Source organism: Schistocerca gregaria, chromosome X (genome assembly GCF_023897955.1).
Source record: "Schistocerca gregaria isolate iqSchGreg1 chromosome X, iqSchGreg1.2, whole genome shotgun sequence".
In the NCBI taxonomy this organism is placed as follows: domain Eukaryota; kingdom Metazoa; phylum Arthropoda; class Insecta; order Orthoptera; family Acrididae; genus Schistocerca; species Schistocerca gregaria.
Window position 1 is genome coordinate 426,564,774 of NC_064931.1, and position 288,358 is coordinate 426,853,131.

At 39.3% G+C, this 288,358-nt stretch overlaps 1 protein-coding gene across 4 annotated transcripts; it reads right to left on the reverse strand.

Moving 5' to 3' along the window:
• Positions 1-613: 613 nt before the first annotated feature.
• LOC126299578 (uncharacterized) lies at positions 614-152,690 on the reverse strand. 4 transcript variants are annotated; one of them, XM_049991588.1, is made up of 9 exons: positions 152,147-152,670; positions 123,192-123,317; positions 120,015-120,105; positions 99,891-100,035; positions 79,500-81,051; positions 52,010-52,364; positions 17,278-17,393; positions 16,273-17,097; positions 614-3,282 (listed from the first exon to the last, which is right to left on the reverse strand). In XM_049991588.1, the coding sequence occupies exons 5-9, from the start codon at positions 80,885-80,887 to the stop codon at positions 3,126-3,128; spliced, it is 2,841 nt and encodes a 946-aa protein (XP_049847545.1). In that variant the 5' UTR covers positions 80,888-81,051; positions 99,891-100,035; positions 120,015-120,105; positions 123,192-123,317; positions 152,147-152,670; the 3' UTR covers positions 614-3,125. The 4 variants fall into 4 exon arrangements, with proteins under 4 accessions (XP_049847545.1, XP_049847544.1, XP_049847546.1 ...); XM_049991590.1 differs by lacking the exon at positions 120,015-120,105 and adding an exon at positions 15,729-15,816 and having other exon boundaries at positions 3,196-3,282; positions 152,147-152,690; XM_049991587.1 differs by lacking the exon at positions 120,015-120,105 and having other exon boundaries at positions 152,147-152,690.
• Between the last annotated feature and the right edge of the window lie 135,668 nt (positions 152,691-288,358).

Sequence of the window (288,358 nt, forward strand, 5' to 3'; positions counted from 1 at the left end):
GTACAGTAAACCGAGTGGACAGCACAGCAGACTGATGAACCAACAAACTGGTGAGAGCCCACTGTGTGTGGTATGGCAGCCTGCACTCAGCTCACAATCCTGCTTGGTTGAAACAGAACCTTGCATGACTCAATCCTGGTTATTAATCAGTCTCTATCTAGTGACATACTGGAAGTATTGGGTCTGTTTGAATTTAATCAATCATGTTCACAAAGACAACACTGAACAATCATCCATTGATCCATTGTGTGTACATGTTTTTTTCCCCCTTACATCAATTTATTCTGTTATTGAATTTGAGATTTGGTAATTTCATATTTATGCCACTCACAAATTAAAACACATATTTTGCACATATATAGCAGTCTGACAATACAAAATTATATGACCTGTTGGGCATTATAGCTCAGTCACAGAAGTTTAATTCTATGTATGACATGGATTCTGTAGTTATTCAAGCAGTCATTGGCCTTAATTATTTATGTTAATAGACTAATCCATTTTGTTAAGTTGGTATTAAACATTATTATTCTACTTCTTTAAAGTCTCCAATCCAGGTATATGTGTTGCACTTAGCATTTCGTGGAAGGTTTATTTAAATATAACACCGAAAGTTTTGCAATTATAGTTTATGACCATATAATAGTACAGGATACATTAATGCACATACAGAATTACCACAATGAGCCAATTACTTACGGGATACATCAATGCATTTTCAGCATTAACCAAATACATACAGGGTACATTACTACACTTTCAGAATTACCACAATGAGCCAAGTACTTACGAGATACATTAATGCGCTTTCAGAGTTCACCACATACGTACAGGATACATTAATAGACTTCCAGAATTACCACAATGAGCCAAGTACTTACAGAATACATTAACACGCTTTCAGAGTTAACCATATACGTGCAGGGTACATTAATAAACTTTCAGAATTACCACAATGAGCCAAGTACTTACAGGATACATTAATGCACTTTCAGAATTAACCAAATACATACAGCGTACATGAATAATTTCAGAATTACCACAATGAGTCAAGTACATAAAGGATACATTAATGCGCTTTCAGAGTTAACCGTATACGTACAGGGTACATTAATACACTTTCAGAATTACCACAATGAGCCAAGTACTTGCAGAGTTAACCACATACGTACAGGGTACATTAATACACTTTCAGAATTACCAAAATGAGCCAAGTACTTACAGGATACATTAACGCGCTTTCAGAGTTAACCGTATACGTACAGGGTACATTAATACACTTTCAGAATGACCACAATCAGCCAATTACTTACAGGATACATTAATGCGCTTTCAGAGTTAACCGTATATGTACAGGGTACATTAATACACTTTCAGAATTACCACAATGAGCCAAGTACTTACAGGATACATTAATGCACTTTCAGAATTAGCCAAATACATACAGGATACATTAATGCACTTTCAGAATTACCACAATGAGACAAGTACTTATAGGATACATTAATACCCTTTCAGAATTATCACAATTAGGCAAACACTTGCAGGGTACATCAATGCACTTTATGAATTAGCCAAGTATGTAAAGGACGCATTAATACACTTTCAGAGTTACCACAATGAGCCAAGTACTTAATAATAAACGACAAAAAATCATAACATACATAGGAACAGGTAAAGTTTATCTGTATATATTACTTTATATATAGACAGACATTTCACATTAATAATATATGATCACTACATACATTTAATACTGAAAATTCTCTCTGAACTGTTACCTCTAACTTCAGTACAGAATGTCTTCCAACAAATCGCACTTTAAAAGATATTTATGCAGCTTTACACTTTCCACAGATATAGTCACATCAAGATATGATTAACCTTAAAAAGACAAAAGACGTGGACAGGCAAACAACTCGCATACAACAGCAGGATTGATGAGACACAAGCGAATTAGGTTTCATTAACAGATATAAGCAGTAAGATTGTGCAGATACAAAAGATCATCTTAAAACAAATGACACCCAACTACAACTGACACATTCGACAAGTCTACTACTGGTTAACAATGAAACTGCTTACTTCTCAGCAGTGGTCATACATTTTAATAATAGATTTTACAGCATAGTCTGCTTTAATAAGTTCTTATCTTTATGAGAATTTAGAAAGGCTCCAAATGAGCTCTCATTAATGAGAGGAATACAGGAGAACCCTACGACCTTCCTATTACTCCAAATAATTTCTCAAATTCTGATACTTTTGTTTCCTTGTGGAAAACAAAGTACTCAAGACTGAAGATGGTACCATCAAATGAATTTTGTAAATGTCATGATGAACCCATTACCAGAGTGCTACAGCTTTTCTGGCATGTGGAGGATATATCGTGATAAGGAATTTTAGGTGGGCAGCCTACTCGCATCTCCCCATCTCTCTCACTCACATTGTTTTCTTTCCAAGTGCAGGAGAAATTGTATTAGCAGTACCATAGAATGTCAAGTTCATATAACAACTATAGAAGAATGAATAATGTGTCTTTCTTTCTATTTAGGCATTCCAGTATCTTACTTCAACTTTTCTGACTTTTTCAACTTTTGTATATTCTGACCCTTCATTTGTGTCTATTATATGCTATTTTAAAGAGGACACACTCTGAGTGGAAGCACAGAGAGCAATAAAAAAGAAAGAAAGAAAGAGAACTTCTGTGATGGACACTATATACACTGTTACAAAGATTTAAAAGAGGACACTTGAAGTTGGCAATTCCTACATAAGGGTATCTACAGCCAATGAAGAAATAAAATTACAAATTAAACTAGAAAGCTAAGCACACAGAACAGAAGAAACAAGATCATGTTTGATATGCAAAAGAAAAATTCATTATCGAACACAGCAAAATGGGTATAATGAGGAAAGGTTATTGAAGCAGTATATTTCAGGACTGAAACAGCACAACATGGGTACCAGACATAATACTGCCCAATTAGCCATGAAACATACAACCAAAACTTGGACAAAAAAGAAAATATGTACAGCCACATCTGTAATGCAGTTATCACTCTAAATAGCCAATTATGTAATATGAAATTGTACCTATTCTAACTGACATCAACAAATGGTAAGTCTCACTGTGATGCAGGCTTCACCGGCAGTGTGTCCTTGTGGTTCTGTGTGCTACAGACATTCTGGGCACCACTGTGTTGTGCGCGTGTATCAGCCGCACGCCTCCTGTAACGACCTTTGCGCAAGGCTACAGCTCGGCGCTCAAGTGCTTGCATTAACCTGAAACAGAGTGCCCATTAATAGTTCAATACAATGAGAAATATGAGAATTAAGGAGAGAGAAAATTGCTTTTTATGTTTGTAGAAGTCTTTAAAGCTTGCAGAACATGGAATTTTCTTGATTTGTTACCTTTGAAAGAACACAGTTTCTTCTCATGGCAGAGAATAAGAAAGAAATTTTCAGGTAAAAAAATAATTACACACATCTTTTGTGTTTTTATGCTTAAAGAATGATAGTAAATTTGGAAAGCTCATGCCATATTTCTGCTTTGAACAGGAGTTTAATGATTTCCAAACTACACACTCCTATGAACAAATTATCATGTATTCTTTGACATATAAAAACACCACAACATAATATGATATGCTAGAAATAACAAACCATTATATCCATCACTGTCATAACCATGGATGACTTGACAAATGGCACTTGTAGAATGGTGTTTAATGAACCTAAAACCCTTCTGCCAAATATTCTAAGCAAGGTAACATGTGTTAGTTCCCAATGTCACTTTCTTAGAATATTAGGCACAACTAAGGAATGTGGTTGAAGTTATTTAACTTTCGAGTTCCTCTTTTCCAAAATATCATCATCTTGTTGAAATTTATCTTCTGTTCATCTGTCCAGGTTCTACTGACTCTGTTCTTGGATTATCTGCAAGCTGCTAAGACTCAACAAGTGTTAAAGGCAGATTTGTCCTTTAGCATGACAGCAGTGTCAACTTCCTGAAGATATCTGCCAGTTTCAAGTAGTCCATTGTTCTTTGTCTTTCTGAGAGTATCAGAGATTTTCTAGAAATATCGATGGAATTCCAGAGATCTCCTTTCAATCAAAATTCCACCTAGACGGAGCCAAAAGTATTCTTACAATTTTTATTTCTAGCTTTTCTATATTTTAAATTCTACCCTAAAGTAACAAGGTTTCCAATGCCTAATTATTGTGTTGTAGTGGCTTAGTTTTATTTTCCTTGACATTAATTTCTTTTTGTCATATCTGTTCGAAATGATTCTGATGTTGTTTTTTTTCCCCCCCACAATTTAATCTTGAATGTTGGCAGATTTGCCCTTATAGCTTCTCTCTTTCTTTGCTTCACAATTTAATCTTGAATGTTGACAGATTTGCCCTATGTGACTGAATGGATGATGATGATGATGATGATGATGATGATGATGGATTTGGGGGGCACTCAACTGCACAGTCATCAGTGCCCGTACACAAAGTCCCAATTTTTACACAATCCAATTTTTACACAATCCAATTTTTACGCAATCCAATCCAGCCACTATAATGAATGGCAACAATGATGAAATGGTGAGGTCAACACAAACACCCAGCCCCGGGCAGAGAAAATCCTCAATCCGGCCGAGAATTGAACCTGAGATCCCGTGATCCAGAGGCAGCAACACTAGCCACTAGACCAAGAGCTGCGGACTGAATGAACGAACATGCATTGTCTTGCTGAAGTGAGTAGCTACAAGTTGCCCCTCAACGTATCAACAATTCCTCCCATATACTGAGTTTTTATGTGTGAGATTTAGACTCCAATTCTGGCTGCAATTTCCAAAAGTTTTTCTACAGAGTTAATCACTTTTTTCCTATTGTTGAAGACAACTGCTAGGTCATCTGAGAAGGCCACAGGTAGCAAATAAAATTTATTTTTATGCAGTCTGCCAACAGTTTTTCTTTTTATGATCCCCCCACACACAGGCTCTGATTACTTTTCTTCAATACAAGAATGAACAGCTCAGGATTGTCCAGATCCCCATGAGACGACTCCTTTAACATCAACAGTTTCAGACATTTCACCTAGAATAACTTTCGACACAGAGTTATTTAACATTTGTTTGATCCTTTCTACCATTTTAGTATCAACTCTAAATTCTTCTAAAGTGGTAAATACTGATGGCTGCCTAACAAATCATATGCTCTTTTGAAGTCTTCAGAGGTGATCACTGTTTGTCTGCGTTTGTGGATTTGTAACATGCTTCTGAGTTTGAAAATTCACAGGATCTGCTTTTCTTGAAAACTTTTCAGTACTCCAAAATTACATGATCTGTTTGTATCTTGATTAAGGCTTGGAAATCCCACTCAAGTTTGTTTTGTCCCCTTTCTTGTGTAAAATGGTGGGCCAGGACACACTGCCAATAGAAAGGATTTTTAAACTGAGCCAGACACCTGTAGGAATTGCATGAACTATTCAAGCAATGTTTTCTAAACATCTGCCACTTTCCGGTGGAAATGCCACATTTCCCTATAGTACTGTTATTTTTGAACTGATGGATCACTCACTCAACTTCTTGCAATTTGAAGGAGATTCTGGTTTGGTTCAGGTTTTGCGCAAGTGTTTCAGTCTTTGGAAGATTAATTGTTTTCTTTATTATGTATTTCCAGAATGCCATTCATGTGTTTAAAACACAAGATTACATGCCTCATAATTCGCCATTTCTTCTTTAAATAGTCTGCAGAAGTATTCTCTAATTTTTTCTTGAATTTTTTTTCAATTTGTGTCAGTCCATATTGACTGTAATGTTATTTTTCTGTTGCGATAATCTTTTGTTTCCTTTATTTTTGTGAACACATGCAGCTTTTGTGTGCTGCTGTCAGAATTTCACTTTTGCCAAGTTGTCATTCCAGTTATATGGCTTTACATCATGTGTCACTCCACAGCTTACTTTTGTATTTCCTTGGAAGCATGCCAATGTTTTTAAAAAAAAATTGAGTGTGTATAAAATTCTAACCACCTGGGAGTATTTTGACATTGGATATTTACAATGAAAGTGCCTTAGTTTCGTTTTAGAAATTGTGGGTCACTTTAAGGGTTTTGGCTCATTATGGATTAGGATACTGTTATAACAGAAAAAATAAAAATTTGGTGTTATCGATGTGTACATTAAACAATTAATACAAAAACCACACTTATTACCACTGTGATAAGCCATGCTCATCATAAATGCATACTGGAGAATGCAAGAGTTGTTTGAGTGTCTTCTATGTCATCATACATACATACCAACACCATTATGCACACTGGGTTATGTAGCTATCGATTATATGTTTGAAGCCACAGCATACTGTTGATGAAGTGTCTGTAACTGTAGTCAAACATTAATTACTGGTTAATTCACCATGATACAGTTAAAAGAAATGGTGACAGTTACATGTGAAAGAAACCTGAGAAATGTAGATAAATCACACTTTGGTGAGATAGTCACAACTTAAAAGAAAGCTGAAGAACAACAAGAGAGAGATGTCAACAGTGAAGGACTAAAGTAATAGTTACTGTTGTGCTGCTGTTATATGACATACAGCACCACTTCTTCACAGTATAAAACATATAGTAGTATGAGCCAACTGTAAGGTCAACAAATTATACAAGGGGAATTCAATAGATAAGTTACACATTATCGTGGCAGGTCAAGTAGTTTGTACAGGGTGTATACGGGGACAAGGAAAAAAAATTCCCGGATTTCTCCCGGATATCCCATATAAAAAATATGCTTTTTCCCGGGCGAAAATACACTTTTTCTGTGCTAAGTGACAGTAGGTTTTCCATAGAATTTCCCTCAGAACTGTAAAACGTATCAATCCTTTGAATGGTTAACATTTTATACAATCAAATGGAACTTTCCGGAAAAAAAGAAAAGACAGGGCAAAGAAGTTTTGGAGAGACTTTTATTTTTAAAAAAAGGAGCGAAGTTTTGGAAAGACCTTTGATCTGCAGCAACATATATGCTGCATATTTTTGTATTACGAAAGTATAAATTCGAACTGCACCAAACACAGCGCGTTAGTTTCCATAGCGTTTTGAAACCGAGGTTGCGATGTCCTTTTGTAAGCAAGTCATATCTCAAGCCACGAGATCTCGTCAGCCGATGACAGCAGCTATTCAGAGCATAGGACACGTGTTATAGTCAGCCAATAGCAAGATCACTGGTTACATAGAGGAAAAGTTAACAGTTTACATTACTGTACACAGTACCATATATCTACAAGAAAAGCTAAGATTTCACATTTAATATTTATTTCTAAGATTAACACGCTACAACAGAAGCTAAGCTTTCACATGTAATATTGATCTTTTTTGTGTGTGTTATACTTTAAGACACATCACACAAATGTGCCAGTAAACTTAAAATTATGACATAAATGTCTCTGCTTGAAATTCTTGTAAGTGGCTGGTTCTCAAACTGTTCAGTTTCGAATGCTTTGTAGTTTAGATATCCATCCCACTTTCTCACACGTAACATAATTCATCTTGCGTAAAAAGAATTTTACTTTGAAAGTAATGCTTTTATAACTACCATTCGCAATACTATCTGGAGACTGTTAGAAATAGGTTCGATTTTCCAGTTGCCAGAGAGCGCCAGGAAACAGGCAATATTTACGTGTGCAACTGCAGTGGTGTAGGAAGCCCGTATGTTCATGTGAGATTACATTACACCATAAAAGAAACAGTGCATCAGAGGATACTCCGAAGAGCATCGGAATTTCATAAACCATACTAAAATGCATAATTCGGCTTGAAGTGCAAATTGGCTTTTTCCAGATTCACAATGAAGTAGGTCCCACATGATATTAAGCTTTTCAGTGTGGTTTTTGGGATGTAAATTTTCTTGGAGTACCACTACTCTATGATCTCATTTTTGGTTCTTCATTATGGTATAATGCCATATATGGCAGAAGATAATATCATGCACTTGAAATTCAGCGAACAGTTGGAACTAGCCAATACTGTAGAATGAAACACTTCATTTCAAATAAAATGATTGCCTCAGCGGAAAGACTTGACTGCTACTAACTTAGAAATAAAATAAAATCAGAAAACTGAAATTAATAATATATTTTTGCCCTCCATAATTATGTGAATGTATTTTAATTCACTTGATAGCTCCCGGCCACAGAAATCTGATTTGTTTTCATTTGACGTGGAAGCTGTACACGAAGAGAAGCAGCGAAATCACTTAACATAAACATGGGTCACGTGGAGGTTAACCCTCTCCCCACTACAACTCAGACAACTCTGTGCAAGCTTGAATCTGGCAGCTAGTGCGCGTGAGAAAAATTTTTCTCGTTTGCATTTGTCTGCTTGCTGCTACTACCGATACAGCTAACAGCCAAACTTCAATTAGCGGGAAGCAGGAGAAGGTACTGCTTATATGCGAGTCAAATGCGCATGCGCAACAGACCGCTGACAATTGGTCAAACGAACCTAATGTGAACAGTTGTGACATCATGCTCATAGCAAACAGTTTATTGTTATAGTCTGCGCCCTACGGCCTTTGACATATTTTTGCTATTTGCAGATGATTGTGCGTACACTGCTTTTTATTGTTGTAAATTGGACATTTCCTTTGCCACTAAAGTTTTACTTTTTCCCTCTCATTTATATTTTATTGCTGCAGTATCATTCTCCAGTAGCAGGACACAATAACATTCCTTGCTAGATAATCAATTCTGCAGTCAAAATTACAAAAATGTAACTGAAATCTAAAACAATGAAAAATTCCCGGAATTCCGAAAAATTCCCGGGTTTTTCCCGGTTTTCTACTGGATGAAGAAATTCCCGTGTTTTTCCCGGTTGTCCCGGGTCGTATACACCCTGTTGTACTAAATGCCGTACTACATTGAAGTGACACAGATACATGGCAATATTTTACAATACAGTCACCAAGTCTCTGTAAATAATGTTCAAAATGTTCTACCAATTGTTCAATTCCTCGATGATTTAGGTCTGCTCCTTGCTCATGGAACCATTTAAAATCCACTGAGAGTGCCCACATCATCAGAAAATCTGTGACCGTCCCAAATCAGTTCCTTGCCTGCCTGGATATTTTCATCTGTGGTTGATGTCAGTGGCCTCCTGCCGCAATCAGCATCAATAGTGTCTATGCAGCCTTAGTCAAATTGTTGACACCATTTCACTACAGCTGGATGCGACATTGTGCTTGGATCGTATACCTTCAGAATTTAACAGTGAATCTATGAGCAATTTAGATGTTCTGCGCACAAGAACTGTATTTTTCCAGTTACTTCAACTTGGAGCAATTTTCCAGATGACACCCTATGTCATTCGCACACTGTGATGCACCTGTTACCCCCAGCACAGTAGAAATCTCTCTTCAGGAAACTCAGGACATGTACTCTCTTCTGTCAATGTGCCAGTCTTGACATGCAGTGGTCTTACCATGAGACAATATGCATAACTAACTATTTGAAGTCCCCTCATAGTTGCTTTTGCAGCAATGGATGCAAAGGATCTAATGTCTTAAGAAATCAAGAGTTTCAGCTACTACTGATTTTTGAATCTAGAAAAGAGAAAATTTCAAGAATTGCCACAGGTTATTAAAAGTGAGTACTCACTTGACATGAATATGAAACAAGGCCAACTAATTTGAAATAAAAAATTATGCATGAAATACTTAGAATAAATATCACAGAAATGCCTGCAATAAGCAGCATGGCACATCACGTTTGCAAGGCTTATATAATGAAGTTATTAAATAAACTATTAGCTCCAGTAGAAAACAAATCTCCTACAATATTTTTTCTTAACATAGTACAGAATCTCTTTTCACTTGTAATAAGTTCTCGTAATGCCTACCTACACAATCCTTTAAAAGAAAGATCCGTGGAGTTGCACAGACTTCCTAAAATCACTACCTCCACCTTGCTGCTGCCGGGAACAGAAGCCAAGTCTATATTCATGCAAGAAAGCACATACATTGCCAATAACCACTGATGTGTTCACTCACAGGGGCACTTCCAAGTGGCAAAGACATCTGCAGCTGAGCTCTTCACAGCTCCCACAATTCACTGACAATGTGATTTTGAGAAGGTCACGCAAGTGTTTTAATTGAACAATAGTAACTGAAGTTGTGGCTTTTCAACATCAGAAGTAATGATTATTGTAACAGCAACAAACATGTTACAGCAGTAAACAAATTATGCTGTATGTTAAGCAGTGTAGGCCACAGACAGGCAATAGTGGGGGAAAAAAAAACAACCTCGTGTGTTCATAGTACAATAGAGAAAGACATCCACTGAGATCTCACACAGAAGTGGTGCTGGCAGTGAGGACGTTTGCATACCGGATGTACAATTTTTTCACAGACTTCGAGTGACCAGTGCCATGGAACCTTAAAGTAGCTGATAACTTCCCAAGAGTAGTAATTGTTTTTCTCATCAGATTCCCTGCTTCATTAATTTCCATTGTATCATGTGCACTAAGATCAATAATTATCGTTCCCCACCATTAAATATTTTTGAAATGAGTATTCCTATTCTAAAAGAAGTTATTTTTGAAAAACTGTCTAGCTTCCCCTCTTCTTCCATCTGCTTATCCATTTTTTCATCCACAACTGTTTTCTTCTTTTTGTGTTATCCACCGCCAAGGAATATCACACAGTGGCCACACAGAAAGCAAGAATTACCAATTTCCTTTTTGCACTCGACACCATGACACCTTGCTCTCTGCAAATGCAGTAGTGCCTTCTAAAGTGCACTTTGTGGTGCTTCTAACCACATGCAATTTTTTCCAATCACTTTAGCACATGCTTTAAGGAACGTGTACATGGATACTTATATAACCAGGTTACACAAAGTCTGCTACCACTGTTATCTGACCTCTAAAACATAAAGTGGTAAGAGAACACAGCATGAATGAATTTCATGTTGTATACACTATTGAAAAATCAGTTTACCTTCAAAGCAATGAAATAATGAAATTGCTATGGCTAAATTTTCTTGTCCTTTTGTTAAATAGTGTCATCTTAGATTAAAACTTATCATTCTAACAGAATCTTGTATCAACCAAGATAAAATTCACAGGTGAATTTCAAGTATCAGTTACATTTCAAAAGTTAAATGGTTATAATTCACAGATGTGCATCAGTAAGCCATGCACAGTACCTTTAAATGCTATGGAATTATGGTCAAAGCAACTACAAACATGTGATTACGGAGCCACATTGCTTTCATTACTTCTTAACATACCATAGTAACATGTTTTTAAATATAGGTGTCATGATGAAAATTTTAAGATCCTAGATCAGACTGTTCCAACCAAGCTCCAGGGAGCCGAAGCACTTTGGAGCACTCACTGCAGCAGCTTGGAGCACACGTGGAGGGGGAGAGTGAACTCCCTGCCCGTTGGCCGCATGTAGCCACAACTGACGCAACAATCGGTGTTCAATGACAGCTATGACTAGCTGTGGGAGCCCTGTACCTCTATTGTAGGATACCTTTCTATTTATTGAGAAGGATGGTCGTGCGCAGTGTCTTGTATGTCATAAAGTATTTAATTATGAGAAGAGGTACAATATACAACAACATTATACACGTCTTCATGCAGCGCACTACGATCAGGTAGAAGGCGTTGCACGGAGAGAACTGGTAGCCTGGCTTAAGAATGACATACCAGGAGACGTAACTGAAGAACTCTTGGATGTGGTACCTCTCGATTACACCGCAACAGGATGTAACATTTTTGAAGCTGTTTGTGAATCAGTGGACAATATGAATTTGCCGTGGGATAAGCTCCATTTTGTAGCGACAGAAGATGCACCACAAACGATCGGGTGTCACCAAGGTTTCGCTTCTTGTTTGAAAAATAAACTCAGGGATGAATTCAGGAAAGACATTTTGACTCTTCATTGTTTTATTCACCAGGAGGCACTGTGTGCTGAAACAGTAGAGCTAAGTGGCGTAATGAAGGATGTCGTGAAGTGTGTGAATTTTGTGCGGCGTCAAGGTATGAATCACCACCAATTCAAAGGATTCCTGAATGGAAGCGGAATATGGGGATATACCTTACCACAGTACAGTTCGTTGGCTGAGTCGAGGAAAAGTTCTTGATGTTTTCTTTGCCATTTGTGAAGAAATATCCCTTTTTCTCGAAATGAAAGGGGAAGAAATGCGTTGTCTGAAAGATATAAAATGGATATCAGACCTAGCGTTCCTATCTGACACAACTATGCATCTGAATAATTTAAATCTGTCACTGTAGGGCAAAGGGCAGCTAATCGTTGACATGTACGACTAGATCAAAGCGTTCATGGAAAAGTTACGTTTATTTGAGAGGCAGATGAGTAATGGACATTTAATGTTCTTCAGTCATCTAGCTTCTTTAAAACTACCTGAAGGTACTACTACTTTCGGAAATTACCAAGCAAAATTAAAGCACCTCATCACGTCGTTTGAAACACGATTCCGAGACCTCACAAGTTTGGAAATGGAACTTCAGGTGTTCAGCACTCTATTTTCAGTTTCCCCCGATGACTTGTCATCGTCACTTCAATTGGAGATAATTAATTTCCTAAATTCAACTTTGTTGAAAGAGAGGTACTACAACATGTTGAATTTGTCATGATGGTATCATTCATTGCAGCAAAAAACATTTCCCAAGCTTCACAACAATACCGTTCAGATCATGTGCATGTTTGGATCTACGTATTGCTGTGAGCACTTTTCTCAGCAATGAAAAGAGTAAAAAGTAAGGAATGATCATTTCTTCAGGATGCAGCAATGAAGGCCATACTTCGCATTAACACTGAACACTTCGACGCCTGATATTTCTGATCTAGTAATGAAAAGAAAATGTCAAGCTACAGAGGCCCAATAAATTTAGTATTAAATTTCTTGTAAAACAGTTGTTTCTTATTTATTTCCTAAACATCGTATTGCCTGGTGTAGCACGTCACCACAGCTTAGCAGCTAAGAGCATGTGGTTGTCGATCTTCTAAGACGCAGCTGGCACATCAAAATGCTTGCCTTGCCACCTGCCTCAGCCAGCCGTGCCACGTGCCGGCCCACTTGAATGGCCACAGCGAGCAACACGGCTCCCTGGAGCAGGGACCGCTCCGCGGCTCACAACAGAGCCGACGAGCTGGAACAGCCTGTCCTAGATACATAGCAATGGTAGAAGCACTTTCACACAATGGTTTGTTTGTGCTTTGTAAAGTGAATTACATTAATCTAAAAGCATTGAGAATTTCCAACAGGCTTCAGGAAATGTCCTATGTAATGTGAATCTTTTGGTGGTTTCTCTAATTACACAGAGGCAACACTTCACTGGAAGGCAAGGAGAGTAATGAGTAATCTATCAAAGTACCACAGGAATCTGTTATCACTGAGGAGAAAATGGTTTCAGAGAACAACAGAGCAACACTTTAGGGCTTTGAACTGACAATACAGGTTGCTCCACTGGCCAAAACCAAAAATTCTACATGACTGACTAATAAACATTTCATATCTGCCAATTCTTCACAGTTGTAATATGTTAAAAAATTGTGTTAAGTTTCTCCTTGGAAAGTAGTCATGTCGCAACTCTAGTCCTGGAGGAATAAAATACTTTGATTGTTCACTGCTAAACAATGTTATCCCTATCAAGAGTTTTTGACAAATGTCAAGAATGGTACTGAAGTGTGGGGGATGAACCAGCATATATATATATATATATATATATATATATATATATATATATATATAGAGAGAGAGAGAGAGAGAGAGAGAGAGAGAGAGAGAGAGAGAGAGTAAACCAACTGTTCCATTCCTAGAGACTACAGAATTAACTATCCTTAGAGTTCTGACCTGTCCCCATGTGATTGTTTCTGAAATGCAAAATCATGTATGTGGAAGAAGATTCATAATCTCTGAAGACAAGGTTAATGTTTACAAAAGTGACCTTAAAGTATTTGAACAAAATTTATGTAGAAACTGTATCCAAATCTGACATATAAGACTGCAAAGTGACCATTTCATGGCAAGCACTCAAAATTGTTTTATAATCTTCATTTTTTGTTCTCTCAACATTTTAAATGTTCTTTCGATACTATTATGAATGACAATATAGTTAACATCATCAATAAGATCTTTACAGTGTATCAAGACTGACCCTCCAGTTAGACTATATACAAATTGGTAAGTGGCCTGTTTCAAATGATTTCAACTCAGTTACATAAAATTAGTGATTGTCGTCACTACATATTACATAAAAACTAGAATACTTCTAAACTCCTGGTGACATAAGATTTAAGACAAGCCAATACGATACATTTAATACTGTAATATAAACTAGGCAGATGACTCACCTCAGTTACAAGAATTTAATCCTGCAGATGAGCAAAGGTCTAATGCCTCAGTGAACTGAATTATTCTGCCCAACATCAAAACATATAAGGAATGCCTTCCACAGTGTAAATAATAAACACTACTGACAGCCGGCGGCTCCATAAAAATGAGATATTATCTGAATGTAGAGTGTTTTGACAATATTTCGACAGTACAATCATTTGTGAGTAATCTGATGATGCAAGTAATGAAATTTATGAAAGGATGATGCAAAAATATGATGGCGTGTGAAACAGCCAAGAAAGCAGAGGAACCACCACTACTGTACCAGCAATAAACTACAAAAGTTACAGAGATTACACTTCACATGAAAGTACATTCAACACGCAAAGAACCACACCAAATAGAACTTCACCTGGTTACTGCACGAGTAGAGACGTATATTTTCAGGTTTGTCAGTTAGGTCTCTCTTTCAACTTATTTGCTTTGCAAGTTTTACTACTTGGTATATCTTCTTCACACTGCATACTGTTAGTACCAAAAAAGAAATGGACATACACCTTTAGAGAAACAAAATGCAAATGATAATGTTCTACGTGCATGCTGTTTGGCCCACCGTAAGGTAACATATACCTCCCATTGCTCAATAATGTTCCCACCTTTTGCATTTACTGTCTACACAGGTTTTTATAGTATGGACTGCCATTTAAATCAAAATATTTGTGTAATGAATTTGTTTCTGCATCAGAGCAATTATTTTCCTCTTGTGAAATCCCCAACTTGCCACTTGAATCCACATTCCCGAGTATTCTACAGGGTTTGTTTTAAGTGACACTGCCTGCAACAATATGCAAATACTTTCCGATCATCAGTAATCTTATTTTCTAAATAAAAAGTGTCCCTCGAGCTACTGTATCACTATCACCCTTGTATATAAGGTTTCTATTTCCATCTCTTTCTAAGATACCATTCCTGTTACTTGTGAGTAACAGCATACCAATTATGTCCTTTGTGGAAAGCTATTTATTTGTTTCTTCATGAGTATGTTAACATGCAGGGTATTCAGTAAAATGGGTGAAAAAGAGTTGGTATACCAAGTGAAACACATGCAGATGAAAACCAATGCTGTTAGAGAGCTGTGCAAAAGGTTAAGACTAGTCCACATTAATAAAGGCACCAGAATATTGCAGATAGGAAGGATATAGGATAACCAACCAATCACTTGAGAGTAGTTCAGATTAAACAACTAGATAGTGTTTAAAGCAGATGACATGTAATAGTGTAAATCTATTTTTCACTTCATTTATTCCAAGACAATGTGACGAAGAATGAAGATGAGAAATGGTCAAAACGTTGCTATATAAGATTGGTGCATCTACCTCAGTGACTCATGGATGTGAAGAATCAGGGAGCACTGGTCACTGGAACTTTTCTGCTGGATCTTGGCACTGCAGTCTACAGCTGGTTCTGTAAGCATTTAAGAGTCATCTGTGACTTAACTGTGATGCAGTTTTGTACTTAAAGGAATTCATCAATCTGATACCAGGTTTCGTTTCACAACCTTTTAAAACGATTATAATGTACAGTCTAGATGCAAAGTTCATCTGCATACAGTTGCCTTCCAGTGCAGGAAATTACTCCACCACACAATGAAAGGAATTATCAGAAGGTACAGAGGTGTCAATTAAGATGCACAGGGCTCCTACTATTCTTTATTCAAGAGTGAATGAGTTATACTCTTATGATATTGTATAAGCACTTTTAATGATGGGAATGGCTTAATGGACAAGAATGTACAAATCTCAATATGAATTCAAGCCTGCATGGATTTGTTGGATCAAGTTTCAGACATTCAGACACTGGAGATGTCCACACATTCTACATTTACACAAAAACTCTTAAAAGAACAATGAATTTACTTACATTTCATAGGGATCTGTTGTCACTGGTTCCTTTTTTTCTTCAGTTGGTGGATTTCCCCCAACACTTGAGGAGCTAACTGGGCCATTGCCACGTGGCACACGTGCATCAGTTGCTCTTGTCTGTTTCACCCGGGGGTCAGTTTCTCTGTGTTGTCCATTAGCTGGTTCTGTGTTATGGTGTGGTCTACTGGATCCACTAGTGATTTTGGATGGTGGAGTGCACGAACTACCTTGTGTACGTGCATTAGCAGGTTCTGTGTTACGATGTGATCTAACAGAACCATTAGTGATCTTAGGTGATGGAGTGCATGAACTACCTTGTGTACGTGCACCCGATTCAGTAGTGTTCAGCTGTGGCACTTGGGGTGCTGTGGTGGTCTCAGCATGTTTGCAAGATTTCTGCTGATGTGACCGGTCAACAACTGCAATAACGCCTTCCTCTATCAGTGTCTCAACTGACATCTTGCAAAGTTCTTCAATTCGTTCCTGTACAGGCACAATCAAATACAATTCACCAGGCTCTTCATCACAACAATGATCCTGAGGCAATGGCATACCAGAATTTTCCTGGCGTTTACCATCCATTACTCCTTTTTGTGCTGCTTGCTGAGAATCCCGAACCATTTCATGGCGTCTTGTTCTCTTTGGTTTTGGCCCACAGTCAGCACAAACCAGAATAGTACTTTCTGCAGCACGAAGAATCTTATCCAGCTGTTCTGCTTTTATATCTCTCACACTACTACAGTACAGAGTACTCAAGTGAGAATTTCCCAGCTCTCGTTTTCCACTGTTGTTTTCTTCTTTATTACGATCCTTACCTGCAAAGCTGATGACAGGAAAAGAATACACAATCATTAACAACAAATTTTTTCCATCAATGTCGAAATTTATCATGTAAAAAGATCTCACAAAAAGAGACAAACATCACAAAATCTACTTATACTGTCATTTATTCCAGATTTAAGCCGCCAAACCCAGTATGGGCTCATTCAAATATCATTCATACCTGTGGCTTTGCTGCTTTCCTTTGCGTTCTACACCTCTTCTGCCTGATGGCATAGTATTCTTTGATGAACTGGACTTTAGGGCATCAGATTCCTTGGCAATGGCTCCAGATGAAGCCTGCAGGAAGAGCTTAATAAATTATTAAAATCTTAACTGTCACAATGACAAATCTGTTTACAAAAGCAGCACAGAATTATTTGCCTCCCTCCTCCCAGGTTTTGAAACTCTGTAACTACTCTTTTGTGGGATACCTGGTGTCTATCTTGATGCACCTAACGAATCATGTTTTTTCGGCATTTCTGTGATGCTCTCCCAGGAGTCAAACAAACTTATGATCACTCTTATTGCTCATCTTTGTATACATCTAATATCCCCCATTAGTCCACACAAATAAAAAACGTTCAAATGTGTGTGAATTCCTAAGGGACCAAACTGCTGACATCATCTGTCCCTAGACTTACACACTACTTAAACTAACTTGTGCTAAGAACAACACACACACCCAAGCCTGAGGAAGGACTCAAACCTCTGATGGGAGTGCACACAATTGAACAATATTCTAACATGGGGTAAACAAATGTTTTGCAAGTATCATTCTTTGTAGACTGGATTTTCTCAGTATACTGCCAGTCATCAACAAAGCGTACAACACCTACCACTAGCATACCTTAGCAAAAGATCTGGCAAAGAACCTGAGAAAATTTTGGTTCTATGATAAATAGCTAAGTGGGTGTAAAGCATCCATCCATCCAGTCACTCGTTGACCAGTCTGGTGTTGCAGTTAAAGATAGCAAAACAAATGCCAAAGTTTTAAATTTTGCATTTAAGAAATCGTTCACACAGGTGAAATGTGCAAACATACCATTGTCTTACCATCAAACAGAGTCTCATATGTACAAAACAGTAAAAAGCATTCCAGGTGTAGAGAAACAATTGAAAGAGTTGAAAGCAAAGAAGTTGCCTCGTCCTGGTGGAAATCCAGTTCAGTTGCACATAGATTACTCTGCAGCAATGGCCCCTTACCTAGCTTGCATTTATCATGAATCTCTTACCCAGTGCATAGACACAAGCAACTGGAAAAAAGCACAGGTGTCCTTTATATAAGGACAAAAGAACAGATCTGCAAAACTACAGGCCAATATCTCTAATATTAGTTTGCCGCCGAATCCTTTAACATATTCTCAGATGAAATACAAAAAAGTTTCTTGAGACTGAGAAGCATATGTGCATGAATCATCATGGGTTTAGAAAGCTTCATTTGTGTGAAACTCTGCTTGTTCTTTTCTCATGTGATACACTGCAAACTATGGATGAAGGTCAATATGCAGATTCCATAGTTCTACATTTCCAGAAAGCATTTGACATGATTCCCTACTGCAGACCATTAATGAACGTACGAACATATGGAGTAGGTTCCCGGATATGTGAATGGCCTTAAGACTTCTTAAGTAATGTTGTCCTTGATGTTGAGTGTTTATCAGAGACAAGGGTATCTTCAGGAGTGCGTCAGGGAACTGTGACAGGACCGCTATTATTCTCTATACATGTAAATGATTTGGCTGACAGAGCGGGCAGCAATCTGCAGTTGTTTGCTCATGATGCTGTGGTATATGGGAAGGTGTCAAAGTTGAAAGACTCTAGGATGGCACAAGATAATTTTGACAAAATTTGTAGTTGGTGTGATGAATGGCACCTAGCTCTACATGTACAAAATTTGAAGTTAATGCTGATGAGTAGGAAAAAGAAATCTGTAACATTTGGATACAGCATTAGTAGTGTCATGCTTGACACAGTCATGTCATTTATGTACGTGGGAATAAGGCTGCAAAGTGATATGAAATGGAACAAGCATGTGAGGATTGTGGTAGGTAAGGCAAAGGACTGACTTTGGTTTATTGGGAGAATTTTGGGAAAGTGTGGTTCACATGTAAAGGAGACTGCTTGTAAGACATTAGTGTGACCTACTCTTGAGTACTTCTCAAGTAACTGGGATCTGTACCTGGTTGGATCGAAGGAAGACATCGAAGCAATTCAGAGGTGGGCTGCGAGATTTGTTACCAGTAGGTTCGAAAAACATGGAGTTGTTACATAGATGTGTCGGGAACTTGAATGTGGATCACTGGAGGGAAGTGACGTCCTTTCCAAGGAACACTGACGAGAACATTTAGAGAACCAGCATTTGAAGCTGACTGCAGAACAGTTCTACTGCCACCAACATATGTCTTGGGTGAGGACTGCAAAGGTAAGAGGAATTAAGGGGAAAATGCAGGCATATAGACAATTGTTTTTCCCTCACTCTATTTTCGAGCGTAACAGGAAAGTAAATGACCAGTCATGGTACAGGGTACACTCCATCACACACTGTGCAGTGGGGCTTGTGGAGTATGTATGCAGATGTAGAATTAACCGAAACCCATCACCTGCTCTAGTTACAACTGAGCTGCTGTGATCACTTCATTTCCTATCCCCACAAACTGTTACTCCCAGGTATTTGTATAAGTTGACTGATTCCAAATGTGGCAAACTGCTATTGTAGTCATAGGGCATTGCTTTTCTGCATTTTGTGAAGTGCACAGATTTACATTTCTGTACATTTAAAGCAAGTTTCCAATCTTATCAAGATCTGATTGCATATTTTTGCAGCTTTTTCATATGTAATTCTTTATAGGTAACTGTATCAACTTTGAAAGTCTGAAGTGACCATAACAGTGTCAGCCATATTATTAATGTACAACATGAACAAAATGCTCCGAATACCTTTCTCTGGGGCATGCCTGAAGTTACTGCAACTTCTGTTGATGACTCTCCATCCAAGATAACATGCTGTCTCCGCCCTACCAAGAACTTCTTCATTAAGTTTTAAGTGACACTCCATTTGACCATACTTTTGTTAATAAACAATGGTGTGGTACCAAGTAAAGCAGTTTCTGGAAGTATTGTCAGGTGCTTTCATTTGGTCAGTATTGAATCATACTGCAGGCTTGAGATGGTAGTCATATCAGGACATTCATCAGTATTTTCACTGCCCGTGCTGGTTATGAACATATGCACCAGATAACCTGCACAGAGTCTTGCTTCTGAACCAACAGTAATGCGACAAAGCCTGCCATACTGCAAGATGTCTATGTGACATCACTAGAAGGCAAAAACCTCAGTCAGAGACATATGAAACTGCACGCTACAAATGACAAATTATCAACATCAAAAATCATATTTTCACACATGAAACAGTAACAATAGCCGTTCCAGCACCTAAATCACTTCCAAATGATGCACTAATGATTACTAGCATTAATTAGAACTTTTAACATATGAGAATTTCTGAGATAAAAAGTGAACGTGAAGCAGACAAATGGCAACTGTGCTGCAAGTGGAAATTCCTGGAAAGATATCCACTGGCTGCAGAGACCAATAGCAGGTGGTGTATTTTGAAATATTATTTCCAATCTTATCTCTATGTTGCTATCTTCTTCACTCAATAACCTAACACTTTACACAATTGCACCACAAATAAGTTGCCTCATGTCATCAGATTTTGAAGATATCTCATTATGCCAACATTTGGGAGCCCAAAGAACACAATCCCCACAGGTCACCTCTGTTATACTGGCATTTCCCTCCCAACCCGCATCAGTGCCAACAGTGCCTGACCTGAGCTGTCATAGGTTATGGTGTTTGGCAGCAGTGCCCTGTTGCAAAGTTCACAATGACAGATGAAAACAATATATGTTGCCAAGGAAAAGTTAAAAACTGACAACACTCTGATTAACACTTTATAAAACGAACAAAGCACTGATAAAAACCTATAACATACCCAAGACATGCACTGTATAAAAATAGTAGGGGAAGTTCTGGTAGAATGTAAGCATTGTATATGTAAGACACAACTGAAGACGCCTACTACCAGCTGAAAATGACAGTGCATCTTGTGCAGCTGCGATGGAGAATATAATTATTTTCAAGCTATACCAAAGACATACATACATCAGCAGCTAAATGAGAGAAACTATTTTAAACAGAGGGCATTCCAAAGAGGATAATTTGATGTGTGGAAGTGTCCTATCCATTAGGTACACACTTCATCTCCAAGACCGGGCAGTCACTGAATTTTCCATGTGTCTGTATCAATATATCAAGGGTGCATCATGAGTATCACACTTCAATGAAAACTGTCATTGTCAGAGTAGCATTCAGAATGACCACTTCACATATGCACCTCTCTGCTCATCATATGTCTCAAAGATTAATTTGGACATGAAACAATGCTAATGGATGCTCAAAGAATGGAAAAAGTTTGCCTTGACTGATTACAAGATGGAACTGTTACACAAGACAAACTGCTGCTCTTGGCACACCATTGTCGACCATCACTGAGTACTATAAGAACAGAATTCCACAAGTGACCTGTATCTTCATTAAGAAAATGTGTGCACCCATTTGCTACCTTATTGTTTGAGGAGCCCTCCACTGACATGAGGGTTTTTGCGGCCTCTCTGGATGTCGCTGTTCACCCAACCTAAATCCTACTGAGCACACCTGTGATGCCACTGAGTGAGATGTATGCACCAGGACCAAGCTGTGACCAATCTCCGAGAGCTGCACGTAGCAGCTGAGCTGTCATGGTTCAGGATGGCTACCGAACATTTTCTCTCTCTCATGAAGTCCATGCCTTGACACATATATTTAGACAACACAGTTAAAAGGGACACTATAGGCTATCACACGTGTGTCTCCAATTCAACTGCTCATGAATATATGTAGATTGTTGGTCACTGAAAAAAACGGGATACTTGATAACACAATTAAAAAAAACACACAAAAATATGTTTGTATATTCAAAATTACTACGGCCAAAACTTTTATCCTTTTCCTTTGCCGAAGCCATGCCCCACCATTATACAAGGGTCTAGTGATTCTGTAATAAGACATTTTTTACAGTTTGGAGTTATGGGTACCACACCTTACACTCTTCCTGAAAAATTAAGTTTTTTTTGTTGAGGATTAGTCCCCTATGAAGGTTGGCTTCTCTATACTTCTAGAGCCCTCCTTGCCCTGTGATATGGGACACATTTCATCTGGCTTCTCTGACAAGGCTTGTCTGATTTAGGTGGTCCCACTGATAGCTCTGCTACTGCTGGCATAACCCTCAGCTTCCTTGATACACATAAACCCGCCCACCTGACACTGAAGCCATCCCCATTACAGTCGGAGGAAGGCAATGGCAAACCACCTCCGCTAGGACATTGCCTAGTACAGCGCTGCGAGTCTCTCGCATCGTCCCCAATGCTCTGACAAGGAGTATGGGACTTCATCATCATCATCAATAATTTGTCAAGACCCATTACCTTAAGGAACAATCTGTCAGGGGTGAAATAAATTACTTAGGAAAATTCATGCCAAAAAATGCCAATCATCTATCTGCTCAACACGTGGTATGAGAAGTGAGACCTGTGTCTCAGGGCAGGAAAGTAAGGGTACAACCTGAGCCTACCTTGCATTCTCTTGAAATCACTCACCTGGGTGGAACTTGCCAGTGTGTGCAAATTCAAGGCAGTAGACTATAATTATCCTCAGCTCTGTCTACACTACACACACACACACACACACACACACACACACACATACACATACACACACACACACACACACACACACACACACTTTCAGCAAGTTGTTATTCCTCTTACACATTTTTCTTCCACTTCCGTTTCCTACTGTACACCTGATATACTGAGCAGTTTACCTATAGCAATTACATTTTCTTTTCACAATCTGAGATTTATTTCCATGTGAAAATTTATGTTATCATCCTTCGCAACTACTTGTTACAGTTTATGGCTTATATATGTGAAATTTATTGATTGGTGAACAGAGCAGCCAAAGCAGTAGACAAAGCATCTCGAAAAAATTTCACAAGACACACACAATCTTTTATTGACACTATTAAAATTCTGTTTGTTAACAACTTTAAACTCTGAATGACTCACTCCATTGATAGGACACAAGAAAGAAAAATGGGAGGCTATTCCATTTCAGAATATATGTTGCTAGAAAGACGTAATTTTATTGTAAAATATATGAAGGTAATGTGTACTAAAAACCATTTTGAAGAGTGCGTCAATTCAGTCAGGCAGTTAATGAAGGCTGCTTCTGTGTTTATTATTAGTATTACTACATTCTTGTCACAGTTTCATACGGTGCCTTTTTTCTTGCTCAATGCTGCTGTAGGTACCTTGGACTTGTATTTGTGCACAGACTAACTTAGGTGCCTAACATCTGTTGAATTGCTGCAGCTAATGAACTGTATTCGAAGTGTTCAGTGCCATTATTAGACTGTTGAAACATGAATGGATATACTTGCAATTACTGTAGTGCAATATAGCAAACATCTGAAAAACAAGGCTCTGAAATTAATGTCCATACTTGCAATTTCATCACTTCCAGGATTACAAATTTGACGCATATTCGTAAACACCACAATTTACCTGAAAATAATATGTTACATCCAGTGTGCAAATATAAGTTTGCAGAGCAATGTTAAACAAGTCGCCAATACTCTCTTCACAAAGAGCTCATAGCGCATGAAATTATTGAGTTTTCCAACACAAACAAATTTTAAATGTGGAAACTTAGAACAGAAAGTCAATCAATGAATCAGTTCATCTGCATCATGAGCAACACGTCAGAGTCAAAACCAACAGTTCCAAATTTCTTTTTCTACCTTTGTGTTGGTGTTCGCAAATACAGAGGAACAAGTAAGTATCAAACCAGTTTCTCAGTAGTAACAAATTTGGTGCTTACTACCTAGCTGGCATCGAGATAACATATCATTCAACTGGTAAAATTACTGTGGCATTCTGAATGACATATGTTCGCCATTAGACAGATACAAGCTTCTTAAAGTTTTTAAGAGAAGTCAGAGAGAAAAATCACTAGAAAATTTATGATCAAAATTCCTTTCAGAGACATCCTTTTCTCTGTGAGGGACTCCATTACAAAAGACAAACTGCTGTCAAGCAAGAATCTCTGGGAAGTCCTCTGAAGTAAAATGTATTTATGCTCAATGTGGCAGAAGTATTTCACAATGCATGGTTGAACATCTTGAGCCCACCCAAGCACAGATTACACTGTTCTTGTCATGCTGAACATGCTTGAAGAAAAAAATCTCCAAAATCAAATCCAGAAATGAACAACATAATTAGAATGTCAATGTAACAGGAGTATCAAGACATTTTCCAGAATCCAGGGTCTTAGTCATATTAAAAAGGACACTGACCGTCCATAATTTGGAATCTATTTTGAAAATATCTATAAATCAAATGTTCTAAGGTGGGACTGCAGCTACTGCCTGTGAGCAGGTTTGAACATGAACATGCACTTAGAAAGACTGCACTACATAATAAGACACACATACCTAAAAGTATACTGCACAGAGAAATAACTCATAGAAATGGTGAATAGGGCAGTGAAATAGTTTCCTGTGTCAAAGATTGTCATGAGTCATCTACAATGGCAAGGCCACAAATCTCTGTACAGGATACCAAAGTGGGTACTAACTGCACAGCTGTCTCATCATGCCCTGAAAACAGATCTTGCCCATTGCTGAGAGTACATCACAACATGCCTAATCTATTGGGGCTGGAGCCAACCAACCTGAAAGGTCCTGACAAGTGCAGATGGAGGTTTTCTGATAATTGGGAGTTCCAATGTAAGGCAGATGATGGAACATTTCAGAAAAATAACAGGCAAACTGGTCCCTGGAGTCGAGTACACCTGTAATCAGTAGCAGAACATTTTTCTTTTTCTTTCTTTTTTTTGCAATACGCTCCATTACAACTTTTTGTAATACAACATGTGTGTGTGTGTGTGTGTGTGTGTGTGTGTGTGTGTGTGTGTGTGTGTGTAGTGGAGTGTAATATTTTGGTTGTATGATGTTGGTTAGAGAAGGGAGAGGATGAAAACTGGTGCCGGCTCATAGCCTGCTCCTCGCAAGCAGCACCAACATCATGCTTAACGTCCCCATCTGATGACAGATCACTGTCAACAGCGTCACATGCCCTCACTTCACACATCATGAGACACTGCAGAGAGGGTTGGTATTTAAATAAGGACACTGGTACAAAATCTGGCAATTGGGAGCTTTACGCCGCCTATCCTCCCTTTGCCAGCCAAATGCTGATACTGAATTTTTTTTTTCCACCACCAGGATTCAAACCAGCTTACCCTCGGGTCGAGCACTACCAAACAAGCATTCGTTAGTAACCTCTGCCACAGTGGTAGGTTTGCTTTTCAATTGTGTGAGCCAACTTCCTCGAGTATCTTCAAGCCACCATAACCGCTACTGTCACTTGATTCAGTTTGAATTGTGCAACTACTGCATATATACTTGAATAGTATAACTGCAGCCACAGCTGTGGAGTCAAAATGCATGCACCTAGCAGAAGCAACAACTTCTTTGTCAAGATAAAATTTAGTTTAATCTTTGTTCTCACGTGCTTCTGCAAAGACTAAATAGTTTCTGTTATTTAACAGTGTTGACTATCAACTTCTCCTAAGTCTTTGCGTATTATTTTGAACATCAGTGCTCCATAAGCTGTCTTTGTACAGTAGTGACAACTAGAAGCGACGTAGCAGCAATACTCAAGACTGCACCTGTACACTGCTTGGGTTAATGTTATATTCCTTGTGGTATAGGCAAAAATAGATTAAAAGTGGACAGGGAATGTGCCCATTGGGTACTAGTGCAGTGGAAACTGGCAACTGCCCATGTCTAAAGACTTCAGGATGCTGTCCTGGGTAGCAGTGGCACTGAAACACCTCAGACAAATGCTTTGGACTTAGACCAATAGAGTCACATGGGATACTTGACATCACAGTGCCTTCAGATTCGCTTATCCCGACTGTCTGACACTCACCTGACACAAATGGTGAACAGTGGTGTGGACACTGATCTCTCTGTGGAAGAGAAAGTGAGTGCCAGCTGCATAGCTGTTCTCTTATACCATAAAAACAAGCTTTTACAGCACCTTTACCAAAACTGATCATGGTCCTTTGGTTTGGAGTTCATTGGAAGCCTCAAATCTGTGTCTCAGATCTTGTATGCAGTTTTCTTAACCTCTGCTATTGGGTAGAAACCTGAGAGACCCATCTTAATAGGTCAGGCATGCACTACACACAGAAAGCAGCTACTAGGTCGCAAAGTAAATGTGGCACACACACAAGAGTTTTTTTAAGATTGAGAATTAGCTTCAGACGCCCAATAAGTCCTTATTTCAGACACAGAAGAATATAAGCTGAATTAATTAAGGGATGTAGCATTCATTCTAGCAGATCAGAGAAAGAAAATGTTAATACAGTATTAGTTAAATGCAGTAGTGGCCATGGTAAGGTCCCAGAATTATCTTGCTTATAAATGGTAATATTGCCCACATAGCTGACTGAAACCTGATGTGAACAGCAATGAACTTTTAAATTACAGTGATAATCATGAGATTAATACAGATTCTGAATACAAAATAATTTCCGTGAAGATAAGTGTTAAAGGATGATTAAATACACTAAACAGATGTGTTACAGACACCCTGCCCCAGGAGCAATAGTGGCAAGACATTTTTAGAAAAAACTTGGAGAAGGTTGTTTCACTGGACATAATATTGTATTGGAAGAGAACTCATCAAACCAGCTACAGACTTGGAGACTCAAGTGATTAGGGCAAGTAATTCGAACAGAGAATAGTGTGAAATTGTTTAAAATGCCTTATCCATGGATTACTTTGAGCAGTTAACCAGAGAAACAACTTGTGAAAGTAGCATACTATATCTCTTTTTGGATCCGCCAGCATTCCTTTTTCCATCTTCAATGCTACTTTTGGCAAAATTTCTATATTAAAAAGAAGCAGATAAAAATTCTCTTGACGTCTTCCTAACAGACAATCTCCACTCCTTCCAAACTAACTATGTAAGTGTCCAACAGATGTGGCTTAAATTCAAAGAAATAGTATCAACAGCAATTGATATATAGACACACACACACACACACACACACACACACACACACACACACACACACACACACACACACACACACCAAATATGCCAGAACACACTGTTGCAGGAGCAATGAAAAGAAGCATGCAAAATTTAAAAGAATGCAAGAAATCACTGAAGCTCGAAATCTGGTGCAGACTTCAATGTGTGATGCTTTTAATAGTTTCCACAATGAAACTCTGTCTTGAAATCTGGCATAAAATCCAAATAAATTCTTGTTATGTGTAAATTACACCAGTTGCATGACCCAATCAATACCTTCACTGCACGATACCGATGATAATTTTACCAGTGACAGTGCCACTAAAGTGGAATTACCACACAATATTTTCCAAAATTCCTTCACCAAAGGCAACAAAGTAAATGTTACAGAATTTGAATCAAGAACAGCTGCCACCATGAATAACTTAGAAGTAGATATCATCGATGTAGTGAAGCACCTTAAATCACTTAATAAATGTGTCCTCTGGTCCAGATCGTATACCAATTGGGTTTTTTCGAGAGTACACTGATATAATAGCTTCAGACCAAACAATCACATGCATCTGCTTGCCCCACAAGAGATCCACACCTAAAGACTGAAAAGTTACACAACTGACAATAATACTTAAGAAAGGAAACAGGACTAATATGTAGAATTTTAGACTCATATAACTGATGGTGATCTGCAGCAGGATTTTGGAACATATACTGTGTTAGAACATTATGAACTAGTTTGAAGAAAATTATCTACTGAAAAATAGTCAGCACGGATTCAGAAAATATCATTCTTGTGAAAATAACTAGCTCTTTACTCACATGAAGGAATGAGTGCCATCAACAGGGGATCTCAAATCGATTCCATATTTCTAGATTTCCAGAAGGCTTCTGACACTGTTCCTCACAAAAGACTTTTAATCAAATTTTGTGCCCATGGAGTGAGTATTGTCTCAGTAGAGAGACTGGATTTATGATTTCCTGTCAGAAAGGTCACTGTTCATTGTAAATGATGATAAAGAATCCACTAAATTTTGGGTACATGGTAAATCACACAAATCTAAAGGCTGTCAATTCTACTAATTACTTAGGGATTGCAATTACAAATAATTTAAATTGGAATTATCTCATAGTTAATGTTGAGGAGAAAGTGAATCAATAACTGATTTATTGGCAGAAGACTTACAAGATACAACAGGTCGACTAAAGAGACTGTCTACACTATGTCCGTCCACCCTCTTCTGGAGTACTGCTGCGCGCTATGGGATCCACATCAGACACGGTTGACAAAGGGCATCAAAAAAGTCAAAGACAGACAACTCATTTTATATTATTGAGAAACGGATATGGTATGCAAGTTGAGATGGCAATCATTTAAACAATGACATTTTTCATTTCAGCAGCATCTATTCACAAAACTTCTATCACCAGTTTTCTCTTCCAAATGTAAAGATATTTTGTTGGTGTCCACCTGCATATGGAGAAATGATTTTGCAATAATAAAATGAGAGAAATCAAAACTTGTTCAGAAAGAATTAAGTGTTTGTTTTCCAGCAGGCTGTTTGGTGGTGGAACTGCAGAGAAATAAGTGAAAGGTGGTTCGATGATGCTGTGCCAAGCCCTTAATCGTGAACTGCACAGTAGTCATGTACAAAGATGGAACACAATATTCTTACACAATCTTTCTTGTGGAACAGCACTGATTAATTCAGGTTAAAATATGAATGTTTTCTTGATGATTGAATATATTCAATTTTGCCTTATTTATTCAATCCAGCAGGTTGTAATCTAAACAATTAAAACAGTGTTAGTTAGCATGAGTTTCATCTGGTTCACTAGAATCAACTCCACTAACTGTTGAAATTTTCTTAATAATTGCATCCTCAACCTAAAGTAAGTTCGATTTTGCACCATTTTATTAAAATCTCTTGATATAATTTGCTGAACTTTTAATGACAATTTTCCAACAGCTGATAAGTTAGTGAGCATATCTTAATACACATTTATCTCGTTAGCTTCATGAGCTTGATATGGAATTAAGTACTTGAGTCTCCCTTGTTGAGAAAAAAAATCTTACCTGCATGATGAGCATAGTATTATATCAGACTTCATATACAATATAAGTGAGCAGTCATTACCAAATCAACTGATAACAGACATTTTCGTATTGTATGATGATCTTTGTAAAGCTCCGTACGAGTGCAAGAGTAGTGATTCTGTATGAAACCACATTTCGGCAACTTTAACCTAGCATAAACCACTTTGTTGATTACACAGTTGTCATCGCTAAGAAGTCTCTTACTGGTTACAGACATTTTACACAGTTGAAATGCATTACATAATAGCTTGGACTTTGAAAGCCCAAGGATTTGTCTTGTTTCACCGCCATACCACAAATTCACTGCTGATATAACTATTACAAGTTTAAAGTTACTACAAAGCGGAGCAGCAACCTGTCTTGGAACCTGAACTCACTGATTAATACGAGTGAACCTACAGGGGTGTGCTGAGAAGCAATGCTTCCAATTTTTTTATGTGAAAACTCTTAAAGCTTTTTAAATACAACAAACAAACATAACTATGTCAGTGCACAAGAAACACTGTGCTGTAATCAAGTTTCAAATTTGAAGACTTCATCCACACTTGGATAATCCTCTCCTTCAGTATGACAATGCCAGACCACACAAGAGTGCTGCAACATTCCAATGCCTTGTATTCAGCATCCAATTTTCTTCTGTTTCCAAAACTTAAAGAACACCAAGGACTTCATTCTGATAGTGATGAATTGGTGCAAGCACAGGTGAGGTTGTGGCTCCATCAACAAAATTAGATATTCCATAGTAACAATGTCAACAAATTGGTCTCTCATTTGGAGAAATCTGTCGTCAGGTTGACTATGTTGAGAAATAAATATGTACCCATGAAGAATAAAGATGTAAATTGTTAATAACATTTGTTTTATTTAAAAAGCTTTATAAGTTTTCACTTTAAAAAAATGCAGAGACATTACTTTTTCAGCATGCCCTCATATCAGGTAACACTGTTTCAGACATATTTTGTAAAAGAAACAGGATACAGAAATGTCATTAGCCAATAAATTAACAAACAGTTTCAAACGTATTGACAAAATCTAAGAATTTAAGCCAAATTTTTGCACATTAACCGAAATGACTCCAAACTGAAAATAGGTGTATCTGACATATTTAAATTCACTCTTTTCAGAGGTGTAAACCACTGTGAAATCAGGTGTGTTAATTTTAAGGCATTTGGTGACAAATCTACACAAAATGTGTATTTTTGGTACACTTAGAGGGTGATAACTTAGTAAACGCATTTGTAATTTAGTTCATTACTCCGGGCGGGGACTACTCAAGAGGACGTCATTATCAGGAGAAAGAAAACTGGCGTTCTACGGATTGGAGTGTGGAATGTCAGATCCCTTAATCGGGCAGGTAGGCTAGACAATTTAAAAAGGGAAATGGATAGGTTAAAGTTAGATATAGTGGGAATTAGTGAAGTTCGGTGGCAGGAGGAACAAGACTTTTGGTCAGGCCAATACAGGGTTATAAATACAAAGTCAAATAGGAGTAATGCAGGAGTAGGTTTAATAATGAATAAAAAAAAATAGGAAAGCGGGTAAGCTACTACAAACAGCATAGGGAACACATTACTGTGGCCAAGATAGACACCAAGCCCACACCTACTACAGTAGTACAAGTTTATATGCCAACTAGCTCTGCAGATGACGAAGAAATTGAAAAAATATATGATGAAATAAAAGAAATTATTCAGATAGTGAAGGCAGACGGAAATTTAATAGTGATGGGTGACTGGAATTCAGTAGTAGGAAAAGGGAGAGAAGGAAACATAGTAGGTGAATATGGATTGCAGCTAAGAAATGAAAGAGGAAGCCGCCTGGTAGAATTTAGCACAGAGCACAACTTAATCATAGCTAACACTTTGTTCAAGAATCACAAAAGAAGGTTGTATACATGGAAGAAGCCGGAAGATACCGACAGGTTTAAGACAGATTATATAATGGTAAGACAGAGATTTAGGAACCAGGTTTTAAATTGTAAGACTTTTCCAGGGGCAGATGTGGACTCTGACCACAATCTATTGGTTATGAACTGTAGATTAAAACTGAAGACACTGCAAAAAGGTGGCAATTTAAGGAGATGGGACCTGGATAAACTGACTAAACCAGAGGTTGTACAGAGTTTCAGGGAGAGCATAAGGGAACAATTGACAGGAATGGGGGAAAGAAATAGAGTAGAAGAAGAATGGGTAGCTTTGAGGGATGTAGTAGTGAAGGCAGCAGAGGATCAAGTAGGTAAAAAGACGAGGGCTAATAGAAATCCTTGGGTAACAGAAGAAATATTGAATTTAATTGATGAAAGGAGAAAATATAAAAATGTAGTAAAAGAAGCAGGCAAAAAGAAATACAAACGTCTCAAAAATGAGATCGACACGAAGTGCAAAATGGCTAAGCAGGGATGGCTAGAGGACAAATGTAAGGATGTAGAAGCTTATCTCACTAAGGGTAAGATAGATACTGCCTACAGGAAAATTAAAGAGACCTTTGGAGATAAGAACACCACTTGTATGAACATCAAGAGCTCGGATGGAAACCCAGTTCTAAGCGAAGAAGGGAAAGCAGAAAGGTGGAAGGAGTATATAGAGGGTCTATACAAGGGCGATGTACTTCAGGACAATATTATGGAATTGGAAGAGGATGTAGATGAAGATGAAATGGGAGATAAGATACTGAGTGTAGAGTTTGACAGAGCACTGAAAGACCTGAGTTGAACCAAGGCCCCAGGAGTAGACAACATTCCGTCAGAGCTACTGATGGCCTTGGGAGAGGCAGTCCTGACAAAACTCTACCATCTGGTGAGCAAGATGTATGAGACAGGCGAAATACCCTCAGACTTCAAGAAGAATATAATAATTCCAGTCCCAAAGAAATCAGGTGTTGACAGATGTGAAAATTACCGAACTATCAGTTTAATAAGTCACGGCTGCAAAATACTAACGCGAATTCTTTACAGACGAATGGAAAAACTAGAAGGCGACCTCAGGGAAGATCAGTTTGGATTCCGTAGAAATATTGGAACACGTGAGGCAATACTGACCATACGACTTATCTTGGAAGCTAGACTAAGGAAAGGCAAACCTACATTTCTAGCATTTGTAGACTTAGAGAAAGCTTTTGACAATGTTGACTGGAATACTCTCTTTCAGATTCTGAAGGTGGCAGGGGTAAAAAAAATACAGGGAACGAAAGGCTATTTACAATTTGTACAGAAACCAAATGGCAGTTATAAGAGTTGAAGGGCATGAAAGGGAAGCAGTGGTTGGGAAGGGAGTGAGACAGGGTTGTAGCCTCTCCCCGATGTTATTCAATATGTATATTGAGCATGCAGTGAAGGAAACAAAAGAAAAATTCGGAGTAGGTAGTATAATCCATGGAGAAGAAATAAAAACTTTGAGGTAATTCTGTCAGCGACAGCAAAGGACTTGGAAGAGCAGTTGAACGGAATGGATAGCATCTTGAAAGGAGGATATAAGATGAACATCAACAAAAGCAAAACGAGGATAATGGAATGTAGTCGAATTAAGTTGGGAGATGCTGAGGGTATTAGATTAGGAAATGAGACACTTAAAGTAGTGAAGGAGTTTTGCTATTTGGGGAGCAAAATAACTGATGATGGTCGAAGTAGAGAGGATATAAAATGTAGACTGGCAATGGCAAGGAAAGCGTTTCTGAAGAAGAGAAATTTGTTAACAACGAGTATAGATTTAAGTGTCAGGAAGCCATTTCTGAAAGTATTTGTAAGGAGTGTAGCCATGTATGGAAGTGAAACATGGACGATAAATAGTTTGGACAAGAAGAGAATAGAAGCTTTCGAAATGTGGTGCTATAGAAGAATGCTGAAGATTAGGTGGGTAGATCACATAACTAATGAGGAGGTATTGAATAGGATTGGGGAGAAGAGAAGTTTGTGGCACAACTAGACTAGAAGAAGGGATCAATTGGTAGGACATGTTCAGAGGCATCAAGGGATCACCAATTTAGCATTGGAGGGCAGCGTGGAGGGTAAAAATCGTAGAGGGAGACCAAGAGATGAATACACCCAGCAGATTCAGAAGGATGTAGGTTGCAGTAGGTACTGGGAGATGAAGAAGCTTGCACAGGAAAGAGTAGCATGGAGAGCTGCATCAAACCAGTCTCAGGACTGAAGACCACAACAACAACAACAACAACAACAACATCAACAACAACTCACTAATTATCTGAAACAGACAGCTCATGTTTCCAGTTCTTTTTTTCAATCGCTACCTACTCTTCCTCAACACATGGCAAAAAGAAGGTGTTCAGAAAGTCCCTTGCCATTTCTACCTTATTATTCACTGTTCTGACTTTTCTGCAGCTAATACAAAAGAATGCACACAACAGAAGCAAGAACAACTGTTGTTGCTGATCGACTACATCTGGGACTACCGGAATGCCTAGGAGATGGATGGACAGAAATGGTAAGTGACTATATGAACACACAGTATTTGTTGCAACAACATGTTTTCAGTGAGTATGAAGAGCAACTGAGCCACAGCTTTCTGATCTTCATTTATGCTATTTCTGCATTCTGTGTAAAAAGCTGTATTAGGATGGTATGTTGCAAGATCATAGATCTATTAGATCAGAAACAATGGCTTGCCATATTTGAAGATTTTTTGCTCACTGACACTTCTGAAGCAAGTGACCTTTGTGAGACTTGTCGTAACAACTATACCAAGATATTGATGAAGCTGAAACTAGGCACAGAAATTAATGAAGATCCTTTAGGTATGTTTCAACAAAACTGAAGACTGCTGAGCTGGGACCCCTAGTTCACTTGACATGGGATGACCCAGGTCCAAATTACATACTGATTTTGGAGACGGGAGGATATCAGCCCAATTTATTACAAAGGGTAGCAATCACCACTGCAGATCTGCAAAAGAAAAAGATAATACAGGATCGGTGGGAAGCACGATCTCTCATGAAACAGTTCCAAAACTAGTCTCAAACCAGCCTAAGCTGGTTAAAACCAGATATAAATAGCAATGAAATTTTAAATTCCATTTGGCTTATATAACAGAGACAGGCCAAACACCAGTGAAGGAAGTGTGTTTACAGCCATAAATAACACTGTAATTTCTAGTGACGTTAGTATCTATTCCCTACGCAAAATAATTGTTGTGAAGAAAAGTGTCAAAAGCAGATCTACCATGGTATTCATGTGCTTTTACAGCCTCACAAGTGGTGAAATATTTCAAGGAAAACTTGGGAGAAAGCCATGTGCAAATTTCCTGGGCACATTATATTAACGGGACCAGCTTTCAGCAAGGAGGTTATTTTATTCTACGTGTCTTATCCGAAAATTACATTGAGCAGTTCATCAGAGAACTACCTGATGAGAGTAAGGTCTTAGATCATCCAATTACAAACGGGTCCAAACTTTTCCACTCAGTTAATGCAGGCTAGGGAATCGAAGACCGTAAGTCTGTGAGGACTACAGGTGTCAGTAGGATTGACTGTAGAGCATGGGGAAGGTCACTGTTGAGTGACTGAAAAAAAATCCTGCAACGTCTGAATACATTATTTGTGATGTGTTACTTGACACGATCACGTTGGTTAAATATCTAGGCGTAAAATTGCAAAATTTTATGAAATGGAACAAGTGTATATGGTCGATATTAGGGAAGGTGAAAGGTCGGAGAATTCTTAAAAAAGTGTTGGCGATCTAAAAGGAGACAGCATATAGAAAAGTAGAGCAACCCATGCATGACTACTGTTAGAATGTTTGGTATCCCTAACAGGTCAGAATAAAATGAAGAGATTGGAGCTACTGAGAGGCATGCTGCTAGATTTGTTAGCAGTAGTTTTGGTTGACACACGAGTATTACGGAGATGCTTAATGAATTCAAATGGGAGCCTTTGGAGGGATGATGAAGTTCTTTCCATAAAACACTACTGAGCAAATTTAGAGAACTGGCATTTTAGGCTGGACTGCACAATGATTCAACGGCCACCAATGTACATCTCACGTAAGGACTGCAAAGATAAGATAAGATAAGATAAGATAAGAAAAAGTAGGGCTCGTATGGAGGTGTATAGACAGTAGTTCTTCCCTCACTCCAATTGCTAATGGCAAAGGAAAGGGAATGGAATGATTATTAGTGGTAAGAGATTCCCTCAGCTATGCATCATATGGTGCCTTGTAGAATATGTTTCTAGAACACAGGTAGGAAAATATCCCTGAGTAGTGAGTGCAACACGAAACAGATTTCAGATTACCTGAGTAGTCAACATTACTCATTCATCTCCGAGTCTCAAAATATGTGGTATAAATTGACATATTTCAAAGGTGTTGTGCAATACGCCTTAAATATTTATGTGCTGCGCAAAGTTGTAACACATGGGAAAGAGCTACTGTGATCAAACAGGCACGCCAGAAAGTTATTCTGAAGGCCAAGAGAACTTTGTCACAGGTTCAAATGTAGATTGAGTGTTTTTACCAATCAAAAACTCATCGCAGTTCCACTGCCGACTGCTCCTTGTTAGTTCAGTATCAAGTCATTGTTTGTTTAGTTCACTACACTCTCTCATTCTAGATTTGTTTAGAACCATTCAATGCACAAAGGTGGTGAAAGTGCACCAAAGAAAGCAAAGTCCACTTTGTCAGCTAGTAAGGCGACGGGCACTTTTCTTTTTCTTTTTCTTTTTGTTGATTCCCAAGAATACTTCATAGATTACTTGGGAAAAAGCAGAACAATAAGTGAACCCTATTATGCTTCACTGATGGATCATTTGAAACTTGCGTTGAGTGAAAAAAGACCAGAGTTGGTATGAAGGAAAAAAAGTGCTGTTCCAACAGGATAATGCACGTCACACATCAGGGATAATGGCGAAAGTGTATGAATTGGGCTTTGAGTTGGTTCCTCATCCAGCCTATTCACCAGACTAAGTCCCAAATGACTTTGGCTTGCTGGGAAGAAATTTTCATCAAATAAGGAAGTGATAGTTGTAGTCAACGAGCATTTTGCAGAGTTTGACAGAACCTATTTTTCCAATGGGAAATGGGATGAAAAAAAGCTGGAAGATCACTGGACCAAGTGTACATTCCTTAAAGGAAATACTGTCAAGAAGTAAAGTAAAATGTTTATGAAATGAACATTTTTCCCTTTTCTTACTAGAATTATCAAACCGCCTTCACATAATTATCCTGTGAATGTTGCAGTTTTTTCTACACAAAGACAGATATTGTCTTTGTGGCTCTTCAACAAATTACACAACCATCAAACTTCAAAAACAATACTTAATACAAAATTCAACAAAGCATGTTTGACCTATAAAATAATACCCAGCCATGTAACCATAACTGTAAAAATACATGTCATCTGCAGGACAACAGGAAAAAATGTAAAGCCAAATGGAACATAAATACTGTAATAGAAATAAAACAGATAATCCAACAAAAGAAACTCACTAAAATGGTACAGCACACAAATGCCCATCAATTACATAGTCAAAATAATGCACACATCTTTCACAGATGAGGGATTAATCAAACACACATAAATTTACCTGAACAAGTAAGCAACCTGCTTGAAAAGGCTTCCAAAACATAACATAAAATCAATGGTGTCCCAAAGAAGGTCAAAACAGAAACCGAACATATGATGAAGCAACGAAAAAGGCTGAACGCACCTGAATCCAATGCAAATCTAGCAAGAGAATTAGCTGCCAAGAAAATAAAAAACACAATAATAGTGGACAAAATCATCATAAAGGAAAACATAATGGTAACTGGAGAAAAACCTACAGAAAAAAAATTAATGCAGGAAAATGCAATTGTTAGAAATTCTGACAAAAGCAATTAAATTTTACTCATAAAAGAAAAGGAATACTCTGACAAAACACTAGAACTCATCCAAAGCAACAACATCACAGAATTAACAAGCAATACAACAAACCAATACCATAGAAAGTTACAGATATCACACAAAGAAACAATTTTAACAATTTTAACCATTTTCACACACACACACACACACACACACACACACACACACACACACACACACACACACACACAAAGACGTAGAAGAACTGTAACCAACATTGACAGCTGGCCTGGTACACATCATCTAACTTGCAATTGCTGTCAATCTGTATATGTGGGTCAAACATGCAGGGATTTCAGAACCAAATACGCAGAATATCTTTGAGCACTCAAAAGTAATAGCTCCTACCCAGATTTGCTTGTCACCTAACAGCACAGAATCAGCACCAACAAACATAGAAACTGATTTAAAGATTCTTAAAACTTTTAACAGCCTACACCAAAAATTAACAATCAAAGAAAATTATCACACCCAAAAATTAAAAGCTTAAGTAAGGAAGGATGGGGGGGGGGGAGGTGAAAACCCATATCAAAAACTGTAAGTAACACACTAAATAACCCAATGCATAACGATTCTAAGTTGAAAATGAACAATAAACAGAATGAAAAAAATATTATGTTGTTTGCAGTTGACAAGCTGTAGATTGTGTAGTAAAGTTAAAGCTACCAGCGTAAACAACCACTAGTTTCATGAAGGGTATGTAAACAAATGATATATGCACTTTATTTCCAACTAAAGCCTTGAGACATATCATAAATGAACAACTTCAAATGCCTCAACTAAGTGATTTATGTCTCAACTCTGTACTGCATACAAACTAATGTAAAATATTTGACAATAATCACTCCTTTTACAAATGTAAATACTCTATGCCAAAGATCCATAACACACACATAAGAAGTCAACATGTAACAACAATTTTGCCAAAAGAAAATAAACAAATAAAGCCTCTGAAAATAGCACAAAAAGTGCTGATACGTCTGAGTGAAAACAAAACTACAAAACTGTGTATTGCATACAGTGGAATTCATCTCCAATCACTGTTGCTGTCATCCATATGAATTCCAAGGCAAGCAGTGGCACTGTGTGATAAATTTAAGTATATGGAGAAATTCTAGCAGGAGCACATGTTGAACTGTTGTCACTGGAATGTACTATCAATATACTTTGATAACAACACATCATGTTTGCAATATGGATGCTCTTAACAATACAGCATTCGTTAGCTTGAAGAATGAAACTGAGAAAGTAATGGAATTACTCTTTTCCACCAAAATCAGTAAAACAAAAAAGGTCTGAAGCATGAATATTGAATGCTGATTTACAAAACATCTACGTTTAAATGTGGATCTGTATTTATATCTTTTGTAATTACAAACCACACCTCTGTTTTTGTTTGAATGACGAATTCACAACCATGGACAAAATATCACACTTCAGTTAGCCTCTGTCGTACTCACAATCATGTGATGGGAAACAGAACTGGAGTCCGAGAACCCTTACATAATAACGAAGATTCCCAGAGTCTGGAGGTAATCTTGATCGAGCAATAAGCATTACAACAATTTAACACCCTTCTTCACCTTTTCTTAAGCAGCTCCAAAACCAACTGCCTTCAAAGCAGAAACAAAAAGATTGATTTGTAGCAAACTAACATAGAATATTTCTTTCCACCAACATACAGATCAACCTCCCCACACCCACCCCCACCACCACCCTAAGTCTCAAAATTACCTGACTTTTCCAGTAAATTCAATTTAGCTGAGAATTATCAATTTTTTAGGTAAGTTGCCAGTTATATTCAACAATGTCAGACTCAGTGAGGAAAGCTGACCACATCAGAACTGGGGACAATACACAACCCATAAATACGCTGATCTTACCCGACTAAGGTGATCATCACTGGAGACTATCTGTTGGGGTGGTTCCAACTCAAAGAACCGAGTTCTTCGGTCAACTATAGCTGTGGTAACACAACAATGTGCAATAACTGATGTGTATCGTTTCCCTACAACACAGAGATGGTAGTGAATCTGGGGCAGTGCCAACATTTCGTCACTGTGGCTCTAGAAAGCAGATACCATCGGTTAGAGGTAGCAACAGATGGTTGACCTAAATCCACTTTCCTAGTCCCTTTCAGGCCATTAGCAATACTGCAGGATGTCTTTTGGGTTGAGAAACTCATCAGCTACAATCCAGCAGCTGCTAAAGCATATTACGGGGTTTGAAGCGAAATCAGTATATGGTGTATCTGTATGACGTAATAGTGTTTTTCAAGAACTTAGAGGAAGATATCACCCACACACAAAACATAATGGAACAACTAAAAGCCCCGCACCTCACATCGGCTTAACCAAATGACACTTTGCACACAATGAAGTCAGGTATCTCGGGCATGTCATCAGGCAAGAGAGAATCCAACCAGACCATCAGTTACTAGAAGTGGTGGAAGGACCCCCAATCCTGGATGGTAAGGGAACTGTAGTCCCTCACTAGTCTAGCCAACTATTACTGAAGGTTCATGGCTGACTTTGCAAAGACCATGTAACCACTGACACACCCATAAGGGAAAGGGGGAGAATTACCACTGGATGACAGATTGCTAGGAGACATTCATACTGATGAAGCATTTTCCTATGTCAAGCCACAAGCATTTATTATGCATGGGTTGTGTGCTGAGAAAAGAAATGGATGGAAAAGAACATCTAATTGCCTATGCGTGCCAGTATCTTAACAGATCCAAACAGACCTATACCACTTCGGAGAAAGAAATGCTGAACCTAATAAATGACAGAAAATATTTCCATTGCTACCTATACAGATATCATTCACAAAGTGGTTAAGGACCATGTCACACTCAAAGAGTTTCTTGGCCTGAAGGTTCCTAGCAGCTAATAAGATAGGCATTACAGTTTAGTCAGTCTGACTATGGAGTGATAAGCTCACCTAGCAATTCCCACACAAATGCAGACACACCGAGTTCAGTGTCTCAGTCACCAAACATATCACACACAAGGGATTGATAAACAAATAAAACTGTGACCCAGGCTGCCAATGGTTTATTTCCCAGATGCAGTTTGTGGTCAGCAAAAGAATTCTGTGTAATTGAGTAGGTAAGTGACTTGTATTGCAATCTAGCTTGAGTAAGAAGGTGCTGAGACAGGCTTACGATTCACTGGTTGCAAGACACAGGAAACAGTGTGCCACAAATCAACCTGTTGTTGCCCATTATGGATGGCAATCAGCAAACAGACCGCACATCATGTGCGGAGCAAGCACAGTTGTATCACCAATGTGGGCCACTGTAATGGCTACAGGAAGCCAGTGCTTGGATCGGTTTTTCTAAGATGTTGGCCACAACTGTTGTTCCAGATACAAAAGCTCATGTTTCATAGACTTTTTGCTTCAAATAATAATTACTGTCATATCACAGAATACTGACCATTCCTCCTGGGATACCATGTATGCCAGTAATGCACGAGACTACACCACTGTACCATTGCCCCAAGTACCACTTCCTGTGTTTCGGTTGTGGTTGCCCTTGCAGTATTTTACATCTTTAGGTATCACAAGCAAAAAAACTTTTGAGATTAGCATTATTGCCATCTCAAAATCTAAATCCTGAACTAGTGTGAATTTAGCTGGCACCCAGAACCATAACTGTCTCACTGAGAGTGCAGATACACTGACACTGACAACCTATACACCCATGTGTCTACAGTGCCTACCAGTCCAGGAAAACACACACACACACACACACACACACACACACACACACACACACACACACTGTTCAGCAGTATCACAGAGTTAATTTGTGAACAACGTATTTCTATCTTCCATTAATGTAAGTAAGAATTCTGTTCATATGTATGCATGCAGGATATGCACACCTCCCAACAGGGCAAAACTGCAAGAGCTATATTACAACTGTGCCAGCCCTACTCAACAGTATCAATGCTGCCAAGGAAACATGACCATGCCACAACTGGGGCCCATATACATCCCATAAATGAATTGATCGTTCCTCACCAAGGATGCAATCAACAAAGGCCATTCACTTTTTTTTATTTATTGGGTTGTGTGGGTCATGTGAGCCAAATCTACTTGCTCAGGGAACAATTCAATGATCAGTTAACAGACTGCTGATTAGAAAATTTACAAATAAAAGAAACGAAACAATTAATAAAACTTTAAGAAAGTAAGAGTATACTAAGAAATAACACACTAAAAATACAAATCTCAATTCTAACAAGGAACTTCTGTATAGAATACTCAGGGTACACCACAAAAAACCCTTAACTTAAGATTTGAATACTTGTGGTTTATCACTCAATTTTTTCAGACCTACTGAAGTCTACTGAAAGTAAACCTGCTGAACAGTATGTAATTTTATATATAAAGCTCAAGGAACTACTATCCAAGTACAAATTGTTTTTCTGTTTAGTGTTGAATGAATGAATATTTCAATTCCTTCTGAATGAATCAATGCTGTCAACAATGAATCCTTCGAAAAAGTATACAGTCAGGGACACTCTAACAAAGGCCTACAAAAATTTCACTGACACTGCAGACCTGTCTGTCCACTCTTTTGTCAACAGAGAAAGTTCTTGGTGACTGCATGGAGCTTCCCCAAAATATACCTTAGGACATAACATAATGAAACTAAGCAAAATAAACAAACCTTTGACTTTTTAGTTTCAAATACAGAAGAGATTATTCTTATAGTGTAAGTTTCTCGACAAATCTGAAAGAAGCTTTTCATCTACTCTCTGTCCCAAGAATTTTAAATGGTCAGCTTTAGTGCCTGACTGCCTGACTGACTGACTGACCACTTTACGACAGTAAAATTTCACTTATCCAGGAGTTCAATGTCAGAAACTGTATGCATTGTACTTACTGCAGTTGACATTAATCTGCTCTCTGAAAAGTCACATGTTGACGTTACTGACTAAACTATAAGCTAGATCATTTACATTACTTTCTACATCTTTCACAATAAGACTTCTGTCAATTACAAAAAAAAAAGTTTTGAATAGTGTATCATGTTTAGTTACAGACCCAGAGCACAACCCTGTGACACACCCCACTTTACATGGCCCTGGACAGCAAACCGTTGTTGAGCTTTTTTTCCTAATTCCAACTTCAGGAACTGTAATGTATGATCCACATAACCAAATGTTTTTGTTAAATCAAAGAAAATAACTACTGTCCTCAACCTATCCTCTAGCTCTTTAATGCCTCTCACACAAAAGAATTAACTGCATTTTCTGAACATTTTGAGAACACTAATAGCAAAGAAATTGGCCAGTTTTTTCCTTACATGATCTCTTTCTAGATTTTTATAAATTAGTTTCACTAAGGCTCTCTGCGAACTACGCTACTCAAATGAAACACATTGCTGATGCGAGTTGGTAAATTGTCAATTGTGAATCACTTCCTGTGTAGTTAAATAGGGCTCTGCAGAATGAGTGACTGCAGAGTGATTCACCAGTAAATGTAATGTGTTGCTAACCAATTGCCATGACTCGGCATCTGTGTTGCCACGCAATATGATTATGTCGTGTCTTCGAACGCAGTTCTGTATTGGTTTGTGAAAATGAATGAGCAGGTTGTGAGAATTACCTTTGTACGGGGAGCTGAAGAAAAAGTCCCATTTTATACTGCTACAAGCTCCCAGCTATGAATATTTTCACCCATCACCCCCCCCCCCCCCCCCAACACACACACACACACACACACACACACACACACACACACACACACACACATTATGCCTTTATCATATCACACAAAGTATTTATGACTACTTGTTCTTCCTGTTCTTCCAATACTCTTTCTTTCATTCGCTAAAGGCCCTATTCCTTTCTTCAGTTCACTTTGGTCTTTGGGCTTTAGGTGCTGTCTTCTCTGATATTACCTCCCACTTGGTATTTTGTGTCTATAGACGCTTTTGTCTGTGATGTTTGCTGAATCTATATGTGCTTTTTCCAGATCAATTTTGACTTGTGCCATCCAAGGTCTCGTGGTTTCACTATTTTTCATTATTATTATTATTATTATTATTATTATTATATTTATTATTATTATGTGATAGCATATTAGTTATTACTATGTATCCTTAATATTGAAATACCAAGTACAATCAAAAGGTGCTCAGATGAACCAGTACACTCTATGTTGCGCACAGCAACAGCAGTTTCCCATTTCAGTTTTGTGCAATGAGCAGGGCTGTGGTGCCAGCCAGTCATCAACCAGCTACCGATTTATATCATCTGCCTGTTGCATTTCTTTACAGCTGCTCATGTCAGGAAACTGACTACACCTAACTGAATACAGAATTAATATAGGGTCCATTGTTCTTTGTAATCCTAATTGATATTTCATCATACCCACATGATTCTGTACTATTTAGTGATTCAATAATTGATTCATTGTCACCCTGGTTAGTTCCCTGAAGTTACATGCAATATAATTGTCTCAGAACAACAGTTTTTATGAGTTCCACACATCTATTTACCTTCAACAATAAAATTTTGATTTAACTTGGCAACTCTCAGCAGGAAGTGATTATTAAATATTTTTCACAACTCTGGTGGATCACTAACAGTTTCATTCTCATATGAGTAGTGTATTATCTTGAGTGCCCGCATTCTATCCTGATGCCTTTTTCACAAATGACCATTTAGTTTTAATTTTGTGCTGAGAGTTTTCTATTCTCTTGGTGTAATGCTGTACAGAGTGGCAGCCAGTCAAGGAGTATTTTCGTGAATTGGTTTAAAAATTTTATTTAAAATGCCCCAGTCAGATCTTTACAAGTTTCCTCCCACAGAAACTTCAGCTGTGTCTATGTGACACAAGTTGCCTGTCTTCCAGAACTGATTCAATTCTGTCCTGTTAAAGGTGCTGACAAGAGATGCCTTGAGCCCTCTGCTTAAACCGCTAGCGAATTCACGCCAGCAGTTTTACCCAACAGCGTGCATGAGGTACAGGTCTTGTGTCGACTCTGGAGGATCCTGCAGTGCACAACACAGTTGCTTCTCTTTCTTGCCATCCAGACCCCGAGCAGAACAGATGTCTTTCTTGAGAGGCACAGCATCTGGCTCTGCATTTCACATCCGGCCACTGACATCAATTAACATGAACAGCCTCCCCATCCGTTGCCCACATATTTAGTTGTTCGTCTTCCTAGACTTGCCTACACTTGGTAATTTCTGACCTTAAGTGCACCCTTTGTATTCTCTATATTGAAATATATTCTCTTTATTTATATGCCAGAACAGCTGTACAAAATGAACATTAGTGGCTTCAGTCTGAGCAGCAATCAGGTCCATTGACTGCCTATGTCATCAGCCCAGAAGACAATTCTCCTGTCAGTACCTCACTGTCTTTAATGAAATCATTACACAAAGGACTGAGGTCTTCTGTCACTTTACTGAGAACTGTACATGGTAAAAAGTGATGGGGTTGTCCTTATGTAATGTTTCCTACAACTATGGGCCTTCACTGCACACACGGCTGCTATCTAGCAACAAAATCACCATCATCTCTTTTATGTTTTTATTTTAGACTTACCAAAAATGTTGGATATCTTCTTCATCTTACTTGCTCCCACAATTAAGGAAATTTCTCTCTACAGGACCCTGACCCTTGGCTAAGTATATTTTCAACACTAAAAATGAAACTACCTGTGGTGTCACCGTCACACACCACACCTGCTATGTGGTAGCCTTTAAATTGGCCGCGGTCCGGTAGTATACGTCGGACACACGTGTTGCCACTATCAGTGATTGTAGACCAAGCGCCGCCACACGGCAGGTCTAGAGAGACTTTCTAGCACTCTCCCCAGTTGTACAGCCGACTTTGCTAGCGATGGTTCACTGTCTACTTACGTTCTCATTTGCCGAGAAGATAGTTTAGCATAGCCTTCAGCTACGTCTACATCTACATTTATACTCCGCAAGCCACCCAACGGTGTGTGGCGGAGGGCACTTTACGTGCCACTGTCATTACCTCTCTTTCCTGTTCCAGTCTCGTATGGTTTGCGGGAAGAAAGACTGTCTGAAAGCCTCCGTGTACGTCATTTGCTATGACCTAGCAAGGCGCCATTATCAGTTACTATTGATATTATGAACTATGTACCGTCAAGAGCGACGTTCATCATTCATGGATTAAAGTTAAGTATTCCACCAGCTACGTCCGTTGTTTCTAAATTCTAATTTCCTTGTCCTGTTCCAGACCTCACGCCAGCCTGCGTGAACTAAAACGCGTGCCTTTCGGCCTCCTCTAGTAACACGGTGTTGGCTCTCCTGCCAACCACAACATTGGCCACGAGGCACAATCGCGTTCTTATCGATATTGCCCTGATTTACTTGTGTAATGGCTTCGCCACAATCTCCAGATGTACTGTTCGAATTTTATCACTTACAGAATCAGCAGACGCAGGCCTTACTGGATGCCCTTGGACGGCTTGTCCAGGGTCAACGTGCGATGCAAAACGATGCGACAGCAGCCGCTTCACCGCTAACACAGCCACAACATGCTGTTGCACCCACTTTTCGACCTTTTGATGCACTGGAAAGCTGGATGGAGTGGTCACGCCAATTTGGATTCCATCTCGCTGCCTACAGAATTCAAGGTAACGAGTGGCAGCCATTTTTGTTGTCTTCCGTCGGCGTACAAACGTACCGTGTCATAGTCAAATTATTTCCTCGACGCTATGTAGCAACTATGTCCTACAAAGAAATTTTGTCTGCATTAGATGCATATTTCAAAGAATCAGTCAATGTAGTTGCCAAACGGTATACCTTCTTTCATACAAAATGTACGGCAGGTCAGACTAATCGGGAGTGGGTTGCAATCTTGCAAGGCCTTACTAGGGATTGTGCTTTTGAGTGTCAATGTGGACTCCCTTATTCAGATACTATGGTATGTGATGCAATTGCAGAGAACGTTTCTGATGTTCGTATAAGGGAACAGATTTTGAAACTAGTACATCCCTCCCTTCAACAAGTGATGGACATATTGGATCGGCAGGACACACTTGACTGTGCTCAGGAATCATTTGAAACTTCGCCAGCAGTGTGTCAGGTTAACCGGCCTACAGGGCGAGCTGCACGGAGCAGTAAACAGCCCTCGCACCCCGACGGGCCACTGCCGCCAGGCTCTCAGCCACGTGTGCCGTGCCGGCAAGCAAATGCAGCGATCAAATCATGCCCGCGGTGTGCTACTAAACATTCACGTGAGAACTGCCTGTGACGCCAAGCTATTTGCTTTTATTGTAATAAAAAAGGACATGTTCAGAGTTTGCCAGAAAAAGCTCAGATCGGAAGCTCAAAACCATTCCAGGCCTTTTGCTTCTAGCCGGAATCCGAATCGAACCAAAGATACTCAGGCTCGCGAAACTTCACCCATGGAAATTCATGTAGTTCATTGCACTCCGCGCAGTGCCACTCTAACAGTGACTGTGTTCGTCCCAAAAATAGTGTGCATCGCCATCGACGGAACTCCCATCAAGTCGCAAGTGATTGTGTACCAGTGTCAGTTCACGTTGCAAGAGACAGTCGCTCTTGTCGTCAGCAGGACAATAAACTTTTTGTAGACTTGGACATTAATGGCAAAGTGATACCATTCCAGCTCGATACCGGAGCTGCAGTTTCACTGATCAATCAAGACACTTACAAACTGCTGGGCACACCTCCGTTTCGTGCCGCAAATGTTAAGTGAACTAGCTATTCAGGTCAAGAGATCCCGGTGTTAGGACAGTGCAGCCTTCTTGCAACATACAAAGGACAAACAAAACTTGTGTCATTTTACGTCCTTTGTTCTTCTTCTGCAGTGAACTTGTTTGGTTTCGATTCATTTCAGTTGTTTAACTTGTCTATAGTAAATCAGTTCCTATCAGTGAACCAGGCGGTGCCTTCAGACTGTGTTCCTCGTCTATGTGAAGAATTTGCGGACATTTTTGCACCGGGCCTCGGTTGCGCTAAGAACTATGAAGCACATTTGGAACTGAAAGTAAACGCGCAACCGAAATTTTTCAGAGCGCGCAATGTTGCCCACGCATTGCATGATGAGGCCGCAAAAACATTACACGATTTGGAATCAAAAGGTGTAATTGAACGTGTGCAGGCTTCTCTCTGGGCATCACCCTTACTAATTTTGCCAAAACCTTCGGGAAAATTGAGACTTTGTGTGTACTTCAAAGCAACAGTGAATCCACAACTAGTGATTGCAACTTTTCCTTTACCCCACCCGGAAGATCTTTTTGATGAACTGTGCCCGGGTAAATATTTTTCGAAGTTGGACCTCGCAGATACGTACTTGCAAATACTGGTGGATGAAGAATCCCAGCACGTTTTGGTGGTTAACACGCATCTTGGGTTGTATCAATTCAAACGACTACCATCCGGGTGTGCATCTGCCCCTGCATTGTTTCAGCAATACCTACAAACTGTTTGTGCGTCGGTCCCTACTGCAGCAAATTATGTGGACGATATTGTGATCTCCAGAAAGACGGAAGAACAACATTTGGCCAATCTCAGAACATTATTTCAGGTCTTTCGACAAAATGGTCTTCGCTTGCGGAAGGACAAACGTGTGTTTTTTGCTTGTGACTTGCCCTACTTGGGACAAGTACTCAATGCCCAAGCCATACATCCCAGTCCAACGCACCTCCATGCTATACAAGACTTGCCGTCGCCGCAGAATTTGAAGCAGCTACAGAGTGTGCTGGGAAAAATAAATTACTACCACCGCTATGTGCCGCATGCCTCTTCCATTTCAGCCCCGCTTCATCACTTACGCCGTAAGGGTGTTCCGTTTGTCTTGACGACGGAGTGTGAACGCGCCTTTCGCCAGTTGAAATCGGCGTTGCTTTCCAATACTTGCCTTACACCATTCGATCGCCAGAAGCCCCTCTTGTTGATGGTGGATGCATCGGATTTCGGGATCGGTGCTGTGCTTGCGCACAAAGATGGCTCGCACGATTGCCCTATTGCCTTTGCCTCCAATGTGCTCTCGTCTGCTCAAAGATCGAGAAAGAAGCATTGGCTCTCGTATTTGGTGTTATAAAGTTTCATGATTTCTTGTATGGTCGTCACTTTACCATAATCACAGACCACAAACCTTTGACATCGCTTTTTCATCCGACCATGCCTGTACCTACATGTACAGCGCAGAAATTCATTCGCTGGTCTATTTTCCTCTCACAGTACCACTACAATATCTTGTATCGGTCCACTGCTAAGCACAGAAATGCCGATGTGTTGTCCCGCTTGCCTGTTGCTGAGGATAGGGCATTCGATTCCTCTGAACTTGCTTGCATGTTCATTGATGCGGAAACCGATGATGTGGTCGAATCGTTTCCGACTGATTTTCGTAGTGTAGCTACAGCCACAGCTGCCGACCCTGTCCTTGCTACAGTTCTGCGTTTTGTTGCTACGCAATGGCCCTTGTCAGTCACGGATCGGGGACCCGTTGGTTAGCCGATTTTTTGCTCACAAGGAGAGAGGTTTTGTAAGATGTAGTGTTTTGCTGTTGCGTTCTGATAATGATCAGTCCAGAGTCGTGGTCCCACGTTCGTTACAGTCCTCTGACTTAAAGCTTCTCCACCAAGGACATTGGGGTAAAGTGAGAACGAAACAACTTGCTCTTCAGCACCGTACTTGGTTCGGAACAGATGCCGCAATTACGAATATGTGCTCTTCTTGCATGGTGTGTGCCGAACAACAATCAGCACCACCGCGGAAATTCTTTGCATGGGCAAAAGCCACTTCCCCTTGGCAACACTTACACATCGATTTTGCTAGTCCATTCTGGAATGCTCGATGGTTGCTTGTGGTAGATTCATTCAGCAATTTTCCTTTTGTTGTCCGGATGTCTTCCACGACGTCATCTGCCACCATCCAAGTGTTATCCACTATCTTTTGCATTGAGGGTCTTCCACAGACTATTGTTTCCGACAATGGCCCACAATTCATGTCCGCAGAATTTCAGTCATTCTGTAAGGCCAATGGTATTGAACATCTGACGTCCACGCCATTTTCGCCACAGTCAAATGGTGCCGCTGAACGATTGGTCAGGACTTTCAAGTCACAGATGTTGAAGTTGAATGAGACGCATTCTCGGGAGGATGCGTTATTGCTTTTTTTGTCCTCGTATCGCTCTCAGCCCCGAGATGGTCGCTTGCCGGCTGAGTTGCTCCACGATAGTTATAATTGAACCTTGATGTCATTGCTACATCCGCCGCATCAGGTTCCTGTGCAGCGGCAGACACCTGCTTTTGCTCCAGGCAACGTTGTCTACTATCGCCACTACCGAGGTTCACGGCATTGGCTCGAAGAGCGCATTCTTCGCTGCCTCGGCCGCGCTATGTATCTGGTTTTGGGGGCCTCTTGTGAGGTGCGTCGGCATTTCAATCAGCTGTGCCTCTGTCGTCGCACGGAACCTGCCGCTCGCCGTCTGCTTTCAGCGATGGTGCCGTCCAGTCAGCGCCCCAGGGACCCATCTACTGGCTCGCCTCAGCCCCAGGTGTTACCGACGCTGCCTTCCATTTTGCCCCATGGCGATGCGCCGTCACCACCGCCGCCGCTGCCTATTCTCCCGCAGTGGACGCAGCGCTACAACCGCCGGGCGCCTCCGTGGGTCATGTGCCGCCGATCGCTTCCCGTGACCAGTTGTCCACCGACATGGAACTCTTGCCCGCTCCGGACCATATGTCGTCTTCGCCCGTCGGGTGCCCCGGCGTGATGGAGGTTGACCCTTCGGCACCTCCTGTCTCTCTACAGGCACATACACCGCATGTTGGCGTGCACCGTGGAGCAGGTTTTCAGGCGTTTCCTAGCTCCTCACGGTCCGAATGGCAAGGTGTGGGTGGCACAGCCTCGCCTGTTGTTAGGCTCCCCACCTTGTCGTATACGTCAACATGGGGTCGTTCCCACGGAGGGTGGAAGCCTTATGCCACAACCGTACGCTGATTTGCGGGAGAGGAATGTGGTGTCACCGCCAGACACCACACTTGCTAGGTGGTAGCCTTTAAATTGGCTGTGGCCCGGTAGTATACGTCGGACCCGCGTGTCGCCACTATCAGCAACTGCAGACCAAGCGCCGCCAAACGGCAGGTCTAGAGAGACTTCCTAGCACTCGCTCCAGTTGTATAGCCAACTTTGCTACCAATGGTTCACTGCCTACTTACGTTCTCATTTGCCGAGAAGATAGTTTAGCATAGCCTTCAGCTAAGTCATTTGCTACGACCTAGCAAGGCGCCATTGATCAGTTACTATTGATATTGTGAACTATGTACCATCAAGAGTGACGTTCATCATTAAGTATTCCACCAGCTACGTCCGTTGTTCCTAAATTTTAATTTCCTTGTCCTATTCCCGACCTCACGCCAGCTTGCGTGAGCTAAAACGCGTGCCTTTCGGCCTCCTCTAGTAACACGGTGTTGGTTCTCCTGCCAACCACAACACTACCATAGTATGTTCTCTTCTTAATGGCCTTACTCTGAACTGCCAGTCTCCATTTCTACACTCTCTCCCTCCCTTGCCTCTCCATTTCTTGTTCATCTTCCTTTAATTAAGTCTTAAGGGCACAGACCCTCACTTTCTGTTCCACTATTATCCTATTCCTATTACAGGTCCTCCAGCATCATGCAGCACTTTGTTAGCTGCCCACTAGCCTCCCTGATAGATTCATGCTTGTGAAACTACTTGCTACACAACATACCCCATAGCTCGCAAACCTACAACATTTTGCACACTTCTCAATTGTGGTCAAATTTTACAATATCTTTAAACAAATGCAATGCAATAATTGAAACTTCTCACACAAACTCAAGACTACCAGTAATGTGACTACTTTGTCCCACTATAAGCATGAAAATTTTACAAGAGTATGTAGCTTAGCTTTTGTCAGTTACAGGATGACAAATGTATCCGAAGTATCTACAAACAAAACAGTAACTCTCAAAAAGCACGCACGCACGCACGCACACACACACACGCACACACACACACACACACACACACACACACACACACACACGCCAGAATCAAAATAACAGCAGCATTCTGAACAGTTACCAGTTATGATGATGTCACACCAAAGATATTAGGATGACTGTAGTCATACACCACCTCGTCATTCATCTAGAGCTGCCTATGAGAGCAAACTCTGTGGAATTCTACCTCATGACACTTCTATAAGTGTTTTGGCTGAGCCTATCTGCTGTTTGTTGGATGCTACCTTGCCCTACACCAGAGCCCTGCTGCTACGACATGCAGCTGACAACCACAATGAGTCTCTCAATATTTGAATACATCAGTAGCCTGGTCGAGGTCAGCTGACTAACCTGACTGTGCCTAAACCCACCTGCCCATTATAATAAATGGTTCAAGAGATAGGCAGTGGTCGTTTTGTGGAATGGATAGAAATGCTAATACAGGCTTATGACAAACGTCTCAGTCAATTCAATGATGTGTGTAGTATCTGTACATAAACCATTTCCGATGCCTACACAAGTTCTATTTTCCAACACTATAGAAGACTGGAAAAATGATATATCTAATATATATCTTCTCAAATGTAACAACCAATACTGAACTCGACTTTTATGTAGCAATCTAACACAAAATTATAGTTTGTCTCGTGCCTTGGCGAAGAGACAGTCCTTTATCAAAGTAACTCAATTCCTGTCATGGGTGACAACAATAACATATTACTTTATTATGGTTATGACATTACTCATCGCACACTTACCCTTGTAGCTGCATAACCACTGCCAGGAAATGTATTATCTGGATGTGAGATGATGTTTTGTGACTCAGAGCTGTCTCCTCCTTTCTCCTGTTCTTGCTTCTTGTTTTTAATAGCACATCGCTGTTTCTTCTGTTGATGACTCTGTTGTTGATGCTGTTGCTGCTGCTGACCTCCCTCTCCATTGCCCTGTAATCCCTCAGTGGATACAGCAGTTGACCGCTTTTGTGGAGGATAATTTGCACGCAAACATCTGAAGATGTCAGGCATAGGGTTACGAGTTTCACTATCACCAAACAACTGCAGTGCTGCCGACAGTACCATCAGTAAATGTAACATATCTTCTGTGTGGCGGTTGCTGAAACGAATAATAGTTTTCATTATTTTAACTTTATTTGTAATGTAAAAATACATCTACAAGAGTATACTGAAAAGTAACACCTCTGAATTTTTATGTGCAAACTCTTAAGCTTTTTGAATAAAACAAAAGTTGTTAAAAGTCTGCATCTTAATTCTCCATGTCTACATATTTGCAAACCTCTGCCACTAGAGGGTTCCAAATTGCAACTTGTAACATGGTAGCATGGAACGCAGCTACTTCATTGCATGAGAAACAGCATGCCGTAATCGAGTTTTGAATTCAAACAGTTTGTGCACACATGGAGCATCCTCTCCTTCAACATGATTATGCCAGACCATACACGATCATTGACATCTTCAATACTCTGATGCTTTGAGTTACTGCCATCAATCAGCTCCACCCAATTTTCATCTATTTCTAAAACTACACACCAGTTTCTTGTTGGTAGAAACAAGTTTGTCACCAGGGTGAATACATTGAGAAATAAGTAGGCAGATATGAAGAATAAAAATGTAGAATGTTAATAATGTTTGCTTTATTTTAAAAGCTTTAAAAGTTTTCAAATAAAAAATTAAGAGACATTACTTTTCAGTACACCCTTGTATGTACATACCTTAAATTGCATATATTTATTTTGAAGATATTTGCTAGATTGATTAGGGCCAGTTGCCAACCTCTGCTAAAAGCAATAATCATCTGCAAGTGGCCTTCCATTTTGTAGCAATTTTCTAATGTTGTATCTTCCATGTACACAAATACGTATGTGAGCAGCCTGAGAGAGCTGTCAACTTTAAGATGTATCTCCTAAGTGTTGTCACACACATTTTCTCTGGTGTCTTGGCAGTTATTTGCCATTTCATTTTTGCAATGTGTAGATGAATCCAGTCCAAACAACTACTGCTACTCACATGTTTCATGTAACGCACAATCTCCATGGCAAAGTTTGGTTTGTTCCTCACAAATAAACGGTTTTTGAAAAGTGAAATGTTATGTGGATATTTGATAGAGCATTCATAAATTAGCTTGCTTTTGATATTTAGTATAACAATAGGTACCCTAGCGCCTATCATAAATGTACATACACTGAGATGACAAACATTATGGGATACCTCCTAATATCACGTCAGATCGCCTTTTGTTTGGTGTAGTGCAGCCACTCAATATGGCGTTGACTCAACTAATCATTGGAAGTTCCCTACAGAAATACTGAATCATGTTGCCTCCACCACTGTCAATAACTGCAAAAGTGTTGCCGGTACAGGATTTTGTGCATGAATTGACCTCTGGGTCATTCCATGTCAGTTCAACCAGGGGCTCCAGCTCACAGTCTCAGATTTGACTGAAATTCAGTACACTAATTCTATCATGTGTGGAACACTCGTGTACAAAGTGTTAGTTTTCCCTGTCAATTAGTTCCAGAATTATGACTTGTGAAAGAAGGTGGCATGACCCGGAAATTGCAACCCGCATCTGGTAATCTATCTTCAGACCCCACTTCAGGTTTTAATAGCTTTCGAACTATTCCACACAGTACAGTGAAATTTTTACAACCCAATAACATCCATTTAGAGAACACACTCCATGAATAAAAACACCAACAACGTATTTCTGAGGGAAAATAAAAAATTCCAAAATCTGATTAAGAAATGTAATACGTTAAAAGGTACATATTGTAGGTGCCTTCTATGCCAAATATATTTCACTCAAAAAGGGTATACATTTTTTTTGTGGTAAGCTTAATGTGGCCTAAACACACACAGAACTCATCATGCCCATATCAGTCACAAAAACTGAGTTACATGCACACGAAAATACAAAAATTTGAAAAATTACCAGAAAAACATGGATTTTCTAAGTGTGGTAGCACAAAAGGGACAAGTGGTATCCAAGCCAAATTTCACACACTGCATGAGTAGACCATAATGATATATATCTCAAATTTTAGCATGTTGTTGCAAGACATTTGTGTACAATGGAAGTTGATAGATGTATTTGGTGATGTGGCCATTGTTCCACAACACAATTTTGTAAAAACGTATCGTAAACTGTTCTGCCTCTTCGTATCCTCTCCCACAACTGTTTACTCACTAAGTAACAATATAGAGACAGATTAACACAACCTATATTTAATGTTTACTGCACCTTAACTGCTAAAAACCAGTCGATTGTGCTTCGAACAGTAGTTCTCCCACACTTTAGTTACTGTACGCTGTACATTGAGCGGCAAATAGCACTGTCTTCCTGACACTGTGGTAGGTACTGGAACTGTCATAAGAATATGCTCAAAAGGAATCCAACACCTGGCTGTCAAACGTGGTCAATGAAATGATCTTGCTGGTGCCATGAAGTTTGCAAATGCATCACCTTCTGCTTCACAGCACTCTGCAACACATCCTAAGTACCATTTGTCATCATAAACAGCAATAACATAGCAACCTGGTTGTATGTTGCTGCTTTTGCTTCTGAATCCTGAGCCGCCAGACATGCTGTGAAGATACATGTTGTGCATAAACCTATAGTTATAACCGGACAGTCTGCTCATCTGCACATTGTTAGAGTCCACTGGAGAAAAGTGATGATGGCTCCTTGTGCCTGCAACAGTTTTAATGTGTCCTAGTCTGCTTTTTTAGCAACTCTTCGACTGATTTCACCTCATCTTTCGAAACATAGAATGATTATATGCCAGAGATATTTTTCTGTACCCAGGTAAATAATTGAAGAGGTGTTAGAATGTGACCTTCTGTAGGGTGCTGCAGACTAGCTCGTGATTCCATGCACTTAATGGTAGCACCATCACATACATTTTTACAATGATTTGTTGCGAAAAAATTCCATTCTGTGTGAATCTGATAATCATGGAAATGCATGCATAAATTTTTGAGATTTTTACAGTTTTTGTACTGACTAGCTGCCCCATCACTGAAGTATTTCGCAAAACGTATGTGAGGCAGCTTGTTTTTCACATATGCCATGACAGTGCGAATGTGGGCATGAACTGCAATGGCATCATGAATTAGAAACAGTCATTAAAAACGTACTGGTTCATGACAGACACATCACCTGATTCACCTCTATAGTAAATCACAAATGGCTGGAGAGTTGCTTGGCTGTTGTCCCAATGATATCCTTGGATGGCATCTTGAACTATAAATGCATAATTTTCAGAAAAGTCTAGTATTATTGTAATTTCATCTTGTTTCAAATTATCCTTACAAAACTGGAGATAAGCTGATTGTGCAGTTGCTGTAAAACTGTGTGTGATCAGTTTGTCCGTTTTTTGACAACACATTTCAACAAAATCTTCCACTGTACTTTGCTTTGCTTTGCTTCAAGACTTGTGCAATCTTTGTTTCAAGACTTGTGCAATCTTTGTTTCAAGACTTGTGCAATCTTTGTTTCAAGACTTGTGCAATCTTTGTTTCAAGACTTGTGCAATCTTTGTTTCAAGACTTGTGCAATCTTTGTTTCAAGACTTGTGCAATCTTTGTTTCAAGACTTCCCTTGTGCAATCTTTGTTTCAAGACTTCCCTTGTGCAATCCATGTGTGTCCATTGTTTATAAGAAACAAGTTCATCTTCATCCATAAGGAGTTCACCATACAGTTTGTTATTCATGTGTTCTGCAAGATTTGTCTTACAAGGGCACTTTTCACACCTGTGTATCATGCACAGGTAGGAACTGATGTCACACACTAGCAGCTTCATTGCACCTTTGTAATCCAGACCAGAATCCTTTATAGCAGCAAACATCAGCTTAGCATTTTGATGGGTCTCACATACACAAACATTGTGTGTGCCCCTTGTACTAACAGGCACAACCCATTTTGGCTGAAGATTGAAAAAAGATGATAAACCTACTTTGGTATTGGGATACTTTTCCATAATTCTACATATAGTTCTGATACATTGCATAGCCACAGTCTTTTTTGCATCTATACATGTACATTTCCCATTTTCACCATTACATAGTCTTTTTTTCCAGGCATTATTCAGCTGTACTCATTATTTTCATAAAACTCCAACACTAGCACCTTTATTTCTTAACTCAATTGCTTACCCCGAGCCTGCTAAAGTTGTGGAAGCAATCCTTGGGTTGCTTCTATTTTCCTAGCTTGCTTTACCTTACACGTAGAAACATTGAATTCCTTTGCAGTGTAGTCAATAGACCAGCTGGAAGGTGCAAGGGTAAGGATAAGTACTTTTTCCTGCTGTGTGGATATGGCACATTTTTCTTTCAAATCATGCACAATTTTGTCCAAATCAGAGCATTTCTGGCATGATTTCTGTTCCATTGTAGCAGATAGTTCTTCCTCTTCCACCATTAGTGTGTCAGCTATTGTGTTTTTTAATTCCATTTGAGCTTCTTATAGTTTTCTTCTACCATAGCTGGGCCTGTCCCTTTTCCCAACTTTGTGTGTCTTCATGGGATATTCTTCATTTCTTAGCAGTGTAACACACCTGGAACATAACTTTTGTCCTGGTTTCATGTTAAGTCCCATGCACTGATTCACTTTCAATACTGATTTTATATCAATTTCTCTGAGGCTACACTTCACTGTCTTCTTATGAATCCAAAATGGATCAAAACAACTTCTTTGTAGGAAAGAATACTTATGTGGAAACACTAAAATTTCCTGGAACTGTACTTCTTGTGCCCACAGGGTGTATCCTGGATCTCCATAGCAAGAAATCTTGGTCCGATTCATCCAGATCATACAGGACAAAGCGAATGCAACATTTTGTTTCGTATGTTGTTTTATGACAGTCAGATGCTTGTGCTCTACCAATACTGCAACTTGTTTGAACAAACGCACCACTAGTACACTTTTCTGTCTCCATAATGACTTTCCACAACAGTACTGACCAGTCTGAACTAGAATCTTAAAACTGTGAGTAACCTGTAATGTTTGCTTGTTTCCTTTGTTGTTCCTGCCTAACAATGACTCATTCTGTCCCTGAAAACTACCATTGTTTAACATTCTGTTGCCTAATGGTTCCCAATAATTGCTGCAGCTTTATCTGAAACAAGCTGTCTGCATCATCACTATTCCTTGCTAAATCATGTTAACAGAAACGTAACCAAATACATCTCCGTCAACTTTTATTGTACACAAATGCCTTGCAATAACAAGTTGAAATTTTGCCACTTATTATCTCATGGTCTACTTATGCAGTGTTTGAAATTTGTCTTGAATATCACTTGCTCCTTTCGTGCTAACACACTTAGAAAATCCATGTTTTTCCGGTAAATTTTCAAATTTTTTTTTATTTTTGTGTGCATGTAACTCTGTTTGTGTGACTGATATGTACAAGATGAGTTCTGTGTGTGTTTAGGCCACGTTAAGCTTACCACAAAAAAAAAATGTATACCCTTTTTGAGTGAAATATATTTGGCATAGAGGGCACCTACAATATGTACCTTTTAACGTATTACATTTTTTTAGTCACATTTTGGAATTTTTTATTTTCCCTCAGAAATATGTTGTTGGTGTTTTGATTCATAGTGTGTGTTCTTTAGGTGGATGTTACTGGGTTGTAAAAATTTCACTGGACTGTACGGAATAATTCCAAAGTTATTAAGCGCTGAAGTTGGGTCTGAAGATAGATTGCCAGATGCGGGTTGCAATTTCCGGGTCACGCCATCATCTTTCACAAGCCATAATTCTGGAAATAATTGGCAGGGGAACTTAAAATTTTGTACATGAGTGTTCCACACTTGGTAGCATTGGTGTGCTAAATTTCAACCAAATCTGAGACTATCAGCTGGAAAATTTTCTCAAATTGGTTGAATTGACATGGAATCACCCCCCTCCATTATGTCCCATAAATGTTCAATGGCACTAATGTTGGGTGATCAAGGTGAGCAACTCATTTGCTCGTATTGAACAGCATGTTCTTCATACCAGTCACAAACAATTGTGGCCCAGTGACATGGTGCCATCCATAAAAATTCCATCATTGTGTGGGAACAAATGGTTCCAAGTAGCTGAATGTATCCATTTCCAGTCACTGATCATTCAGTTGGACCAGAGGACCAGTCTATTCCATGTAAACACAGCCCACACCATTAGGAACCACCACCTTGTACAGTGCATTGTAGAATACTTCAGTCCCCTGTTTCATGCAGTCTGCACCACACATTATGAGCTCTTCCCAACTGAAATTGAGACTCCTCTGACGAGACCACAGCTTTCCAACCAATATTATCACAAGCCCAATAGAGGTGTTGCAGGCAATGCCATCCTACTAGTAAAGGCACTCACGTCGGTCTGCTGCTGCTATAGCACATTAATGCCAAATTTTGCTGCATTGTCCTAATGGATACATTTGTTGTATGTCTCACACTTATTTCTGTGGTTTTTTCAGGCAGTGTTACTTATCTGTTAGCACTGACAACTCTATACAAATGCCACTGGTCTTGCTCATTACGTGAAGGCCATCAGCCACTGTACTGTCTATGGTTACACGTAATGCCTGAAATTTGGTATTCTCAGCACACTCTTTACACTGTTGATCTTGGAATACTGAATTCCCTAATGATTTCCAAAATGGAATGTCCCATGTCTCTAGCTCCAACTACCATTTCATGTTCAAAGTCCAGTAATTCCCATCACGTGGATATAATCATATCAGAAACCTTTTCACAAGAATCACCTGAGCACAAATGACAGCTCCGCCAATGCATTGCCGTTTTGTACCTTGCGTACGCAATCCTACCACCACCTGTAGAAATGCATATCACTACCCCATAACTTTTGTCAAATCAATGTATTTGTTTCACACTTATTCGTTACCCAACTTGCCTTACCTCATGTCTGCATGTCTGCTATTGACATGCAGCAGAGCAACTCAGTCACTTCTGGAGTGTTAGTTTTATTTCATGTTTTGAAGTCCCTGTTAACACAAACTGTTAAACTCAGTACAATACTAGACTAATTTGAAAATGATATATCGAAAAAGCACACAAAATTCCATTTAATTTCTTATTGTTTGTGATGAGATGCAAAGCGTTGCTTTCAATTGATGCCAGGCATCGCATGACACAAGTAATGAGCAGTATTTGCTACGGGCTTACTCCATCTACATACTGCAAAAATTAAATTACAGATTTTTCCGAAACACCAGAGAATATGCAGCTGACAACTGTTATGACAGATATGCAGTATGAGTATATCATGTATAGTAACAGTTCTCTCACACTTCACTTCATTGAGACATACTACTATCATTGCTGACAATAGCTAACTGTTACAAACAACATAATCAATTCCGTTTGCTAATAAATCTTCAGTCAATTCACATGTTTGTTCCTATATTTCATAAGCTTGTATTTTATTTATTATATGTCTGTGCAGGACTTGTTGTTGTTGTTGTTGTCTGCAGTCCTGAGACTGGTTTGATGCAGCTCTCCATGCTACTCTATCCTGTGCAAGCTGCTTCATCTCCCAGTACCTACTGCAACCTACATCCTTCTGAATCTGCTTGGTGTATTTATCTCTTGGTCTCCCTCTACAATTTTTACCCTCCACGCTGTCCTCCAATACTAAATTGGTGATCCCTTGATGTCTCAGAACATGTCCTACCAATCGATCCCTTCTTCTAGTCAAGTTGTGCCACAAACTTCTTTTCTCCCCAATCCTGTTCAACACCTCCTCATTAGTTATGTGATCTACCCATCTAATCTTCAGCATTCTTCTGTAGAACCACATTTCGAAAGCTTCTATTCTCTTCTTGTCCAAACTATTTATCGTCCATGTTTCACTACCATACATGGCTACACTCCATACAAATACTTTCAGAAACAACTTCCTGACAAAACTTAATATGTTAATTGTTGAGTTTCTCTCTTATCTACAACTGAAATACCCTTCAACATTCACTAATATGTGGTGCATCTCAATTAATATGCTAAAGGAACCACAGACAGACAGGTTTTCTCACTGGTGTTGTAATCATTTAACTACAGACTTGTATACAGGAAACCAAGTCCAAGATGAAGTCCAAACATGTAATTTTTCATATGTGCCCAATATGAAAAACAGAGTGATTGTGTTCTTCACATTGCTGCTTAATATTTCATATCCCTACCATCTGTCGTTACTGACAAACTGATTTAATGCCTCAGAGGTAGGGGGAAAAAAACTCTAGCTGTGCAATTGTGCACTTAAGTACAGTGTGTGTGTCTTACTTTTTATTGCTTGGCCAGTTTCTTGAATATTCACATATCTTAGCACACTGTAGAATGAAACAACATTTTCCTCCATGTGCAGAAGGAGAAGGTGGCCATGAATATCCTGAGTTACTTTCTTCATTGAACACATCTGCTGAGTCTCTGGTACTCATGCCAAGTTTCTGCTTCAGTTTTCATACACAGCGTGACTCCAACTTGTGCCATGGTAGTTAGTTCCTGTTCTCTTTAACTAAGCAATCAACACAGTTGACTAACTCCTACACTCAAAATAGATGCGTGCACATGTAGCCTTTGAGGAGAGTGGTAGTGATCTTAATGAGAATAAGATACAAGTGGTTTACAAGGAGATCTAATGACATTATCATGCTGAAAAACTTCAGAGATATTCAGAGATAACTTGGGTTTTTCAAGTCTATCTCGCTGCAACAATTTGAACATGTACTAGCTGTTTGGCAGAAGTTGACTAAGAAATGAAATGAGGCATTTGCAGTTTAAATGACTCAATAGCTTAATAGGCATTTTCCCCCCTATAGCAACTTTAACTGTGTTTGAAAAATGCAGTTCACAGAGAAAATTGTAGTTCACAGGTGGCTATCCACTTTGGTACCGACATCTTTATTATTGTTCTTATTTTAGTCTTAAGTCCAAAGACTAGTTTCATGCATCTCTTCACATTAGTCTCCACTGTGTAAGCCTTTTCATTTCTTCTGCAAAATACATCCATATGAACCTGCCAACTGTAGTCAAGCTGTGGTCACAGTCAACAATTTTTACACATGAGACTTACCTCCAATGCCAAATTAACTGTTCTACCAACACCTATGTTTGTATTTCTTAATTTAGCCAACTTATGCTATAAAGCTCTTTTCTCCCCAGTTCATTTCACTACTACTACTTCATTGGTTATCCAGTCTATCCACACCACTGAAAAAGCTTCTAGTCTCTTCTTCTTTGTACTGTTTAGAGTCCATATTTCACTTTCACATAAAGATACATTCCCAATAAATACTTTCAAAAAATACTTGCTGACACTTACATATTTATATTCAATGTCGGCATGTTTGTCTTCTACAAACTGGTCTTTCTTGCTATCCCCAGTCTGTATTTTCTGTACTCCCTACTTCAGCCATCGTCAGTATTTTGCTGCCCACATTAGCCTTCTTTTACTTTTGTTGATATTCATATTCTCAAGGCACAATACATTCTGTTCAACTGGTGTTCAATACAGTTCCCCATGTTACGATTATTAACAACAAGTTAAAATTGTGTACATATGGTGAACACTGTCTACACTCCAATATAAGTAAAATCATTTCCCAAGGGCTGCCTTAGTCATTTTTCGATCAAACTGTTGAATTTTGCTCAACACATAAGCACACAGGCTTGTATTTTTCGCAAGGCTTATTGCTTAACTTGCTGACCTGAAATTAATTTCATGAAGAAAAGGTCAAGTAATACTGATAGAAAAAATTAAAGTAGGAAAAAACTGTTTTCAGAGCTTTCATGGTCCTTCCTCATGGAGAAAGTGTGTTATAGGTTTCAAAGGAAGGTCAGGTCTCTCAGATCCCAGGGGCCCATCTACTGTGAGGACAAGGAGAAACAAAGACCATAAATGTGCAGGAAATGCATCTACATCTACATGACTACTCTGCAATTCACATTTAAGTGCTTGGCAGAGGGTTCATCGAACCACAATCATACTATCTCTCTACTATTCCACTCCCGAACAGCGAGCGGAAAAACGAACACCTAAACCTTTCTGTTCGAGCTCTGATTTCTCTTATTTTATTTTGATGATCATTCCTACCTATGTAGGTTGGGCTCAACAAAATATTTTCGCATTCGGAAGAGAAAGTTGGTGACTGAAATTTCGTAAAAAGGTCTCGCCGCGACGAAAAACGTCTATGCTGTAATGACTTCCATCCCAACTCGTGTATCATATCTGCCACACTCTCTCCCCTATAAAGTGATAATACAAAACGCGCTGCCCTTTTTTGCACCCTTTCGATGTCCTCCGTCAATCCCACCTGGTAAGGATCCCACACCGCGCAGCAATATTCTAACAGAGGACGAACGAGTGTAGTGTGAGCTCTCTCTTTAGTGGACTTGTTGCATCTTCTAAGTGTCCTGCCAATGAAACGCAACCTTTGGCTCGCCTTCCCGACAATATTATCTATGTGGTCCTTCCAACTGAAGTTGTTCGTAATTTTAATTGAATTGACAGTCTTGAGAATTGTACTATTTATCGAGTAATCGAATTCCAACGGATTTCTTTTGGAACTCATGTGGATCATCTCACACTTTTCGTTATTTAGCGTCAACTGCCACCTGACACACCATACAGCAATCTTTTCTAAATCACTTTGCAACTGATACTGGTCTTCGGATGACCTTACTAGACGGTAAATTACGGCATCATCTGCGAACAGTCTAAGAGAACTGCTCAGATTGTCACCCAGGTCATTTATATATATCAGGAACAGTAGAGGTCCCAGGACACTTCCCTGGGGAACTCCTGATATCACTTCAGTTTTACTCGATGATTTGCCGTCTATTACTACAAACTGCGACCTTCCTGACAGGAAATCACGAATCCAGTCGCACAACTGAGACGATACCCCATAGCTCCGCAGCTTGATTAGAAGTCGCTTATGAGGAACAGTGTCACAAGCTTTCTGGAAATCTAGAAATACGGAATCAGCTTGAGATCCCCTGTCGATAGCGGCCATTACTTCGTGCGAATAAAGAGCTAGCTGCGTTGCACAAGAGCGATGTTTTCTGAAGCCATGCTGATTACGTGTCAATAGATCGTTCCCTTCGAGGTGATTCATAATGTTTGAATACAGTATATGCTCCAAAACCCTACTGCAAACCGACGTCAATGATATAGGTCTGTAGTTAAATGGATTACTCCTACTACCCTTCTTGAACACTGGTGCGACCTGCGCAATTTTCCAATCTGTAGGTACAGATCTATCGGTGAGCGAGCGGTTGTATATGAGTGCTAAGTAGGGAGGTATAGTATCAGTGTAATCTGAAAGGAACCTAATCGGTATACAATCTGGACCTGAAGACTTGTCTGTATCAAGCGATTTGAGTTGCTTCACAACCCCTAAGGTATCTACTTCTAAGAAACTCATGCTAGCACATGTTCGTGTTTCAAATTCTGGAATATTCCATTCGTCTTCCCTGGTGAAGGAATTTCGGAAAACTGCGTTCAATAACTCCGCTTTAGCGGCACAGTCGTCGATAAATGCAGCTTTGCTGTGCTCCATCAGGTACAGTTTGCAGATGCTCAGTGAAATGCCTAAATTACAAAAGGATAGAGTCATACCTAGTGAGCACAAAGGGAAGTGAAGAACAGTTTCTGTAGCTCAGGCACTATCCATTTAAAGGCAATGCAAGACATTGCTTTAAAGGACACTTCAGAGTTTCAAGATACATGAGAATTATACATTTGGTCAAGTCACATTTCTTGCAGAAATGGTTGTAGTTCTTCATCAAACAGAAAAAAGTAATATAAGATGTGATTAAAGAATACATAGTCGGGTTACGCTGCTGACTCTTAGCTCTGGCAGTGCATAATGTACCAGAATTGTTGTTCTTAGTTACACTATAAAAAGTGTTTGCTGAAATTCAGGCTTTCTTGCAGCCTGTTAACACAAAAATTTAACCTGGAGCTGCTAAAACACCAGAATTGTGATTAATCGAACTCTTGAGGGAAGATATTTACTTGGGACACATCCAGTTCTACAATGGTACTCGAGGGTACAAAATACTGTGATCACGTGTGTCCTTGCAGGGGTCTCAGGGTCTCAAAAGGAACAGTTGTTTATGAATTATCATTATACAGCTATTCCATGGAGAGGCAAGCAATGGATGCATGTGCTTGGGAAGCAGAAACACTTGTCATATTCTTTTAAGCAACAGAAAATCAGAAGTAGTAGTCTATCATCAGATTGGCAGTGATTAGTGATACAATACTAGTTTCACCACGAAACTTATTGTATTCTCTGCTGAGGAATTGCACTTGGAAATGCAGCAGGACACTCCATCTTAACTGTTGGTTGGTTGGTTTCGGGGAAGGAGACCAGACAGCGAGGTCATCGGTCTCATCGGATTAGGGAAGGAAGTCGACCGTGCCCTTTCAGAGGAACCATCCCGGCATTTGCCTGGAGTGATTTAGGGAAATGACGGAAAACCTAAATCAGGATGGCCGGACGCGGGATTGAACCATCGTCCTCCCGAATGCGAGTCCAGTGTCTTAATCACTGCGCCACCTCGCTCGGTCATCTTAACTGTGCACTAAGACAGTTTTCTTTAGTGAAGAACAAGCAGACTTTCAGATGGTCAAAGCCATTGAAATGGTAACAATTTCAGATCACACCTGTGGCGCAAGAGAAAAGTGGATACTCTCTCAGTCCATCTAGTAGTGGAGACTGACATGCATATGGAACTTTGTGAATGTAAATCATTGGTAAATTTCTAAACAGCAGTGTTAAGTATGACTGCTAGTGCATAACAAAACACTGTGCAAATAATGAGGTGTTTAGCCCCAAGTTAAAAGGCACAACTATACAGATAAAATGATATAATCATCAACAGAATACAAGTAGCAGCTGCATTTACAACCCTGCAACAGTTGTGTGTGTTGCTGCCTCCTAATGGGAGATGAGCCACTGCTACATAGAGGTTCAGAAAAGTTTATAGGGACACATGCTGTTACCTTAAATGGTATCTCTACCTTAAACAAAATGATTTGTACTTGGTGGCACAGGGATACAGAAAATTTTGAACATTAGTGTCGTCAACACTGTAGTACAGACAGCCGATTGGAAAAGACATGCAGTAGTTTTGAACACATTGCTCTTTCGTAATCAGGCAGCAATGGGGTGAGTCAGAATGTGCTATCACTGTGAGAGTGTTTTAAAAGCAAGATGATACTGTGACTGCTGTGTAAAGGATATCTCAACAGGAATCCAGCGTGATGTGCCCTCTTGGGATGGCAGCATGTGTTCCAAGTACTTGATATTCAATTATATCTGGAGGTGAAAGAAGTTACAACTTTGTACAGCAGTACAAGATGTCACTCAATCTCACAGACTGCCGATTTGTGTGCAAGAATCTCCATCACAAAGCAAAAGATGTTATAAATGTGTGTGTGATTGTAACAACATAGTGAGATTGAAAATATTTGCTTCAGTTGTGACTGTTTCATTATAAACAAGACCAGTTTTGGGGAAATTATATTCCTGTATTTGGATGTACAAATTTAATAGTTACCTATGAGGTGTATGCTAGAATGCACTGTGGAATAGGCGGACATGATGGTATAGTGTGTCCCGTCCACCTGCTTCACACTGCAGTCTGGTGGCCACTGCATGTGACCACCTCGCAGCTAACTACTAAATTTGTACACCAACCGATGGGAATACAATTTTCACACACACACACACACACACACACACACACACACACACACACACACACACACACACAAAGGGCATGTATATAATTAAACAAAGTCACAACTGAAGTGAATATTTTCAATCTTACCATGCAGATCAGCTGTGGATGTTCTGTAAGCAAAATCCTATGTATTAACAAGGTTAAGCTGTAACAGCATCAGGATTCTTAAACTTATCAATCATTTTAATCATGAAATTTTCAATGCTTCTTTTTCCAAGAAAAATTAAGTTTGTGGTAATGATGACCAAACACTTGACACCACCGTAGCTGTAATCAAAATGTCCTTCTGGACAACCTCGAGTGTTTAGAACTTTGGGAGTGTTAAAGAGTTGATTACATTGGATGTTTCTTTTAAAAGTTAACAATTACCTTGTATTTCATCCAATTTCACATATCAAAATGCCATTTCTACAGCCATGAAGATACCCTCTCCTTTAGACACTACTGTAGGTCACAATTACAAAGTTAAAGTATGGTTCATCCTCTTTTACAATGTAACTTTAAATTTAAAAGCAACACATTTACCTTTTTACATCTTCATCTACTTACATAATCCACAAGCCACCATATGGTGCATGGCAGAGGGTACTCCTTACCACGACGAGTAATTTTCTTTCCTGTTTTACTCGCAAACAGACCGAGGGAATAATGACTGTCTACAGGCCTCTGTACGATCTGTAATCTCTCTAAATCTCCTCTTCGCGGTTCTTACACAAAATGTATGTCGGCGGCGGCAGAACCATACTGTAGTCAGCCTCAAATGGTGGTTTCCTAAATTTTTTCAATAGTGCCCCTCGTAAAGAACATCGTCTTCCCTTCAGTGATTCCCATTTGAGTTGCCAAAGTATTTCCATAACACTTGCATGTTCTTTGGATCTACCAGTAAGAAATCTAGCAGTCTAACTCTGAACTGCTTCAATTAATTCTTTTAAATCGATCTGGTGTGGATTCCAAACACCCCAACAGTACTCAACAATGGGCTGCATTAGTGTCCTACATATGGTCTCCTTTTAAGATGAACCACACTTTCCTAAAATTCCCTCTATAAACCAAAGTTGTCTGTTCACCTTTCCTACTACAATCCTTACTTGTTCACTCAATTTCATATTGCTTTGCAATGTTGTGCCTAGACATTTACTCAATTTAACTGTGTCAAACAACACACTACTAAAGGTGTACACTAACATTGTGGCTGTGTGTGATGGTGAAAGAAAGGTATGTTTGTACAATTCTCCTACATTAAAAATTTCTTAAATACAAAATTTACAACTTCAGCTCTACTTCTGCTGTCTTCTATTAACACACAAGGGTTGACCGGATAGAAACCTTAGAACCAGTTAGTGATTTCACAGAGGACCAGAATTTTCTCAGATTCTTGGTAAGATCTGTAGCTATGGTAAAACAGCGATAGTTGTAAGCATCACACATCTTTTTGTAAGACATACAATTGGTATCAACTATTGCCTGTCATGATTTGTGTTCTCTTTCGAACTGAGAGCACAACAGCCTTTGCTTCCTCAGTATTTTTCAAATTCTGTTGTTAAATGACTGTAGATATTTTCCATCCTTAATCCACTTAATTGATGCATACTTTTTCAGAGTAAGATTTATTATCCGTCTGAACTTCACCCATAATTCCTCTACAAGCACCGTCTTAGACAATGAGTTGATGCCATTTAGTTCTAAGTGGGATGCGAACAACTTTCTTTATGCTCTTTCTAGTGCAAACACACACTACTAGCTTTCTTCATTGATTAATTAACTTCAGTAACAAAAGTCACTATGATGACATCCTGGTCACTAATCCCTGTTCTATACTGATGTCATTGATTAAGGCCTGTAGCTACAAGGTTTAAAATATTCCTGTTGCATGTGACTGTTGGACTAGTTGCTCAAGACGGTTTTCAGAAAATGTGTTCAAAAGAACTTAGCAAGACTTTCTATCCGTACCCTTTGCAATGAATCCATTGATATCCCAGTCTGTTCTCGGAAGGTTAAACTTATATGATCAGGGTATTTCCGCATTACAGACAGTAGCCTTCCTGTCAATGACTCAAAAACTGTCACAGCAGAATCAAGTGGTCAGTAAAAAAATCCAACACTTAATACAATTTCTCCTAGGCCTGTTGTACACAACCAGATATCTTCACTAGAGAACAGTAAATTCACGAACTTTATTACAAATATTTCAATAATTTACTAACAAAATTTTGACAGCCGAAGTGTCTTTACTCTGAACATGATCTGATTTCATTACCTGCAAATCACATGGCAAGTGTTCGTCAGAGAACCTCAACCAACTGGCCAGCCTAAGAAACCTCCCCATGCAATCCACAAGTACTCTGGTACCCAAGTAGCTGTTTTCTTTGTGCAGTTCATAACCTGTGAAAAGAAGTCTTGCAATTCCCCATCTGATAACACAGGTCCAGAAATCTGCAGCCAAGACTGTCACAGAGACCACAAAAGCCTTTAATTGAGGCCTTCCACATGGCTCCAAACCAAATGAACCGAATTGACTTTTATGTGACAATGACAAGTTAATGTCGACAACAATACCAATACTGCCTCAGCATGTACACTGTCCACCATACTGAAGCCATTCAAGTCACTGTTTGAGGAGCCACAGGTTGCAAGTTTTATTCTGAACGTCTCCCAATATTTACAACTGGGTAACGCTAAAATTTCAATTTGTTGTATCCACATACAGGATGATTCTAAAAAAAAACATTTAAAACTAACATGGCACACAAGGCATACAAGAAGGATCAGTAATCACATATGATCGGGGGGGGGGGGGGGGGGGGGGAGGAAAGGGGGAGGAGGTCACAAATGCCATGAAAGGGTGCTACGGTCACAAGAGGGCATTGCTATACAAGCACGGGTGGAGCACATGAAGCTGTTGCCATTCCCTGTGGGAACATTGGGAGTACTACATGTAATGCGAAATGGCCAAGACGCATTTGATTTATGGCACAGCCAACTGCAATGGACCAAATGCCATGTGTTTGTATTGTGTGAAATATTCCAATGGAAAGGTGTCACGCCGCACATTATTTAGCATCCTGCATTGCCGATTGTGCAAACCAGCCCTCCAAGTGCACAATCTGGATCGTAGTCACCAATGAACAATACTGACAGTTGTGGCAGAAGAAAGTGTTCTCAAAAAGGTGCAGCATATGCCGTCAAAAGTACACAAGGCGCATCCCATGCCACTAATGTACCCCAACCATCTGCCTGGTGCACTGTACGTGATGAAGAGCTGAATCCATTTCATTTCCAATACATCCAGGCATGGAATTTGCATAGTGGTTTCTGCAGGAACCTGCTGCAGACTGAAGTTTCACACAGAGTGCCCTCTTCAATAATAAGGCTGTGTTTTCACTCGAGAGTGTGATAAACATCCACAACCTGCATAGGTGGCGACAGTAGCATCACATGGCGAGGAATTACTGCCAGTCAGGCACACAAACAGTGCAGTGAGTGTGCTGTCCGTGTGTCGAACAAAGGCAGAATTTGATAGCCCAGAGGTTAGGCACAAGCATTCCAGAAATTGCAACTTGTTGGGTGTTCTAAGAGTGCTGTGGTTAGTGTCTTCAACACATGGTGAAACCAACTTGAAACCATGTCAATGGGTTGCCATGTTATGGGGTTGGGCAGCCACTCCTCTTTAGAGATGTAGGATGGTGTAGGCTGGGCAAACTGGTACAACAGGACAGGTGGTGAACTGTGGTGACACTAACATCAGACTTTTATGCTGGGCAGAGTACAAGTGTGTCTGAACACACAGTACACTGAACACTTTTTGGCCTCCACAGCCATTGACCAATGCAAGTACCAATGTTGACACCGTGACATACGCAACTTCGACTCAAATGGGCACATGGACGATTGCACTGGATGTTGGTGTAGTGGCAGAGCATTGCATGGTCTGATAAATCCAGATATCTTCTTCATCATGTCGATAGGAGGGCACAAATCTGTCATCTTCCAGTGGAACAGCTCCTTGATACCTGTACTGCAGGACAGAGACAAGCTGGCAGTTGCTCCATTATGCTCTGGTGAACACTGATGTGGGCATCCATGGGTCCAATGGAGCTCATGTGTGGCACCATGATGGCCAAGGAGTATCACACACTGGTTGCAGACTGTGTACACCCCTTCAAGAGGATCACATTTCCTGGCTGAAGTGGCATTTTTCAACAATTGATGTGCTAGTCATCCCAACTCGCCAGATCTGAACCCGATCAGTCACATCTGGGATGTGATTCAACATGGTGTCAGAGCTCATCACCCCCTTCTATGGAATTTACAGGAATGAGGTGGCTTGTGTGTGTGTGTGTGTGTGTGTGTGTGTGTGTGTGTGTGCAGATGTGGTGCCAACTCAGTCCAGCAACCTACAAAGGCCTCAATGCTTCCATGCCACGAGGCATCACCACTGTTATCCATGCAAAAGGTTGACATACCAGCTATTAGGTAAGTGGTCATAATGTTCTGACTGATCAGTGTACACATACGTAACTTGATACCCTTAACATAACTTGTTTACCCTTAACATGTGTGCTGGCATTGTCAGAGACTGTTTAATTGGGCTGTACATCCTGGAACAACTTGATGGTCACACATTATCTCATATTCCTGCTGCATCCTGCCAGATATGCTGAATGATGCTCCCATGTCCACTCGTTGCCACATTTGACTTCAGCATGATGCAGCCACTGTGCATTTCAGCAGACAAATTAGGGCACATCTACTGACAATCTTTCCCAGTTTCTGAATTGGTCACAGTGGACCAGTTGCATTGCCACCACAATCACCTGATCTGTCCCAAATTATTTTATTCCTGTAGAGGTATCTGAATGGCCTTGTGTATGAAACACCTGATGAAACACCTGTTACATCAGCAGAGGACTTAGTGGTAGGACAGTTGCAGCAGTAGGGTGTCTTCGAGGAACACCAGGTACCTTTAAGAAGGTGTGCTGTTCAATGCAGCATCAATGTCAGACATGTCTTGATACACCATCATTTAGTAGCTGTGGACATGCAGATCTATTGTATGCTTCAATGATGATGGCACCTGCCTGTACAAAATAATTCATAGGTAGAATAGTCCACCATTCAGATCTCCTGGCAGTAAATACTCAGGAGGATACTGTCACAAGATTTTAAGTGTGAAACATTTTCATGGGCAGATATGTAATCAGGTCATAATTTATTGGTGATGAACATTAAATTAGAACTGAAGAAATTGCAAAGAAGTAGGAAATTAAAGAGAAGGGCCAGGATAAATTGAAAGAACCCCTGACTGTTGGGGGTTTTTAGAATGAGCATTATTAAACGATTGACTGAAACAGAGGAAAGGAATACAATAAAAGATGAATGGGTAGCTTTGAGAGATGAAATAGTGGAGGAAGCAGACTTGCAAAAAGACAAGACTCATAACAAAACCTTTCATCACATGCAAGATCTTTAATTTAACTGAGAAAGGAAGAATTTAACAGAAATTCAGCAAATAATGCAGGGAAAAAGGGAATACATACTTCGAAAAAATGGGACTAACAGAAAGTGCCAAATGGCAGAGCAGGAATGGCTAGAGGAGAAATGCAAAGCTGTAGAAACATACATTATAATTTTTATGTCATAAAACGGTATCTAAGACTTCATAAAATTGTGAAATAACTGAACATAGCCTATGGTCTGCATACAGTGACAATGTGACAACATTCACCTCAGAAGCTTTCTATAGGCTGAGCAATGCTACAGTATATATAATAACACAAAATTTCTAAGGCTGAAATTGGCTGAAACAACAGTGTTACCATATATGTGTGATGCAAGTAATTACAGTGTCACCTGTCCATAATTACAACCACAGGAATCATTAAATGGCATCCCTTTAAAAAGTCCAACTCTGTGCCCTTTGCCGCAAACCAAGTAGTGAAGAATTTCCTCTAAGTATCACCATTACAGTACTGCCTCTGCCACCTGTACAAGGCCGTGACGGAGCACTTTCACTGCAGCGAAGGGACATCTATGAAGACACAGAGGTAGTGGATTTCAGAAAAATCATGAGATGTGATTGGTCCACATATTTCAAATGACAACCTTGCATGCATGGTTACTCTATTACAACTAGAGACCAGAGCATGTCTTGCCATCACAAAAAGAGAGATGCAAAACGACTGTGGTAAAGGCATATGAGCTGCAGGGAAATTAAAGAAAGCTCTGGAGAAGAGAAGCAGTAGTGTTAATATCAAGGACTTTGATGGCAGGCCAGTACCAGATCAAGAAGAGAAGGCTGCAAGATGGAAGGGATATAGTCACATTGAAACCAAATCCGAAGGCAGGGTTGTTAATGAAATATAACGCTTAGAAATGGAAGCACATTTATTACAAACACCAACATACATTAAGCGTAGAACTGAACTCTTGGACAGTGGGCGCAGCTACTTATCCAAACATAGAATATCCCAGAATGTTGGTATCTACACTAACGTTAAATATTCCATAATATACAAACATTGTCAACCTAATATATTTCAATTAACATTACAGAAACAATGAATACTAATTAACAAATAATTGCTGATGGTCAGATTTGAACTGGTGATCCACAGCATGCCACACTGCCTGCGCAATAGCTAGTGACACTGCTCCCTCTCCTGAAGAAAAAGTGACCCACCGATTCAGAACTCATAGGAGCTGACTCCAATATCCTGGATCTAGATCTTGTCAATGGCCCTCTGTATGGCAGCACTGGTGGGTCCTCACATTCTAGACATATTGCTACATCATCTTCACTATGACGAGCATCATATATAGTCTCTCCCATCGAAGCTTTGCAATTGTTGAGTGTATTTTCAGTTTTCTTGAACCACCCACTATCGATCTGCACTTCTGAGCTGTTGAATGGCTTCATGCAAATGACATGGGCAATGTCTCTGGGCTTTTAACTTCTTGACAAGGAGTCTTAATCCTCCACTTCATATGTGATGTCCAGCAGGCAACAAAGGATATAATATGGCCCTACATAGGGTTTTACTAATTTTTCCAATAGTTCTACTTTCCACACAGCAATAAAAACTCAAACCAAGTCTCTCAGTTTTATCTCACTGCTCAGTGCTTGGCACTGTAGTGCTCTTAGTCCTCCTCCTGACCCCCCCCCCCCCCCCCCCCCCCAGTATGAGCGTCCAGGGCCCTTATTTGAGCCAGCTGTTTTGCTGCTTTGGTCTTGGTGATTATGTGTATCACGTAGTCAGCCTGAATATAATCCCATTAAAATGGGTAAAGCATACCCATTGTCATTTCAGCCTCCAGCCTCTCTGATCGACACCAATGCACATCAATTTGCCACCATCTAATTAAAACGTTTTGTGAGGTCATTCATCTGTGGCTGTAGGCAGCTATTCTTTCACAACTGGAAAACTTTTGCACAATCCGATACAACAGTGAATGGTTTATATAATAAAAATGGTCAGAAGTTGTTAATGGCCCAAACAACTACAAGGCACTCTTTTTCAGTTGTAGAGTAGTTCATTTCAGACTTGGAGAGTACTCAGGAAGCATAAGCTGTCACATTTTCAGCACCTTTATGAATTTATACTAGAACTACCTCTATTCCAAAACTGATAACATCATTGTGGTGTTTGGTCTCGGCATTCTCATCGTACAATGCTAGCAATGGAGATGTTAAAACCTCCTTAAGGATAAGGGAATATTTTTGTTGTACCTCATCCCAGGGAAATGCTGAGTTTCCCTCCAGTAGTTGCCAGCATCATGCCTTTGTGTTGGAGCCCTTTATAAATAGCCGATAGTATGAGCATGTTCCAAGAAAACTTTTCACATTATGAATGTTATAAGGGGTTGGAAAATCTGTGCCTGCTCTTACTTTATCTAGACCACAATTAACTCCATCACCTTTCACTAGGTGACCCAAGATTTTTATTTCTTTGGTGACAAAGAGGCATTTTTTCTGATTCAGACAGAGATCTTCAGTCCGAGCACATTTCAACATGGTTGTGAGGAGGCTTGTATGTTCTTAAAGAAAAACAGCACCAAACAGCAAACACAAGATGTCCATTGAACATGTTGAAGCAAGTTATTTATCACATGTTCGAAGATGACTGGCAGATTACACAATCAAAATGGCATAACTTTAAACTCAGAGGCCATCAGAAGTTATGAAGGCAGTCTCTCCCCGATCAGCCTTGTCAGCCTCAACTTACCAGTAGCCAGAATGCATGTCCGTAGCTGAGAAATGCTTTGCTCGTTTCAAGCAGTGTAGGGTGTCATCAATGCGCAGAATGGATAAACCTCTTTGTTCCATGATTTTGTAAAGTAGGAGGAAGTCAATGCAGAAACACCATGTGCCATTTTTCTTCTTCACATCGATCACAGCTGATGACCAAGGATATTCTCAAGATTGAATGGTGTCATCTTCCATCATCATCTCCACTTCCTACTGGATTATTTTTAGTTCAGCCAGTGACACCCTCTGTGAGCACTGGCTAGTTAGTGAACAATCCCTGGGTTGATACAGTGTTTTGCCATGGGCTGCTTGGTCTGTCTTTTGTCCATTCATGATTTGAAAGCATGCAAAAATTTACACAGAATATCTCTCACTCACCAGCATTGTTCCTCAGTCATACCAGATCCTTATGGCAGTTCAACAGCAGCAAAATACAATTCCTTGTCAATGACACTAAGCTACCCTACCTGGACTGCTTCAGCTGTCAGTATGCACATACCTTTAGGGCCAATTTGTGGCTACTCATGATGATTATGATCACTGCTGGCATATAGACTGACAACTGGAACATGTGTTTCTGATGACAGCGGGATAAAACCTCCAATGGTAAACAGCTGCCAAGAGCAATCTTTGTTATGCGTGCTTCATGGAATAGCTTTGTCAGTATTCCACACCCTGTGAGTGCTTTTGATAGTTGCAAGAAGTCCCACCTGAGAATAACTTTTTTGACTACAGACTGTTAAAATGACAAAGTCAAAAAGCTCCATTCTGTTATTGATAGTTAGTCTTGCAATACATGTTCCTGTTGGCTGGACATATTTCCCAGTTGCAACCTTCAGCACAATTGGTTTTGTATCACCGAACACATTCCTTTTTCACTGGTGGTGATAAGATTACAACATTACAGAAAAAGAACTTTGTGACTGTCGTCCATGGAGGATTTACACCAGAGGCAGCCTCACCTCCATAGATGGTCACCTCTTCCTGAAATCAATGGCTATATGAACAATTGTTATCTACATGGCTACAGGGAACAGCAATAGCATTTTAGAAAGTGAGCTCATTCAGAATACAGAGATAGCCTATGTCCCACAGGTCAACTACAATTGTCTGTAGTTAACTGGCGCGAATAGGGCTATTGTGATGGTTGACGTCTTGTGGCATAATACTCACTAAACACTGATCTTCTTCCTCTGCAGTAGCATACATGTCGAAAGTGCTCACAGTGAAAACATACCAGTGTGTTGTTCTTCATCCTCCAAATGTCTACTTTCTGTGGGGCATTGTACTTGGCAGAGAAGTTGGTTGCACACACGTTGGCCTGATGCTGTGCTGTCTTTTTGGCAGTTGTGGCACACGTTCAAATTGGCCCAGTGTACTCTTTGTAACATATTCGACCAGATGTGGAGACTGATGCCAAAGATTGATACACTTCTTACACGACATTTTGCACGATCTCATGTTGTATGGGGTCATCACTCATGACTACTATTGCTCTGGCGTACTAAGTCCAACATTTACGACTGCTATACACTGCTGTGCATCTTTTCTAACCATCTGACCTACGAAAGAGGAGAGCTCGTGGTGGTCTTGCACAACAGCCTTTGAGATCACATTTGGTAATAATTTTGTCACACTTTTTTGGCTACATTTCTTTGATTCACTGACACCACTTAATAAATTCTTCTGTTGTGACAACTTTTATCAGAAGAGCTTGGTAATTCTTCTGCAATTCCTTTCATCAGGTGTGAGACTTTGTTGGCTTCTGTCAAATTCAGATTTATGATGGGGCATATGACCAAAAAATTCTGTATGTACAAGTGTGTAGTTCCCCATGATGATGGGCTCAGTTCTTAAATTGTTCTTTAGCCAAGCAGACTTGCTGCAGATTGCATTACACATTTTCTACAGTTCAACTCTGAATTTGTTCCAGCTGTAGAGCTGCTCTTCATTGTTCTCAAACCACTGTTCGGCTGTGCCATTCAAGTAGAAATAATCTGCCAAACACCTGTCACCCCCTGTTGTATCTGGCCTTTCAGCCATTTTTTCAGGTCCAGACCAGTGGCTCTGCATAACACTGATTGATGCCCGATACGCAAGTGACTTACTGCTGTTTTCGAATATATAGATCTTAGGAAAGATGTACTACCTGCACACAGTTCTTCACCACATAAGCGCAACTTATACTTTGCCTAATTGGTGTCAACATGATGTAAATGTTTTTGAAATACCCAGCTTCCCCAGCAAACAATGTCATGTTTAAACCATAATTAAACCCAAACATAAACGCAGGGTCATCAATGAAGCACAACACACAGAACTAAAAGTACATTTGTTACTGACACCAATGTACAGCCATAAAAGAAATGAACTGGAAATCAATAAACAACAAATTGCTGATGGTTGGGTTTGAACTGGCAACCAAGTAACCAAGAAATAGTGCAGAAGTGTGGCACCCTGCAACATCACCACTGGCATGATGATGCTTCAAAAAACAAAGTGTCTACATATGAAAAGAAAAGAAAAAAGCCACAGCTCTGAAATTCATGTGACGTGTAAAGTGGGTTAATGTCGTCACATTGGTGCCTAATTCCACACCAACACTGCCAAATGCCACTGTGGATGTGTCATACATTGGGAAGGTTGTCACAGCCCCTCTTACCCAAATTTCACTCCTCCTTTTGACATCTCTGCAGTGGAAGTCACAACATCCAGTGTTGTTGAAATCAGTGTTGAAATCATGTGGTTTCCTGATTAGTGGACCAAGAAAAGCACTGCAGATACACCACTGCTCAGAACTGACACAAAAAGTCCACAGGGAGTGGCATAAAGGGCATCAATGAAATTCTTTGTTTTTGGACATTAATTCCCACACGTTTTACAGTCCAAAACAGCAGCTCACAGTGCGATGACCAACACGAAGCCATTCTTGACCATCTTTGATACTGCTGATATCTTCCTGACACTTCAACCCTTCTCTAAGGACATCATGGGCTAGCAACCCCACTAAGCATGATCGCACCCCTTCGGAGTGGCCATTTAAAACCTTTTGACAAAGTTTTACAATGATTCAAAGACGCAAAGGTTTGTATCCTTTTTCTGCACTCCTGTTTCACACCTTCATGTGGCATGATCATGAAGGGTTGCGACATTGACATATGCATGGAATAGAACAAGGCTCTTCTAAGAACCCCCAGTTTGGCAAAACCTTCAGTAGCACCTATCCATATTTTTTGAGAATTTTAAAAATATGCCTTGAGAGAGAAAATTTGTGAAGTAGCTTGCAGGCAGAGAACGGCTTCACACACCTCTGATGCAAGCTGCCTGTGTCGTGGTTCTGACCTCCATTGCAAGAGCGGTGAAATAAGGGTAAGAGGGGCTGTGATGACCTTCTCATTGCGTGACACATCCGCAGTAGCAATGGGCAGAACTGTGGTGAAATTTTGTTACAATGTGACATCATTAACCCACTTTACACGTCTCATAAACTTCTGAGTTCTGGACTCTTTTTCACATGAGTACAAACCTTTCTGTCTGAAGCATTGTCAAGCCTGAGGGTAAAGTCACAGGGCGCCATGCTTTTGTGCCATTACAGAGGAAGGTTGTAGGTACCTTTGAGATAAATTTCAAACTTATGCAACACAATGGGAAACAATTATGGGGTTATGAAAAAGTTATCCTTTTATTCTGTTGCACAGTATAGAAAGACAACAAAAATGTAACGAACTTGAAAACAATAGTATGGAGAGGCGAAAAGAAGTAAATGAAAATGAGACGGGACACATATTCCTGTGTGAAGAATTTTACAGAGCACTGAAAGACCTAAATCGAAACATGCTACACAGAGTAGACATTCCCACAGAATTATTGAGACATACCATGATAAAATTATTCCACCTGGTATGCAAGATGTAAGAGACAGGTGGAAAACCCTCAGACTTCAACAAAATAATTCCAATGCCAAAGATGGCAGATTTTGACAGATATTAAACTGATGGTTTAGTAATATTCGTAAGTCACAGTTGCAAAATACTGAGATGAACTGTTTGCAGAAGAATGGAAAGACTGTTAGAAGATGATAATAGAGATCAGTCTGGGTCCAGAGAAATGGATAAACACATGAGGTAATACTAATCCTACAACTTATTGTAGAAGATAGACTTAAGAGAGGAAAGCGTCCATTTATTGATATAAGAGTGTTTACTGCATTTGTAGATTTATAGCCAGCTGTTGACAATGATGACTGGTATAGACTCTTTGAAATTCTGATGATAGCAGGGATAAAATACACAAAGCAAAAAGTTATCTAGAACTTTTTACAGGAACAAGGCTGCAATCGCAAGAGTAGAAAGACTCGAAAGAGAAATAGCAGTTGAACAAGGATTGATACAAGTTTGTCGTGTATCTCACAATGTTATTTAAATTTTACACTGAGCAAGCAACAGAGGTAGCCAAGGAGAAATTTGCAAATGGAATTGCATTTCAGAGGGAAGCAATAAAAACTCTCTGAGAATTTTCAATTACATTGTAATTCTGATAGACTGTAAATTATGTGGAAGATCAGCTGAACAGAACGGGTAGTGTTCTGAAAAGATTACTAGATGAACATCAACAGCCGTACAAACAGGGTAATGGAATGCTATCAAATTAAATCAGTTAAGCTGAGGGAATTACATTAGGAGATGAGACACAAAAGAAGTAGATGAGCTTTGCTATTTAGGCAACAAAATAACATGTTAGCCAAAGAAGAAAGATATAAAATGCAGACTAGCAGTGTAAGAAAGCATTTGAAAAAGAGAAATTTGTTAGTACTAAATATAAATATGAAGTTTTAGAAAATCTATTCTGCACGTACTTGTCTGTGTACAATATTGCAAATTGGTGATAAAAGAAATTGGTGGCACACGCTGATTACAAAGAGATTAGTTCATAGCACATGCTGAGACATCAAAGAATCTTAAATTTGGTAATTTGGGGAGGAGGGGGGGGGGGGATGCAGTGGGGGAGGTTTGTGGAGGAGGACCGATGTTTAACTATAGTAAGCAGATTCACATGGATGCAGGTTGCATTAATTATGCAGAGATGAAGGGGCTTGCACAGGATAGACTAGCATGTCGAGAAACATCAAACCAGGCTTCAGGCTGAAAACAACATCAACATCAACTTTGCTGTAACAATTTCTATTTACCTGTAAAAATGTTACCATATTATTATTGCTTTGCACTTACCATTGGCTCGATGAACGAGATAGTTTTCTCTGAGATTGCTGCTGAGGAGGAACTCCATATGAACTCAGTGGTGGTCCTGCTTGAAAGAACCCGAATTCTCGCCGTTTTGTTCGGTTTTCAGTGGAGAAGCAGCCTTCCACTTCCTGGATACCTGAAGAACGTTCATTATATCTTCCCCTTGGAGAGTTTCCAAATGTGACAGTATTACCAGCACCTTTGCTTTTCTCTCTATATTCTTTACTCTCTGGGTTAGTCTCTGAAATGGCTGTACGCATGTTTCCAGAGTAACAATAGTTGTAAGATTCATAGCTTCTTTCCAACATTAGTTGCCTTACTGTACCATTTTTGCACTGAGCAAGGACTTTCCGATACAACTGTTGCAGCAGTGCACTAATGATGTAAGTATGTACTTGTAATGGTATTGTTTCCTCTTGGTGTGCAAGGTGCTGAACAACTTCATTTATTGGTACCATTACCACATCCACATCTTCCCATTCAGTCTGCGGGCAATTCTCTTGCTCAGGTGAGAGAGCCTGTTGCAATATTGGTGTTCGTGGTGAGTTGGGTTGTTCTGCTTTAGTCTGTGGATGTTTGTCTTGTTTGGGTGCTGTTCGTGCAGCAGTCTGCTGTGTTGCTTCTTTTTGTGATGAGCCATGTGTGTTCTTTGTTTTAGGACGTCTCCACCTTCTGAGTTCAGAGTGTGGAAAACCATGCTGCACAAACACTTCTACAGGGTTCCACATTTCTATTTCAGATTGAGACACACCTTGTCGTCTTGCCTGTGTGTGTGACACTGTCTGCTGTGTTGACCTAGTTTGAGTTGTATAAGATTGAACAGGTTTAGTCTGTGGGGTATTTGCCTTTGTAATCTGATGCTTTGGAGGATTTCGACGCACAGCTACAGTCTGTGTGGAACTACACTGAACCATTCTTGTTTGTGAATGATTCTGCTGTACCTTAGTAGTTTGTGCAAGTTTCCATTGCACAGATCTGTGTTGAGAATTCCTATTTGTCTCCCCAGTCTGTGAGGAACTCTGCTGCAGGGTTCCAAATTGAGTGCGACTCTGTTGTACGGTTTCCAGTTTTGAAGGATTCTGCTGTACAGCTTGCTGCATGCGTGGTGGAGCTCGCCTCATGTCATGGTCAGTTCTAGTTAACATAAGCAATGCATTAGCTGCTCTAAGCTCATCACCACGACCTGACACTGCTAATCTTCTTCCAACAGTGGATCCTTGTGATTCAGAACGTTTACGATCCACAAATGATAAACTAAAATCAGAATCATACGATTGTAACTCACATAAGTATAGATCATCAAGTGCACAAAGTATGGCATCAGCTGATTGAAGTGCAGCTTTATAATCAGGGTAACCACAAAACTTAGCCATGTCTCTGTTGCTCCCTGCTCTTTGTCAAAAACTTTTTGATAATTCTCGAAACAGGTGAGTATAACTGATTTACTTATTATTTTAGAAAGTTTCTGGTACTGTTATCTTCCAATTATTGAAGCACTCTTCCCCAAGTTTGCTTTCTTGGAACTGCACAGTTTGTGCTGCAAAAGAAATTAAGATAACATGAATATCATGACATTATACCTTTTGATTACATTGTAGATGATAAATAAATAAAAAAAACTGAATATCTGTTCAAAGTAAATTGTTTCTACGTAAGTTCAGGACAGAAACCACAAATAAAAATCAACTACCTAAATTACAGATTCTGGGTGAAAATTTTTTGGGTATGTTTAGAATCTGAAAAAATGTTTCTACTATCACGTTATTTGAAGTGAAGACCTGGGGAGGTGGCATTATGTCAAGTTGATGCTCAAGAAAGAGGGAGGGAGGCAGTAACAGTAAATCATACAGTATCCTTACAAATGAAACACTGCCACACCCTACACATCTGTACACACATGCCCTACATAATACAATGAACACCCACAGAATGTTAATTTTGCTTGACAATATTCCTTGCACACTATCTCTCTGCCAGCATTTATTCACAGAATAATATATATGAATCCACATTTTGTCTAAATAAACCACCAGCCACTTTAATTTTCATGCTCCTAATTTCCACAAAAATTAATGTAGTTTTCCTCTTTTGAAATTATGTTGTTTCATTTGTACATGGTAACTTTATTTTGCTATATTTTAAACACAAATTTCATCGAGAGAACAATTTATCTAGCAAGTGGGCAACAAGAGATGGCAATGGGGATTCGAGCACAATGTGAATGGTTGAATGCAACCTGAGTCGGACACTTGGCAAGCTCTGGTGAATAGCCAAAGAAACAGTGTTATTTAAGCAATCACAATGAGTGCTCAGCCTATTCTGTAATCCATGTTCCTGTTGTCCATTCACTGTGTTCAGTGCTACACACAACCTATACTTCACAACATTTTACATGTTGCTCTATTAAGTACTATATTCCACAAATCGTGTCCTTGCTGTAACAAATTTGGTGACGAGTGAGGGTTATGATTTCTCCGCATGTTAGTGTCAGTGCTGAGACGCCCGAAAAACATCTTATTGGAAGAAACATTCCAACATATCATTTTCCAGCACAAAGCTTTCACAGTACAACAGCAGGCTCTCGCCACCGCTCTCAATCAAAGTGACATCTGACTGTTTGTGGCAGGTTACTTTCCAGTCAGTGCAACAATCGCTCTTTTCAGTAAATGATGAATCTGCTGAAGACATGGTTATGCCAACCCTTCCAGGTTTTTTGTGTGGGTGATACAAACCTGGGTAGGGCTTTCTTTCTTTCTTTCTTTCTTTCTTTCCTGGCTTTCATCTCACATTTATCAGTTCTTGTGCCAACTTGCGCCTTTGCAAGGACTGGCCAACTTATCATTTGTTGAAATGAGCAAGCATCTCACAACCTATTACTGTGACAGTATGCATGCGCCATTGCGGTGTATGTAGAATTTTACCATTGCCAGAAACATCCAATCCAATCTTACAAAGCCTGCACTGCAGAATTACACAGGTTGAATCGCCATCATAAATTTGTCACTTGCACACAGTACGGATCATGCCGATCACATGGCATGCGATATGATTCATCATCTAGCCCCAGATAGGGAAGTCAGGAACAACGCATTTCACTGTGACAATCCGATGCTTATGGATGTGCTCAATATAGCACAGTCCTTTGAAGTGTCATGGGCCACAGGCAAGCAGACTGTTGTGTCGTGGAAGGTATTTGAAGCCAGTCAGTCAACCCCTGTTAGGCATGCTGCAAGTGTTCAGGATGATGAGGAAGCCATTGCAGCAGTATAACCTTGGGATCAGCATCGCATGGGGCAGTGTCAGTTATGAGCACAGCAGCAACAGGCCACGTCACAACAGCCCCCTTCCATCCTGCCTGTACTGCTTCATCCAACACAAGCATGCTGCATGTCCTAAGTGTTGGGCTGTTTGCAACAAATGTCAAAAGATAGGCCCATTGCATTGGTGTGTAACTGCTCTTCAAACATGGCAGACGCAGTAACAGCGATGGACATAAACTGTATCTCTACAATGACTGTTACCTTGAACAAATAGTTTATTGACTTGAATGTGTTTAATAGACTGCTAAAAATGCAAATGGACACAAGAGCTACAGTAAATGCACAAACATATGTGGACTTAGGCTCTCCTTCCCTTACGAAGGTTTCACGAAAGTTGGTCAGCTACAACAAAGAGCAGATTCCAGTTCTCTGCTCCTGTCTCTTAATAATCTGTTGTTCGCCATCTCATCTTCCTTGTAGTAGATAACTCCCACAAAACAGACCTGTTCGGGTTAGATGCGTTTAACATTTTTGGTTTGTCCATTGCTGATGAGGTAAATTTAGTGTCAGATTGACTTCCATATTAGCAACTGGAGTCCCCCTGTACTGACTTTTCATATCTGTTTTCCCTGGGGCTTGATTGTGCTGCTGGTTTTCAGTCCCACACTACCGTTAAAGAGTCATCCAGCCCTTGTTTTTTTTTTTTTTTTTTTTTTTTTTTTCCAGGCGCAGCATGTGCCTGTCACGTTATGCACCTCTGTGAAGGCCAAATTAGACCGTTTGATGTCACTTGATGCCATTCGGTCTATTTCTTCCAATGAATGGGCTACACCACTGGCCGACAGGTAAGCTTTGCCTTGCAGCAACTTCAGTGTCACCATCAACGAACAGTCCGTGATAGATACATACCCTTTGCCCCAACCTGACGAGTTGCTGCAAAATTATCAAGTGGCCACTACTTTTCCAACATAAATTTGTCAGAAGCATGCCTCCGGCTCCCCTTCAATGAGACCACTAGGCATCTTCTTGTTACCAATACACCTTTCATCCTATATCAATATCAACACTTACCTTGTGGCACCACTAGCACGCCCATAATTTTCCAGCATTTTTTAGAACAGGTGACAGCCTTTGTGCCCAGCTACATAAATTACCTCGACGATATCATTCTTTTGGGTTCCTTCGCCACAGACCACCTTATAAATCTCTGATCACTGTTCTGTTTTGCAGTCTGCAGGTCTCAAGTGCAATCTTGCCAGATCTCAATTTTTTCAGCCATTAATTGGGTATCTAGGTTTCGAGATTTCTCGCAGAGGAGTCAAGCCACTGTGTCACCATGGTGATGAAACTGTGGCTTTGCTGCAGCTGACCTCCATTAAGGAACTGCAAGGATTTCCACATAAAGTGGTGTACTACTTTAAGTTTCTACCGGACGCATCCACCGTTGCTCTGCCCCTGCATGGACTTTTGCGTAAAAGTGTACCCTTTTTTATGGACCCAGCTTATGACCGAGTGTTTGCTTTGCTTAAATCTAAGCTTCAATCTGTCCAGTATCTTGCCACTCTTCAGCCAGGTCAGCATCTTGTATTGGCTGCAGATGACTCTCAGCATGGTACTGGTGCACAAATATGTGGGCAGATCTGACAGACCCATTGCTTACACATCTAAGACTATAACAATCAGCAGTAGTATTCTTACACTGAAAAGGAGGCTTTAGTGGTTGTGTTCGCCATCAAGAAATGTCATTTCTTCTTGTTTGGTTCCAAGTTCCATTTAATCACAGATCACAAGCTGTTGGTTGCTCTTTTTAACCCTTCGGCTTCTGTGCCAGACAAGAAAGCACATTGCTTTCAACAGTGGGTTCTCTTCTTCTCTCATTATCATTATCAGATCCATTACTGGCCGACAGCACAACACGTCAATGCAGATGCCTTATCCCGCCTTCCAATCCGGCGAGATCCAGTGACTGACCACGAGTTGCTTTGTTTCTGTTTACAAATTGAGAACTAGAATGCAGTCAATTAGTTTCCCATTACTAGTGCTACAATAGCATCAGCTTTCACTGCCGATCCTGTACTTAGTTGGGTCCCCTCTTTTGTGCAGCATGGTTGGCCGGAAAAATCCCTGGGCCATGTCTCCAATCCCTTGCGTAATTATTTCTGTGTCCAGCACCGCCTTTGTGCGTTTGATGGGGTTCTCTTGTTCACTGCAGAGAACACTGCTCCCTGGGTTGTGATTCCCGTCATAACGTACTGCAGCTTCTGCATATCGGTCATTGGAAGACCTCTCACACCAAAGTTTTGGCCCATCGGAATGTATATTGGCTGAGCATAGACGAGGACATTACATGGCTTATCACTGTTTGCACTAACTGAGTTCAGCAACAGCTGTCCCCCCCTGGCCGATGCCGCAGCTCCCATGGAAGTGTCTACACGTCGATTTTGCTAAGCCCTTCCTAAATCAGTAAGGTCTCATTATAGTGGATTCCTATTCCAAATTTCCCTATGTGGCACATTATCTACCCACGTCTGCTGCGGCCACTATTTTGGTCCTGTCTTAGATTTCTGCAACTTTCCGTATACCATCATTACTGATAACAGGCCCCAGTTTGTTTCTTGTTGCGTCTTTTTGTCAGGTTACTGGTGTTCACTACCTCGCACCTCTCCCATTTCACCCTCAATCAGATGGCGAGACCAAATTCGTGGTTGGGACATTTAAAACTCAGAGTATGTATCTGGCTAGTCCCTTGAACCAGCTTTAGGCCATTTTCTGAGTTTGTACCATTTCACTCTGGTGAGGGCCAAAAACCCAGCGGAGCTACTACATGCCAACAACAGACCTTCCTTAACCTGCTTCATCTGACATCGCGTTCCCCAGTGTCATCAACTTTGCAACGATTCCAGCCAGATGGGCCTGTCTGGACTCATAGCAGGCGCAAGGTGGGTGGGGAGGGGGGGTTCTGTTACAGAGGGCCCACCACGTCTCACATCCCAGCCACCGCAGATGTCTGTTCCTGTGTCACAGATGGTCCACTTTGCCGCACATCGTGTCTCTCTACCTGGTAGATTGCTGCCTGGGGTTCCTGCCTCTGCCCCCACTCCTAGACTGCCATTGCTGGTGAAGCCCCCACTGCAGCTGCTGCTGCTGCCTCAAATGCTCGGTCCTGTGCAGCCATCATTTCCGATGCCCCTGCTGTTGCCTCCAACGCCAACCGCTGACCTGGATGAGCACATTTCTATGGACATGTCGTCCCCTGTCCTGCCCTACGCCCTTTCACGAGAGACAGTGGACCAAGCCAACCCATCATAACCCATCGGGTAACGAAACAGATGACAGCACTGTCACTGATGTTTTCCAGGACGTAATGTCAGTGGATTGTCAAATCATTGCTTGTTTTTCATGGTACCAGTACTTTTTTGGTACCAGTACGTTTTCTGTACCATGCATTTTTCTGTGCCTAGTGTTTTTATGGACGTGTTCCCACCCACTAGAAGGGAGGAACGATGTACCCTCATTCATGACACGTGCAATTTCAGAGCTCATATGTCCACGCAGTTCACAGGCCCACTTACAGAGGCCACCTGGGTCAGCCTCCAGGTACACTCTGGAGAGCCTCTGGCGTGCTTTGGTGGGTCACCAATATAACAATGTTATTTAAGCTATCACAAATCAGTGGTCCGCTGATTCTATAACCTGTATTACTGCTGTCCAGGCACTATGTTCAGTGCAATGCACAGCCTGTACTTCATTGCATCTTATGTGTTACTCTATAAGGTATTATGTTCCATAAATCGTGTTTGCTATTGCTACAGCAATGGTGATGTAGCTTAAGATGCTTGATATTACATTGTAAAGCAGTCCACACTGACACGGAGGATATCATCCTCAGTGACTGAACATGATCAATTTACTTATCATCCATTAAAATACTTTTCACATTAAGAATGGAGAAAAAGTCAAGGTGCATAGCCTCAGACTGACACTTTGTAGGCCTTAGATTCGATACCAGTCACACAACAAATTATTTTTTACTTTTGTCAGCATCAAAAACTGTTGATGGATGTGACTGAAAATAAGGGAGAGGAATGCGGAGTTTAAATAAAACAACAGTGTAGGGCTACAAAATTTATAGATGGAAAACCATTAATATGGATTGTTTCCCCTTACATTCACAAAAATTAAATGCCACCATGGCAAGGTGTCTTCATACATTCATGATGTGAGAACATTTTAGGTTTTATGACAAATATCATTCAAAAAATTGTAGCTGTAACATAATAAATTTATATGGATGCAGTTAATGCACATCAAATTTGAAATCACTTGCATTTCATCTCTTTCTCATCTACTTTCTTGTCACTGTTATGAAGACAGTTGTTAATTGCTATCAAAAGAGAAAGTAGAGCAAAACTAATGATAAAGAGAAAATACAAACAAAATTGTGATTCTTGAAGTTTTCTCGGCATATTAAATGTTCAATGAGATTTCGGGATTGCAGCCGGATCACGTTGACTCCTTGCCACGATACTTAGGCTGGCAATTGTCCAGCCATCTTCAGGTGAATGTGTCACTGGAGACTGCAAGTTCCCAGAGTCAACTTTATAGCAAAAAATTGGCACGAAAATGCATGCGCATCGGCCTCCATCACAGGAGCGTTCTCTACTGAAATCCGCGCCCTCTGGAACGACTGTTCTATCTGTGGCGCGCAGATGCATGCGTAAAGGTGAAAACATGTCCGCCCTCTGTCAGAATGCTCACCCGCGTCGCTAAAAACAGATGTCAGATGTTGCCAAACATGTCAATATGAATAAAATGTCTTAATGTCTTCTCTCAGAGGAAATTAGAGAGATCACCAGGTCCCAAGCCTTGTCCAGTTGAAAACCACCATCACAATTTATAAGATTTTGCGCTAATCGTATCTCCACAGATTCTTTAATTACTGAATCGCAGAAAGTTTTCGCTGGGGCCATGATTTTCGTGGCAGAAAAATCTGTAGCGTGTCCTGTGGTAATACAGTCCTCAGCTACAGCTGACTTACTGGGCTTCAAAAGGAGAGTGTGGCATTCGTTTTCAATGGACCTTTCATGTACTGTGCGTGTCAGCTGCAGGTGTCGAGCAGGTCCAGTTTGTACCCCTAAATCGCTTCGTGTAGCAATTATACGTGGCGTATGCTGTAAGAGCCATAGATGTTCAGCAAATGTGGAATTATACACGTTTTCCCCATTTTTACCTAGCATGTGTTCTTTATATCTTACTTTAATGGGTCTAACTGGCTGTCCAATGGTTAAATGTTTCTGTTATGTTTTTATTCACGATGACAGATGGTTTCGTTTTACTGTAACATTTTGGTTTTTTTCACTACTACACTACTGGCCATTAAAATTGCTACACCAAGAAGAAATGCAGATGATAAACGGGTATTCATTGGACAAATATATTATACTAGAATTGACATGTGTTTACACTTTCACGCAATTTGGGTGCATAGATCCTGAGAAATCAGTACCCAGAACAACCACCTCTGGCAGTAATAACAGCCTTGAAACGACTGGGCATTGAGTCAAACAGAGCTTGGATAGCGTGTACAGGTATAGCTGCCTATGCAGCTTCAACACGATACCACAGTTCATCGACAGTAGTGACTAACGTATTGTGACAAGCCAGTTGCTCGGCCACCATTGACCAAACGTTTTCAATTTGTGAGAGATCTGAAGAAGGTGCTGGCCAGGGCAGCAGTTGAACATTTTCTGTATCCAGGAAGGCCCGTACAGGACCTGCAACATGCAGTCGTGCAATATCCTTCTGAAATGTAGCGTTTTGCAGGGATCGAATGAAGGGTAGAGCCGTGGGTCGTAACACATCTGAAATGTAACTTCCACTGTTCAAAGTGCTGTCAATGCGAACAAGAAGCGACCGAGACATGTAACCAATGGTACCCCATACCATCACACCGGGTGATACGCCAGTATGGCGATGACAAATACATGCTTCCAATGTGCGTTCACCGCAATGTCGTCAAACACGGATGCGATCATCACAATGCTGTAACTGGATTTGTCTGAGAAAAATGACGTTTTGGCATTCGTGCACCCAGGTTCTTCGTTGAGTACACCATCGCATGCGCTCCTGTCTGTGATGCAGCGTCAAGGGTAACCGCAACCATGGTCTCCGAGCTGATAGTCCATTCTGCTGCAAACATTATTGAACTGTTCGTTCAGATGATTGTTGTCTTGTAAATGTCCCCATCTGTTCACTCATGAATTGAGATGTGGCTGCATGATCTGTTACAGCTATCCGGATAAGATGCCTGTCATCTCGACTGCTAGTGATAGGCCATTGGGATCCAGGACGGCATTCCAGAAGTATTACCCTCCTGAACCCACCGATTCCATATTCTGCTAACAGTCATTGAGTCTCGACCAACGCGAGGAGCAATGTCGCGATACGATAAACTGTAATCGTGATAGGCTACAATCCGACCTTTATCAAAGTTGGAAATGTGACGGTACGCATTTCTCCTCCTTACACGAGGCATCACAACAATGTTTCACCAGGCAATACCGGTCAACTGCTGTTTGTGTATGAGAAATTGGTTGGAAACTTTCCTCATGTCAGCACATTGTAGGTGTTTCCACCGGTGCCAACCTTGAGTGAATTCTCTGAAAAGCTAATCATTTGCATATCACAGCATCTTCTTCCTGTCTGATAAATTTTGCGTCTGTAGCACGTCATCTTCATGATGTAGCAGTTTGAACGGCCAGTAGTGTATGTATCTTAGTCTTTAAGTTAAGAGATTCTCGCACATAACACTAGCGCCCTCTCTCATTAGATGTGTTCCTTAGCTCAAGCTTCATCTGCTTGACACTAGGACACAGGTAAATTGGTATCATATTTTCTATTGTATGTAGGTGTTTACATACGGTTCTGATGTGTTTTATGTATTAAGTCAGAAGGTCTGAATTAGCACAACTTTTAAAAATTTTGATGTGCATGAGTATGTATCCATGGGTTTTAATGTGCGCGAGTGTCTCGCACATACCACAATTGCCCTCTCTCAGTGAAACTGTCTGCCCTAGGGCTTCCACACCCTCCTCACACTACTTCACAAATGAAGTACTGTTGCTATGCCATGTTCGCAACAACTTTCTCTTCATAATTATGTTTTATAAATGGAGATGATGTTTCAATTACTGCCGAAGCCTTTGGTACGATTGTTTTATGTATCTCCACCGCAGGATGTGATTTTAGTAAGTGACTAAAAGTTTTGTGCTTGTAATACTTCGGTAATTTTATGGCTACTTAACCTATAAGTGTTTTTTTCTTTCTCAGTTATGGTGCTAAGTTTTTGCTAATGAAGGTGTCTTCCTGTTCAGGTGTAGTATTGCTGCTGATGAAGATATATTTAGATATACCGAAACTGTGGTGAAGGATTTCAATAAATCTCTATCCTGCAACTGTTTGGCTGTTATCATTTACCATGAAGATTTTCAACATTGCTGTTTCAGGCCTGTTTAAAATCTTGAAATTCATCTTTTCAACACCTATACAACAAACACTCACCGGTAAGAACAGTTTAAGGATTATATAGCAGCCACCTTAAACCACATCAACATTCAACTATTCTCTAATCCCCATACCCGCCCCCATACTCGCTCCTTGTTAAGAGTTTTCTGTTAGCTTCAAAGTCTAGGTCTGTACAACATAAACTTGTTAAGTTCGTATTTTCTAGTATTGCTCATACTGTCACAGAAACTGTTGCCAAATAACACATTTACCCAAATCATAAATGGCAGATTTTTGTGTGCAATTTGCTGCTTTTTTTCTTTGGGTTAAATATTTCAATTCCAGTTCACAGCTCTGTGTCTATTGCTCATGTCAGTGTTCATTTCTCAACAGCCTGGCTTCTACTTGCATTTGCACAACTGTTGTCACCATCTATTTCGCAGAGCAATGTGGATGGCTTTAATAGTGTCTTGTCTACACCACCACCACCACCACCACCACCACCACCACCACCACGACCACCACCACCACATTTCCCACAGTGTGGATTACTGCTGTGTGATCAAGGATATCCACCTGATCTTTGCTGCTCGCTATGGAGGCAACAGGTATTTGCCCATTCTGAGACACCAATGGCATGGTTGTGTGAACTACTGTCATACTCAATTCTGTGGTTTGCACATTTGTGCTGCCTGCACATCTTCAATGATCAAGCCAATGGAAGATAAGTCTGGTAAGGCTAGGAATGTAGTATCAGTAGTGGCCTGACAAAGATAGTTTCTGAAATTCAGCACACCAATGTGTACATTTTTGAGTTGCTACGGAATCATGAAAGGCCATGCATCAACAAGATTGTCAAATGCATTAATGCATAGCTGGAAATGGTTACAACAACAGGTGCCATGACCTAATTATGTGGGGAATTGTTTGCAGTAATTGTAGGTTTTTTAAGGAAAAGCCTTGGAAGAGGGGGTCACACTCCCACTGTGATGGGTAGGACAGAGAAATATCTTTTTTGGTGGGAGTTTGTTTAACAAGTATTCCTACTTAATGTGGGGTCTCTGTAACCAAACGAGGGCACTGCAGGTACTGGAGGATTACAGATAAAAGTCAACAAACTAACTATAGATCTTGATTCTTGTGACACAAAACGTAATCTTCAAAGTGAAAAGTTGACATACATTAGCCAACTTCCTGCTCAGATACTCCTTATAGATTAATGTGGCCCAAAACAACATTAAATGTTGACAAATGTGTGTGTTAAAACTTTGTAATATACAAGTGCAGTGTGTCAATGCTTCAATTTCTGGAAACACGTTACTTTTAATGGTAATGATTTACAGATTCCTTCACTCTAGCTTCAGGATTTTTCTGAGCAAACTTGATTCTGAGTTAATATAAGAAGCCATTGGAAATAACACTATTAGGCAGCTTCAATATTTACCCTATAATGTATTCTATAGAGCAAAAAAAGAAGTCAAACATATGCGAATATTTTAATTTCAATTACTTTCAACCATAAAAAACACAACAAAACTACAGGGAGAAAACAACACAGCTATACACAATAATTTTCTTCGCCTGTTTTAGTGGACAGGTTCAGTTTGGAAACAGTTACAAAAGGAATGGAAGGTATTAAAGAATTTGGGAGTACACAGGCATGCAATTATGTCATTAATCCATTTTCAATACAATCATTTCTCACCTCTTTAAGGACTATCAATGTTTGGATATGTAAAATGTCATAAGCTTGGTTGATAAGTACAAGACATTCATACAGACTTTTATGAAAGCTAGTTGGGCACAATGTAGCTGCACAGGTGTGTGTGTGTGTGTGTGTGTGTGTGTGTGTGTGTGTGTGTGTGTGTAAAATCTCGTGTGAGAAATCAGCAATAGTATTACAGCACAATCAAGAGCAGTCTGCAACAGCCAATTATAGGCAATACTTTAAGGTCTTAAGAAATGATAATAGCTTTAAAAGTACAATACATGAATCTCAAAATAAAATAAAACTATACATGATGTAGTGAGAACAGTGTCTGGGGAGTAAGAGGAACATTGAGTTGTCAGAATTAAATTTTCACTCTGCAGCGGGGTGTGAGCTGATATGAAACTTTCAGGCAGATTAAAACTGTGTGCTCAACAAAGACTCGTACTTGTGACCTTTGCCTTCTGTGGGCAAGTGGTCTACTAACTCAGCCCAACTCGTGACCCATCCTCTCAGTTTTACATCCACCAGTACCTCATCTCTTACATTCCAAAATTAAGAAGCTCTCCTGTGACTCTAGCAGGTGTAGCACTCCTGGAAGAAAAGATGTGGTGGCATAGCTCAGCAGCAATCTGGGGGACATTTTCAGAATGAAATTTCCACTCTGCAGCAGTGTGTGCTCTGACATGAAACTTCCAGGCAGATTAAGACTGACAGAAGTAAAGTAGTGAGGACAGGCCATAAATTGTGCTTGGTTAGCTCAGTTGGTAGACTTGCTAGTGAAAAGTGAAAGTCCCAAGTTTAAGTCTTGGTCTGGCATACCGTTTTAATGTGCCAAGAAGTTTCAGTGAGTTGTCAATTTAATGAAATGGTAGAACAAGTTACAAACGTGGTCATTTGAAGTGAATTAGATTTTTCCATCAGTTTCAAGCTGGCATCCAGAATATCATTACTGCCTCAATTAGGAAGTAATTATCTTTCAGAAACATACCTGAAAAATGATAGAATACTCTGCCTACTAGGAAAACTCCAAAAATTATATGATGTGATGATTTGTATTAAGAGGACATGGCTGATACCTTTCCAATTCCTTGTCCAATACTGACACTTGAGATCAGCCAGTGGTCAGAGATAAATTTGAGTATGTAAAATAAAAATACTAGTTGTTCTTTCCGTTACTGCCATTCATTTGTGCACTGTACCGTTTATGTAGATTACCACAGATTCCTTTAACATTATTTGTACAACACAGAGTATTGGTACTCAGGTTTATCCCTGGCCAGCTGTTTTTTTTTTGGGGGGGGGGGGAGGGGGTTGGGGGGGGGAGGGGGTTGGGGGGGGGCGGCTTGCTGTACTTGGTACTTAACCCCAAATACGCTCTTACTTGCAAGTGGTATTTTTATTTATTTTAATGTCTGGTACTATAGTAAAGTGTGTAATTATCTGATGTTGTCCCTCATTGTATGTTGTCCACTTTTTATTTTATTGCAAACTGCTTCACCTCATTGCAGTTTAACAATGTATGACCAAAATAATTTTTGACAGTCATGCAAATATTTAAGTTGTCTTATTTATATTTTTATTATGTTGACTCAGTGACTAATTGTTGCTTATACTTTAATTGTGTTCTATCTACACTTCATTTCAGACACTTGAAAACGGCTGCACTACCAGAACTTTATATTAGTGAAGGGGACAAAACAAAATAATATTTTAAACCAAACAAAAACAGCCAATACAGCAGATTGTCATTCAGAAAATTCTAGTACAAGTTGAGAGTAGTTGGTTTTTCTCATATGACTGACTAACATTTAATCAGAACAGACTGATAAAACTGACTGCATATCACTTGCTATTATGAAAGCCTTTTGTATCACAACACACAACGCACATGATCTGATAAATGTTCACTTTTATTTCCAAGACATCCACAGTTCATATGCAACATCGACTGCACATCATTGGCTGCAAAAATGTTACTCTTCGAAACTACTAGGAATTGTCGGTGGCAACGCCAATGACGACTCGTGTCTGCCTTTGATAATGTTATTCATGTCAGGATGACAGCTGCTACTGGAATCTGTGGGAAGTAATGTGACAGTGTGTGTGCAGAATCATGCTCAGAGTACAGTCTTTTATATGTTTAAACTTGTTAAAATCCCTAACTTAGTTTCTGAATTTAATGCAGCACATTTAAATTTAAAAAAATTATTACTCCTGTTCAAATACAGAGAACCACAACTCTATTATTATTATTATTATTATTATTATTATTATTATTGAGAACCCAGATCATGCTAGCGATGTTAGAAATATTCCATAGCAACCAGCTTGGACACTAGCATTCCCGTCTCACGTAAGCAGTAAAACTGCATTTTCTACTTCTCCCTTAATGCTCTATTACAAGGCAAGTTCAAAAAGTAAGTTACACATGTCATCTCACATTAACACCATTGTGCAACAAGAGTGGCACATTGTCAGAAGGGAATAGGTGTTCTGGGTTTCCTGAAACAAAGTTCTGTTGCGGTAAGATTAATAGGTGCATCACAGTGTGGGAATGAAATGGTATGGCAGCTGGAATTTATGCCAAAGTTGAAGTACGTAAGACAGTATGATTCTTGTGGGGCAAAACATCTAGATGTCACACAGATTCACCATTAAATTCTGGCATCATGTGGACCAAATGCAATGCCGTGTCCATCCAAAGTGAAACAGGGCCAACAATTTGATGAACGCCACATAGACATGGATAATGTCCAATCGAGGAACTGATTCACAGCATTGAAAGATTTTCCAATGATGGGGACATTCACATAGTGGTTCTAGAATGGCTCCATTATCGAAGAGTGGATTTCTATCATTGAGGAACTGAATAGGCAGTAGAAAGTTCCTACCGTTGTCTGCAGAAAATGGATGAGTATTTTGAAAAATAGTGTCCTGTGTCTGTGTTGTTTTGAAGTGTAGTGCAGAATTCAATGAAAATTAACTGCAGTGCCATAATAATATGTAACTTACTTTTTGAAGTCCTTTATAGATTCAGAAGTAGTCAGATATTAACATTTTTGTACTTATTGTAACAGTGCTCTCAAAAGCAAATCAACATTACCCTGAGCAGCAAACTCCCATTCCAACTGACAAATGTTTTTTTTTTCTTTTTTTCTTTTTCTTTTTTTTTTACAAGCATTTTAGCTCAAGATAGAATGAGTATACTAGGAAAAAATCTGAATCCACATATGAACAAGTGTGATAGAGGGCTGGTCAGAATATCTTCACTTTTAGGGTAAATCTAAACATTTGCATTGCAATAGAAACACTGTGTAACATCTCTTTTGAGAATTTCCCTAAAAGTCATTATTAAAACAGTAAAATTTACTCTCAAAACAAAAAGTAGCAAAGTGATAACATTGTGTTGCAATACTTCGAAACTATACACTCATATTTCCATTTCCATTAAACTTGTGATATTTTAGGTGTTTAATATTCTGTAGAAGTTACAACTAGATTTGCACTTCTTTGGGCAAAAGTGCACAAATAAGAAAAAAAGGGTGACATATGACTTACAGCTAATAATGACAACTTTAAATGATCAAAAGGGTATAAGCCTATTTTGAATAGACATTTTTTGTATCTTTTCTCACGTGGGTTAACATGCACAAGTATAAATAACCTCCAAAGCACCAGTATTTTAGTGTGTCTTGTTAAAAAGTGGAAACTGGACTGTGTGTCCAAAGAAAAATGGATTGATCCCTTCTACTGACAAGACCACGGCTGACACAGGGTATATTTATTTATGTATGAAAGCAAGGTGAGTAAGTACACCAGTAACAATTCACATGTGAGAACATACATAAAGCATAAGGATAATGGTGTATCACTGAATTGTGCTATTTACCTCCATCTCACACGCACACCACTGTTTATCTTCTTGTAAGAAGGAAGATTATACAGTTTAACATCGTGTCAAGAGTGAGATCATTAGAAACAGAGCATGTGCTCAGATTGTCTCAAGAATAGGGGTGGAAATCGGGTGGGCCCTTTCCAAAGGATTCATCCCGGCATTTGCACGGATAAATTTAGGGAGATCATGGAAAACCAAAGTTTGGATGGCCAGAAGGGGAATTTAACTGTTCTTGTGGGAAACACAACCTGAAATACTGAAGGAAGCTGCAGATTGGTTCACTTCAAATGGTATGTCACTCAATGTCATAATGACTTTGTTCTTTCTATCTCACACAACACAAAAAAATGAGGAAGATGTTGAACTAAAATACGGTGCAATTGAGAGCTGAGTCTTCCAAATCCCTGGGAATACATATTAATAGATGGGCAGATCACATCCTTGACCCATGTAAAAGATTGAGCTCAGCAGCGACTGCTGTTCACTCTACTGCATCTATTTGTGACATGGAAACAATCAAAGTTGTGTGTTTTGGTTTTTTCAATTCAGTTATGACATATGGCATCATATTCTGGTGAAACCAGTCACAAGCAAACAAAGACTTTATGGCAGAAAAGAAGGTGGTCAGAATTGGTAGTAGTGTTACCCCAGATGCTCTTGCAGGACTTTATTGAAACAACTGTAGATTTTCACAAGGAAATTTCTTTCGTCAACAAAAATTACACAAGCTACAAAATTAACAGTGCATGCCCTGATTATAATATAACAAGTATTCATGATATATATAAAAAATCTCAGCATAGTACAGAGATGAGTACATTATTCAAGATACAACGCTATATAACAAACGTGAATGTGAATGAATGTGTGTGTGTGTGTGTGTGTAAAACAGTTAGAACAAGCATTTTATCTACTGTCGAGAAAAATATTTCCTGGCTGCTGCTACCTTAGTAAGTGTGAGTAATGAAACTGTGTTTGGTCATTAATGACCATGTGAAGATTCTTTGATTGGTGTTTTTTAATAGCTGGACATCTGACTAATGTCAATTTGCTACCTTTAGTTCCTCTATGGAGGGCCTTGCATTTAATATCATAAGAACGACTTTCATTTAGAACACATTCAGGAAAGTAGGAATCTTTCTTTTTCAGTCTCCAATGCCTTTCACAGTCAGTCAGTCTAACATTTATTTCCCACCTGATTAAACTACATACAGTTGCCACATATACTGCAGAAAATCCTATAAATTCCATTCAGTCCTAAATGTGGAATCTCGTCTTTACTGTTGAACAGAATGTAGGCAACAGTATTCCAAGTATAAAAAGCTGGAATATATTTCCTGGATTTTAGTCTGATGGGAAGTAACTGTGAAGTTCTACCAACATATACAAGGCAGCATTCAAGAAGTAATTCAACACATTTGCTTTCTGAAAGCAAGCTAGTTTTATTCAAGATTCCAATACACCACATTATTCCCCATCCTTTTGGCTACAAAATTCTACTTTTCAACATAATCACTGTTCAATGCAACAGCCTTACTCCTCCTTACAGTGAGGACCTGTATGTTCATATTGTACCTTTCTACTGGTTGACATTGGAGCCGACATCTTGCTGCATCAATAACCTCCCCATCATCCAATCATTCAAGCATGGCTTCCCGTGGAATGCATCCTTCATTGCGTCAAACAGATGGAATCCGGAAGCAGCAAGATCTGGGCAGTAGGGTGAATGTGGAAGAAAAGTCCGACAAAGTTTTGAGAGCTCCACTCGAGTGTGCAGACTTGTGTGAAGCACTGAGTTGTCATGGAGAGTGAGAAGTCATTTGCATTTTTGTGGTGACGAACACGCTGAAGTCGTTTCTTCAATTTCCTGAGTTTAGCACAATACACGTCAGAGATATCGTTGCACCACGAGGGAGGACATCAAACAGAGTAACCCTTTCAGAGCCTCAGAAGACTGTCGCTGTGGCTTCAGCAACTGAGGGTGCAGCTCTGAACTTTTTCTTCAGAGGAGAGGTGGTATGGCACCCTTCCACAAAATGCCACTTAGCTGGAAGTGATGTACTCATGTTTCATAGCCTATGACACTGTTCGACAAAAAATTATCATGATTAGCCTCTTAACATGCGAGAAATCCTACACAGATAGCCCTTCGCAGTTTTTTTTGTCTTCTGTTAGCCCGAGGAACCCAGTGGATACACACCTTGGAGTATCCTATCTGGTGGCCGACTCTGTCAGTACTATCAACAGAGATGTGCAGTTGTGCACCGAAGTGTTTGACTGTGATCCGTCAATCACCTCGAATGAGAGTGTCCATACATTCCAACATTGCAGGAGTCACAGCTGTGTGTCTGGTCAGCCAGCACGCGGGAGGTCACACAGGTATGTGCGACCTTGTTGTGATGATGAGAGATGCCTCGCCCAAAGGCTCACCGTGCTTCAGCTCACTGCCAGGTCACCATACACATTCTGCAAGCACCTATGAATGTGTGTGATGCTCTGGTTTTCTGACAAAAGAAACTCAATGACAGCTCCTTGCTTGGAATATACCTATGTTACAGATGCCATTTTGAAGGCTATGTATAGTGCTGCCAGCTATTGGAACTTCATGAAACTGTAAGGGCTGAAGCAGCAATATTCCACAAAGCCGGCAATAAAATCTGAATTTTTCAAACAAAACTGGCAGAAAAAAACAGTGTTGCATTACTTACTGAACACCCCTCATAGCATGGGGGACCATTTGTTATCAGTGTGGTTTAGTGTTTTCCGAGTAGAATACAGAAGTGCTATTATCCTCTGCCTCTTCTTTTTACTAAGTATGCTGTCTATTATGGCAGGACTATAACCATTGCTGTATGCTATTTCTTTAATTATTTTCCATTTATTTTCAAAATCTGGTTTGGTTTGTGGTAACACACAAACATGCAGCTTTGCATTCCATGGTGGACCACCTACTATCTATATCAGAAACCAAACTGTATTTTGAAAATGAATTGGAAATAATAAATAAATATCATACAACAATGGTTATAGTCCTTACCTAATTGACAGTATACTCAGCAGAAATAAAAGACGAGGATAACAGACCTTCTGTATCCTCCTCAAAATGCACTAAACCACACTTTTAACATACAAGCCCTGATGCTATAGGTAGGCGGGACTTCACAGGTACCTCAGGCCAGATCTGGGCCCTCTAAATGGGTGCAACAAAAAATGCGACATCATTTTAATTCCGTGTTTGAACTTTAGTAATTTCACATAAATAGTGTGAAAAAAATTACCTGTAAAATAACAAATAGTGACTCATTGCAGTACATTCATTGCATGGTACACAAGAAATATCCTATCATTATTTATTTACTCATATAGAGGTATATACAGTTTCATGTTTGCAATATTAAGATGACAAAGTAACTTTGGAATGTACAAGAAAATTTTAGATGCTGCATGAATGACGTGAAAAGTGAGTGAGTGTGTGTGTGTGTGTGTGTGTGTGTGTGTGTGTGTGTGGGCACACGCGCGCACGCACACGCGCGCACGCACACACACACACACACACACACACACACACACACACACACACACACACACACACACACACACAAAAAGGGGCTAGAAGTTATGGAAAAGGAGTAACTGAAATTAACTGTTAATTAAACACAAATATACAATTCAGGAAATGTGGTAGCTCATACAACTGTTATTTTCCATATGACAGTGGCAGTGTTCAAAATGCAGTAACAAAAAAGGGAGGGGGGGAGGGGGGGGAGGGAGGGAGGGGGGGGGAGATGGAGAGAGAGAGAGAGAGAGAGAGAGAGAGAGAGAGAGAGAGAGAGAGAGAGCGGGGGCGGGGGGGGGGGGGGGGGGGGGGGCATTGTATTGATGAAGATCTACATGACAATGTGTCAAAACCTGAAATGTGTTTTGGTATACACAAGCTTAAGCTGTATAAAAAGTGGCTGGCTGCTGTTTCTTCAAGTAACATAATTCCTATTTAATAAGCACCTCACCTTATTGATCACTGACGACTTCTATAAGCCACTCTTGCAGAAACTCCTGTTTCCGGGCAGTGGGTCACAAATACTCATTTTAACAGCAGTTTCTGTGTGGTCTTCATGTCATTTGAAATACATGGTTGTGAATTTAAAGGTGTCCCTGTAATTTCAGCGATGCATAAATCAGCATTGTAAGATTACATTTTGGGGAGATCTTACTATTACACTGTGCATTAGAAAGAAAGAGAAAAGACAAACATTTGTAAGTAGACATTCATTATCATACACAAATATTTAACTACTTTGGCATTACATTTTCAACTTGAATGCTGTAATTTTTCATGTTTCTGTGCTATTATTAAATTCTTTATGATACACTCTTCTCCTCCTCTTCCAATAAATACTACATTCCAATATGTACCTGACATCAGTATTTTTTGCTAAGTGTGTACGAGGTCTTTTCACCTGTGTTTGATGTGTAACTGCTGGAAATTGCCATGTTGTACGTCTGATAGTTGATGTTCAGAGCTGTATTGAGTGGAACATTGTGTTTCACAGTTTGCGAATTTCGATTCGGCAGAGTTATGGGTGCAAAGCGTCTGCATTAAACTTTGTGTGAAACTCAAGAAAACCTTTCCAGACACATATCAACGACGATGAGTGCTTTAGCCACACTTGGTGTTGCAAATGGTTCACATGGTTTAAAAGTGACTGGAAAGGGGTTAAAGATTACCCTCCTTCAGGACGCCCTTTGACGTCTACTGACGACGCTCATGTCAGGAATGACAATGAAATTGTGCATGCCAATGGAAGACTGACTGTAAGAGAGATTGCAGAAGAAAACGAGATGTTCCATAAGAGAATTATAACTGGTGATGAGATTATGATGTTGAGGCCAAGGTTCAATCTTTGCAATGGGTCGGAAAAGGTTCTAAAAAACACCAAAACAAGCTCTTCAGATCATGTCAAAGTCATGTTCATAGTTTTCTTTGACTATGAAGGATTGGTTCATCATGAATTTGTGCCACAAGGACAAACTGTTAATTGGTGGTACTATTGGGTCACCTTGCGATGCATGTGAAAAAATGCGCAAAGAAAACGGCCTGAAATGTGGTGAGACAATTCATGATAACATGCCCGCACCTTCATCCCTGTTGGTGCATGACTACTGCACAAAAAATGAAATCACCACACTGCCTCATCCTCTGTACTCTTCACACCTGGTCCCTGCACACTTTTTTTATTACTTCCAAAGTTGAAAACCCTGTTGAAAGGACAAAGATTTGCAATGACAGACAAGATAAAAGAAAATTCACAGACAACACTTCATATGATCCAGCAAGAGGCATGCAAAGACTGCTTCCAGAAGTCAAAACGGCACTGGGAGCGTTATATCAATTGTGGAGGGGATTATTTCAAAGGAGACCATGCACAATAAGTAAAAGGTAAGCATAGAAGAACTTTGTGGAGAAATTTCCAGGATTTTCTGAACAGGCCTTGTGTATGAGAAGATATCCCCTTTTTCAAGTGTTTAACAATTAAATCCTGCACTGTATTTTAATTCTATAGTATCTGCTAATTCTGGTACACTGAGTCAAGCCTACCACATCATTGTACACAAGAAACTACTCCTCCCCTTGCTTTTGTCAAAAATATATAGTGAACAGCAAAGCTCCCTTCAACGATCAGATATTTTGTGGAAGAAACTGGAGGACAGAACCTACATTCATTGAAGAAAGCAAGAGATAACCTAATATGGCAGAATATTACACTTATCCCCCCCCCCCCCCCCCCCCCCCCCCATGAACCATGGACCTTGCCGTTGGTGGGGAGGCTTGTGTGCCTCAGCGATACAGATGGCCGTACCGTAGGTGCAACCACAACGGAGGGGTATCTGTTGAGAGGCCAGACAAACGTGTGGTTCCTGAAGAGGGGCAGCAGCCTTTTCAGTAGTTGCAGGGGCAACAGTCTGGATGATTGACTGATCTGGCCTTGCAACATTAACCAAAACGGCCTTGCTGTGCTGGTACTGCGAACGGCTGAAAGCAAGGGGAAACTACAGCCGTAATTTTTCCCGAGGACATGCAGCTTTACTGTATGATTAAATGATGATGGCATCCTCTTGGGTAAAATATTCCGGAGGTAAAATAGTCCCCCATTCGGATCTCCGGGCGGGGACTACTCAGGAGGATGTCGTTATCAGGAGAAAAAAACTGGCGTTCTACGGATCGGAGCGTGGAATGTCAGATCCCTTAATCGGGCAGGTAGGTTAGAAAATTTAAAAAGGGAAATGGATAGGTTAAAGTTAGATATAGTGGGAATTAGTGAAGTTCGGTGGCAGGAGGAACAAGACTTCTGGTCAGGTGACTACAGGGTTATAAACACAAAATCAAATAGGGGTAATGCAGGAGTATGTTTAATAATGAATAGGAAAATAGGAATGCGGGTAAGCTACTACAAACAGCATAGTGAACGCATTATTGTGGCCAAGATAAATACGAAGCCCACACCTACTACAGTAGTACAAGTTTATATGCCAACTAGCTCTGCAGATGACGAAGAAATTGAAGAAATGTACGATGAAATAAAAGAAATTATTCAGATAGTGAAGGGAGACGAAAATTTAATAGTAATGGGTGACTGGAATTCGAGTGTAGGAAAAGGGAGAGAAGGAAACATAGTAGGGGAATATGGATTGGGGCTAAGAAATGAAAGAGGAAGCCGCCTAATAGAATTTTGTACAGAGCACAACTTAATCATAGGTAACACTTGGTTTAAGAATCATGAAAGAAGGTTGTATACGTGGAAGAACCCTGGAGATACTAAAAGGTATCAGATAGATTATATAATGGTAAGACAGAGATTTAGGAACCAGGTTTTAAATTGTAAGACATTTCCAGGGGCAGATGTGGACTCTGACCACAATCTATTGGTTATGACCTGTAGATTAAAACTGAAGAAACTGCAAAAATGTGGGAAATTAAGGAGATGGGACCTGGATAAACTGACTAAACCAGAGGTTGTACAGAGTTTCAGGGAGAGCATAAGGGAACAATTGACAGGAATAGGGGAAAGAAATACAGTAGAAGAAGAATGGGTAGCTCTGAGGGATGAAGTAGTGAGGGCAGCAGAGGATAAAGTAGGTAAAAAGACGAGGGCTGCTAGAAATCCTTGGGTAACAGAAGAAATATTGAATTTAATTAATGAAAGGAGAAAATATAAAAATGTAGTAAAAGAAGCAGGCAAAAAGAAATACAAACGTCTCAAAAATGAGATCGACAGGAAGTGCAAAATGGCTAAACAGGGATGGCTAGAGGACAAATGTAAGGATGTAGAAGCTTATCTCACTAGGGGTAAGATAGATACTGCCTACAGGAAAATTAAAGAGACCTTTGGAGAGAAGAGAACCACGTGTATGAATATCAAGAGCTCAGATGGCAACCCAGTTCTAAGCAAAGAAGGGAAGGCAGAAAGGTGGAAGGAGTATATGGAAGGTTTATACAAGGGTGATGTACTTGAGGACCATATTATGGAAATGGAAGAGGATGTAGATGAAGACGAAATGGGAGATACGATACTGCGTGAAGAGTTTGACAGAGCACTGAAAGACCTGAGTCGAAACAAGGCCCCCGGAGTAGACAACATTCCATTAGAACTACTGACGGCCTTGGGAGAGCCAGTCATGACAAAACTCTACCAGCTGGTGAGCAAGATGTATGAGACAGGCGAAATACCCTCAGACTTCAAGAAGAATATAATAATTCCAATCCCAAAGAAAGCAGGTGCTGACAGATGTGAAAATTACCGAACTATCAGTTTAATAAGTCACAGCTGCAAAATACTAACGCGAATTCTTTACAGACGAATGGAAAAACTGGTAGATGCGGACCTCGGGGAGGATCAGTTTGGATTCCGTCAAAATGTTGGAACACGTGAGGCAATACTGACCTTACGACTTATCTTAGAAGAAAGATTAAGGAAAGGCAAACCTACGTTTCTAGCATTTGTAGACTTAGAGGAAGCTTTTGACAATGTTGACTGGAATACTCTTTTTCAAATTCTAAAGGTGGCAAGGGTAAAATACAGGGAGCGAAAGGCTATTTACAATTTGTACAGAAACCAGATGGCAGTCATAAGAGTCGAGGGGCATGAAAGGGAAGCAGTGGTTGGGAAAGGAGTGAGACAGGGTTGTAGCCTCTCCCCGATGTTATTCAATCTGTATATTGAGCAAGCAGTAAAGGAAACAAAAGAAAAATTTGGAGTAGGTATTAAAATTCATGGAGACTAAGTAAAAACTTTGAGGTTCGCCGATGACATTGTAATTCTGTCAGAGACGGCAAAGGACTCGGAAGAGCAGTTGAACGGAATGGACAGTGTCTTGAAAGGAGGATATAAGATGAACATCAACAAAAGCAAAACGAGGATAATGGAATGTAGTCAAATTAAATCGGGTGATGCTGAGGTAATTAGATTAGGAAATGAGACACTTAAAGTAGTAAAGGAGTTTTGCTATTTAGGAAGTAAAATAACTGATGATGGTCGAAGTAGAGAGGATATAAAATGTAGACTGGCAATGGCAAGGAAAGCGTTTCTGAAGAAGAGAAATTTGTTAACATCGAATATAGATTTAAGTGTCAGGAAGTCATTTCTGAAAATATTTGTTTGGAGTGTAGCCATGTATGGAAGTGAAACATGGACGATAACTAGTTTGGACAAGAAGAGAATAGAAGCTTTCGAAATGTGGTGCTACAGAAGAATACTGAAGATAAGATGGATAGATCACGTAACTAATGAGGAGGTATTGAATAGCATTGGGGAGAAGAGAAGTTTGTGGCACAACTTGACTAGAAGAAGGGATCGGTTGGTAGGACATGTTTTGAGGCATCAAGGGATCACAAATTTAGCATTGGAGGGCAGTGTGGAGGGTAAAAATCGTAGAGGGAGACCGAGAGATGAGTACACTAAGCAGATTCAGAAGGATGTAGGTTGTAGTAGGTACTGGGAGATGAAGCAGCTTGCACAGGAAAGAGTAGCATGGAGAGCTGCATCAAACCAGTCTCAGGACTGAAGACAACAACAACAACAACAACAACAACATTACACTTATTGTAGATATTTAGAATAAATCTGTAGGTTTTCCATAGTGCAATGACTGTTGCAAGTTATTAGCATGATAACTGTACCACAACCCTGTTGCACCACTTTAATACCTGCAAAAGCTTCTCCTAATGGTTAGACTGGTGGTGGTGGTGGTGGTGGTGGTGGTAGAAGAATACCATGTGGCTATGAACCCCAAAGTGCTGCAATATATGATGCATTGTGCACATGCATGTACAACTGAAATGTGGACAGACACGTACACTAAAATGCAGTATTTGACTCTTAGGAGACCTGTAATGGAAAAGTCGGCTCCCGTTTGTTGCAGAGTTTCCATCTGATTTGGAGAAAAGTTCTATGTATATATGGGAGGAAACAAAAGTAACATGAGCAATTTAGGGATATTCACAAGACATATATTGAGGATTATGTTCATTATCAATCAGAAGGGGGGGGGGGGGGGGGGGGGAGGGGGCGCCAATGTGGAAAAATACACTTCAGAATTACTGTCACTTTCTGTACAATGACCACTGCCCTTAACATTGTTCTACAACACACCCTAGAGGATAAATTTTTCAGGAATACTGTCCTAATGTTTACATACGGTGAAAGCAAAAAACATGTAAAAACTTACTTGAAATGAAACAGTCATGTGACAGACTTGCAGCTGCAAGTTACTATAAACCAGCACATTGATACTTACAGGAATATTTTGTGTGTCATGTTAAAATCATGTTCATGTATCATGAACATATTTCCTAGGTTTTAAGTGAATTAGGGAAAATGCAGTTGTTTGAGAACTGGTACTACCAGGCAGTTGAAAAATTAATTCAGTATCTCGAAAGTATTTCAGAAGGCTACTGCTGCTATCGAAGCTGACAGTGGTCCAATTCTGCAGTTGCTTGTGCCATTGCTGTACCAGCTGCAGGAACAATATACTGAGAATTCAGCAGACAGTGAGGTAAGCATACCCATATACATAATACTATGCCTTTAGAAACCAATACAAACTTTTAGTTTCATATTTTAAATACCTAGAAGTAGATATGAGATTGTATTCAGAGATGATGGTGCACCTGAACACTGTAAATCATTTGCAGGAAACAACACTGCTGAAAGCACGAACTTGGGATATCTTACACAAAAAATGGAAACAGTCAGTGCATTTTACTGCATTATTTCTAGTACCACAGGAATGCCATCTAAGCCAATTCTCAGTAACTGGGAGTGAAAAAGCTCATGCCGCAGCACATTACCGATATGGGCACCTCACAGTAAATGCGATGTGATGTTAAGTTTGCCAAGTAAATATTTTATCATCCATGCCATCTTAAAAGGTTGATCATATAAAAGTTAAAAAATAAATTCAATTTATTAGCAGCTGCACAATATAACATAATTATCCTCCATGTCATATCATTTGCAGAATCTTGTACAGAAGATGAAGCCTCAGCATCAACCCCTTCAAAACATGCAAAGAGGGTCTTTGTATCATGGTGGGTGAAGGACAACATGGGTGATGACATTTCTATGTATCTGTTGATGGGAAAAATCAGATGAGGGACAGTCACTTATGGAGTGGTTGAAATCAAGAGCAACAACTTATCCCAGCCTGTCTCAAATAGCACGAGACATACTATGCACACTTGCCTCTAGCAAGAGGGTATTTAGTACAGCTGGGCTTATAATTAGGTAAACATAATCAATTATTTACAGAAAATATGAGTAACCTGCTTATGGTGCACTACAATATCAATGAGAGTTTAAAATCATTTTCATAACATCTGATTTTTGTTGTCATAAATCTTCAATTCCTGAATTGTTTGTTTCAGCACACTTTAAGCAAGAATGTTTTCACATACTTCATATGTCTTCTTAGTGTGCTGTTTGTGTTGCTACATTAATTTAGTTTTTAATTTTAACAAAGATACTTGTGTTTAATACATAATTTCGTGGCTGTATAATACAGATTTGATGTCGTGTAGATATTTTTGCAGATACAGCAATCGTTGCTCAACTTTTTCTACCTATGACCCCCATTCACAAAAATCTGATGTGCATGAACCCCCATCTAATAAACTGTAACAAGTAAGTAATTGAATGTCAATCAAATGGTTCAACAGTGCTAATTCATTTAATTAGTTAACATTTTAGTTGCATTAAATCAAAAGGGCTGATGAAGGCTTTTCCACGAAGGGTAGGTCTAGCATGGACAAGTTTTCATTATGGAATTAACCTGCTCAGTCCTTTCTTGGAATTCTGTGAGAAAGATCCGCCTACTTTGCACACCACATAACTTTGAAGTCAGGAACCACCAAAAGACGCTTCCAAATTACTTCTGACAAGAAATTTGTTCCTGTATACACTTTTTATAGAAGTGTAAGAAGAAAAAGCCTTGTTTAGAAATAAGTGGATTAGACAAGTAATAAAGTTGCCATCGCTTTCATCAATAGCATTGGGAACTCTATCTTTAACCTTAACAAAAAAACTTATCAGTACAAAGATTTATAATGTTTCTGTAACTTAAAAGTCACTGCCAATTTCCAGAAGCTGCTCATTTCAATTCATGCTTATTGAGGATTTCAAAATTATTCTTCCTTCCAGTAGATTGGGAATCCAATAGTTAATACTAGACACAGCAGGTAAATAGTATTTCAAAGTTTTCCCAAGCCTCTTTAAATGACTTTTAATTATGTTCTTGATATATTTGTCTAAAGAAAAGTGAATTTCTACTGTGAAATGAGAACGTGTGCCAAAGCACACAGTTTGGCTGGAATTTAAACAATTTTCCGGATTGTAAGGTTTTTTAACTAACAATTCAATGTAGCCTTGCACAATAGATAGGTTTACGTTTGTTCTCTGAAGTAATAAATTTAAGTTGTTGATTTTTCAGAAAAGTCTGCTAAATAAGCCACAGAATGAAGCCAGATTTTGCCTTGGAAAAGTTGTAGCTGAAGATAAAAATATACACTTAATACAATATGAGAACAGAATGAGATTTTCACTGTGCAGTGGAGTGTGCACTGATATGAAACTTCCTGGCAGATTAAAACTGTGTGTCGGACCAAGACTCGAATTCGGGACCTCTGCCTTTCGTGAGCAAGTGTTCTACCAACTGAGCTGTGAGGACGGGGCATGAGTCGTGCTTGAGTAGCTCAGTTGGTAGAGCACTTGCCTGCAAAATGCAAAGGTCCCGAGTTCAAGTCTCGGTCTGTCACACAGTTTTAATCTGCCAGGAAGTTCCATATCAGCTCACACTCCACTGCAGAGTGAAAATCTCATTCTGGAAACATCCCCCAGGCTGCGGCTAAGCCATGTCTCCGCAAAATCCTTTCTTTCAGGAGTGCTAGTTCTGCAAGATTCGCAGGAAAGCTTCTGTAAAGTTTGGAAGGTAGGAGATGAGGTACTGGCAGAAGTAAAGCTGTGAGGATGGGGCGTGAGTCGTGCTTGGGTAGCTCAGTTGGCAGAGCTCTTGCTTGCAAAAGGCAAAGATCCTGAGTTCGAGTCTCAATCTGGCGCACAGTTTTAATCTGCCAGGATGTTTCAATATGAGAACAGTTTTGCTACAATATGACCACCTAATTCCCATGAGTGTCAAATAAAACTTATAAACACTTGTCATTTCATAACACAGTATTGCAAAAATTTGATAACTTGTAGGATGACTTTCAATAAAATTAACTATTTTTTCAGATGTATGTAACAAGATTTGAAACTTCCTGGCAGATTAAAACTGTGTGCCCGACTGAGACTCTAACTCGAGACCTTTGCCTTTCGCGGGCAAGTGCTCTACCATCTGAGCTACCAAAGCACGACTCACGCCCAGTACTCACAGCCATACTTCTGCCAGTAAAGCTGTGAGTACCGGGCGTGAGTCGTGCTTCGGTGGCTCAGATGGTAGAGCACTTGCCTGCGAAAGGCAAAGGTCCCGAGTTCGAGTCTTGGTCGTGCACACAGTTTTAATCTGCCAGGAAGTTTCATATCAGCGCACACTCCGCTGCAGAGTGAATATCTCATTCTGGAAACATCCCCCAGGCTGCGGCTAAGCCATGTATCCGCAGTATCCTTCCTTTCAAGAGTGCTAGTTCTGCAAGGTTTGCAGGAGAGCTTCTGTAAAGTTTGGAAGGCAGGAGACGAGATACTGGTAGAAGTAAGGCTGTGAGTACTGGGCGTGAGTCGTGCTTCGGTAGCTCAGATGGTAGAGCACTTGCCTGCGAAAGGCAAAGGTCCCGAGTTCGAGTCTTGGTCGTGCACACAGTTTTAATCTGCCAGGAAGTTTCATATCAGCGCACACTCCGTTGCAGAGTGAAAATCTCATTCTGGAATATGTTGATTTACCAACTATATGCAACAGAGAAGCTTCAATGAATCATCTTGCAACTGATGTTACAGCCATCAGTTAATTTAGTATAAGACCAGAGGTTAAATACTGTATCGGTAAATATAGAACAAAGTACAAAGATGCTTCCAAATGGACCACAGAGAGTTTGGTTTGTGTCCACCTAGCGGGCACCTGGATTACACAAGCAGCCAAGACAAACAGCCCTCGAGTGGACTCTGGCTGCGCCAGGGCACTGCACATTCCGGCAGACCTGGGTGCTGCCCTACAGCTAACTCAGCAGCTTAGTTAAGGTTCACCTGCTAGTCATGGCTATTGTCTTAGGCAGGCCACATATTCCCACTGCAGGCCTCTGAACAGAATATTATCTCCAAATTCTAGTAGTGATCATGTTTGTAAAGAAAGTTGAAAAATTGTTGCATTTAGCCTCCAGATGAAGCACTACAAAGCTTACTGTTTATGCTTTAACTTTGGTCCAGCAGATATTTTCCATGTATTTAAATATTTCTGTGTGTACTACATTGATGACCTCTTCAGGATTAGGTGTAAAAATTACTATGTTTTGGGGTACAAGCGACAGGGCCACATACAACTGGATATGTAAAACACTGCATGCTTAAGTCAATTCCAGCAATGTTCAGTGTCTAGCCCTGTGCATTGTTAATTGTGGTACCAAAGGTGAATCTCATGAGTTACCAGAAAGGTAAGTCTGTAGGTTATCATTGGTATTCATGGCATCAGACCAGTTGTTCCAGTCCCACCACCAGTTATTATTGTGCACTGGATCAAAAATATTTTGAGATTGGTTATTCAGAGTCTTGTTCCATTGCACCTACTTTCAGCATTAATTTATGCAGTGGAGTTCCATGCAGCATCAATGAATTTCAAAATTCAGTATGGTAATGTACTGCTTCCTCTCTAGGACTGTGTCAAAAGAGTAATAAATTTGTGATGGGACATCATACTTGAACAGAATTAAGTCATTTACTTTACTGCCTTGTTCATTCATAGACGACTGAATAGATCTTTACTGAAACCAATCGAGTGTCTCAGTTGGCATGGTATGTGTATCTGGGCATAGTTTTTCAGTTAATTCCAACACACTTGGTAACACAAAAAAGTCATTATTAAAATTTATTTCACCATTTCCTATTTTCAGCATGTTACTCGCAAAATGAATGAGGGCATGCTGAGAAGTGATGCCTTTGAATTTTGTATGTGGTAACTCTTAAAAGCTTTTTAAATAAAACAAACATTATTAACATTCTACATCTTTATTCTTCATGTCTACATATTTTCAGCCACTGCTGCAAGAGGGGTCCAAATTGTAGTGCGTAACATGGAGGTGTGTAATCTAACAATGTCGGTGCATGAGAAACAGTGTTCTGTAATCAAGTTTCAAATACAGAGAGTTCACCCACACATGGAACAGCCTCTCCTTCAGCATGACAGCGTCAGACCACACACAAACACTGCAACATCTGCAAAAATCCGACACCTTTGGTTCACCATCATCGATCATCCTCCATACAGTCCTGACTTAAACTCATCTGATATTCATCTGTTTCCAAAACTTAAAGGACACCTCTGAGGACTTCACTTTGATAGAGATGAAATAGTACAAGCAGAAGTGAGGTTGTCGCTCTGTCAAAAAAGTCCAACATTCTACAGTGACAGTATCCACAAACTGGTGTCTCATTGGGGCAAATGTGTTTGTCGCCAGGGTGACAATATTGACAAATAAAATATAGCATGAAGAATAAAGATGTAAAGTGTTGATAATGTGTCTTATTCTGCGGTGATGACACTGTCAATTTGATCAAATCCAATTTTATGGGTTAGCCACTGAAGCAGATTATTTCTGGCAATTTAAAAAGTTTTAGGAGTTTTCATGTAATAAGCTCTGAGGCACTGCTTTTCAGCACACCCTCATATTACCTTAGGTGAAAGAGAGAGCTCACATAATATTAGTTTTAAGTTCCAATTTTTTATATTTGTCGCCATAGGTAAGATCTTTTCAAAGATGACTTGACTCCGTCTACTCATCCCTTCTGCAATTACTGGTAATATTTGATGAAAGTCTCCAGGAAACAAACAGTTCAACAGTCATTTTATGGGACATTGAAACAATAAATGTGCACTCCTGCACCAATTTACCAGTATTACTTTGCTTAGAAACATTATAGATTCTGTACATGTAGCCACCATGAAATTTCATGAATGTGGAATTAGCAGGTAGCCTGCATTCCAAAAGTGTGGCAGCAATGCCATACAATGCCACAGTGGGAATAATTTTTCCACCAGATCTGCCTTTTACAAGTATTAGATTAATTAGAAAAGTCTTTCCAGTGCCTTGAAAGGTCTGTGGAAGCTGGGAATGATCACAGTTTATTTCAAATACAAATTTCATATTGATTGATTTACTTATATTTGGATCTTTGGTAAAGGACATCCAAAATGTTTTACAAATTTTACCAAAAGAGATTCAACCTCTTTATTCAGTTCAACTAAAGCTTCATCAAAAACATTTTAATTGTAATCTGTATCACTTGATCACAGTTCTTGTCATTTATAGTGTAGTATGTCTGCTGTCATTACTTTGCAGTGATTTTGTCAAAGAAGCATCGGGATACTGTGATAACAGATAAATGTGAATGATTTTGCTGTACTGCATATCACAGCTTTGCATAGCTTATTTTGTTAGTGAGAATCATCATCTAGTAGACCCATGGCTTTGTACATTCGTTGGAAGCATCGTAAGTCACACAGTGCACAGCGTGTAGACATGCAAATGAAGTAGGACCTTTAACAATGTTGAGTAACATTACTGAGTGAAAGCTTTCACTGTTGTTGGGGTTAAGAATGTACTCTTGTGAACAGCATACGTTTTTCTAATGTTCATGTGACCATCAACCAATGTTATCCGTTTCCGTTGATGGAATTTTTAGTAACTTGATTCCATGTGTAATAACCTGGGATTTGATCAGAGGTCAGAGTTTTTGCAAAGTCATCATCTATGTACAATTTGAAAAATGCACTTAACATAGTGTGACGGGGATCATTCACATCGTTCAGATTGTTTTCTGTGAAGTACACTCTCGTGCATTTTCAAATGAACAGCAAGGCAGGTAATAGATGGCACCTGTTCATGTACATTGAAGGATAAAACCCTATTTAACTACAAATGTAGCAGCCTGATTGGAATTGCTCCACTTCAGTGGATAACTGGACAAAAAGTATACTCCATCATTGTCTTTATTAATATATTTCTGACATATTTTACCAATTTCACAGAATGATAAAGTTCCACATTTATGTGCGTGGCACAAAACTAAAGTTTTCTGCTGCTCTATTATACTATAGCAATAACACTTCATGCAGGAAAGTTTTTTTCTGTGGTGAGGTACTACTAAAACAACCAACTTGAGCAAGATCAATTAAATATCCATCCTCACCTCAACACAACATCAAGGCATATTGGAGGCTGCCTTAGGATAGATTCAACTCTGAAATTTCTTGATTCTAACAGCACGATATACCTTTTGTTCAATTGTTTCCCAACCATCACAACTGCTACTTCATTCACACATTCAGCATTATAACAACCACAGTGTTCACCAGCACGCACCCTGTTTGTGTGAATGACTACAATGTAGTCTGAGACATTAGGACGACCACTTTCATGGCAGTCTTTAAAGACTGTATGTACATATTGTGAGACTGCAAAATGTCTTCTAGTGATCTCACTAACGTGCTACCAAGCAGTTCTCTTCAAATTTTATTACTTCTTGTAGCTACCTGTGTCTCAGGATTGGCAATGAGGTAGATACAAATTATAGTCATCAGCATGATATGAAAGAAGGCTGCCTGCCAGGTGGTAAACCTAACCCCACACTTTAAATGTAGGTCTGAATCCACATTCAATCAGTTGCTAACTTTTGAGTGAGATCATTCGAAATGCATTATTGAAACTATTAACATTCTATTTGAAATCTCTATATTTTGAGTGACTTGTAGTAAGAAGGTTCTGGTGGTGCGATAATTACATCTGGTATAAAACTTTATCACTGGAACGGCACATGCCTTTGCTCCCATCTATCTCAAAGCAGGACAGTACTGACAAACATGAGGCTGATTACTTATAGAAACAGCTGGATCGTTTTTATAATCCAATGTTGAATAGTAATTCACTGTAAAATATTCTTTATTCAACCATGTATTAACGTTTTATATTCTACCCTTAGTTTGTCAAGTGTTTCTGTGGCAGATACAAACTTTAACAGCCTTTGTCTTTCTATCTGAGCATTAGCTGTATCATAGTATAAAGGTAAAGGAACACTACATTCCGTCTACAACCCTTGTTATCTCTGGCTACTATGGCTGTCAGAAAGCCAACCATTTTGCTCATCAGAGGTTTCACTTCTCCTCTGAAAAAAGTTACACCCTGTGACATTTGATAAACACATTTATCTTCATTCACCACTTTCATTACTGTATGTTAACCACATTCTTTTAGCATTAAACATATTGAGTCCTATATCTGGAATTGTCAAAATACGATTTAAAAAAGTAAACAAATAAAAATAAAAATGTTCAAAACTGAGATGCACCTAAACAAAACTTTAAATATAAGTGCATACTATGTTGACAACACGCTCAAAACCCCACTTGTTACTGTCACATGTCAGCACTGTGTGGGCTCCAACCACATTTTGGCAGCAATGTGGGAAGCGAGGCTGCCCAACAGCAGCACCACACTGGTGCAAGCTACAGCATACAGCAGATTTTGTAAATAACCTGCAATGTCTAGTGTGCTTGTTGAGTGGCCTTACAACTATCAGCGTTATGTGGTAACAGTATTGATTTCGCACCACTGGGGACTTAATCATTTGTTCAGTCAATTTGCACAAAAGATTTATAAATTATATACACAAACCTTCCTTGATAATCAATCTATTAATAAAACTGTATCAAAATCAATACAGTAGTTCCTGAGATTAGCCAAAACAGACAGACAGACAGAAATGAGCAGAGGATTTCAATTTATATATGTTAAGATGCAATACACGGACATAAAATAATAGCTACAGTAATGTTTCTTCCAGAATGTGTAATAAATGGAAAATCAAAACACATTTTCATTTGCAAATTAATACATAACTTTTCACAAACATGCAATTTTAAAAATAGTTGCAAAAGAACACTTTGTACAACTATCATGTGAAAAATGAAATATCCAAATTTGAAAACCACGTCGCTATCAAATAATGTGGCAGTGGTACAATTGTTGTTAAACAGAGGTGTTGGTAAATATTTAATTATTGTGCATGCAGGCAATTACATTGTTTTCATTCTGCGTTCATTACTGAGGAATAATCCAAAAAGCAAAACAAAAGGATATTTATTCACATATCAAGAGCAGAAACTTAAAAAAAATATCTCATAACTGGCTATCCCCTTTTCTACCAAGAATTTAACTTGGCAGTACACACAACATTACAACAAGTACATGTCGAATTACAGACAGGCACAATGAAAAGACACTTAAACATTAGCTTTTGGCCAAAGCCCTTGTCAGAAAAGGAAGTGCACACACACATTCATTCACACAAGCAAGCACACCTTAGGAACACGAGGGCACCACCTCAGCAGCTGGGATCGAAATTCTGCTGCAGACAGTGGTCATGTGTGCATGAGGTGTGCTTGCTTGTGTTTCCACTGACCTCTGTATCAAATCAAACACTGATGTGACACACCACCATCCCACCCCTATGTTTTGAAAAAATTCTCAAAGCTGAGACATTTTGTCAGCTTGCTTATGTAGTAAAAACTTGTAGTCTTCAGAACATGGTTGTGTTAAGAGGCCTACACTGATTTCAAAATTCTTGTTAGTCCTAGACTTGTTTTGCAATGGGAAAGAAGACACTTTCTTAACTGATTCCTCACAAAATTTCACTGCAAAGGAGCTATTATGAAATGTAATACTTTTTCACTTCTCATGACTGCTTTGTTCAGTGGTCTAACCTTACCTGCTCTCTTGTTATTGGTGCTTGTTCGTAACAATTATGCCAGAAATTGGCATTCTTGAATAAGCTTAATACAGCTGATGTAGCGTGAGCACCTACAGTTCCCCAATAGCATGTTTTTTCCAACCAGTATGCCACTCATAACCCAGTTTAATTTTTTTTTCTAATATATGTTTGTAACACCTTTGTAATCTACTCAGTTAATCCACAATCGCCACTCTATGAAACGTAAATTCAACAGCACAAGAAATGGCCAGAGCTGAAATATGAACAACTTGCCTTGTTACATAAGAGCCAATCATATTAGAGTGTGTAGAATAGAGGGCATAAAAGTAGGGAAACATTTAATAAATAGTATAATTTTCACCTTCTTGACATTCACCACAAGGGAAGACCCTCTAAAGCACACAACAAAACTGCCCTGCAACATTCATATGATTACAGACCTAGAAAATGTAACTGACGCTACGACACAGTCAACGGTGAAACAACAACAGTCTTGGTTTGTCATAACTCAGTAAGATGCCAATACTACAGTTTTTGAAGCATGGTGCTACATAGAAGTACAGAATTGTCTGCACACTAAACAATATGAAAAAACTAGCCTTTTCTAAGGTTTTCAAATTATGATACTGTTTGACTTGCCCTTACAGAATAACCACACACACGAAGAAAATAAAAAAATAGAGTATTTTGTATCTGCACAGGCATGACAATGCTGCTACTCTACACCATCAGCATGCGTACTTCACGGGCTGACAGTGGCTCAATGATGACCAGGCAACAGAACCCGGTAACTGTGAAAGTCAGTCTACAGAGAGCAAAAGTCCAAACCGATGTGAAGATACACATGGCAATCATATTAGCATACAACTGGTGTGGATGTATAATGACTAAGCACATAACAACAGCACTCAGTACAAAGTGCAAGCGAGGTCCGCATTGTTTGAGCTCAGCATCAGCTTGGTCTGCTCTACTTACCGCTACCCAGAAGTAAACACCTCCATCAGCAGCTCTGTCCATACTACTCAACACGCCCTCCAGGGCAGGTCCCCGAACAAATCCGCTGCTCTACCCATGCCACCTCATCTGCCTCCATCACAATATCCACTGGAATACAACGTCTGCCCCCCTGAAAAGGCCATATATATGGCCGAAAAAACCCGTGTATATGGCCAAGAAAGGCCATAACCTCTGGTGCAGAAGCAGGGAGAGCACTGGAGAACTTGGCAGCTGACTGACCACCAAAGGAGGCAACGTCGACACCTCTGGTTACCTTGGAGAAATTTAAGGACATGGAGACCATGGCAAAGCCAGATCCCCTGGCAGCAGTGGGGACGAGGTCACCTCAATCGATGATGGGGGCAGAAAAATGACAGGAGGGGGAGGGGGGTCGAAAACCATGGTCTTCACCTCGGCAGGCAGGAACCCAAGGCTTACTGGGGCAAATGTAATTCCATGAATGACCTAGAAGCCAAAAACTGATAAAATATTAAGCCCAAAGATATACTGACCACTAATAATGTAAGTTGCTGTTCCACATCCTTGTAATGTGTGAAGGCGGAGAACTGTCCCTGCTAGGGAATGCACAGTTTACTATGAACGTCAGCAAAATACGCTAGGATGACACATGCAGGGTGGTGGAGGTAGCCACAGAGTCCAGGGAAAACACTAGAGTGTGCGAGGACTGATTCACAGACCACCGAGTGTCACAAATAGTTGCCAAATGTCCTGTCAAATGGCATACTTCACAAGTGGCCTACACATGCAGGCAGTCTCAGTGAACATTCAACAACTGACAATCGGTACAGCACCACTGGCCCATTCAAGTCAACAACGCCAAGGACCTGGGAATCATTGTCAGTGAAGATGGGGAGTGCCACGATGCCACTACACTGGCATTGTCAATGACAGTAACACACAATGACTTGATGTGAGGTAAAGCCACCAGGAGTATCCCACAGAGCAGTGGACTCTGTTTACCATGCTCACATAATTGAGCCACATGCCAATTATCAAAATGAACACCCTTAGCCACCACCATAAACTCATACGATGCTGCAATTTGGCCAATGTCAATTAAAGAAGGGACAATCAGGACCATGGGATAAGGAGCTAACCAAACACAAACACATCTCGAATTAGACAGTCTACATAAAAGGTAGCACATTTGGGACACTCAAAATGGCATTTGCACGAGATGCTCTGCATATTGGTGATCCAGGCTGGATACTGCTACTCTGGGCACTTGTGGCATTGTTTAAAATGCAATCATGTTGCCACCACACGGGTTTGATGACAGAAATACTGTGTAAGCAGCTGACAAAGCTCGTCAAAGGGAGTTTCTTAGACACAGTAGAGGGCTTCATATTTTGGACGACAACATCATATAAACCCACACTGCTGGACAACAATAAAAAAGCAGCCTAATCAACTACATGAACGATAGGTCTCACCTGGCAGTGCAGCAAGAACCAGTGCACGTTCCCACCCTTCTGTAGACTCAATGAAACTGGCAAATAGTGGAGAAGAAAACTGTGCAGTGAGTGCATGGCTACCTGCCGATGACTGCATCTTATCCTGTAGCTGCTACTGCTGCTCTTTCTGTAGGTGCAACTGTTCCTACCATCACGGTCCCTCATTAATAACCAGGAAATAGAACCCCATGAGAGGAAATGAACTCACCATACACGTCAATCTATGGGAAGCAGAGCATTTGAACCCACAGAGACCCATGCACAGAAATAAACTCCGCACATGGCTGCTGCGGGCGGCCAACGACTAATCACACAACAATACTCAGCACAAAGTGCAAGACGAGGTCCGTAGCAGTTGAGTTCAGTGTGAGCATGGGTCCACCTGTTTACTGCTGCCTGCAAGTAAACAGATCCACCAGTGGATCTTCCCATACTATGTGATGCATAAGCCCTCCACAGCAGGATTCCTAACCACTTCGTTGCTCTACTCACGCCAGCTTATCTGCTTTCATCGTGATATCTGCTGACAGGGATACTAAAGACAAGAAGGGGAAAGCAAGGTACTTGTAAATAATAGTAATGGAGGCAAAAAGTATCAAAACTGAGGTAAGGAAGCGACCAAGTTTAATACCCTGCTGATGAGAGATCACTATACGAGGACGACTACACATAAAAAAGGTATTTTTTTTAAGAAACCATCCCAGCATTCACATTACATTATAGCCATAAAGCACAACTTCAAATAAATCCAACATTCTGAGAATGACTGATTGGCCATTAAATTCATAAACACCCGCTAAGGTTTCCTGAATCATATTTTCACTCTGCAGCGGAGTGTGTGCTGATATAAAACTTCCTGGCAGATTAAAACTGTGTGCAGGACTGAGATTCGAGCTCGGGACCTCTGCCTTTTGTGGGCGAGTAGAGAACTTCTCCGCGAAAGGCAAAGGTCCCAAGTTCAAGTCTCAGTCCGGCACACAGTTTTAATCTGCAAGGAAGTTTCGCCCACTAAGGTGCTTTAGTACATTACGTCCTTTCCTACACTAGATTTTGTTGGGGGGGGGGGGGGGGTTGAAAAGTGAAGATTACTGGGTAAAATTTATAACTTGCACCACTAACACTGCTAGTCTTTAACTAACAACAACGCACTCATGAATAAGCTACACTTATAACTGTGGAGAACTAAATAGTCAACAAAGTTATGGCAGTTTTCTCAAAATGTAAAATATACTGTTAGAAATTATTCAATCATTTCTGATACTATAAACATATCAATATATTGTTTGCGTATCCTCAATCATTCTTTTAAGGTACTAGACAAATGGCTTTTGAGACTATGCTACACAGAAATCAAACAAAAGTAGAATAAATGGCACTTTATTAAAACCACAATGTCAGCTATTAGCCTAAGTCCACAAGCCACCGTTAAAAGCAACAATGCAGCCGTCTATAAGATGCTAAGAATTTTACAAGGCACGAGGTGGAGGCCAACCAGGCCAGAAGAATGTCCCACTTCCTACACATTCCCTTACTAACATTAAGTTATGTAATTTCTGCAAGATGCTCAGTCTCCGCTGTACTCAGCTTGTCACAGTTTACAGTAAAGGAAAATAGAAATCCCTCAATACTTGTACCTTTGTGAGGACACGAAAAAAGTTCTCGACCTAGAAGTGAAAGTTTGTGTTTTAGGTGAAAAATTCAATTACTTATCAACACATTTTGACCAATATTTGCCAGTGAGTGGATTCCATTCTCACAGGTGTATTCTGGAAGGTCTACAAAATACCGATGTATGACTGCCACATCCTCTCCACTGGATTCAAAATGGTTTCCAACAACATTTCTTTCAAGGTGGAAACCAGCAGAAGTCAATGGGGGCTTCAACTACTGAACAGTGAGGATGTTCCAATGATGCACAGTTCAAATTCCTCAGTTTTGTCAAAGCTCATTTGTGAGCAAGTGCACTGTTCTCATGACCAATGGGCAATTTCCTTTTGCTGTGACAAATATTAACCGTGGCCCACAATATCGCACATCACGCCTCAATTGATGTTCCAATATGTCAAAAGGTTTTAGATTAAAACATTTGCTGATGTACGTGTCCAGCAGCTGACGAGAGATATACCAAGAAAAACTTGTGATGGTTAAATGAAATTACAGAGTGTTTAAAATTAGTTGCTACTTTTGACATTTGGCTCACCGAAGGTGACATGACGCTGTTGCTCAGTTAACACCAATGGCGAGGCGGCATTCCCTACCACACCGCCAGCAGTTCGGTGGGTAAAGCGCCCCTGTTGCCAAACCACAAATAAACAGTACCATGTGGTGTCACTCATTAAAGGCATCTACATTCATTAGCTCACGTTGTGAAATGATATTTTCTGGCATTGAAGTGTTCTACAGTTGTCAGGTATTCGTTTTGGCACTGCGTTAATAATAACAGTGCATCATGTCTCAACACGAAGCTCGCAATATAAGTGGGCATCCAAGAATACGTTCCCTGGTTGTGAAGATAATGTCCAATTGCAAAATGTTCCTCTGAATTTGACGATGGCAATGGACAATGTGCAATATCACTCAGTTGTGATGGACAAAGGTCCAGCAATGCAGCGGAGGAAAGCAGTTATTTTTCTCAGGGTACAAGAAATGTTCGGTTGGATAAAGCTCAACCTAGCTTGTGTAAGGCAAATTTAATGGAACTTTTATTACTGTACAAACTAAAAACTCCACACTATCAAGTCATCAAAATGGCTATTGCTAAAGAGTGTAGTTTAAACAGGCTTCCTCCGCAACACGTTCATTTAAATCAGACTTTTTTTTGCCTAAACACACCAGAGTTTACAGGTTACTACTCATTAACATTCTAATGCAGTTGAAATTGTTGCAGAATCCTAAAACTGTGTATTATTAAACTAGTAACTGAGGCCAAGACTTGCCAACAGTTATGAGAAAACCCATTCTCAGTATAAAAATAAATGTGCAGGTTCTTCACTTATACTGTTGCAAAACCCACAGCAACTCTCGTTTCACAGTCTACTGATGGTCCTTAAAAATTACATTATGTCATTTTAAAAATATGTGGTTGACTTTATATTTCAGTAGGTATAGAAGTTTCACATATTAATCATGTGGCAAAATACCCTTCTCTTTGCGTGCTACCATTTGCCTAAATCTTGTTTTGATATCTCAGAACGTTTATAAGATATAAGGGATTCATGAATATTTCATCCTGGCTTTTTCACTGGTGAGTGCGTTCGTGACAGAGCCCTTTACATACATTCCATTTCTCGACACTGATGACAGGTAGAAATATCCTTAGAGTTTTAAAGAACAATCTAAATTTCATATGCAGCAACGTATGGCCTAACATACACAAAATGCAATTCCATAGCGACCCTTATTTTTCACTGCAAACTTTAAGAATTTCTTGCAGTGGTTTAGCTAATACCGAAATATTATAACAACTATGACCATTAAAGAAATGATAGATAATTCATGATGATGAATGAAGCTATAAGATGTGTGAGACTCAGTTTATTACAGTATAGCTCCTTTAAAATTTGTTAGAGAAGACTGCAATCAGCCAGCTTGTGCAGCTGACAGGTTACGCGCTGAGCAGACCTGGCATTATCGGGCGCCAGCTGAAGTGTTCAGCACATGCTGGCGACTGTGCTTCCCTTCACTCGCTCCATACTGAACTGTCAAAAGCCGCAACTACTTTTAAATGCACTATAAGCCACTAACAGTACTCAATATCTCCCCCCCACCCCACAATAAAAATAAATAAATACATATCTCAAGGCACTGAGATTCATTACTGCTCCTGAGCATATGTACTTTCATATTTTGCTGGACAATTTATTTTCAACAAGTGTTAAGACCAGTAGTATTCTTGTTGAAAAGTTTTACCATGTGCAACTACACTGCAGGGAATAAGGAAAAAATGTAAAATATATTTTTTAATGTGAATGGGAACAAATAAGAGGAGAAGATAACACACACACACACACACACACACAAACACACACACACACACACACACACACACACACACACACACACACACACACACACACACACCAAGCAAACATGCACAGATCAGTGTGTGCTCGTTAATCATACACTGAAGCGCCACAGAAACTGGTATAGGAATGCGTATTAAAATACAGAGATATGTAAACAAACAGAATACAGCACTGTGGTCAGCAATGCCTATATATGACAAGGGACTGGCACAGTTGTTAGATCGGCTACTGCTGCTACAATGGTAGATTATCAAGTTTAAGTGAGTTTGAAAATGGTGTTATAGCTGGCGCACAAGTGATGAGACACATCATCTCCGAGGTAGCTATGAGGAGGGGATTTTCCCATATGACTATTTCACGAGTGTACCGCAAACATCAGGAGTCAGGTAAAACATCAAATCTCTGTCATCGCTGCGGCCGGAAAAAGATCCTGCAACAAAGGGACCAATGATGATTGAAGAGAATCATTTAATGAGACAGAAGTGTAACCCTTCCGCAAACTGGTGCAAATTTTAATGCTAGGCCATCAGCAAGTGTTAGCATGCGAACCATTCAACAAAACATTTGGAGCTGAAGGTCTACTCGTGTACCTTTGATGACTGCATGACACAAAGCATTACGCCCTCGCCTGGGCCTGTCAAGACCGACATTTTACTGTTGATGATTGGAACATGTTGCCTGGTCACAGGAGTCTCATTTCAAATTGTATCAAGCAGATGGACGTGTACAGGTATGGAGACAACCTCATGAATCCATGGACCCTGCATTTCAGCAGGGGACTGTTCAAACTGGTGGAGGCTCTGTAATGATGTGCAGCATGTGCAGTTGAAGTGATATGGGGCCTCCAATACATCTGGATACGCCTCTAACAGGTGACACGTACGTAAGCATCCTGTCTGATCACCTGCATCCATACACATCCATTGTGCATTCCGATGGACTTGAGCAATTCCAGCAGGACAATATAACACCCCACATGTCCAGGATTGCTACAGAGTTTGTACACTACTGCCGGCCACCAAATTCCCTAGACATGAACATTATTGAGCATATCTGGGATGCCTTGCAATGTGCTGTTCGGGAGAGATCTCTACCCTCTTGTACTCTTATGGATTTGTGGAAAGCCCTGCAGGATTCATGGTGACAGTTCCCTCCAGCAATACTTCGGACATTAGTCGATCCATGTCATGTTGTGTTGCGGCACTTCTGTGTGCTCGCGAGAGCACTGCACGATATTAGGCAGGTGTACCAGTTTCTTTGGCTCTTCGGTGTAATAAAGGCTCTTGTGGTATATCTACTGGAGTCGTGTTATCTGGAATGAATGTTAACATGACTAAAAGTTGAGCACTTACCTGGCACTCCTGGAATGTCCCTCTGCTGTTGAAACATCAGCATGCAATTAGTGGTTCTTAAGAATGTGCCAGTCATCACAATGCTTTGAAAGAGTTGCATCTTTGAAGGTGATTTCCAAGGCAGTCCTTAAACAAATTAAATCAAGATTGTGTCAAAAATTTAACTTGACAGTTACAAAGCAAGAAAAATCTAAGGATCTAAGTAGTAACTGTACAGTACCATAAGTAGTATGCAGGCCTATATGCACCCTGATCATCATCTTAATTATTAAGCCTTACAATTCATGAAAAAGTTGAAACAGTAACAACTTTAATCAAAAAATGAGGAACGGTAATCTTCTAAGCATTTCATATTTCATTTTCAAACTGAGTTCCATGCCCTTCTCCTAACCATCTATACCACCTCTAATGTCCCACTGAAATCAAAGTTATTAAACATTGCTCCGCCTTTCCTTTCCCAACTCAACTATGGCAGGAATGAAATTCCTATACATGCCAAGTAATTATCAATGAAACACAAAAGAATACAACTGAATCTTTGGGGAGCTCTATATACCAGGTGCGATCAAAAAGTAAAGGGAAATTTTTGTAGTTCTTGAAGACACTTTATGTATTCATCAACTTCAACTGTGTCCTCTTCAAAGTAATCCCCCCTCAGATATAATACACTTGTGCCAGCACTTTTTCCAATCTTGAAAGCACTTCTGCAGCTCTTTTTATTATGGTGTTCAGTTCCTTCAGCAATTCTGTTTTTATCTCATCAATGGTGGCAAAACGATGTCCTTCCATGGTTCTCTTCAGCATCGGGAATAGAAAGAAGTCACAGGGCCATGTCTGGCTAATATGGTGGCTGAAGCAACATAAAAGTTTTTTTTTAGATTTTTTTTGCCACAATAAATCACTATCAAGCATTGAGGTGTGACTGCAGCATATCATTATGCAATTTCCACAAGTGGTTTTGCCATAATTCTGGTCATTTTATTTGGATTTCATAATACAAATGGTGCGTAACTTTTGGGTAGTATTCCTTATTGACTGTACGACCACATGGCTGGAATTCATGATGCACTATCCAATTGTAGAGTAGAACCTTCACATGTGATCGAGCTTGTCGAATTTTTTTTGGTCTTGGCCTTTCAGGCAGTTTCCACTGGGCCAACTTGGCCCTGGTTTCAACGTCATACCCATATTCCCACATTTCATCACCTATTCTAACCTTCTTTAGAAGTTCTAGATCATTGTAGACTTCACTCGGCAATTTCTGAGTGACGTCTATGCAACAACCTTTTTGGACAAAAATTCGACAATTTCAGAACAAACTGTGCTCCCGAATGTTTCTCTCCCAAAAATAAAAAAAAAAAAAAAAATTTGCTTGGCATAAGATAAAGGATATGTCAACATCAACAGCAACCTCTCTGGTGGTGGTTAGGCAAATTTTCAGAACAATTTTCTTCACTTCTTCCACACTGTTGTCACTAATAGATGTGCTTGGGTGTCCCAGGTGGTCATTGTATTCAATGTCTTCTCGACCCTCTTTGAAATATGTATACAACTCATAAACTCCTTTCTTACTGATAATAGATTCACCAAAGACCACGGTCAACTTTTCAAATGTGGTGCTGCACTTTATTCCATTATTCAATTATTTTTTGAAAGTAAAAATTTGTCAAGTACTCAAAAAATGTATAATCTTTACAAGTGTCAACAATAAACCAATTATTCGAAACAGCTGTAAACGCAAACAAGGAACATGTGTACCAACCAGATAAAAAAACTTTTGAAAATCAAATGTATAAAAAGCCCTCAAAGTTAAAAAATTCCTGTTACTTTTTAATCATACCTGGCGTTCATGGTTACCAATATGACATTCTACAAAAAGGGACACGGTGACACAAACACTTGTGTATGTATCTGTAATCATACTGGAAACATAGCAGTAATTACTTCACATTGGACACAACTTTTTCGATTCCAAGCAGAAAGCTAATAAAAAGATACCTCAATGATCATATGCTTTCATTGACTCCTTCAAAGACCTCTAGCTTGAGTACTTTCTACAGTACAGAAACTAGGTTCATGTTAGGACAGAAGGAAAGGCCAATGCAATGATAATAGACATGAGTTGTACTATATTTTCAAGTACATCAATGCCCTCTGTTAAGGATACAGGGTACTTTTCAGGCTCAATATTATGTAAAAATCAACACCTATTTCTTTCAGGCAACATTTATAATGTATATGTTTCACAGATTATTTGTTGATATCAGGTAATGCAGCACACTTTCCAAGCAAATTAGAAGTATTTTGAATATTTTAGAAACTGCTTAGGGTTATTAAGTAAATTACAAAGAAATTGATGCATTTTTTTTTTCCAAAATGCTTCCTCCAATGGCGGTACCATTTAATCTAATATTAAACATTTGAAGGAGACCAAAATTTTACCAGATATGCATGACATGATGGCTGAGGTACTAGGCCACCTATTATGTATATTACAAGGATAAAAAAATATCACATCTTACATTTTAATTTTTATAAAATTAGTAAAAATGTTATTTTTTCTACAATTTAGTTGATTCTGCAATAAAGCTTAGGTCTACTACATAAGTAAGGACTATTGCAAGTTAAGAAAAAAAAATAGATCAATGCTTTATAAACTTTGGGAAATATTTGTACCTGAATTCTGAAAAATACAGCTAGAGGGAAATTGTTAATGAAGATATGAGTCCAATTAAACTGTGCCTCCGAACATTTCTGAAACATAGTCTTCATCCTGCAGCATTTCTTCATTTTCAAGCTTCCTCTTGGCATTCCTTTCAGCACTTCTTGCTTTTTTGGTAACTTGACAAGTGAATCTTTTAGCTTCATGGACCCGTCGTCTGTCACACGCAAGCAATTGATCTTCCGTATTAGAGCCAAATTTTATGCCTAAATTTCTCAGGACTTCCAAACTTTACTATCACTCCATCATTGAAACATATCACTGCATCTAGCACACCAACTTTAGTCCTACAAAAACATCCTTGGGTAATCTTTCCCATATGGAATGGTCGAAACTTTCATTTGTATTCTGAGTGCGCCCATGAAGACATTTACTAAGCAAAACAGGGTTACTCGGGTCTCTAAAAATTCATTTTATTTCATTCATAACAGACTCAGGAAGAGAATGCTTATGATGGTATATTTGACCACTTTCTTTTGCTTTTTGGTAACCACACCAAATATCTGCTCCTTTAGGGCAAAGTCTGTGAACAGGGTGGTCATATGTGGCCCATAAAGCTTTTCTCATTGCTGTAACTCCATTCAGAGGTGCAGTACATCTAATGGCCAGTCCATAATAACTCTGGTCTCTTCCAGTTTCTGTCAATTTGCCTTGGCCAGACATAGATTTTCCATCAGATAGCAACTTTCCTTTAATTTCTCTTCATAGCTTCCTCAATCTAGCACCCATCCTCTTTTGCACATATCCACAACACTCCAGTTTTGTTACCAAGGTATCACCATAAACATTGAACTCATTAATTTTATTGAAAGCTTTAGAGTCCCCATCGCCTAGGTACTTCGTATATCTAACGTTATAAACGGTCACTGACCTCTGAACTATTTGCAGAGCTCTATCACACTCCATACCTCCAGTGTAACCATCATAATTCTTAGTACACTGATTTTCAATATGTCCTTCAGTGTTACCATGGCAGGTCTGGCAGGCCTTAAATAAGCACTCAACATCAACAACTTTCTCATCCTCCAGAGAAGTAGCACTTACAACACCATTCAAAGAACGATATTCTCGAAGTTGCCATAGCCCATCAAGTGCAACAGCAATCTTCCTGGTTCCACTAATATTTACAGTTTCTTCTACAGCACATTTCATAAATGCTTTAGACAAAACTGCCAAGGCACCTAAAAGTATTTTTATGAACTTCCTGTACCTACTGGGAGGAGGAGGAAGGTCCATTGAACCACAAAACATTTAAGCAGCGTTTTTTTTCTTTTCCTACTGCACGCAATGAATACACTAACTTCAAATTCACATCATGTGAATAATGCGCAATGTTCGAAGTCATTTTCGAGGTACATTTATTGCAAGATCTACACAGAACAACTAATTTTGATGCTAAACCCTTCCTGCTACTTTGTTGTTCAGTTATTTCCAGACAGCCTGCACAATCACATTGTTTACATTTCGCCACTTCCTTTATCAAAGAAGATAAGATGCCTGCATCAACAACAAATCCACTACAAACAGCGTCACTTTTAACACAACAATTTTGAATCACCAGGAAGCATGCCATGGTGGAGTTTCTTCCCTGAAGAACTCATACATTGGTTACCTTCAACAGTGTGGCTTGTTCAGTTTGTGAACTGGTTAACGCGGAATTTCCTTTAATTGTATTTCTTGATGCGTGGTATAGTTTGTATTTATTGCACACTAAAGGATATGTACTTCCACAAATATATGTAGCACTTGGGCAACAAATATTCAGTAACACGTGAACAAACTGCTTTAGCGAAACAAAAGCAAATAAGCAAAGATAATGATTTACAGACATTAGAAACCTGCACTGTTACCAACATATACAATGTATCATACGAATAATCACTGGAAACAAAGTTCACAGTTCTTTTCAAAATAATACTAGGTTTCTTCTTCTTCTTCTTCTTCTTCTTCTTCTGATTGTGCCTTTTCCCGCAGCTACTCAGGGTGGCATGGTTAATCGTATTTGCCAATTTTAGTTGAAGGGGCGGCCAAATGCCCTTCCTGCCACCACCCCATACCCCCTGGGATGGAATTAGTGTACCCCAAGTGTCTGTGACTAGTGTGATCCACGGAATAGTGTGAAAGTGTTGAGATGTCCGCAAGCCATGTAACTGATGCGGGACATGGGGACCAGGCCAGTATTCATGTAGGGGGATGTGGAAAACCGCCTAAAAACCACATCCAGGCTGGCCAGCATATCAGCCGTCGTCGTCAATACGACGGGCGAATTCGATCTGGGGCTGGTGCGCCTACCCAATTCCAAGAAGCAGCACATAAGCGCTCTCGGCTAACCTGGCAGGTCAAAATAATACTGGTTTCTGTAACAGAAATAAAGCAGGTGTGGTGGCATTCATGACTGTAACTTTAAAATTTGGTAGATATAGGTCATTTTTTATTTGAAACCCTATAATGTATATATCAATGTAATCAGGAAAGACTATAGAATTTAATAAATTTATTTAAAAAATTTGATTTTTCCACCATTTATAAGTACCCTACATCCTTTAAATGGTTTGGTTTCCTCTGGTGAATGAACACAAATATTATAAAATGTTATCTGTACACAGAATGAGAAAAAGGTGCAGGGGGCCCTACATACAAGCCACATTATTCTAACCATTAATGGAACCACACTGCACCACATACAGAGATCGTGGAGATATTAAATTATGTATAATCAAAAACAGGGAGTCTTTGTAGCCAAGTCAAGGGGTGACTGAAATGGAACAGACATAGCATATGTCATCACAGGTTGTAATCACTCCATTTCATCAAATCACATTTCTATGATTTCTGTAGCCCTGCATACAAGTGTGCCAATTTATTGTCTAAATTTGATGAATGTTTGCAAGGGGTCTGCTTCTTTATTATCAACAATAAAATCTGCATTAGTCTGGTGGGGTGTCATACACGCCTTGAAATATATTAAGTTGTACAGGGCAGCTATTTGGTGTCATTTCATTTTTTCCTTGTGTGTATATTTTCATTTTGCAACCTAAATTACAACAATGGACCACCAGTGAGGCTGGCTGGTTAACCATGGAGAACCTGAAATTCTTCTATTGCCCCACACACCATGAGGCCAGTAAAGTAATACTTCAGTGTACGACAAGCTTGTGTATTTAGTTGTAAATTTGCGTCTCCTGCCAATGTGTTGAGCCATGTGTGTTGTAAATGTGTAAAGCACAGCAAGTGCACAATCTGAGACTTATGGAATGAGAGGACAAATAGGATGCCAATGTTGGTGGGAATGAAAATGATTTATTGTCAAACATCGGAGTGATAACAAGCACAATAATGACATGGAATATGAAGGTGGTACTGAAGGTGCAATGAGTACAAACTCTGCAGAAGAAAATGAAATTTCAGACTGTTTGACAAAAAAACATGGCAGTACTAAATGGAGTACAGAAGTACCACCTGGAAATAAAAGAACAGTCGCCTATAATACTGTAAGAATACAGCTGTCTTATCAGAAATGAGTCAAGAAACCACAAAATACTTTAAAAAGCATTATTTGTGTGTGTTTTCTACTGATGATATGTTGGGGATTGTGGTCACAAACACTAAAAAATACAGTGACACAGTATCCGCAGTGAGCATGATAAATATTAATCAAAAAGCAGATTGATATAATTGGCTAGTACAAATAAATCGAATGCACTAAAGAAAGATTATTTATTGGCTAATGGACTGTAATGGATATGTTTACATGTATGATGACATTACAATGCTTCAGATTTCTCCTTCAGTATCTTCAGTTCAATGATGAACAGAACAGAACAAAGATCAAAATACATAAATTGGCACCAATCTGACATCTTTTTGATCATAATGTTGCCAAATACAATCCACATTATTCAGCTGCAGAAATGGCAAATATTGTTGAAAACCTTGAAAAATTTAGAGAATATTGTGCCTTTTGATGTTATACAGAAAGCAAACCAGGACGTACAATCTCACCTCCAGCCATCCTGATTTAGGTTTTCGGTGATTTCCCTAAATCGCTCCAGGCAAATGCTGGGATGGTTCCTTTCAAAGGGCATGGCCGACTTCCTTCCCCATCCTTCCCTAACCTAATGAGACTGATGACCTCGCTGTCTGGTCTCCTTCCCCAAACAACCGAACTCAACCCAACCCAGGATGCACAGGATTAAAACTTTTGATCTTTTGAGATTTTCTACACACAAAATGTGAATATATAAGCTGAGAAGTAACCAGAGTGGCTGAACCAACTCGGTAATGCCGCCACTGCTATACTGGAGAGAGGACAATATCACCCATGCGTGGTTCAAAGAACCATAATCTAAGATTCCTAGGAACAATAGTGAAGTACAAAAGCATCCTAATTCAAACCAAGAATGGACTTATACCAGTATGTTCCTGCTTTTAAAAATTAATAATCAAATGAGGAATGGTTACATAGCTCATTTTGGCAATGGATAATGATGATAAAATTCATAAACATCACGACAGCCAAGAAGACCAGAAATGATGACCACACTTGACATAAGATAGTGCGGATACAGCACAGCAATTGAGTTCTACCTACTATGTTGCATATTCTATGGCTCTGAGCACTATGGGACTCAACTGCTGTGGTCATCAGTCCCCTAGAACTTAGAACTACTTAAACCTAACTAACCTAAGGACATCACACACATCCATGCCCGAGGCAGGATTCGAACCTGCGACCGTAGCAATCGCACGGTTCCGGACTGCGCGCCTAGAACCGCGAGACCACCGCGGCCGGCTGCATATTCTATGCTCTTCTAAATATTGCTGGAATTAACACCCTGATAAGATCTGCAAGCATTACAGGAACTAATATTTCAAAATTCTTGCAACTAATCTCATGAAAGAACGTCATCAGGAACACGCCGACATGAGCTACCATCTTCCCAGAAAACTTAAGTCAGCAGTAAATGCTCCAGTATGAAAACTAGAAGACAAACATTGAAAACATCAAGGTAGTCGCATCATTTGCTCTCGTTCAGAAGAAAGAAAATGAGGTTCCTATAAAAAAAATCTTGTGCTTGACATGTTGATCCCAAGTGTTAAGCATGTCGTCCTGAAACGTAAGTTAGTGAGTAACCATTGAACTAAGTTGTACAATTTCAATTTTTCGCATGTATTTAGTCATAAATCACAGTACTGTTACTTCTATATTTTTTTTAATTATTCAAGCACAAAAATTACAGTAAAGTACACTTTAAACTATGTACTTATTTTTAGCACAAAAATGACAGAAATGTTTATTTCAAACTCTTATTTTTATTACAGCCAAGACTTAAAAATAAATAGTTTCAGGGTATTTCAATAAAATTATATGGTACATATATTCCTGTTATCCACCTCTGTATTTGAGGTCATTAAGGGATGCTTATGCTTTTGGAGGGGGGGGGGGGGGGGGGGAGGCAACGAATCTTTCTATGTAAGAGAGAGGTTCTCACAGAATATCATACACTACAAGAGTAGGCACACAATGAATAGGAAGATATCTTCTTGCCATAATTACACAAAAACGTGCCAAATCATTATGTTTTAGCTGATTCACAAACCAATATTTGTTTTACATTATCAACAGATCATAACATTCACATCCCCTTTACTTTCGGTCATTCTGTTGCATCCATTCAGTAATTAGATATAGTAAACAACAAGAGCCACCAGTGTATTATTTTAAGTGTGTGTTATATGCTACATAGTGGCATTTATGGTGTTTTTGTTTGTATGTTTCAGCTGTAATGTTGTGTGTGTATGTTTCATTTAAATACTGAAAATTGCAACAATATTGTTATTGTTAGTGAAGAGCAGTAGTATAATAAAACATTGCAGCTCTTTTCAGAAAACGATATTACAGAAATCGGCATGGATTTAACAAAAAAGGTACAAGCCGAGTTAAAAAAGCTATTGAAGAGGACTTTCTTCCTCTTCACAGAAAAAGAAAAAAAGTACGCTGCTCCATCATGAATCCGAAAGCTCCACGAGTTAGATCCCAGTTTAAGATACATAAGGAAAATTGTCCTGCTAGAGTAATAGTGAATTCTAGAAACAGTCCTTTATGCAAAATTACTAAAATGCTCGATAAAACTTTAAAAGAATCTTTCGTGTTCGAGGATAGGTTTTCAATCACTAATAATTCAGCTTTGATAAATGAAATAAAGGATAAGCCTATCGCTGACAGGGCAGGCCTAGTACCTCTAAACATTAAAAACCTTTATGCGAATGTGCCAGTAAATGAGGCCGTTAAGGTCATCAAAGAAAATTTGCTTAAGTACAAATCACTGTCTCAGCAAGAAATAGTCAAATTCATCGAACTGTTAGAATTCGTTCTGAAATATAATTATTTTTCTTTTAACAATAAATTTTATATGTAAAAAGATGGGCTGGCTATGGGTTCCTGTATATCTGGAACCATAGCAGACATCTTTATAAATCATTTGGAAAAAAAAGACTCCTTGTTAACACGCAACATCTCGTGGATAAAGTTGTACATTACAAACGCTATGTAGATGATACGCTGCTTCTTATTGATGGACAAGAAAAAGAAGTTGCAGAAATAGTAAATAAATTTAACAAGTTACATGGTAAAATTGAATTCACTGTGAAAGAAGAGAAAAATGGTGAACTGCAATTTCTAGACCTAATTATTAGGAAACAAAATATAGGCATGTTTTTAAAATATTTAGGAAACCAACCACAACTGATGTATTGATACAAAATAATTCCTGTCATCCTAATAGCAAGAAACTTTCTGCTTTTAGATCTTTGATAGATAGAGCCTTTAGAGTCCCTATGAATTTAGAAGACAGAATGACTGAGCTGAACATCGTGAAAGAACTAGCCAGAGCTAACAGATATCACCAAAATGTTGTCAATAAATTAATACGACAGATACAGCATGCGAATGTAAGGAAGAATACTGCAAATAATATTACGAGAGTCACAATACCATACTTTGGTGATATTTCACAAGAAGTGGCTAACATTTTCGAACCTTTTAAAGTTGATACCACTTTTCAGACCAATAATACACTGCGGTTTAAACTAAGAAATAATTTACAGCAGGAAAGCGATAAATATGAGAAGGCTGGAGTCTATAAAACTCAGTGAAACACGTGCAAGACAAGCTATGTACGCCAAACTGGTAGGTCCTTTAAAGTACGTTACAAAGAACATAGCAATGCTTTCCAGCTTAATAATTTCGAAAAGTCAGCTGTAGCCATGCACCATGCATATTAGGGAAAAGGGACACTCCATGTTGGGAATAGATCAGGATCTCGTTATTTTACATAGACATGGCAAAGGCAAAAAGCTGGATCTACTAGAACAGCTGGAAATTACGATACATAGTGTGGATAATCAGAACACACTGAATGAACAGCTAACTGGTGATACAAATATCTTTTTCAAACATTTCACTGGTTTCTTTTAGTAACTACATTTTTAGCAATTGGCAGGATACTATCATTTCATGAGGTCCTTGGAACATGTATACGTTATCTGTTTGTATAGACATCTCTGTGACTTCCTTGTTTACTTGCGCCTGAGCTCACTCGCATTTCAATGTCGTGTTTGGCTACGTGGTGTGTGGTATCAATGAAGACGCATGGGCGGGTTATGACTATAGAGGAGAGAGCCATGTGGTTAGATGTTGAACACCAAAGGCGACAACACTTTAGAGTTTTTATATTTTGATGACTATGTGGAGATGCACCTTGGAAGACACGGTTGCAACAAGGGAAGTAGCAACAATGTTTTAATTTTATTATTAATTGTATTGTGCCTGGTGCGTGTTCCATTTTAGCGAGTTTTAACAGGTTCTTTTACTTTTTATTATTCTGAGGATGGAAGCTTGACTTCCGAAACGAGTCAATCTTAGTGTTTTACACTATTAACAAGTGGTTGAGCCGATATATTTTTTAACATTGACATTCACAACCACAACCCCTCATCCAGTATGTATAAAATCAAAGTACTTTCCTGAAATTATTCACCGCACGTTGCCTGGCCACAAGTGGATGTTTGCAGTAAGTGTGAGGAGCTAGAAGTTGAAATAAAAAGTTCATATTTACACAAATCTGCCAACAGAGCAGCTGTTGGTGAACTTACACATATCAGTATGAAATTTTATTCTAAAATGAAAAAATGCAAGAAAATGTAAAGAACAAGATGCTTTACTTGCAGTATGGTTCAATTTTATGCAGAAAATTTCTTTACCAAATGTGCAAGTGCTGAAAAAATTTTATATGTACCTGGGGGCGAACATATTTAGCATTCATAGTCTTAAAGATAAAAAGGCATGTTTTCATTCATATCATGAAGGGACTTTGCTGTAAATTTCCATATGAGTTAAGGTCTGCTTCATTATATTCAAACTAAGTGAAAGAACAGTATTTTTTCACGCAACTACAGGGGTCAAAATAGAAGTTATATAGTTATTCGACTTTTGGATGCACTTACTCAGTTGGGAATGTTTCATAAGATCATTCACTATTTCTCACAGTGATCCATACATCACCTTCATCTGACAGTGACTTTGATGTACTGTAATACAAAGTTCAGACTGCATGTATGTCCAAACATAATACGTCATCTTAATCAACCAAGCACGCATAAACAATAAATTTGCTGTAAGCAAAGTCCCTCCTAATAATTTTCTTAAGTAGTTTTAGTGTCTATACTGGCAATGACGTTACTCCGCACATATTTTAACCTGGCATTGGATGTGTAACATTTCCACACACAAAGCATACAATGAAGAAAGTCCCATTAATACAAGAGTAGTCCAAGACTTTCAAAAAGTGACACAATACATTCCTAAAGAACACAGTTAATTCTATGATGATGAATACTGAATTGCCCGAGGCATCTTGTGACAAATAATGTGCTGAAGATTAGGTTTGAGAAGATGATGCTGTATGTATCACGTGTTCTATCTTTAGCTTAGGAGGTTCATTTTGAAATATTTACTGTAAGACTGGAACATCTCTCTATTAAACTGTAGTAATGTTTTTTTGTTAAGTTATTTCATCTTATAGTACTTTCGGTGAAGTTGAATTTGACTGTCTACTAGTTTCCAAAAATACTTTATGTTATATTCTTCTTTATTCTATTGTATACATTTTTATTTTATTTTACTGGGATTACACTACATTAATACTTGTTCCATAGATCATGAAAACAATATTTCATAATAATGTTAGCTGTCAGTTTGACATAAGGTTTTTTACATGATATAACTTTTTTTTACTATTTCATATCTAAAATTTCACCTAATGAGTAGAAAAACTTGTCATTTTGAAATTCTTAAAATTTGTTTTAAATTAGCTAGTTGGCTACCTGTCAGACTTTTAATGCTATATGGTAAATCACCAAAGATGTCTGAGGCAGTGTAATTCACACTTCACGTGACAAAGTCAATTCTATCTAACCCAGGGCAGTGAAGATCACCATTTCTTGTAGTGTTGTAGCTATGCACCTTGTTGTTATTTCTGAATTGGGATCAGTTATTAATAACGAATGTCATAAGTGAATATATGTATTGTGAAGGTACTGTGAATATCCCCTGTTCGTTAAATAAATGTCTGCAAGGTGATCTTGGGTGGGTTCCAGCTATTATTCTGATTACATGCTTTTCTGCAATGAATAATTTTTCTCTTAATGATGAATTACCCCACAATGAGATGCCATATGAAAGTAGTGAATCACAACAGACACAGTAGACTAATTTACTGATATGTTTAGCACCAAAATTTGTAATATTGCTGATAGCATAAGTAGCTGAATTCAAACATTTCAGCTGACGCTGAACTCAAACATTTCAGCAGATAATCAATGTGTTTTAAAAAGCCCTGTTTCAGTGAGCAACTACATATGTGGCCGAGAATCCTACTTATCTGTTGGGGACAAGCTTTTAGAACTCTGTTGGAAATTGCATCAATTCCATGTGACAGTTTACTTTTGAGTGAATTTATTATTTTCTTAATTTCAGTAGATGTGGGTTGAATTTCAATTTTATCAAATTGTATAAGTATCGCTTCTTCCATATAAGTCTTGCATTTTCTAATGAACAACTGGATCCTATTTTTTCTACAACACTTAAGAAATAATTATTAAAAATATTTTATACTTCTGACTTTTTGTTAACAAATGTTTCATTGAGTTTGATAAAAAATACAGTCTTCCTGTGCTCTCCTTTGTCCTGTTTCCCTTTTAACAGTATTCCAAATTGTTTTAATTTTAATATTTGAGGTGCTAATCTTGGACATAATGCACATCCTTCTGGACTTTTTAATAACTTTTCTCAATAAAGTGCAGTAGTTTCTATAAGTTTGTTTATGGATCATTACTCCTCCTAGCTATGAGATACATTTCCCTTTTAGTAAGCAATGGCTTTCTAGATGATTTCCTACAATTATGTTTCACTGTTTTCTTTGAGACACTGTTTTCAAATATACTCACAAAGCTATCATGAAATAGGTTAAATTTTTAATTAGCGTCATGTTCCCTGTACACCTCATTCCAGTCTAACTGTCACAAGCTTTCCATAAAATTTGCAATTGTTAAATCGTTAATTGAATGCTTTAGTCTGGAGGACTGTCTTGCATTACTGTACGAAGCTACGTCATATACTGTACCGAGCTGTGCATCATGATCAGAAAAACCGTTCTTAAAAGGAAAAATTTATTTGATTAAATTTCTCTAGGTATATAAAAACACCGTCTATCAGCATGCAGCTTTCCTTTTCTACCTGAGTATGAAAATCAATAACTGATGTCAAATTGAAAGAGCCAAGTAATACTCCATGATCATTCTTTCTATCTGACTCTTCAGAAAATCTACACTGAAATCCGTACAAACAATAATTTGTTTCCCTCTGCCTGACAGCACAACAAAGAATCCATGTTTTTCAAAGATAGCTAAAAATGTCCCAATGGGGACTTAGACACAGCTACAATTACTAAAGTACCATTATTGAGTTTAAGCTCACAGGCACATGCTTCTATATATTGCTCTACACAAAATTTTTTAGTTTCTAAATTTTTCACACAATGATAAATTGTAACATAAATGGCAACTCCTCCTCTCTGAATAGTGACTCTACTTACACGTGCTGAAACCTTATATACACACCTACATTTATCTTTTCCATACCAGTGACTATATGACGTTCAGTCAGGCATAGTACATCTATTCCACCCTCGGTTTCTAAACCTTCGAATCAAACAAGAAGCTGATCTACTGTTTTTTAATGCCCTGATATTCTGATGCAATATACTAACATCATTTTTCACTGTACTCTTATGATAATCTTGTGACATTTTAACATCTCTATTACCTGCCTGCCTGAGCTTCTCATTACGCATAATTTCATTCAATGTTGAATCATTGTGTGCTGATCTTACGCTAAAGAAGAGATACTCTCTCGAGTTTCAGTGCCCTCCCTTAAAGATTTTGCTATCATCCTGGCCAGTTTGCCCTTCCCTTTCCTACTGAAATAAATGCCTTACATTGTGAAGCTCCACTTACCAATAGTATCAACAGCAACCAAATTCATGCCTGACATAACAGCTGCCCAAAGCATCTGATCTAACTCCATACTGACCCTCCTGACAGAGATGTTGAACTGGGGCCAATCATACTGCATAAATGCAAGAACCAAGCCAACATTTGTATGGTTCGTTGCAGATGCTATTTTTACCAGGTCACACTCAATATTTTAACTCTGATTCCAAACCATGTTTCCTGCTCCACTCCCTATCACAACGTGACTTCCCCCCCCCCCCCCCGAAACAGTCGGTCTCCTGGTGAAAGTCTGTAGCGTAAGAACTACACTTACACATCTACTTGAGCCTCTTCCTTAGTTATCTGAGGTAGCAAAGCAAATACAAGGTGATTACAATTAAAGTGAAACTTTCAAACCACCATAGAAATAACACCACTGGTCAGAATGACTTCAAGTTGAAATGGAATATTATCAGAGACGGGGGAAACATATGGCAGAAGAAAAATAAATAGTTACAAAACAGATAGTTAATAGAAGTCGACTACGAATGACAAATGAATCGTACAACAATGCCTAAGGTGTACATCTGACGTTAAACAAACTGTACTATTAAGTGTGCATAGGTGTACATCTATGATACTGTTAGTTACGTAAGTCCATCCACCATGCCAAGGTCATATCACATTGGACGGGAAACAATTGGTTTTCAATTGTCCTGAGGCCAAAAACTGCATAAAAACCATCAATCAAAATCAAATTGGATTATTAATGAAGAAACTGTCAGATACTGTTCTCTTTCTGCGTCCCCTGTTCCTTTCAACCACTTCCCACCTATCTTCACCCTTCTCTTCCCTTAACCTCATCAGTTCCTCCCTTGCACTATCCAGTTCAGCCTTAAGGGCTATAATCTTCCCTTCCTGTTCAGCTATTTTCCTACCCCTTGAACATACCTTGCAATACCATGGAAGAGACCAATTTACTTCCCCAATTTCCATGACACTACATTCCCACCAATGTTACCATCTGCCACAATAGTTGTATAGAACCCCAGAACTAACTTTCCTTTGGCAGTTCAAACACTTCTCACTAAGGGTTGTTTACAATCTTTTTACAAAATTTATCTAGACAATAACAGTAATAGTCTTTAAACACAGATCACAAGAGTCACTAAAGTTATATGGAATATATATGTGCATACCGTTAATATAGTAATGTAAGGCACTTACAACAACATTAAAAAATTGAAAACTTGTGTACCAGAAGAATCAAGCCTAAAATCAAACATGCGCAATTATGGAGTTCACATGTTTGGAAAAGAAATAAAAGATAGAACTTACAACCTGGGTAATTACAACATTACTAAATATATGTGTGATTAAACCAACCTGAATTCTTCAACAGATAAGGTGAAAAATGGTATAATTAACTACCTCATGGTTTACAATTAACTTAATTGACAGCTACTACAGAATTAATTATTTATCTTCACAAGCTCAATATTCAAGCATGTGCAGTCTGTGCCAGGACTGCCAACACAGATTCTACTTCATTTGTAGTGCCTTGCACATTCTTTTTATAGCAGAAATAAGATTAATTAATTGCAAAATAGCACGAAATTTAGAGCATTTCATTTATATGCGTGCTCTTGTTCTAGTAAAGTCTTTTTCAATAATCTGTGCATAGAACACATGTTTCAATACATTCTTATGGCATAGCAGATACTTCATTGCTGAAAGGGAATAAGTCAATGTCTGATTACAAGATATTCTGGAAACATGTTTGACATGTGAAGCTTCAAACAAGCACTGTTAACCTTCTTGAACACTAAACTAAGTCTCGGAAAGAGGCTAAAAATACGACTTAATTATTGGAATAGAGCACAAATTTTCTTTCATTATCTCAAAAGTTGAAGTCCTTGACTTACATTCTTTCTGTAACGATGATTCAATTAAAGTTTTTGTACTTAAGTCTTATAAGTTCTGTCTTATACAATTCTGTTTGCCTTAATTTTAAGCTTACAGCCTTCTCAACACACTGAATTTTGCAAGAGACAACTCTTTCTCTGCAACCCTTCACATTCCTGAGTGTTGTGGCTCAGTGGTCAATAGACTTTATTTGCAATCAGAATTAGCATGCTTCAAATGCTCATCAGGTCATCCACACTTCATACTGTTTCTCTAAATCAAGTCAGGCATACAATACATTAACTGCTTTGAAAAGGACACAGCTGATTTCCTTTCCCATCCTCACCATAGTCAAACCTGTGCCCTACTCCATCTCTTATGAACTAATCATCAGTGTCACATTAAACTATCATCTTTCCCTGTTTGTACCCTCAACAAGAAACTTTGGTTCTAGAGCTGCTTCATTTACAAAAAATATACATTTTCATCATTTTAGTATCCTGAACTAACATTACTTGCTATGGATCTTCAATTTTCTGGTAAACATTCCCTGTTTATGAATCAGAATTTACTGTTTGAATCCACTAACTTGATGCAACACAAAATTATGAAGTGTAACTGTACAAATGTATAAGCAGCAGTCAAATGGAAACGAGACAGATGGAAAACAGTATGTAAACTGAGCTTCTGTAAAGTTTGGAAGGTAGGAGACTAGGTGCTGGCAGAAGTAAAGCTGTGAGGACCGGGCGTGAGTCATGCTTTGGTAGCTCAGATGGTAGAGCACTTGCCCGCGAAAGGCAAAGGTCCTGAGTTTGAGTCTCGGTTGGGCACACAGTTTTAATCTGCCAGGAAGTTTCAGTATGTAAACTGTTTATTACTTCAAAGTAATCACCATAACTGTTGATATATTTATCCCACTGTGAGACAAGATGCTCAATGCCTTCATGGAAAAATGTTTGCAGTTGCCTACAGAAACATGACTGTACCTAGGCGTGCGCATATTAGTCTGAAGCAAATTGGCAGACACAAATGTCATTCTTCAGGACTCCAAAATGATGTGCAAGGGCTTTCCAGCAAAACTTCTGCAAAGTTGCCTAAACAAACATTGGCAACATGTGGGCCCCCAAGAAAGAGGTGCATACATCTGTGCGCAAGTCATGGTCCATGGGCAGCAGCAAACTTTTTCCATGAAGGCATTGACAGACTTGTCTCACAGTGGGATGAATATATTAACAGTTATGGTAATCAGATTTGAAATAATAAACAGTTTACTTACTTTCTTCTATTTCCTTCATTTTCAATTGATTGCCTCGTTTATGTATTAACTATAGTGTGAATGAACTTCTTAAGTTGGACACTCATCTAAAAATGGTAGGTCTGACAAAAGCACCTGATGGTTTGCATCCTATATTCACATCTACTCAGATATAGATAAAAGTGTATGTATCCTGAGAAAGACCAGGATAATGAAACACACCACTGAAATATAAAGAACATTAAGATTATGTAGGAAAACCCTGTGATAGCTTTTTTTTTCTCACCTAAGAGCAGACTAAGTTTTTAGAATGCAACATATAATACCAAATCGAGGAAAAGTTTGCAATAAAACCATATATTCATGATCAACATTAACGATAAATTAGGAGATACGCTACTTTGAAAGCACCCCCAACAAGACAATTCCCAAAAACTAGACAAGTAGTACAAGACTTGCACTGCAGCAATGAGTGGAATAAAAGAAAAATATAATGAAGTCTAATGCTGCTAACATGACATGGATCACAGCTTTTATGCTACTGGTGGGTCACACCATATCAAAGTGGCCCTCTATCTCAACTATTCATTCCTCGTAGAAACATATCGTCCGCAAGTTACAGTACTCAAAGTAATATAGAACACACGGAAATACAGTATCTGAAAATAAATGTAAACTACTTGTTAGCACAAACAGACTAAAAATAGCTATCTATAAATTGAATGTCCATAGTTGAATGCTGAAGGCCGATACAAGGGTCCAGCACTGGTTGCCTGACATTCTCAGAAAAATTTTATATTTGCTGGGTAATTCCCTAATGTTTAATGGACACAAAAAATATCTTTAATTTTTTTTTATTATGTATCATTTAGATACATTGGCCATCTTAGTTTCAGGTCACAAGATTTTTCTCCCAAGCATCTGTTTTTTTTAATAATTCAGTAATGGGTTGCCCTAGGCCTTTCAAATAAAAAGCATCCAGTTCAGTACATTCTGGCCTAAAAATTAAAACCATCATTACCTAACTGAATTTTTTAATAACTCAATGATTTTGGTCACATTTTTTTTTAAAAGTTAATTTTTGAACTGTAGTTTTCTAAAGAAGGAGAAATTTCTCAGACTTAATATATTTTTCACTATTTCACTTAATAGTATAGTTGCTTTTGAATGAATATCAATGGTGATAAGCCTACACTTAAAAAATCTGAAAAATTACAAACTTAATAGACCATTATATCACACTTCAGTATAAATTCCAGCTCTGAGATTCAATTGCAAGGTATGAAAAAAAAAAATATGAAAAAAGTCAGAAATAAGTTAAACATATGTGACATCTAGGCTAGTGGAATAAGGTATATCAATTATATAATTTAAACATACCTATGATTACTTGGCATTTTTTATTGAAGATGAGGCAACTAATCATATTATCTTGCTCTCAACTTATTTGTTTTTACTGTGTTGTTTAGTAAATATCTGAGAAGTTCCTTCACTCAATTTGGGTATTGTAAATTCCAGGGGAGACCACTCCTTTAGTACATTCTTAAGTCGCATCCTAACTTGATCCTTCTCAACTTTTTTAAAAGAGGTTCTGGGTCCTGGTGGGTGGTAAAATGTAGCACACCCATCTTGGTTTTAGCAATCAATATTATCAACTTCGCCAATCTACCATTGTTGCCATTATGTCTTTATTTTGTAGTGTCAGCAGTAAACATTTTCCACACTGATGAAGATCTCTATTAGAGGATTTTAATGCGAACTTACACTTGAGCAAGTTATGTGACTGGGGTATAAAATAATGTAAGAATTGAGTGTCTTTGATCTTCAAACGTGTGTCGAATGTTCCACCACAGGACATTGGCAGAGTGTTTTTGTATTTCCTCACAATTTACAAAAAGGCTTCCAATTCCTTTTACCTGCTTTTTAGAGCCTTAAACAGTTTTTGAGGAGTCAACACCTAGTTCTCATAGGTCCACTGCAGGCTAGTTTCCATGACAGCTCACTGTGTTGTATCCCCGGTGCCATCACACACATTCTTCCCACGGCATGATGTGAAAATACAGAACCATCAGAGAAGTAGTTTAGTTTGTTTATTTTATTTTATTTAAATATTTTTTTGCATAGAGTCATCATGCTGCTGACTTTTGCAGATGTCATAGGATCTTTTTACAAGTTTTGTACAAATAGAAGAGATGCACTTTATATTTGCATAATTGATAACATAAAAGTGGTACAAGTATCAATGTACTTTGTAAAGACAACCAAATTGGATATTACATCATAATTATGTCTATTAAAAATGCTGGATTTTACGTAATGAAATATACAGAGATTTCAATTTAGTGTAATACTAATATTCTCTCAAAAAGTGTAAGCACTCATCAACCAAGAACGTTTTCGGTTCCAATTTGAGTAAGTTCCCTTTGTGATACATTATAGAGCTCAGTAGTTTGTTATACCATATCTGGTCATTAATGCAGGGACTATGGTTTCTTGTTTTTAGCTTAGTTCTTTGTTTGTAATAGCAGTCTTTGTTTCTCATATTACATACATGCATATCAGAGCACTTAGTTGACTTGCTTTTGTGTGTCACAAAAAATGTAATTAATTTGGAAAGATAAAGTGAGTAGATGGTGAGGTATTTATGACGTACAAGGATTTCCCTGCAGGATGGATAATCCTGATTGCTCTTTTTGGCAGGGTTAATAATCTGTTCATATGTAGGCTAGAAGCACAATCCCATATCTCTAGTCCATAATTAACCTGTGCATAAAGTGTCCGAGAATAATTCGTTTTTAATGTCTCATCGAAAACTGCTTTTGATAGCTGGCTAATTAGATGTAGTGGACTAATGATTTTATTACATATAAAATTGATAAGGTTCATTGTAGATTTTCATCTCTAATGTAAATACTAAGAGAATAACAAACTTCTGTAGCTACTACTACAATTCCACCCATATTACAACAGAGGTTTGATGTAAATTGATCCTGGAAATAAGTAGTTATTTGATCCACCCCCTAAGTTGCAACCAGTGTTACCTCATTTTGTTTGCCAACAAATAACAGCGAGGTATCGTCTACACAGGTAACCAACTGGGAGTTGAATGGTGGCTCTACCTCATTTATGTACACAAGGAAGAAGACAGGGCCCAACATTGAGCCCTGGGTTACAGCTTGTGCGACATACATATCTGGAGTGGAAATTTATGACCTGATCATTATATTCTGTAAATCAGCTTCGTACACTGGCTACAGTTAACTGCATGGCTGTAGCATTTGTATTATAGGCCTCAAATTTACTTAAGAGTAACTCAAGTCAGAGGCTTTACTGAGGTCTAGAAATATGCCTGCCGTCTGCATACTTTGATAATGGACATCATACACTAGAAATCTTTGGGTAACAGAAGAAATATTGAATTTAATTGATGAAAGGAGAAAATATAAAAATGCAGTAAATGAAGCAGGCAAAAAGAAATATAGACGCCTCAAAAATGAGATCGACAGGAAGTGCAAAATGGCTAAGCAGGGATGGCTAGAGGACAAATGTAAGGATGTAGAGGCTTATCTCATGAGGGGTAAGATAGATACTGCCTACAGGAAAATTAAAGAGACCTTTGGAGATAAGAACACCACTTGTATGAACATCAAGAGCTCGGATGGAAACCCAGTTCTAAGCGAAGAAGGGAAAGCAGAAAGGTGGAAGGAGTATAAGGGCGATGTACTTCAGGACAATAATATGGAAATGGAAGAGGATGTAGATGAAGATGAAATGGGAGATACGATACTACGTGAAGAGTTTGACAGAGCACTGAAAGACCTGAGTCACAACAAATCTCCGGGTGTAGACAACATTCCATTAGAACTACTGACAGCCTTGGGAGAGCCAGTCCTGACAAAACTCTACCATCTGGTGAGCAAGATGTATGAGACAGGCGAAATACCCTCAGACTTCAAGAAGAATATAATAATTCCAGTCCCAAAGAAATCAGGTGTTGACAGATGTGAAAATTACCGAACTATCAGTTTAATAAGTCACAGCTGCAAAATACTAACGCGAATTCTTTACAGATGAATGGAAAAACTAGTAGAATCCGACCTCGGGGAAGATAAGTTTGGATTCTGCAGAAATGTTGGAACACGTGAGGCAATACTGACCCTACGACTTATCTTAGAAGCTAGATTAAGGAAAGGCAAACCTATGTTTCTAGCATTTGTAGACTTAGAGAAAGCTTTTGACAATGTTGACTGGAATACTCTTTTTCAAATTCTGACGGTGGCAGGGGTAAAATACAGGGAGCGAAAGGCTATTTACAATTTGTACAGAAACCAAATGGCAGTTATAAGAGTTGAGGGGCAGGAAAGGGAAACAGTGGTTGGGAAGGGAGTGAGACAGGGTTTTGGCCTCTCCCCGATGTTTTTCAATGTGTATATTGAGCAAGCAGTGAAGGAAACAAAAGAAAAATTCGGAGTAGGTAGTATAATCCATGGAGAAGAAATAAAAACTGAGGTTCGCCGATGACATTGTAATTCTGTCAGAGACAGCAAAGGACTTGGCAGAACAGTTGAACGGAATGGATAGCGTCTTAAAAGGAGGATATAAGATGAACATCAACAAAAGCAAAACGAGGATAATGGAATGTAGTCGAATTAAGTCAGGTGATGCTGAGGGAATTAGATTAGGAAATGAGACACTTAAAGTAGTGAAGGAGTTTTGTAATTGGGGAGCAAAATAACTGATGATGGTCGAAGTAGAGAGGATATAAAATGTAGACTGGCAATGGCAAGAAAAGTGTTTCTGAAGAAGAGAAATTTGCTAACAACGAGTATAGATTTAAGTGTCAGGAAGCCATTTCTGAAAGTATTTGTATGGAGTGTAGCCATGTATGGAAGTGAAACATGGACGATAAATAGTTTGGACAAGAAGAGAATAGAAGCTTTCGAAATGTGATGCTATAGAAGAATGCTGAAGATTAGATGGGTATATCACATAACTAATGAGGAGGTATTGAATAGGATTGGGGAGAAGAGAAGTTTGTGGCACAACTTGACAAGAAGAAGGGATCGATTGGCAGGACATGTTCAGAGGCATCAAGGGATCACCAATTTAGTATTGGAAGGCAGAGTGGAGGGTAAAAATCGTAGAGGGAGACCAAGAGATGAATACACCCAGCAGATTCAGAAGGATGTAGGTTGCAGTGGGTACTGGGAGATGAAGAGGCTTGCACAGGATAGAGTAGCATGGAGAGCTGCATCAAACCAGTCTCAGGACTGAAGACCACAACAACAACACTTTATGATGAAACTTGGTAATTGATGTGATCCTTCCAGAAGCCGGAAGATGTGTCTCTGTTAGCAACTTATTTTTCAAGAAATAATCCACAAGTTGTGTCAGCGATACAACTTCAATGCTTTACTGAATATGGGTATTAATGATATGGGCCTGAAGTTTGAAACCTCTTCCTTGGAACCATTTTTATGCAGTGGTTTAACTGTGTTCCAATTCAATAAATTTGGATAATTTGTGTTCTCTGGTACCACATGATCAGATGAATAATTATTTTAACTAAGTCTTTATTACATTTTTAACCAAAGCATCCCAACCCAATAAGTGCTTATTCTTTAGGTTATTTATTAACCTATCTATTTCCTGTTCACTCACTCCAAATTCAAAAGATCTCTCTTCAACTGGCAGAACTTTACCTTACCATTCACATTTGTGAGATTAACTGCATTGACAGCTGCATATATAAAATATTTATTAAAAGTGTTTCAGGCTTCACTGGAACCTTTAATTACATTTCCTTCATATCTGATGTTTACAACTTCTGTTTCTGGTTTTTGAATGATTTTGCAAAATTTATTTATTACTTTCCATGGAATCTTGGGTATATGGGTTGATTGCACTATTTCACAACTTTATATGTATTTTCTAAGATTTGAAAGCTCTTTCTGGAATATTTTCTTAGCTTCATTATACTTATCCCTAAAAAATCTGCAGCTTTAATGGTTTGTACAGCACATCCAGGTCCTGAATATTTTGCCTAAGTTTGACCATATTTGTTTGAAGTGTCAATCTGGTGTTTCTTGCACCTTGGTTATGGATTAATTCTCTCTGTATTTCCTTAAAAGTATATCATCATAGAATTTGGCGTATTTGTTTTCTGACCCTTTAGTCTCGTAAACCAGATCCCAATCCTCCCTGGCACAGATGTCACAATCTTTTAGGATTTGTATATTTTTAACAACTTTTTTCATTTCTAGGACACTTGTGTTTACATACTTTGCTAGCTGAAATTTGCGGTCAGAGTAGTTGAAATTCGCATTCCAGCACCGAAAACTGTCTTTAATATGTTTACTAAGCGTAAATCTATCTACTCTAAGGACATTGTTACTCTGGTATTAGTATTTACAACATTTATAATATTATGTGAGTTCCGAATATCTATTATTCTCTTGTTAGACGCACTGCAAGTGTTTGTCTCTATATTCAAATCACCAAGTACAGTGAAATCACTGAGACCACATGGGACAACATTCTACTATCCTACTGATTGGTCTCTCGAGCTCCCTACCTCAGACTTTGGTCAATGATAAATCCCAATCACTTTGTTTTCTCATAACCTTTCTGTACCCTTTCGTGTGGAGTTCAATGCGTGTAACTTTGGTCAACCCTTCATTGCTTTACTGATCTAAATTTATTTTCTTAGACTTGAGATTCTCACTGACAAACTGCCACAAGACCACCCTTACACAGTGTTCGTTTACGAAAATCTCTAATACATTATGCTTATTTCTAAGGTTATGCACATTTAGATGCACGAGTTTCAGTGGTATTTTTAATTGACAATTATTAATCTTGATTTATAAAGCACTGAGTTGGTTCACTTATGTAAGTACTGGGTCTTAGAAAGTATTGAAGTGCTTTTCTTCTCCATATGGACTGAGAAGTTGCAAAAGTGTTTTGTGTTGGAGTCATTGGAGCTGTGTATTCTGCAACATTTGATTGAGTACGAGATGCTGAAAAGTCTGCATTTATTGATGCCACAACTTCTGTTGTTCCCAATGACTGATGTGGCAAGCTGACCAGTGGGGGTTGTAATCTGCTTTTTCCACAAAAAATGTCACTTTGAGCTCTGGGTCTTATTGATCCCGAGTATTTCCTGGGGCACTACTTGTGTCTGTCCTTTTAACTAAAGGCCTACTATTGCCTCAAACTGATCTAATTAGAAAAATGGTGCTGTTTCATGTAGTTTGTCAATTGCAGTTGAAAAGTGTGTACTGCTGTGGTGTGATGTACAAGATGGTCTTTACGACACAAAAATTGCGACTCTTTACTTTATTCTGATCTTTATAACGGAACACAAATGGATGAACTGTGGCCTGTCTGTTTACCCCATGCTGCCCTTTTACTTTGTCTTTAACAATACAGGATTAGATTTCAGAAAAGTCAGCAAGAACTAAGCATTCATCAATTGCCAAGGTTTGCTTGTTGCCTTTCATAAATTTACTTTCAGCTTAGGTGACAAAAGATGCATTTCAAATTTTCAAGGTTAGCTACCAGCACTTCAAAAACCACTTGTCTAGGTTTTCCGATTGTCACCATTTTCATTCTGCCTTCTATCACTCATTGTTTGTATTATATGGTCATGCATCAAACTGTCTTCTTCCGATTCAAACATGTCAAGTAAAGCTTGTCTGCCTGGACAATCTCGACATTTTTCCATGATCATACAACTATAACACTTTTTATCAACCCCAAGAATTTAGCAGCATGCTGATAATTTTATTCTCTTTGTTTGAAATATGGCATCAGTTTTTAGCTTTTCTATCAAATCATCATATTCAGTTGTTGAATTTTTAGAACTTCCAACTGGTTTAAGTACAAATTTGCCTTTGAAATGAGACAGAGTCTACTTGACTGTAGTTGCTGCTTTCTCAATTTCTGCATTCAAGGCAAAAGGTCTTATTTTCACTTAGCTTTCTAATTTTAGTAGCAGGTGATACAGCTCGGATTTGACAAGTTGAATCTACTTGTTTTATAGTATCTTGTAAGTCACAAAATTATTTATTCCTTTCTTTGTTAATTACAAATCTCTTATATCAACATGCTGGACACAATGATTTTCCTGGTATTATATTGATAAAATGGTTTTTATTTTTAGAATAGTGATCAATCATTACTCCTCTCATACCTATTGTTACAGGTTTCTTATGTTTCTTAAAATGGTCAAAGAAAGAATGGAAAAAAATGGTGATGAAATTTTTTTAAATATATCATTTAAAGTAGGCCTAATGTCTTAGGAAACACTCCACACACACACTTCTATGACAAGCATTAATAAGAACACCAACAGAACACCGACTATTTTTCAACTGCACACCTCAAGAGCTCATAGTTAACCGAGTGCGACTGAACAGATGATGAAGAAAGGGGAAGACAACATACAGACTTTTACAGGCTTGTCTGTGAGCCAGTACAGACTTGCAGATGCTGTCTGCTAGCCTCATGATACTTTCAGCACAGGAATATCTTCTTAACACATAATCACTACTAACTTTAATTTGCTGTGTTTAAATTATATAATTAACATACTTTATTTGAGTAGCCTATATACTCCAGATGTTAAATAGCATATTTTTTACTCACATTTAAATTTTTTTCACAATTTCCAATTGAATCTCAAAATTGAAATTCATGCCAAAGTTTGATATCATAAAGGTCGATTAAGTGAGTAATTTCCAGATTTTCATCTGATCCCATAACAAAGATATTTCAGAACAAGAAACGAAAAAACTCAAAAACTCCATTTCTTAAAATAGTGTATTTTTAAGTGCAAGATTCTCACCACTGATACTCTGTAAAAAGTACAATAACTACACTGTTTAGTGTAGCAGCACAAAAAATATTAATGCTGAGAAATTACTCCTCCTTTGGAAAAATATTCTTCAAAAAATTGAGGTACTTTTTTTTTAATTTGCAACCATGACTTTGAGCTATTAAAAAAATATTAAGTAAGCAATACATTCATCTAGATAATAATGGTTTTAATTTATACGCCAGTGTGTCCTGAACTAAGTACAAATTTGAAAGGCTTGAGCCAATTCATTAATAAACAACTGAAAAAACACAGATGCTTGGAAAAAATATGGGTTGAAACAAACATGACCACAATTTCCAATTGTTAACCAATAAAAAGTTAAAAATATTTTTAAGTTAACAAAACATCAGGGATTTCACCCAGTAAATAAATTTTTCTAAGAATGTCACAAGCAGCCACTTACTTTTTTCCAGGTTCACTTGGTATGGAAGACCCCAAGAGGAGTTTTTACATCACATCATACATACATTACAGTATTCAATAACATACTATGATCAATTATTAACATTAATCAAGTGTTTGTCACACCCATTATGCATTTTAATATGTTACACCCTATAAGGACTAAACCAGTAATGACAGAAAGAACAGTTACATAAAAAACTTACACTTTTTTTTATTCAGATGCAAATAATGTGAAAATGAGAAAGTGTGTTACGAGTGTGGTGCTTTGCATCTATTAATTTAACATATGTGAATTTTCAAACAAACAGCTGACATACATTTCCTACATTGTGACTTTCTTTTCATAGGTACTACACCATGTGTTCTGCAGAAAGCATTAAGAAGTGCCATCAGGAAAGTTTCAAGGATAATGTGGAAAAGAAAGATAAATAATTGTTGATATAGAAGAGAAAAGCAGCAAAGCAGGGAGAAGAGGTACTAAAAAAATCTGAGAGAGAAATACATGGAAAACAGTGGGAGAAATTAAAGTGTTAGAATGTCACACCATAAACAGGTGGGCTAAACATCACGAAAGGTTCTTATAATTCTTGCCATTAACTATGAAAAGTAGTAAGCAAGGTAACTTGGAATCTTCCTTTACGTCCAAAGAAACAGGGAGCAGTTGTGAAAAATATTGTGTATGAAATGTTGCCTGACTTAAATAAAAATTCTTCGAGATTTAACAAAAAAGAAAAATCTCTGTACAAAAAAACAAACACACACACACACACACAGTCACCTACACTTAACAGATACATGTATGCACACAGTTTCATACTTTATGAAGAAAGGTGCCTTCAGGTGCACAGGATAAGGAAAAACTTTCCAATTAGGAAGTCGAACATGCCCTTTGGGGTCTCCCAGACATTCATGCCATATGACAGTAAGTGTACCAGCCATTGGATTGCAGTGTTGAAATCTGACAGTAGGGAGGATAAAATGGATTATGAAATTGTGAAGAAAGCCAAAGATACTGACGCTATTACACTGTTGATGAAAGAAAAAGTGGTTGGTGTAAGGAGATTACGAAATTCAAGTTTTCGCCTTAGCTCCTCCCCCATGGGCAAATGAAAAATGTCAGAATTCAATGCTAGTGAGTATGTAGTCCAATAGGCAAGGAAATGTGTTTGGGCTTTTTCAATAAAATTCCGTACCATTGAATTCAGGCCATGATTCCTATGTGCCTTTTATAAAAAATTCAATCGATCCAAAGCTGCATTATTAGTTATATTGGTTGAATCTTCTGAGAGGTAAAACACTGAAGTTCTTTTAAAAATAAATATGATTACGAATATATTAACTGACTAATAATAATAATAGAGAAAATTATAATCTAAAATGCACTCCCCCACACCCCTACTGCTTTCACTCCGAAACACCTTCTTTCAATGCTAGAATGGTTAAAGACTGTACAAACATCATACTTTTAGTTTGCTATTTTGTTCACAGTCCATAGCAACTGGAGCCTACATATACACAAAGCTGAAGGTAAGACACACAATCACCTGTATCAGATGGGGGAAAGAATAAAAAAATTTCAAAATGGAATATACTAAATCCTCAAAAATTTATACTTATGTCAGTTAAGAAGCAACCAAAAAATTTAGTTTCCAGGCTCTTCTCCACATCACACCCTTGAAATATATTAAAGGCCATCACAGTATTTTCACTGATACGTATACAAATAGCTGAAAGTAGAAAATTTCTTAGTAAATCATCTCATGTTACGAAAAAATATTTTGTCAGGAAAAGGCATGGATACCGCTTCAATGCTTTGCATTGCCTGAATGTGAAAAGCCAATAGCACTAATTAGAACTATGTTCGATTAAATATTACCATCACTATAATTCACTGTTATTTGAAAACTAGAAAATGGTAGAATATATTTTAAAAAGATCTATAAATAGCTTGCGGCTCATGGGTCACAACATTAGGTAAAAGTGCACTAGTGAAGGCGTGTACAAGCAATACCCAGTGTGTGTCATAAAACATCACTGATTTCTAAATAGCATAATACATGTCTACGTAAAAACGGGAAGAGGTATAATTTCTGTTACGATGGCACAAGTTGCATATACAAAACAAAATGCAACCCTATATGTGAATGTAAAATTTTCACTATTCGAAGAACTTCGCCAACTAATGTAATAGCCTAAGGTTATAAGCAGGGGTTCTGCTAGATTAATATGTGGAATACCTTCAGGGCTCGCTGACTTTTTAGTAATACTTCATGTCCGCTTCAGGTGTTGCCGCTGGTCCTCGTCGCAATTAGACGTACAGCATCCCACGGATGCTCACACCGCATTCCCACTCCACTTGTGGCAACAAAACCGATAAATGCAGACACCCTAATACCAAAGTTTATCGCTTATAATCGGAACCGGAATATATACTTGCGCTAAACAGTGTTTTTCATGAATCTCCACTTCGCAACCTGTTTGCTATGGGAGTCTTTCGGACCATTAAATCTTCCAACCGGGGTACATTGTCAAACGACAATTTTTAGTTCATTAATGCAAAAATTGTTTAATATAAATTATCCTAGCTGCAAACACAGTATAACAATGAACCTAACACTAAAAAATAATGTAAAAATAAATTATAAGCAAAGTTTAGCCCATTCTAATTATCACCGAACTATCAACGCAGTAAACAAAACTTCTGCCACAGGTAATCAAACAACCAGAGGTAACACCTACTGCCTACATCGCTACCGATCAATGAAAGCACCGTTACGTCATAATCTACAGCCATGTTTCCATTGGCAGGAATTTCTTACATGTGCATACACCCACCACCATTCGCATAAGTCAACTTACATGTGAATGCACCCAACTTAGCACAATACCTTGCAATCTTACGAGTAAGTTACGAAAGATGAATGAAAACCTACTTACTTGCTGATGTCACTTTCCCCACCACGGCCCACAAGCTTCAAAAACTGGAAATAGGTGGAACTGCTCTCATCCTGCTGTGGTCCGATCGACGGCACAGATCTAGAAACGTTTGTTTACATACTTGGAAAATTTGCGTCATTCCAAATTAAAGGGCTTAGTCTTCAACTAAATAAACAAATACTTCCTGAAGTGGCGAAATGTTCTTGAACAGTACGACAGGAATATCACACTAACATTCAGCAATTCCTTGGAATTACTTACTTGTAGCAGAGTAACACATCATCATTTGAAGTGGCGAAATGAATTAAAAAGAATTGAAACTGAGAGTGTGAACTTGTTGAGGTTCGTATTACTACAAAAAAGTCAGTATTGTAAAGGAATACTATGTTTCAGAAAAAATAATTTTTTGCTTTGGTTTTTGAGTGTAATTGTCACAGTAAGCTAAGATTTATTTGTGGTGTTAGAGATTTAAAACTACTCTTGACCCTCATTAAAATCCTGTTTGAACATAGCAGTCTGATATTAGCGCTGTTATTGAGTAATGACTGTTCTGCTCAGTACTATATTGTTTGGCTACAAAATTAAGTTCCACACTGCTGAAACAAAAGTATATTTACAGCCCCTCTGACCGATTAGAACCTTTACTAATCCTGAAAATAACTGTTAAGGTAAAAATCTTAGTTTCCATTGTACCTTCAGTGCACTGTACATAAAATAAAAATTTAAAAATAGTGCTCTTTGGAATTCAATACTTGCATTTCAGTGACTCCAGTTGCTACATATTTCAGTATTACTTGTAATTTAATGAGAGCTGCTACAGTCTCTCACATAGGTGAATTACACGTTTGTGCAGATCCAGAAATATGGCTCAAAAAGAATACAAAATTGATTTTTTTTGTTCGAAAATGATTTTCGAGCGACACGTCATCCTAGTAAGATAACGCCTTATTAGCGTATTTGGTTCCAAAACGATTCCTACGAGATGCCCATTTCCGTACCCAATATCTGTGGTTCCGTTTTTTCTTCGTCAACACCAGTATAAGCTCCCTTGGTTAAAAGATGTCCCATACGTGCTCTCTTGGAGACATATCTGGCCATTGAGCCGGACAAAGCAGAATTTCGACATACTGTAGAGCATGTTGGGTTACGACAGTGGTATGTGGGTGAGCGTTATCCAATTCGAAAACACTCCCTAGAATGCTGTTCATGAACGGTAGCCAAACAGGTCGAATCACCAGACTGGTGTACAAATTTGCTGTCAGGGTGTGTGGGATAACCATAAGAGTTCTCGTTCTCCTGCTGTCACACGATATCACACAACAAACAACACCTTTAGGTTTATCTCCTGTTTGTCTAGCACGCAGACAGATTGGTTGCAGGTCCTCAAGTGGTCCCCATTTAATCAACACACGGCTATCATCGACACAGGCACAACCAGCTGTCATCATAAAACACAACAAACCTCCACCCTGCCCTCCAATGAGCTCTCGCTTGACACCACTGAAATCGAAAATGGGAGTGGTTTATGGTTAGTGGAATGCACGCCGCAGGGCGCCTGACTTGGTGCTCTCCTTGAAGTAACCGATCTGTAAGAGTTCGTTGTGCCTTTGTGGTGGCAACTACTACTCAGATTGCTGCTGCAGCTCCAGTAAAATGCACTAGAAAAATACCCCAAACATGATGGTCTTAACTCTCGGTAATGTCACGTGGTCGTTCAGAGCCAGTTCTCCTTGTGACTGTACATCCTTGTGACCACCATTACCAGCAGTCATCTACAGTGGCTACATTCCTGACAAGTCTTTCTACAATACTGTGGAAGGAACATCGAGCTTCCCCAGGCCCTATTACATGACCTCATTCAAACTCAATGAGGTGTTGATAATGGCATTTATGTCGCTTTAAATGCGTACTTGACCAAAATCAACTCACCAAGTCCTATACAAAAGTTAACTAGTGTTCACAATTGTTACAGCATGTATTTGAAGCAAACCTGGTTTGAATCCTCCTAGTGGCGCTATTAAGCCAGCTTGCAAAATTTCAAGAAACAGCTTTAATTTATTTCAGACTGTAAGCCCAATAGAAAATATTTTTTAGGTTTTTAATTATTTATTTAAAATCATATAATGGTTTTTAAAATGTGAGTTTCTTGTCAGAGAAATTTTTTGGAGTCTAAGCTCATTTTTAGTGCTTTGGACTCAACTTCATTGTCATTTGACAATTACTGTGTGTTTACCAGTGAGTTCAGTTACAAAGTTCTCAGTGGCGAATCCAGAATTTTGATGTGATTCTTGAGTTTCTCCTGGCGTATTTGATAATCAAAATATCCACGGGTGTACTGTCGGTCTACAGTGTCCAACGGGCACAATATTTCGGCGATCATACATGTCGCCATCATCAGGTGAACTGACGGACTGAGCTCCTGTGAACGTGCCAGTATGGAGATTCGTATGCATCTCCGTACCGGCACGTTCACAGGACCTCAGTCCGTAAGTTCACCTGATGATGGCGACATGTATGATCGCTGAAATATTGTGCACGTTGGACACTGTTGACCGGTAGTACACCCTTGGATATTTTGATTAACAGACTTTTGATGGTGGTGGGGTGGTGAGGGGGAGAGTCAGAGCTTATAAAAATTTCGTTGCCGTGACATCTCCAAATTCTCCTGAGTAAACGAATACATTTTCTTAGCCTGTTATGATAAGTGCTTAAACTAACTCAAAAAGAATTAAGTGATGTTTTAAACATCAAACAATGATATAGAAGTAGAAAATGGTACCATAAAGTGGAATTCCTACAATTTTTGATAATTTTCCAAACAAATATTTGATATATATAGTAGTTCTGTAAAATGATGTCTTGAAAAAAAGGTTAATCTATTCTAAAACAATGTAAAAACCATTAAGTAACATGTAAAGACATTCAAGATTTATTATTGAAATTTTACAATCTTCGAAAAATTGGAGTAGTGTAGCCTTTGGAGTGGATTACTTTGTTCCACTTGATGAAAACATTATTTCATGACAGAATAATAACTCATGCTAATGTTCCCCTCTTTAAAATTTATTGTGTTATGTTATAAGATCATTGGAAATCAACATTCATGTTCTTTTTGGTATTGAAGGGACAAAATAACAAAATTTTCAGGATGATGCAACTCTTTAAGTTAAGAAGTAAAAAAAAGTAACAATAATGAACAAAATGTAGTGTTGTTTTGTCATGAAAGAAAAGACCAATGTTTCATTTGGTATGTTGGTGTGTCAAAATTTCAGTGACTATATCAGAAAAATATTTGTCCCTAGACAATCGTGGGATACTAACCTGGATGCTGCACACCATATGGCTTGACGACCAGGAGTAATGATTTGGGGTGTCATTTCATTTCATATCAGGACCCCTCTGGTTGTCACCTGCATCACCCTTACAACATAGCACTATGTCAACGATATTTTACGCCCCATTTTGTTAACCTTCACGGCAGGCTAACCTAGGTTTACATTTCAGCAAGATAATGGCTACCTGCACACAGTGTGACTTTCTATTGCTCGTCTTTGTATTTGCTAAACCATACCTTTACAAGCGAGGTCGCCAGATCACTCCCCAATTGAGAACATTTGGAGCATTACTGGCAGGACCCTCCAGCCAGATTGGGATTTTGACTATCTAAAAAGCCAGTTTTACAGAATTTGGAACGATGTCCTCCATAAGGATATTCAACAACTTTAGTAATCAGTGCCAAGCCAAATAATTGCTTACATAAGGCCCAAAGGTGGACCAACACATTTATGGCTAGCTCAATTTGTGAAGCTCTTTATCTTGAACAAATCATCCAATTTTTCTTCAGTTGTACTAATTATTTGTTCCTACTTGTAGATCACATCTACCGATTTTGGTACCATTTGGCCAATTCCTTCATGGTATGTTGTTCTTTTTGTCTTTTTATAAGTCCCATGCTGCCATTTCTAGGGTCCAAATACGTCTTCAGCCGTCTTAATGTACTGTACCTCTTCTGTGGTGTTGCTGTTGTAACAGGGACCATTGCAACTTGTTCATGTATGCTGGGAAACACCTATTTGTCACACCTGTTTAGCAGTTCAACATCAATGATTTAATGTTCTGAAATTCCCCATTTCGTCCTTTCTGTAGAAAATACTGACTGTATGCTTGCTCAGTTGCTGATGAAGGCACTATTTTCGAGATCATACTCATAAAATATGATCAAAGTTTCAGAATCATTTATGTTTCCTGAAACAAACATCAAACTGAAGATGGGAGCTAAAAACCTACTCCTCATTTCTGAAATCATGGCATCCAAAACACAAGGAAGATAGAAACACAATACAAAAATATAATTCGCGATCAGGAATATCTGTGTTTGGTCGATCGATTTGACCTTTATTTCTCCTTTGAGTAATGATTTTCACCTCATGTGTTTCACACTCGCCCTCAAACGATCATCTACATGCTTTGTGATATTCAGCAATTGATCCTTTGGGAAAGTTTTACTGTGGTATCCAAATCGTAATCTTCTTTTTCTAGATATCTGCTCAATAAAATGCAGCTGCTAAAAAAGAATTCACTCTCAAAAGGGAAATCATAGATTTCACTATGGATGTGGAATTGACTAATGAAATGGCACCAGCTGAAACTTCACGGTCAGTCGAATGGATATTGTCATACAGACACATGTGTGGAGCATCCAGAAGTTCGACTAAAACAGTTATAGTCAAGAGTCCACACCCATCTTGTCACACATAGATTCTTAAAGCCATTTTTTTAATTCTGGGCAGAATTCATCGCTCTTCTTTGAAAATATGACTTGTGCCTTTGCAGTGTGAAGAAAGGAATGTGTCATTTCAATGCTCCCAAAATACTTACTGATGTCTTGGACATGACATGGATCTGAGATGGCAACATTTAAGCAGTGTGACTTGCAATGTATATACAGGGTGAGTCACCTAACGTTACCGCTGGATATATTTCGTAAACCACATCAAATACTAACGAATCGATTCCACAGAGCGAACGTTAGGAGAGGGGCTAGTGTAATTGGTGAATACAAACCTTACAAAAATGCACGGGAGTATGTTCTTTAACACAAACCTACGTTTTTTTAAAAAATGGAACCCCGTGAGTTTTGTTAGCACATCTGAACATATAAACAAATACGTAATCAGTGCCGTTTGTTGCATTGTAAAATGTTAATTACATCCGGAGATATTGTAACCTAAAGTTGATGCTTAAGTACCACTCCTCCGCTGTTCGATCGTGTATATTGGAGAGCACCGAATTCCGTAGGGATCCAAGGGGAACAGCAATGGACCTTAGGTACAGAAGAGACTGGAACAGCACATTACGTCCACATGCTAACACCTTTTTATTGGTCTTTTTCACTGACGCACATGTACATTACCATGAGGGATGAGGTACACGTACACACGTGGTTTCCGTTTTCAATTACGGAGTGGAATAGAGTGTGTCCCGACATGTCAGGCCAATAGATGTTCAATGTGGTGGCCATCATTTGCTGCACACAATTGCAATCTCTGGCGTAATGAATGTCGTACACGCCAAAGTACATCTGGTGTAATGTCGCCGCAGGCTGCCACAATACGTTGTTTCATATCCTCTGGGGTTGTAGGCACATCACGGTACACATTCTCCTTTAACGTACCCCACAGAAAGAAGTCCAGAGGTGTAAGATCAGGAGAATGGGCTGGCCAATTTATGCGTCCTCCACGTCCTATGAAACGCCCGTCGAACGTGTACCTCACCCCTCATGGTAATGTACATGTGCGTCAGTGAAAAAGACCAATAAAAAGGTGTTAGCATGTGGACGTAATGTGCTGTTCCAGTCTCTTCTGTACCTAAGGTCCATCACCGTTCCCTTTGGATCCCTACGTAATTCGGTGCTCTCCGATACACACGATCGAACAGTGGAGGAGTGGTACTTAAGCGTCATCTTTAGGTTACAATATCTCCGGATGTAATTAACATTTTACAATGCAACAAACGGCACTGATTACGTGTTTGTTTATGTGTTCAGATGTGATAACAAAACTAACGGGGTTCCATTTTAAAAAAAAAAAACAACGTAGGTTTGTGTTAAAAAAATACTTCTGTGCATTTTTTATGGTTTGTATTAACCATTTACACTAGCCCCTCTCCTCACGTTCGGTATGTGGAATCGATTCGTCAGTATTTGATGTGGTTTACGAAATACATCCAGCGGTAATGTTAAGTGACTCACCCTGTATATAACTTTAGATTGTAATTGAGCAGCACATGTTTGTGTCCCTTTAAACTCTCCATTTATTATGCGAGTGCTGTCATAACCTTGCCCTCTAACGTGCTTGACACACAGACACAGATATTTCAAATTTTTTAAATTACCAGAGAAATACTTACTTCAGTTGTGGGAGTAAGAGGAACAAAACACAAAAAAATGTTCACATATCTTAATCAGCTTCTCGTCTAAATAACTAAGACAGAAAGACATTTGTCTGATAGATGTAACATCAGTTGCCTCATCAATAATTTTTTTTTCAGTTTGTAAATGGTTTTCCAGGGATCCATATCTAAACTGAGAGCAAATCGTAAGAGAACTCTGAAATATCCTTCATTTTTAGAGAGTACCTTATCTGAATCAATTTGCCCAATATCCCTATACACACTATATTAGCGCTTTTATTATGGACTTCATGTGCTTTCGGTTCTCTTTAGCCTCTTTGATTTTATTGTCTTCAAAAAAGTATCCACTAATATTTGTTCAGGTGTATTTGCCTTAAGTTGGTATAACATAAAAATGAATTTCTACGATACTCCAGCACTTTATGGTTATTCATATACCATGACATGCATTTCCATTTCCTAAATCCTTCTTGCACCAAACAGGCCAAAGACTGTGAAGACGTAAGTTCAAGATAATGAACAGCAAAAAATATACACTCCTGGAAATGAAAAAAAGAACACATTGACACCGGTGTGTCAGACCCACCATACTTGCTCCGGACACAAGCAATGATCACACGCACGGCACAGCGGACACACCAGGAACCGCGGTGTTGGTCGTCGAATGGCGCTAGCTGCGCAGCATTTGTGCACCGCCGCCGTCAGTGTCAGCCAGTTTGCCGTGGCATACGGAGCTCCATCGCAGTCTTTAACACTGGTAGCATGCCGCGACACCGTGGACGTGAACCGTATGTGCAGTTGACGGACTTTGAGCGAGGGCGTATAGTGGCCATGCGGGAGGCCAGGTGGACGTACCGCCGAATTGCTCAACACGTGGGGCGTGAGGTCTCCACAGTACATCGATGTTGTCGCCAGTGGTCGACGGAAGGTGCACGTGCCCGTCGACCTGGGACCGGACCGCAGCGACGCACGGATGCACGCCAAGACCGTAGGATCCTACGCAGTGCCGTAGGGGACTGCACCGCCACTTCCTAGCAAATTAGGGACACTGTTGCTCCTGGGCTATCGGCGAGGACCATTCCCAACCGTCTCCATGAAGCTGGGTTACTGTCCCGCACACCATTAGGCCGTCTTCCGCTCACGCTCCAACATCGTGCAGCCCGCCTCCAGTGGTGTCGCGACAGGCGTGAATGGAGGGACGAATGGAGACGTGTCGTCTTCAGCGATGAGAGTCGCTTCTGCCTTGGTGCCAATGATGGTCGTATGCGTGTTTGGCGCTGTGCAGGTGAGGGCCACAATCAGGACTACATACGACCGAGGCACACAGGGCCAACACCCGGTATCATGGTGTGGGGAGCGATCTCCTACACTGGCCGTACACCTCTGGTGATCGTCGAGGGGACACTGAATAGTGCACGGTACATCCAAACCGTCATCGAACCCATCGTTCTACCATTCCTAGACCGGCAAGGGAACTTGCTGTTCCAACAGGACAATGCACGTCCGCATGTATCCCGTGCCACCCAACGTGCTCTAGAAGGTGTAAGTCAACTACCCTGGCCAGCAAGATCTCCGGATCGGTCCCCCTTTGAGCATGTTTGGGACTGGATGAAGCGTCGTCTCACGCGGTCTGCACGTCCAGCACGAACGCTGGTCCAACTGAGGCGCCAGATGGAAATGGCATGGCAAGCCGTTCCACAGGACTACATCCAGCATCTCTACGATCGTCTCCATGGGAGAATAGCAGCCTGCATTTCTGCGAAAGGTGGATATACACTGTACTAGTGCCGACATTGTGCATGCTCTGTTGCCTGTGTCTATGTGCCTGTGGTTCTGTCAGTGTGATCATGTGATGTATCTGACCCCAGGAATTTGTCAATAAAGTTGCCCCTTCCTGGGACAATGAATTCACGGTGTTCTTATTTCAATTTCCAGGAGTGTATAATATTTGCATTATGCTGCCTTTTCTACTTTAGAGTATACCAGCCAGCTGAATGACACATACTGAAATTTTCTGGAGAATGTTTCACTTGGTGTAATACTTGCTGGAAAATCGTAATTTGTCTAAGGCTTCCATATAAGTTTCATCAAATACAAGTGATCTGAGCTTGTTTCCAACAACACAATGTTATTTTCATCTATAATTAAATTTGTAGGAGACAACAAACTCTCCTTGCTGTTCTCATTTCCATTAGTTTTATGACAACTGCCAGGTACACCATTACCCATCGTTATAACATAACTATCTGCTGTGAATAAGGAACTCCTATGATCACGACCACGACCACCACCACTATTTTTGATTTATTTGATCTCCACCATATTACTTTTTGATCCTTCGTCTTGAACGAAATTGAAATTCTCCCTTTTTTGTTTTTTGAACCTCGTATAATGGAAATATCATGATACACTAGTAATTCCTAATGTAAAATGTAGCTATAAACACAAACTGAATAATGTAATGCCTTCATATGTTGATATGAAAGATGTTAGGTGTACGGCAAACAACGGTGTGGGTAGTTCTAGTGATTTAACTTTTGTTTCCATTGATATTATATAGCTCTATGATGTCACTGCCAAATACTTGCTGCAGTGCTCTCAGGATTATGCAGAAAATGGGCAGAGAATGTTTATAAATAGGGATAAAACACATAATATCTTGGAACCACAGACACAGGCTCAAACAAGGAAACTGCCACACTTCTTCCACACACATGCATTTACAAAGAAATAGTTGCAAAAAATAAAAGTTATCAAAACACAAATGAATATTTAGCAATCTCATTAAACAAGCAAACAAAATTCCAACCAGCATTCAAAACGAAAATACTAACACAATAACAGTGAAAAATGTGACATTCTGATAAATATTGTAATATAGTGCTACTACACCAAAAAATCACATGAAAAAAATAGTAAATGCTTCATGATGGCACTGTCTGAAACAACACAGTTGGCATTTAATGGCCACTGTGATTATAAACGAACTGATTACAATGTGTATCCAATATCATACAGGGTGTCCCATTAATTTTGACCACACTAAATAACTGTTTGTACAGTTACAAATTACAAAATTTCTCTAGCAAATGTTCTTTAGCCGTCAGGGGGACATCAATCAGCATGATTGCCTTCGTTGTAGCTTTGTTTTTTTTACAGAGATAAGAGCAGTGGTATGACTTTTTTAAATGGTACCCTGCATTTTTTATTCAGTACTTCATTTTCTGTCCTGAAGACCTATTCAAAACTGTATCACAGTATACCATTCACTGAAACACAACGTTATCAATTACATAACTCAACATTGACGTTGCCCTTCAAGCACTAAGTGCAAGGACTCAGGGTAACAGAACACATCCACGTGCTGACGTTGACAGAGGACAAATGTAAACATAAGTAGAATGCACACCCCTCATTACGTCAACCATCGTCAGTTGAAGAGTTGTTGTTGTTGTGGTCTTCAGTCCTGAGACTGGTTTGATGCAGCTCTCCATGCTACTCTATCCTGTGCCAGCTTCTTCATCTCCCAGTAACTACTGCAACCTACATCCTTCTGAATCTGCTTAGTGTATTCATCTCTTGGTCTCCCTCTACGATTTTTACCCTCCACGCTGCCCTCCAGTACTAAATTGGTGATCCCTTGATACCTCAGAACATGTCTTACCAAACAATCCTTTCTTCTGGTCAAGTTGTGCCACAAACTTCTCTTCTCCTCAATCCTATTCAATACTTCCTCATTAGTTATGTGATCTACCCATTTAATCTTCAGCATTCTTCTGTAGCACCACATTTCGAAAGCTTCTATTCTCTTCTTGTACAAACTATTTATCGTCCATGTTTCTCTTCCATACATGGCTACACTCCATACAAATACTTTCAGAAATGACTTCCTGACACTTAAATCTATACTCGATGTTAACAAATTTCTCTTCTTCAGAAACGCTTTCCTTGCCATTGCCAGTCTACATTTTATATCCTCTCTACTTCGACCAACATCAGTTATTTTGCTCCCCAAATAGCAAAACTCCTTTACTACTTTAAGTGTCTCATTTCCTAATCTAATACCTTCAGCATCTCCCAACTTAATTCGACTACATTCCATTATCCCCGTTTTGCTTTTGTTGATGATCATCTTATATCCTCCTTTCAAGACACTATCCATTCTGTTCAACTGCTCTTCCAAGTCCTTTGCTCTCTCTGACAGAAATACGATGTCATCGGCGAACCTCAAAGTTTTTATTTCTTCTCCATAGATTTTAATACCTACTCCGAATTTTTCTTTTGTTTCCTTTACTGCTTGCTCCCTTCCCAACCACTGCTTCCCTTTCATGTCCATCGACTCTTATAACTGCCATCTGGTGTATGTACAAATTGTAAATAGCCTTTCGCTCCCTGTATTTTACCCCTGCCACCTTCAGAATTTGAAAAAGAATATTCCAGTCAACATTGTCAAAAGCTTTCTCTAAGTCTACAAATGCTAGAAACGTAGGTTTGCCCTTCCTTAATCCAGCTTCTAATATAAGTCGTAGGGTCAGTATTGCCTCACGTGTTCCAACATTTCTACGGAAGTCAAACTGATCTTCCCCGAGGTCGGCTTCTACTAGTTTTTCCATTAATCTATAAAGAATTCGTGTTAGTATTTTGCAGCTGTGACTTATTACACTGATAGTTCGGTAATTTTCACATCTGTCAACACCTGCTTTTTTTGGGATTGGAATTATTATATTTTTCTTGAAGTCTGAGGGTATTTCGCCTGTCTCCTTCATCTTGCTCACCAGATGGTAGAGTTTTGTCAGGACTGGGTCTCCCGAGGCCGTCGGTAGTTCCAATGAAATGTTGTCCACTCCGGGGGCCTTGTTTCGACTCAGGTCTTTCAGTGCTCCGTCAAACTCTGCACTCAGTATCGTATCTCCCATTTCTTCTTCATCTACATCCTCTTCCAGTTCCATAATATTGTCCTGAAGCACATCGCCCTTGTATAGACCCTCTATATACTCCTTCCACCTTTCTGCTTTCTCTTCTTTGCTTAGATCTCGGTTTCCACCTGAGCTCTTGATGTTCATACAAGTGGTTCTCTTATCTCCAAAGCTCTCTTTAATTTTCCTGTAGGCAGTATGTATCTTACCCTAGTGAGATAAGCCTCTACATCCTTACATTTGTCCCCTAGCCATCCCTGCTTAGCCATTTTGCACTTCCTGTCGATCTCTTTTTGTGAGACGTCTGTATTCCTTTTTGCCTGTTTCATTTACTGTATTTTTATATTTTCTCCTTTCATAAATTCAATATTTCTTCTGTTACCCAAGGATTTCTAGCAGCCCTCGTCTTTTTACCTACCCATTCTTCTTCCACTGTACTTCTTTCCCTTATTCCTGTCAATTGCTCCCTTATGATCTCCCTGAAACTCTGCACAACCTCTGGTTCTTTTAGTTTATCCATGTCCTATCTCCTTAAATTTCCACCTTTTTGCAGTTTCTTCGGTTTAATCTACAGGTCATAACCAATAGATTGTGGTCTGAGTCTCTATCTGCCCCTGGAAATGTCTTACAATTTAAAACCTGGTTCCTAAATCTCTGTCTTACCATTATATAATCTATCTGATACCTTTTAGTATCTCCAGGCTTCTTCCATGTGTACAGCCTTCTTTTATGATTCTTGAACCAAGTGTTAGCTATGATTAATTTGTGCTCTGTGCAAAATTCTACCAGGCGGCTTCCTCTTTCAATTCTTTGCCCCAGTCCATATTCACCTACTACGTTTCCTTCTCTCCCTTTTCCTACTACCAAATTCCAGTCACCCATTACTATTAAATTTTCATCTCCCTTCACTATCTGAATAATTTCTTTTATTTGATCATACATTTCTTCAATTTCTTCGTCATCTGCAGAGCTAGTTGTCATATAAACTTGTACTACTGTAGTAGGTGTGGGCTTCGTATCTATCTTGGCCACAATAATGCGTTCACTATGCTGATTGTAGTAGCTTACCCGCATTCCTATTTTCCTATTCATTATTAAACTTACTCCTGCATGACCCCTATTTGATTTTGTGTTTATAACCCTGTAGTCACCTGACCAAAAGTCTTGTTCCTCCTGCCACCGAACTTCACTAATTCCCACTACATCTAACTTTAACCTATCCATTTCCCTTTTTAAATTTTCTAACCTACCTGGCCGATTAAGGGATCTGACATTCCACGCTCCGATCCGTAGAACACCAGTTTTCTTTCTCCTGATAACGACATCCTCTTGAGTAGTCTCCGCCCAGAGATCCGAATGGGGGACTATTTTACCCCCAGAATATTTTACCCAAGAGGACGCCATCATCATTTAATCATACAGTAAAGCTGCATGCCCTCGGGAAAAATTACGGCCGTAGTTTCCCCTTGCTTGCAGCCGTTTGCAGTACCAGCACAGCAAGGCAGTTTTGGTTATTGTTACAAGGCCAGATCATTCAATCATCCAGACTGTTGCCCCTGCAACTACTGAAAAGGTTGCTGCCCCTCTTCAGGAACCACACGTTTGTCCAGCCTCTCAACAAATACCCCTCTGTTGTGGTTGCACCTACGGAACGGCTATCTGTATCGCTGAGGCACGCAAGCCTCCCCACCAACGGCAAGGTCCATGGTTCATGGGGGAAGGTTGAAAAGTTATGTGAGTAGAATGTGCACCAACGAAGAGAAGGAAGAAATGCTACTCATCTATGGGGTATGTAAGTTAGCAGAACAGTATTTACAATACTGTTTCCTTATATATGGGTACATTCAATACAGTAGTTTAGTCCTTTTAAATACTGTTGTGTAGAGTAGGCTTACAGTAAAGGCTGTCCTTCGTACAAACTGCATCGACATAACGTTTCTTTTATTGTTGTTGTTGAAAGTGTGTGAAATGCTACACATGCAGCAGAACTGTACAGATAACGATATCCTGACATGAACCCACCTATCCGATGGATGTTTTCTCGTCTTGTTGCGACGCTTCAGGACATGGGAAGTTTCAACCCACGACAACGCAATCGTCGTAGCACTCGCAACGACGAAGCTGCCGAAGTTACTGTTCTCGCTTCCGTTGCTATGAATCCACATGTGAGCACACGACAACTTGAACACAGGATTGGAATTCCTAAAACCAGTGTACATTGTATTCTTACACGTCACCAGTTCCATTCTTACCATGTACAGCTACATCAAGAACTGCATGGGAATGATCTCCAGAATCGTGTACAGTTCTATCAGTGGGTACAACAGATAATCGTCGCCAACCCGAACTTCTTCTCCATTGTTCTATTTACCGATGAATGGCCCTTCTCAAACAAAGGACAGGTAAATACAATGAACATGCATTATTGATCCAGCGACAACCCACGATGGCTTAGACAGGTGGAACATCAGCGTCAACGGAGAGTTTACGTCTGGTGGGGGATGCTTGGAACTACAATTATTGGCCCTTATTTCATCAATGGTAGCCTGAACGGCACAGCGTATGCTAACTTCCTCGAAAGATTTGTTCTTCTAGATGAAGTGCCGCTAAGTACCAGAATGCTTATGTGGTATCAACATGATGGATGTCCAGCACATAATGCCTTGCGTGCACGTTGTGTTCTGAACCGAAGGTATCCTGCCAGATGGATTGGTCGAGGAGAAACAGTTACTTGGCCTAGATGCGGACGCATCAAAGAAGTTGTCTATCGCCGTATTAAACAACTCCAGAGGACATGCAGGAACGTATCGTGCTTGCTTGTAATTCTCTTCAACAGGCAACATTGGAAGCAGTAAATAATTCTTTCAACGAGTGGACCAGTGTATGGGTATCCAGGGTCACCACTTTGAGCACCTTTGAATGTTCTACTCCTGGGCAGTGGTACAAGAGAGTCAAAGACAATTTTGTGTTATGTATTTACTTGGTTTTCATTTGATTTCTGACAACTCCAGTAAATGGACAAGTCTGTGATTCTGGGCTCAGAGTCAATGCTGTTTTCTGTAATTAATAACGTTATGTTTCAGTGAATGGTACACTGTGATACATTTTTGAATAGGTCTTAAAACAGGAAATGAATTACCGAATAAAAAAGTACAGGCTGCCATTTTAAAAAATCATACCACTGCTCATATCTTCGTAAAAAACAAAACTACAACAAAGGAAATCATGATTGATATCGCCCTGATAGCTAAAGAAAATTTGCTTGAGACATTTTGTAATTTGCATCTGGACAAACAGTCATTTAGGGTGGTCAATGTAAATGGGACACCCTGTATATTTATTGTACACATAAATTTTATATACCGGTACTGAGAATGTATTTAAAATAAAAAGGAAACTCCTTTGGTTCAAATCAATATGTGTTCTATTCACATTTTGCACTAGTGAGAGAAATCTATAAACAACAAACCAAATATTTAAGCAGCAACTGCAGAAGGAAGAATGGCCAACTAACTAAACAATACATTAACTAAACATGTAAAACTTTAACAATAGAGACTTGGCTCATCTCACAATAACAATCAAAAAGAACACTGCAGTACATAAGATGCTTTAATAAAATTACAATGAAATAACACAGTCCGTCACCATTGATCTGTTACATGAGGCAGGAAGCACAGACAGAAAATAAAAGATGCCGTGCTGTTACCAGAGGTGAGGCAGAGGAGTATTTTACACTTGCAAGGGCATTGTTGACAATTAAGGTGCCATCAGTAAGTGTCAAGTACAGATTAACTACTGCAGCAGTAACAAGTTTTCGTAAGTTTTCATAAAAGTGCATTATAGATACGTCCACGTTCAATTTGATACTTTATATGAAATTGAAGTAACTTTCTTATAGCGTAGTATCTGTTTGATCACTGCATTTGGCAGCAGTCGAAAACAAACTATCACGAAGACTACTGAGTTTTATGCTTCACTTTTACCAATGTGTATTGAGGGAACTATGGGGCCGAGAAACAGCTCAATGGGAACAAATTGTATACTCTGTTCATCTTTATTTTAACCATTATACAAACAAATGCACGCTCAGCGATTGGCCAAAGAACATAGTTCATGGCCTGCAACAAGTTTTGTTACGTTACTGGAAATAGGTCCTACTCACTCACTAGGTATTTTGTCGTTATGCCACAGAAATTGAATCTTCGATTCCGACACACCCTAGAGCATTAAAAGTGTTCAATTTTTTTTTGTTAATCACGGTTTTTTAACGTTTAAACCATATACTTTTTATTTCAAATATCACTGTGTAGTGGGTTCTTGTAAAGATAGTACACCATGCAAAGAGCCCCGAATGCAAGTTTTGATCGGTAAAAGTTGGCATATAGCCGACTGGTAGAAGTCTCCCGACTTCTGGCAAGGTACCGGTACTGACATATGTGATGAAATACATAATTGTGTCATAATAGGCTTAATTTAACTTCATTATCGAATAACAGCAACATTTGAACCATTTGAACTTGGAAGTCCTATGCTGAGACTTCTCAAAACCTTCTTATTTCCTTGATGCTGATCTGCAACCAGTTCAACGCTACAGGTACAACTGAACAGACTACAACAGTGAGAACAATTTCAAGACTGTTAACGCTAATAGCTACATTGCAAAGATTTGTTTTAGGAGATTAAGAAGAAACAGGTGCAGTTCCGAGGGTGGGGGCCGAATCGCCGTTGAGGAGTGGGACAACAGTACCTTGATGAACTTGTGGATTGTATGCCTCAACGAATACAGGCATGCATCAATGCAAGAGGTCGTGCTACTGGGTATTATAGGTACTGGTGTGTACAGAAATCTGGACCACCGCCTCTGAAGGTCTCGTTGTATGATGGTACAACATGCAATGTGTGGTCTCTTTTTTGTGAATCTGGCAAGGTTCAAAACTTCCACACTGTAAACCAGAAACAATGGTGGATGCAACTAGCATCATAAGTGCAATCAGTGAGACGTGTGTCAGAAAATTCTGTCCCTATGGAAGTTGGTGTTAAGTTGGAAAAGTCCTTAGCAACAAGGCAGCAACAGCACTCATAATACAATGTTGAGAGCGGGATTGCTCCCATTCTTTTGAAGATGGATTTAAACTTCAAAGGATGTGTTCTGTTCTTCTGAAATAACTACTCATACAGTTGTCTTGGAGGTGACCAATATTTCTTGAGTTGTTCAGTAGTTTACATACGCGATCATCTTGTGAAAGATGCTCATGAGTGGCAGTGAACAGAACAGAGCAGAACATTACCTTGAGGTTAATAAGGGCTTGGGTCCAAAGTAATACCATTAACTGCATACTGAATAACAAATTTAGGGAACGTTTACTTCTCATGACAGGTTTTTGAGAGGGAGACTAGTCGATGCAGTAAGATGGGGGGAGGGGGGTGCGATACTTTAGTTATCTTGGCTGGGAGAGATGAGATAGCGAACCAGTACTGCTGGAACAACTTAGCTGACACTACTCTTCTTTAGCAAAATAAGAAATAAAGTATAGTGCAGGTAGTGCAGCAGGAGAGGAAAAAATAGAACAGGGCGGACAGAAAGAAACCTGGTAGCTTTTGACAGCAGTCGCCCGCAATATTAATTCACGATGTATATCATCAGAACGGATGACTATGGTTGTGCCTGCTTGGTTGCAGAAGGAGCTGGGCCATCCAAAGTACGTTGGAGTTAGTCTCTATCTGTCAGGGGTGGGATACCATCTCTCTACCTGCCCATTCAATAGTCAGGTAATGTGGGCGCCCTATGGTACATAGACTCAGCAATGTAGCACAATCTGAACTGAATAGTAGAGGAGAATTGTTCCGTTGTACCCTTGCAACTCGTTGGCAACAGGGATGTGGCAGCACGGTAAAACATAGGTAGTATCAGATTAATCGTTTTAGGTGTCAATTGTATGTAATGCAAAGTGACTCTGACGATCCCTCCAGATTTATACAGACAGTCTTTGTTTACCCAGTAGCAAACGAGAGTGTCTATAGCAGGGGAGTCCAAAATTCGGCTCGTGGGCCATGCCCAGGCCCGAGTGCCAAAGTGCTCAGCCTGGCTGGCAGATTTTCCCCATCGCCACGTCACGCTGTCTGAGCGCGAGTAGGGGGAAGAGGGGAAAACTGCGAACGCGCCCCGTTTAAATGGTAATGCAGTTGCAATCCATACAACTTGGTTTTATGCTTCACATTTCTCAACAAACAAAACAAATTTTCAGTACTATATAGTTACTTTTGGCGCGCTGAAGACAGATGCAGACAATTTCACAGAGTTGCGCACGAAAGTTGCCACGTAATCGTGACTTATTTAGTTTCATAATCGAAAAAAGGTCTTTCACACAAATACGTCGGCCGAAATATTGTAGCACTTTTGCAACTTCATCATGGAGACTTGGAAACTCTACCTGAGGAAAGCTATGTAGCCGTCCTGGACAGTTTTAACGCATAAGAATCTGTCATTAAAACGAGAATTACCTTGCAGATCAATCAGTTACATCTGCACGTACACAAGTGCATTTCTACTGAAACGATAAATGGTCTCGAAAACAGCTTCAAAACAGATGTAAGACCCGCAATGAATTCCTGAAATTCTGCATTTTCTTTAATGGTAGAGAGTTTAGGGAACTGAACTGTATTTGTCAGAATGTATCCCTTCTACAATACGATTTTCTTTTTTAAACGTATACCCATCAAATTAGAAAGAAGTTAGCTTGCAATGTCTTATTGTGGGCATTGTACAGTAAAGTCCACTTAAAATGCGAAGTCTGAAATGTTCTAATTTTCATTCCTGCATTCCTTTTTCCTTCATAAGTTCAACAGAAGTGAGATTTAAATCGAAAAATCGTTCGAGACCTGCCCCTAGACTTAACTTACATGCTCTACATCTACATCTATACTGTGCAAACCACAGTGAGGTGCATGGCAGAGGGTATGTCCCATTGTACCAGTTACTAGGGTTTCTTCCTGTTCCAATCACGTATGGAGTGTGGGCAGAATGATTGATTGAATGCCTCTATGCATGTAGTACTTATTCTAATCTTATCTCCATGATCCCTGTGTGAGCAATACATGGGGGAATGTCGTATATAACTAGAGTAATTATTTAAAGCCGGTTCTTGAAACTTTGTCAATAGAATTTCTCGAGATGCTTAATGTCTGTCTTCAAGAGTCTGCCATTTCAGTTCCTTCAGTATCTATGTGGCACTCTCCCATGGATGAAACAAACCTGTGACCATTCGTGCTGTTACCAGTTATTAGGGTTTCTTCCTGTTCCAGTCACGTATAGAGTGTAGGAAGAATGATTTTTTGAATGCCTCTGTGCATGTTGTAGTTATTCTAATCTTACCCTCACGATCCCTGTGTGAGCAATACATGGAGGATTGTCGTATATCCCTAGAGTAATTATTTAAAGCCGGTTCTTGAAACTTTGTTAATAGACTTCCTTGGGATAGTTAATGTCTGTCTTCAAGAGTCTGCCATTTCAGTTCCTTCAGTATCTGTGACTTTCTCCCATGGATGAAACAAACTTGTGACCATTCGTGCTGCCCTTCTCTGTATACGTTCAATAACTCCTATTAGTACTATATGGTATGGGTCCCACACACTTGAGCAATGTTCTAGTATGGGCCACATGAGTGACTTGTAACAATCTGTTTGGTAGACTGATTACACTTCCCCAGTATTCTACCAATAAACCGAAGTCTACCACCTGCTTTACCCGTGACTGAACCTATGTGATCATTCCATTTCATATCCCTACTCTGCAGTAACATATGAAGTCTTCATACTCTTCGTTCAGTCCCATTTAAAAGTGTTGCAACTAACAATGGAATAATGTGTGCGATATCAGAAATTTTACTACTTGTACCACCAGTTTGTTCATGTGTTCCAAGACAGCAAATTTAGCACAAAGTGCTTTTTGATGTACAGAACAGCGAATCCCGTCTTTCGATCATTGTAGTTTTTTGCTCTTTCATTTTCAAGTAAACTTTAAAATCTTTCTGTGTGGTATTGTAACGTAATTTCATAGAAAACAGACAATACCTGTCACTTATGTGAACTAAGAATTCTCATCCCTCTCTTCTGTAATTCCTATTCATTTTAAAGGATTGCGATGATAGGTCGCTAGACTGCCTCTTTTTGTGCTAACAGTCACTGGACATGTGAATGTCCTTCACACCACGAACAAATAATGAAGGTTAAACAGTAGTGAAAGCACGACTCTGCCGAAGTGAAGACAGTTGTGCCGACCGAAAAACGGCGCACCGTAATGCTACATGAAATGTCACTCTGTTCCGGGTACACTACTGGCCATTAAAATTGCTAGACCACGAAGATGACGTGCTACAGACGCGAAATTTAACCGACAGGAAGAAGATGCTGTGATATGCAAATGATTAGCTTTTCAGATTATTCACACAAGGTTGGCGCCGATGGCGACACCTACAATGTGCTGACATGAGGAAAGTTTCCAACCGATTTCTCATACACAAACAGCAGTTGACCGGCGTTGCCTGGTGAAACGTTGTTGTGAGGCCTCTTGTAAGGAGGAGAAATGCGTACCATCACGTTTCCGACTTCGATAAAGGTCGGATTGTAGCCTATTGTGATTGCGGTTTATCGTATCGCGACATTGCTGCTCGCGTTGTTCGAGATCCAATGACTGTTAGCAGAATATGGAATCAGTGGGTTGAGAAGTGTGATACGGGATGCCGTGCTGGATCCCAACGGCCTCGTGTCACTAGCAGTCAAGATGTCAGGCATCTTATCCGCATGGCTGTAACGGATCGTGCAGCCACGTCTCGATCCCTGAGTTAACAGATGGGGATGTTTGCAAGACAACAACCATCTGCACTAACAGTTCGACGACGTTTGCAGCTGCATGGACTATCAGCTCAGAGACCATGGCTGCAGTTACCCCTGACGCTGCATCACAGACAGGAGCGCCTACGATGGTGTACTCAATGACGAACCTGTGTGCACGAATGGCAAAACGCCATTTTTTCGGATGAATCCAGGTTCTGTTTACAGCATCATGATGGTCGCATCCGTGTTTGGCGACATCGTGGTGAACGCACATTGGAAGCGCGTATTCGTCATCGCCATACTGGCGTATCAGCCGGTGTGATGGTATGGGGTGTCATTGGTTACACGTCTCACTCATCTCTTGTTCGCATTGACGGCACTATGAACAGTGAACGTTACATTTCAGATGTGTTACGACCCGTGGCTCTACTGTTCATTTGATCACTGCGAAACCCTACATTTCAACAGGATAATGCACCACCGCATGTTGGAGGTCCTGTACGGGCCTTTCTGGATACAGAAAATGTTCGACTGCTGCCCTGGCCAGCACATTCTCCAGATCTCTCACCAATTGAAAACATCTGGTCAATGGTGGCCGAGCAACTGGCTCGTCACAATACGCCAATCACTACTGTTGATGAACTGTAGTATCTTGTTGAAGCTGCATTCGCAGCTGTACCTGTACATGTCATCCAAGCTCTGTTTGACTCAATGTCCCGTCGTATCAAGGCCGTTATTACGACCAGAGGTGGTTGTTCTGGGTACTGATTTCTCAGGATCAATGCACCCAAATTGCGTGAAAATGTAAACACATGTCAGTTCTAGTATAATATATTTGTCCAATGAATACCCGTTTATCATCTGTATTTCTTCTTGGTGTAGTAATTTTAATGGCCAATAGTGTAGTTCTGAGGAGGGACGAGCTAAGCCGAGTGACATGCCGAAGCCTTGGCCTACCGGCGGCCAGCACACGCTGCACGCGTGAAGTTTGGCGTGCCGTGGCCGCCCCTTGTACATAGTGTAGGCGGTAGTGTAGAGTGAAACGGTAGTTATGATGTTAGCCGTTAACAGCAAGATACTACACTCGGTTTGGCGGAAGGAAGATAAGATGTACAGGTTCTAAAATATAATGGTGAGGTTCACAAAGACAGTGGAACCTCTTCGCTTAGTAGTAAACATAAATGTGGTTGGAACTCAGTACCTTGTCAGGTTATACGGTAGAAGTAGTGCAGTGGAAATTGTCTTTCAAACAGACAGAAAAATGTCACATGTCAATACAGAAAGCACTTTCACTCAAGTGTGGAGTGTGTTAAATCACTGCACTGGCTGAGCACTTCAGTAAGCCACGTTTGTCTACTTGGATAACGTAGATACCACATCAAGAAATTCCCACTACAGGAAGGCTAATTGGAATTGGGAGTATCCAGGCACTGAGATACAGAAATCGCTTATATCATAGAAGCACCTAAAGTGTTCAGAAGGGGCAGCTAATACAGCAATACGTCGATATCTCACGAATTGAGTGATTACACAATACATGCAAGATAATAACACAATAAACAGCAATCGCATAACATGTAATAATCATCACAATAAACTAGGCTATTGCCAATATATCACATTTGTGATGGAGGAAGTTCTATTAGGGAACTGCTTTACCATTAACGAGTAGCGCTCTGACTTCAGCGTATTTTTAAAATAAATCCAAGGGTGGTTAATAAAGTTCATCAGCGATAGGTACACGTTGCGAGTCCTCATAGTGTACTGTAGACAGCCTCCTCTGTGTCTGTCTGCTGTTATTTGCCATTCTCTCTTCATCAAAACATTCTTTTAGCTGTCAAGCGACTACTTGTTACACATAAACTATACCCTAATCCTTAACGAAGGCAAGAGTAGCTCTGGCAGCAGGCAGTCGTTGTCACAATTAAACAGCAATTTATACGAATAGAGCAATAACAGTAGGCAAAAGACAGTGGGATCAGTAGTGACAGTCATTTGAAAGTACTGCTAGATCAGATGGAAGAGCTGGCAACCAAAAATATGGCACAATTAAAACAACTGCCACTTATTATGGATAATATTACCTGTGGTTGCCTTCCATTTCGTCATCCGCGGGAAGATCTAATGACAACATAAACACGTTTCTGTAAAACATTCGGCACATAAGTCATCGCAGGATAAAGACGGGAGAATATGTGGGTAATAGAACATAAAGTTGTCCTACCACGATTGGACAAATGCAAAAGTCTTAATAATTTTTCACTACACGCCTGATGAGCAGCGGTAAGAGACGCAGCTAGCAGGCAGAGGTTCGAGGCCACCAAGCAGTACCGTTGCTGACTCAGTTCATTCAATAGCTCAGCACGAAGTCCAGCTGACGTAGCTATGCCTTCCAGAGGCAGGAGTACAGCACACATAAGCTGTAACAGCAAGACACCATTGGATAAAAAGGAGGAAGAAAATAAAGAAATAACAAGTACATGGTGCTGTGAATGTTATCGAGGAGTCTCTGTATCATGCACTTGTGAGTAGTCGATTTGACCATTGTGGAGACGTAAGACAGGCATTGAGCCACTAATAATCAATTCAAAACGTAATGAGATTAGCCTCACTGATAGGATGGAATGATGGCAAATTCAACTGCTACCGGTATAGGGTAGGACATTTGGCACTGGGAGTAATTGCCTGGCGGAAAGAGCGGGCATATTAATGAGGTAAATGCCAGAGGCTGACATCGCTGTTTTTGTTGCCTTGGGTGACTAACTTTGGCTAGCTGAGAAGGAGGTAGCAGATTTGCTATGAATAGAGCACCAGTGAGCAGAGAGACCATGAAAGTATGTGTGATGTATTAACAGATGGTTGTTGATGTGTTTTTAAAACTGACTTACTTAATTACAACTTTAATTCGCCACAGACATATTCTTGATATACTTGTAGATGTGAAGTATAAACATATTCTTCTGAAGCATTCACTCCATGGGATGCTAAGGGCACCGTGCAGGTTGCTGAGGAATATATTGGTAATGCAGTTACAAAAGATGGTACAAACAAAACACTGACATCATAACATGCAGACAACTGTATCCTCAGAATAGCTCTCCTGGAAAATGTGTGAAATACTACTGGCTACCAGAGACAACAATGTTAAATAAACTCTAGTCATACTGCGTACTCTTGACGCCGTTTGAAGATGGCATTATTGAAGGGTACATAGGTTAAGTAAGTGTAAAGATAGTGTCAAAAGTGTAAGGTGGTTCAGTGGCATTAGATATAAAATTCCCTTTAACAGGAGGGTAGTAACGATGACAGCTTCGAGCATGACCATTGTGGTAAATACGATTTATATGTATGTAGGTAAATAGTGTTAAGAGAAATGTGTGTGCATCATCGTAGCCCTTGTAGACAGTGTAAAGATGTGTGGGCGGATGCACAACAGGCTGTCTCATTGTATAGGAAGGAATTTAAGGGGGGGGGGGGGGCGGGGGACACAAGAAACTTGGCCTGGTCTAGTATTCCAACACACTGTAACAACAGGTAGGCAGGTCAGCCCATTGGGGGCCCGGGCACAGCTATGGCTATTTATCGTCCCCACAAACACAGGTGTCACACGTGTTCACTAACTTCAAGAGGGAAGCTTGGCCTCAAATTCACATGGTTTGGTTTGTAACAGAGACTCTTTTAAAATTAGCTACGTTTGCCACCAAAGAAATAGCTCACTTGGCTGTAGCACAGTCAGTAACAAAGCTATGATTTCCAGAGAGCAGTGCAGTACAGTTTGAAGGTGGATATAGGTACAGTCCTGCTAGGACGTCTGGTGTTCTTATCCACAGGTCTCATGAAATATACACTCCTGGAAATTGAAATAAGAACACCGTGAATTCATTGTCCCAGGAAGGAGAAACTTTATTGACACATTCCTGGGGTCAGATACATCACATGATCACACTGACAGAACCACAGGTACATAGACACAGGCAACAGAGCATGCACAATGTCGGCACTAGTACAGTGTATATCCACCTTTCGCAGAAATGCAGGCTGCTATTCTCCCATGGAGACGATCGTAGAGATGCTGGATGTAGTCCTGTGGAACGGCTTGCCATTCAATTTCCACCTGGCGCCTCAGTTGGACCAGCGTTCGTGCTGGACGTGCAGACCGCGTGAGACGACGCTTCATCCAGTCCCAAACATGCTCAAAGGGGGACAGATCCTGAGATCTTGCTGGCCAGGGTAGTTGACTTACACCTTCTAGAGCACGTTGGGTGGCACGGGATACATGCGGACGTGCATTGTCCTGTTGGAACAGCAAGTTCCCTTGCCGGTCTAGGAATGGTAGAACGATGGGTTCGATGACTGTTTGGATGTACCGTGCACTATTCAGTGTCCCCTCGACGATCACCAGAGGTGTACGGCCAGTGTAGGAGATCGCTCCCCACACCATGATGCCGGGTGTTGGCCCTGTGAGCCTCGATCGTATGCAGTCCTGATTGTGGCGCTCACCTGCACGGCGCCAAACACGCATACGACCATCATTGGCACCAAGGCAGAAGCGACTCTCATCACTGAAGACAACACGTCTCCATTCGTCCCTCCATTCACGCCTGTCGCGACACCACTGGAGGCGGGCTGCACGATGTTGGGGCTTGAGCGGAAGACGGCCTAACGTTGCGCGGGACCGTAGCCCAGCTTCATGGAGACGGTTGCGAATGGTCCCCGCCGATAGCCCAGGAGCAACAGTGTCCCTAATTTGCTGGGAAGTGGCGGTGCGGTCCCCTACGGCACTGCGTAGGATCCTACGGTCTTGGCGTGCATCCGTGCGTCGCTGCAGTCCGGTCCCAGGTCGACGGGCACGTGCACCTTCCGCCGACCACTGGCGACAACATCGATGTACTGTGGAGACCTCACGCCCCACGTGTTGAGCAATTCGGCAGTACGTCCACCCGGCCTCCCGCATGCCCACTATACGCCCTCGCTCAACGTCCGTCAACTGCACATGCGGTTCACGTCCACGCTGTCGCGGCATGCTACCAGTGTTAAAGACTGCGATGGAGCTCCGTATGCCACGGCAAACTGGCTGACACTGACGGCGGCGGTGCACAAATGCTGCGCAGCTAGCGCCATTCGACGGCCAACACCGCGGTTCCTGGTGTGTCCGCTGTGTCGTGCGTGTGATCATTGCTTGTACAGTGTCCGGAGCAAGTATGGTGTGTCTGACACACCGGTGTCAAAGTGTTCTTTTTTCCATTTCCAGGAGTGTATATAGATATAAGGGATATGAAAAATCGAACAGGTTGAATAAAAGGCTAAGGAGCATACACAATATTTAAGAACTGTACGATATGTAGGTGTAATAGTAAGATGTATAGTGTGTAATAGATAATGTACATATATTTCTATAATATTGGTGTAATATATAGTAGCCCACATGTCAGCTTGAGCCAAAGGAAAATGTGCAAATTTTTTGACTGCATTTTAATTTGTTTGGCTTTATCAACTGCAATAACCAGTAATCAAAGTGCCTACACCACAGTAATGCATTGCACTAAATGGGTTTCCCAGATGTAGTTCTGCAGGATATCCCTCTAAATATAGGTGAGGTTGTGCACACTTGAATACCACGTAATGGCCTGCATGTTATGTGCATGTTCTAATGTCAAACTCGTGCGTGACTGCTACGGCCGCAGGTTCAAATCCTGCCTCGGGCATGGATGTGTGTGATGTCCTTAGGTTAGTTAGGTTTAAGTAGTTCTAAGTTCTAGGGGACTGATGACCACAGATGTTAAGTCCCATAGTGCTTAGAGCCATTTCAAATCCCATCCGTTATCAACCAGTGTAGTGGAGAGGGTGTCATTGATATTAATAGGTGGTGTATAATACCCTTTCCGCCTTGTGTAGTAGGCTTATAAATGCATCTGCATCTATATTCCGTGTGAATTACATTGCCACTTAATGTTAGCAGGTTATCAAATTAAAACCCAAGGTTAGTGTTCAATAGGAAAATTAGGGAATTAATTCGAGTTCTCTTTTCTTCTGTTTCCACTCCATATTGTGAGCTACAGGTGGGAGGCTGCTTTCCAGCTCGCCTTGGTAGTGCTTGGCTGAGCTTAGTTCCCACAAACAGATACCATGGCCTGCTTCTCCATGTGTAGTTGCAAGAGGAACAAGGAATTCCAATGCTATGACTGATGGGTGGACTCTGTAAGGCGCTGACAGAGGTCACATTGATGTGCTTGGAAGGTGTGAAGCAGACAGTTACTAACCACGTGGCCTGCTTCTCCACAGGTAGTTGCAAATAGCAACGGCTGCATGTGGGGTAGGGAGGTAATCTCCACATCTATCATGATGCATTTTTGGTGGCAATGTATGATGTACTGCAGCATGTGATTCTAGTGCTTGCTACAACTCCCATTTCTTGAGAAAAATGCAGTTAATACTTTCAGAATTCATCAGAAGGAACTAAAAGTGACCTGCTGTTTGTACCACACACATGGCCTATTAATGATGTCCGCATGAAACTTTGCATAGAGTGGAAGGGGTAAATGGTGGCTTCAGCATAAGATCGGATTAGGAAAGGATGGAGAAGGAAAGCGACCAAGCCCTTTTGAAGGAACCATCCTAGGAGAGGATTTAGGAAAATCATGGAAAACCTGAATCAGGAAAATATATCCTGAGTGATGTGAATATAAAATTCCTAGGTGTCAGTTGTACCCACATTTGTCTTTGTATTCTCTATCACACTGTAGGTCACTAATGTCTGGTTGTAGATCAGAACAAATCTCTTCGAGAAGAGGGGAAAACAGGTCAAGATCACTTTATAATGCCATCAAGTCTTAAAACGTTGCTCAGGTTCTTCCTCGTGGACGACTAAAATATGTGAATAATGTTGAAAGTCGTTGTTGACAACAGCATCGAGAACAGACGATAATTTAGTAAAATTAGCTTGATTTCTTTTTTTTAGGTGTCATTATGCGCGTCTATCGTTTTGTGTAAAAAGGTGGTATTCTTCACACAGGGGATTAAGAATCGAAGACGTTGTTGATATTACACATGGCCGAATCACAATTGTTGCTATTACATGGCACCGCTGTCAAAGCTGACCCTCCTATATTTCATAATTGGCGCTCTTCCGATGTTGTCACGACCGCATGGTGCACGTGCATTTCCCTCACTCCCTTCCATGCCGCAAATGCTCTGCTCTGCTAGAGCAGACACGAGTGCTCACGCTCAAAATATGCGAGTTGTTAAGCCTTGGTCTAGCAATATTCACAAGGAATGTTACTTGAAATGGCGAAACTTTGAGATTCAGTATAACACTCTGTTACCATCTTCCAAGGAATGAAGAAGCGGATTGAAATGAAGCTTATATTTGGACTAATACGCTTACTTGATGAGATATTATTTCTTGGTCTCACAAAAATAGTGATTCAAATAACGGAGATATCCTCCAAATATTAGAGCTCTTGAGCAGGGCTTAATTTCAGCTTTTAACGCTCAGGAACGGCGTTACAGCCCCTGCCAGGGAATTTTTGTGAACTCACTGGAGATTTCAAATACTACACGTGGATTAAATTGCAAAGTTGTAACTATAAAATGCCACTGCACTGGCGCTAGTGAACGTGACAATGGGTGAGCAATATGATGGGATATGTAGGGGCTTGGAGTTTTAGCAAGATACTGTGTGTGTGTGTGTGTGTGTGTGTGTGTGTGTGTGTGTGTGTGCAATATACTCAAGATTAGCTAAGCTTCATTCCGAAGTTGTGATCGGTACATATCGCCGTTTGTTTAAGACTGCCAGCAACCTCAGTGATCTAGTAGCATGCCGACATCTTGTAATATGTGTCAGTGAGAAAAATATCGTTAGAAGTGTTGAAATATGGGTGTCTGTATAATGTGCTTTCACAAAAATCTTCTTTCATCTATCCTCCTGATCAACTGCGCACACGGTGCACACATGGCTAAAAGTTGGCCAATACATAAACATCCTTCCCCTCACATCCCTTTGACTATGGCACTTTTCCTTTTTCCCTGCCCCATACTCTTGTTAGAACATTGTCAGCCTTCAACTTATCTTGGATTACCTACACAGCAGAGGGGAGCTACCAAAGGGGGCTATTTGTAACTCTCAGAGGCCAAGAGATTTTACAGAAAAAAAGTAGAAGAAGCTAAAAGGATGGGAAATGATAGATTCATAAGAAAAGTCTCTAATCCGTGCAAAGCAGCCTAGCCTCTAGTAAATGAACATAGCAAGCCTATTTCCTCTTCTAATGCCTGCAGTCATGATGACTTCAATGACTACTTTATCAAAGTTATAGAAAACACCGTTGCTGAAATCTCAGACTTGGTTATAGATCCTCCGAAACATGGAAAAAGTACATGCAAATGACATAGTGAAAATAGTAAAATCTTGCAAAACTTTGGAGAGACAATATATCTACGGGATGTCCTGCACTGTCCTAAAGAAAATTATTGGAGAAATAGCACAGTGATTAGCAACAGCTATAAACAACTGCCTATCTGCAGGAGTTTTACCAGATTTCTTGAAACTTCCAAGGACAGTACCAGTTTACATAAAAGCAAACCCAGATAATGTGTCAGATTTTAGGCCAATATAAATCATTCCTATACTAGCAAAGTGACTGAATCCATCATGAATGATGAGATCCTAACTTATTTGCAAGAAACCAATTTCTTCAAAGATGCACAACACGGATTCCGGGAGGGAGAGTCCTGTTCCTCGGCAGCATTAGACTTATTAAGAAAAGTACAGCTTTACCAGAGGTCGCAGCTAGGCCAAGAACTATTTTGCTACACCAGGCACATGATCGTAAATAGTTGCGGCAGATATATCCGCTAAACAGGCTTTATAGGGCGGCGAACCACCGATAAAGGGCAGTTCGCTGCACTGCTTGGAAGTATACAGAAGCTGCCACGTTAGCAGCTGCGGCAAGCACCTCTTCTAGCTGGCTGATCTCTTGCCAGTTGACTTGGTAAAATCGATGAACTTCTTGACAATGTAGAATTGTTTGATTGTGATCTCTCCCCATGAAAAGTCGGGTCTTTTCTGTTATTATTATTTGTTATTGTATATTGGTGACTATCCACAGTTGGGAAGGCTCTGTTGTTCTTTTGGAGATTAGATTATTGTTTCATTTTGGTTTGGTGAGTCCACTAAATTGTTTCGGACTTGTGTTTTTCACATTTCTATTCTGCTAGGGCAAATACTTCCGTCATTATAAGACTTTGTTGTTGTTAATTACAAAGAACCTGTTCTGTTCCTATTGCAATATATATATATATATATATATATATATATATATATATATATATATATATATATATATATATATAAGGCTGTTCAGAGTTTTGCTGAAGATAAGATGAGTGCTATTAAGGAGGAATTAAGATGGAATTACGCCTATCATGCAACACAAATTGGGTTATGGGGGCAGGAGACACTTGACTGTGTCTGCTTCCAAACATATATACCAGGCATGTCTAAAATGAGCTCCTGTGCTTGAAGAAAACGACAGACATACACTCCTGGAAATGGAAAAAAGAACACATTGACACCGGTGTGTCAGACACACCATACTTGCTCCGGACACTGGGAGAGGGCTGTACAAGCAATGATCACACGCACGGCACAGCGGACACACCAGGAACCGCAGTGTTGGCCGTCGAATGGCGCTAGCTGCGCAGCATTTGTGCACCGCCGCCGTCAGTGTCAGCCAGTTTGCCGTGGCATACGGAGCTCCATCGCAGTCTTTAACACTGGTAGCATGCCGCGACAGCGTGGACGTGAACCGTATGTGCAGTTGACGGACTTTGAGCGAGGGCGTATAGTGGGCATGCGGGAGGCCGGGTGGAGGTACTGCCGAATTGCTCAACACGTGGGGCGTGAGGTCTCCACAGTACATCGATGTGGTCGCCAGTGGTCGGCGGAAGGTGCACGTGCCCGTCGACCTGGGACCGGACTGCAGCGACGCACGGATGCACGCCAAGACCGTAGGATCCTACGCAGTGCCGTAGGGGACCGCACCGCCACTTCCCAGCAAATTAGGGACACTGTTGCTCCTGGGCTATCGGCGGGGACCATTCGCAACCGTCTCCATGAAGCTGGGCTACGGTCCCGCACAACGTTAGGCCGTCTTCCGCTCACGCCCCAACATCGTGCAGCCCGCCTCCAGTGGTGTCGCGACAGGCGTGAATGGAGGGACGAATGGAGACGTGTCGTCTTCAGTAATGAGAGTCGCTTCTGCCTTGGTGCCAATGATGGTCGTATGCGTGTTTGGCGCCGTGCAGGTGAGCGCCACAATCAGGACTACATACGACCGAGGCACACAGGGCCAACACCCGGCATCATGGTGTGGGGAGCGATCTCCTACACTGGCCGTACACCTCTGGTGATCGTCGAGGGGACACTGAATAGTGCACGGTACATCCAAACCGTCATCGAACCCACCGTTCTACCATTCCTAGACCGGCAAGGGAACTTGCTGTTCCAACAGGACAATGCACGTCCGCATGTATCCCGTGCCACCCAACGTGCTCTAGAAGGTGTAAGTCAACTAACCTGGCCAGCAAGATCTCCGGATCTGTCCCCCATTGAGCATGTTTGGGACTGGATGAAGCGTCGTCTCACGCAGTCTGCACGTCCAGCACGAACGCTGGTCCAACTGAGGCGCCAGGTGGAAATTGAATGGCAAGCCGTTCCACAGGACTACATCCAGCATCTCTACGATCGTCTCCATGGGAGAATAGCAGCCTGCATTGCTGCGAAAGGTGGATATACACTGTACTAGTGCCGACATTGTGCATGCTCTGTTGCCTGTGTCTATGTGCCTGAGTTTCTGTCAATGTGATCATGTGATGTATCTGACCCCAGGAATGTGTCAATAAAGTTTCTCCTTCCTGGGACAATGAATTCACGGTGTTCTTATTTCAATTTCCAGGAGTGTAGCATCTGGTTAAAATTGTACACTGTCGGAACAGAAACTGGGTTGAAAAAAATGCACAGAGGTTGTGTGGTAAAAATTCTCTAATTTCTCATTCAACTTAAAAGTAATTTTACATTTTCATAAGCAGACAAAGCAACACTATTTTCACCCATCATCTTCTTCTTCTTGAGTCGATGAGGAGCAGGACACCTGTAGAATTCCAGGTCTTGAATAGCAGCAAACTTGAAGATTCAACACATCCATGAGATATTCTCCTTTCCCTTCCTGTAGATGATGGTATCTGTGTGCTCGAATAACCGAAGCGACGTTACCATATCTTTGTAGGGCATGTGAAGCTTATCCCAGTGAATTATGGTAGAAATGTCTTAACCACTTTGCACTCTTCTGTGTCTTAGCACACTTCACATACTTGAAAAACCTGATTGATGCAATGTTTGCTGAGAACGTCTTTATTATTCCTACATCTTCTGTGTACACTACGAATGCAACATTTTTAAATATGAACTGTTTATGCTCACAATCATAGGACCCCTGAGCTCTGCAATGATGTTCACACCATGAGATGCCACTGTGGAATGCTCTAGGTATGGTGCAACACCTGTTCATTTATGCAGCTCATTGCACAACACAGGTGAACGGGCAGTAGTTGATCATATGGTCATGTAGAACTGAAGTATATTTGGCAGTGTATCTGGGAAATTTGTCGAAGATTCAGATTCGGTTCCCACATCGCCGCCAGGGTGACAGAGCGGTTCTAGACGCTACAGTCTGGAACAGCGCGACCGCCACGGTCGCAGGTTCGAATCCTCCCTCAGGCATGGATGTGTGTGATGTCCTTAGGTCAGTTAGGTTTAAGTAGTTCTAAGTTCTAGGGGACTGATGACCTCGGAAGTTAAGTCCCATAGTACTCGGAGACATTTTTTGAGTTTGCACATCTATAGGTCCAGACTTCATTATCTCATTCTGTTTCAACCAGTCTATTATGATGATTGGTGATAGCTCCATGAACTGACCCCCTCATCCTTCTTCTTCAGCACTTTTATAGTAAGAAGCATGAAACCACACATACATGTCATATGCTAGGCTGTACAAATTTTCATCACAGTGCAGGTGTAATTTGTCATATGAGTAGAATTCTGAATTCAGGTAGGCTTTGGCATCAGTTAACTTGCAGTTGTCAGACACAGGGAAATCATTTGCTATATTCCTTCTTATATCAGTTTGAAACCCAAGTTTGATGAATCTGGGTGTTTCTAGCTGTGAGTTTAATAGCCCATGTTTGTCTGCTTGTAGTTGGTAGCACTGAGTGCTCGAAAACCTCCCATGAGCGAAATGTTAGTGAGAGAAATGTACCTCAATTTAGGACTTTTCAGAGCTTCAAACACTCCTCGCTTGATACACTGGTATGAGGAATTTTCCATATTACCTTGCTGATTGTGATCATGTTCTTCCCTTGAGCTTCTTGAATGTATGTATTATTATCCATCACACTCTGTACCAGAATGAGTTCCTGTTTAGCATTCATAATAATCAGCCTCATGTCCTCAAAGTAGCCCATCAACATTTTTAGAGGTATGCATGCAGTAAATCGCTTGTACTCTGCAACTGTTCTATCCTATGGATCGTCTATGAACCATTCCACATTTTCTAAACCATTCAAATCAGTGGGTGATGCAGAGACATACGTTTTAAGGTTTGGTGTTATGCCAACATTCTGTGCACGGTTGACCTCAGACCCATTGAGTTCACATGGTATATCCTGAAACAGGAATGCTAAGGTGTTACATGTAAGGTTGGATCCCACTGTATGCTGCTATCAGTTTCCTTCAGTGACTCCTCCAAATGTATGAAACCCTTGCATGGAGCGTCAGTGCATTTTAATGCTGGATGACAATCCTACTTTCATGATTCTTATGAAATGTGGTTGAAGCGTAACGTTTAGTGAGAAGTATTCCTGACATCTAATTCACTCATGATACTGGACTGGTTATATTGAGTGAGGACGTCACTGTGAGGTTCAAGCCAACTGATTTAAGAAACTTGTTGTTCGCAAGTGATATCACTTTGAGGTTTCATGGCAAAGTGACGAGCTTCGGATTGCACACACTGATTTTATACCATACGCCCATCCTGCCTTAAATGTAATCGTAAAATGATTTCCTCACCACGAAAGTCAACAAGTCGATTATTCTGGTCCACAATACACAACTCCAAATAATCCAATGTCTGAACTGTCACTGGAATGTATATTGCATTAGTAGGAGTCTTGACAATCGTATACCCTGTTGCAGCTGAGGGTAAGAATCCATAAATAGAATGAATGATGCTGTCATTGAGATAGGAGTTCATTGAAATCTTACACTCAACTCGGATTGTGCTGACCAGTAATATGTTCACGGTCTGATCTCACTTGTAAAATTTATTAGGATCCTTCTTCAAAACCTGCCCTTTTGTGAAAGCTGGTAGGCGCCCTATTGAACCTTTCTGGTTAAAGTAAGTCGTTGCAATTACAATCCTTATTTCAGATTTAAGTGTACTGATGTTTGCATGTAGCTCAGTACCTTTTCCAGCCTGTTTTAAGACTTTGTTTAAATAATTGATATCTTATGCACCCTGTTCTATTTCCACAATGTCTTTTTCACCATAGGTATCCAGATGCAGTTTCTTGTTAGTCTCGGTGATATTTGGGACGCTGTTGTACGTCTCCAGTCCTATCAATGCAATACTCCAGTCACCAATCCTCAAATCAATTGGCGCGAAGTAATTTGCAAGCAACACAGATATTCGTTCTTTTAATGTCAAAGTGTACAACATTGCATCTCAACCTTAACTGATGGAGGAATGTTTAAAGCTCCTCCTTATATATTCTGCTTCTTCTTCTTTTTCCCTGTAAACGTCAAGAGAAACACAATTCACAGATGCCCGCAGAGGTGTGTATCAAAATCCTCTTAGTGCTGAAAACTGTAGAGCACACATCTTCTGCGTGTGAAGTATCGTTGTAATTCTTCTTTCGGTTGCTGGTCATTAAATGAGTCGAAATAGTAGACGGTATCAGCATTTTTCATAACATATGACACCCAGTGGTTGCCGCGACCTCCAGCATCATCTAAATTCCCAATACCACATTCACCAGTTTTCCACATAGTCTTTGGTAACTTATCCCTCATAAAAGCAGCACAGAATTTTGAAATGTTCAATTTTTTTCTAACAGACTTAAGAAGGACAGTATTTGTGAGTGGTCGATCTGGTAGGACTGCTAATGGGCTTCTTTTATTTATTTATGAATAGGCCAAGCTCTTTTCTGTGCGGTTTCAATTATAATCCTTTTCTGATGGCTGCAGCTTCCATCATGTGGTTATGTCTTCTTGCCTCTTGTAACTGAGCTTGGGAGTCTTGTGCGTTCTTGACTGTTTGAGCAATAGCTGCACCACCACCAGTAAGGGATTATACCGCCGAGAGTGCTGGGATGAGGAATGGAAGGAAACTGCCAGTCATCTTGGGTACTGGTAGAACTCGAGATGCTTTAACTGATCGTCTTTTTCTTCTTCCTGCTTCAGAACATTTTTAGTTATATATAGCTGCTAGGATACAGTTCTTGAAACAGCTCTGCTTCCCACCCTTCTCCTCCTTCTTGTTTAGTGCACAACGTGCAGCATTCATAACTTGCTTGGAATTCATCACTTCTAAAACCAACTTAATTTTTCATGCGTGGTTTTATCAAATGCAAATGCTGCAATGTGTTGACCTATACCAATGCCATTTCTTCTGTGTATCGCCATAGCCTTATCATCTTAAATCCTGTCTGCAATGTGACGACTTGAGCGATCTTTATTTGCAGCATGTGCAAGGTCATGTTCCATACATGCTTCGTCGAGCAGATTAACCCCTGTATCACCTCACGCCAAGCGTTTCTGAAGCTTAGTTCCAGGTCCACAGCAGTTACATGCCGGAGTGTGTAATTCCACTGCTAGTTTGTCTCTAATGCTTCTCCTAGCATCCATGTTATGCTACTGCGGTGGTTGTGGACTGTGCGTCCCCATTATATAGCAAGTCATTTCAATCAATCCAACTGTTTTGTGTTGCAGGAAAACCAAGCCATTTGACTAGCGCTCTATTTCCCTGACGTCTTATGACTCTCTCCACGAGAAACACATCAGCTTCTGAGCTTCTCTGAAACTCCTCGGTATAGAAGCAGCCCGAAATTTCTTCGTTCTTACTATCCTTCTAGATATAAGTTCTAGGATTCGTTCTTCGCATCTTCGATACTCTGTCGACGAATTCGTTAGGTATGATCTCTCAAATACTGTCTTGTGTTTTGAGATACGTATCAAATCACCTGTCTGCATGGGACCAGCATTTTAATGCAATAGTGCACCATATCCATGAGTCCATTATCACGAACATCAATTGTTCTCATTTTTATTGTGCTATATTTGGTTCGATTATAGTGGGCAATTATTTCTTCTGTCCATCTGCGTGAGCCACGAAGGTTTAAACGCATTCACATTCGACCTTTTATTGCTGTTCAGATGCACCACGATACTTGCCTTTGCGTGGGTGAATGTTGAGTAGTGACGTATTCCATACCGCTGCATCACGGTCTCGAAATACTTACCGTAAAACTCTCCACCATGATCGGTTTGGAGGATGTCTCGACATTGATTTTTCCCTGTCTGTAGCAAACGCTCAAACACATCTGCGACATTTCTACCCATTTTTGTTTCAACAGGTAATGCCCAGGTAAATTTGGCGTATGTCTCAATAACCATTAAATATATTTGAATCCATTTTTCTCATGTAAATATTCCCTGATATCTAAAAGATCAGCCTGCCATAAGTCATCCAAACCTTTAATCGTAACATACCTACGAGGGTATGTTTTGCGTGATGGTTTGTGCAGTTCTCAAACTAGTCTCCATACTTGATACTTGATACCTCTCTCCCTAAGCTCAGAGATTCGAATGAGCTGTATTACCTGCAGCAGCTGATTCTACGAGCAGCCATAATCGATCTATTAGCTCGCCGGGGTCGTCAAATATATAAACTGCGGTATTGGATTGTTCACTGCTTTATGCTCTACGTCAATACCATCACTGCTGCTGCTGTTGTCGTTTTCACCTTCAAATATTGGTTTTATAATTGTTTTATATTCCTTGTTGCTCACGCTTCTTGCGATATTATGTACATCAGTTCAAAAATGGTTCAAATGGCTCTGAGCACTATGGGACTCAACTGCTGTGGTCATTAGTCCCCTAGAACTTAGAACTACTTAAACCTAACTAACCTAAGGACATCACACACATCCATGCCCGAGGCAGGATTCGAACCTGCGACCGTAGCAGTCGCACGGTTCCGGACTGCGCGCCTAGAACCGCGAGACCACCGCGGCCGGCCATGTACATCAGTCAAATGCAGTATTTCGCGGTACATTTCCCTGGCATTAACTGAATAATTTATAGGTTTTTTGGTAGGTATTGGAAAAATAACATCCATTAAGCCAAGTGTTCTCTCAAACCGCCTTTCACCAATCTGTATCATGTCATCAGCTACATTTATAGGCTGCATGCCCAAATTTACGGTTTTCCCTTGCTAACGCAGAAAGTTCTATCTATCTGACCAGGGGCGTGATGGATAATGAACTCGTCAATGGCAACAGCATCGTTATCTTGTGCTTTTATTTTTGCTGAGAGCTGCCTGAGAGATTCAGTAACCGGCTTGAAAGTCTCTCTTAATGTTTGCTGTCGATCCATATGCCCTAACCTTAGCAACCGCAATTTCTCTCGAACCTCTTTCCACGCTCGAATGATTTTCTGCTTCGTTGGCATCTCATTGTATACGAATCCGACGTCTGTGCAGCTTGAGGCTTTATATATCCGCTTATTATGTGCCTGTCCCCCTTCTGTACAACAAGGACCTTTACATTTATTTTCTCCTCAATAGCCTTGACCTTTTCGGTTAAGTCGGTTACTTTCTCACCTATTTCATTAACTAACTCATTTAATGCATTGGCCATTCTCTGTAGAGTCTGGTAATACGTCTCTAGTTCCCTGCGCTCACCTCCAACTTTGTGCACAATAGCCTGGGTTTTGGCATCCATTTAAAACGAATGTTCTGTCTGTGTACAGCCATTCTCTCGGGCTGAGAGCTAGACATGGGCGTATACTGATGTACTCACGTCTCTTACTGGGCTACATGTACAGAAACTCTTGAAAGTTTCGCCTGTACCTAACATCACTCAGTTTTCTTGTTTAATAAATAACGAGAAACCCATATGCGAATGATTCTAGCAGTCAGCACATATCTCTACAAAATCATTGAACAACATGTCAGTTCATACATGTGCTTGGTAAGTGTGTTCAGATTCAAAGTGTCTCGCCTGAAGGCTATAATGAGGTTTGCATTGTCCCTAACCAACTGTTTTGGGAATCTGTACTTTTTGGCTTAGATAAAATACATCGGCACTCATATGATGACAGAAACAGAATTTCTTTCGAATTTGGTCTTGGTTTTCCTCAGCAACATCGTCAAATATGAACACAGTGTTTTGCTTTACTTTTTTAGGTGGGGGCATACCACTGCTTTCACGGACTGTCGTGTATGAAACACCTTTTACAACGTGCAGTCTCTCCTGTAATGCCTGGTCTTGGGCTGAAACAGTGTTGAAATCGGACTTCATCTACATGTGTTAGCAGTGTCATGAAGACATTACTCTTGCGACAGTCGGGCAGACCTACAATAATTGCTCATATATTATCAGGAAGGGGTATTACATTCTTCTTCTTCAGGTCTTCTTTTGCATCTTCATAGGACCAGTCACTGTCACCACAGTCCTTGTGATGAGGATGTTTCACCCACCGTGTCAAAAACTATTTGTGACGAGGGCCACTTGAATTTCAAAATTAACCGTCTGACATACAATCAAATGCTGCACACTCACAGGATGAAACACCGATTGTGGTTCCTCATTTTTGTGGCGCTATGTCCACTAAAATAGGAAGAGTCCAGGGTAGAAGGGTTGTAAGACCGATTTTTCCTCCTCCTAAGATGATGCGCCTTGTTAAGGACAGTGTCTGCCTCCGGGTCCCTGGAATTTATATCATCCTCTGTGAGTGAGGAAGTAGCTATATAAGTCAGATCATTAATACTGTTCCCGACTGCTGAGCAGAACACTAACGGCATATTAAAAATAGAGAACTAGAGAAATAGGCAATTGTGGAGCACAGCCTCACTAACAAACGTAAAATACTGTTTGATGAAAGAAAAATCTTGTTCCATGCCTCCACATACTGGGATTCTGTTATTAAGGAAGCTGTTGAAATAACAGTGTGCCAGAAGAACTTTAACCATGATAGCAGATATTATCTGAGCAAATGGAAACGAGCACTCGATACAGGCAAGCAGCAGGTACATTCCTTGCAGTGTGTACATTATCAGGGAAGTGATGGTGCCACCAGTGCAGACACTGACACCGTCAGTGATAGCAGTATGTAATCACTGACCAATCAGAAGCCATCCACAGGCTATATAAGGCTACTACAGCAGCGAATATCCCCACTATCATGCAACACACCAATACCTTGGTTGTTCCACTCATCGCCAGTCTCCAGGATTTGGGGCAGTTACGTCCCCCCCCCCCTCCCGCTTTGACATCAACACTTCAATCACACAGCACAAGACATTAAACTTGCCCTCGGCTCAAAACATAACATAGCCCCTGGTGATGACTGTGTCACCTACCAGCACCTCAAAAAATGCCCCTCCTTCCTGACTGTCCTTGCTGATTTATACAAAGTCAGCCTCTTCACACTGACCTGTGGAAGACTTCCCACATCCTCTTGTTCCCCAAACCGAACAAACACCCTTCTGCCAAGTCTTCCTATCATCTCATCTTCCTCATCTCCGTCTTCAGTAAGGTCTTTTATTCCATCCTCTCCTGTTGTATCCATCACCATCTTAATCAACACCACCTCCTCCTCCTTATCCAGTGTGGCTTCCAACCCTCCTTTTCCGCCAAAGACCAACTCTTTACCCTCATTGACTTTCTCTCCCTCTAACTTAACTCCCATTGCTCTGCCATTTTTGTTTCCCTTGAACTACGAAATGCTTATGACCGCATCTGGAATCTTGGTCTCCTCTTTAAAACTCCAATCCTACACCCTGCCTATCAGTTTTGTCCATCTGGTGGCTTCCTTCCTCTCTTACCGTCCTTCCTATGTCACCCTCCATGATACCAACTCCCGTATCTTCTATCCCACCGCTGGTGTCCCCCAAGGCTCTGTCCTCTCCCTTCTCCCCTATCTCCTGTACACTGCCGATTAACCCAAGCCACCCCACCTGTACACCTCCTCCAATATGCTGATGATATGGTCTTCCTGGATCTCTATCCTACCCTTCAACGGTTCCAACGCACCCTCCAGATCTACGATAGCAATCTCACTTCCCGCACCCGGGTTCCCGGGTTTGATCCCCGGCGGGCTGTTGGCTGATGTCCTTAGGTTAGTTAGGTTTAAGTAGTTTTAAGTTCTAGGGGACTGATGACCATAGATGTTAAGTCCCATAGTGCTCAGAGCCATTTGAACCATTTGAACTAACCCTCAAGATCCACCTTGACCAGTTCACTATTTGGTGCAACCAGTTGTTCCTTGGTATCAAACTCTCCAAGACCTAGGCAATCATCATAGGCTGCACCACCTACTCCTTCCATTTTATGATTTCTACTAAAGCGTTGATGGTTGTCCCAACCAGCTCACCCCCACCCTGAGATACTTTTGCCTCACCCTCGACTGTCACCTCACCTGGCCCCTCATCTCCTAACCATCCAGCAGAAAGCCCATACCCACCTCCACCTCTTGAAATTCCTGTCCGGCTGGACATGGGGATTTTCATGTTTCCACCATCCTCCACACCTACAAATCCCTCATCCATCTTATCCTCTGTTATACCAGCATTGCCTTGATCTCCACCCCTCCCCCCAGCCCCCACCTTTACAAGGCCATCCAAATCCTTGAATACTATGCGCTCCACCTTGCCATCCGTATCTGCTTTCCTTCCCTCACATGGCTCCTGTACGTCATACTCTTCCCCCGCCTCCTCCTTTTCCTCCAACATATCCGCATCCTTTACACTGTCTGCAGGCTTGATCTCCCCCACCCCTGGTGCCCTCCTTCCTCTCCACCCTCTGCCCATTTCTGCGCCTCTATAAATGTATCTCCCTTCTCTCCACCTCCACACCCTCCATACCCTCCATCACAGCAATTTCCAGTACATCCCCCTCGTGGATGATGAACTTTGCCATGACATCTACCCTTCCTTCCAACTGTAGCCTGGCCTTGTTCCCCCCTCCCTCCCCAGGCCCCCCTTTCCACTCCCCTCCTTCCCACAGAGCAATTATTTCTCCTTCCCCCCCCCCCCCCCGAGTCTTTACACTGCCTCCTTGGCTGTTTTCGTCTCCCACCCTTCCCTCTCTGCCCTCCTTCAGTGCACCCCCCATCTGTCTCCCTTCTCTTGCCCCCACTCTAGCATTGCCCCTCCCCCCTTTCTTCCCTTCTCCCTCGTATTCCTACCCCTGGAGGGTCTTCCCACTTTGTTCTTCGTCATCAGTGTGGTACGTCAGTGTTGTGTTCGGTACCATTCTACAGTGACGTCAAGTGCTGTGGTTTTAATCGCGTGCTTGACTTGTAGATAGTTTTGTTGTCCGTGTTCGTTCTGTGCTACGCCTTCTATCGCATAGTTGTTTTAATCATTCTGCAACTTTTATGCTCCAGCAATCCTTTGCCTTGTGTTCTTTTACTCCTTACAGTGTGGGGTTTTTGTGTAAAATACTTTTTTAGATTTTTGTTTCCATTTTTACACTCACCCCCTTTTGTATGCTCTCTTCCATTATGTTCCCCCTTTTTATATCTATGTTCCACCATATTTCATCCTTTATGTTGTCTTAAATGCCCTTCTGTTCTATACTTAATGTCTCTCAGCTGAAGAGCAGTGTTTATGCTGCTGCCAGCCTGCCCCAGATAAGGACATGAAATACAATAAAGAAAATAAAAAAAATTCAGTGAAGCCAGTCAGTTGCTTCTGATGATGATGATGGAGCTATCGTTGAAAGTTCAAGATTTTATCCCAAATTGGTGCGGCAAGAAAACCAAGAATGTTTTACCTATACCAGTATCTTTGGCACTCCAGTGTATATCATCTTTCCAATATTAAGGTTAGGGGGCTACCATTTAAATAAATTATAAGTAGCCGGTTTATAGGGACCATTTAAATGTGTTAAGAAATCAGGGTAATTTTCCAGAAGACAGGCCTGTTGGGGTAAAAATATTTGAAGAATGCAAAAGTGATTTTATCTGTATCTACTGTACAGTATAGAATAATGTTCTCCAACAAATGGAAAATATTTCATCACTCACTTAATTACACAGACATACATACCATGTTCACAGAGCCTGCTGTGTGAAGGAAGAGGGGAGGCCACAAATCCAATCTATACTTTGGTATACCTAAATATATAATTTCACTTTCAATTGATATTTCACTTCGATAATAATTCAAAAGACTTGCTGATGTTTTCCCTGACATGTGATACCTGTTAAATTATGCCTCAAAGGGTGCAGTTTTGAGAAGTTTTCAATTTGTATTCATCTGGAAAATAGTATAAATTGATAAAATGATGAAGGAAATTGAAAACTGTTGAATACCACAAAATCACATAAATACTGTATGGCAAACCTTATTCTTCTGACATAAGCCAACAGTAGTATAGTCTGGTCAATTCTTCTTGTGTCATGTCAGCAGGGAGTGTGAGGAATGAAGTGGTAAGTACTAGGGCCTATCATAGTGAGAGGAATGTTGTAGGTCGAAATCTCCCACAATGCTGACAACATTTTGCAGCTCGCACTACAATCTGATCACTTTCTGTGATGGAAATGACACAAGGAAGTAACAAGGTCTCGTGAAACCACATTACAGTGCATTCATGTTCACTTGTGCTACTTATTAGTAGCTATGAATGTGAAATGAAATTAAATAAATGCCACAGTGCAAGGTCAAGCCATTCACTGTGTACAACCTAGTGCAGTGCCACTTAGCGTCAGGTCATATAGACTCACAAACACGATGAATAGCATCTCAAATTGGTGCCCAATTCTACCAATGAATATGAAACTGTATCAGGGAGTATTGCTTAAAGAAAAGTTGGAGAAGCTATGTATCTCTTCCTCCCCTTTCCTCCTTTTCGACCTGCTCAGTGTCCCCATACTCTTTCGACCTCTCTCCAGCTTCTCCTCCTCCTGCCCCATTGCTTTGTCCATCTCCTCTTCCCCTTGTCTCTAACCATCTCTTGGTCACCCTCTCTCTGTCCATCTCCTCTGCCCTCTCTCTCTGTTTATCCTCCTCGACATGGTGTCTGCCTGTCTCCTCCCTCCCTCTATGTCCATCTCCTCCTCCCCCTTTCCTGTTCAGCACCTCCACCTGCTCTCTATGTGCATATTTCCTTCTCTTTCCTTCCTCTTTCTACCTCAACCCCCCTCTAGAAATCCATCTCCTGCCCATTTATCTGCTCAAATGTACTCATCTGCACACATAGCCCCTGATACCCCCTGCACAACATGCTTGTTGTGAAGGGCAACCTGCATATCATGGCTGGAAGTGCTATTTGTTGCATTTCAGCACTTGCATTGAATACATATATTGAACATACCTCCTCCCCCTGCCTGTCTGTGTTCACTTCTTCTTCCCCCTGTCTCTTTGTCCACCTCACCCTTCCAACTCTATTCGTGTATCTCCTCCTCTCCACTCTCTCTATCTCATCATCTCTTCCTGGTCCCTCTATTTGTCCATCTTCTCTGCCACCCCTCTCTGAACATATCTGTCTGCCCCGCACTCTGTCCATATACCCCTCCCCCTGTCTCTCTTCATCTCCTCACCCATCCTCTTCCTTTTCTACCTGCCTCCTGCACCTTCCCCTCCTCCTCCCTCTTTCTTTCAATCTCCTTCTCCCCTTCTCTCTTTCCCTCTCAACCTTCTCCCCTCCCTTTGTTCATCCACTCCTGGCCCCTCTCTCCCTATCCATCCTTCCCTGCCTCCTCTCTCCTCATCCGTCCCTTCCCGCCACTTCTCTCTATCCCTCCTCTATCTGTCTCAATCTCTCCAAAGTATCCCCATCTGCATGTGTAGCCCCTGCATAACAGATTTACAATACAGGCTATTACTGCTGCCTCAACATTCCCATCATTCAGTGCAGCCTACATCGTAGGGGATGGAAAATCATTTACTGACCCTGACATGTACGCTGCCATTCAAAGTGAGTCGATAAAACAGGCCGATATTACTACAACAGAACACATCTGTCAGGCAGGGCAGCCTACACACTTGGGTCTGGAGAACTGTTCCATGCTCCTAACAAGTAAGCTTCCCTGAAGGTTCATGAGGCAGATTGATAGGGCAGGCGGATACAATTTCCACACAGCTCTCCAGTCATACAGGGCCTGCCTATATGACAAGGGTTGTAAAAAAACTAGTTTTTCCCCTTATCTTCGCTCATACTGCAGCTAAGAGGCTATAAACCATATAGTCCTGATACTCGTTAAGATTGTTGTCTGTGTGCCAAATTTGGTTGAAATCAATCCAGGAGTTTGGGAAGTGAAACAGACATACGCATTGATCTTTAGAGCAATACACTTAGTATGGACTTTGCTAATATTTCGTACAATGCTTCTTACATTTAACCATAAAACAGTTCAAGGATAAACACTTTTCAGAAACAGTAATACTCAGGCTCACTCACGATTTGCACATTTATTCAGATGTGTGCTGTGTTTTGTAAAGTGCTTTTCTCCGTATCAATAACACTGAGAAAGAAACCATATGAAATGGACTGTCACATAACATACTGTATATAGACACTAAATACTCGCGGACCACAAAGCAATTTATGTCAACATCAATATGCATCTCACTGTATCTACTATAGTGCCTTAAATCCCATTCACTTGTATTAGAATTTTCATTAGATGCAACCTGTGTTCCAGTTCTAAACGCCGAAACAGTTACTTACCATTCACCTGCTTATATCTTGGGATACTGATCTGAATAAAAATCTTGTACAGTATTTGAATAGAACTGTTCAAATGGTTCAAATGACTCTGAGCACTATGCGACTTAAATTCTTAGGTCATCAGTCGCCTAGAACTTAGAACTAATTAAACCTAACTAACCTAAGGACATCACACACGTCCATGCCCGAGGCAGTATTCGAACCTGCGACCGTACAGGTCGCTCGGCTTCAGACTGTAGCGCCTAGAACCACGAGGCCACAATAGAACTGTATCCTTCCCCAGATGACGCCCCCCAACCTCCCAGATGAAAACATTTATTATGCCCCTCTGATTTTCGCATAAGATTCTACAAAGATAATGCAGAAGAACATATCCATCTAGCAGCAGTTCATTGTAGATTGCTGGGGCAATGGAAAAAAGCACAGGTCATTTCTATTTCCAAGAAGGGTCACAGGACAGATGCACATAATTATGGGCCTATATTGTTGACGTCAATCTGATGTATAATTATGGAACACGTTTTATGCTTAAGAATTTTGTAGAATGAAAATCTCCTCTATAAATGTCAACATGGATTCTGTAAACAGAGGTATTGGCAAACCCAGCTCGCTCAGTTCATCCAAGAGATCCATGGTGTGCACAGGTTGTTACCTCATTCCTTGACTTCAGGAAGGCATTTGATACTTTCCCACACTGCTGTTTAGTGAAAAAACGAGCTTACAGAGCATGAGGCATGTTTGCGACTGGATTCGAGACTTCATTACAGACAGAACTGAACAAGTCCCTCCTTGAATTGTGCAGGACCATTGCTGTTTACAATGGATTTAAATGATCTTCTAGAAAGTGTCAGAAACTCTTTAAGAGTGTTCTCAGATAATGCAGTTATCTGTGAGAAAGAAGCAACGTCAGAATACAGTATCAATTTGCAGAATGACCTGCAGAGGAGGAACGGTGCAGGATACGGCAGTTGACCATGAATATAACATCTTGTGCATACATAGGAAAAGAAATATACAATTGTACAGCTTCACTATTGATAACAAGCTGCTGGAAACAATATCTACTGTAAAATATCTACGAGTACTTATCCAGAGCAACCTTAAATGGAATAACCACATAAAGCAAATAGTAGGAAAAGCAGATGCTAGACTGGGATTCAAAGGAAGCAACGTGTTGCTGTTGTTGTGGTCTTCAGTCCTGAGACTGGTTTGATGCAGCTCTCCATGCTACTCTATCCTGTGCAAGCTTTTTCATCTCCCAGTACCTACTGCAATCTACATCCTTCTGAATCTGCTTGGTGTATTCATCTCTTGGTCTCCCTCTACGATTTTTACCCTCCACGCTGCCCTCCAATACTAAATTGGTGATACCTTGATGCCTCATAACATGTCCTACCAACCGATCCCTTCTTCTAATCAAGTTGTACCACAAACTTCTCTTCTCCCCAATCCTATTGAACACCTCCTCATTAGTCATGTGATCTACCCATCTACTCTTCAGCATTCTTCTGTAGCACCACATTTCGAAAGCTTCTGTTCTCTTCTTGTCTAAACTATATATCGTCCATGTTACACTCCATACAAATACTTTCAGAAACGACTACCTGACACTTAAATCTATACTCGATGTTAACAAATTTCTTTTCTTCAGTAACGCTTTCCTTGCCATTGCCAGTCTACATTTTATATCCTCTCTACTTCGACCATCATCAGTTATTTTGCTCCTCAAATAGCAAAACTCGTTTACTACTTTAAGTGTCTCATTTCCTAATCTAATACCCTCAACATCACCTGACTTAATTCGACTACATTCCATTATCCTCGTTTTGCTTTTGTTGATGTTCATCTTATACCCTCCTTTCAAGACACTATTTATTCCGTTCAACTGCTCTTCCAAGTCCTTTGCTGTCTCTGACAGAAATACAATGTCATCGGCAAACCTCAAAGTTTTTATTTCTTCTCCATGGATTTTAATACCTACCCCAAATTTTTCATTTGTTTCCTTCACTACTTGCTCAATATACACATTGAAAAACATCGGGGAGAGGCCAAAACCCTGTCTCACTCCCTTCCCAACCACTGCTTCCCTTTCCTGCCCCTCAACACTTATAACTGCCATTTAGTTTCTATACAAATTGTAAATAGCCTTTCGCTCCCTATGTTTTACCCCTGCCACCTTCAGAATTTGAAAGAGAGTATTCCAGTCAACATTGTCAAAACCTTTCTCTAAGTATACAAATGTTAGAAACATAGATTTGCCTTTCCTTAATCTAGCTTCTAAGATAAGTCGTAGGGTCAGTATTGCCTCACGTGTTCCAACATTTCTACGGAATCCAAACTGATCTTCACCTAGGTCGGCTTCTACTAGTTTTTCCATTCGTCTGTAAAGAATTCGCGTTAGTATTTTGCAGCCGTGACTTATTAAACTGATAGTTCGGTAATTTTCACATCTGTCAACACCTGCTTCCTTTGGGATTGGAATTATTATATTCTTCTTGAAGTCTGTGGGTATTTCGCCTGCCTCATACATCTTGCTCACCAGATGGTAGAGTTTTGTCAGGACTGCCTCTCCTAAGGCCGTCAGTAGTACCGATGGAATGTTGTCTACTCCGGGAGCCTTGTTTCTTTCAGTGCTCTGTCAAACTCTTCACGCAGTATCGTATCTCCCATTTCATCTTCATCTACATCGTCTTCCATTTCCATAATATTGTCCTCAAGTACATCGCCCTTGTATAGACCCTCTATATACTCCTTCCACCTTTCTGCTTTCCCTTCTTTGCTTAGAACTGGGTTGCCATCTGAGCTCTTGATGTTCATGCAAGTGGTTTTCTTATCTCCAAAGGTATCTTTAATTTTCCTGTAGGCAGTATCTATCTTACCCCTAGTGAGATAAGCCTCTACATCCTTACATTTGTCCTCTAGCCATCCCTGCTTAGCCATTTTGCACTTCCTGTCGATCTTATTTTTGAGACGTCTGTATTCCTTTTTGCCTGCTTCATTTACTGCATTTTTATATTTTCTTCTTTCATCAATTAAATTCTTTATTTCTTCTGTTACCCAAGGATTTCTACTAGCCCTCGTCTTTTTACCTACTTGATCCTCTGCTGCCTTCACTACTTCATACCTCAGAGTCCACATCTGCCCCTGGAAATGTCTTACAATTTAAAATCTGTTTCCTAAATCTCTGTCTTACCATTATATAATGTATCTGAAATCTGTCAGTATCTCCACGCTCCTTCCATGTATACAACCTTCTTTTATAATTCTTGAACCAAGTGTTAGCTATGATTAAGTTGTGCTCTGTGCAAAATTCTACCCGGCGGGTTCCTCTTTCATTTCTTAGCCCCAATTCATATTCACCTACTACGTTTCCTTCTCTCCCTTTTCATACTACCGAATTTCAGTCACCCATGACTATTAAATTTTCGTCTCCCTTCACTATCTGAATAATTTATTTTATTTCGTCATGCATTTCTTCCATTTTTTCGTCATCTGCAGAGCTAGTTGTCATATAAACTTGTACTACTGTAGTAGGCGTAGGATTCGTGTCTATCTTGGCCACAATAATGCGTTCACTATGCTGTTTGTAGTAGCTTATTTGCATTCCTGTTTTTTTTTTATTCCTTATTAAACCTACTCCTGCAGTACCCCTATTTGACTTTGTGTTTATAACCCTGTATTCGCCTAACCAAAAGTCTTGTTCCTCCTGCCACCGAACTTCAGAATTCCCACTATATCTAACTTTAACTTATCCATTTCCCTTTTTAAATTTTCTAACCTACCTGGCCGATTAAGGGATCTGACATTCCACGCTCCGATCCGTAGAACTCCAGTTTTATTTCTCCTGATAACGACGTCCTCTTGAGTAGTCCGCGCCCGGAGATCCGAATGGGGGACTATTTTACCTCCGGAATATTTTACCCAAGAGGACGCCATCATCATTAACCATACAGTAAAGCTGCATGCCCTTGGGGAAAATTACGGCTGTAGTTTCCTCTTGCTTTCAACCAGCACAGCAAGGCTATTTTGATTAGTGGTACAAGGCCAGATCAGTCAATTATCCAGACTGTTGCCCCTGCAACTGCTGAAAAGGCTGCTGCCCCTCTTCAGGAACCATGCGTTTGTCTGGCCTCTCAACAGATACCTCTCCGTTGTGGTTGCATCTACGGTACGGCTATCTGTATGGCTGAGGCACGCAAGCATCCCCACCAACAACAAGGTCCATGGTTCATGGGGGGGAGTCTAGAGAGTATAAAGAAAATAAACTAACTACTTCGTACAGGGTGAAACAATTTAATGTACTTTTGGGTTTTTCGGGTCTAAATTTCATTATTGGTCATCTCTTTTACAAGATTCAGTAATTATTGGTGATTCAGTGTTAAACATTACAGAATCTGACTTCAGAGAGGACCTTGAATATTACCCTAACTAATTAAAATGTAACGTGAGCTTGCCATGGGCTGTAAAATGAAGAGTTTCTGATTACCAATAAGGCAAAGACTGATTAGTAAACTTCCAGTTAACTTCAGTTACAGTTTACTTACTTTATTGAAAGGACTGCTGACAATTATTTATTGTGTCATAAAGGAAGGAAATATAACTCATCCTTAAAGTAAATCAGGGTGTATACGACCTGGAACAACCGGAAGATCAGGGAAAAACCAGGGAATTTTTTCATCCGGGAGAAATTCGGGAAAAAACCCGGAAATTTTTTAGGATTCCGGGAATTTTACATCGTTTTAGTCTTCTGTTAAATTTTTGTAATTTTGACTGGTAAGAACAGATACTCTAAAAAAGGATATTACTGTATCCCGCTACTGCAGAATAATACTTCAACAGTAAAACATAAAGGAGAGAAAAAATGAAAATAATTTGTAAAAGAAATGCGCCATATACAACAACGATACACAGTGCTTCACGCAAGCGTCTGCCAAAAGCAAAATGTGTCAAAGGCTTTAGGAATACTATGCAATGCTTCATAACAACAAATTGCCTCCGATGAGCGTGAATTCTCCCGCTTCTAGCTACAGGAATGTGGCTGTTGGCTGTGCAAGCAGTCGCAGCAAGCAGCTAGATGCTACCGGGAAAAAAGCACCTAGCACCCAGCGCACGTTGATCTATCGATTATTCATATGATTTTGAAACGAATCCTTGTTGGTTTTTGAACACATTGTAAGCTGATTTTTGTATGCTTGTATAGTGTACGTCACGAGAATCCTCGTCGCACTTTCCGCAGACAGAAGAGGACGGGGCTACACGAGCTGAGCGTAGTAAAGCCGAACGGATGAATGCCAGTCGCTGTTTGATTATGTGGTTGGCTGGGTTTGCGAATGATCAGCGTTTTATAATTACTAGCGAAATCCATAGATACAGACTACCAGCATAATAGGTGAGAAATATTACGTATTACCTTCTGGGTATATTCAAGAAAACGAAATTTTGACAGAGAATTTTTGGTCAGATAGCTACACTAGTAAGGACCAGCTGTACAATTCCCGGCTAGCAGCCCCTTAAATTCTATCCTGGAAGTAACGCGGAAAACGTGTTGTACGAACATGTTACAACGGCTAACCGGAGAATAATCGCGGGATAACTAAACCGGTGATTGTGGCAGGAATAGCTACAGAACTGGTGATGACAAGATTTTTATTAGAACGAGGGATGAGAAGAAACGGGGACATCACACAAATTATGGAAGAATAAGGCGATTCCAAATTAATATAAAAAATTTGTAATACTTTTCGATCTCATGCTTGAGAAACTGGTGCGTATTAATGAAATGTGAAACTATTTCCTACCATAAAGCTTTTTGCTTGTAGTAGACCTAATAGGCATTTGATATTGGTACTACGTGAATTATATTCTGTTGTGTTATAAAAATGACCATTTGTGCCAGAACAGTCTCGTTTATTTGGTGTGTATTACAAAACTGCTGCAATACTAGAAAGGCCTATTTTGTTTTATCTAACCGACACGAAATAGAAGTAATCAGATCGAGAAACCTCACCAGTCTTGGATATTATTTGTGTTAACAGCTTTTTCAGTATTAGATAACGACATTTCGATTGTTCATGTAGCAAAACGGTTGACGAACTTTGATGAGGTAATAGATTCTTTCGCAGAAAGGGGAGCACGCCATGTAAAGCTGTAGCAGGATTAGGGAGAAAAAAATGCTAGGAGTTAAGGATTGAAAAAATGAGTACTTTCTTGCTTGTCTCTTGTCTTTATTGGTTTTAACTAAACTATATTTAATTTTATGTACACAAAACAGCAAATTTCAGCTAATAGGCAATATAGAGTGCAAATTTTCTGAAGAGTTCTTGTTCTCCCGATTACAAATAATTCCATCCCCTATGAATTGCGATATTTCTTTTTAAGAGGGGCAGACTGTCAAACCGGCCGACTGGGAGCAGGAGAGGTGCCACAGGACATTTCCATTTCCACTATCCTGAATATAGTTTGGTGGCATCCGTTAGAAAATATAAACGTTTCAGTTCCACAGAGCGAAATAGTGACGTGCGATAGAAGAATGCTGTATGAAGAGGCGTGGCACTGTACTTTGGCACACTTTAGACCAAATAACGTCTTACATTTCCTCGAACACATATGTTTTATGTTTCAGACGTCTCAGAAAGTTGTGCCCAATAAGAAGAACATATTTATGAAAATTCGATTTTTTTTTAAGTGTTTGCCCGGTTAGCAAATATTGTAGATCCGGAGCTGATGCACAGAGCAGTCTGAGTTGTACTGGGTAGTCTCCACGTGACCCTTGTTTACATTTAGTGATTTTACTGTTTCCCCTTCGTTTATTCTCACGTCAAATGAAAACAAAACGGATAACTGTGACCGGGAGCTATCAAGTGAATTAAAATACCTTCACATAAGTACAGAAGGCTAAAATATGTTATTAGTTTCAGATTTTAGTTTATTTCCTCCTTTCTGACAGTCAAGTATTAATCGCCTTGCAGAAAATGAAGTTTTTTTGTCTGTGTGCTAAAGGAATTTGCCTCTGCGGAAAAAGTTTGTAAAAGTCAGTCAATGTATTTGAAACGAAACGTTTAATTCCACAGTACTGGCTAGTTTCAACTGTTCGCTGTATTTTAAGTCCACGTTTTCATGTTCTAGCACGTATGACATTATGCCATAATAAAGAACCAAACATGATATAATACAGTACTGTAAAGCTTAATATCAGGTCGAGGTCTACTTCATTGGGAATCTGGACATACGAATATGTACTTTAATTGTGCACATTTTAGTATGGTTCACGAAATTACGATGCCCATGGAGTATCCTCTGATGTCTTGTTTCTTATATGACAATGTATGATCTTCAGTGTTTTACACGTACATACATATCAGCTCCCTACGTCATGATAGCTGCGCAAGCGCGGTGTCGCCTGTTATGTGCTCTGTCTGGCAACTGCTGAAACGAACCTATTTCTAACAGGTTGCGGGAAAATATTGCTAATGATGGTTTGAAAAGCGTTACTTTCAAAGTAAATATGCTTTTACGTAAGTTTACCCTGTGTGCGAGAATGTATCATGAATTTTTTTAAATCACAGAGCGTTTGACCCTCATTTAGAAATCAACTCTTTGATGACGAGCCATTTAGAAGAATTTCGAACCCTGAAGATCAGACATTTATGTCATTATTAAAAAATTTCACTGGCACATTCGTAAAGTGTAACATACGCTAAAAAGATCAAAACTATATGCGAAAACTTAGATTGTCTTGCAGCTTATTAACATTAGAGACCAATATTACACGTGAAAGCTCTGCTTTACTTATAGCAACACTATGTATATTAATGTAAACTATTAACTTTTCCTGTTTGTGTTCGTGCTACTTAAATGATGTTGCTGTTGGCTGACTACATCATTTTTCGTGTCCTATGCTCTGCATATTAGCTGACATCGACGTGACATGAGCTATGACTGGCTTACAAAAGCACATCGCACTCTCAATTTCAATGCCTCCGAAAATAGCATGCGGTATTTGGTGGAATTCGAATTTATACTTTCGTAATACGAAAATATGCAGCGTACATGTTACTGCACATCAAAGATCTTTCCAAAACGCGTTTTTCTTCTGTGTTTAGTTTTATAAAGCGCCGGGACATTCTACGCCCATGTATAAAACCATAATCATTCAAAGAACTTATAAATCATACACTTCCGAGAGAAAATATACTGTCAGTTAACAGGGAAAAAGTCTGTTTTCACCCGGGAGAAAGTATTTTTTTAACCGAGAAATCCGGGAATTTTTTTTCCTTGTCCGTGTATACACCGTGTAAATGCTTGTGCTTGTGCTTGTTTAACCAGCTCTTGAGTGGGCCTACTGTTCAACTATCTACGATCCTTACCAGCTATGACAGACAGAAGAGAGAGAGAGAGAGAGAGAGAGAGAGAGAGAGAGAGAAAGATCCAACAAAGAGCCGCGCGTTTCATCAATGGATCCTTTAGTTGGGGTGAGAAGATTACGGAGATGCTCAACAAACTCCAGTGGCAGACATTACAAGAGAGGCGTTGTGCATCAAGGAGGGGTTTGCTATTAAAATTTTGGGATAGCATTTTCCAGGAAGAGCGGACAGAATGTTACTTCCTCCCACATACATCTCGCAAAATGACCACAACGTGAAAATTTGAGAAGTTAGAGCTAATGCAGAGGGTTACCGACATTTATTCTTCCCACATGCAATTCGCGAGTGGATCAGGGAAGGGGGAATCAGTTAGTGGTACCAGAAGTACCCTCCACCACAAACCGTTAGGTTGCTTGCGGAGTATGATTTAGATACAGATGAAGATAATTCTTTTGGAATCTGTAAATTGCCAAATGAATCAAAGCAATATATTATGTGGCAGCCATGCTGCAGAAATGCGTGGACGACAGAGTTGCAGTTCACAACTGGCACATTGCTTGTGGTGCCCGGTATTTGCTGGTGTGCACATTCATTGTTAGGCCAATTTTTTGGAATGATGTGGTGCACATGGGTGTGGGTCAGACAACTCAGTGACAGTGCAAGCTGATGAATGGTGCTATGCAGATTCATGTACTTGAGTCATATTGTTCTAGACAAGGACCACATGGGTTGACCTTAATGTGAGCTCCACACCAATGTATAAAGAAGTTAATTTGACACAGTCTTTAATTTCATTTCGTCGTCTCTGGTCAAGCAGGAAGTCGTTCGTTTCAGTGATGTATCCATTGTTTTCCACAGTCATGCAATTTAATGATAGGTTCATATTGCTGAGGACTGTATACTCTGTGTTCTAATGAACTAATTGTGCAAACACCATTTACTACAAGAACAATTGCATTGATATTATGAACAGGGATTATTAGCAGTTAGTCATGTACTAATTTGCTATAAATAAACATATTATTTGTTGAACATACTCTATGAATTCCTATCACCATATGGGCACCATAGCCTCCTCCATGCACATGGTGCATGGGTGTGGAAGTAAAACTGGCTTACTACATGACTGACTTGTAAATGGTGATCCCAGACATTCCTGCTTCTGCAGCATATGCCACTCAGTGACTTCCAGGTCTTCCTGTAAAGTCTAAATTTACACTTCCGAATTCATTAGATTTCCACATAGTTTTGGGTAGTTTATTCTGCATAAACGCTTGCCAAATCTTAGGATAGAAGACTTTTTGTCAAATTTGAGCAGGTCAATATTTGTAAGTGGTTTGTGGCAGAACTGCTAATAGCTTTTTTGTAGTGAAGAGTCCAAGTCCTTTCCTGTGCTGTCTTAAACATGGTCCTTCCCCAAGGCCCACAGATTTCATGAATCTGGATTTGTTAAGCTGCTGCTGTGCATTTTCCACATTTTCCACTTTTTTTAAAAAATAGCTACTTCACTGCTGACCAAAGAACCAACCAATGAAAGTTTCACCAAGCGTGGAATCATGAGAGGAAGGATTCTACCTCATGTGCTTGACAATGGTAGGACTATAGCTATTTTAATCAATTTTCCTTTTGAAGCTACTCTAGCTACAACCAATGATAACCGAATGAATTTTCTCGAACACCCTGATGATTTGTACATGACACTGTGATGTCTGCAGGGCCCATCAAAGAGATTGATTCCCTTATCACTGCATGTGAGTCATTTCTCAAGCTTGGTTCGAGGTCCACCATAGTTATATATAGGGGTATGAAGTTCTACTGACAACTTATCTCTGTTTAGATTAGATTAGATTAGATTAATACTTGTTCCATAGATCATGAATACGACACTTCATAATGATGTGAAACGTGTCAGGTTAATAAAAGATGTCTGTACAAGATATTGCATTACACAAAATATTGCATGACACTAATGTTTAAGCTAGTTTTTTTCCCTTCCTTAATTTATATCTAAAAATTCAGCCAGTGAGTAGAAGGAGTTGTCATCTAGAAATTCTTTTAATTTATTTTTAAATGTTGATTGACTATCTGTCAGGCTTTTGATGCTGTTTGGTAGGTGAGCAAAGACTTTTGTGGCAGCATAATTTACCCCTTTCTGTGCCAAAGTCAGATTTAACCCTGCATAGTGAAGATCCTCCTTTCTCCTGGTGTTATAGCTATGTACACTGCTATTACTTTTGAACTGGGTAGGATTATTAATAACAAATTTCATAAGTGAATATATATACTGTGAGGTTACTGTGAGGATCCCTAGATCCTTAAATAGATGTCTGCAGGACGACCGTAGGTGGGCTCCAGCAATTATTCTGATTACACGTTTTTGAGCAATGAATACTTTTCCACTCACGATGAATTACCCCAGAATATGATGCCATACGAAAGCAGTGAATGAAAGTAGGCATAGTAAGCTAATTTACTGAGATTCTTGTCACCAAAATTTGCAATAACCGTAATAGCATATGTAGCTGAAGTCAGACGTTTCAGCAGACCATCAATGTGTTGCTTCCAGTTTAACCTCTCATCAATGGCCACACCTAAAAATTTTGAAAATTCTATCTTAGCTACAGACGTCTGTTCAAAGTCCATATTTATTACTGGAGTTGTGCCATTTGATGTTCTGTGGACAGACCAGTTATACATGTCAATGATTTGTGTGATGATGTGAGTCCATTTATAAGAACTGCAAAGGTTAAAACATGGCCACCTTTGCACTTTTATTATCCAGTTGAAATGTTCCACAGTACATGTCACCTGAGAGAACACTGAATAGTGACCTAATCGATATTGTTGCATTGCCATCTTGAAGTATCTATTATACATGTGGCCACTGTGATATGTTTGTGGATTGTTTGGGATGCAGTTGGTTCCTGTCCGCAGCAGTTGTTCAGTCACCTAAGCAACAGCCTTCCATGTCTTTGCTTTCGTAGGAAGAGCCCAGCAAATTCTGAGTACATATCAGTGACCATTAAAACTTATTTGAAACTTTATTCTGCTATGAATATCACCTTGTATTTATAAGATCCCCCTGCCTTAAGTCATCTAAACTTCATATTATAACCTGACTCCGTGGGAGTGTCTTGTGTGGTGGTTTATGGAGCTCCTGAACCACTGTTTTCACAATTATTCAACAACACAAACAATATCACAAACCATTACTCAGATTACCAAGACATGAACTATGGTATTCCCCAAGGATCAATATATGTAAATGACCTAAAAACAAATGCTTACCAGTTTTCTGATGACACAAGCCTTCTCATTAGTGCAAAAGCTTGCAATTTTCCTGAAAAATCAAGATGTCCACACTCCCAAAACAAGGCCAGAAATGGATCTCCATATGCATCACAGAAAAACTGAGCTCTGCCAAAATGGAGTTCTACACCATGGAAAACAGGTATTCAGGTAACTACCAAGTAACATACAAGCAATAAACAAAATAACAGGGTTCAAAGATGCAGTAAAGGCGTATCTAATTGATCACTGCTTCTACAGTCTGAAAGTGTATTTTGATAAATAATAATGTGCCAGTATGAATAGTAATGTATCTCTCTTATCTGCCAAAACTACGGTAACATTGTAACCATTGAACAAATGCAAATAATGTACCAATAATATGTAGTGTAACCACAAGAGATTAATTATGTTAAAGTGATAGAAACAATATTGTGTTAAATGATGTCAAACATCTTATGTACATTCTATGTAGCAACAAGGTCTCATGGACAAATAAATAAATAAATGTCTATGTTCCAAAACTACTCAAATGATTTCATTTGAATGTGCTGTATTCTCAGCTGCAGGTGATGCTGTTAGCCTTTGCCATCATTCAACTATTGAACTGAGGTCTTCGTAATAGATATAATTTTCATGTTATGAATTTTGATAACGTCGCTGCCAGGTACTGCTGATGCAGATTAATAGTGTACTTGTACTTAGAATTTTCTACACCTACTACATTGGTTTTCTTATATACTTCCATCATTCATATCATCTGACCATAATTTTCAATATCTATTGAAATTTTTAAGAACATTAGTAAACTAGGCGTTCTTTCAAAATCTCTATAACTAATCTGTATTCCACTCTTGGTTAAAAAATCTTAAACATGTCTGCGATTCAACAATTGTATAAATTTAGAGAGGTTGAAAAAAATCAGCCAACCAGTTGAAAACCAAAGGTTTATTTAGTCCTTGACCTGGGCTTCAATATTTATAAAAATATCTTCTTCAGAAGGAGTTGGCCTTGTTACATCACATGGTCATAAATTACATTATCTGAAGCAGAGTGGTTCTTGCCATAAATAAAATTGATACAAAAACCAGAAACATCATATGCCAAGGCTTAAGACAGCAGCCAGATTACACCATGCCAGAGACAAAGGCCTTTGTCTCCTGCACAGTGAATACTTACGCTATGTAAATATTTTATTCTTGGTACTCCTGTTATAATTTTATGTAGACAAAAACCTTTACTAGTGGACAAATCCGTCTGTGCTTTTTTTCTGATGTATGCTGAGTGTAATCTCACTGCTGTCTTAACCCATATCACATGGTGTTTCTGGTTTTTATATCAATTTTATATATGGCAAGAACTGCTCAGCTTCAGTTAATGTAATTTACCACCATGCAATGTAACGGAGCCCACTACTTCTGAAGAATATATTTTTATAAATATTGAAACATAGGCCAAGGGCCAAATAAACCTTTGGTTCGCAACTGATTGGCTGATTTTTTTCAACCTCTTCATTCTTTGTTAAATTTATAGGCTGAGTCAGCAGCATAAATGGTTTTTCCATAGTTACTCCATAAATTCTATGTATCCAAGTATTCCTGTAATGTTTAATGAAGTCACTGATAGCATCTTCTTCTTTAGCCTTCAAGAGTCATGTAAGAGATCCCGTGACAGGCCTAAACATGTCTCTGAGCGTTTAGTCTCTTTCAAAATGCCCTAACTTCAGCAACTAGAGTTTCTCTCAGATAGCCTTTCATGTTTCAACAGTGTTCTTTGTTGGCATGTTGTCATATACTAAGCAGACTCTGAAACAACAGACAACTAATACACAGTCCTTTCTGTTACAGCGGCGAGTGACTGGCAAGCAGTGCACAGCAGAGAATGGAGACACAAAGCCACCAGGTGGGGGAGCCGCTGGAGGTATTGCTAATAATGAACAGACAGGGCAGACGGAGAAATAGGGAATGACAGACACTATGACTGACCAGGACATAACACAAAGCAAGCAATCAAGAACTGAGAAAATCACAATGCAGAAACACTCCAAAAATGACAGTATGTATCTCAACACATGGAATTGGAATGCAGTACAACTGAGATGTACATGTGAACTACAGCGAGTACCAGATTGTCAGGGTAGTGCTGTGCAGCCGCCTAAATACACAATCACGGGAAATGCGATTGTCCGCGGACTTCACGTGGTATGGAGAGTGGCACACTCGCATGGCAAGGCTTGTGTCATAGGTGCATGCTGGAGCACAGAGACACCTAGTGGGTATCCAGGTCCATACCCTCTGGTGTACATTTGACTTCTACACCTTCCAACACCAGACGTCCTATCTTCATTTCAATCACATCAACCTATGCAGCCAACTCGCTTGTCTTCTATTCAGTTAAATTGAACCTTAGTGTTAACTCATTGATTAACCTCAGAATGCTTTTAGAATAAATATTTAATTACTTCATTCATTTTTTGAGTGCTTCAAGTCTAATACTACTGTTGGGCATCTGAAGTTTCATATCAGCAAACAGGCAAACAATCCGCATTTCCTTTCTCAGACTGAGTGTGAATGGATGACTACACAAATTTGCCCTTATCATAAAGTATAATGATTTAATTTCCCTGTTGTTACACACACAATCATCTTTTCAAAACATCCTGAAAGTCCCACTGGTATCGACCATTATTCAACTGCTTTGTTTTATTGGTAACTAAAAAGCTATGCTGTGAATGATACCAGCAAACTCTACATGAAGTTGTAAATTCATCAAATGTCATGACAGTTCCTAAATGTGTCTGGGAAATGTGCTTTAAATTTATATTATCCTGTTTGAAGACAAATGTGTGATAACAGATCAGTAGTTAATCACAACATACTATGCACTGTTCCTCAGTCAGATCACTTATGGACTGCTGCTGTGAAAATACTCTATTGGAAGAAAAAACATACACAAAAGAAGACTGTAAGAATAACATCTTCCAGCAAGCAAGCAGTTGAGAATATTTAGTCAGTATGTTTTCAACTCTCTTGCCGTTATAAAAGAAAATCAAGGATTCTTCTGCAAGAGACAAGAGATTCGCAACTGCAACACATGAAATAAGGATGACATTGATTTTCCAAGCTGTCGTCTAATTAAGACAGCAGCCATGAAGATGTTCAACCACGTACCATTGGGTGTTCAAACACTGCCATTGAGAATTTTCAGAGCTAAACTGATACTGCCACTATATTCTGTAAATGAATTTTTCTCAGCAAGTGGAACTGTATACTGGTCAAGATGATGCCATCACATGTGAGATCACGAACTATAAACTTTTATGAGCTCCAGATTGTTGTTCATAACCATTGTTTATAACATTAGTGTTGTGTAATGTTTCTTGTCTGTTGTCTTAGTTTTAGTAGTCGTTTTAATATATGATAGATAAGATGTGACACAATCTGTCTGGCCATAGCCATTGTATAATTTTAACTTAGTAATAGTAATATTAATCTGTTCTAGTATTGATTGTCTTATTACTTTTGTTTTACTGTATCCATTTTAGTACTATAGTTCCAACTGCAATACTGCATTCATCTTACATATCATATATGATTTTAAATGTGACACTATCTCTCCAGCCATGACTGGTAAATGATACAGAATTGATAATAAATTAATGAAGGCAATAAGGTGTGAATCTTCTCTTATCAGTTGCTTTATGATCCTGGAATATGTTTGGCTTAGGCCGAAGACATCAACATGTCTATGGCAGCCAAAACAAAATTGTTTGCATATTTGATCTTGATTTTCCACTGTGGTGTTGTCAAACATTATTGCATTATGTGTTACTACTTCAGGTTGTGGGAGATCATCACTTTGAGTAAAACTCTTATCTCTAACACCATCAATGGCCAAAAGTATTTCCTCAAGCAGCTGGTATTTGGGCTGGAACAGTGGCTTTGAAAATTCATATACATTCTCAAAGTGAATACTGTCTGGATACATTAGCAGGAACATGAGAACATTTGCTTTCATACTGTCAGATGGCCCAATGATAATTGACCTAAAGTTCCCAACAGTAGTGACCCATATTGATATTCTGTTTTTCCAAAATATTCTCAGACCAATCAGTTACAATGAAGTCCCTGAGAAGAGGCTGCTTCATCCACACACTCATGTTCAATACTGAATGAGTACACATGTGTTCAGAGGTTTTTATAGGAAAAAGAACATAGATGTCATATACATGCTTCATTTATTTCTACAGATACCTGAGTATTTACAAACCTCAAATAAGAGCACAATTTTATGACTGTATTAAGTTTTGTAAACTCATACTTAGTTCAGCATATTGACATACAACATGTATCAAAATACTGAACTACATCTACCATCTGATTCAAAGTGCATGAAAGTTCCTTTAAATTGGTCAATAGAAGCTACAAATGTAAGACAGACAGCTCATTCTGTGGTTGAGAATTTGCTGTATGGCAAAACTGCTATACATGAAATTCTTGAGGGTCTGTTCCTGCATGTGAGTTGATTACATTTCATTAAAAAGTTTGATTGTTCATGGGAAGTTGCCTGCACTGATCTTGTCATCACCCAGTGTCACCACTGGTGTTGTTTGAATATTTTGTGTTAACATGGCTGAAATTGCTATTGAGTTGTCACTCAGTCCACATTGCTCTGTAGGGGATGCTGTTACTTTCATAAATGGGTTTTCAAAACTCACAACCGTGTTGAATTCATGAACAGAGAACATTCTGACAGTGACACATTTACTTCCACTTGAATTTAAGGGTAAAGACAAATTTAAAATGGATATTTACCCCTGCTGAGATATCTTCACTAGGGGATACTCCACATCATCCAGAAATAAGAAAATAAAATGAGTTACACTATACACATACTTCATGGGCATATTAATCAACATGGAAGCCTGAGGATAGAAAAAATGGGTAGCTGCTGACGATATGTAGACCTACTACATTTCTATGAAAGTACAGTAGGAATGTTAAATGAATGCATGTAGTTCTATGACAGCAACCTTTCTATGAATTTGATGATATTATACTTGATGGAACTTTCCATTCACAGAAAAAAAAAAACACATAAAGTTATCCTATTATATAAATGTAATAAATAAAATAATGAGTGTCTCAAAAATTTCTTTTCCTAGATTTTGTCCTAGTGAAGTCCTCCATCACATCCTGAAAGTCAAGAGAACTAGTCGCTTTGTGTTCAATTGACAACAATGCAAGGGTGAAAATGCATCTTCTTGTATTGTAGCATGACACTTAGAGCCACGCTCTTAGATATGTTATTTCAAGAATGGGTCAAAATGAGCAATTATTTCAAGAAAACCTAAATAGCTATAATTATATTTGGACATTAAACAATTTTATTACCACCAATAAAAGCAAGTCATCTTCTTGCTAAACGTTTAACAACTTCTACCATGTGCCGAAGCACTTCTTGTCAACAATTTCCCTCTGTTTTAAAATATTCTGCAGCTGACTGTTAATACAACCCTAGTTCTTTGATTTCAGGAGCTGCATCACTGAATTTTTGTTATGACAAGCACTGTTTTCATGAGAAGTCACTTTTTCTTCAGCCTACTTCCAGTCAGACAGCCCACTAGTTGAAAGTGGAGGATGCATGTTGTCCAAGTCTATGGTGTCACTGAATGATTTGCAGGAAATACATTTTACATTTCCTGTAAATTTGGAAAACAACAGTCATTTTCTTTATTTTTTTCTCTCTCCATTTAGCAGTTTTCCAAAGAGCAGGTTTTTGTATGTATAAGTTTTTTGTAATTTGTAGACACAAACAGATCTACATCGACATCTATGTGACTACACTTCTATTCACAATAAAGTGCCTGGCAGAGGGTTCAATGAACCACCTTCAAGCTATCTCTGTACTGCTTCACTCTCAAACAGTGGGCGGGATAAATGAGCACTTTAATTTCTCTGTTGGAGCCCTGATTTCTCTTATTTTATCATGATGATCATTTTTCCTTATTTAGGTGGGTGCCAGCAAAATGTTTTTGCAATTGGAGGAGAAAATTTGTGATTGAAATTTCATGAGAAGATCCTGTCCCGACAAAAAACACCTTTGTTTTGACTATTCCCATTCCAATTCACATATCATGTTTGTGGCACTGTCTCCCCTATTTTGCGATAATACAAAACACGCTGCCCTTCCTTGTACTTTTCCGGTGTTGTCCATCAGTCCCACCTGATGTGGATCCCAAGCTGCGCAACAATACTCCAGGGTAGGTCAGACAAGTGTGGTGTAAGCTGTCTTTCTAGAAGACCTGTTGCATCTTCTAAGTGTTCTGCCAACGAATCACAGTCTTTAGTTTTCTCTACCCACACCACTCTATGTGGTCAGGTTGTAATCGAAATTTAGTGGGTTTTTTTTTTAGTACTAATGTGAATTACTTCACACTTTTCTTTATTCAGGGTCAATTGCCACTTTCCTCGCCATACAGCTGTCTTATGTAAATCATTTTGCAATTCATTTTGGTCATCTGATAACTTTACTAGGTGGTAAATGACAGCATCATCTGCAAAAAATTTAAGACAGGTACTCAGATTGTCTCCTATGTCATTAGTATAGATCAGGGACGATAGTGGGCCTGTAACACTTCCCTGGGGGACACTGGATATGACTTCTGTTTTACTCGATGACTTTCCATCTACTACTAAGAACTGTGACCTTTCTGACAGGAAATCATGAATCCAGTCACACAACTGAGGCAATATTCCATAGACATGCAGTTTGTTTAGAAGATGCTTGTGAGGGACGATGTCAAAAGTCTTCTGGAAATCTAAAAATATGAAATCAATTTGACATCCCCTGTCAATAGCACTCATTACTTCATGAGTATAAAGAGCTGGTTGTGTTTCACAAGAACAATGTTCCCTGAATCTTTGCTGATAATGTGTCAATATATCATTTTCTTCAAGGTAATTCATAATGTTTGAATACAGAATATTTTCCAAAACCCTACTGCAAATAAATGTTAGTGATATGGGCCTGTAATTCAGCGGATGACTGCTATATCCCTTTTTGGGTATTGGTGTGACTTGAGCAATTTTCCAGTCTTTAGGTACAGATCTTTCTGTGAGTGAGCAGCTGTATATAATTGGTAAATATAGAGCTATTGTGTCAGCATACTCTGAGATGAACCTCACTGGTATACAATCTGGACTGGAGGCCTTGGCTTTATTAAGTGATTTAAGCTGCTATTTCTATGTTTCTCATCTTGGAAGTTGTTCTTCATTGGAATTCAGAATATTTACTTTGTCTTCTTTGGTGAAAGAGTTTCAGAAAACTGTGTTTAATAACTCTGTTTTAGTGGCACTAACATCAGTGAGTTCACCATTGTTATTGCGCAATAAGGTATTGATTGTGTCTTACCACTGGTGTGCTTTAAGTATGACCAGAATCTCTTTGGGTTTCCTGTCAGATTTCGAGACAAAGTTTCATTGTGGAAATTGTTGAAAGCATCTCACATTAAAGTACGTGCTACATTTCGAACTTCTGCAAAACATTGCTAGTCTTGGGGATTTTGTGTTCTTTTAAAATTGACATGCTTTTTTTTGCTGCTTCTGCAACAGAAATCTGACCCATTTTGTGCACCATGGGGAATCAGTAGAATCACTTATCAATTTATGTGGTATATATATATCTCTCAATTGCTGTCAATACTATCTCTTGGAAATAATTCCACAACTTTTCTACGCTTACATGATCAGATCACAAGGAGTGCAGACTGTCTCTTAAAAATGTGTTAAGAGCATTTTTATCAGCTTTTTAAATAGATATACTTTGCGTTTCTATTTGATGGTTGTAGTATTTAGCCTAGCAGCAGCTGCCTCATGGTTGCTAATCCCTGTATTCATCACAATGCTCATTATTTGTCCAGGTTTATTTGTTGCTAAGAGGTCAAGTATGCTTTTGCAACCATTTATGCTTCGAGTGAGCTCATGAACTAATTGTTCAAAATCATTTTCTGAGAAAGCATTCAGTACAATTTTGGATGTCGATTTATGTCTGCCACCAGCTTTACATGTGCAATTTTTTCAGCATATCAAGGGTAGATTGAAGTCACCACTGACTGTAATTGTATGAGTGGGGTACCTATTTGAAATGAAACTCAAGTTTTCTTTTAATTGTTCAGGAACTATATTTTCTGAGTCGGGGGAGGGGGAGGGGTTGGTAAAATGATACAATTAATAGTTTAGTCCGATTGTCAAGTATAAACTCTGCCCACACTATTTCGCAGGACCTATCTACTGCAATTTCACTACAAGGCAAACTACTTCTGACAGCAATAAATTCTCCACCACCAACTGTATTTAATCTATCCTTTCTGAACACTGATTGTTTGAAAAAAAATTGGCTGAACTTATTTCCGGCTTTAGCCAGCTTTCTGTACCCATAACTATTTGAGCTTCAGTGCTTTCTATTAGGGCTTGGAGCTCTAGCTCTTTCCCAACACAGCTACGACAATTTACAACTACTATACCGATCGTTTCTGCAACTAACTTACTGTATTTTACCTGCCCTCGTTTAGACAGATGTCCTTCTGTGGTTCCCCGAGGCCCTCTAACCTAAAAAAACCATCCAGTCTCTTCCACACAGTCCCCACTGCCTGTGTAGCCACTTCCTGTGTGTAATGGAGTCTTGACCTATTAAATGAAACCCAGAAATGCACTACCCAATGGCAAAAGTCAAGGAATCTGCAGCCTAATTGGCCACAGAACTATCTGTGCCTCTGATTCAGACCCTCCACATGGCTCTGCACCAAAGGACCACAGATGGTTCTATCGATGCTGCTGCAGATGGTGAGCTCCACCTTAATCTTGCAAGCAAGACTGGCAGTCTTTTATCACTTACGCTAGCTGCCCGAAACCAGAGAGAATCTCCTGCCATCCAAAGCAACACACTCATTGATACCAACATGTGCAACCACCTGCAGTTCACTGCACCCTGTACTCTTCATTGCATCAGGAAGCAGCCTTTTCACATCTGAAATGACTCCCCCAGTGTGCACACGGAGTGCATACTGGCTTTCTTCCCCACCTTGGCAGCCACATTCCTAAGGGGCCCCATTACGCTTCTAACGCAAGAGCTCCCAACTACCAGCAAACCCACCCTTTGTGAATGTCCAGACCTTGCAGGCCAAGAAGCTTCCTCTGGAGCAGGGTGGATGACAGCATCCAGCTTGTAGACGTCAGCCACAGGTAACGTCCGAAACCTGTTCGTCAAACAAACCGGGTAGGCCGTATGATTGGCTCATCAAGAAAGTTTTCCGCTGCCTGCCAGACTTTGGAATGATCTCCCACTCGACCGCGGGTGAGGGGGCAACCTCAGTCCAGGCAGTACCTGCGGCAACCGCAGCAGTGGAACGATCAGGGGGACACGTGGAACGTGCTCGATGTCCCTTGCATCCCCGCATCTGATCCCCCACAGTGATGCCCTTTATCAGCAGCTTCAAGCTGTGTGATGGAAGCTAACGCAGCCTGGAGCTCTGAGCAAAGGGTTGCCAACTCAGCTTGCGTCTACACACAGCAATCACAGTTCCTATCCATTACTGCAGTCACTTCTGTTTGGAGCTCATAAAAATATGTGACAAATGAACAGTGTAATTGGCTTATTAGCAGCAGGAATTTGAAGTGCTCTCTCACTAATGGACTAAACGACACTGATCTACACTATCCAAAACAAGCAAAAGCCTATATGATAAGTGGGTCGATAACAACAATAGTACTGAACACTACACTATTATTAAAACAAAAGGTTGTGCTTAGTAAGCACTCAAACATGCCAATCTGGCCAATCCACAGCTATACTGTACATTACAATGCACTAAACAATACTGTCTCACAAATTAACACTTCTAGTCTATAACAACACACAAGCGTCAAATAAAAGAAAGAAAGGATGGTGGTGGGGGTTATTGAGCCTACCTCACAGCACAAAAATGTGCCTGAAATAAACCACCTATTATTTCTACCCTGATCCATGTATAGTTTATAAACAGATGGAACTTTTTGGAATAGGAAGAACATAACCTATTGTGAATTTATGAAGTAACTTAATTTTTCTGCTGGAATGCTACTGGGTAATCTACAATTATCAATTACATGAGACTGCAGAACACTTCTATTCAATCATAAAATATGAATCACTATTCTCATGCTTTATAGTCAGTCTTTCTTTTTAAAATTTATTTATTAAGATCATGGATGTAACAAATGGAGATATTGGCTTCATATTTTTCGCCATAGTTCATCTTATGATGACAATTTGTCTTGTATGATTCCTAATAGAGAGCCAATTGAGATTTTGATTGGAGTGTAGGCCCCCTGTCCACCTGAAGGCCTGAGTCTACAGATCCCTTAAGCCCCAGACCCCCCGCACCACCCTTAATCTAGCCCTGCCATACGTGTATCCAAGAACATTGACAATGCTTACATGATTTTGTTGTTTTGGTGGAACCTGACATTTCATGATGGTGATGTTACCTCATGGATCACACATTGCTAACTGAAATCATTACTTATTGGTGGTATATGTAAAATTTTTGCAATCATGTGTGGGTAACTTAAAGAAAAAAAGTGTGAGGAATGTTTTGCAGTTGTATGTGAGAGGGAACCTGATGGCAGAATTTTTGCTAGGATAGAAAATTGTGTTGATTCTGTGGAATGGACCTCCTACCATATCTCTATGCAGAACCTAATACAACAACCACAATTAACCAACTGCACTATACTGACCACAGGTGTTTATTAACTATTCAGGTGGTTAGTGGTATAACAAAATTTCTACTAATGTAAGGTTATCATCTTCAAGCTTCTTTATTTGCTGATTAAACTAATTTTCTTGCTCTAATTTTGGCAACATTTATCCATTATATGAAGTAATTTGACAGTATTTCTTCAGATGCTTAATGACTGAATTTTTGTGGGTCTGCTACAAATGGTCCTGCAGGCTGTAATGAACTTTTGCTCAACTAATGAATTGGTCAATTCTATCTACATTTTAGCCAGACTTAAGTTGATTCTCTAACATAAATTATATAGCCCTTATCTGTGAATACTCACAGAATTTTCTAATTGTAAAATACAATTTTTCTGTGAATGTATTTTTCTGTTGGTATTTTGAAGTGTTATCAGATATCAGTCTTATACACTGAAGATTAGTAGGTATTATTTTAAAAGTGTATGATATGAAATGAAGTCTACTTTACATAAAATAATTTTTATTCTTGAATATAATCTGCAAACATAATATCTCTCTCAGTTCATAATTTTGTTGATTTTATAATGACAAAGAAATCAATTTTATAAAATAACACGAACCTCCTATTTTTCATACTTTCAAAATTTTAACCCTTCATTATTAACCATGAGGGCTCTAACTCTTCACTTAGACAATTTTTTCAGAAAACAAAATATAAATTAAATTAATTATTAATTAATTAATGTTAATTTGTTTTACTACCTCTTCACAAAGGTTCTGGAACATACATTTGTAAATCATAAAACACACACACACACACACACACACACACACACACACACACACACACACACACATATTTTTGGTGCCAAGTGCTTCAGAGTTGTATTGGAGTTGAATAGAGAGACATGTGCATTTTTAGAGTTTGGTTCATGTCACTCTTAGTTTGTGATCAGACACTTTTCAATGAAAGTCTTTGGATTGTATGAAAAATGTTTTGAACATTTGAATTTGAAAAAGTGTTGTCGTAGCTGTGAAAATATGTGTGCTCAAATGTGAAAATGAAAATAAGCAGGTGTTGTGAAATGAAATTGCTAATTCTTCAGATATATTTAATATACAACACCCAGAACCTCCTTTTATAGAATATTGTACAGCAGCAGAAGAGACCCACACACTGAAGCCATCTTGAAAAGATAAGTACCATATCTCAAATTACTGTAACATAACCTACATTTAAAATAGGAAGTCAACAGTACAACATATGAGACATTTAAGTAGCAATGTTTTTATGAAGAAATAATACAATACATTTATTGTGGAACTCAAAGGGAAGTGCATAATAAAGTCACTACAAGACTGAGAGTTTTGCTATGTGAGTGAATAATATGGAGTGGAAAAACGTGTTAAGTGAGTTTTCATGTTCGCTGAAATGTAGTGGACTAGTAGGGTGAAAAATATGTTTAGATATCCTGGAAATACACAACAGGCAATGGGAACAAACATTCTTTGTGTTAACTGTAAATGGCAACCATTCTAAGTATATTTTTATGTTAGAATGTGGGACAGGCAGGCTTCAGTCTGCAATGGGAAACAAACACCTTTTTTCTAGCCATGAGTCAAAGTGGGTTCACCTATGAACAGAATACTGCAGATCTGGTCCTACTAGCCATTGTAATTTTTCTTTCACACACTTGCACTGTGCACTAATGGTTGTAACAGGACATACTCCTTTAACATTACTTTTCCTCAATAATTTTTCAAATTTTGCACAGGTTAATATTATCTCAGTTCCTTTTCTGAAAAATTTCACATAATTTTATACACAGTATGCTATATTTCAAGCTAAAATTTATGAAAAAGATTACTTTATAAAATATGTTTTACTCAATAAGTACTAGTTCTGAATGTACAATCAAAATTATTTTTTTAGAACATATGAAATTACAAATTATTTGCACATTTAAAATTTCTAGTATTAATTAGGCAATCCTGTACTATTTACTTTGTTTATTTCTCAATTCATTTATAAAATAATATTCAAAAATAATAATGTAATGAAAACTAATAGGAATTAATTAGTTAAGAGAAATTGTAAACACTTTGGTATAGTGTTATTTCTGGAGAGTGCGAGAGTTGTAAGCATCCCTCTAATGTGATCAGATGTATTTTTGTATAATAGGTGCGAACAATGTAATTTCAGCTTTGTTAATGTGAAAAACCAAAATACTGAATGATATACTAAAATACGAGAAAATCAGTGGAAATTATATTTACTTTCTTTATTTAGTTCAAATCAAATGTGAGGACCTGATTTTAGATTTTCAGTTTCAAGAATCTGACCTCTAGACTAAAAGAAGTGGAGCCATCTCAAAATGACAAGCTAAATAAATTTGGAAGTTTATTGTAATCTTCGCTCCTCTCAGATCTTCATGAAAGACTTTGCTTATTAATTACTTGTACTGGGCATTGTTTAATGTGGACAATAGATAGAAGAAGAAAGGAGTGGGAGATTACATGCTCCATGCACTTAGTGGCACACTTTATTTGGTGTAGCAGCAGCAAGGAGGCTGCAAGGAAGCAGCATGGTGGCTAGTGGCAGGTGGGTGAGTGGACAGCCATTGATGTATCATCATGCACTGTACCAGTATCGGATTGGTAGTTACACTTCAATGTCTGCCTGAGGATGGTGGGATTTGCGTGGCTGCAGCTGTGATGGTTCCGATAGTGGGACAGAACACGCACAGTGGTGGGCATGGGTACTACTCTAGTTGTGGTCTAGTCTGTGGATAGGTGAGGTGGCTGCAACTGGAGTGGTGTGGTTACCTGGTGCAGCCAGGCATGTGTGGCTGGCTTGCGGTGGTAGTATCCCAACATAGCTCCACAACAGCTATGACCCTGTGGAATAGCATCTGCACAGACATGGTCTACTACTGTGGATGGCAGTGCAGGGCATTGAGGAGGGCTCTTGTCCCAGGTGTGGTGTCTGTTTAATAATGAAGACATAAACAGTCCAAGTGAAGCCAAGTGGATTGACCCAAACTTAGGGTGACATCAGAGGGGAATTGTTTAAACTTTGGGCAGCTGAGCTAGCAACGTTTTTAAACTTAAGGAAAGTGTTTGAATGAACTTAATTTAATTTGAACTAAAATTGAATTGAATGAATTTGAATCAAAATGAAATTGAATTGAACTGAACTGAATTTGAATTGAAATAAACTGTATCGAAAGTAGGCCAGAAGGCAGGTTCAGACAGATTACTACCTGATGGGTGAAAAAACATGTTTATGTAGCCAACAGGCTCAAACTGACATAGTGTGTCCAAGGAAAAGTCTTGGCCCTGCGGGTTAAACAAACACCTTTTGCCCCAGCTGTGAACAGCAGACAGGCTTGGACCTGCATGGAGGAAAAGCATCATTTATTCAGGTAAAACAATGTCCTTTGCCCTAGAATTGGAATAGAAAGGGGGACGGAGGGTGAAGGATGGACAGACAAATTCCTTTGTCTCAGTGACATCAGGGAACCCAGGAAATCAGGCAAAAATGCAGGTTATGCCCATATTCCAGGTCAGCCATCTTGAGTCCAAGCAGGACAATGTGCCATCTTGGATTTCTTTTTTTTTTCCTGCCAGTTTATACTTAGGACAATAACCCTACATCCACACTGATGACATAGGAGTGATGGTAAAACCCTATACTGCAAAGGAGCTATTTTGAATTTCCTACCAAATATCAAATTTCCCTCCAGATTTTGGGATTTCCCACCATTTTATTCATAAGACAGTTTTGACCTATGTCAGAGCAAGTAGGAGGAGGGTTCTTTTTTTTACATACTCATTCACATCGATTTTCCTATGTTAGTGAAAAATGACAAGTGCACTGAATTATCAGTGCATATGCCACATGCATTGCAATGGAGCACTCCCACAAAACAATGGATTCTTCAACTAGATAAAGGTTATTAAGACCTTTATTCCAACAAAGTGATGTTTACAGTGGATTGCCATGTGCGATAAATGATATGGAGTAGACAATTTACGATGTGAAAAGTGAGAATGATGATGTTTCTTTTCTTACATGGGTGGGTGACTAATGGAACAACTGCATTGATTTAATGTGACACAACTCTTTGATATTACAGTCATCAATGGTGAAACTGATGAAGCTACACAAATGTAAAACTGTGTTCACGTGCATCATCCAGATTTATAAGTGAATTTGCACCACCAAGACAATGCCCCACAGATATTCAACTGTACTTTCAAATTGGGAAATAAGCAGACAATATATTGTGGACTATATGGTCACACAAATTACCTTCTTCAACCTAACTCTCCTTGATATCAAGTGAGGGAAACATGTGAGACAGCAAACTGCTAATTGCTGATAGATTTTTGGGCTCCTGCATCAACACTATTAATAGGAATGGGTCATTACTAACTTACAATGGTGATGGCCATTACATACCCTGGCACCGTGACTGGAGGCTGAATTGAGATGAACACAGCTGGAGAAATGTGATCCCGCGCCTGGGATCCTGGGTTCGATTCCAGGCGGGGTCAGGGATTTTCTCTGCCTCATGATGACTAGGTGTTGTGTGATGTCCTTAGGTTAGTTATGTTTAAATAGTTCTAAGTTCTAGGGGACTGATGACCATAGCTGTTAAGTCCCATAGTGCTCAGAGCCATCTGAACCTTTTTTTTTTTTTTTTTTTTTTTTTGGAGAATGTGATGTTGTCACCAAATGTAAACAACAACTGTCTTACAGGAATCCTAACAATTAACAGTGAGTGGGGGACTGGCCACAACCATTGTGACTCTCTTTTCCATCAATAGCTGACAGAGGGCACTGTGGTGTTCGTTACATTTATGTTTCAGAGCAAATGGTCGCCACCCTGCTTGTACCCAAGTGCTGTTCATGACCTCCAGTAGGTTTCACGGGTTATGGTTGGGCTCAATGAAGCCTACATCTTAAGTATGTGAGCCAAACCAGTTTGACTTGGTTTCCTGGAATTTGATATGTTTTTTTACAAAAATACAAATCATTATTTTCTCATTGACTTGGGCTCTGAAGTAAGCACCATCCTGAGGGCAGCAACTCATTCACCTATCTTGGATTCTCTTCTACAGCTCCAGGCAGCAGACAACACCCCAGTGAGACTGTATGGTACTATCAATTGCACAGTCGATTTGGGTTTATGTGCCCCATTTACTTTGACATTCACTGTGGCTGAAATCAATGAGCCACTGCTGGGCATAGACCTTTTATAACACTTCCACGTGTGCTCAAATTTGATGAATGGTAAAATTCACTGAAGCAATAGTGGAGATTCAGTACCTGGCATTGTTGGCAGATTACCTGTACCTATGCCTCTGAACTCAACAGATTACTACACCACATCAATCAAAGTGCTGTGGGATGTTAACCATTCTCTAAAGAGACAGCTGCCATCATGGGACAGATCTGATAGCTGTGAAGGTGGAATTCGCAATTGAGGATTATCACAATATTCAGCACTGAATTACCTTCAAACTCCCCACTTGAAGCACTTTTGCAAGATGTGGACAAACTACAGTAGGTGACAAGCAATTGTAATAGCTCTTCCAGGGATGATAAAGAATATATTTACATGTATGAGAGACTAAGACATTGTGGGGGTTGCATGCTGTGAACACTAGTGCCAGAGAGGATGCAAAACAGATACAAAGGGATGCAGTTCAAAATATTCACAAATGTATTGACCAGTTTACATTGTCAGTGACCATCACAAATAAAATGGATCTTTGCGGTCTTCCTTCTCATCCCAACCAAGGACTTCGACAGGTAACTTCAGAGCAAATACAGGTCAGTAACAGTGTCATTGATGAATCACTGCTTTCTGGCAGCATTACCAGTGCTCTGTCTAATGCTTCCCATTTTCCTACAACTAATGGCATTATGGAAAATACCATTCACATAATTATTACTGCACCAGAAGCCATGTCTTTCATAGAGATCAACACTTGACACCAGCCAAGTTACACCTTGCTAAAGCAGCCACTGAAGATTTGTTAAATTCTGGTATTGTGTGACCATCAGACACTGCTTGGGATTCCCCCATCCACCTGGTACCTAAAAAGGATAGCACATACTGAATGTGTGGAAACTACTGCGCAATGAATACCAACAGGCATACCTACAGATTCTGATAGCCCCAAAGAATATTTCCAAAACTGCCATTATTACTCCATTTGGACTATTTGAATTCCAGTACATGCCATTTGGATTAAGAAATGCAGACCAAACTTGGCAGTGATTTATTGATAAAGCCCTTAGTAAACTGTCACTTCCACTTCCCATATATGGACAACATACTGATTTTCTCCTCTTTACCTGCACAGCACAAAGAGGACCTGTGCCTAATCTTCAGTGATCTTGAGGCAACTGGAATAGCCATAAACAATGACAAATGGTGGCTATGCAGACTGGAGGTTACCTTTTCCTAGGATATTCAGTCATGTGGGGTGGCATTTGGCCCACAAAGGAATGTACAGACCTCATCAAACAGATGCCATTATTAACAACATATCATGAACTACAGAGGTTCCTAGAAATGGTAAACTTTTGTTGGCATCATATTTCACAGGCAACAAAGATTCAAGCACCACTGACTAATGGTTTAGGTCTTAAGAATGTTCATAGTAAAAGGGCCTGCAGTGGACCTTAGAAATGCGACATGCTTTTCATGGAATAGAAGCTTGCTCCTCAGCAATGTTACCTTCATGCCCATTATCTTCAGCACATCTGTCCACAACAACAGATCCCAGACAAATTGCAATATAGGGTAGGTGGCCAAAAACAGCCACTTAGATTCTTTCCATGGAACTGTTTCCATGGAGTCACAACAGTTCTGGTTAACCAATAATCATGAGTTATTGGCTCTATGTGAATATGTTAAATATTTCTGTGAAGACGTTGAGAGGTGCCCTTTAAAAGTCTTCACTTGCCACTGGCCACTGGTACATGCAATAAGCATCCCCAGTAAGGCCTGCATTACTTGCTGTTTTCATCATATTCATTACATCAGGCAATTCATGACAGATATGTGAAATTTTAATGGTGCCAATAATGTAGCTGCCAACCTTTGTCTCATAGTAATATGTTTGGTGCCATGATAGACTCCAGTGCAATGACAAAGACACATAAGAATGACCAAGAGATAATTGCACTCTTAAAGGAGTGATTACCAATTCCTGTCACAGCCATGCCCCAATGTTTTGATACTTTGCAACATGGTGTATATCCCTTAACCCTCCAAATTTCCCCAAAATAACATTTTATAACTTACACAACTTGTCACACCCCACCATCTGACCAAGCACCAAGTTGGTGATGAAGCACTTCATGTGGCCCAATGTGAAATTTGACTATAGTAATTTGACATGTACGTGCATCAGTTGCCAGCACAGCATGGTGTGGTACCATACTTCCCTGCAGCATGGCAAATATGCAGTACCTAAAAGAAGACTATAGTATGAGTATTTTGGATCATAGAGAAAGGAGCAGTGTGTGTGTTTTTTGTGTTTGATGTTAAGTTTTCATCTAATGAGTGTATTCTTTAGATTTTATTGAGTTTAATATTTTCCTCTTGGTGTCTCATATTTAAGTTAACAAAGCGATATAATTTCATCTAACCATCTGTGAATGTTGTGGTGAATTCTTGTTTGCATAAATTTTCCCTCGAATGCTTATGATCAGGATCTAGTAGTAAATATTTCCACAAGTTGCAGCAGAACTACAGACATCAATAGATCATGTGATTATCAATACACCACATTACATACAAAAGAACAAATCTCAAATATACCCATTGCTATGGGATATTAATTGTCATATCATGCAAAACAGCAAGATCATAAAAAATCTTTAAAGAATTGTGACAAACAAAATCAGCAGACCTAGGCAGGCTACACAGATTATGGCAATCTGTCGACTGGAGTGATGTGTACTTAACAGTAAACATAAATAAGGGAATCATTTTGAAACACGAGCCTACTAAAGTGGTTTTTAAATGTTTTGGTACACAGCTCTCTTGACCTGAACAGAAGTACCCACAGCCTCTTTCACAAATGACATCTGACTCAAAGAGAGATGTAAATAAACTTAAGTTTTGAACAAATGAATCTGAGTAGATATTTCTTTATAAACTGTTGATATAACACATTTTAACCAACTTTGAATGTTATTACATCTTATTCTCAAAACTAAGTCAGTCAGAAGGATGAGCTTGCTTCTTCAAATCAGATCTTCAAATCTCAGCATAATACAGGAAATCATGATTGGCATCCCTTTCACCACATTCATTCCTGATATGTATTTCCTACTGATAACTGGCAATGCTGAATAACCTACCCCACATAAATAGGATGTTGCGAAAGGTATTAAAAATATCTGCAGTTGCTCCTGCTTCACCAACTCCCAAAACTGTAGCACTGATGAAGAAAGAAACTTTGATTTTAGTGTGGACTGTGAAGAAATCTTAATAAATTGCTCTTGTTCTTCAGTGGTAAGTGTTGGTGGAAGTTCTGTAGTGAAAGCGTCTTTGATTCAGTTATGTTTATCAACTTCTGCTGGAAAGCTGATCAGAAATTAGTCTCTGAGTTCAGATCTGGAGCAGTTATCTGCAAAAGGCAAAATTATCGTGTCCTTTCCTAGTGCACATTTTTAATCAGCTAGGGACTAGGGAGTTTCAATAATAGTGTTGTCTGTCAAAGGCACACTTGCCAGTGCTTGGCAGCTGACTTGTCTATCATAATAAATACTACCAGACCAGCAGGTCTTCTGCTATGGTGTCAGATTTCTTGCTCTTTACTACATGGTAGGCAACTTTTTAAGGTGAAAGAAGAGCCTTCGTAGGAACCATAGCTTGTTTGGTGAAAGTTTTTTCTTTTTGTCATTTGATAAAACTTGTGGTAAAAGGATTCACATGGTTTGTTTACCAAACCACTGTGATTTAAATTAAATGTTGTTTCATTTTATTAGGAAGAATTCCTTCAGTAGCTAGAACTTTGAAACAACTCACACAAACAGTCATTGGCCATTTCCAGCAGTAGTACATATAAAACTTAAATTAAATTAAATGTCACCATAGTTCCTGCATTATCACCTGTTCATGTCCTTAAAACTGCATGACTCATTTGAAATGTCACATTTTGTACTAAGATATAAAAATATGTCCATGCTGCCAGAGAAACACAAATCAAAGCAGATATTTAAAATGATCTGCATTTGACAAAATTAAACTTCAGACTGATTTTTACTGTATAAAGACAAATGAGCCATTAGTATTATTCAACTATCATCTATTACACTGCCATACTAACAATACTTTCTTGTTGGTTAGTTAGTTGGTTGCGTGTTCCACTGATCAATCATACGGTACAGAAGCTCTTATGATGTGGAATGTGTCAAGTGCACAAGAAATGCACATATGATACAAGATTTTTTAATAGGAGATATGATTGCAATTTATTTTTGAAGGTATTACTGCTGTCTGTCAGAAATTTTATTTCATATGGTAATTTGTCAAAAAATTTTATAGCAGCACATTTTACCCCTTTCTGTGCCAAAGATAGGTTGAGTAAAGGATAATGTAAGTCTTTCTTTTTCTGGTATTATAATCATAATGTCACTGTCATTTTTAAACTGGTCCATGTTGTTGAGAACAAATTTGATTAGTGAGAAAATGTACTGTGGGGCTGTTGTAAGAATTCCAATCTTTTAAAAAGATGCCTACAAGACGTATGACTATGGACCCCACCCATTATTATAACCACTTTATTTTGAGCAGTGAATACTTTTTGTCTAAGTATTGAGTTAACCCAAAATATTATTCTGTATGACATCAGAGAGTGAAAGTATGCAAAGTATGTTAGCTTACTAGTTTCTATATCCTCAAAATTGGCAATTATTCTGATTGCAAAAGTTGCTGAACCTAGTCACTTTAGAAGATTCAAAATATGAATTTTCCAATTAAGATTCTCATCTATATCTACAACCAAAAACTTAGTATGCTCTACCCTGTCTACCGACATCTGTTGATGTGTGATATTTATTGAAGGAACTGTACTTTTTGCAGCAGAAAATTGGATGTACTGTATTTTTTTTTAAAGTTTAGAGCAAGTTCATTTGCAGAAAACCAATTAATGACTTTTCCAAAAACCTTATTTGTATCATTTTCAATTGGAGTTTCTTTTACTGGATTAATAATGATGCTTGTATCATCAGCAAACAGTGTCAGTTCAGCTTCTTGTTCTGATAAGAAGGGAGGTCGTTCACATACATCAAGAACAGAAAGGGACCCACGACTGAACCCTGTGAAACACCTAATGTAATTTCACCCCAGTTAGATGAAGTGGCAAACTTATTTAAATCACTTGACCCATATAAAGAAACCTTTTGTTTCCTGTTCTGTACATATGACTTAAACCACCATGTCCGCCTCTGGTAGCTGAATGGTCAGTGTGAGAGAATGTCAATCCTAAGGGCCCGGGTTCAATTCCTGGCTGGGTCAGGCATTTTCTGCACTTGGGAACTGAGTGTTGTGTCATCTAAATCATCATCATTTCATTCCCATCGATGTGTAAGTTGCCGAAGTGGCGTCAAATCGAAAGACTTGCACCTGGCGAATAGTCTACCTGATGGGAGGCCCTAGTCACATGATATTTACTTAAAGCTCTCATACACTATTCCATTTATACGACAGAATTGTAATTTCCGTAACATAATGTCATGATTCACACAATCAAATGCTTTGGACAAGTCACAGAAAATTCCTATTGGTAACATGTTACTATTTAAAGACTCTATTATGTGGACAGTAAAATTGTATATTGCTGTCTCAGTGGAACAGCATTTTTGAAATCTGAACTGTGATTTATTAAGTATCCCATTACTGTAACCACTCTTGAGTACATTATTTTCTTGAAGATTTTATAAAATGCTGTAAACAAGGATACTGTCCGATAATTATTGATGTCTGTGGTGTAGAGAGGCCTGACAATGGCCTATTTTAACTTGTCTGGGAAAATACCTTGAGTTAGTGATGCATTACGTATGTGACTCAGAACATCAGCTGTAATTGCTCCACATTGTTTCAATATCTTATTAGGGATGTCATCTACTCCAACGGAACATTTATTTTTCAAAGATTTAATAATTTTACTTATTTCACAAGAGATTGATAGGTGAAACTTAATCTGATTAAAATTTTTCAAAACTGACTCTTCCACTATTCTTACCAATATTTTTTCTCCTACACTTAAGAAATGGTTGTTAAATACATTAGCTACTTGTGTACTGTTGGTTAGGATGGTCTCATTCTCTTTAATAGTACACTACCTACCCCAGTGGTTATTCTTTCTGTCTCCCTTCTAACAACATTCCATACTGATTTGATTTTATTGCCGGAGTTGTTAACTTCATCTCTATCATACATATTTCTTGATTTCCTTACAACTTTTCTCAGTGTCTTACAATAATTTTTATAGTGTCAAATTACTTATGGATCTTTACTAGTTTTAATGTCTTATACAGTTTTCTTTCTCTTTCTGAAGACACTTTAATTCCTGTAGTAATCCAAGGTTTCTTTGAAAAGTGTGTGGTGTTACATTTAGTAATTTTCTTTGGGAAACAATGTTCAAAAAGGGATATAAATTTATCAAGAAATGTGTTGCATTCATCATTAGCATTTGGCTCATTATATACATCTCCCCAATTAACATTTCTTAATCTTTCTCTGAAGTGCTCTACAGATACCGGGCTGAGCAGCCTGTTAGACACCACTACCAGTGCACATATTTTTCCTTTACTCAGAAAGCATATAAACGAACTCATTACTCATATGAAACCACCATTACACATCTACTGCAAGAATGTGGTGCCCCTGGGATCAGTGATGTACAATTTGAAAACCCCTGGTGTACTAGATAAATTTTGTATGTCTAGTAGTGGAAAAAAATACAAATGATAAGTAGAACAAAAACCAGGTCACAAGAAATGTAATAAGGAAGAGGTAAAGTGGAAAACTGTTATGAACAGTGTCAGATAAAATCAGCACAAGCAATCTGTGATGTCTATAGTGAAAAGAAGAGATCATGTAACAAACTGATAAAAGAAATCCATTTACTACAAAATAAAAGACTGCAGTGTCTGCTAATATCACAAAGACCATATGGTCCCACATAAAGAAAGAGAGGGAAGGTGCAGAAATGAAAAATAGTAGGAACATAAGCATCAGGAAGAATGGGAGGAAAATTGTGTACTTTCAAGAGGTTAGTAGTATTTGAAACCAACATTATACTGAGATTGTGGACAAATTGATTAAGCTAAACTCTCCTGTCACAAAATGTCTAGAAAGTGCATATCATGAGACATAATTTTTATTTCACTACCCAACAAATATATCCAAATTAAAAAAAGAGACAAAAAAACCATAGTTTGAAAAAAAAAAGCTCATGAACTAGATGACTAATTAATTTCTGCTTACAGTGGATATCAAAGCCTCTCAGTTTCATTACAAATTCAGCTGTAGAAGAAGGGATATTTCCAGAATGTTTAAAAAAACACCTGCATACAAAGGAGGCAGTAAAGAAGATTCAGGAAATTAAAGACCAGTAACTATTACACCTATCTTATCTAAATCAATAGAAAGTACAATTAAAGCCAGAATATTAAATTTTATAGGAAAAGGAAATATTCTGAATAATGCACAGCATGCATTTATAAAGGGTAGATATAAAAAACCTGATACAGTTATAAACAAATTGCCACCCCATCAGTGAACAAAACATGGCAAGCATGAAAGAAATTATAGGATAACAAGGGTTGTGGTGAAAAGCAGATATATGGTGAATTATTAAAGAATGGAGCACACTCTCTAATAAAAACAACTGGGAAGATAGAAACCATTTCTGCAGAGTGGAAAACTAGAATTATATGATCCATATTTAAAAAGAATGACCTTCTGGTGCGTGATAACTACAGAGGAATTACTTTACTGGAATGTCACATTTAATATCATATGGGTTTACCACTTAAATGGGCTGATCTCAGTACCCGAAGAAGTAGTAGAAACAGATCCACATTAGATCATTTATTTGCTTCAAACAAATAGCTAAAAAGGTGTAGGAATTCAGTGTAGATGTCCACATATTGTTTCTAGATTTCAAACAGGCATATGACAGCATGCACCACAGAGACTCCTAAATATAATGAGATTAATCTGAAATAACTTCAAGGTCAATCAAATTAGTTAAAATGTAAAGGCACTAGTAGAAAAAACTTGAAACTTTAACATGTACACTGGACTGAGATAAGAGGATGCCATTTCAACTACTTTATTTTACCACATCTGAGAGAAGATCAATAGAGAATTTACTAAAACTAATCCATAAGAGATCCAACTGCAATAGGTAAATATTACTAAACTTGCTTCTGCAGATGATGTAGCATTAGCAAGTAGTCCCAAAGCAGAATTAATCAGAATGATGCAAAACATTAAGAAAAATCAATGAGAAAACAAGCTTACATATTAATGAAGAAAAGACAGAAAACCTGGTCAAAGGTAAGAAGATCAGAAATGACACACCTTTGCCACTTTAATGACTGTTGACCACTTCAAGTTCTTAGGGAGTCTTTTTACCAACAACAGCAGAATGGATGTAGAAATAGATGTCCATCTAGCAACAGCGAACTAAACAATTTTACTTTCATGAAAATTCTAAAGTAAAGATTACTTAGTACTAGCTTCAAAATCTGCTTCAATCAATTGACTGTTATACTGGCGACATTATACAGATGTGAAGCTTTAATATTTAGCAAAATAAAACCTAATAATATTTGAAAGGAAAATTTTTGGACCTGTATATGATGATAGTGACATAGAAAAGAGGTTAAGAAAGTAAAAAGAAGAATTAAGAGAACATCATGACATAGTCAAAGTGCTAAAGAAGAGAATATTGAACTGGGTAGGCCATATAGCAGGAATGATGGTGAATACTCTATCTAGAACAGCATTCTGCAGAATGTAGATGGAACAAGAGGAAGAGGAAGATCCAGAATTAGGTGATGAGATAACATCCGGGAGGATACAACTAGGATAAATATCAACAGCAAATGGACAAACAGTGTACTCAACAGAAAAAATGGAAGAGGCTCACAGAGCAGGTGCTTGGTTGATAAAGTCCTTGCCTCATGCAAAGTAAAGTAAAATAAAGATACATCAAAACCACAACTTCTGGGTTTTTAGCATTTGTAACTAAGGCAATAGATGAACAGAAGAAAGTTTGTGGTAAGTTTCTCAGCCTTTCAAAGACTTTGATTGTTTGTTCTATAAAACATTACTAGAAAATGTTCAGTTTTATGGTATAATGGGGAAGCAGCCAATATCATAAAATCATTCACGGAAAGCATGAAAGAATATGTACAAATAAAACAAAGTTGACAGTGATATTACACCTGTATGTTCAAATTCTGAATTTGTTAAATATCTCAAGGATTGCTACTCACCCTATTGCTCTTCATTTAATATGTAAATGATATGCCCAAAATTCAAGGTGGAAATGCTGTCATGTATGAAAATGATACTTCATTTGATATCAGTAGTGTTTCATCAGACGACTTGCAAAAGGAAGCATCTCTAAATACATCTTTTACACATTTTCAACAAGTACATGATTTTAGGGTTGAGTAGACCAATCCACCAGTCACATGCACAATTAAATTTTGCAGAGACTGTCAATCTGTGTGGCCAGAACAATTGAAAGTTTATGAAGTCTCAATTTAGGCACCAGAGGTTGTGTTTCCTGAATACCATTTGTATTTGAGGGATAATAAGGTAAGGTTTGTTTGTGTTATTTATCTAAGAAGAAACTGGTAAAGGTCTGTCATAACTTTCCACTTAATATGGGGATGGTTTGAAAAGTTCGTGGAATCGCCATGAGAGGTCAGCACTAGTGCAACAAGTCGTTCTCTTGATATTCATTGGACTGTTGCCTGTAAACACATGCCAAGTGCCACGTCAGTGCTTTTGGAAGAGAACGGTGGTGGTGATATGGCTCTATTGTGGTTCCTGCATAGTGATTTATGAAGATGGAAAAAATCGAGATTCTAGCAGTGATTAAGTACTTCATAAAGGCATGAAAGTAAGGGAAATTCATGCCAATTTCCAGAATACACTGGGGGACTCTGCTCCATATCCAACTGTTACCAAATGGACAAATGAATTTAAATTTGGTCGGGAGAGCTTAGATGATGATTGGTACAGTGGTTGGCCAAGATGTGCCACTACTCCAGAAATCATTGCAAAAGTGCACAAAATGGTCATGGAGGATTGCCGACTGTAAGTGCATGAAATTGTTCATGTTTAGCAGATGTCATCTGAAAGGGTATATTACATTTTAACTGAAGAATTAGAAATGAAAAAAATCTGCAAGATGGGTGCCATGACTCTTGACGCTAGATCAAAAATGCATGAGAATGGACATCTCGGAACAATGTTTGGCCCATTTTAGGAGAAAAAAACAAGATCTTTTGCACCACTTTGTGACCACAGATGAAAAATGAGTGCACTACTAAACCCCAGAGAGAAAACAACAGTTCAAAGCAGTGGAAACATGTTGATTCTCCACCGCCAAAGGAAGCAAAGACAATTCCTTTGGTGGCAAAGGTCATGGAATCAGTGTTCTGGGATGCGAAGGGGATTCTGTTTGTAGATTATCTTCCTTCTGGCCAAATAATTATTGGAGAATACTATGCTAACCTTCTGGACAAATTGCAACAAAAGATGTGTGAAATCACCATGGCAAAATTGCATGGCCTAAGGTATGAATTGTTGCCACTCCCACCTTATTCGCCTGATAGGGCTCTGCCAGACTCCCACCTCTTCCCAAAACTGAAAATTTTTGTTGGTGGGTGAAGATTCAGTTCAAACAAGGAACTGATAGCTGGAGTTGACAAGTATTTTGCAGGCTGGGAGGATACTCATTTTTGAGATGCGATCTAGGCACTGGAACATCATTGGGGCAAGGAGGCTACATTGGAAAATAAAAAGTGTTGCAGTGATGTAAGCACTTTTTTTCCATTCCATTCCAAGACCTTGTCAAACCACCCTTGTATCAATCATCATAAGAATGACACTGAGGCTTTTTAAATATATGGCTTCAAAATTTTTGATGTTAATTTAAGGAAGAGGTTTTGAGATCTGCTGGCAGTATATAGAATTGCATGGGGGAAGTGGGGGGGTGGGGGGGGTGGGGGGGGGGTTACAGTACTGATTCTTTATGAGAACTCTGAGAGACATGACAAAAATTACACAGGTGCAGAATGCAACATACTACTCTCTATTTTGTTATTGTAACAATATCATCTTGTCTGTATTTTTTCCAAACAGGGTGAGTAATGGCTAAATCTATAAATGGATGTTTGAGTGCTGGAATCTTTGTATGTATTAGTGCTCTAATGTAGACATGTTTTTCATATTATTCAAGTTTAAATGAACCACAATTGAGATGGAAGTACTTATTCAGCTCACCAGTACCTAGGCGAGTGAGGGAAACCACACTAGGGCTGATCAGCAGAACCATGAAGGAACAAACTGGGGTGTAATTGAGACAGCACTTGCCTCTACAAACTGTAATGTTACTACATAACCACATCAGCATGATAAAAGTTATCTTATCATGAAGGTACACGAAACACTGGGTACCATATAACCAACCAGTTGATGTGATTTTTTTCTTTGCTATGTGCATGGAGCTAATAAAATTTAATAATTTGGGTAATTTTAGTGCCTTTACTGTATATTACATTGACCTAAGGGTAGCTCAAAAATCTAAATGCATATCATGTGTTAGTGCTTATATTAGAGTAACAAAATGTTATTAGGCCATACCTTAATATAATATGGAAAAGTAAAATAACACTTAAAAATGAGTACATATTGTTTAATAGGGCATATACAGCTCATCAGTGCCACAGGATCTGTGTGACATTACACTGGTCCTGAAACAATTACCAGAATCAACCCCACAACCATCTAACACCACAGGATGCAAATGCTGGCTCTCCACCACCTACCAATGGGGTCCAATGTGAACTTCTGCAGGAGGCAGTCCATGTATTATCACATTAAGGGGGTCATATCTGAAACAATGGATTGCTTCCCATTGACCGTGCAGGTGATTGAGCCGTTTCTCAGAGAAGTTAACTCTTATGTGCAACACGAGTGGCCAGAGCATTTTCCATCATCGATCTCCCCAGCACTGAGAACTTACTTCAGCATCTGCCATATAGAAGCTGTGAGAGTGGGTCATGTGTTTGGATAAGTTTGTTGATGAGAGTACTGCCTGTGAAAATGGATGTTCTAGGTTTAAGTTCCAGTATGGGATACTAGTTTAATATGCCTGCAAATTTTGTTGTCAGAGATACACACAAGGTAGACTTAAATATATGGAACAGAAAATTGTTTCTGATTGCTTCAAAAGCATTAAGATTAGAGGAAATTGATTAGGTGTCTTACTCAGGTTGACCATCAGTAACCTTGACAGACAAGGTCAGACAACTCACTGACACAAAATCAGTCACTGTCTTTGGAGGAACTGGAAATTTGCAGGCACAGTGCTAGTACAGTCACTGACAAAGATTTGAGTACTTTGAACATTTGTTATCAATTTATATGAAACAAACTGGCAATTCAGCAACGTGAAAAGTGGATAGATTTCATTGATAAGTGTGACTGAGATCTTTCTTCTCAGCAAACCATCGTTTAAGCTAATGACACTTAGTGTTATTAATTTGATCAGGAGTAGCATAGCCAACCATACATATGCATTGTAACTCTATTTGCACTGTATTTCAATTGACATCCAAAGGTGTGACATCAATGCTTCAACTGGTCCCGGTAGGAGCACTGACAGACATTTTCTAGCATCTTTATATACATTGCCTAAAGAGTGTTGTGGATAGTAGAGATCTCTTTGAATGTAGACAATGGTATTTTATTTATATATTCTATTTTCTGTTTTATGATACCATTAAGCTACCATTTTTTAATTTATGTTATATGATGTCAACATTATCCTGCAATTTTATTATGATCATAATAGGTAAGCATAACTCATTCAAGTAAATCAAAAGAAGCCATAAGGTACATGTAAGATCATATTTTTCTCCTTTTTACGATCTAGATTTTTTAAATTAGTAAATTGAAGTAAATGGTTTTAACTTTCATCATAAAACATAAAACTTGATGTTACTTATGTTTCTGTTATTATCAATGAAAGAATTTTTTATTGTCATCATTATTTAATAGAACAAAGGCATTGTTTGTAAGTAAATAATCTTTTTGCTTGTGCAGACCATGGTCAAAAACATGATGGTACAGATGTCAGTTACAGAAATTAGTGTGTGATTATGTGTATCTTTTCTTTTTTGTTGCTGGGTTGTTTCACACTAATTTATGACAGGCAGACTGTTCCAGCAAGACCACAATACCTGTAGAAGTTTGCTTGTGTCTGACAAAAAAGTGAAACACATAAGGGGAAAATGAAACAAAATAAAATACCATGTATTGAGAGTGTGTGTGCGATGTTATTTCAGTGATTACAATATCGAGTCAAGTTTACAAAGAACTTAGCAATATTAAACCATTTATCTGTATGACATTTCCCCCATCTTACCTGCATTTATGCACTGACTTTGTTGGGAAAGGTCTCATAAAATTGTATCCTCTCCCTCAGGAAAGCTGGCCCACAAGTGTTGTAACTGGTCCTTGATATTGTGGATACTAGCACTGGTACAGAGTTGACACTCAGGCTGATATCACACATGTTCAGTGGGGTAATAAGGGACAGACCTGGTGATCTTGCTGCCACAGAAGTACCTCAGAATCATGCACAGACAGTTCATACAGACAGTTACCATGTGTAGATGAGCATTTTTATATTGAATACTGGCACGTTGAAACTCTGATATAGAAGATAACATATGAGGATGTAGGATGAGTGTGACATTCAAATGTGCCATCACAGTTCCCTTAATCGCCACCAGCTACAGCCTTAAGTCTGCACACCATGACGACACACCAAACAAGGTGGTGCAGTGGTAACACACTGCACACGCTTTCGGGCAGTCAATGGTTCAAGTCAGAGTCTGGACATCCTGATTTAGCTTTTCTGTGATTTCCCTAAAATGCTTCAGGAAAATGACAGGATGGTTCCTTTGAAATGGCACAGACAACTTCCTTCCCCATCATTCCCTAATCCAACATGACCGATGATCTCGCTGTTTGATCCCTTCCCCCCAATCAGCCAACCACCATGACGACACAAGTACTGCAGTACTACCTCTCCAAAACATTGGAAGACTGGAACCCAGGACACCACCATACTTGTCAACAATGGTCTCTGGAGTAGATTGGAGCCACAATTCTTGCTGACCACAATGTGACAGTGTTCATCAGCAGTCCATACTTCCTGGTCATGACATTATTCCAAATGTAATCTATTTGAGATGTGGTATTAACAGCAGACTATGCATCTGGTGGTCATTCCTTAGTACAGCTGTTACTAGTCTCTGACCAATGGTGCAGGATGACACAGTGTTGCAGGGAGCCCATTAATTGTTCACTGATGGCAGGCACAGAGGTGAAAGTGTTACAGTGTGATTGATGCACAATACGGAGATCCTGTCACAAGGTAGTCAGAGATGGTTGACTGAACATCAAATTGCGTTTTCCAAATATTGTGCCAATTAACCAAAGTCTGCCACCTAATGCATCTATTACTGAGCCAATTTGAGTACTGGTATTCAATATAATATGCCTGCAAAGTATGACACCCAGAAATTTGTGCGAGTTGAAGGAAAAAATTGTGTCACTCATATTGTACTCATACGGTGCCACTTTTTTCATTTTATGAAGAGAATAATTTTACAATTCTGAACATTGCAACCAAATTGTCAGTTTTTATACTGCATTGGAATCTTATCAAGATCTGATTGAGTATAACTTGAGTTTTTTTCAGACAGTTCTTCATTACAGATAACTGCACCATCTGTGAAACATCTGAGGTTACTGGTAACATTGTCTGCCAGCTCATTAGTATACAAGATGAGCAGAGTTGAGACATGCCTGAAGCCACATCTATGTGTTGATGACTCCCCAACAAAGATAACATGCTGCATAGTCCCTACCAAGAATTGTCAATCAGGACACATATTTTGTTTCATTCCTAATATGATCCTACTTTCATTAATGTGTGCTGGTGTGGCACTGAGACAAATACTATTCAGAAGGATAAAAGCACTGCATCTACCTGACTGTGTTTATCTGTGGGTTTCAGGATGACATGTGGGAAAAGTGTGAGTTGAGATTTGCATGACCCATGTTTTCAGAGTACCTGCTGGTTTGTAAGGAGAAGATCATTCTGTTAGAGATACCTCATTTTGTTCGAACTCAGAATATTTTCTAAGATTCTAGAACAGATGAGCGTCAAAGACAATGGACAATAGTTTTGTGGATCACATCCACTACCCTTGTAGTTGATTTTAGCCTATGCTTTCTTCCAACCACTGGGCCCAGTTTTTGATTTGAGTGATCTGTTTTGCATATTTTGGTTAAAAAATGTCATTATCTTATCACTCATATTTGTAGTAAAATGAGAATTAAGCTGGGCGAGTGCTGCTGGATTTGTCTGCATGAACAACATTTGGAATCAGAGGACAGCATGTTTTCTATTGCTTTTCTACCCTTAGTTTCCATTCCCGTGTGATACAGGTGCATCTAGATACTCACTTTTGTGCCACAGACTGCTTTGCATGTGACAAAATTTTCTTTGGCTATTGTGAAAGGTCTTTCAATACAATTCAGGTAGTAATTGAAAGTTTCATGCAATGGCCTTTTGATGGCAAAACGTGTTTCATTTAGAATTTCTGTATCTATGGACTCCTGCTTTGTTATAGACTTACTGTAAAGTAGTTCAGTTTCTTTAGAAGTTTCTATACAGACACTGTATACCAGGGAGGACACCTCTCATCTCAGATTGTTATACTAGGCACATGTGTATCCAGCACTTGGTAAACTATTCTTCTAAGGCTGAGGCACAGTTTGTGTTTAGGTTCTGATCTGCAAAATCTTTTCCTCATCTTATATACTTAACATCTAAACCTTTCCACTTCTTTTGGTTGACATTTCTACTTTGATAATAATTGTTGCTACAACTGTCTCATGGTCACTGTCACCAATATCAGTGAGGACATACTCAAAGACATAGGACCTGACAAAAGAAGTGACGTACCCAGAAGACATAGTCAGATGCCAGTGTAACTTCATACACAGACACACCATCAGTCGAAGGAGGTGCAACTCCCTGTGACAGGTAGAATGGGCATCAGGGTGCATTAGTGTTGCTCACATTTAGTGTTCTAATTAGGCCTGGTGGAGTATATAAGTGGCATTAACACTGTCATATATTAAGTGATAACAGAAAGGATGTTGAGGAAACAGACATGTATTAAACTATCAGGCATCATCCAACTGGGAACTAATTACATGTGGGGTCCCACAAGGTTCCATTTTAGGGCTCTTACTTTTCCGTGTGTATATCAATAACCTTTCCATCAGTAACATTATCAGATGCCAAGTTTGTTTTGTTTGCTGATGATACAAACACTGCAATAAATAGCAAATCAAGTTTAGTCTTAGAAAGATCGGCTAATAAAATATTTAAGGGCATTAATCACTGGTTCCTAGCCAATTCTTTACCACAAAACTTTGAAAAAACACACTACATGCAGTTCAGAACTTGTAAGGGGTGTCCCACGAGTATATGCCTAACATACGATGACAAGCAGATAGAAGAAGTGGACAGTGTTAAATTCTTGGGATTACAGCTTGACAATAAATTTAACTGGGAGGAGCACACCACAGAACTGCTGAAGCATCTTAACAAATCTCTATTTGCAATGTAAATTGTGTCAGACATAGGAGATATAAAAATGAAAAAGCTGGTATACTACACTTACTTTCATTCCATAATGTCATATCGGATTATTCTTTGGGGTAATTCATCAACCAAGCTAAAGTTTTCCACACACAAAAATGCGCAGCAAGAGTTATATGTGGTGTGAACTCAAGAACATCCTGCAGAAGCCTGTTTAGGGAACTAGGGATACTAACTACTGCTCCCCAATATATTTATTCCTTAATGAAATTTGTCATTAAAAATATATCACTTTTTCAAACCAACAGTTCAATTCATGGAATCAATACTAGAAATAAGAATAATCCTCACAAGGATTTAAACTCACTTACTCCTGTACAAAAAGGTGTGCTAGCGGCCATAACAAGCTTAACAACAAATGACATTCAGTTTAAGAGAAGCCTGAAGGATTTATTGGTGGCCAACTCCTTCTACTCCATTGATGAATTTCTCAGTAGAACCAACTGATTTTGTGTGTGTGTGTGTGTGTGTGTGTGTGTGTGTGTGTGTGTGTGTGTGCACAAGTACAACATAACTTCTGCACAATTTCAGTGCAGTAATGTGTTCATTGTAAATAAGTGTGTGTGTGTGTGTGTGTGTGTGTGTGTGTGTGTGTGTGTGTGAGTACAATCTAACTTCTGCACCATTTCAGTGAAGTAATGTGTTCATTGTAAATAAGTATTATAGTAGTTCTGTTACATGTTTATTACCTTATAAATAAATAAAACTTTTTTTATTTTTAATTCAGTGCATTAGTCTTTGTAAAATGATTGTTTCATATAGTGTGTGGTACATTAGCTTATTTGTTTGAGTTGTAAATATTTGTCATGTATTATTATTTTCTGACATGTTCTACATCCTGGAGGACCTCCTCACTATGTATCATTTGGATTGAAAGTAAATCTAATCTAATCTAATACTCATGTGAGATGCCATTATCAGCACGTGAAAGAATTTGAAATGGGTGTCATTGTGGGTTGATGATTAGCTAACTGGTCAAAACACTATATCTGAGTTTCTGAGGTTTTGGATGTAATAGTGGCCTGATGTTGGACTGCAGTGGAATATCAAGTTGGAACTACTTCATCTGTTAAAATTTGAGCTCCCATCAATAACCAAATTTTTCCCTAACTTTATTATGATTTCAATACAATTTTACACATAATATGTAGTATATCCAAGAATATGTCAAAACATTGCATAAACTATATTACACTTAAGTTTATTACTCAGTTGGTTACACTGTATGTGCTAATTTTAGTGATGTAAGCAGTTGTACTAGAAATTCTGCTAATCTGAAAGTATGGCTAACTGAAATAAATAACATCATTTGTAATGTACAATATATAGTGAGCCAGTCAGCATATTTGTGTGAAGTGATGTTACCACTAAAATAGCTGGCATCTCAACTTGAATTACCTCAATTAATTAGCTTATGAAATAAATGACAATGAAAGTTCACATATTCACAATTTTCCATTGCCATATTTGCCCTGTGCTTCTGAGGTTCTGAACTTTGACACTGTACTTTTGTTGCTACATTTTTTTCTGAATTAGGTGACATCCCTCATTGATTGATTAAGCCACTAGATAAGATTTTGGGTAATTTATCATAATGTAAAATAACTTTCAAGATAGCAACCACACTCACAGCCGGACAAAATGGCCGAGTGGTTCTTGGGGCTACAGTCTGGAACCGCGTGACCGCTACGGTCGCAGGTTCGAATCCTGCTTCGAGCATGGATGTGTGTGATGTCCTTAGATTAGTTAGGTTTAAGTAGTTCTAAGTTCTGGGCAAATGATGACCTCGGCAGCTAAGTCCAATAGTGCTCAGAGCCATTTGAACCACACTCACAAGTAAGATATTCCCAACGTGGATGCATCAAATGGTTCTATATACTTCTATAATTTACTAACCTTCAACATATGCCATAAACCAAATATCTGTTAAAATATTCATAGTCCTTTCAGAACAGAAAAATTTAACCTCGCCATTTTTCAAAACATTACATGGTTCCTGAGGTTAACAAACATCAGTGCACCAATCTATGAACAGCCTAATCCACTTCAAAATTGCCATTCCTAGTTGAGCAGGCAAGCGAGTAACATTTATGTAGCTTAGACTCTTGACTTTGATATCACATGAGGGCCGACCGGGGTGGTCGAGCGGTTCTAGGTGCTACAGTCTGGAACCAAGCGACCGCTAGGGTTGCAGGTTCGAATCCTGCCTCGGGCATGGATGTATGTGATGTCCTTAGGTTAGTTAGGTTCAAGCAGTTCTAAGTTCTAGGGGACTGATGACCTCAGAAGTTAAGCCCCAAAGTGCTCAGAGCCATTTGAACCATATCACATAAGCAACACCTATGTCATGAAAGACTTCATGGTCCAATTTCCATGTTAACAACTCTATGAAAGTTTGTGTATGAGTTCACAACTAGTCCCAATTAACACTATGTAGAAAGTGTGCTACAACAAAGTATGCAGAAATAAGTCATACTGGTAACATATACATATATTTTGATCTACGCATACATGAAATGGTATTTTGAAATAATTGCCAGTACACACAGATATGTGTACAGTGCCTTATTCAACAATTTATTCATTTGTATATGTGATTTAAATTAAAACTATTAGGTTCATTTTTTCTAAAAGTTATGGGCTTTTTGTGAAAAATTTACAAAAAGATTTATGGTTCATTGCCTTAGCCATTGCTGGCAATTATTATCTCCCATATTTCATGCAGAATATAAATCCTGAGATTGAAGAACTGGGCATCTTTTGAGGAGCTCCATGAATTGATTCTATTTTGGACTTGTTAATATGACCAGAAGTGCTGGTCAGCCAGACAACATGTCATTGATCAAAAAATGTGGTAGTCAGTGGGAGCAATGTTTGGAGAATGTGGTGTGTGGGATAGGACTTCCCATTTCAACATTTCCAAGTGTGTTTTGATGGGTTTTGCTTGATGGGTTTGAGCATTGTCTTGCTGCAAAATCACCATGTCATCTCTGTCACTGTATTGTGGCCATCTGTCTTTCACTACTCGGCTCAAACACATCAATTGCTTTTGATTATGATCTTCTGTGGTTGTTTCCATTGGTTCCAGTACCTTTGAAAACCATGTTTCTTCCACTACCATTATGGCATTCAACATCAAAATCACCATTCTCGAATCATTGAAACCACTCTTTGCACGTTCTTTCACTAATATGTGCCTCACTATAGGTCTTATGCAGCATTTTATGAGCCTCAGCCGCAAATTTCTTAATGAAAATTAAAACTTCCTGCAAATGACAAAAACTGGGATCTTAAGTTGACATATTTTTATCAAGAATAACTTTATGATGCAATCACAAATTGACCAATATTTTGATGGTGTTATGTTGACAAATACCTAAGCTTATTGATGATACTTCTGACATATCATCTGCACCACCACTTGCCAGTACTGCCATCTATTGCAAAACAACAGATGAAACGTTGTAGACATAATATTTTGTGTGCAGTGTGATTATCATTTTTCCACCATTGCACATTTTGACACTGTGAGGTTCATTAAACTTTGGGTCACTGATTTATAACTGAATGATTCCCTTCTGGAAATGCTGACAAAGGAAAAGATGTAGTCTCCTATCTGTATAAACTGTGTACTATAAAACTGATAAGATTTGAACTGCTGACACAAACATTATAGTGCTAGCAGAAGTGGGAAAATCCTCTTAACTCCAAATACTGAGTGGTGATCATCATTTTACACAATAAATTGTTAAAGACAGTTTGCAGCACAGTTCAGCAAACAAGATATGAGACTTCAACAAACCAAGGAGCAATACCAGTAAAGTAGAATGTTGCAAACATTCTGGTCAACCATGTCTGACCACTACAAGGGAGGATCACTGTATTATACACCAAGCACATCGTAACTCCTTCATAGCCTTGCCTGCTATTCAAGAACAAGTAATAGACTCCCTGCAACATTATATGTCATCCTGTTCCATTTGTTGGAGACTAGCTATAGCTGGACTAGGGAATTACCACACCATGCTGAATGAATGATACTCATCACCAGCATGTATGATGGTGACCTGGGTTGAGTATAACTTCAGGTCATAGCTGGCAGTGATTGAGAGAATCTGATGGCACAACAGTATGTCATGGACATCGTGCATCCTCATGTGTTAAATCTTTTGTGCTAGTATTATGTTGCATTTCCAGCAGGAACATGTTTGTCAACATACAGCACATTTCTGTGTGAACTGTTTGTATGATGTTGAGGTACTCTCATGGCCAGCAAGGTCCACAGATCTGTAAACAGTAGAACATGTTTGGAGCCATATTGTAAGTCAACTCCATCCCAGTGCCTGTATCCAGCATATCAAGGACCAGTTACAACAGTTGTGGGCCAGCTTGCCTCAGAAGAGGATAGAACAACTTTATGAGACACTTCCTAACTGAATCAGTGCATGCAACCAGGCCAGAGAGGGTGCAAAATCATAATGATAAGTGGGCTCATACTGCTGAGCTCTTTGTAAATTTGACTCAATTTTGTAATTACTGAAATAACATCACATACCTTCTCAACAAATGAAGTTTTGTTTCATTTTGTCTTCACCTTCTAGGTGCTGCTGATTTTTTTGTTAAGAGTGGTGTAATTCCATTGTGAGTGAGCTTCAGATCTGTTCCAGATAGTTTTCAGAATGGGCATTTAGTATAATTTTGCAGTTTGACTTGTTATGCTCCCCACTTACAAAACTACAATTATCCTGTACTTCTGAATGATTAAAGTGTATTTCTGAATTGCCAGTATAACAGGAATACACACAGTAGAGAACTTAGGTTTTCTCTAAAGTTTTTGGTTAAATCTGCAGAAGAGTCTGTGGTCCATAAAAGGATCCACTTATGATTTTATGTCCTTCTTTGATTCTGAGTCTTGCTGAAACAATCTGCATGCAGCTTCAGTTTCTATCTTGCTTGATTTAGTTACTTGTCTAATTTGTCAAATAAACTAGACTACCTCCATTTCTCATTAGCCTATCCTTTTGATACACAGTAAGATTTAGCCTAAAAATCTCACAGCAAGCTGATTCAGGTTTAGTTAGATTTTTGTGCCTTAAAAAATATGGGTGGACACAAAAGATCTGAACTCTATTGCACAAGTCTAGGAATTTGTGTCCTATCTTGTCACAGACACTTCATTGTCTCTGGTTCAAGCTATTTATTTGCTTCAGAATCAGGTTGCGATGAACAACTCTGGGGTTAGTGCTGCAGATTGTGAGCTTTGTTGAAATTCTGAGAGCAAGTTTGTTCTTGTCATATATCTCTGAGAGTCATTGGAATGATCCAACTATAAGCTCAGAGCTCAGATGGCAGGAAATGTTAATTCCAACATGTTCTGCATCTGTAGTTGCTTACATCCTGTTCCCTCAGTGCATTCTGGAATAGCTTCTTCAACACATTGAATGATGTTTCAAGGCATATGCACTGGGAGCAAAAGGCGATCTGTCCCATTCTATACCGCCATTTCCAAAAGGAGCACCACTGTTAGTCATATGTTTAGACTGCCAACAATTAACAGACTTCTACCCACTTCTGTGTGTGCCTGACATCGGGTGCAGCAGATTTCTTAGCAGTGAAATGTGTCATACTGTCTAAGAATCAGTTCCAATGGGAGAGAGCTTCACAAACTTCTTGGTTTGGGGGATGAGCGCAGTACCCAGAGTTCTCCTTGGTCCCTATTTCCACAATAGAGAGCCAATAGATTTATGACAGATACATCACTCACAGTCAAGTGGGTGACAGTACTTTCTGTAGACATGACACTACCCGCAAGAGAGGATAGTATGTGAAGTACCTTTCATACCTCTGGTACATTTTTCTCAGTGGTCCTCTTAACACATCCATTTACAGTAGTTGTCAATTATTTCACAGCAGTTACAGCAATTTTCAACTGATTACAAACAGGAAATAGCTCATTCTGTAGCCAAGAATGACATTCATAGTGGAGCTGCATTGTGGCTGGTGCAATGTTTTAAAGAACAGTAAACAAATAACTTTAAACTAACTTAGATGATTCTGTTTTAATTTATGGATCTTTTATGCAACAAAGATTACAAGTTCTCTTTGAAAGCTCAGGCAATTAATAGCTAACAAAGTGTGTGAAATACATTTTTTCATGGCACTCATCATTCAGACATGTACAATACATCATCACACACACATGACCTAGATTTTTTAAGCAAATTGATTTTGAACACATGATCTTCACATACAGAAATAAACATCAGAAGTCGGTTCATACAGTGTGAAGCACTGAAGACAGGCCATCTTTATGCCTCAACCACTTTTAGTGACAGAGGAAAATCTTTCAAACAAAAACTGCTAAGCTTGAAGAGGGACATAGTATGGTGTTCATCATTTTTCTATAGGTGGAGGGTTACAAGACTTATGATAATCAGTTTTGTTAATTCAAATAGATTGTGCTGTTACACTATTTACCTTTTTATGATACATTTGAAAATGTATACAGTGCATTAGGTTGTGTTACGTTTGCTTATGTTTGAGGGTTGTTAAGTGTGGACTATCACTGACAAAGAACAGGTTTTGTTTGTTTATCTGTTGTATGAAGATCATCAAATGTAAACAACTTTCCAATCACAGCATGGTTCATATGTTTATCTGTTGCATGAAGACCATAAGTCTGTGGTTTGCTGTCATAGTGAGTAGACAAAGTTTTCATGATATTATCAGATCTTCACAGTGTCCTACAGAAAAGGTGAGAAAATTGATATTGTTTTTATTTATGGCAAATGTCACCAAAATAAGAGAGTAGTGGTGTAGCCGTATTACTGTATGCTGAGGGACAACCTGATTGTGCAAAACCTTCATGATCTACATTTTTAAACACAATAAAAACATTTGAGGAAACAAGAAATGTTGATAATAAAAAAAGAAAATGGCTAAAATCAGTAATTGATGAGTGACATGCAACTGACATCTTAGCAGCTGTAGCACACAACCCACATGTTAGTGCAAGACACCTTGAATGTGAGTGTGGAATCAGTGAACAAAGTGTTCTGTGAATACTACATGCAAACAAATTTCACCCATACCACATATCACCATATTGGACGCCCATGGCAATGAATTTTAATGATGGGTACAATTATCCAAATGGGGGCTGTGGACACTTCAAACAGGTGACATGTTTTTACCTAGATGTTATTTCAATATGAAGCATTAGTGACAAACCATGGGCATGTTGATCTTTGCTGATCCTCTGAAAACCTATAGTAGTTGAAAGAAGTAGACAAATAAAGACTGTGGCAGTCAACGTGTGGTGTGGGCTTCTGAATAATCAGACTATTGGTCCCTATTTTATAGATGGAAACTTAAATATTGCGAAGTATTGTGATTTCTTAACAGAGGCACTGCCTTTATTACTGGAAGATACCCCACTGGACATATGAAGAGTCATGTGATACAACAGGATAGATTATCTGCACATTCTGCAAGGAAAATGACATACAGGCTCTGAACAACATAGTTGAAGATTGTTTGATTGGTTGGTCTGGCAACACAAAATGGCCTGCATGTTCATCAGACCTAACACCTCTGAACTTTTACTTGCGGGGTAAATTGAAACAACAAGTTTACAATGAAATTCCAGCCACTTATAAAGGCATGAAAGATTGTATTGCATGAACTTGTGCTGCTATCAGCTCCAATGAAATTCAACATCCAGTGTTGTCCACATACAATCAATTTACAGCACATATGACTGCAAATTATCAGCACTTTGAACACATGTTGTGACTACATTGATGCAATTAAATTACTTACTGTACATTTCATCCCAGTCTCATTGTATGCATGTACAAAAACATCTGTAAAAGGTCAACACCATGATCTTAATGTAAGATAATTACTGTACACTCTAATGCATTGTATACATCTTAAAAATGTTATTAAAAGATAAATAATATAATATGCTAACCTATTTAAATTAACAAAGTTGACTATCATATCTCTTCTACCCTTCTACATAAGAAAAAGTAATAAACACCACACTGTCCCCTTCAAGCTAACTAGCTTTTGTTTCAAAGATTTTCTCCTATCACTAAAAGTGACTGAGTTATTGAGGTGGTCCATATTAGGTGCCTCATCCTGTACACATAAATAAATTACGAAATGTATAGATTTTGCATGTAACTGGTTTTACAGCACCCTCTGAACCAGTGTGCCTAAGATGAATACTGTAGTGTTAGTTAACCCAGCTAAACACAGCAAAAATCACTGAGCACAGCAAAGCATCTCTTCTGCATGAGATGGCTATCAATGTTCATATTATTTCTTGTTATGAACTGCAAGTAATATTGTAGCTTTTACCATGTTTTGCTCAAGTGTTATGTATCAGTGTTTGATTTTAAGATAGCATTGTCATCATAACACTTTGCTGCTAATGTGTTATTTATTAGACAACTACAGCCAGAAAGCTGCCTACATTGAAGCTGATATTAATTCAGTCAGTTTGCATATAACCTACCGGACTCCTGAGTAACAGTACTGTGGTAAGAATGAGTCTGCATCAGAAGGTGCCAAACATAGACCTAACCAGTGATAATCTAAAAATTTTTTTTGGCCTTATCCTTTAAACACGGCAATTTAGCTTTATTCTATTTATTTCCACTTGTGTGTAATGAATTAGTACTTATGATAACCATTATTAAGTGCATAAGTGAACATATGGAGATTTTTTTTAAGGAAAAGCAATTTTTCCCTTTGAATTAAGAAATATTACTTTAACTGCATAGGATTTAAAACTAGCTTACATATAACTGATGTAGTAAGAGGAAAATGAAGAGCAGGAGGAGGAGCAAAATAATCCAGAAATTTCTAATTTATAATATTTTATGTTTATTGAAGCTACTACTATGTAAGAATTACAGTTCACAAAATATTTAAATTACCACATACTTCATCATATACTTATTATTACCTCATATTTCTACAACACTGTTACTTTGTGACATGGTTTTTCCTTCCATTTAGTTAATATTTTATATTTCATGTTCTCTGACAAGCTCACTTGCTCTGTCCAGACACACTTATTTTCTAGTTGTATTCAATATGAGAAATGAATGCTACACATGTAGAAATCTACTGATTACATTGTTCTACAATTGTCATTAAGTGACAAGCTGTTCCATAAAATAATTTTAACCAAATAAATCAAGTAAACTATTACAAATATCATTAATAACATTACTTACAGAAAATAACTAACTTTTAATTGATTGTCAAATAACAAGCACAAGAAAAACAAAAAAAACCATCACTGAATTTGGGAACAAGACATGCTGTTTGTTATTTTAGTCAATGTTTAGCAGCCTTGTTTCAGTTCAGTTTATGCAATTATAATATTCAATTACATTCTAAATCTTCCAAAATCTTCAGTTCTCACCAATGTGTTGATTTACACTAAAATCAAAGTTTAGTTACAAGACAGCACATAAAAATACAAAAACCAAAAAATATTTCAAAATAAGTAAATACATTATTATCAATAAGACTAGAAGAACTAATTACTATGAAACAATGAGATCTTAATTTGATTACTAAATCAATGCTCAAGGAAATACATAATTATTTTCAATGAATAAAGCTATTTCCTATCTCCCTCTGTGTATCAGACACTTACTTTGTGACTACGTAAGGTAAGATTTATACCCAGCCAGTTGAGTTTTAATTTCCTATCACTGTAAGTTAAGAAATAACGTAGGAAAAATATAGTCCTCGAAAGCATTAGGAACAAATAAATATCCCAAAATAATCAAATACAACATTAACAATAAGACTAGAAAGTGTAACATTAATTTAAAAAAAAACTTAAACCAGTTTGTCAAATTAAATGCACTGAGAAATATAAGCATCTGTTTATGACATGTTGTTGAATCTGGTGATATATAAAGCTAGTTCTACTTTTGATTCATTTGTATAGCATGCATAAGTTTACAGCAATTGGTCAAGTTTTACCACTTGTATATACCGTTTTTATCCTATGTTCATTGCATCAAAGACAAACGTTTTTGTTGTGCGTATTGACTGGAAGCCATGGATGGTGGTGATTCTGATAAACTCTGAAAAATTAATCATCACATAAAACTTCACAATACTGATAAGACATATATTTCAGTTTAATGTGCTGCAAGTTGGATATACACTAAACTCCTAATTGCATTATTGTTCATACGAATGATATCATAACCAATCATTACTGCATTTGAGTAAAGGGGTTTCTAAAACCAACATTTTGAAAAGTGGATCAATTCATAAATTTTACTGTATTTGAAATATTATATGAAAACATTAAATATCAAAATTCTTGGCATGAAGTGAGACTTAGAAATTGATTTGTACTCCCTACAGAAACCATGGCATCACACAAATTATTGATGAGAACAAAGATTTGTGAAGCATCATTCTAGAGCATATGGAACATGTAAACCCCCTGTTATCTGTTTTTTAAATTATATATATTCACTTAAGCTTGCAGTAATCAGATGAGTGAATGTGCTCTGTTACTCAGATACATAGGAATTTATTGATCTGGATGATATGCCTAAACAAACTTGAGCACTACATCCTCTACATAAAGGAAACTACACTGGTGTGCAAAACTTAAGGACAAAAGTAACTTTCACATGATGTGTCAGAGAAAAGTAAAATAGCTTGATGAAACTTGGACCATACACAGAAAGAACTGTTGCTGTATGGTACAGAAGGCAAATGAAAGAAATATGCAATGTGATGAACAGCAATTACACTTTCATTCAAAGCCAATATTTTACACTTAAGTCACTGCAATCTATACTGATCTCCTGGACATTATAAAAGATGAGACATGGTTATTAATAGGATGTGTGATCTCGATGGATGCAATGTGCTCACATGCTGACCACAAGGTTGGTAAGGAGTTCTTGCGGTACAGCATTCCATTCTTCCAGCAGGGCAGTTGGCAACTGCTGGATGGTCATTGGTTCCTGCAGACATGCTGCAATACATCTCTCAAATGTATCCCACACATGCTCAATGGGATTTAAGTTGAAATAATTGGCAGATTAATCCATTCACTGTCTATCCTCTCATTCCAAGAGCTCCTCCATCTGTTCTGTCCAGTGTGGTCCCACATTGTCATCCATAAAAATTAAGTCAGGATTGAATGCACCCATGGAATGATACACCAGGGGAAGAAGTACAACATCACAATTATGTTGACCAGTGAGTGTACCATGTTCAAAGATTTGAATGTCAGTACACACATGCAACATCGTGCCTTTCCACTATGTAACACCTGGACCACCAAAATGATCATGTTTGGCAATGGACCTCGGTTTGTTACATGTTCTCTCCATATGAGGGTGAGAGAATGACTACTCAGACTGAATGTGCTTTCATCTGAGAGGAGCATATGACTCCACTCGTTGTTAGTCCAGTCTCTACACCCTTGGTACCATTGCAAATGGTGCTGCCAATATGCAGGTGTCAATAGAATCAAAGGTACTGGCCATTGCCACTGTGGCACATAAAACTGTGTGTGTTGCAGTAATGTTAAATGATGTTATAATTGCACCTGCTGTTTGACATGAGTACTTTCTTGCTTCTTGCACACAATAGCAGTATTCTGCTATAGTTCGTTGTGGTTGACCATTTCCTCTCCTTTGGGCAGCAGAGCCTGTGGTTCAAAACACTCATCATGTGCCTGAAACAATGCTCTGAACAATACCATATTACTGGACTAAACTCATAACACTTTGTCTTTCTTTCGTTTTTTTGATCATTCTTCCCCATGTGAAGTCATCCAAATGTTGTCTCTGGGCCATGTTGTCTGAAGAACATTATCACAATGCACTGTAACTGCTCCCTGATTGACACACAGTCGTTTCACAATCCTTCAACTGCCTCCGTTGTAAGGCACTACCATTTGGCACTGTAGTCACACTGATGTAACACCATGTGACATCCAGCTCTCTGTGCATGACTGGGAGACATCTGGCAACATGCTCACACACTTTCTTTCATTTGCACTGAGTTATTAACATGTTATGTTGCTTTATCTATCACATCCTTAAGTTCTGCAGAGCAGTAACCATTTGATGATCATTTTGAAATGATAAAAGTCACTTAAATTAAACATAGTTTTTATTTCATGTGGAGCAAGTGTATGGACTCTCATCAGTGTCTTGCAGTCCAGCATCACTTACCCAGTTTAGCCATATAAGTCAGATTCCTTCATTTGGATTATGTTAAAAATATTTTAATTAGTTAGTTGCTTCCCTTGAAATTGTTCAAGACCTCTTCTGATATCCAGTTTTTAGACACATTTGCCTATAAAGTAATTAGTTTGTGAAGTGCTACAAATAGCTACCATACACATATAACTCCGCATCTTCAAACTGCTCATAATTCATGATTGTTCACAATTAGCTCCACAAATACATTTGCCATGAATATCAAAATACTATCATGATCCAAATTATTGCTTTCAAAATAGCTGACTATTAATATTTTGTCTGCACTTCTATGCTGCAGCCCATCCACCACCCTTGACTACTAGCCACCAACTGACTCAGTGCAACCTCTAGAAAGTGTGTGCAGTCTACCTGGGATTCCCCAAATTTCGTCACAAAATTGCAACTGTCAGAACCTGATGGAACATAAATGTTATCAATAGAATCAAAAATGAGCTACTAATATTCATCATTTCTAAGGGTACTGATACTCATACCCAAAAAACACTATAATCAATGGAGTGAAACACTGATAAGCTGAAAAATAACAGCTTTAGCGTGCACCTACATGACATGAAATATATTGAGAAAAACTAAAATGTTGTAGGACTTAGCTATTTGGTACAGCCAACTCTTGACAAGTCTGAAGAGAAAAAGATGTGTGGAACTGACCTTGATCAGCCTATACCTCTAATATAACACTCAGTGTCTCCATCTTCATTGTTTCCTTTGAGGTGCCTTCTTGGTGTTGCCTTTTCCAGCGTCACCAGGTCCAGTGTCTTTGCATTCTCGGAGCACCTCAGCAGCATGTTCTTTCTTGCAGTGTATGGCCTTCAGTGGGTCATCCAGTGTAAGTGCTTCCATCAAACTGAAGCAGACAACAAAATTAATGATGGGCTTGAATAAACAGAACTTTAATGGGTGGAATGTAAACAGTTTGGTAGCATGTAACTGTGCCAAAAATTTCTGCTACATAGCCAGAAACAAAGTTCTCTTAATGAATACTACCATTTTGAAAATATGCAATGCAAAAGATGTTTTTCTTCTGGAAAGATGTGCTAACTGTTTTGTATATGTCAGAGATATCAATATTAACCAGTGACCAGATATCTCTATACTACTAGGGATACTTTCCTATTGTTGGAAATTATGATATGGGGAAGTCTCAGCAGATAATCTGGGCAAAGCCCCTCTTCTGCTGTGGCCTGTAAATCTCCTGGAGTGGAGCAGCACGGGTCTACCACAAAACTGCTGCTCTCATTATTTCTTCAGAATGATCACTACAGAACATTGGATGTGGGCTTGGATTTGAGAAGATTATTTCATGAGGGATTTCTGTGTCCCCACTGACCTTTATATTGTAACTGAGTCCAATAAGTGGTGAATTAGCACTGACGGAGGACTGAAAGTGAAGAAGTTCAGTCTACACACATGAACTGGCACCAATGACCTTTCTGTTTGGTACCCTCCCCCAAATCAACCAACCTACCAACACATGGACTATACTTCTGTATGATTTATCAAGTAATCCCCTGACTTCTGAACAACAGCAGAAGCAGCTGCTGCTGCAACTGATGCAGAGGCAGCAGCAGGCATAACAAGAAGCACAATATTAATAGCAGGCACAACAAAAACATAAATTCTTGGAATAGGTCATGCTGCATTATCAACAGGCCACCCTTGTATTCTCCATCCACATCACTGCCCCCAAAAATTCCTGATCGAGATGCAGACATCATCAACAGATGTACATAACCAAAGGTTTTCCTTCTTTCTGCACACTCTAAAGTGTATTGGTCATTATGAATGTTTGCTCCATTAGCATACCAGAATGCACTTTCTTTTCTCAATATTTGTTATTTTCTTATGACACAGTATCATAAGCATACACAGACATAGTGCCCTCTAGACTAGCACTTCACCAGTTACAGGAGAAAACAGAACTAAATTTTATGTGCACAATGTAGAAAAGCGTTTGTAAACATTTCTTCACAGATAATCATTATTGTAATGATTCTGTGCCATAATAATGAGTTATGTATTACTTTCAGTTAACAAAATACATGTATGTGAAATGGTAAACTGCAAAGTAAAGTATTCAAAGCACAAATTAAAAACCTATAATAACAATTTAAAACTTAAAACCAAAATAAATAAAAAAACATTATTAGAATAATAATGAAAGTTTAGATATTGCAATTAGGTTTGTTGGAAATGCTCCAAAAGCACACTGTGTACAGCTTACTTTCCAAAACTGGTATTTCAGAAGTCAGTTTTAATACACATGGATGTATGTGGTGCAAAAGTTTCTTTAATTTATGTTGCAACAAAAGTTTTCATTTTTCAAAATTAATTGTTGGTTGTGGGGGATTTGGCAAAACTTCAAATTATTACAAAAGTTGACTATACAGTTTACAGGAACATTAATTACATTTCAATTTCTACATGAAACACCATTTTTATACCTCATGGTTTCAAAGATATTCATTCGAAACTTAATATGTTACAATGTCTTTCAGTGTGCGTTTTACTACTTAAAAATTATTGTGATCAGCATCATACCACTTTTTTTCCTGTTGTTTACTGAGTACCCATGCCACTGTGGTTAGCCACTAGGGAACAAGATAAACAAATCATGTGTGTTGTCCTGAGCTGTCCTGAAGAACAGGATGCAGCAGAGACACTCTCTTGTTCTCCAGCCTTCAGACAGGGCAGACAGCTTCTGCTGCCTGTCTCTGGCCCTGTTCACCAGGGCCAGTCATCATCCACATGACTGTGAATTGCCTCCTCTTTGTCCTAAACTCCGAAACTGGAAGACAACCCTTATGTTCTCCCCAGGGTGAGTGCTTCTGTATCTGAATTACCAAGATTATAGGTCAAGTTTTCTGTATTTCACTCTCTTATTTCACCACCTCCCTTCTAATCTTTACCCATCCTCCTCTGATCCTTCACAATTCTTACTATATAAATTACTTTTGTAGGGAGAATCATGTGTCAGTAAGAAGATGTAGGGATACACTTCACTTGCCAATCTTAGGTGAACGATCTCTCTGTAGACATATTTAGATGCCATTTGTAACATGAAATTTTTGTATCATTAAAAATCTTCAACTGTTAGTGATAACTGTTCCTGCTACATCTCCCTTCATATTTTTACACATAATGCCAAAATTTATAAATGATTCTTTTGGCAATAACCTCCTTAAATATTGCATTACTGGTATTACTTCTGTCAGAGATTTAGCCTCTCAGAATATAATTTTTTTCTTAATTGGGGATTCTCAATGTTCATTAGACACATTAGAAAATTAATGAAAAATACACTGGAGTGAGAGTAGTGTACTTTACATTTGGACATAGCACTGGCTGACCATAACAAACATGTATTTGAATATCTTGGTTCTGTTAAATAGAATTTAAGATGAGTAGATGTGGATGAAGAATGTTGAAAATTGAGTCTATGTAAACTTTTTAATTATAGTATCTAGATTTTACAGGCATCAGCCTTCTAATAGAAATTTTGACAATAAAACCAGATCATGCATACATGCTATAATTACAAGAAGTAACCTTCAAATTATTCACGTATCATAGTACACATAACAGCAAAACAGACTCTGGCTGCCCTATAGTTTCACAATAGATTTTATTTTGATTTGTAGTAAATTAATTTAAGTTATATGCTGAGGTGTTAGAAATCATAAACTTTCATGTAACTTATATAGAAGGAATTAAAATTATAGAATACAGCAATAAACAGTTCTATCCACACCAAGATTTTCATTAGATTTTAAAACAATTTATCATTGTCTTAAGACAGAAAATAATAAAGTCACTATATTTATTATCAGATACCATTCATTAGTGTTATTACACTTCAGATTGCCTTCCAATTAACTGTAAATGAATCCTGAGGATTCCACATTACCAAGCAAATGATTGCAAAAGATAACAGTGTCAAATGTTAGATGAGATGAGAGAAGGAAACAGGAACTTGATCACCTCAAACAAAATGGCATTATAAAACTAATTACATGTAGCTTATGGGCAGCACCAATTGTTGTGGTACAAAACCCTAATGGCACAAAGAGAAATAATGGTGGTTTTAAGGTGACAGCCAATATGAAATCAATAATAGATTCACATCCAATTCCAAGACTGGAAGAATTAATATCAAAATTAGCTAGCTATCTATACTTTACAAGACTAGTTTTAGAGGAAGCCTACTTATAAATTCCTCCACATGATGAGACACAGGGATTTTTGGTCTGAATACAATTTTTGGATTTTATCCATAATGCAGATTGTGATTTCGGATTGAAATTGCACCAAGATTGTTCCAGTGATACTTAGAACTATTGATCAGGAAAGCACCTAATGCTATGAACTACCGGGATAATGTTATTGTCTCACAGAAAACTCCTGAAGAGCAATATTTAAGATCTTACAAGCAGCTAATTTAAAGTTTACAACGAAAAGTGCATATTCTTCTCGTGAGAAGTCCAGCATGCATGAAGCCAACACTGCAACACACCAAAACAATCCAATGGCTCCTAAAGATCTCAAGTAATTACACATGGTTCTAGGCCAAATGAACTACTATAGCAAATTCATTCCACGTGCAGCCACCATAAGTAAACCATTTCACAAACTGTTGTGGAAAGGAACAAAATGGATCTGGAACAATAAATGCCAGTGTGAAATTGACAAGTTTACTGGATACCCAAATGTTTCATCACATACAATCCAACAAAAATGTTAAGTATTGCAACAAATGCTTCCAAATATGGAACTGGCAAAGTCATGTCACACAGTCAACATGGTTTAGAAAGGCCAATTGCATTAACATTCTAAACACTGATAATTTCTCGGAGGAATTATAGTCAAACTGAAAGGGAGGCTCTTGCTATTTATTATTTTTGCTGACAATATGATCCATGAATACATTTAGGACCAAGTATTTGCTTTGTTTATAGATCAAAAGCTATTGGTGGCTATATTTTGACCAAATAGTAATGAAATGAAATGTCATGTGGCTAGGGCCTCCCGTCGGGTAGACCGTTCGCCTAGTGGAGGTCTTTCGAGTTGACGCAACTTCGGCAACCTGCCCGTCAATGAGGATGAAATGATGACTATTAGGACAACACAACACCCAGTCCCTGAGCGGAGAAAAGCTCCGATCCTGCCGGGAATCGAACCCGGGCCCTTAGGATCGACAGTCTGTCACGCTAACCACTCAGCCATCGGGGGCGGACACCAAATAGTAATGTTTCTTACAGAACAACTCAGTGCTTGCAGAACTGGACACTGTTTCTATCAAACTATAGTTATTAAGTAGTTTACAGGTCCACATCTGAACCTGAAAATGCAGATATGCTGTCATGACTGCCAATAGGGCAGGAAACAATTTTCAATTCTTCTGCTGAAGTGTGTTTTGTTTTTGATTTCATCAGTCAAGACATTGTTGAAAATTTTCCATTAAATGTTGACATGACAGTAAAACTTGTGCCAAATGCAGTGTTCTGGAGTGACTTTTGGATAACCAGGCAACAAAGGAACCAGACATTAAGTCATTTGGAAACATGAGATATGCTCTCATTGTCTACAAACATATCATACTGGTATATTCAAAATCAGGAAAGAGACAAGTGGTGATTCCAGAAATGGTAAAACTGAAAGTGTTTCAAATACTATATTAATGGCACTAGCTCATTGTATGCACCAAACACATTGCCAGAGAGCATTGTTACTTGGAACACATAGATAAAGACATGCTGGCTAAGTGCCACTTATGCCAGAAATACCAGTCAGCTCCATAGCATATATCCCATGGCTGCAGACATAAACTATGCTGGACTATTTTAGAAAGCTATGGGCTGCTTGTCATAAGTGCATTTTCTAAATTTACATTTGTGACACAAATGTCTTCTATAACTTTTATGAAAACAATCCAAGCTTTGTCAAGGATTTGTGTAAATGAAGGGTTACCAAATTTAATAGTTATACATGCCAACTATTGTCACAGTGTTCAAACCTTTCTGTGAAAAAATGCATAGAACATTTCAAAACTGTTGCATGTGACCTGGAAGAAACTTGGCTTGCTGAAAGGTTTGTAAGAACATTGAAATCTCACATGGTAATACAAGCACATGAGTACAATAAGGCTATACATCATTAATTTTTCTTTCACAATACAGAGCCACTCCCCATTATACAAAATCACCAGTGGAAAAACTGCATACAAGAGTGCACCATACACAGATGTCAGTACTAAAGCCACACATGCACCCACAAACTGAGCATACTGAACACCCTCGAGAACAAAGATTTTCAAAATTAATAATCAGTTACTAGTATTACACACCAAAATGAAAAGAAATCACTGGTTATCAGCCAAAGTGATACAACAGTTGGAACATAATATACAGAATCCAAACTAGTACTGGTGTTACGATACAATACAGAAACTAAATGAAGCTACGCTGCCTGACTGTGTATGGGGAAGAAACTCCTTGCCTGTTTATCTCTTACAGGTTTGCATGAATCCAGTGCTATGAAGTGTCTTGGGAATCTACAATAGAAGCCAGCTGTTGCCCCCAACTTCGGCATCAGCTGTAGCAAACTGATGATGTCCCAATGAAATTGATGTCATGTCTCGACCCACATAAGCTTACTGAATTTTGAATTTATCAAGATAATCATAGTATATTCAAATAATATTTGCTATATTAACCTGATGTAAAAATAAATTGATTCTGTACAGTCAGACATTACAAATGCAGGTATCTAATAAAAGATTTATTTCACTATTCTTATCTGTTCACACTGTTTGAAAATTATTTATGTAATTGACATTTTCGATTTCATATTTTGTTAATAACATTTTACCTAATGTAGGCAATGGTTTGAGAAAGAATGAAAACGTTTGAAGCTCATCACTAATAAAAATGTTAAATGTAACTCTGATGAAGACATTAATTAATAAATTGAAAATATATTTTGTGCATATCTGACACCAACACAGTGCTAGAATGATATATACAAACACACATGGACGTTGAAATGGCACATTAGCATGACTGTCCACCCTCTCACCCAGGTTTTGGGTACAGATTTCCTAAGGTGCTACAACTGGAGAAATGATGCTATGTTCTCAAGAGGTTAATACTGAACACAGCCACACACAGAAAAGCACCATACACCAAATGTGGATATAAGCTGCCACATGGCTCCTCTCAGGCAGTATCTTTGGCAGTATCAACACAGCATTAACAGTATCTCAAGACAGCATCAAGACCATGTCTACAGTCACTGTCAGGAAGAACAACTGAACATTCTACAAGTTATCATAGTTATTGCTACTGGATTCAGGACTAGGCCATAGTTAAAGAAGGATCACGTGCAAGTGAATGTTGAATTATTGCTATGGACTATCTTCATACAATAGTTAAGTATTCTGTTAAAAAGATATTGCAGATTGTTACTAAATTGGTATGCCATCACATTGCTGCAGCTGTTGCCCAGCTCTGTTTGGCACTGTGACAAGGCTGTATAATTCCTGTGTGCAAGCAAGTCACTGCAGTACAGAAACTACTTCCAGTGATAATGGAAGAAGATTGAGCCATGCCCTCAGCCATTTTTGAGTTTTCAGGAATTCAGCTTTTTTTCATTAAAACTTGTACCATATCAAAATGCAGTATATTATTCATTTTTGCAATGGTACAGACACATAACAATGAAAACATTTGACATTTTTTTCTGTATGAAGGTACATTTGAAAACATGATTCAATATTTGACCTGTCATTTTGTGTTGTATATTTTGTCCTACATGTTGTTAACAGCTAACTACTTTACTGTGTTAGTACAATATCTATAGCGACTCTGGAACTTGAAGACCTTCAAATGTCTGGTGAAGCTCATGGGGGTGATCAAGTGCATATCACCTGTCCCGCACCCATGACTTCACAAGCCTCATCCCTTACCACTGACATCATAACTCTTGTAAGTGACATCATCATCTTTATCAATGATGTCATCAAACCATCCCCTTTTTCCTCCTTCCCTCTATTTCCAGCCAACCAAAGACAACATGGCAGACACAACTCAACAGAACCTGTGGGAAAATGAAAAAAATCCAAGATGGTGGAAGTAGGCTAGTTGAGGTTTTGCAACCCCTCCTCTGCCCAATAACCACAGAATAGTATTAAAATGAGGCAACCAATCATAATGTAGATGCATAATGGTGTTTCATAAATCAAAGATATTTGCATCTTAATTGCACACACACACACACACACACACACACACACACACACACTCTGCATAATCTTCGACCTTTGTAAATACTGTACTATCATGTTATTAAATTTCAACTCACATACGTGTGTGTGCACAAAACATGATTTTACAAAACAACCGATTTCATCAGTCTCTTTCTCTGTCTTTCCACCTCTCTATCAGATTTCATATGTGTGGCCACACAACATTAAAAAAACACCCCCCAACTGTTTCATCACTATGATATAATGTAAAGTAAATGAAAGGAAAAGTAAAAAAGTAGTAAAGCTTGACAGGAATTCAATGCATATTCTTCTTCATCTTCCACAATTTTAAGAATATAGCCTATTTTAAACAGTAGTTTATCACAATTTGAGTAAATATTTGAGACCTCTCCTTTAGACAGCCAAGTTTTGACTGCTGTAACTACCTTAACCTTTCAACTGCTCTGGACGTGTTAACATGTGCGTCTTTGCACCTGTCCCTGTGTGCTCTGAACGTGTTTATGCACACCACCAGTCCTTCTACCTGGTACCCTGAACGTGTCTATGCATAGACACATTCAGAGTATCTTTTTGTGAATGTTAAAAATGGACACCATGAGTGAGAATCAAACCTATACCCCACAATTATCAAACAACGAGCCACCCAGCAGACCACTGCAGCTCACAGTTGGCTATGTCCTAATTGTGTTGTTGTGTCCAACAATGTGTCTAGAAGCTGTGAAAAAATCTTGCTCTCTTGATTAACTGGTTAATTACCTGCTACTTTCTATGTGTAGACACATTCGGAGCACACAGGGACAGGTACAAAGACGTGCATGTCAACACATCCAGAGCAGTTAAAGGGTTAATAAAATTTGAATGGTATTGAATTGAATTCTGCAGGCAAACTTGGTACAGTATGAATAATATTTCCTTAATGTGACAATGAACCAATTTATCATATGAGTTATCTTGACAGTTTTTACTTGTATCCTGAATGAAGTAGAGTGTTGGGTTGTAATAAAGCCATAGTACAGTTTCACTGGTTCTGATTAAACGTTATTGATTACATGGTAGGCCTTGTATTATATCACACACTTGGCTATTAAGGTTTTTAGACACACGGGGTAATAGCAGTCACCATGTAGACTGACGATCATTGTGTAATAGAATTGTTCTTTTTTTTATGTTTCAGATGACGAAAAAGTAAACTACAGAAAAAAGTGCAACAGCAACAAGAAATTGTGCAACATATACAAAAGTTTGCAGGTATGTTTCTACATCTGAAAGATGATTCTATTCAAATTTTGCACAAGTTACATAAGACTGGTGCTAGTTGTGCCACTATGAGAATGCAAGTCTAATTTGTTTAAACACATTCTTGATGATTATGAGCGATAGTTACCTTTGAGATTCGACATGGTGAACTGATGTTAGACAAGAATGCACTCAAGGCTACAAAAATACCATTATCAACACCTTACTGATTTTGAACATGGTCATGTAATAGGGCTACAAGGATGAGGATGTTCCTCCTGTGATATTGCAGGACTTGACAGAGATGTAGCCACTGTACATGATTGCTGGCAGCGGTGGTCTTGAAAATGTACAGCTGCAAGAAGACTGGGCTCCAGATGGCCATGTAGTGCTACTGAGAGGGAAGACTATCTTGTTCAGCATATGACTCTGCCACATCATACTGCATCTGCAGCAGCAATCTGACAAGTGGTTGGCACCACAATGACACAACAAACTGTTACAAATTGGTTACTTCAAGGACAGCTCTGAGCAAGATACCCTGAGTGTGCATTCCACTGAACCCAAACCACCACCATTTGCAACTTCAGCAGTGTCAAGAAGGACCTCATTGGAGGGCAGTGTGGAGGTCTGATGTGTTTTCTGAAGAAAGCTGATTCTGTCTTGGTGCCACTGAAGGTAATGTTTTGGTTAGAAGGAGGTCAGCTGAGGACCTGCACCAATCTGTCTGTGTGCTAGACATATGAGACCTACTACTGGAGTTACGGTATAGTGCACATATGACAGCAATAGCACTCTTGTGATTATCCCATGCATCCTGATTGCAAAGTAGTATGTCAGTCTTGTGATGTGACCTATTGCAGTGCCATTCATGAACAGCACTCCAGGGGATGTTTTCCAAGATGGTAATGCTCGCCCACATAGCACTGTTGTAACCAAACATACTCTACAGATTGTTGACATGTTGCCTTGCCCTGCTCAATCACTAGATCTGTCTCCAATTGAGCACATATGGGACATCACTGGATGACAACTCCAGCACCATATATAAACAGCATTAACCCTCCCTGCAACAGGCATGGAACTCCATATCACAAACCACCATCTGGTACCTGTACAACAATGCAGGCATGTTTGCAACATTCAACATTCTGATGGTTCCACCGGTTAGGAATGTAGCAGCATTTCACATTTGCAATAGCTTAGCTCACACTTAACATTAACCTATGATCTTGCAGTGTAATCTCTTACATATGTCACCTAGACAAATGTGTTCACAAAATTTCATTACTCTATACTACTTTTCTTTGGTTTTGAAATTTTTTTCTGTGAGTGTGCATAAGGAAGGCAGAGGAAGCTAAATGGAATGCAGAAATTTGAAAATGGCATCAAAAACAGTTGCTGGAGGTTAAAAAGGTTGCTGAAAATTTTAGAATACCTCACTGCACACTGAAAATCAGATCTTAAGAGTGTAAATAATTCAAACAAAAGCTTAGGAAGGAAATATACACACCATGTAAGCGCCACTGGCAGACCAGTTAACATAACGACTGAATTTAGGGTGTTACAAAGAATGGTGTGCAATGGCCAAACAGTTTCACACATTTCTGTAGTCAATGCTAAGCACCACTTGAGGTGGTGTAAAGTGCTGTAACTGCAAAGTGGATGACTAGAAACTAGTGATCTGTAGTGGTGAATATTACCTGTCAACAGCGAAGAATGGAGATGATGGTTTTCCTGTATGGGGTGTTTCTCATGGTTAGGGTGTATTCCCTTTATTGCACTGAAGAAAATGTTACTGTGAAAGCATATGAAGGCATTTTACAGCATTGCACACTGTGCACAACAGAAGAGCAGTTTTAAGATGATTATTCACATCAAAATGACAATATACCCTGTCATATACGCGCATCTGCAAGACAAGGGTTTGTGGACAATAAAACTCTTGAACTGGACTGGCCTACTCTGAGTCCTGACCCAAAGCTGATGGAACACCTTCTGGATGAGTTAGAACGTTGACTTTGCTCCAGATCCCAGCATCCAACATCATTACCTCCTCTGGTTTCGGCTACTGAGGAAGAATGGGCTATTATTCCTCCACAGGCATTCAAATGTCTTCTCAATAAATGTGATTCATTGCTTTCCATGATGGCTCTAACTACATAATGCTACTGATTATTTACACAAAAAAACAATAACTCAGCATTCATTAGCTATGCTTATGTTCTTTTTCATTCCCTCTAATGTAAATGCTTGTACAATGAATGGTAGTGAACAGTGACAAATTTTTTGCTGGGTCACTCTGGTGTAAACTAGGTTGAATGTTTAGAGCTGTTAGCTCTGTAAAGCATTGATTATAGCTTGAAGTTTACAGTGGCTGCAGAAAACAGAGTGAAAGACTCAACTGCAGAAGGGGAAGTTGCATATGAGAACAAGACATTGGTTGAGAGACATTTGTAAACAGTACATTTCACAAATTTTAAAGATTTGGAAACAGTTCACAAAGACAAGGCATAGTATTTTGCATATCAAATACCACGTACTGGATCTTGGGAATAGACAGCATGGGACTATATTGAATTCTGCACAAGAATTGAAAATATAGGCGAAGCTGAAATGTCAGTATTTGGTCTATAAAATGTAGTGATCAGGTAAGCTCTATCTTATCATGGAGGCTGTGGGCAACTGCTGATTAGTATTGTGATGTCTTGTGACACACAGTGTCTTGGATTATTACATGTGCTTTAAAGAATGGAATTTTTTTACCACAAAGTTGTGGCAAGAGCCACAAGGTCTGTTTATAGGATTCCTGTTGGAAATAATGAGCTTAATACAACATTCATGTTTCCACTCTGTTTGTCAGCATAAAATGTCAAAGTTCATCATGAAAATTTTTTATAGTAAAATTTATACCTCTAGCACTTGTTTCTTTCTCTTTCATTCCCTCTGCAATATATTATAATGATGACATAGTTAGGGATTTTTTATTTTTATTATTTTTATGTGTTGTGTGGCCCCACTTACGAAATATGATAGTGAGGCAGATGCAAAAAGAGGGGTGAAATTGAACCTCATGAAAAATCACAAGAATGTGGAAATATTATATGCACACACACACACACACACACACACACACACACACACACACACACACACACACACACACACACACACACACACACACACATTTATACAAAAGATGAAATCTACATCTACATTTCTACTCTGCAAGCCACCCAACAGTGTGTGGTGGAGGGCAATTTATGTGCCACTGTCATTACCTCCCTTTGCTGTTCCAGTCACGTACGGTTCGTGGGAAGAACAACTGCCGGAAAGACTCTGCGCACGCTCGAATCTCTCTAATTTTAAATTTGTGATCTCCTCAGGAGGTATAAGTAGGGGGAAACAATATACACTCCTGGAAATGGAAAAAAGAACACACTGACACCGGTGTGTCAGACCCACCATACTTGCTCCGGACACTGCGAGAGGGCTGTACAAGCAATGATCACACGCACGGCACAGCAGACACACCAGGAACCGCGGTGTTGGCCGTCGAATGGCGCTAGCTGCGTAGCATTTGTGCACCGCCGCCGTCAGTGTCAGCCAGTTTGCCGTGGCATACGGAGCTCCATCGCAGTCTTTAACACTGGTAGCATGCCGCGACACCGTGGACGTGAACCGTATGTGCAGTTGACGGACTTTGAGTGAGGGCATATAGTGGGCATGCAGGAGGCCGGGTGGACGTACCACCGAATTGCTCAACACGTGGGGTGTGAGGTCTCCACAGTACATCGATGTTGTCGCCAGTGGTCGGCGGAAGGTGCACGTGCCCGTCGACCTGGGACCGGACCGCAGTGATGCACGGATGCACGCCAAGACCGTAGGATCCTACGCAGTGCTGTAGGGGACCGCACCACCACTTCCCAGCAAATTAGGGAGACTGTTGCTCCTGGGGTATCGGCAAGGACCATTCGCAACCGTCTCCATGAAGCTGGGCTACGGTCCCACACACCGTTAGGCCGTCTTCCGCTCACGCCCCAACATCGTGCAGCCCGCCTCCAGTGGTGTCACGACAGGCGTGAATGGAGGGACGAATGGAGACGTGTCGTCTTCAGCGATGAGAGTCTCTTCTGCCTTGGTGCCAATGATGATCGTATGCGTGTTTGGCGCCGTGCAGGTGAGCGCCACATTCAGGACTGCATATGACCGAGGCACACAGGGCCAACACCTGGCATCATGGTGTGGGGAGCGATCTCCTACACTGGCCGTACACCTCTGGTGATCGTCGAGGGGACACCATCATCGAACCCATCGTTCTACCATTCCTAGACCGGCAAGGGAACTTGCTGTTCCAACAGGACAATGCACGTCCGCATGTATCCCGTGCCACCCAACGTGCTCTAGAAGGTGTAAGTCAACTACCCTGGCCAGCAAGATCTCCGGATCTGTCCCCCATTGAGCATGTTTGGGACTGGATGAAGTGTCGTCTCACGCGGTCTGCACGTCCAGCACGAATGTTGGTCCAACTGAGGCGCCAGGTGGAAATGGCATGGCAAGCCGTTCCACAGGACTACATCCAGCATCTCTACGATCGTCTCCATGGGAGAATAGCAGCCTGCATTGCTGCGAAAGGTGGATATACACTGTACTAGTGCCGACATTGTGCATGCTCTGTTGGCTGTGTCTATGTGCCTGTGGTTCTGTCAGTGTGATCATGTGATGTATCTGACCCCAGGAATGTGTCAATAAAGTTTCCCCTTCCTGGGACAATGAATTCACGGTGTTCTTATTTCAATTTCCAGGAGTGTATTTGATACCTCATCCAGAAACGCACACTATCGAAACCTGGCGAGCAATATACACCACGATGCAGAGTGCCTCTCTTGCAGAGTCTGCCACTTGAGTTTGCTAAACATCTCTGTAACGCTATCACGGTTACCAAATAAACCTGTGACGAGACGCGCTGCTCTTCCTTGGATATTCTCTATCTTCTGCGTCAACCCGATCTGGTACGCATCCCACACTGATGAGCAATACACAAGTATAGGTCGAACGAATATTTTGTAAGCCACCTCCTTTGGACTACATTTTCTAAGGACTCTCCCAATGAATCTCAACCTGGTAGCGCCAGCCATGGTGGTCTCGCGGTTCTAGGTGCGCAGTCCAGAGCCGTGCGACTGCTACGGTCGCAGATTTGAATCGTGCCTCGGGCATGGATGTGTGTGATGTCCTTAGGTTAGTTAGGTTTAAGTAGTTCTAAGTTCTAGGGGCCTAATGACCACAGCAGTTGAGTCCCATAGTGCTCAGAGCCATTTGAACCATCAACCTGGTACCCGCCTAACAACAAATAATTTTATATGATCATTCCACTTCAAATCGTTCCGCACGCATACTCCCAGATATTTTACAGAAGTAACTGCTACCAGTGTTTGTTCCACTATCATATAATCATACAATAAAGGATCCTTCTTTCTATGTATTCACAATACATTACATTTGTCTATTTTAAGGGTCAGTTGCCACTCCCTGCACCAAGTGCCTATCTGCTGCGCATTTTCCTGCATTTCGCTGCAATTTTCTAATGCTGCAACTTCTCTGTATACTACAGCATCATCTGCAAAAAGTCACATGGGACTTCTGACACTATCTACTAGGTCATTTATATATATTGTGAAAAGCAATGGTCCCATAACACTACCCTGTGGCACGCCAGACGTTACTTTAACGTCTGTAGATGTCTCTCCATTGAGAACAACATGCTGTGTTCTGTTTGCTAAAAACTCTTCAATCCAGCAATACAGCTGGTCTGATATTCCGCAGGCTCTTACTTTGTTTATCAGGCAACAGTGCGGAACTGTATCAAACGCCTTCCGGAAGTCAAGGAAAATGGAATCTACCTGGGAGCCCGTATCTAATATTTTCTGTGTCTCATGAACAAATAAAGCGAGTTGGGTCTCACACGATTGCTGTTTCCAGAATTTTTAGCCCCCTCTATGCTGCTAAATTAGTGGATCTTTATTTTTAGAAACATAAAAAAGTCTCATTGTAATTCAATACTGGTGTTGGTCATAAATTCAGAAGCAAGCACATGGGAGTAGGTATCATGGTGCCAAAACCATGAATTGTTTTATCATAAATCTGGGCTTTCTTTCAGTGTGCTTCACACAAACCATGCTGATCTTGTAAGAAATACACCTTATTGATTGCTGAACCTTGTGGCAGCAACTCAAGGTACATTATGCCTTTAAAAGTTCCAAAGAGCATGGTGCACCTAACCATAATATTATACCTTACTTATGATTTTTTGGTCTTGCTCCTTTTGGATCACTGAGCCTTATATTCGTCATATATTTAAACTCATGTTTCATCACCTGTTGTGACATATTGTACAGCAGTTCTGTATTGTTGCTGACCTCCTCTAGCCACTGCTGAGAAAATGGTCACCATTGTTTTTGTTCAATAATCAAGAAGTTTGAGAAAGTTACGCATCACATGTCTCACATCAAGAATGTCTAAAAAATGTAATTGTATGCGTGAACTGATATAAAAATATCATCAGTGACTTCTGTGACTGTTATATGGCAATTTTTGATAGTCATTTCCTTTGGTTTTCCCACAGTTTCATTAGTTGGTAATGTTTTGGGTTTCCATGGCCTTTGTCAATTGCAGCATCTTCACAGCCTTCCTTAAAATTAAAACTTTACTGTACTTTATAGCATTCTTACAGCAAAATTTGTTCTCTGACCCATTTTTACACAAAATAATTAATCACTGCCGGTCGCAGTGGTCTCACGGTTCTAAGCGCGCAGTCCGGAACCGTGCGACTGCTACGGTCGCAGGTTCAAATCCTGCTACGGGCATGGATGTGTGTGATGTCCTTAGGTTAGTTAGGTTTAAGTAGTTCTAAGTTCAAGGGGACTGATGACCACAACAGTTGAGTCCCATAGTGCTCAGAGCTATTTGAATTAATCACTGGTACTACTAATGCACATGCAACATTTTTGAAAACTGTCAACAGAATAAATATATAGCTAATACATTCTGTTTGGATATGTTTACCAAGACAACAATGAAATCTTGTGTGAATAAAACTAATAAAAGACATGAAACCACAAAATTCTCAGTATACACTCCTGGAAATTGAAATAAGAACACCGTGAATTCATTGTGCCAGGAAGGGGAAACTTCATTGACACATTCCTGGGGTCAGATACATCACATGATCACACTGACAGAACCACAGACACATACACACAGGCAACAGAGCATGCACAATGTGGGCACTAGTACAGTGTATATCCACCTTTCGCAGCAATGCAGGCTTCTATTCTCCCATGGAGACGATCGTAGAGATGCTGGATGTAGTCCTGTGGAATGGCTTGCCATGCCATTTCCAGCCTGGGGCCTCAGTTGGACCAGCGTTCGTGCTGGACGTGCAGACAGCGTGAGACGACGCTTCATCCAGTCCCAAACATGCTCAATGGGGGACAGATCTGGAGATCTTGCTGGCCAGGGTAGTTGACTTACACCTTCTAGAGCACGTTGGGTGACACGGGATACATGCGGACGTGCATTGTCCTGTTGGAACAGCAAGTTCCCTTGCTGGTCTAGGAATGGTAGAACGATGGGTTCGATGACGGTTTGGATGTACCGTGCACTATTCAGTGTCCCCTTGACGATCACCAGAGGTGTACGGCCAGTGTAGGAGATCGCTCCCCACACCATGATGCCGGGTGTTGGCCCTGTGTGCCTCGGTCGTATGCAGTCCTGATTGTGGCGCTCACCTGCACGGCGCCAAACATGCATACGACCATCATTGGCACCAAGGCAGAAGCGATTCTCATCGCTGAAGACGACACGTCTCCATTCATCCCTCCATTCACGTCTGTCGCGACACCACTGGAGGCGGGCTGCACGATGTTGGGGCGTGAGCGGAAGACTGCCTAACGGTGTGCGGGACCGTAGCCCAGCTTCATGGAGACGGTTGCAAATGGTCCTCGCCGATACCCCAGGAGCAACAGTGTCCCTAATTTGCTGGGAAGTGGCGGTGCGGTCCCCTACGGCACTGCGTAGGATCCTACGGTCTTGGCGTGCATCCGTGCGTCGCTGCGGTCCGGTCCCAGGTCGACGGGCACGTGCACCTTCCGCTGACCACTGGCGACAACATCGATGTACTGTGGAGACCTCACGCCCCACGTGTTGAGCAATTTGGCGGTACGTCCACCCGGCCTCCCGCATGCCCACTATACGCCCTCGCTCAAAGTCCGTCAACTGCACATACGGTTCACGTCCACGGTGTCGCGGCATGCTACCAGTGTTAAAGACTGCGATGGAGCTCCGTATGCCACGGCAAACTGGCTGACACTGACGGCGGCGGTGCACAAATGCTACGCAGCTAGCGCCATTCGACGGCCAACACCGCGGTTCCTGGTGTGTCCGCTGTGCCGTGCGTGTGATCATTGCTTGTACAGCCCTCTCGCAGTGTCCGGAGCAAGTATGGTGGGTCTGACACACCGGTGTCAATGTGTTCTTTTTTCCGTTTCCAGGAGTGTATTTTTGACATGCCTCATGTTGTACAATTGAATACTGAAGGCATAGAACGAGTTGATAAGTTTTAGAATGATGTTTTGTTAAAGAAATAATTACAAGGAAAAGAGACAAACAGAAGAACTGAAGTAGTTTGGACGGCTTTTGTTTAGCTGAATAGGGTTTCCAAATCTATACTTCTGATATATCAGAATAAAAATGCTCACAGTAAGTATCTATTTTGAGTTTTCACTGATGACAATTGTGTATGGAGTTTTAATTTAAGAAAAAAAAAAAAAACTGCTGGACATCTAAGGGAAGCTCAGCAAATGAAGATTTTGAGTTTAATGACTTTCTCAACTCATTCCTGGCAAATGTCAGGGTAGCTTCTCTTAAAATATCATGGGTGACATCTTCCCCTTCCCTTGGCCACTATTAAGATTTATAAAATGAAGTATATATGTTAACTGATATTTCTTTTTATTATAACTGTTTCACTCATTTTCCACTTTGTCCATCACAGATTATTTACTTATTTATTTATTATTATTTTTATATAATTAGTATCATTATTATTAATTTCATTCTGGAATTCCATTGTTTTACTTTTTACACATGTGATCTTCTTTTTTTTTTTAAAAAAAAAGTCTGGGGCATGTTTTGACATGTTTTATAACTATGTGGTAACCCACCAGAATAAAAGTAAAGTTTAAGGGGCGATCAAAAAGTTTCTATTTGAGTGCATTGCTGCAGTGTATATGCAACATAGAACGACTCCAATGCAGGTGTATAAACACCAACATGTAGGCAAGGGATTAGTGTGGCATTCATGTCTTTCCGACAGGTATGCAATAAGTGAACTAAGGCAACATTATTTCCAAAGGAGTCCAAATGGGATCAACATGCTGTTATTATGTCTGCCAAAGGACAAACACTGGCAGACATCCCTTGGGGAATGAAGAATGTGTATGGTTCAGCATGTCTATCGAAAACGACCATTGGGGAGTTGTGTGCCAAGTTCTGTGCAGGTCATCATTTGACACAAGACACTGGTCGATCAGGGAGGCCAGCCACATCAATTACAGACAATTCAAGTGGGAGACACTCGGGCACCCACTCTACAGTCCCAATCACTCCCCACATGATTATCATGCACTTGGTCACTTAAAAAAGTCTTGAAGTGTTGGACTCCTACTGGACAAGGGTGTGCTGCAGGCAGTTACAGATTTCTTCATGCAGCAGGACATACCAATTATGGAGTGTATAGCCTTTGAATAGAAACGTTTTAATCACCCCTTATAAAATAAAATGAGATAAAAAATGTAGAGAGCTTTCATTTTACAATCCACTGTAAATTTTTCAGACAAACTATAATTACTTAGGGCATAAGTCACATGCAAAATATACACATAGGTATCCTGCTGGTATCATGCATATCAGATAAGAGTACCAGCAAGCACAGATTACTGTATTAATGTTTCAATACTCTTCCCACATGGGAAGAGCTGTCTGAAGGACATGCATAGAATAGCAGTGACATAGCTTACGCTTCAAAGGAATCAATCACCATCGCCGCACTGCTCACTGCTTGTGTGGAGCCTCCTCCATCACTGTCAGTGCAGGCCCTACATTCGCAGCATGGTGCAGCAATGCTGGTAATCCTTGTAGATGTCATCTGTTGATCTACCTCTTCATGCTGTGGCTTGGCATGTTCAGTGTCACTGCGTGAACTGCTGCCATGTTGTGGTGCTTCTGTAGTAGTTCTCATATATTCAATAAATCCATCCTTGCCCACCTCATAATATTTTGCCTCAATTTCTCCCTCATCTGTAGATTCTAGTAACATCTTCCAAATCACAAAAAATCGATTATCTGCCGGCATCAACAGGAACAATACACCAGACTCTGGTTTTTTTCCAGACTCTTGAGAAAACACTTCAGAACGTCCATCTTTTTTGCTGCCTGCTGCTCTTTTTGATGCTTGTGACATTTCTGGATTATGTGCTTTCTTTGAATTTGGATCACAATCTCCACAAGAAATAATGGCATCTTCTCCAGCACAGAAGATATTACATAGTTCCTCAACAGTAATATGTTTTTCTCTAGACACATCTCCAGAAACCAAGGATGAGCATTTCATACTATTATCACATTTATGTTGTTCAGCCAAGCTGTAAGCATAACAATATCAAGTAAAGTAATCATGAAACATTGCATATTTTTCTATTACTGTCATTAAGAAGGAAATATTAACTACAACTTACATGAGCATTATAATATATTCCAATAGACATAAAGTAATTAGGAAAATTGAAACAGGGTGGTTAAAAAATTCTTGGCTATACTGTATTCTGTACTGTACATAGTAGTTTGCACCAATGTTAAATTTAATACATGGGCCACAGTTCATACCTAATGCTGGCTGTTTAAACTTTTTAACTTGTGAATACTGATGAGAATTTGAATGAGTTTCAGTCACTTTTGCATTTCATGTCATTGTAAAACTATTCAGTGTTGGCTCATGATAATCACAAGTATAACTGTTTAAGGAGTCATTAAATTTCTCTACAGCATGACAGCAAGTATCTGCTCTCATAAAACTGGAAGTAAATAATTCATTACACATAAAAAGAATAGCATTACTGATAATAACAAACTGAGAACAAAAAAGGGATCTTCATTAGTCTCCAATTAATTTGACTTCAAGTTAGAAAGGTGTGAATAATGCAGTCATCAAAGTCTTTGATCAGTCACTGTTTTGATCAGTCACTGACTGACATAAAAGACCTGACAAACAGCAAGCTAAATTTAAAAACAAGTTCCAGAAGCTTATTTCTGAAGTGACTTCCACACCACAGAAGTATATTTAGCTATAACCTTGAAGATTATATAGTGTTAATGAGTTAGTTACTTTTGCTGTTAAAGAAAACAGTTTTACTGGTATATGAAGTCATCTTTCAATAGCATGCACCTATAAGTAATTAAAAATTAACTTTTAGCTTCGATATTGACTTTTCTAAATCATCCATGTATTGAACCAACTTACTTTTGCTAGCAAAGGATGCACTGCATAGCCTGTTCACACAATCATTTACTGAGCAACTAGAGCCATTCAGTGACACACAACTGACAAATTTCATAAATAATCAAGGAAATAAAGTCAGAACACAGTCTTACCTCACATTTTGTTGTGTACCTTCCTGTGTACTTTTTGTGGGTATTCTTCCTGGCCTACTCAATGAAGATTCGTTTCTTGTGTTGGAAACAGTCATATATGGGATCTATGAAACAAATTTAGTGTATAAGCAATGTGATATTATGATTTCGTAGGTGTACAGATCAATAAATTTCTTTCAGTTGTTCTTTGCTGGTAAAGTTATATTGCTCAATGCTTTAAGTAGTTACAACAAACTCCTACCATGCAGCAAAACTGGAGCTCTGCTACAGGAAATAATTTTATGTCAGTCATTCCAAGATATCAGAAATTACCAAATCAGAAAAGGACAATATGAGTTTGTGAAGAAGACCCAAATTTCAGAAATATAGAGCTCTATTTCATCAATTATGTTTGAGTCATGAACAAATATATCAGGAAAGATCTGACAGAATAAAAATAACTTAGGACTAATGGAGACCACTCACTAAAAAGTAGAAGCATTGGGTAATGGAAAGTCACACGCGAAAGAGAAAGAAAACTTGCTTGTTTTCAGTATCAATTCTTTCTTGAGCTACAGTAGAAATACACACACACACACACACACACACACATGCACATGTGCATGCACACATGCCTGTGCTCCTAAACAGTGCTGGCAAGATGCTCATTGACATGATTGCCATTTGGCAGGTGGAGTGGGAAAAGGGGGGGGGGAGGTGTAGGGTTGTGTTAGGTGGGATGGGTAGAGGGAGAGAGAGGTGACAGGTGGGTAGCTATCAGCTCAGAGGGAGAAAGCTGGTTTGCATGCCAGAGATATGGCAGGGAGGGGTGACCGATGTATGGGCTAGGCATGTGATGCAAAATGTTGGAGCCATTGGCCTGTGACCAGGCAGGAGTAGAAAAGTGCTGAGTGGGTGGATTGGGCAGGTCTTGCACCTGAGTCTTCCACAGGGGTATGAACCCTGACCATTTTGGAGTGGTGGTGGTGGTGGTGGTGGTGGAGGGGCGGATGATCTTGGATAGGATATCCATCATTTCCTGGCCTGATGATGGATAATCAAAGACCTAATGATGGACATGGTTCAGTTGTTCCAGTCACTGGTAATGAGTGGAGTGCTCTTTTGTAGCTGACTCCTGGAAGTGTTGGAGGGATTAGGGAGTGTGAGGATATGGCACAGGAAATCTGTTTACAGACTAGATTTGCGGGGTACTACCTATCTGTGAAAGCCCTCATGAGACACTCAGCAGATTGGGAAAAAGAGTTATCATTGCTGCCTATATGCCATACATCTATGGTCAGGCTACATTGGAGGCATTTTTTGGTGTGGCAGAGATGACAACTGTCAAAATGCACGTACTGCCAGTTATTAAATGAGTTTTGTAAGGACAGGGATGTGGATGGAGTCATCACAGAGGTGGATGTCAATGTCCATGAAGTGACGCATTGTGCTGAGGAGAACCAGGTAAAGTGGAATGGCAGAGAAGATGTTGAAGCTGTAGAGGAATAAGGATAGTGTGTCTTGGCCTTGAGTTCAGATTATGAAGGTATCATCAATGAACTTGAACCAGACAAGGTGTTCTGGGTTTTGAGAGGTTAGGAAGGTTTCTTCTAGGTGGCACATAAAAAGGATGGCATAAGAGGGTGACCATGGCTGCACCTTGGGTTTGTTTGTATCTCTCCCCCTCAAATGAGAAGTAGTTGTGTGTCAGGATACAGTTGGTTAGGTGTCTGAGGAATGAAGTAGTGAGTTTGGAGTCTGAAGGACATTTGGAGAGGCAGGATTTGATAGCAAGGCCATGTGTGTCAGGGATGTTGGTGTACAGACAGGTGTCCTCAATAATCATGAGTAGTGGTCCAGGAGGTAAAGGGGTGGAGATGTAGGTGAGTCATTAGAGGAAGTGGTTAGTGTCTTTGATGTGAGAGGGTAAGTTTCAGGCAATTAGTTGGAAGTCCTGGTAAACAAGAATGGTAATTCTTTCAGTAGGGACACAATAACCAGCTATAATTGGATGGCAAGGATTGTTGAGTTTATGGATGTTGGAGAGCATATGGAAGGTGCATGTGCAGGTTGTCACAGAGGTGAGGAGAGGATCCAGGGTGGACCTAAGGATTTCAGATGGGATTGGAGGTTATGTTGCACTTCTGAGATGGGATAGTTACGATAGAGCTTTTAGATGGAAAAGTCAGACAGTTGGAAGAAGCTTTCTGTCAGATAATCACTGTGATTCATCACAAAAGTGGTAATGCCCTTGTCTGCAGGGAGGATGATTATGTCAGGACCTCTTTTGACATTGTGAATGGCTGTATTTTCTTCTACTGCAAGGTTGATATTCTTGGGTAGGGACTTGGGGAAGAATGGTGTGGCCAAGTTGTAGATAAGAAGTTCCTGGAACAAATCAGGGTATGGTTAAATGGGAGGGGATGGGGTCATAGTTGGATGGCAATATTAACTGATAGAGACAACATTCAATGTCAGGATAGTTTGGCTTTGGTTGGAGAGATTGGTGGCAAGGAAGTGTTTCCACTGTAGGCATTGTGAGAAGGGCACTATATCTTTGACAACTCTAACATGGTTAAAATAGGGTGTGGGGGTGAAGGTGAGGCCGTTGGATGCTGACACTTTTGTGGGATTGACGCTGTTGGTGGAAAGGTTAGCAACAGCATTTTGGGTTTGTCTGAGTTCTGGATCTGGTGAAATGCTGGGAGGGAGTTTTGGAAGATGTGACAAATTGAAAAGGTCAGCTACGCAGCAGTGTGTGGGTGCTATGAGGGGTTGACTACATGCAGTTCAATGGAATTTTTAAAAAGCAACTTCTCTATGGAAATACTTAAGAATAGTCAATATAATTTGTTTGTTCAAAAATTATTCTGTTCACAATGTGGTTTAAAAATTTTTATGATTGATTTTTTCCCCAACTTTGATCTCTTATAGCACCTTAACAGTGAATGATACAGCCTTGAGATTTTAAGAGTGTGAGAAGCACAAACCAGTTGCAAATGAAAATACAAATGCTCCATTCACATTGTGACAAAGCAAGTTGGAACTATGTCTGCCAACTTCAGGCAATCAAACTGGGATTGATGGCTCCCACAGGAAAAACGACCATGGGTACTAGTAGAAAAGAAAGCATGGCTGTCCACAATAGAATTTTTGGAACATCTAAGCTTCCTTCAACAAGCACAGCAAAAATTGATCTTTTGATAGATAGACAGAGATGAGAAATAGACACCATATCAAGTAATGGAGGTATTTACAAAATCAGCAGCAGGTGCTAATTTCGAAACGGTGACTGCAGTGAGCCATGAAAAATTATAGGAACTGAGCACAAATGATTTCTCGATTTTCCTCACTGGAACAGATGACATAGTAATGAACAATAAAAAGGAACTTGTGATTTCTCTTAAGCGAAGATTGCATGAGTTCAGAAAAGCAAATTTGATTGCTTTTTCAGTGGCACTTCACCATGACCTACCAAACCTGTTAAGTGAAGAAGTATGAAAAGCAAACAAAGATGATCAAAATATCTGCAGTCAATTTAAATATGAATCATTCATATATGTAAGTCAACTTGCAAGAAGATTCCACACTAATCACAGCCTTTATCTCAACAGAGTGGGAAAGAAACTCATTACTCGCAAAATTTTAGAAATAGGAGGTAAGAAAGTATGGCTGAAGCCCAACACTTTGGAAGCCATATCTCTCAACAAGAAATGTGTTGTGTCTAATTCTATAAATGAGAAACGTGGGGTTTTAGACGTGATATCTCTCAAGGTAAGGAGTGGACCATGAGAGAGAAAACTATAAAATGGAAGCAGCCAATGATTAATGTACAAGCAAAGGAAATCTCCAGAAATGATGGAGTGCAAGAAGTCCACAACAGCAACACTAATGAGGCACCACGTGGATGGATATCCCAGGTGTAGAAAGCATTTGGAAGTCAACAATACAAAAGAAGAATCCAAGCACCTGACAGATGATTTTTTATGGATAGAATCACTCCACACATAGCTGAGGTAAGTGATGTAATAAAAATGCGCTTAAGAATTTTAGATGTTAATTTAAAGTTCAGTAGACAGATAAATTGTGGTGACAAGTATCTCTCCATATACCACAAGAATGTCCAGTCAGTCACAAACAAGGTTTTGGAAATTGGGTTTTGCTAAACACTCAGTGTCATTTTATCAAGTGTTCGATGTTTCCTACAACACTGGATACAGACAAATCAGGTCACTTCATTTTCAATACCAGGCTACAAATTTGCAAACTACTTCTGTAGAAGAAATCTCAAAAATGGAGATATTGCTGTTTTAATTAAAACTGGGTTGAAGTTCAAAACTATGGACAGTTTTCTGCACCTCAATACAGAAAGAAACTTTGAAGCAACAGTTGTAGACATCAATGGTGCAAATATAATTGTCATGTGTATCTATCACTTTCCCAATGAGAACTTTAAGGCATTTATAAATGTACTTGAAGCATTACTAAGTAGGATACATGTAGGCAAAATATCAATAGTACTGTGTGGAGACTTGGACATTGACTTCCTTGCAACAAGCAGAAGAAAAGAACTGTTCCTCAGTATAACAGATACTTTCAATTTGAAACAAATAATTAAAACTCCAACAAGAATTACACAACCCTCTGCCACTACTGTACTACCAAATATTTGTTAACACTCTCTAAACAGCAAAAGGTATAAATACAAATTTTAGCTATCATGAAGCCCAAAGCCAGCCAAAGCATAAAAGATCTTTGACTGCAAGACTGTTCAACACATAGAGCATAGAAACATTAGTTGATTATTATCAAGAGAGAGGTAAAAGCAGTTTCTCTAGAGCATGACACCAACAAAAAGTTTGAAAAGTTCTCTGACATTTCCAACTACTATTTTCAAAAAGCATTTCCTCCAAAAACATGGGTGGCAAGGAATACAAATCTAAAAGCAAAGTCATAGGCAGTAAGAGATATAAAAGTCTCAAGCAACACAAAAAGAAAATTGCTCAGTTACCAAAAAATGCACAATGTATCTCTTCTCCTTCACAGTTACAGTACAAAATATATTCAGATGTACAGAAAAATCATATGTCAGGGCAAAATAATGGCAAATTATAAATTTGTATCAGAATCAGAAAATAAAATTGAAGCAATCTGGAAAGTAATGAAGCAGGACAGAATCAGTAAAAATGAAAATATCACACTGAACTGTGACAACAATAGAATTACTGACCCACAGCAGATTGCAAATCTCTTCATGCACTACTATGACGACAATGCAAAAAAAAAAAAAAAAAAAAAAAAAAAAAGTGCTTTCACAGTTCAAAATATTTTTTGTATTCATCTTTAGAAATGGCTGACAGATCCCCCTTGTTTTTTCCTTGATTTCTTCAGTGTTGTCAAATCAGTGTCCTATCATGCCTCTTATCATGTGGGGAAATAAGAAAAAGTTGTACAGAGCTAGGTAAGGTGAGTAAGGTGTGTGAGGCAGTGGAACAATGGCATTTTTTGCCAAAAACTATCTAACAGAGGTGGCTGTGTGCGCATGTGTGTTGTCATGGTGGAAGAAATCTTCCATTAAAATTCTTGAACTGAGCGCCAAGATAACCCACTAATCACTGACAGTTGATTAGTTGTCTGTTGATGGTCTGTGAGAACAAGCTCTCGAATTTTTTTCAATATTTTCGTTGATTCAGGCAGGTGATGGACATCTGGAATGAAGTTTGTTGTTAGTCGAAATGTCGCCATTTTTAAATCAAGCAAACCCCTGAAAAGCAGCATTTTTAGCAAGCAGAAAACAAAATTTCATAACTGCACATTGTGCACAAACTTGCAATCATAAAAAAATAAAAGAAGAACAAAACAGCACTAGCAAAAACAATCACTGCAGAGGAACAGAACAAGACAGTTTGAGAACACAGGTGACACTAAACTGACAATGAGTTGTTCCATACAAGATTAGCAGTAGAAATGCATACTACACAAGCTCCGTCCACGGCAATGTTATACCAAGATTTTTTTTTTTTTTTTTTTTTTTTTTTTTGTACGCCCTAGTAATATTAAGATAGATAGCCCAATCAACCAACAGAACAAAGTAAATTCTGGCATACACTGAATGTGTCTATGATACATCCCCAAATGAAATCATTCACATAGCAAAAACTTTCAGACAAATGTACTCTGGAATTGATGGCATTCCAGCTTTTCACCATAAAGGAATGTATTATAAACATTGCCTCACCCCTTGCAGAGATAATCAACTCATCCTTCATGATAGGACCCTATCCCAACTATCTTAAATATGTTAAAGTGATCCCTATTCATAAAGAAGGAATAAGGCAAATTTGGAAAACTATAGACCGATCTCACAATTATTAGTTTGTGCAACACTCACTGAAAGAGAGATGTATAACAGGCTACTAGAATTTCTAGATAAGAACAAAATCCTTGCTGCTGCACAGCATGATTTTTGGAAAAAATAAATCTACAAATGGTGCCATATATAATTTATTACAAAATGCTATGGAAGCACTGGATAACAAATAAAACGCTGCTGGTATTTTCTTAGATCTAAGCAAAGCTTTTGACATCTTGGACCACAGAATCCTTTAGAGAAAACTCCAAAAGTATGGCATTAGAGACACCACAGTAAAATGGTTCTCCCCATACTTGAAAAATTGGAAAAAAGAAAGAAGTGATAACACATGAACAAAATGATAGCACAAGGCTCAAAATGGTTCAAATGACTCTGAGCACTATGGGACTTAACTTCAGAGGTTATCAGTCCCTTAGAACATAGAAGTACTTAAACCTAACTAAGCTAAGGACATCACACCCAACCACGCCCGAGGCAGGATTCGAACCTGTGACCATAGCGGTCACGAGGTTCCAGACTGTAGCGCCTAGAATTGCTCGGCCACTCTGGCCGGCTTGCTGATGACACTAGTATCATTCTTACAGGGATAACATGAACACAGCCATATGACAACATAAATAAAACTACAGACCAGCTAAATGACTGGTTTGGAGGAAATAAATTAATAATAAACACACCAAAAATAACTATTCTTAATTTCTGTTTTGAAAGGAAAGCCTGCAACTCTGTGACAATAAATTCTAGTGGAGTTGCACTTTCACTGGAATCAAAATTTTTAGGCATATGGATTCAACATGATTTTAAATGGGCAGACACAAACAACAACAAAAAAATGACACTGAAAAAAGAATGCTACAGCCTACATTTACTTGCACACAAAGCAAGCTTCCACACTGTCCACATAGAATATTTTGCCCAGTTATACAATACTCTGCAGTATGGAATTACATTCTGGGGTAGCACATCTGCTAGCTCAGTCATCATCTTGACACAAAGAACAGCTATAAGAGCAATGCATCATGCATGACAGAGTGACTACTCATAGGCCCCTCATTCAGAAATCTCCAATCCTCCCACTCTCCTGTCTTTTTATTCCAGAAACTTGTAAATATGTGTGGAAGAATTTGAAAGAGATAGATAAAAAGTTTAATGTACATGAACATAAGTCCAGACAAAAAGACAAACTCCATGTCCAGCCAATGACAAGAGCCTGTACAGCCTACACTGCAAATAGTGCAATATAAATATACAACGGTCTGCTACATAAAATAAAAGTTATTTCTTCATATCCATTGTTTTGTAAATTGTTAAGGGCATTATCATTAGATCACTGCCTCTAGTCAGTGGCAGAAATCTTAAACCATGTGAAGTACAACAGACCTGAAGCAAGAATATGCAAAAACCAATACTGATGCTAAAACAAAATCAAACAGAATGAATTTATTGTATTATTAAAATAAATTTTGGTATTATATGTAACTTGTGTGTGTGTGTGTGTGTGTGTGTGTGTGTGTGTGTGTGTGTGTGTGTGTGTGAGAGAGAGAGAGAGAGAGAGAGAGAGAGAGAGAGAGAGAGAGAAATTCACTGGATGTATAAGTAAATAAATAAATATGAATAAACTTCCATTAATAACCATTTACCTCCATTGCTTATTTCTCAACTCTTGTTCATTTCCTATGACATAAATATGTGAAAGGTGTTTGTATATTCCAAAGCATCAGTTAAACTGTTTCCCACTTGGATTCGTTATTCAGGGTATTTTTCATGTGCTGATTCTAATGCTACACTTAGTTTTAATGGGAAATTAGTTAAAGTTGTATCTTTCATGAAAATTGCACCTCATTATGTAATAAGAAAAGCACTGAGAGCTATTATGTATTTTTGGGCATAATGACACCACTAGTTATAAAGATTAGCAGTTGAAAACAACATTTTTCAAATTCTGTGAAACTCATCTATTTATGAGATAATTTATATTCAGTTTCAGAAATAGTTACTTTTTTTATTGCAGATTTTGCCTCTATGTTTGTTAAATTTCAGCAATGCCAATATACTTTTGTAGACCTGAATGTTATCCACATGATAACATACTTTATTAATTGATCAAGTCATTAAGGTTTTTGCATAAGTTACCATCATTTTAAATATGGCATTCATACTCATAAGTTGTGTATTCCTAACATGGATGCATTAAATGAGTCCATAAACTTTCCTAACCATATTTTCCACAAATCAAATTAGCAATACTTGTACACTATCCCGAATAGGAAAATCTAGCCCAGCCATTTTTCAAATGATTGTGTAATTTCCAAAATAATGATATGTTCATATCCTAGTCTTTAAATAGTGAGACGTCATTCAAGATTGGCAGTCACTTGAACTAACAGACATGTAACTCCTTAGCTGAGTCTGCTCGCAGTGTTTGCTCATGCAATAGCTATGTGCAATTTGTTCATCAAAATACATGTATCATCATCTGTAAAAAAAACTCAGTAATGTTAATGTCTAAAAAGTTTCAAATTATTTCCGTAACTCAAGTCAATGAACATTTTGACCTAAATGTGTCTTTGTTGGTAAGACGTATGGGCAGCCATTGCTATTTTTAATGATTAATGGCCGAGAGAGGTGACTTTCATTAGACTGGACTAAATGACCTATTGCAGTGTACATTTATCTGGCAGATTACTACAGGACAGTATGTGAACTGTGATGCTTAGTGTAAGTATGAGCTACATGCTATGTCACAATTAATTACTTGATTTAGTGAGTTGCTAGAACTATTACTAACATGATAGTATTTTGTTAACCTGTGCTTGATGTCTTTATAAATTATACAAGGAATTTTGTCACTCAACTCTTAGTTGTTCATGAGTAACAACCTGGTTTATGCGCTTTTGATATTATGAAGTAGAAAAACTGGTAATCATCCCAACCTTAGAACTTTGTTGCTAATGAATATGTGATACATTAAGGAGCAAGCACCATCGAGTACTCAATAATATTTTCAGCTTCAAGATGACAGACTGAGATGCTACCAGAGAGTTGACAGAGAACAGACTATGGAAATCAGGATTGTGAACCTAGAACTGTTCACCATTTTTACATGCAGCTGACATCATCAAACAAAACAATTATGTCATAAACCATTTACAACAAAAATGTATTATGTAATTATGTAGATGACAAACACTCGGACAGTTAGGTAAATGACAATATGTTCAAGGCAATAATGAAATAGATCCACAACATAACATATTATTATGTAATACAGCCTGTTTTGTTATTTTTAGTTCATTCACATGAAAAATGTACGTCATTTTTCATATGCTCTTGAATAGCTTGATCACAGCAAAATCCTTTACTTTTCATCCATTTTAGAATACTAGTTTTAATTTTATTTACCAACACTGTGTCTGTCTGAAATAATCTCAACAAAATTGTCATGGGATAAGTCCTGCACTGCACTTGGTATCTTTCTTTGCCATTTAAACATTAATTTTGAGCCAACAGAAATACCACATAGTAGTTTTGTGTAACCCATCTAATCGAAATAACTCATGTATGTACCTAAACAATGGAAACTCCAGGTTGGAATATTGGACCAGTCCGGGCTTCCAGAGATGGCGGTTATGTGTTGATGAGGTGTGCTTGCTTGCGTGAATGAATGTGTGTGTATTTCCTTTTCTGAAGAAGGCTTTGGTCAAAAGTTAAAAGTGTATCAGTCTTTTCATTGTGCCTGTCTGGGACTCATTGTGTCATCTTTACTGTGAGTAACAATCTATCTTTTTCCTTATTTTGTTCACTTACACAACTGCTGGTTGGACTTTTGATAAATGTGTTGTAGAGTTTATGCAAGATTTTGCAGCCCTCCACAGGAAGCTAATAAAACACTGAATTTTTAGTATCTTGAGCTCAAATTTTATGTTGCTTAGTTGTATTCTACAGTCAACATCTGAACAAAATATTGTTGAAATTGGAAATTTTCAGGCGGGAGTGCTTTCCAAAATTGGATTTCTTGGTGCAAAATGATTTGGAGAACTAAATTAGATATAAAATTACAGAAAATATGTGTTTTCAAACTCTATTCTGGACAGTTAAAGCTGTCTTCTTGTTTTTTATGCTTTCTGTAAGTACTGTTATATTATGACTGACATGTACTGGCAAGCATAGGGTTGCTTTAAAACTAAAAAAAAATGTTTAATTCTGAACTATACAAGTCTGCGACTTGACTGAGTGATACACGTGTCATGAAATTCTGCATTGCTTTTCTTGTTTTTCTGTAATTATACGAACCTTAATAAAAGTGTCTTATCATAACAAGTTGGAGTTTTCGATGCGTGGTACATCACTATAGCTATATATATATATATATATATATATATATATATATATATATATATATATATATATATATATATATATATATATATATATATATAAAAAAAACATTGTGTTTGATGGACTGAAGGTAATCCATTTATGTATTGATGTTGTACTTTGCAAGTTTTACAAACTGCACTACAAATTACATGCTTTTGATAGACTTTTAAGATGTCAGGGCATCTAAGCATGAGCCTTTATTAGTACTCAGATTATAATATGTTACTTTAGCTTTGGAATAATGGAATCCAACATGTCATTAACAAGAGCTGACTACTGACCCCTAATACTACACATGATCAAACAATGGAGTAAATAGAATATATGCCCAAGGAGTATGAAAATATCCATTGGTTTAAAACAGTTCAATGTCACAAGTGCCCAGCAGAGTCAGTTTGGTAATTATGTCAGATGCTGTTCTAGCAGACGTATTATGATTTTACAAGCCAGTCAGTAGCTATTCAAGCAGCCATTGAGAGAACAGATTGCAACCAACAGTAGACTGTGGCACACATTGGAACAAATGACTGTCATCTGGACTTTGAGGTCATACTTGGATCATTCCAGTGACTGATAGAGAAGATTAAAAAGACCAGCCTTTGTCTTTTATAGAACCAACCAGCCATTGCATTACATCACATTTATTGAAACAATGACAGAGTCCTGTATGAAGGACTATTTGGACAAGATAAGACTCAGCATTAATGGTGGGCATGAACTTACAATTGCTTATATCTATCAGCTATCAACTTACCCCCAGCTGTAACCAAAAACTTTACAGAAAACCTCAGTTTGCTAGTATGTATGTTATCCAACAATGCTGTCATTATTGAAAGTGTCTTTAATCATCCAACAATCAATTATAATAGGTACAATGTTGTTAGTGGAGAGCATGACAAGGCATCCTATGAAATAGTACTATATGCCTTCCCTGAAAACAATGTGGATCATTCTAGCAACTGGCAGAGAAGGCTGAGAAGACCAGCCTTCAGCAAAGAGTTTTAGCAAAACTCACAATTTGCAGCATTGTGGGCCCTTGGTACTCAATTGAATTGAAGGACTGATCCAGAGACTTCAAAGGTTCTGTGACAAGGTAGGGTATGACTTCCTGGACTTGCACCATAGAGTTGAGAACTGCAGGGTCTCTCTAAATGGTTCAGGTTCCACTTAGTCCAAGTAATGACAGCTGTAGTAGGTCAACAAGTATTACTACAAGATCCAAAGAAATGCCCCTAAACAGGTGAGAGTATTAAAACCCTAGTTGTTAACTGCACTAAAAAAAAAGTACCAGAGTTTGAAGTGCTTCCGAAAAGCAGTGAAGATCACATAATACTAGGTACATAAAGCTCGTTAAAAGCTAAAGTTAATGGCAGTGACATTTTAGGGGAACATTTATGTGCATATTGAAAGGATAGTCTAATGGGAAATAGAGGTCATGTATTTGTCACAGTAGACAAGTCATTCAGATCCACCAAAATAGAAATTGAAGCTGCATGTGAGATCATTTGGGCAATACTCAGTATCATGGGTGGCCATACAACTATAACTGGATCCTTCTATCGACCACCAGACTCACTTTCTGATATAACCAAAAACCTTAGAGAAAACCTTAGTTCACTTGTACTTAAGTTCCCCAATTATACTGTAATCATCAGAGCAGACTTTAATCCTTCAACAACCAACTGGGAGAATTACAGTTTTGTTAGTTGTGGGTGTGACAACATATCCTGTGAAATGTTACTATATGGATTCTCTGAAAACTTCTTAAAACAGATAGTTTGGAATCCCACTCATGATGGAATATTTTAGATACAATGTCAACAAATAGATCTGATCCCTTTGAAGATGTCCATATTGAAACTGGTATGAGTGACAATGACACAGTTGTGGCAACATTGATCACCAAACTGCAATTAAAACAAACAGAAAGTTATATATGTTCAGTCAGAAAAAAAGCATTAGCATCATATCTCAACGCCACATCTAGGGAAGGTATGGTTCAGGTTAAAAAGAACAGCTGACCATGTGCTGGATAGATATGTACCAAACAGAACAGTTCAGAATGGGAGAGACCCCCTGTTGTATATATATTCACTGTATAGAAAAATCCAAAGAAACAGAGAATACTGTATAATAGGTATAAAATAAAGCATAGCACTATATATAAAGAGAAGCTAAATGAAACTCATTTGGCTGTCAAGGAAGGAATGTGTGATGCCTTCAATGAGTAGCCTAAAAGAATTTTTCTAATGATTTTTCACAAAACCCAAAGAAATTCTGGTTATATATAAAGGCTGTCAGTGGTACTGAAGTTATTGACTAGTCACTCATGGATGAGACAGAAACTGTTACTGAGGGTAGTAAAACAAAAGCTGAGATGCTTAACTCCATTTTCAAATGTTTTTTTGTTGCAAAGGAAAACCCAGGACAACTGCCTGTATGATAACAGATGACATTGTCACATAACATTACAGCTATCACAGCTAGAGCAATGTGTCATGTGCTGAACATGTGTACATTTTCCAACAAAAGAGGAGGAAACTGATTTGGAAATATAATCATAAGTGCTAATACAATATGCTGCCAATGCTCTTAAAATCACAATTGTGAATGCATGAGATTCAGAAACTAATCAGTATATTGACAACAGAATAAATTAAGTTGGTTGGTTATAAACAAAAAACA

Coding starts and splice junctions, on each gene's coding strand:
- LOC126299578 (XM_049991587.1), bottom strand. CDS start 80,887: ATGGCTAAGTTTTGTGGTTACCCTGATTATAAAGCTGCACTTCAATCA. Junction 17,098..17,277: donor GGAAAGCAGCAAAGCCACAG/GTATGAATGATA, acceptor TCCTGTCATCAG/CTTTGCAGGTAAGGATCGTA. Junction 3,283..16,272: donor ACAACAGATCCCTATGAAAT/GTAAGTAAATTC, acceptor ACTCTGTTTCAG/GTTAATGCAAGCACTTGAGC.